Source organism: Mytilus californianus, unplaced genomic scaffold, assembly GCF_021869535.1.
Source record: "Mytilus californianus isolate M0D057914Y unplaced genomic scaffold, xbMytCali1.0.p SCAF_2, whole genome shotgun sequence".
Classification (NCBI taxonomy): domain Eukaryota; kingdom Metazoa; phylum Mollusca; class Bivalvia; order Mytilida; family Mytilidae; genus Mytilus; species Mytilus californianus.
In genome coordinates this window covers 100,829,456-101,103,141 of record NW_026262668.1, presented here as the reverse complement: position 1 = coordinate 101,103,141, position 273,686 = coordinate 100,829,456, and the positions used below count along the sequence as shown (strand labels likewise).

The 273,686-nt window shown below is 32.9% G+C and overlaps 4 protein-coding genes and 2 long non-coding RNA genes across 6 annotated transcripts; 3 read left to right on the top strand and 3 right to left on the bottom strand.

The window, feature by feature from the left end:
* The first annotated feature begins 8,801 nt into the window (after positions 1-8,801).
* Positions 8,802-20,251, top strand: LOC127730592 (rho-related GTP-binding protein RhoE-like). Its single transcript, XM_052239055.1, has 5 exons — positions 8,802-9,228; positions 14,375-14,465; positions 18,098-18,207; positions 18,500-18,622; positions 18,866-20,251. The coding sequence occupies exons 1-5, from the start codon at positions 9,106-9,108 to the stop codon at positions 19,109-19,111; spliced, it is 693 nt and encodes a 230-aa protein (XP_052095015.1). The 5' UTR covers positions 8,802-9,105; the 3' UTR covers positions 19,112-20,251.
* A 10,916-nt stretch (positions 20,252-31,167) lies between these two features.
* LOC127730588 (uncharacterized) lies at positions 31,168-33,831 on the bottom strand. Its single transcript, XM_052239051.1, has one exon. The coding sequence runs from the start codon at positions 33,823-33,825 to the stop codon at positions 31,807-31,809; it is 2,019 nt and encodes a 672-aa protein (XP_052095011.1). The 5' UTR covers positions 33,826-33,831; the 3' UTR covers positions 31,168-31,806.
* A 31,935-nt stretch (positions 33,832-65,766) lies between these two features.
* On the bottom strand, positions 65,767-106,582 carry LOC127730582 (breast cancer type 1 susceptibility protein homolog). The gene is made up of 17 exons (XM_052239034.1): positions 106,537-106,582; positions 104,392-104,466; positions 98,715-98,803; positions 95,004-95,116; positions 90,691-92,992; positions 89,046-89,126; positions 85,439-88,533; positions 83,614-83,869; positions 80,711-80,796; positions 77,248-77,339; positions 76,842-76,873; positions 75,972-76,576; positions 73,487-73,574; positions 72,511-72,635; positions 71,372-71,510; positions 67,952-68,113; positions 65,767-67,513 (listed from the first exon to the last, which is right to left on the bottom strand). The coding sequence occupies exons 3-17, from the start codon at positions 98,770-98,772 to the stop codon at positions 67,365-67,367; spliced, it is 7,383 nt and encodes a 2,460-aa protein (XP_052094994.1). The 5' UTR covers positions 98,773-98,803; positions 104,392-104,466; positions 106,537-106,582; the 3' UTR covers positions 65,767-67,364.
* A 14,252-nt stretch (positions 106,583-120,834) lies between these two features.
* Positions 120,835-231,172, top strand: LOC127730583 (E3 ubiquitin-protein ligase UBR3-like). Its single transcript, XM_052239035.1, has 36 exons — positions 120,835-121,263; positions 121,979-122,192; positions 122,714-122,850; positions 125,214-125,360; positions 127,001-127,108; positions 128,686-128,819; positions 134,582-134,810; positions 135,412-135,725; positions 140,242-140,334; positions 146,034-146,189; positions 147,089-147,217; positions 148,389-148,441; positions 149,311-149,450; positions 149,997-150,145; positions 160,608-160,677; positions 161,831-161,927; positions 166,002-166,149; positions 168,650-168,748; positions 170,379-170,565; positions 171,305-171,770; positions 180,058-180,155; positions 180,423-180,578; positions 181,886-182,019; positions 183,225-183,335; positions 185,378-185,572; positions 187,135-187,268; positions 197,257-197,336; positions 197,531-197,639; positions 200,387-200,484; positions 200,998-201,116; positions 201,349-201,453; positions 210,364-210,489; positions 211,124-211,294; positions 215,417-215,626; positions 219,534-219,673; positions 223,283-231,172. The coding sequence occupies exons 1-36, from the start codon at positions 121,041-121,043 to the stop codon at positions 223,398-223,400; spliced, it is 5,397 nt and encodes a 1,798-aa protein (XP_052094995.1). The 5' UTR covers positions 120,835-121,040; the 3' UTR covers positions 223,401-231,172.
* Positions 159,192-159,768, bottom strand: LOC127730598 (uncharacterized). The gene is made up of 2 exons (XR_007995191.1): positions 159,665-159,768; positions 159,192-159,267 (listed from the first exon to the last, which is right to left on the bottom strand). It is a non-coding gene; the product is annotated as an uncharacterized LOC127730598 (long non-coding RNA).
* A 5,388-nt stretch (positions 231,173-236,560) lies between the features above and the next one.
* On the top strand, positions 236,561-240,444 carry LOC127730596 (uncharacterized). Its single transcript, XR_007995188.1, has 2 exons — positions 236,561-238,782; positions 239,351-240,444. It is a non-coding gene; the product is annotated as an uncharacterized LOC127730596 (long non-coding RNA).
* The last annotated feature ends 33,242 nt before the right edge of the window (positions 240,445-273,686 follow it).

Here is a 273,686-nt window from a genome sequence, read left to right as displayed (position 1 = left end):
TTTGGTAAAATGCAACTATACACTTTGAATGCAATGGCTGGAATTACTTTTAATCACCTAAATTCACTCATGCATGAAACTTAATACCCCAATCCAACCTTTCTATTAACTAACAACATTTTTACATGTTAGAATTTTTTTTACAACTTTGATAAATACATGTATAATGTATATACATTATATGCATATTTTACCCCAAAAAAATTGAAAGTTCTGAAAAGAAAATTGTGACCATTTCTTTCATTGCTTAATTCTTGAACAGATCACTTTGTTGATTCTATTTAAAATAAGGAGCAGTATAGATGTACCTCTGGTATCCTTTATTTGAAATTCAGTGGAATAAATGCAATCAAAAGGCCACAAGAAGAGAATGTATGAAGAGGACGTTTGTTACCCTAGGAATTCGAATATAAAAAAGAAGGAATTCTAAATGTAACAAATAACATCTTTCAGAAATATATTTCAATGTCATGAATGGTCCTGTGGTCAAGAGATTTGTCTTGCATATTTGCTTTAAGGCTTCAAACTGCATATAAAGAAAAACTGTTATAATAGTCTCATTTTGAGATCTTTACGTTAATGTCTATAGATCTGTACCACAGCATTCCAAAAAGATATTTTGCTTCAAGATGTCTTATACAAAACTTCTAAGCAAAAATGTCACTGGTGAAAATATCTTCTGGAGTAAGGCTTTTGTTTGGTTGTGTATACTTTTGTAACATCTTAGTGACATCACAATTGACAAGTCAATGACTCTTGACCAATATTGAATAACTAATTGGTGGAAGGAAGCTTATGGTAAGATGTTGAAATAAGTCATAAATACATTGTAGATATGAAACTTTTTTTTTCATATATAGGCAGGACTGTTAGATACTTATTGTGAACGGGGTTTAAAATCAACTTTATTATAATCATTCTTATCGGTTGATGAAGTCATGCCAACCTCTATTATGGGCAAACTTATGTTATTATTAAAATATTGAATTAGTATTTAAGACAAAGAAAAAGTTATAGTGAAGATGACATAAGGACATGTATAGTGCAATGATCATTACTGTAATGAGTGGAATGCAGTCATACAATGACAAATGAAGTTCTTTTCTTAAAATATATGCTGTTGGGTAATGCCATATGGAACACATGATATCAACTAAAAATTGTTGGTTCTAATAAATTATATTAATATAAATGCTTTCTTGGACGGCAGTGATATGTACCATAAAAGAGAAAGGAGATTTGGGAATATCGACCATGGGCAATTACTTTTTTTTGTGTTAGGTTGAATGTGTTATTTCTTGTTTGAATTTGTATTCTCGTTTGAAGGAAATTTTGCAGTTCGAAATATTTTCTTTTGGTTTAGTAATTTGTTTTATTTCAGACGGATAGTACTGTGCAATTAAGCTGTAATGACCTGCGTCTCAATAAGTCATCGTCTGTAAATGTCATAGAGGCAATTGTTACTGATGTTTATAGTTTGTTCTTATATTGTGCTGTCACACCACTGTCCAAGGTTAGGGGAGAGTTGAACGCCCACAAACATGTTTAACCCCGACACATTATGTGCCTGTCCCAAGTCAGGAGTCTGTCGATGCACCCACTGGCCAGTCTAGCTCCTTATTAGAGTTCATTCGATTCCCTCAATTTTTTGTTGTCACCTTGATTTGTCGCTTGACTAGATTTGAACATCGTTTAAACTACTGCTGTCTTGATTTATTAGCAGCAACATTACAAGAAGTTCACCGATGATAATAGTAGTGCTTATAACAATTTTCTATTATGCAGATCTTTCTCGCTCTCCTACCGACCGTGCCAGATCCTTATGGGTAATTAAATGCACCCGTAAGACCCCCGCAGTAGTCTCTCTCCTATATGAACGCCTGTGCTTTATTCAGTCTTGACAAAATTTATTTCTCGCCTACGTTTTTGGTCCGCATATCAATTATTACACGTATACAATTATATATATATAAATGTTCTATTTGTCAAATATTTTCATATTGATAGGATACCAGTATATATAGATATGCCCATTCTTCGTGTCCATTAAAGCTAGATTAAAATTTTTACTTTATCATTTTTTATGTTTGGTAAATTAAATCTGTTAAACAAATATTTAAACTTTGTCTAAAAACTTGGACCGAGGAACGATATACCTTTTATACCATGACAAGTGAAAGCTTTAGCATATATAGTGAATGAAGTTTATAAACTTTCAATCGGTAAACGAGTTTTCTGTATGGTAGATGACGCATTTGACTGTTGAAGAGAATGAAATCAGGCTCAACCCCAGACTACTTTTAGTATATAATATTATGACATTTGCTCTCTGCGCTCATGTGCAATCATTGGTTCGACATTCCGGTTCTTTGTAGATTTACAACTTGATGATATATCCATCGTTGAATTTTTACTTATTCCTAGAAAAACTGAAATTGCACGATTTAAACTAATAATACATTCAATTACCTAACAATGAAACATCACCTTATAATTTGTATAAACTTTTGCCAAAAGATGCAGTCAATACAGTCCGAGACGTACTATTTTTGTCTCTGATACATTGCTCTTTCTTAAGCTCATGTTGACATATGTGCCGACTCTAAATCAAATGTATTTACTTATACTGTTTACATTGTTTCCGCGTTTGCAAAAAGTCAAATGTTTCAAGCATAATATATTATGACATCAGAGAGGAGACTTAAAAAAAGCTTACATCAGTTCGTTTTAACATAGTAAAAATAAGATCCCTCAGAGCATTTTAATTTTGTATTCTTTGTTCGTTCAAAGTAATATTTTGTTTTTATGAAATTTTTTTCTCATTCCCTTGAAATATATTTCAGTCGCACAAAATATATTACTTTCCGTCTAAATAATTCTTGCTTTCTCAATATCTATTGCGTAGCTCGACATTACTTCGTAGAATATTTTTTATCATTCTGGCGATATGCATTCCCTCGATGATAATCATTTCTTAATCTTCGTAAATTTACCCCAAAAAAATGGCTGGAGTTGACTTTTTTTTGTAATGGTCAGGCAATGTTACTTAATGCATTCCAAGTTTGGTAACAATTTCTAATGAAAAAGAATTGAAGAACATGGGATGATATAAATTAATATACCATTCTATCTACATTGTACCACACAATGATGAATCAGCGTTAAAGCAAAACGTATAAGGCATGTAGTTTTAAGAAGAAATATGAAAATCGCGCAGCTAATCAGGTTTTATATTGCCTTTTGCGGCCATGTTTTACGACAACAAAAACCTTAGGGAGCTGCCATTTGATTTTTATGGGGGGGCTAGGATGAAAAATTTTGTCCTGCACCTTTTTTTAGTTGTCATCTCTGTCCTGCCTTTTTTTTTTACTAAAACTCCTGTCCTGCCTATTTTTTTCAAATTTCATCCTAGCCCCCCCCCACCCCACCCCCTAAAAATCAAATGGTAGCTCCCTCAGAAATCTTTATATGCTAAAATCAACTTAGAAAACATGGAAATGTGAAGACCTTTCACAGATCCAGGAATTGTTTTAGGCCTCACGAATAACATTTATTTGAACAATGTGCTGCTGATAACGAGAATTCTTCGCATTTGTCCCTCTTGTAATGTTACCCGATTTCCAGTACCCTTTACGAAGGAACTCAAAACATCACAGCTGTTGTTTTAATGAGCGTTGTTTTTTTTTCTCTATAGAAATAAGAAGATGTGGTATGAGTGCCAATGAGACAACTCTCCATCCAAGTCACAGTGTGTGTAAAACGTAAACAATTATAGGTCAAAGTACGGCCTTCAACACGGAGACTTGGCGCACACCAAACAGTAAGCTATAAAGGGCCCCAAAATGACTAGTGTAAAACAATTAAAACAGGAAAATCAACGGTCTAATCTATATAAAAAATGAGAAACGAGAAACACTTAAGAACCACATCAACAAACGACAACCACTGAAACAGGTTTCTGACTTAGGACATACTATAGTATACCAGAAATTAAAAAAAATAAGGTTAAACTTATACATATATGTTAATCGAGAATTTCATTTTATCAAAAAAAGTAAAATGTGTTGTTGACAATTTGCCTTTGGTTTAGGTGAAGGTAATCGTAAACTAGACAAATTACAATAATTATTCATCGGAGGTAAGCAGTAAACTACGGTAGCCGGTTAGTGTCAGGTGTAGTTTTATTTTAAAGTCGTTATAACAATTTGGCTAACTTGTTATAACGACTTAGTTAACTCGTTATAACGACTTAGTAACTCGTTATAACGTTATAACGACTTAGCTAACTCGTCTAACGACTTATATAACTCGTTATAACGACTTAATAACTCGTCATTACGACTTAGCTACTTTCTCAATTCCAGGACCGCCTCGTTAGTCTCGTGGTAGCGTGTTCGCCTCGAGTACGGGAGTTTGTGGGTTCGAACCACGGCCGGGTCAAACCAAAGACTTTTAAATTGGTGTTTGCTGCTTCTCCGCCAAGCACGCAGCATTAAGGAGTAAGAGCAAAAACAGATCGGCTCGGAGTCAGAATAATGTGTCCGAGTAAGGTGATATGTCTTCCTACGGACTGTTGCCTTGTGAACTAGCACGTTAAAAATCCGGCTCAGCGTGTCGGTCTAGTACAAAGCATACTACAGCCATCCATTATCATCATCAATTCCGGCAGGACTTAACTATACCCCTAATATCTTGGTCTTGATTTATTTTCGATTGTCTTCTTATTCATAGATTTCTAAATTTTTACTATAAGTGCACATTAATTAGAAATAGAAGTTGGAAGACGTACAACTGCAAAAAAGAAATTGAAGATGAAATACATTTTTTTACTTAAATGTCCTAAATACACCGAAGATGACAAGCATTTTATAGATAATGTAGAACTTTATAAGGGTGTCAAATTTAAAGACATTTACTGATAAATCTATTTTTTTTTTAATTTGTCTTGATGAATTGTTCAAACGGAATAGGTAAATCGCAGAAGCCTATTTTTGGTTTGCTTAGTTTTATCAGTAGTGGAGCAAGGACTTTTGAAAAGGGGTAATGGTTTCATGTTACGTAATAAGGGGAGGAGGAAGGAGCCAAACCTTATATTATACTATTTTTTTAAGAATAAGGAGATAATCAGTAAACTTCAACGGGTCAGCAAAATAACCCCAAAGGTTAGCATGCAAATGCATCTATTGACTTTTTACGATATTGAAAAATCTTAAACCAACCAAATCAGCTGTTAAAAATGCTGTGCAGGATACTGCAAAAACTAACGAAAAATACAACTGAACAATTTATTTTCGATTTGGACCAAACTAGTGTAAATCTAATTTCAGGCGGGACTGGATTGTGGATGCTACAGAAAGAATTATAAAACCAAGTGAATATATTGTTGGCATTCACGATAAATGTCAAATACAGATTTGTTGACATTTGAAAATACGTTTGTTTTTCAAGACCTCCATAGATAATATACACAGGACCAACTATATACGATGTGACCCAAAGAATCCGTCTCTAAAGTCGTCGAATATGTAATCAGCATTCTATTGGATGGTTAATTGGTTTGTAACGTCCAGTGGGAATTATTACATAAATATGATGTGTTAAATGTCCAGTGGGAATTATTACATAAATATGATGTGAAATGAATCCCGAGGAACAATTATGAAAATATTGTAACGGTGGGTGATAATGATCTGTAAAAAATACAATTTCAAGACTGGTATGCTACATGTACCAAGACAAGAACAATTCAGAGAGATCAAATAATGTACGGAAATTCTAAGAGATAAAGGATTGCAGATTTTATATCATGTATGGACATTCCAATATCCCGGCGGTAACGAAATGGCCAAAGTCCTTGCGACAACTATAGCACAGAAGCAAAGGAACTATCACCAAAGAGTAATAATAACTCTACAGGAAGTTAAACAAGGAGCACACAAGAGCACTGACAAAATACAAGAGAAAACGGGACATATCAGAAGGGGACCTTTCAGAAAAGTTACAGACCATTAATCTTATTATCTTTTTATGACTAAACGACATGATAGATACTTAAGTTTATTAGTTCAGATAGGAATTATATGTAGATGCATATTACTCAATTATTACAAGAAACATAGAATTCATATATTGCATGATACATAGAACTCAACTATTACAATTAAACGAGTAGGCCACACATATGAACCTCGAGGAAATGTGAGTTAAACAACAGACGATGTCCAACTTCTTAGACAAAGTTAGCCGATTTAAGCTCAAGACTGTCAACCGCAATCTTAGCCAGCGCAACAATAACAAGAAGAGAAAGGTATTGCAAAGAGAGAAAAAACACCAAATGAAATAAAATTTGTGCGACGAGGTCACAAGAATGAGAATTGAAGATACTAACAAAGTTGTCTATTTTCTCAAAAAAAAAAAGAAAGAAAAAAAATCTTGATAAATTAGAAATTGACCTGTGACTAAGAGTATTTTCAAAAAGCGCTACATGCACGCTGGCTTGTAAAACGCATAACTTATTAGCAGAGCAATGAAACTGACTGTCTCCTCCTTTAACTGCTTTCCTCGCAAGTATCGCGGTTCAAAGCTGATAGTGTTTGTCATCTCATAACCTTAATATGACAACAGAAAGAATCAACTTCATGCTACATTTTTATTTTTCAGCAGAATTATTGGGTGGATACTACCTATGTCCTTTTATAAGCAAGAAAGAGGAACAGAACATAACCTGGTTCAAGCGGTGTCTGAATAGTGTTCTGGGGTTTAAGTGGTATATGTATATTAAATAATGTGACACTGTATATTTCAATAGACCGGATTTTTCTCTTAGCAGACTAGGGTCTTTTTGGTAAAAATTGCAGTGGGTAGTGGTCAGATAAACGATGAAAGGTCCGTGGAGTCTACAATTTGTTTTGGTTTTTTTTTCGTATTCTTCGGTATGGGTTTCATGCATATTTTTGGTACTTAGATTCCATCTTTAACATTAAATGACAAATACTAACTTCAACTTCTGCATTCATGCAGAATGTTTACCACAATTCACGTATAGTCATGCAGATCATTATACTTTGAATAGAGTGTTAATAGTTTTAAATGTCCACTATCGTTTTCAATAGTGGTACTGTCTTTATGGAAAGACAATGGAATTCCTACCAGCATCTTACATGCAAATTATTATTGTTTAACCTTGATACAAAATAAATAGCATCGTCCTCAGTCGTCTATGACTTTTAAATATTTAGGTCGGTGATCAAGAAGAAAGCGGACTTGTTTGATTTTATAGATAAATAATTCACAATAAAGAAACAATTTTACTCAGGTTTACGTATAAAACTTAGAGGGAGACTAAAATGTATTTATGAAATATGATTTTATAATGTATGCTGAAAATACATTTAGCTTAAAATGTTTTACATATATAAATATTGAAACAGTCAAGGTTATTTCAAAATCTCTGCAGATATTGAATTTCTCATAAAGTACTGAAACGTTGCATGCATGATAAAATGGTGAGAAAACGTAAATTTAATATTGTTAGCATACGTGAATGAATATATTATATATGAAAATATCCCCACTTGAAAAGTGACATGAATTGGATATGGAGAATCATTACCCTCCATTTACTAGAAATGCGGGTAATTTTGTTACGATAACTTTCTAATCTTTTATTCCAATGTTATTAAGAACCTTATTGCAATAACGAAGGATTTTTTTTTTTGGAAGCAGTCCTGCTACCAAAACACACGCAGAGAGCGAGAGCAATCATCGGCACTGTCAGTTTTTACCAATCTAATTAAAATATAGATCTCGGATTTCGTTATACTACATATGTAGTATAACGTAGTATAACGAAATCCGAGATCTATATTTTAATTAGATTGAGTTTTTACACACTGACTCCATCCGGCCTGTACATTTCCATTGTTATAAGATTCTTCAAGATTATGTCTTGCAATTTTCAGTCCAGGACTTCAATTCTTGGCAAGCGGGTATTCAAGTTAACATCGAGCATAAAAACTCCTACATTTGGAAACCATACCACTTATAATATTATAAATACACAAGCACTTGTCTCTGAAAAATATTTGTTCCCTATGATATCTTAATCAAGGATACAAATCCTTGCCTTAATATAACAGTATTTTTCTCAAGGACAAGTGCTTGTGTATAAATATTATCAAAAAGAAAGAATAGCAAAGTTTTAACTTCTTATGAAGTTTTTCATAATTCTAAATTCTTCAACTGCAATTTGACGAATAAATCTTGTTAGTGCAGAAGCGATGGCTATTTCAGCTGACGATACTAACAAAAATCCAAGGATTTGTATAGCAAGACTTACTATACAAATCCTTGTTATATCTTATTCAAGTTTACATAATTTAGGTCAGTGGCCTTAAGTTATGATTATTTTTGATTGTTTATTTTACTATCCGATTTGACACACCTGTATTGAACCAATTCATTACATGAATGAACACCGGATATGAATTATTTACCTTTAAGCTGGGAATAGTATACTGACAAAATGTCAATATATTATGTCCAAAAGTAGGGAATACCATACGTTAAAAACAAATACAGGAGCTGTTGATTTTTAAGAATTAATAGTTCACACTGTATACATTTAAAAACAAGGGTAGATGAGTTTTCAAAAAGATGATGCAGTTTAAAGTTGAAACAATGTTTTAATTTTCACTGAATATCCCGTTTCAAACCTCTCAAACTTTCAGGTGGAGACAGCAACGTCATATTTTTGGATGCTCTGGTTGGCTGGATATGTAATATGTACTACACATGCGCGATATGCTCCATTGAATATCTATGTTTATGAATGACTCGTGAGAAAGCATGCAAGCAATGTCTGTAGTGTTGTGAAAGCGACGGAAACGGAAAGAAATAGTCGATTTTCGTGAAAGACTAATCTATAACTCATGACTCGGAATTTTTCTAGCATTAATTAAGTTTCTTACACCCTATCTGTGTTGCTGGACGATTCTTTTAACAAGGAAAGTAGAGAAATTCATTTAAATTCACATGTGTTAAAAGTTATTAATTTATGAAAGAAAAACATATTATAATTGTGAACAAATAGATTCAAATGATATCATGGGACAGAGGAACGAAGAACCAGAGGTGACAACTGTAAAATCTAAATTAGTGGTGGTCGGAGATTGTGGGTGTGGCAAAACTTCTATGATCAATAGATATGTGAAGGGACTCTTTTCAGAGGTAAGCGTTTGTCTTGCTTTGCTAACTTGATTGCATTACATGCTTTGAAATAGTAACCAAGTGGCAAATAAATGACAGTAAATTAAACTTCGACGAGAATTAATTAGCTTTAAGAATTTATTTCATTTGGGACATGTATGTCTCTGATAGGCCAAGGATTTGTATAGTTACTACACAAATCCTTAAATAGACCTATATATTTAGTTCTAGCTAGACCTTTTCTTCGGAAATTTTGTTTAAAATCACGTGAAAGCTTTTGAAAACGACAAAAATTTGACTGGAACTCTTTTTCAAGGAGGAACCTCGAAAATGTTTCCTTTAAAAGTTACACGATCCGCGCCATCACATATGAATCATTGTTAACACTCTTACATGTATTTTTTTTTAATTAACATTCCTTAATTCAGTCGACATCGTTGCTTGTTTTTATATTGTTTTATACAGTAAAGTTATAAAAGAAACGTATTTTTGATAAATAGGAAAAAAGAAAGAGACCCAAGTTTCTCTCGGTTTCTTAAGCTTTTCAAAAGAAAATATTTGATATTTTGGGCAGTAGAGATTTTTTAGACTGATATGATTTAAATGAATGAGCCACAGGTATGCTGATAACACACCTGATCATTTACCTGAGCATAATAAATGTCAAAACGTTACATCAGATGTATACTTAAACTACAGTAAATCCCCACAACAGGTGATAATGTAATCATTGTTTTATGACCGACAGAATATCGTCTGCTCTATATTTGATATGTCAAGGGTGACAGATGGAATGCGAGATCCCGAGATATAATGTCTAGGATCAAATTTGCCGACTCGCCAATTTAAGCCGAATAACCCAGTCTTTATGTAGCGCTCACTGATAGAATTTGACTGAGGGGTTGAATTATTCGAGTTTACTATTTTGTAAGTAAAGAGAAATGTCTGAAGACCGTATGTTGAGCCCCTCGAGATGTAAATGTTTTGTGTCATTGGGTTTCTGTCCTATTGACGTATCCCGCTGTCTTTTTGACGTGTCCCGCTGTCTTATTGACGTATCCCACTGTCTTCAATGATTGACGTATCCCACACATCTTACAAGGGACGGCTAGTTGGTATCCTTTAGAGGAGAGGTGGGCAGGAGGATTTTTGTGTAGACGGAATTATACTTAGTATATTGACCACTATGTCCCATTGCTTATATTTATCTAACAGGACCGCTTGAACTTAGAAAATTAAATGAATATTCGATGGGTTTAAGTCTGTAAATTAACAATTTATCAATTTGGAATCACTTAATGGAAGTCTGTCAAATTTGGACTAACTCTGTTATCTCTTCTATAACGACAATTAATGATATAGTGGGGTTGCTCATAAAACTTTTCACTCGGTTTCGCAGATCATACCAGAGACATTATTTCTTTGTGTATTGTATATTTTCACTAAAACTTGCATATGATCTCTGAATCCTCAATTTTCTTTCTTGACCTAGACAATGAGCGCTAATTCTTATTTTGCTCGTGTAGAATATTCAACATACATGTAGGAAAGCACTTACTTTGCATCGAAGGTTTAAATAATAGAATTTCCATTTATCGCATAGGCTAATTTGGCTCATCGTAATCAATGGAATTATATAATAATCAAATTTTTCGACATAAATAAATATGTTTATATAATATTATTATATAAATCACTTTGGCATTACTTTATTATAGTTTTGCATAATATTTTACAACTTAAGATACAACATAAATTATAATGCCACAAGAAAAAGAAAAGAAAAAGTGTTAAATTAGTTTGTTATCGCAGCATTTGTCTTCGATTTAATGTCATTTGATTCCATTTAAATTAAATATAAGATCGCTGAAATTGACCCAAATTCGGACAGTGCTTGGTAGGGGATGTCATCTATAGGATAAATTTAGATAATAATAGATTAAACCTTCAATATCTATTCACAATATTACATTCACAAAATTGACAAGTAGCACGTCGAGTATTTAAGTGTCAAAAATACGAACAGGTAAAATCTGATAATGATCCTACATTTCTTAGGATTGCATAAATTAAGCAATGCTGAATCTATATCTTTTATTGAAACCTCCCACCTCTGCTTTTGGCACCGGTTATAAAAAGGCGCTAACTTTGTGCGTTAAGCAGATTTCTTGATAAAGTTTGGTCTAACTAACAAAATAATGTTTACCCTCACAAATTTCGTTCACACGCAATGCAAATTCAGATGAAAAGCTATGGAAACGTCCTATTAGTATAATTGAAGTGGATTATACTTACAAATGTATTGCATATATTAGGGCTACTGTATTTGTATGAAACTTATACATTTGAATTTCAAATATTTAACAGGATAACCATCCTTCACGGTCTTTTGTAGGTTAACATCAAATGCATGTAAAATTGATTCACTACATGGTTAATTGTCATTATATATACAACTTCGTTCCACATTCAGAGAAAGTTTGTTTTATCGTGTTTCCAATTAACTGTTATCTACAAAATAAATATACACAAGTAAATAGATTGATATGATGAAGCCTTCCGCTTCCTTCTCTCATTCTCATGTTAGTACCCTTATACGAATACCCAAATGATTTGTTTCATTGTAACGTTAATTATACCACGCTTGTACAACGCATTTGATACAGAAATGGCATTCTTATACAGTTCAGATATTTAAAACGACCTTTTTTCTCAGAAGTAGCATTACTTTTCAAGTTTGAAATGTTTAATTGACTGGAGTAAAATCTTAAAAAAATTATATTTAATATAATGGTAGAATGATTACCAGTATGATTTCGACATGATAAAGAGCGGAGTTGGGTATTCATTAGACTATAAAAAAAATCAATGGAGAAAAAAAATCACTGAGCGGATCAGTTACTCTTTTCTTAACATTTATTCGAACTTGTTTTATGAATGACCGATCAGCTGATTTTGGCATGCATTTTGTACATGTAAACTCTTGTCAAATTCCGGAGAACTAAAGATAATGGAAAGGTTCCAAATTTGAAAATAATACTATATACATGTTTTGTAGGTGCGTTTTGGGTCAGTATTAGTTTGGCATTAAACGATATTGGTGAATGGAATTAAAAAAAAACCCCGAAAATTCTTCTTTCGATATAATTAGTACAAGGAGTATAAACTCTCCGACTCGCCGCTTAAACCGCATGATTTCACACCTAAAATTATTTCAGCAGAGATCAGATTTCACGAAAACCACACTATTCGGCCTATCCCGAAAAACCACATCTAATTTATATCATAGATTTTATAAAAGTAATTTATTGGTATTCCCTTTATGTATCACATAATGATTTTCATTGATACACCGTCACGGGAATGGATTTTTAACACACTTCAGTAATTTAGTATGAATTTTTTTCCCACATATTTTGATATTAATACAGATCGAAAACGTATTAGCTGTTCGGTAGTCCGATCCACAAATGAATAGAAAAAAAATAATATACACCAGAAAAGTTCTAAAAGTGCCTGTATTTTTTTTCCGAAAGTGACCCCGATTACTCCCGGCAGTAACTGGTTCGATGAATACAACCAGATTGTTCTGGTTTTATGATAAAGTTTCCATAACATGCTTAACATGACCGACAATAGCTATCTATACAATTGATAAGAAAAGTGTTTTGTAATCTCAGAATAAATGTTTTGTCAGAATGCCACTTAAAATATACAGGCATTTGTAATTCTTACTTCATCAACTGAGAATAAATAAACGATTGCACTTGAACATTCTTTTCTGTAATCTATTCGTTATCATTTTGATTGATGTCCCAAACATCACAATGTTGTGCCTCTGAGTCCTAATAAATTTGTTCGAGAAAATATTACACGAAATCCACGAATTTCCGACAAGAAATGAGTCGTAAATTGTGTTACGAGATTTTACAAAGTATGCGATTCCAAAAACGTCTAATGAAGAAATTTTTAAGCAACCTTTATCGGAAATGAAGTCATTTTGTACAACCAACAATTTTGCTGTCGATCTTGATTGTGTAGGTGACGGTTTATTAATCGCTGAAGATGAGGAGACACAGCAACCCTCATATTGAATAAAAGATAAATTGTCTGATGACACGAATGTCCCTGCTCAAGCTTTGCAATTTTCCAAGTTAAAAAGGGGCATAACTCTAGAACGGTAAGCGACTCACTGCCCAAATTCGAACTCTCTGAAAGTTTTGGTTCTTAGCATTGTGTATGAGTTTCATAATTTGCATGAGGCAAACTAAAGTTAGAGTGCAGAAACGAAAATGGGACGGACGGAAAGACGGAAGGACGGACGATCAAGGGCAACATTTAATGCCCCCGATGGTGGCATAAAAAAGAATGACAATGAAACGTATTATCTACATGTACTAGTAGGTGTTGCCATGGTTTGATAATTAACTCGTTTGTCGCCTTTTTTAACAGTATGGTTAAGAAATAATACAGCGTTTCATAGACAAAAGCAAAGGTGATTTGAAATGCAACACTTGCCCTCCAGAGGTATCCAGTGGTAGAAATAACTATTTACGGTATTTTGATTATAACGTTTGCTATTCTTTGGAGAAGGTAAAGATTGATGTTTATCTGATGATACGGCGGTACATTATCTTGATTATGTCTGCAATATCAATATAATTTGTGCAGGTTGTAAGAATATTTAACATGTGCCAACAATCAATCCTCAGTTCGGCATACCTCTGACATGTTTCATAAGCCCTGATGGCTTGATCCTTTCCAAATATTGTGGGAAATATTTGTTTTGTAAACAATTTATTCGAAAGAAATAAGAAATAAAAGATAAAAGTTGAAGATTCAGAAGCCTTGCATTGTCGGGTTCAATTCTTTGTCTGTTTGGGTTCCTATGTCTGTTGTTTTTAAATGCTAAAGGTGTCTGTACTTTGTCAAGTGTGTGCTACTTTGTAGCCCTTGATCATGTGCCTTTGTCTTTTGCAGTATTACCGACCTTTATTTTAAGCTGTGTAAATCTAAAGATTATCTGAAAATTTGCGCACATCCACACTGAAGAGTGCATCCTTCTATTGTCATTTAATTGCTATCTTCTTGATGCTCATTCATTATATCATGTGATTAAAGAATTAATCAATGACCACATGCTAAACTACTTTTTTCTACCTTTCAGACATATACAGCAACTGGTTTTGATACCTACACATCAACTTATCATGTATCAGACACATACAAGATACACATGTCAATATGGGATACGTCGGGTAAGTTTTTTCATTATTGTAGAAAGTAAAGATAAGATATTAATACATCCATACGTCATTTCATGTGCCGAAACCCATGTGATTTAATTTATCATTATTGCTATGAATATAACACAAGCAGTATCACAGGCTGAGAACATACAAGTCTGAATTTTGTAAAAAAAAAATTTAAAGCGGTACAAAAACAACAATTCGTACTATATTGAGAATTTTTTTCGTAAGCATGTATTTTTTTATTTGAATACCACCATGATTCATGCCAGTCGGTGTGCTTGTCTGCCAGACATTTGATTACAATTCCTCTATCAAGGTTACCCACTTTACTACAACGACAAGCGATGGAATTCGAAAAGAATTTTGAGCAGAACGTAGTGGTATTCTTAGCCTATCCTTCCCATTACACAACTATTACATATGTTTCTGATTTATAAGTACCACTTTGATGATACTCGACCCATTAACTATTAACGACTTTGATCTCTCCTAACATTAGTCATATAGTTCTACTTGAGTATCCATCAATTACTTCATATTTGATACGAAATTACTGTTATCTAGAAGATAATTGTGTTAATTTGGCATTATAGAATAGACAAAATAGTAATCATGCATCTTCGTATGTCCTAATTATAACTAAATGTCGTCCATTGTCTGTCCCTAATGGATTTTATAACAAGCATTTGTGAATATAAAAAAGGATGTACAGGAGGGTTGGATCCTCCCTTTCTCCGGAATTTGATTTTATAATGATGTAAAAATCGATGAAAATTAAGTAGGAACAATCCTCTTTTACTTGCAGAACCTCCAGAACCATCGTACCTTTTGAAATTTTCTGAATCCCTGCCTGCTTGACAGGTCGCCATTCCATACAAAAATAAGATGTGGTATGATTGCCAATGAGACAACTATCTACCAAAGTTCAAATTAAGTGGAAGTATAGTTAATGACAAAAATATAGTGCAGAACAATATGCACTGTGAATCCGTACTTCAAATATGCCTATCAATAATAAAAACCAATTTCCCATCCTTAGTTCCAGTACTGTTTAACTATGTGATATTACGAGAAGTTAGTGCTGCACTCAATAGAGAAGTGCAACAGAGAACACATGACTAGAAGACAATGATTGATACATTGTATCAAGTTAATTGCGAAGCGACAACTAAACTTCAAGTGAAAGAAGGCATGATCTCCGTGCTAAAAGATATTGCTTTCTGTTACATTTTGTGTACTTTTTAGTATTGCTTTAGTTGTATTTTCTGTCTGTTACATTGCGTATTCATTGTTACGGTACTATTTAGTATTGCTTTAGTTGTATTTTGTGTCTGTTACATTGCGTAATCATTGAAACTGTACTATTTGGTATTTCGGCGATACCAATATGAAAGCGTCATTATAATGCTTATTCTGGACTGGGTTGTTTCGCAGATCGAGGTAAAAAAAAAGGAATGATTGAATAATCAAAAATAGTTAACCCCTACCATGTGTTAACGTGCCTTTCCCAATTTGTTTTGGTCTCTAAAAGAATTTTTGTGTTGCTGATATTTGTTGGTAGTCTGTGTAAAATTATTCACAACTTTTCTGGACTCAAGACGAGTTAGAGGTCGACATTTTGTTTAGCGTAGGCGTTGAAGACCGTCTAGTCCTTAGAACTTGTCAATTTCATTCCAGTTAATGACAGAGTATTAATATTTTAGATGTTTTGTATTTTAATATCGGCATGTATCTATTACATGTATTACTAGACTGTTAAATTTAAAATATCCTTTCACACGATAATTTACCAGCAGACGAGCTCTTCGTATTTCAGCAATACCTTTAATCGTTATCGTCTGCTATGTGAACTCGTAAAACACAAAATGCTTGATTTCTTAATGAAATTTAATACAGCTATTTACTCACTCCCACTACATACAATGTTAAATAAATATTTGTCATGTTGAAACCTATCCGCATTCCACCCCTTAAACAGACGATTGATAATATATCTCATAAAACTTGTGGTTTTATTTTCTGTATATAAAAATCACAGTGTTGTTAACTGTAACGCCTTAAAAACTTCCATCCTTTATGTAAAATCTACAGAGTATAGAATTAAACTACACATGCAAACAAAACAGAATATGGGATGATTAGTAGTTTTCGGCGTACAAAAAATATAAACAGGAAGGTTTATACGCAGAATTACAAATGTATTATGGAATAAGATTTTTGTGCGTCCCATTCAGGTACTTTGATTTTTTTTAAATATATGAATAAAGTAGAAATCAAAAATAGCCATGTGTAGAGCCTAAACACATGCTAAAATTAGATCAGTTTTTTAAGAAGATGACTGCCTATAAAGGTCCAAACACATTTGCTTTCCATGGCAAATTTGCGTAGGACACAACTATGTAAAGTATACCTGTATAATCCTATTAGGTTAATCCAACAAATATGCTAATCTGGTTTATTTCAAACCAGGTCATTCAGATCACAGCAAATCCCTGTGGTATGTTAAAAAAATCTGACAATCCTTAAACTCTTAAAACCGTTTGTCCTCCGGTTTGGCTTTGTACATAACAGTACGAAAGCGATTGGTGTAAGATAAAGTCCACGAGCTTTTTAAAAAGGTTTGAAAATGATAAAAATTTTGAAGAACATTGAACGTACCTGTATATAAATAATATAGTCTTTTTTCATATTTATTGCAAACAATACGTGATCAGATCAAAGATAAAGGTAGAAAGTTACATGAACTATAGAAGAGCATAATTGTATAAGGGTGGGCTTTACAGATAGTTTGTCGACGGAAACATCCATTGACTGGATATTTACAAAACATGTACAAGATTAACTATACAGATAATACTATTGGGTTTCAGACTCGTGTCGAGAACTTCCGGGAGATCAAAGGTTTATCTCACGAGACGGCCAGCGCACAACTTATTTTGTAGAATGTTTCATTTGTGTTAAACTCAAATATGCCATTGCTTGAGATTCAAACCCCGGAAAAAGTAGCTTGCATTCAAGTGAACGACTGTCTTCTCTTCTATTACTCCTCGGATTAAAATCTTACAGAATTTTAAAATGTATTATATTTTTTGGACATACAAAATATTGAGCAAGGTGAATGAAAAAAAATCACCTTTATATCCTTCAAATGAACTTCCATGATTTTGACCTCGTAAATCCGACAGGTTGTATAATAGGTTTTCTGTCAGACAGAAACAGGTGCTTTCCTTCAGGATATTTATGATGTTCAGCTGATAATGATATTTTTACCTACTCAGACGATAACGGTTACACCCAGTAACTACAGCTAATTTTCTGCCCCAATAAACAGATAAATTGCGATCTGCTTACATAAATTTACATCAGCAATAATATATACTTGTAGCCTCAGCTATCGTCAATTTGTCTTGAAATATCAATATTCCTTGTAACATTTTTTCAGAACGGTAGGAGGGCTTGAACCTTGTCCGATTTATGGAGTTCTTAGTGCTAGAGCTTCCGACTTCTTACTTACGACCATTGTCTTCAACACAGGGTTTGCATACTGATATATAATTTGATTGTATTATATTCCAGTTGATCTCAGTTTCAAGTACTCCCAGAAGCATTTTAACGTTATTATTATTATTATTTTGCAGGAGATGCCGGATACAATAGAGTGAGACCGTTGTCGTATAGTGATGCAGATTTAGTTATAATATGTTTTTCTGTTGGAGACCCAGAATCCATGGCAAACGTTGTCTCAAAGGTAAATAGTTATACAATGTTCAACTTTATGGTATAGTGACTAAAGCATATCATACTTAATAAAAAGAATTTGCATTAAAATGTTGAACTAGACAGGAATACAAAAAGCATTGTTGCCTTCATAATAGACATAGAAAGTACACTTTTGAATTCTCCCAGATAGACCATTCTGCTAGAGTTTGAATGGACGAGTTGTGGGAATTTAAGATGTGGCATTTTTGGAATTTAGCTAAAACTTTTCATCAAATTTTTAATTTTAAGCCTGTGCTTATTGAAGTGTTTTCTGATTTCAGTGGATAATCGAAGTACGAGAACATTGTCCGAAACAACCTGTTATATTGGTGGGTTGTAAAACAGATATTCGTCCAGACATACCAAAACAAGAGGAAGGATCAAAGATAGTTAATTATGATCAGGTAATTCATTTATCTAGTTGTTCTTAAACTGTTTAAAAATCTCTTTTTCCAATTTATCACATTTCATTGTAAAGTTTTGTTGTCTGATTTATTAAAATATAAATATTTCCTTTCCATGGCAAATTTGCGTAATTTGACGTGTTTTTTGTAATGATGGCTGGATACTAGCACATCTTGTTTATATATTTTGTTTAAAATCATCCAACTTTATAATTAACAAACAATATATCTTTTTTATTTTAGGGTCTGAAAACAGCAAAGCATATAGGTGCTTTAGTGTATTCTGAAATTTCTTCAAAGACTTCTCAGCGAAGTGTTAGTGACGTTATAGAAGTAGCAGCATTGTCATCTGCCGGAAATAAAACATCAGCAGAAAGTCCTAGTTTACGTCGCCAGAGATCTTTCATAAGACGTAAAAGATTCAGTGGAATGGGAGAGGCTAAAATGCATCTGCGAAAAGAGGCAGCGAAAAGTTGTGTTGTGATGTAAACTGGTGTATGAGGCCATTCATACATTAATTCCTAGTCATACCAAAGAGACAACATGCTCATTCATTATTTATTTTTCTTGATTTCATGTTATTTATTTAAAACACACAAAGAGTACCGAAAATGTAACCGGAAGTGCTTAAGTGGAAGATGTAATAGGTGCTGTCATCAAATTCATTGTTCATTATTTGTGCTTTTATATGATTATATCTTGAGTAGATGTAATATAAAAACAAAATAGTATGTTGTATTACAAAATATTTGCTGTCTGTGATACAAGAATGAACATTAATGATCTCAGTAAATGGGTAGATTGAATTTCCATGTGCAATGAATGAAAACTGCTATGTTAAAATAGGAATGCCTTAAGATTTTAAGAGAGAACTTATTGCTATAGTTTGATCAAGAAGAAACATATATATGATTAGTATTAGAAGACAAGTTTGACAAAACAACACCCATCCATTGTTGCAGATTCGCCTTGCCAAATTGTTTTATTTATTATTGCACGCTTTAATGCAAATATATGTACTAGTTTAACCTCCAATTTATATTATATTTGACCTGGAAGGTTTAATGTTAACAAAATAATAGATTCACTAAAGCAGATTTTGCACTGTTGGATGGTGGAGGTTGGATACCTGTTTTCAATATTTATAATTTTTCACACTTTTTAAAAGCAACTGCAAGATGGAAGTGGATTGTTATTTTTTCTTTGCTAAATAGTTGACAAGGAGGATTTGTTGTCTTCCTTTTTCATGGGAGTTTAAGAATCTTATCCATTAAAAGTGCAATCATATGTCTGAACGTTTATTAATTATGTGTGAGATTTATGTGTGTGTAACACAATTATGTATTGGTGAGAGTAGTTGATTCAGACTGGTGAAAGTAAAATATTGAGTCATTGTTCGTATCTGTCTCATGTTCAACGGGTATATTGGTGATGTTGTTAAAGATGCAAAATTCTGATCATATAGAGAAACAACTAATTCTTTTAAGTGAACAGAATTTCGCAAAACAACACAAATATATATTTTGAAGCAAAGTCTTTCATACGGTTCAATTGACATGAGTTTGTCTGAGTGATATATTTATGAGTGATCTGTACATTGTTATTTTTGCAATAAAAATTGCGAACCTATCTATATGTTTCTTGTTTATTTTTATTAACTTGTGTACACTGAGAGGATACTAATCTCTGACACAGTAAGCCACTCACGGTAAACCCGTGAACCTCTGGAACAGTAATTCTCCAACTTAGATTATCGATGGTAATAGCAGCGATGAATAAATAAGAAATCATGCTTTTCTTTCCCAGTTGTTAATTTTCTGCTTCCTGAATATAGATGCAATATATTAATACTGAATGTTATGCAAACAACAATCAACGCAAGACAGAGAATGGAATGTAATATATATAAAAACACACGTATAAAAATTGCGGTTTTTATCCAACGCAATCACAGGTTTGAACGTTGTTTTCAATTTAGACTTGTTTATATTTTTTCGTTTGGGCTTGTATTATATTTGCCTTCGGGTTTATATGATCCGTTCATCATATTTCGACTCTTTCAAAATTCAAGAGTCTATCATAAATTGAGGTAAATTATATGGCCTTCCAAATACCGTTTCGATTCCTAACTTCACTGAAGAGACATTAATTGTCGAAATCCGGATATGGTGTACACATTTTTGCACCTCGTGTTTGCGGTATACTATCTTTTCCGCAAGTTTATTGTTTACTGTTTGGTAATAAATTATTATAAGATCCATTTTATTACATCTGGTCATACGTTATTTGGCAATCGCCAATGGCAGTCAGCAGGGTTTAAGAACATCAGTTGTTCGACCTGCTAGTCAAATGCGTTTTGTTAAAATATACTTTTTCACTTTTACATGGCGTAGAATCCATTGTCGATCGGATATAACTTAAGGATATACAAATTATATATATACATATCAAAAACAATCGAAAATAATAATTATGGGAAAAATATATTTGCACGATCAGCGTTCAAATGAGAAAATACGATGCTGTTGTAAACATTCAGTTTTCCTCTGTACTGGACTCGCGGTACATCCGGCAACACATACACAAAGTACAGAAAATCACCACTAAAGACATTTGTTCAGTGAATTACAACTAGAAACACATTATAATTGCCACTACATATATATAACACATAAAACTTATGTATTCAGAAACAGCTGTTAGGTACAAAACCATGCCAAATATTCTGTAGATGTTTATATATAAACGAGTAATTCAATTTTATTGATCAATAAACCCAAGTAAGAATAAAGGATATTTGGCAAAATGTTCAGTATACCAGAATAAGAATTGGAAGAATGTGTTTATCTATATTAAAAATTTACAACTTCAATAATGTCTTAAGAGAACATTTAATAATAAAATTCAACCTTACATTTCTTCCTGAATAATTACATTACATGTATGTTTCATTATAATACGTTATTTAGATTGGCTAACAGCAATCTCGCGTCATTCTGAAATTAATCTTAATTTCAAAATGAAATGTAACATTCATGATAACACGAGCTTCCACATTAAAGTGCACAGGTGAATAAAAGAAAAACTTGACAGAAATCGTTTTTTCATGATCCTAGCAAAAAAATGTAATTATGAGTAATGAATGCTTCTTTTGGTAATTTTATAGGGTTGTTAAAGCGTTGACCGTACGCACATTTTTAGAATGAGCGCTTCCGCGCGAAATACAAAATGTACATCGGTCAACGCTTTTACACCCCAATAAATTTACAAAAAGAAGCATTCAATTCTTAAATAAATTATGCGAATCAAAAATGAACACTTAACATCGTTTTCATTTACTGCATGTCCTTGATGAAAAAAGTTTGATGGACAAAAAGTAAACTCGCCATTTAAAAAAGCACTGGGCATCTTTTGTACATCTCGCCAATTGGTTTTGTGGATCTTTAATCGTTCATCTGACAAAAATGTCCTTATTTGACTTTAATTTCACCCTTTTCGTTTTTTTTTACGGAAACGCTATTAAAATACAAATATATACTGTTCCGAGTGAAAACAAAACGAATGAATTATATTTTTATACGACCGCAAAAAATTTTGCGGTCGTATATTGGTATCACGTCGTCGTCGTCGTCAGCGTCGTCCGAAGACGGTTGGTTTCCGGACAATATCTTTTGTATAATTAAATAGAAATCTATGAAATTTAAACACAAGGTTTATAACCACAAAAGAAAGGTTGGGATTGATTTTGGGGGTTATGGTCCTAACAGTTTAGGAATTAGGGGCCAAAAAGGGGCCCAAATAAGCATTTTTCTAGTTTCCAGACAATAAATTGTGGAAAGGTGTATGGATCCCTCTGAAATTATACCACAAGTTTCAATACCACAAAGGGATGGTTAGGATTTGCTTTGGGGAATTATGGCTCAAACTGTTTAGGAATTAGGGGCAAAATAGGGGGGAAAACAAGGGTTTCCTGGTTAATGGACAATTACTTAAGACAATTATAAACCAATGTAAGGGAGGTAATCCAAACACAACGTTTTGATTAACTCCCTTACACCGCTTTTAAATAATGTATAAAGAAAATTTGTATTGTCTTGAGATGATTAGCTGTCAATTTACTTTTAGAAGTTACTATTAAGGAATATTAATTTTAGCCATGATTATGTATGTCATTTTCTATTTTAAGACTTTTATGATGTATTTAAATGGGTAATTATGCTTTCAAACTCCATTGGAAATTTGAATTGAGATTATGACCATATCTTGAGGGAAAGATTTTTTTTGGGGGGAAAAGGGGGGGAGGTGAAAAAAATTAGGGGGGGGGGGTAAAAAGAAATTGTGGGGGGTCAATTTTTTCTCATTTCGAATTTCAGAAATTAAAAAGAAAAATTCTTCAAATATTTTTTTTGCAAAAAAAAAGCGGAAGAGGGGGGGGGGGGTCAATACGCAACAGCATAGTGTATTGCACAAAAGCAAAAAAAAAAGGGGGTCATTTGTTTTGTTGTGGGGGAGGGGGGGAGTCAATTCGCAACAGCAAAGTGTATTGCACAAAAGCAAAAAATTGAATCATGTAACCAATTCTAAGTTCTTTGACTACAGTTATTCTGTGTCAGAAACCTATACTGTGTCAAATATTTAACTACAATCCAAATTCAGACCTGTATCAAGCGCAAATATTGTGTCCTTTTTTGTCCCATCTGTTCATGGTTGGACCTCTGCGGTCGTATCCAGCTGCGCTCGGCGAAGCAATTTATTTTCAGTGCAAAGATCAAATTATTTATTATATGCATTTTAATATCAGGCGTGAAAAATGAAAAAGTATTTACAAAATCTTCCTAGCGCCATCTTCTCTAACTTGATTAAATGATCCTGTCACAAACACACTGGTGTTATTCGGTATATCGAAAAAGATCGTGAAAGAATAAGTAACGGTGGTCAAGCATTGAGATTGGATGTTGAAAGATCTGGTATCGATCGTGAAAGCAAATACATACAATTCAACTCCAAAATCTGTGAAATAGCCTTTGTATCATCAAAATGCGGACAAAATTTGAAAAAAGAAATATGTCTGTCAAATGGTTCAACTTTGGATACAATGGATACTACAGATACAGTTAAGTCTGCCTCATATCTTGACTTACATCTAGAAATTGACAATGATGGTCGGTTGAAAACAAAACTTTACGACAAAAGAGATGATTTTAGCTTCCCAATTGTGAACTTTCCATTTCTATGTAGCAACATTCCAGCAGCGCCTGCATACGGAGTATATATCTCCCAATTGATACGATATTCCCGGGCTTGTGTGTCCCATCATAATTTCCTTGATAGAGGATTGCTGCTCACAAGGAAGCTATTAGACCAAGAGTTCCAAATGGTGAAGTTGAAGTCATCCCTTCGTAAATTTTACGGACGCCACCACGAGTTGGTTGACTGTTATGGAATAACCGTTTCACAAATGATATCGGATATGTTTCTTATGTCGTAACTACAATACCCTCCCTTTTCACGAATGTGACTTACCGAATTAGACTATTTACCGGATTTGTAATAACATAAGCAACACGTGTGGAGCGGGGTCTTTCGTCCCTTTCTGAACAATACTGTGCGCTTAGGTAAAAAAAATGCAGTATTTTTTAAGAAAACACAATAGGCGACACATAACCCCTATGCGAATCATTAAAGAAAAAATAAGTTTTGGATCTATAATGGGTCACATTGCAATACATCATGTATATATTTGAAACAAAATATATTGTGTGTCAGATAGTACAGTAATATGAAATTTATGTTTTCCTTATAAAAAGGTTAAGATTATTTTTCTAAAGGAAGGGATTTTGAAATTTTTAATCTAACATGATCGTGAAAGATCAAGCAACGCGTTATTTTGATCGTGAAAGCAATGCGTTACCAGACCAGGCTCCGGCGCCATAAAACTATTTGAGTAATTTTTTTTTGCTCAGCCTGAGAATTTTCTCAATTTTTTTATTCTCAGCAAAATACACCGACATAAAAAAATTCTCAGATATTTATTTACTCAAAGTTAAAAATATTCTTAAATATTTGAGTATAGCCAAAACCATACTTAAGTATAGAAAAAATTTCTTACATGTTGCTATTGAGGGTATTTTGATATAAAAAAAATACAACTGTTAATAGGGTTATTGTTCAAATTTTGTTAAAATTTGCATTGAAGAACGTCACTAGTCTGCACAAATGAAAATGTATCAAAAAAAAAAAAACCATACACATCTTTACTCAGTCCACATTTTTTGTTTGGTTAACATTGTCTTTCATATATTTTTTAAGGATAAATACTCAATATCAATTTTGTCAAAAACTGTAAAAGTTGAGGTTTCAGGCTTTTTCCGGGGTTCATAATTTGTTGATTTATTTAAAATAATCAATCATCCTATTGTTAGAACAATAAAAAAGTACATACGGTGCTGTGATACTATGAATTTTAGAAAAGATTGAAAGACTTTTTAAATCTAGTGTGAAATAGCTTCACTGCTCCTTTGTTGTTGTATGAAATCACCCACATCTTAGTGGGCATCGGATATTTAAGCAAAAATAATGATGTAATGGGATGCCAGAATCTCAAAATAATTGGAAGCCAACATCCAAATGCTGAGGTATTCAATATAGAATTAAAAGAATTACATCAGCACCTATCAAAGGTGAAAATGCCATTTTAATATTTTTCTTCATTTTCTGTAGAAACTTTTCTAAAATATGCTATAAACAGAAATGATCTAACAACTACAAAAGTTATTTAATATAATCATGAGAGCATCCAATATCTTTTATAACCAATAAAATCCATATGCAGCATCTGCTATTCATAGAAATAAATGAATAAGTATATTTTTTGTAAAATGAGCATAAGTATGTTGATACTATCAAAAAATGCAATATAGTAGAAATATTCCAAATATGGCCGTAATATTTTCTTTGAACATTAAAAAATTTAGTAGCATGCATACGACATAATTTGACCTTTAGAAATCAAAAATATGTCTTATAATTCTGTGATAGTATATGAGAATTAAAAATTTGTTGGTTGTAGCATATTATTCTTACCGAATTTTAAAAGAGATCACAAAAAAGCGTCCAATTAAACAGCTTCTCATTGTAGATACTCCTACTCTAGTAGTATTACTGTATGCATTATATATCCCGCTTGAATATCAGATCTTTATTTGAAATAACCCAAGATATACGAGGTGATTTACAGAATTGAAAATACCCCCCCCCCCCCCCCTAAAAAAAAATAAAGAAAAAAATGTGCAAAAAAAATTAAAGAAAAAAGACTGAATAATTAGGTGCTAAAATGTATAATTTTTTTTATATAATAATTAAGAACAAGATAAAACGAATGAAATATTGATCTGATCGTAATCGGAAATGGTTAATTAATGTACGTAAGCGATGCAATTTCTGTACATTCGTAAGCATCAGTATTTTGCTCCAAAATCACGATCTTGCATGAGGAGTTAACAAATCTTGACGTATCATTTCGTCCCCTATTGCAGTCAAAGTCAACCTTGCATCCTTCTCATGTATTGTGTCAGAAATTATTACACATTACAACACTGATAAAACAGTTCGTGACAGAGGTCAAACCAAGATGACCATTGACAACAAATAGCTCTGCAATAGTGGAAAACAAATTGAAAACAACAAATCAGAAATATGACCATTATACCAAAAGGACTTTAAAATAATAGCCAATCAAATGAGTCGAAGGTCAACTTTGCCCGATGGAGTTGAAATCTCAGTTTCTTTATATTTTCAAAATTTATAAATAAACAATTAACGGGAATTGAATAGAATTGCAGAATCAAAAAGTCTCTTTCGCCAGCATGCTTACTACGTCTTCGGTTTCAGATTTGTAAGATCCATAATTCCATTGTTTGGTAAGGGCTATTTGACTGATACTCGAGGACGGATAACTTTTTCTTTGAATTTTTGGGGGGTATAGCATTTTTTGTTCACTACCAATAAATGTTAAATATATTTTAATATTCTCCAAAATAGTTGATACATAGGCAATATTTTATATTGTGTTGGATAGTTGGTCTATCAAGGATAAAATCTAGTTCAGGAGGTCGATTTTTTTTTCTATTAGTTTTCAGATCTCTCTTAAAAAAACTACTTTTTACAAATTACTACAGCTACCTTAATTAGATTGTAGTACTGGTACCTCATACCTACAAACCAAATACATGTAATGTCACCCTATCTACTGATTATTATCTCAGATATCCAAATTATTACAAAGAAAGTAAAATAATTTCCTCCCTGTTTAGTTTTAAACAGATATTAGTCAAAATCGATAAATGTATCATTTGTGCAGTACAGTGACAGATTCGGGGAGGGAAAAAAAGGGGGGGGGGTGTATTACTGGGTAGTGTCGTCATACATATGTCTTTGATACAGAAAAAAAATCTATCATGTCAAAATCATGATACAGAAGGAAATTTCCATATGCACGATTAGAAAACAAGAATCATTTACAGAATAAACATTTCTTACTGGATAGAGAAAAATGGCCAATAAAATTACAGAATATGGAAAAATAGAACACCCTCCCCCACTCCCCCTTTCCCTTTATCAAGACCCTCATATATCATTGTGACAGATAGTTTTGTTTGTTCTATTTAACAGTTTTTATTTTCGAAAAAAATATTTGTACAAGGTGTTGTTAATAAATGTAATGGACAATACCGGTATATGCCATGCCTTCTCACACGAGGTCGTACTTTCATTTTCTCTCACTGTGCAATATATTAAACTCATTATGAGGAGCAATTTTTATGACTACTTGCATAATTGTTAAATCGTATTCAATTCTGTATCAAATTTATATTAGTTTTAAAAGTTACATATCTTGAATATTAAAAACAGATTAAAATTATTTACTGGCATTCATATTGATATAAAAATATCCGGTTTGTTGGGTTTTTTTTGTTATGATTTGTTTTTTTTTTTGTTTATTTGTAGATCTGAGAAAAAAGCAGCTCTGTTTCAATAAACAATTGGCTTAGAATTGTCACATGGTTTCTTCTTATGTCGTCTGAATGCATAATGTATGTCATTGATCCGTAATAATATGTTTATTTGGCATACCATACTCGATAGAAGTGCGGACGTGAAAGAAAGCACTCTTCACGTAAACGTCAACGAAGGTTATACATTCCAAGGAGATTACGTTTCGAAGATTTCGCCATGTATAAAACATAATCATTAATACGTGTATCTTAAGACAGAAGTTGTATGAGAAATATAAAAAGTAAAATATTTTTATAACAAGCTACGGGTTAATAACTCAAATATTTCAACATCTTTCTCTTATAATTTCAAACAATTGTCCACAAATAATTTGTGACTTTATATCCTGTGACTTTTTGTCAGGACTGTGACTTTCTGTCCATTTACCGATGCTTACACAATTCTATTTGTCATTTTATCTATCATAGATTATTTTTATGTTTTACAGTGTTGCTAAAGAGATAAAACCTGCGTTTTTGCGAAGTTTAAGTACACTTTTTAGTTTTCAAACATCTATTTTACCGCTTACATCACTGAGAAAAAAATTCGCAACTAAGAATATACACCTTATCGCTATTCCCGGCTGACCCGGCCGCTTGAACTTTTGACGTCAACAACAATCACTTTTCCATTGTGGCGTCAGATATTTTGTATTATGACGTCAAAATTTTACGGGAACCTGTGTGATATCCAGTAATGGCGGACAAATAGCGATAAGGTGTATTCTCAAAGTTGAGAATATTTTTTTATGGCAGAGAAAAAAGTTCTTATTCTTAGCTGAGTAATATAATTCATTCTGAGAATATTTTTTTACTCAGAAAATAAAAGTTTTATGGCGCCGGGGCCAGACTGTGTAGATTTTGCTCATGGTTGATACACCTTATCGCTATTCCCGCTTGACCCGAGAATCTGTCCCGCTTGAACTTTTGACGTCATACAACAATCACTTTTCCATTGTGGCGTCAGATATTTTCTATTATGACGTCAAAATTTTAAGGGAACTTTTGTGATGTCCAGTAATGGCGGACAAATAGCGGTAAGGTGTATTGTCATACGGTTACCTCTAGTTGCTTAATCTACGCTATTTAGTCTCTGCTGAATCATATTGTCTGGTTTGCAATCATATCACATCTAATTTTCAAATTAATCATACAAAAAAATAGATTTCTTTTACCAATTGATGTACTTTAATTGATTGAAGCTTGCAATAGCTTATTAAGGACGTACCTTTTTCGTTGTTGTAATTGGTAATTGACTACCGCTTCATTTCTACAAAACCTTAAAAAAAACTTAGCTAAAATAATACTGATTTTATTTATATCCAAGTAGTACTTCCATGGTCATTCACAGAGGAAAAATAACTAACTTTTATGTTAAAAGTCTAGCGATTTCATCCTTCATGGGACTTATTGATAATTCTGTTATAACGTAAGAAAGATTTTTATTTATATGTATACACACAATCATATTTACAATCAACATTGCAGGACTCTTTGGTATTCTTTCAAATTTTGAATATATGCATGTTTTACCTATTATCTTGAAAACTATAATAGATAAAAAGAAACTATAAAAAGGAAAAATTATCAGCAGGATATGATCTACAAATATGTCAACTTGACTGAAATTTCAGTTAACTCTTATTTGAGTTATTCCCCTTGAATGATTAATGATGATTTTTTATTAAAAAGTGGTCATTGTTGAAGATGCGGGTGAGCGACACAGGGTATTTATAGCCTCTAGTTTTATCTACTTTGACCGGAATCACTTTGGAATGCCATAATATACCTAAATATAAATTGTTGTTGAAATCCTAGCACATTATAATTTGTTAATATGTGAATAAAAACGAATTGTTTACCACATATTTCACCAATTTTCACATGCCACATTTTGAAATCCCCGGAATCAGTTATCATTTTCCGTTGAAATACTAGCTCTAAAGATATTTCTCAAAATTTGTGAGTTTAAAAAAAAAAATGAGTTTTTACCAAAATCCCACTTTTTTTTTTAACAAAAGATCTTCCTCTTAATGAAATAACTAATGCTCATAAAACGATTGATATAATATGAGGCAACCTTGACTTATAATACAACATAAACATAAGAGACGGGCAAACAGACAGTGATTGTCATAGAATTCCAGTCTTTTGCTGTACCAATTACAATACTAAATTTTCAATTACAATGATAAATTTTTATATAATTAAAAAACAATTTGAACGATTTCAATAATTTTTGTAATGACGATAAATCTTCCACGATCCCTTTCACGACCACAAAAAGGTGGTACCGATCTTTCACGATCACAAAACGGTGTTATCGATCTTTCACGATAATAATTATCAAATTTATATAAATATTGCAATTTTGCACCACTTTCTGATTAAGCTATTACAAAATAATTGTAAGAGCCATTTGAAACATTAATATAGAACGAAATTGTTAAAGGGGCATTAGCTTCGAGATATAAAAAAAAATAAATATGATATTTTTTGGTTCAATCATTAATGAAAGTGATAAAGTGAAATAATAATTCGCTTTTGGCAGCCAATTTGGTTCAATTTTGTCAAAATAAGCTAAGAAACATCGCTGATGATTTATTCACTTGCAAGTGAATAATTCGACCTCATTGAATCCGTATCCATGTGACCTTTAATTTAACCCCTTAGGTGGGGATGGGTTACGCATGTATTCAGCTGTTAAAAGGAAAAAATGTCAACAACATTGAAATTGAAACCAGGATGAACCATTTGGTTGACCGAATCGGTCCACAAAAAAAATTCATTCTTATACAAATAAAATCGATGATAAACATATTTTTTAACCTAAATTATGAAATCAAACAGGCTTAGAAAAATCCAATTTCACATGGTCACTATCTGTTTATATTTATATTTATGTTATATCGGGTTAAATGACCGTCGGCAGTCTTCGGAGGTCATCTCGATGGTTAATTAGATGACGTCTATAGACAAAAATACACACGAAATGTTGAAACATATTATAAAGTCCACGCATTGTTGATTGTTTATTTTGGACTTTTTGTAATTTGGATATACGTGTTTAGTATGTTATAAATCAAATATGAGAATTTGAGTCAAATCGGTGATCATAATTTTGACAGCAAATGCCCATTTAAGAGTAAAGTTATTTAGTCATTCATATGATGAAAATAATTCGTATTTGTTAACATTTTTTTATTATGTCATTGAGATGTTGAAGAGCAATCTGCCTTTTGTAATTTTGAAAAAACGGTGATCTTTTAAAATCTGATTTTCTCAGATACTGATCATAATGATGAACCATTTTGACGAACAAATTAATTCTTTTAATTTGATAAATTAGATTATCTATTGACCTTGCGTGTGTTTTCTCGATAAGATTTCCTTCACGATCCTTTCGCAATACTTGACCATCGTTACTTATTCTTTCACGATCATTTTTCTCGATATGCCGAATGTCAGCCGTGAAACAGTAATCACAATAAAAACGACCAATACTTGATTTTATTATAGATTAGACAATAGACATGTCCATGTGCATCAGCCACGAGGTGGACTAGATTATAAATGTTTGAAAATTTGTAAAGTACTTTATTGTTCGTATATATGTTTCTAGAGATATGTTTACTTGGTTGGCTCCTGTATTTAGATAATTATAGTATGTGTTCATCTGCCTCAGCCACGATGACATCATAATGGATACGATGCTGCTTCTGATGCATGATCAACAAACACTGACCATATTGGTATATGGTCTTAATATAAACTCAGGTTATATTCCATATTTGAGCTGTTTTCTGGAGTATTATCTATATTATAAATATTTTACTTGCTAACCATCGTACTGATGTTGTCCATAATGGTTCATCTATTGGAAATATCTAAAGTATTTCTTCTCCTCTTATATATGAAGTGGCTATTGACTCAGATGACACGAAAAGGCAAACGTCATTGGTGGCTTTTCTGAAGACATCTTTTTTGTAATACGGTTACCTTGATCATTCTACAGTTTGTTAAAGAAAGGTGTGCAACACAAAATAAAATAGTAATTAGAACTTTTAAGAAAAGAGAATTTCGATATCCCTACTACATCTAGGTTTTTTTTATTCATCAACTGGGATTCATTTACATGTCCGAGTTAAAATCTTGTCTATCATTTTGTTGATCAGTGACTATTCTGTATGCATCAATGTACTTTCCTCCTGCAACGTACACGAGTTCTTCGTTGCCATCTAACCAAATATCCGTTGGATTGTTTACATTTTCAAACTTTTCCAGTATTCTTCGGTGTTTTAATCCATCTTCTGAAAGCAGATGTAATGACCCGCCATTTGCTCTGTCTACCACTACAGTCAATCCGGAAGACAAAACAGCAATACATTCAGGACTTTCCAGTTCTTCGTTTTTATAGCAAAATTTGTTCTTTCCCTGTAAAGTTGAACATTTGATCTCTTTATCTGCTGTTGTGAAGACAATGTATTTCCCTATTACATTCATTCCGTTTAGACCACAACCTGTGTTAGTGTTGAAGCATGTACTCATTTCGTTTGAATCAGCATTTATACTGAATTTCTTGATTGCTCTGTTGACAACAACATACACTTCGTTGTTTGAACTAAACAATGCACCAATATGATCTTTATTAAAAGGATTTTTTGTAAGTTTAACTATTTCTTGAGCTTTAACTTCTGCTTTGTATAATTCTTCACTATAACATGATATAAATAGCTGCTTCGACTTTTTATCATAGCATAAACGTTTGACATCACCATGGATATCTGTGGTGCTGACGATATAACCTGAATGTTTTTCAACGATGTACATTTTTTTCTGTGGTCCAGCATCTCCAACTATCATATATTTTTCATCTATACATACACCACATGTAAACTTTGAACCTGTGACACAAATACTTTCAACGAACGTTACGTTCGCATTTTTGAATTTGGGATAACAATTTAAGCCTAAACCTGCACAGCGCTTGTAAATATCAATCATCTGACCAAATATCGGACTCTGATATGTATTAAATGTTCCAATTTCTACCATTGTCTCGAGCTGGCTGAAAATGCCTTTCTTTTGAAAGCTTAACTCAACCAATGTGTCGCTGTGGTTAACCCGGGTGATTTCGCTTACATGCGATGCAATATGATGCTTTATTTTCTCAACAAGAATGAACAGCTGTGTCTTGGTTCCAAATTTTTCAACAACTTCAATCGAACGGATCCAATGGTCTAGATTCTTCCCAAATTGTTCCAATAGCCGCAATCGTACATTAAAACTCGTATATTTTTCATCGCGGAACATGTGTAGTTGTTTCACAAATTTATCAAACAAATTATCAAGTTTACTTTTAAGTTGTTCCAGAAATTTTGTCGCTTCTTCTTCTGTGTATTCTGTTGCAAGTTTGATATCAGCTTTTTCTTGATCCTTTTCCTTTAATAGATTTTCTACCGCTTGCTTAATTTCATTTATCTTCACTGGGAGAGACTGGTATTTGCCACTTGTCATGACGCTGGCAATAGTCATCACTCTTTTACATCTTCTGTGCATAGTAGATACGCACGAACCACAACAAATAATTTTATGATCACAACAAAACACATCTACTAAATTTGACGGATGAACATAACAATGCTCAGATATCGCATTAACAACCATTCCGTAAGTTAAGGAAGCAAATTCTTCAACAGGAATTACATTATGCGACGCAGAAAGTTTCATACGACTATGCATATCATTGCATTTTTCACAGAAAGCTTCTTCGCATATTTCGCACCAGAACTTTGCTTCTGATATTTCATCATGTCGTTTGCAAGCACTACACTTTTTTTTTTCTCCGTTTGACATAGCAATCATTTCCCGTATGATTACATTATGAGGCAGGTCAGCAGCCCATGTATCAATATCCGACTTTGTATTTGTTGGCTTGATAAGGGTTCTGCAAGTAGGACAACTAAACTCTTTTCTTGAACATGTTGAATGTGGTTCTTTTTTGCGTCCAGTTGATATTATGATCTCGTGTATGCATTGTTCACAGAAGGTATGCAAGCATGGTAATATTTTCGGTACTTTGAAAGTTTCATTGCAGATTTGACAAGTGAATAATTCTGTCTGGCCATTACATGGCCTAGAGAGCGCCATATTGTAAAAGCAATATATTCTTGATTTACTTCCGTTTCCATGATATTATTCGTATTGCTATAAATAACACTGGAAATTTAAATAGATACAATCAAAGTACTGATGTACTGTTTACTCGAAATTTTCATCTCATTGTAGAGCTGGCAATTGTATTTTTACGCCCATAATCGAATAATCAATTCATACTAGGGTCGATAAAATATTCAACAGTTGATCAATTCGTTTACAAAACTTTTAATTTTTCGAAATACTAAGGATTTTCTACCTCAGGAATAGATTGCCATAGCTGTAATCGGCAAAACCTTTCGGAATTTTGGGGTCCTCCATGCTCTTCAACTTCGCACTTTATTTGGCCTTTTTAACTTTTTTATTCGAAATACAAAATTGTAGGCCTATCTATGAATAGTTTATTCGATAAGTTCTATCAGTTGGTACAGATGGTCGTAGGGACCACTGAAAAAGATAAGCTGAGTAGAGTCGAAAATTTGATTAATAACATGACAAATAAGACACATAAGAAAACCCAGATTGTTGCAAGGGTTCTTTTTTTTTTTTTTTTTTTTTTTAACGATAACGAATATCTTTATTCAATCATTTCCTGATATATAAATACCTAAGTAGCCCAGGTCGCATACTTAGGGGCCCCTGTATTTTAACAGCCTCACTTGACCAGGGAAAAAATCAAATGAATTTAAACTTACAATAGTTTTACATACATATATTTAAATAACCAACACAATCGATTGGAACCCAATCGATTTTACCTGTTAAGCATCACTGTAATACATAATCACTATCGTATATCCGGTTCACTGACTAACATGTGTTTATTTAAACTTGAAAACTATATATTTGATTGAGAAAATTTGAATTGGAAATTATTGATGTGATTGAACAAAAATTGAAATTATTCTGTAATATATACGTATGGATTATAAAAGGATAAAGCACATGTGGTAAGTACTCATGTATTAAGAAGCATGATATATGTGGTAATTTACTAATATACATAATATGCACAGACATAGATTCAAATATCGATTACAATACAAATATTTCTTTCTGTAAAAATAACTTATTGTTCACTACGTTCTTTCTAAAATACAATAAGATTATTATATATGGAATCGAATACACCTTTAGTTTAGAGCAGTAGAACTAAGTATATCTTCTTATATTTTTTCGATAAAGAGTTCAATTTTTGATCTGCATATATACTTTATATCCGAGCGTAGCAAGAGTAGTTTTAATTCGTTTTTCATTTGCAATTTCAACAGGCTTTGTATAGACTGCATATTCAGTTTAATTTTATCGAATTTGCATTTATTACGTATTTTCCAAATAGCCCATTTAAAATAAAGTATTATTGCATTAACAATTATATTATTCGAATTATCTGTACAGATTCCTATTAGAATATCTTTTTCAACGAGCGTCTCGTTATTTATTAGGTTACAAAGTTGTAAATTTCTGAAAACTGTTTCTATCAATGGTTTAACATTATTACATTGATAAAGTAAATGCTCGAGTGTTTCAATATTATTATTTTCATCACATAAGTGACATTTTCCATTTGACATATGCATTATTTGCAGTCTTTTTTCGGTATATATAATCCTGTGTATACATTTCCATTAAAATTCTTTAACTTTTCTATTAATATCCATTTTACTGAGATTTAGCCATTTTTTTTCCCAATTCATATACTCGCTATACAAATTTTCCCATTTTGTTTGACACTTAGGGGTCTCAGTTATGTTTATGTTTAACTGTAGATATTTTAATGTCAAATCTTTGATTTTAATGATTTTATTATCTGGATTTAGAAATTCAAAGTTTTCAGAAATTTTGATTTTGTGGCTTTTTAAAGTGCTTTGAACATCGTTATTTTTTAAAATCTGCACGAATGTTTATGGTATGGAACTTTTAATTCGCGAGTATTCCGAAATACAATTACGTTTATCTATTAGTTGTTGATATATTTCATTGCACGATTTAAAATCTTTGGTATTATTGTCCCATATATCACCAATAGTTTTTATTTGACTTTTTGAAAAAGAAGAATAAAATAAAGATTTGCCCTGAAATAAAATATTTGAGTTTCCAAATAATCGCTGTTTCTTTACTTCCATTTCGTTAAAGATACCCTGTGTGATATTTGTCAATTTTGACCACGATTGTAAAGCGCTTTTGTAATAATGTGGTAGGTTTTTGATCTCAAGACCTGAAAGGTCAGAACATCTACACAAAAAAAGTTCATCTGCAAATTTCTTATCGTATTTTTTTAACCAAAATTTACCTATTGCATTAATAGATAATGGCTTGTGTAATATCGAATATAACGATTTGATATATTTACTTCCTATCCAACTATCCAAATTTACCATCCCCATGCCCCCCTTTTTAACATCTAAACAACAAACCTTACGGTCTACTTGATTCACTTTACCATCCCAAATAAAATTCCATATTATCTTATTCAAATCTTTTTTGTATTTTTCAGGTATACCTCTTATTTCTAACTCATAACCACACACTGAAATAATTAAATTTTTAACAATAAGGACTTTTCCAGTGTATGTCAAATTTCTACTTTTCCAAACATGTACACAATTTTGTACTTTTTCTAATATTGTTTTCCAAATTTTGTCATTATCAATGTTATAACCATGGTGAATACCTAGTGTTTTTATGTTATCTGTTGTCCAGCTTATCTTTTGAAAAGTAGGCCGTTTGTGTTTATTTGCGCCAATATTTATTCCCTTAGTCTTTTCGTAATTAATTTTAGAACCCGATGCCTTTTCATATTTGTCTAATATTTCAAAAGATTTTCTAACAGAAATTTCATTTTTATTAAATAATTGTGTGTCGTCTGCAAACATATTCAATTTGGTTTCTAGTAGCTCCCCATTTTCTTCCCCAGGCAATATAATGCCTTGAATGTCTTTTTCTGCCCTTATTGCACAGGCCAAGGGCTGTGCCTGTAATATATATAAATAAGGGGCTATAGGACACCCCTGCCTGGCTGATCTAGAAATTGAAAAATATTTTGAGACGTAGCCATTTGTTTTGATACACGTCTTTGCACGTTTTAATAGCATTTGAACCCAACCACGGAAATTGTCTCCAAAATTAAATTCCGTCATAACGAAGTCTAGCCATCCCCATTCCATCCTATCAAAGGCCTTTTGTTGGTCTTAAAAGACAATTATACCCTCTTCATCTTCATCATCAATATATTCTATGATATCCTGTATCATTCTATTCGCTTCCGTTATATGTCTGCCTTTTACAAACCCTTTTTGGTCGGGATGAATAAGCATTGGAAGGACTATTTTTAGTCTTTCTGCTAGTATTTTTGCTATAATTTTATAATCGCAATTCAGTAGTGTAAGAGGGCGCCAGTTTCGTATATTTTCTCGTTCCCCGCCCTTAAATAGTAATGTTAAGACTCCTTTATATTGTGAGTCCGACAATGTTTTTTTATTAAATATTTCTTGCAATAACGTACAAAATTCTTCTTGCAAGGGTTCTTTAACGTGCAAAGTTCGTGTCACATTCCAAAGATCTGTTAGAGTGTATACAAGCTAAGTCTCTTTCCTCTTGCAATAGTATTCGTGGTATTGAACAATTGACTTTCTATCCTTTTAACAAGTATTCCCCATTTCAAATTTAAAGACAAATTGAAAGAATTGGTCTTACTTTGTTTCATATAAAATAATGGCAAATATTGATATAAATATCTTGATATAGGGAGATACAAATCATATTTGGTAAAAAAAGACTGATTCAAACAAAAATACACTGATACTGACACTATGAAGATGCTTGATTTCTTGATTGACAACACATTAATTACGTTTGGAGGACATGTTTTTCAACTAACAATCCGCATTCAAATGAAAATAACTGTGCTCTTCTTCTTGTCGACTTGTTCCGAATTCATATAAGACAGACTTCATGTAGGAGCTTCCTCGGAAGAATGACAAGAAGCTAGCATTATTATATAAATTCACGTTCCGCTATATAGATTATGTCCTCCCATTGAATTATTCAAAGTTTGGTGAATATGCTGAACGCGTCTATCCAACAGATACAGTTATGTCTGCCTCATATCTTGACTTACATCTAGAAATTGACAATGGAGGTTGCTTGACAACAAAACTGTATGACAAAAGAGGTGATTTCAGCTTCCCTGTTGTTAATTTTCCATTTCTATGTAGCAATATTCCAGCAGCGCCTGCATATGGAGTATATATCTCCTAGTTCAGAGCTTCGTTTTCCAACACGATTTACTTTATAGAGGGTTGCTGCTTACAAAAAAGCTATTAAAGCAAGTATTCAAAGTGGTGAAGTTGAAGTCATCCTTTCGAAAGTTTTAAGGACACCATCACGAGTTGGTTGACCGTTTTGAATATCTGTTTCACAGATCACGACCGATATCTTCCAATTTCTTTACCCACAACGTCCTTTTTCATCGAATGTGACATCACCAAATTAGACTTATCACCGAGGTTGTACTTACGTTAGCAACACGCCACTAGTGGGGCAGGATCTGCTCACCCTTCCGGAGCTTCTGAGATCACCCCCAGTTTAGGTCGGGTTCGTATTGTTCAGTCTTTGGTTTTCTATGTTGTGTTTTGTATACTGTTGTTTGTCTTTTAGTCGCTTTTCGTTTTTTGCCATAACGTTGTCAGTTTGTCATCGACTTAAGAGTTTGAATATCCCTTTGAAATATTCTGCATCTATTTTCTAACTGCGGTATACCGATCGAATCTAAGTATAAACGCATCCAAAAGACGGCATCTTCTCTTAGAATGAATATTTTTACCAGAATATAGAAGTCAAGTGATATTTTTTTTATATTCACTTCAGACGTTTTAATGCCAAACAAGATGAAAACTGGACAAAAAGGTCGGCTTAGGTCGTCTGATACAGATACTGATACCAAATATCTTGCGAAACGTTCAAACGTTATGTCGGGACCGGAGAAAACCTGAAAGGGGCATTAGCTGTCAAATTCATGTTCACCGATTTGACTCAAATTCTCATATTTGATTTATAACATACTTAAACGTATATCCAAATTATAAAAAGTCTAAAATAATGCATGTAATAATATGTATCATCATTTCGTGTGTATTTTAGTCTAGACGCCATCTAATTAACCATCGATATGACCTCCGAAGATTGCCGACGGTCATATAACCCGATATAAACATAAATATAAATATAAATAGATAGCGAACTCGTGCAATTGGATTTTTCTAGGTCTGTTTGAGTTAATATTATAGGTTAAAAATATATGTTAATCATCGATTTTACCTGTATAAGAATGAGATTTTGTAGATCGAATCCGAATCAGTCAATCAAAAAGTTTACCCTTGTTTCACTTTCAATGTTGACATTCTTTTCCTTTTAATAATTGAACACGCCTTATTCACGCGTAACCCAACTCAAGCTAAGGGGTTAGATTGAAGATCACATGAATATGGATTCATTGAGATCGCAAGTGAATAATTCATCAGCGATGTTTCTTAGCCTATTTTGACAAAATTGAACCAAACTGGCTGCTAAAAGCGAATTATTATTTCACTATTTCACTTTCATTAATGATTGAACAAAAACAAATCTTAATCTGTTTTTTTATATCTGGTAGCTAATGCCCCTTTAAGGACACCGGATAATGAAGATCAAAAACACACAGGGTCAGTGAATGAAATATACGATTTGTTACTTAAAGTCAGTGAACATCAACAATCATTAACAGCGTCACTTGAACAACGTATTTCAAATCTGGAAACAAGCTTTAAAGCAGAAATTTCCGATAAAATAAAATCACTTAAAGACGAGATGTACATGGAGTTCTCAAAATTTGATAACGAAATTTCAAGCACTGAAGTTAAAAGTCGAAAATCGTTAGAAAAACAATGACAACAAATGTACTCTCTGATATACACACATCGACCCAAAACAGTGCTCACTCAAACTTGGTTGATAATGTCAACGGGATCATATCTCTCTTGATTTAAACTTTAAAGTTTCATACGGCTAAAAGCAGGTTTTTACGGGAAAAAATTGTTTTGGAATTCGATATCATAGGAAAAAGCGAAACGCACCTAATACACAGTGAAATTATTCATTTTGAGTGGTATGAGTGGTTTGGAAATGATAGGAAAAATATTTTGTCAAATTCATGGCGCAGTTCTGGTGGCGTGGGTTTATTGGTTTCAAGGGAATGGTTGCAATATTTTGAATGTGGAATTTTATGTGATAGTTATGAAGGTATCCTTTGGATTTATCTAAAAGTAAAAGTAATCCAGATTTTATAATTCCCTTGTGTGTCTACTATTTACAACCAGAAAGATCAAGTAGAGGCAATATTGCACAAGAATACTATGATAATCTCTTATCGCAAATTTATTTATATAGTTCATGTTCAAATTTGTGTATCTGTGGTGATTTAAATGGCCGAATTGGTAATCAGCAGGATTTCGATGACAAAATCGATTTTGTACCGATAAAAACAAGTGTAGATGATGTAAAAACACATTTGGAAATTATTTCTTGAATTTTCTGAAGGATGCAAAATTGTACTGCGACAGGACAATATTTTCTAGCCCGCTCCCTTTTTTCCAAAGTCCGTTATTTTTTTGTTTTCTGTTAATTTCAATTATTTTCGCGTTTTCTATATGCTATGAACATACATAATTGTTTATCATAAATAAAGTGTATTTGCTATTTACTATCAATTCCAACATTATCATCCACGGCGGTCACTGATATATTATATAGAGAGTCTCTATATTTTATAGTAGTATGATCATAGTATACATGGAGATAAACGCGAAAATAATTGTCCTGTCCCCGAGTACTTATGAAAATTATGTGTAATTTTAAAACAGTCCTAAACGGAAGTCTTGTCTATGACTTAAAGTCCGTCCGATGACGGAAACAATATCCGGACACCTTTATTTTCGTTTTTCTCCCAAAATAACCCAAACTGAATAATCATTAGAATAGATGACAAATGCGACTATGCATGGTACCTATAGGACACAGAGGCATGGTGATTAATTTATTGTGGAAGGGAGAGAAGCGACACACAAAATGAGGTCTTCTCATTTAATAGTATAGATTATTATCAGGCATGTTTCCGGAATAAACTATGTAAATCCTTGGTCTTCATCTGAAAGCCTAAAACCTCTAGAACATTACAACATGGCTGTACCGTATACGGATCTCTCCAGATTCTTAAAATTTAGTGTTCACCTCGTATCAGATATCTTACTAGATTATGATATAACAGCAGACGCCGGTGCAACTATCCCCGATCATTCTGTTCTATCTTGTTAACTAACGATTTCGAATTTTAACAGTGATACATACACTACACACGCTTAAAACGACGCTTACACAAGAAGGCGAGTTCATCACGTTTCGTCAATACCTAATGATATATTCGTAAATGAACGATGTAAAAGAACGATATCAAAAGTAATAGATCAAATGGAAACCTGTTTAAACTTAAACCGAGAAATCGACACGATTTATAATAAATTTGTGAACTTACTTCATAATGAAATGGATAATTATTTACCGTTTAAAGATATACATACAAGGACCATAAAACGACGAAAACGGCACTTGACTATTATAACCATATTGGAATAACGAACTGACGGAATTGCTTAAGAAAGTGAATTCATCGGAAAAAGAATATTTGAGTTTTAAGGGTAATGAACGGACGCACTTTCACCGAAAATAGAAATCATTTTGACAAACATTTACGACGCTGTGAACGTACATATGATGCATCAATAAGGAACAAAATAGTTTGAACCCTTAAGAATTTTGGAGTGAAATTAACAAGCTAGGTCCGAAAAATTCAAATCCATATATTGACAGTGTTATAAAAGAGGATTATAATATCAGCTTCGAACAAGAAGTTATACGCGAAAGATGGAAAGAGGAATACTCAAAGCTCTTCAAATCAGATACAACACTAGTTGACGATTCATTCATTAACAATTTACAAGAAATGAACCGCAAGTTTGAAAGTTAATACGAAAATTTAACGACTCATATTGATGAAATATTAATACAGGACGATATGAATAGTGACATCTCATTGGCAGAAACCGAATCAGCTATGAAACACGCTACGCTAGGAAAAGCAGTATGTATTGACAACTTGCCAAATGAAGTATTGCGAAACACAAACTTATTAATTGTGCTACAGAAGTTATCAAATGTGTGCTTCACAAACGGGATAGTACCAGCAATGTGGCGCAGTAATATAATTCATCCAATATTAAAAGATGGAAAGGACTATAGAGATCCCATGGGATACCGCTGTATAAGCCTGATGTCGACAGTTGTTGAGCAAAAATGTTCAGCTTTATTCTCAACAAAAGATTTGTAACTTTTCTTGATCGTTATAACACTCTTTGTGAAGAACAAAACGTTCGTGTCTGAAACATATATACACGCTATGTACTATTCTCAGAAATAGAAAAACAATGAAACTAGATACTTACCTTTGCTTCGAGGACTTTAGTAAGGCATTTGACTCTGTCAATCACTCCTTTTAATGACAAAAGCTTCTGTGCGCAGGGATACATGGGAATATGATTAAGACTATTAAAAGTATGTATGCAAACTTACAGAATTGTATACGATTGAACGGAAATGTGACAGATTGGTTCTCCGTGGAATAGGGGGTACTACAAGGGGACAATATGGCACCTACATTATTTGCCTTGTTTATAAATGACTTATCAGTTGATATTAACTCTCTACATTGTGATGTCAAACTTGATGAGAACTTTGAGATCTGTATATTTCTGTATGCGGATGACATTTGTCTTGATTTCTGACACGGAGGAAAGTCTACAGTGTCAATTGTCAAAACAAATAGACTGGTCTTGTAAAAGGAATCCATATGTGAACTATGATAAAACGAAAATACAGCACGTTCGAAAGCCTTCAACTGAACGGTCAAATTACAAGTTTATCCTTGGAAATAAAACTGTTGAATACACATCGAGATACAGGTACTTAGGCGATAGACTATGCGGACAGTGTGAACGAATTGATTACCTAAAGTAGCAGAGCTCTTGGCGCCCTAACGTCAAAGTATTACCAGATTGATGGACTAGATTATGAAACGTTTACTAAGCTTTTCGGTAGTATGGTGACCCCAGTCATGGACTATTCATCAGGAGTTTGGGGCTACAAGGTATACGATAAACTAGAGAGTCTCCAGGACAAGGCTATTAGAACTTTTCTTGGTGTCGGAAAAAGTGCACCGAATCCAGCAATTTGTGGTGACATGGGTTGGACTCCTCCTTATATTCGTAGGCGGTGTAATATTTTTAGACTGTGGCATCGAATCATGAGTATGAATTCCAGTAGATTGCCGTACCGAATCTTTGTATGGGACTCCGTTTTCTCAACGACACATAAAAACACTTGGTATAATGATCTAAAACAGTTGATGGAAAATTGTGAACTAAATAACCTGTTTAATGGTAATACAACTGATGGACTCAGCGGAAAGTTCAAAGCTAATTTTTCTGAAAATATGATGATGGATAATTTCTACGAAAATTAGAAAAGAGATGTCAACAATATGCCAAAGTTGCGGACATTTAAACTTTAACATTCAAAATTCGAAGCCCAATCGTATGTCAGGTCAGCCTTGCCAAGACAACAACAGAATGAGAAGTGGAACCTATCCACTGGAGATTGAAAAAGGACGACATCATGGAATCCCGGCTAACAGACGTTTTTGTAAAGCATGCAAATCTCCCTCAACGGCTGAAGACGAAAAACATTTTTTTATACAGTGCCCTAACATTTTCCAAAAAGACCAAAAAAGTGAAAAAGTATATTTTAACAAAACGCATTTGACTAGCAGGTCGAACAACGGATGTTCTTAAGCCCTGCTGACTGCCATTGGCGATTGCCAAATAAACGGATCACCAGATGTAACAAAATGGATCTTAACTATTAATTTAATGCCAAACAGAAAACAATAAACTTGTGGAAAAGATGGTATACCGCAAACAAAAGGTGCAAAAATTAGTACACCATATCCGGATTTCGACAATTAATGTCTCTTCAGTGATGTTTGGAATCGAAACGGTATTTGGAAGGCCATATAATTTACCTCAATTTAGGATAGACTCTTGAATTTTGAAGAGTCGAACTAGGATGAACGGATCATATAAACCCGAAGGCAAATATAATACAAACTCAAACGAAAAAATATAAATATACAAGTCTAAATTGAAAACAACGTTCAAACCTATGATTGCGTTGGATGAAAACCGCTATTTTTATACGTGTGCATGCAAAACAAATTTCTTGGTAGAGGGGTCTAAATACAGCACAAACAACATTTTCCAAAAGACCAAAAAAGTGAAAAAGTATATTTTAACAAAACGCATTTGACTAGCAGGTCGAACAACGGATGGTCTTAAACCCTGATGACAGCCACTAACAGGGTAACGACGTCATAGTGAAATCACAGCTTGCAGTTTTGTTTATATAATTCTATTCAATTATCAACAGACCTATCAAAATTTTGAAAGAATTGAATGTTTATAATGAATAGTTTTTGTCGATGACAAAATAATGGCTTTTTATCATACCTCCTCCTTTATGGTTTGACATTATACTTAAAAGATAATACAAAACGAAAGAGAAATTTGTTGTGTCATTGTGTTGCACAAGTGAAAAAAGGTTGAAAGTCCTATTACTCTCGCAAAAATTGATAGATCAAAATGTTGGATTGGAAATTCACGCATGGTGGAGGGATTTTTTTTAGCAGCACATAACTTACAGTTTTTTAGTGTTTTATCGCACCCCAGAGTCATAATTTAACATTTTATTTGTTATCTTAAACACATTGAACTGTAATATAGACTTTAAATACTCATTTAAATTTATGTCCAATTAAGTGTGTTTAACCGCCCGACGTGGCGTGAGTGTTGGCTACAATTCGTCTGCCCTTTTACCTTTTAGAAATCAATCATCATTGATTTTGTGTTATTTTAGTGACATTGATAACTTTTTCATCAATTTACTAGAACTTTATATGCCATTTTCGTAAATCCAACATGGCGACCCACTAAAAAGTCCGTGCTGATATTTGGCGCCATTTTTTAATATTTGAATACTCATTTCACTGCATTACTAAGCCTTAATATCGCTTATATATACTCTACAATTTACTAATGACTACAAAAAAAACTTAGAAAATATATTGCAAGACAGCAACCTATAGTTCAAGATATTCAAAGAAGAACTCCTATTTTATTATCAGACAGCAAAGGAGCGAGACTTGAGCGAGAAATTCAACCAACCAATTTAATTCATAAGAAAATTGTCTTTAGATGCAAACCAGGTGCTACCACCCAACAGTGTGTTGACTGGTTAAAGAAAAATCTGAGAGCTGATATTGATAATTTTGGTGATATACATCTATATGTATGGGCAGCTACATATAATTTGACTGCTAAACACCAAGGCGGCTCTATATCTCTAACATCTATAAATAGTAGTACTATACCTTATATAAAACTTGTACAGAGAAATTATTAGCTTCATTGAACAATTTCCATCTTGCCGTGTTACCTTTTTAAATATATCGGTATACTCAATATATAAATACAACGAGTGTATAAAGGTACCCAATCCTGAGGATGTAATTGAACAAGACAATAACTTGTTCCACCAGATTCACGTGCTCAACGCTGAAATTAACAAACTGAATTTATCATTGAGAGTCACATCACCAGACTTTAATATAAACTTGTGCATTAATCCAAAGCATACCACATGCAGAGGACAAAGGGCAGCTACTAAATTAGCTTACAATTTTGAACTTTATCAGGACGGGATTCATCCCAGATATTTATTAAACACAGTTTGGTTACATAAGCTAAAATTACAAATAAGATTTGATTGCTGGTTCGTATAAAAACTACCAAAAAGGTCTTCTGTAATAACAAATAAGATTTGATTGCTGGTTCGTATAAAAACTATCAAAAAAAGTCTTCTGTAACGTTACACTCTGGTTAGTGTGGATGTTCCCACGCTATACCAATACCAACTTTCAACTTTCAAATACAACATCTACAGAGAATTCAGTCAGACCGTAGACAGTTCTAAGCTACATTAACATTCAGAAACTACTCTAAGACAAGGTTGAGTTTATCCTATTGCAGTCTACTAAGCTAGACTAACAAACGAAAATTAGTGAATTTATACTATGGTAAGTGTGGATACATAATTCTACCTACATTTATTGAATTTTATTCTCATACTGATTTTTAAGACCGTGGTAAGTGTGGATGTACCAACGCTATACCAAGTTTTAACATAAGGAGGGAAATCAACAACCGGAGGCGGTAGTTGCTCTCGAAAAAGCTGTCAGTACCGAAACACACTCTTGGACAAAATTAATATCTCTTCAAGCTACACCAATAGTATTTTATTATACTCAATATTCATATAAAACTTGTGCTTTACACAACACTGGTAAATGTGGATGTCACCACGCTATACCAGAAATGATTCTTACTGAGGAGGCTATCATTAATAAAATTTATGTGGATCTAGTAGCTTTCTAAAAAGCGGTATCAAGATTTCATTTAAAGCAGAATTAATACTTATCTACTCTTTACCAATATATAAATCTTTTAAAAATATTTATCACCGATACTAGAATCCATAGCGCTGAACTACATAGTAAGTGTGGATGTCACCACGCCATACCAGATTTGATTTAAATAAAGGAGGTAAATTTTAACATCATAGCTCACGAGAGAGATAGAATACTTCTGTGGCTCCGCTCAGAATAATCATAGGACACACTAATTCCAGAGGAACTGTATCCAGATATCTGGCATTTACAATATAATATCGAATTAGCTCTTCTATACACTATACTGTTAAACAATTTAAGATAAATAACAGATATTCTAACATGACGTTCTTCATACGCTTTAAGTACACACCCGTGGTAAAATATGAATATATTGTTTGGGCTGTTCCGATCGTACTCCCACGTCATATGCTTTTTTATGAATGAGCTACCCGACGTCATACAACGATGACGTAAGAATATGAGGATTTTACGGGAAAATACACGCTTGTGAAAACGAAAATCAGCACAACAAGGAAACGTAAACAAACGATGCTAAAATGTTTTATAATCCATTTTTTTTAATACATATTAGACATAAATAAAATTCTTATTTAAATTCATCTAAACATATTTAAATACATTATTGTAAATAGTTTAAGCATGTCACTAATTCAGTTTGTTCCGTTCTTTTACGTCAATTGAATAGTGCGTTTGTTAATGGGAACGGTAAATATTTGCCTTCACCTAGAGCGCTTCGATCCAAAAGAATTGCCGTATTTGTCCTATTAGAATCGAAATAATTCATGGGGGCTTGAATATATCGTGATTTTACCACGGGTTGTTCCTTTATGCCGATATTTTACCCGTCGCTATCGCTCAGGGTAAAATATTCATCATAAAATGCCAACCCGTGGTAAAATCACGATATATTCAAGCCCCCATGAATTATTTCTTAATTAGATTCAGGTGTAGTGGTAAGTGTGGATGTCTCCACGCTATACAAAATACATCCTCATAATCCAGGAAAATCTAAGCTAACTGCACTTTCTTCTATTTCAAACACATCTTGTTGCATAAATATTGAGGCTCTTCTTGCCGTGGACATTATACTTAGGTGTAGTGGTAAGTGTGGATGACACCACGCTATACCAAAAACTTCATCTTAATACGGGAACATCTATGCTAACTGCTTCCCTTAACATCTCAAACACATCTGGTTGCATCCATTCTGAGGTCCTTCCTGTTGTGGAAATAGACACAAAAATCAAATCAAATCAAACAACAAGAGCTCTGTAGACCGTGGTAAGTGTGGATGCTCCCACGCTATACCAAGATTCTTCTGTTGCAAAACTTATCAAAATCAACATAGGCTTCACGCTATATGTATTACACCGTTATATCAACTTAGCACAGATATCAACCGTACAACCTCATATCAATTAGTTAAGATACCAATCATAACTTTTGTTAAAATCCACTCAAAATTATCTAATACCAGAATACTCTCCTTGGTAAGTGTGGATGTCCCCACGCTATTCCACGATTCCAAACTTCATTCGATAAAAACATATCTCTAAACTCATCATTCTATCATGGCAAGTCTAAGACCAATCAGAGATAGGATACCTACACAAGTATTCACTCCATCTAAAGTAAATGTTTCAGTAAAAACTTACTTACTGAATGAGCAAAAAGCTATCTGGAAAATAGCTGATGCCACCATACGGCCAATCGATGTAGATTTACAATATAATCATGGTAATATTATCTTGTAATTCACTGCAGCAACCTATCTGCACTTCAGCAAAACTTTACTTCAACATCTTGATGTTCACACGGATGTCATGTGCAACATACATGATAAACAAGACAAATCTGGAAAAGTGGTAGAACAATCTATGCAGTCAAATGCCGTCAACATTTACGGCAACATTATAGTATTAATTTGTATAATACCACTTGTAGAGTTGAAGTGAACGGACGTAACCATCAGATGGTCTTTGACGAATTACACACTATATCCAAACAAATGGACAATATAAAAGACTACTCACCACTCAATCAAAAAATTAGGGAAGAATGTATTAAATTTCAAAAATCATTCGCAAAGGAAACAACCAAAACACCTATTCCTATCCAGAACAACACCTCTTCTGAAGATCTAACTGTGGCTAAAAAAATCCACCAGGACACAGTAATCAAAGGCATTAATAGACCGGAGCCGGACAATACTTGCCCTAAATGCATGTGAAAGCTGCTATCAAGAGGTGTCCTCTGCGTTAAAGGCAACCATTGGATTCATTATGCCTGTGGAAAGCTGAAAAAAAAATTTGAAAAGGACTCCAACAACATCCAGTACATTTGCACCCTATGTAATGTAAATAACTCTATATAAACAGATACCATTGAAACACAACAACAAAGTCCAAATTTTAGAAAAGATGGAAATAAATTAACTACCTTGACTACACAACCACAAAAAGTCAAGAAACATATGCCAGTCGTCATTCCAGATGTAACATCATCACTTTCTTGTGTTTCTGCTGCCAGGGCTATCTTAAATGAAGAATCAGTTACCAGAGAACAACCAGTAACTCATCCCAAACTACTGAATGTTCAAATCTATTACTTATAAACAGAGCCCCAAAAACAACCACCAGAAATACAAATGACATCACCCAATCTGATAAAGAATTACGGCAAAAAGAAGGCAAGCTACGGAAAATGGAAGAGGAATTAAAAAAGGAAAAAGTGACAATTAATGATGCATTTAAAGACCAGGCACATCTCAAAACATACTCCCTCAGTCTAGAGGCCAGAGTTAAAGAGCTGGAAAACTCAAATAGGATATTGAGGATGAAAATTGTAGGAACACAACAGCCAGACATCAGTGAAACCATGAATAAACAACCACCACCCTCCATACTGGAAAATAGTCCATCAGTTTATACTCCTCAACATACAAATACTATGGAAACTTATTTCATCCTTGGAAAATAATATCATTATTAAACCGGCATCCAACTCAGCAAACATTTACAGAAGCTAACCTGCACTTCAGGCAAAAACAACCAAATCGTTAATACTGATCTTAATCCCAATACAACAGGGCCTCATGCAACCATCACTGTCAACCATCCTCAAACTTCTGTCACAACTACACCTATCACAGAAAAAATAACATCAAACTCAGTGTCAACTCCAAACATTCTAATTTCTCAAGATAACACTGAACAATCTAATAAAGTTATTGAAATCAAAGAATCACAACAAGAACTCCAAACAGAGCCTGAGCAAGCCTACTCAATGGTACACATTGAACAAATTAGCACAAACAAAGTAAGGAAATCCACCCCTGATAAAGATGATCCAAATGCAGAAAGCAATCAAATACCACAGGAAGTTATTAGGCCCAACTCAAATACTGAGGATTATCCAACAAACCAGATTATTTTTTAGGACTTTGCCAGAACATCCAGATGATCACATAGTACATGATACTTCAATTTCAACATTACTAAGAATAGCCACCTTTAATTGTAAAAATGTATATAACTCTCAAAGCTTGTATAAAAGACATTTTAGATTTTAGTGATTTTATATGTATTCAGGAACACTGGCTGTTCAATTTCGAACAGGATAATATTGGAGAGCTCTTTAATGAAATTTCTTGGGCATGCAAGTCAGTTGACGAAAACAATCCTATACCACCAACACAAAAACCGAGAGGGTACGGAAGAGTGGCTATACTATGGAAACAACATCTAGATCATCTTGTAGAAAAAGTTGATGATGGCTCAGAGAGAATCATATGTATAAAACTAAATGTAAAACCAAAGCCGATTCTGTTAATCTGTGTATATATGCCATGCAGAGGGTCAAAACAGGCAAATGAACATTTCAAAGAATGTCTAGACCAACTTCACGAGATAATTCTCAAATACTCTGACACATGTACCCCTGTCCTGTGTGGAGACTGGAATTGTGATCTGATGAAAACAACAAATAAATCAGTACGACTAAGTGAACTGGAAGATTTCATAAAATCTAAGAAGCTAACGTTTAAAGCAACCCCATTAACATTCATTCATCCAAATGGCAATGAAACATCAACAATTGATAATACCTTTGTACATGACAACCAGGCTGATAAAGTTTACAACACTATCAGACTGGATATGTTATCAAACAACATCTCCGATCAATATCCACTGTTAACGGAAATTGAAACAGAGATTGTAACCAAGAAAAAGCAAAAACCAACCTTTAACGTCAAATAAAATAAAATGGTATAAAATAAATTTACAACAATATCAGGATACTTTAACCAAGAGCCATGAGGAACATCCCTTTGACTTCATAAATGACTCGACTGCAATAACAAAATTAATGGATACCATAGTAGCAGCTCAAAGAAGTATAGTACCATCAACTCAACGAAACAAACAACTGATTTTCTAAACATTATTTGACATTTCACAGTGATATCATACTTTAACTTTGTTTAAACCCGTTTATTTACTTTTGACTTTAATTATTTATCCCTTGTAATTTTTTGTTAACTGTGTATTTGCATTCAGGTGTCACAGGTCAAATTTATTCGTTCATTGTGTGTTTATTTACGTTTTTTGATTGAGTTAAGCCTTCCAATTGATATTTTATAGTGTGTTTTTCTATGTTGTGATGTTATACTATTGTTTCAGAAAAGGGAGAAAGTTTGGTACCATTAAAACGTTTAATCCCGCTGCAAATGTTTGCACCTGTCCTGAGTCAGGAATCTGATTACAGTAGTTGTCGTCTGTTTATGTGGTTCATACGTGTTTCTCGTTTCTCGTTTTTATATAGATTAGACCGTTGGTTTTTCCGTTTGAATGGTTTACACTAGTAATTTTTTGGGGCCCTTTATAGCTTGCTGTTCGGTGTGAGCCAATGCTCCGTGTTGAAGGCCGTACCTTGACCTATTATGGTTTACTTTTATAAATTGTAACTTGGATGGAGAGTTGTCTCATTGGCACACATACCACATCTTCCTATATCTATATTTGTAATGACGAAATAGAACACTCATTGAAATTGAATAAAATCATCACTTGATAAATGGAAACAGGAAGGAAAACCAACAGCTGGTGAAATTATGCAAGAACGAAAACAACGAAAAAGCAACTGCTCAAAGCCCGAAGACAAGAAATTGCACGACAACGAGATGAGTCACTAAGGAAGATCATGAACATTAAACAAGGAGACAGCAAAATATTTCATAGACTCGTAAACGCACAAAGAAAACAAAAAAACTGTCATATCAGATCTTACGGTAGAAGACAAAACCTATTCTACTAAGGAAGAAATACTCCAAGGTTGGAACGAACATTTCAGCAAGCTTGCAACACCTGAGTCTAATAATCTAAATTCTGACCATACCAACAAAGAATTTGATATAGATATTATCGAAAAAACTGCAAACAAAATGCTGTACCCCTAGTTTTTACATCAGAAGAAATTGACAAAGCCATAAACCAGTTGAATACCAACAAGGCACCTGATATATACGGCATTACAGCTGAACACATAAAACATGGTGGAGATACATTACTGCAGGCAATTACATTTATAATAAATAACATATGTTCACTCTGCAACCATACCAGATTGCATAAAACATGGAATTCTAACTCCAATATTCAAAAACAAAGGACTATCAACTGAGGCCAAAAATTATAGAGGAATCCCTGTACTTCCAATTATTGGGAAAATACTGGAAATATTACTGAGGAAACTGCTAAGAGACATCATAGATATTCTTCAAAACCGGCTACAGCGAGGTTTCACTCCTGGGGTATCTCCTCTATAAAGTGCCTCATACTTCTAGAATCCATTGCAGAATCAATGGACCAAAAGATACCGGTTTTTGTTGCTCTCTTGGATGCTAAGTCTGCATTTGATGTAGTCAATATTGATAGCTTACACCGTAAACTTTTCCTATCAGGAGTAGGTGGAACCCTCTGGCTCTTAATCCGCCAATTAAATACCTACGCCACAACCTCTATTAAATGGAATGGTCTAATGTCCAAACCTTTCCCTGTACAATAAGGAGTAAGACCAGGTGGAATACTTAGCACCGAACTGTACAAAGTATATATAAATAATATAATGGACCAACTAGAAAACAGCGGTCTTGGTACCTACATCGGAAATATATATTGTGGATCCCCGACTTGTGCAGATGATGTTGCCCTCATTGTCAATTCTCCTAATAACCTCCAAACAATGATAAGTACGGTTGAGAATTATAGCACTCAAGAAAAATACTCACTCCAACCCACCAAAAAGTGTTATACTAAAGCATGGGCCACCTTCAAAAGATACAGGCTTCAACTTTAAAATAAAAAATACAGAAATGAACCAACCAGATTCAGCTGTACATATTGGCATAAAACACAGCTCAGACTTGAAAAAAACTGTCAGCATCCATGTTGATGAAAACATCTCAAAGGCAAGGCAAACTATGTATAGCCTGATGGGGGCCGGTCTTCATGGAAAGAATGGGCTTAACCCAATAACATGTCTACACATTTTCCACATTCACGTACTTCCTGTTCCTATCTATGGAATTGACATTCTACTACCAGAAAAAACCCACTTAGAGCCACTAGAAGTATTCTATCGAAAATCAATTAAACAGATCTTATCGCTTCCCAATAACACAGCGGATGTAGCTATTTACACTATAGCAGGAGTAATTCCAGTCCAAGACACCATACACAAAGCAGCTATAAATATATACAACAAAATTTGTGGTATGGAATCCTCAGTAGAAAAAGATCTTGCTGAAAGGCAACTCTCAATATCTGGATTTAACTCCAAAACCTGGTTTTCTAAAATACGTTGATTACTGGCACAATACAACCTACCCTCAGCGCATGAACTTTTACAGAACCCAGTCAGTAGATACCGATGGAAAGCAAATGTTAAGAAAGCAGTTGAACAACTAAGGACAAAAGTATCATTATACAGTTCTCTTTCAACTTATCTACAAATAATATATTCTGGCGAAATACTCATCCACGTCTTGCAAGTGTTGGTACCTCTAATCAAGATATTAGCCGGCTTCAACCAAAATTAAAGCTGTTAACAGGAATTTATTATCTGCAAAGCAATAAGGCTGCATTTAACCAAACTTTCCACTGGTCTTCTCTGCAATGAAAACTCAGAAACTGTTGAACATTTTCTTCTAGAATATAAATCTCTGCATGATACCCGTATACCATATAGGCATGAATTAGACAGCTTTCTACGTAGCTTTAAAAACTGTGCTAAATGCTTTAATCCAACCAGCTTAGTAATAGATAAACTGCTTGTTTTTGACCCAAGTAGATTATTATGAGCTTGTGACTGTAGATGCAAATGAACTGACAATTGCTTTAAAGTAGAGTATATAACCTGGAAACTCTGCTATGCCTTACATGTCCAAAGAAATGAAATATTGAAGGCCTTACCGTCTAGCAAACGAAAAGGTCAACGAATGTAGCCAACATTCACCCCCACGGGGCGTAATCTTTTTATTTTTGTATATCCTAGTCCACTGTAAATTTAGTACTGTAAATATAGTTATGAACTTTTAACCGATTCTGAAAAGAAGTGCTCCTTTGAAGGAGGGAATTCCTTATACAGATACAGATAGAGAATGGCAGTAAAGTATGGTCATTTACATATAATGAAAAATAATAAAGCCAAGGACAAAAGCTTTAAGCTCTCTGTTCAACGTTCTCGGAGGACCTTCGTCCACAAAATTCCATTGTGTTGAATTAAGAGAGATGGGGAAAGACATTTGGTCATATTCGAACAGGGGTTCACTCTGATCATCGTGTTCCCAATAATTTTTGTCGGATTGTTTCGGACACAGTGACATTATGACAAATAATCAAACTAGGTAGATCAATTCAATAAGCTTTACATTTGAATGAAGAGAGAAGATGGGAAAGCAACTAAACCTAACAATTCTAAAGTATTGAAAGTAGCTGAAGGTAACTCGAAATTCATGGAGAGCAGCCCTAAGCAACCCAGAAAAATATCAGGAGCAGCCTTGAGCAACTCGAAAAATATCGATAGCAGGTTGGTCAGTCACTGAGAAAAAAAAAAGAAAAGTTCAGAACAGCTTCAACAGACTGGAAAAGGCGAGTAGATAAGTGATCATAAGTTTTGAATGACGGAAAAGAGAGGCGAAAGATACCAAATGATAATTCAAACTCACAAGTCAAAGAGTGGCATCTCACACGACTAGGAATAAATCACTTTAATGTTAGAGTAACCATGGATGAATAGTGAATAAAACCGATATATTCCATAAAGACATGTAATTAGACTTCGATATTTTCATATACAATTTTACTGATTGAGAACAGATGGTTAAATGGGGAATCACCTCAACTTAATAAGAGCTCGTACACGAAAAGTTACAGAGAAACAGAATACATAGTTGGTGAAAATTAAATAACGCAAGAAGAAACGTCGACATCAACACCACCTACTTCTTCCAACAGCAGGAATATAAATCTACTTCTGTTTAGAGTGCAACAAAATCCACCTCCAACATGCAACGACCATCATGTCCTTATCACAAACACTAAACGTTATATAAAAACTACATACCTTCGAGAAGTCGTGAAATTATCCCGTCCTTGAATAGCAGCTACAGCAAAACTAATTCTAGAGCAATCAGAGCAATAACAGTAACAATATTCCGTCCTCGAACAGCATCACCAATATTCTTGAAATCCTCAAATGAGTGAATTGAACACGCTTTATTGACTAAAGCAGCTGGGAGGCATTATCAAATTTACTCACGAAAATAATGATCAAAGCTCTTACGACACGGGCGTAAAGCAACTCTCACCACCGTTAAAAGTCCGTAACTTGACTCTCTTCAGCCAGTAACTTTACCTACTGGATCAGCTGAAATCAACTATAGATTGAAATTCACTGAAACCATTCAAAGGGTTTAACATTCACACAACACATTAAAATATGATTAAAATTATATTCCTGTATTTATCTTATCACAAGGTCAGCATCTACTAGAAGACTAGCACATGAACTTCAGTTAATCTTTCAGTTAATCCTGATTAAATAAATCAGTTGTAAACAACTTTTACCTTTTATTTTTTTCTGAAATGTTTATAGTTAATATACATCTATTTTTTTTTAAGAAACTGAACGTTGTTTTCATTGTATTTGGTATATACACATCTTCTTGACATAAAGGGTTTATGTTCAACTGCAGAACCCTTTTTCGAAATATCAAATAATGCTTTTCCATTGATTTGACTGTTTGTATAGAAAACAATAAAACATTCTGGTATTTAATAAGAATATAATTGCACAAATACATGCACTAGAAATGACAATTTTTTTATCACAGTCATATTAAGATTATAAGGTAATTTTAAGACCACAACTAATATCTGACTAAGCTTTAAATGATTATTCTCTACATAGTTTTGAATTAAGGTGACAGTAGTAGTTTACGGATGTTCAAATCTCGCAAATCGACCAGGAAGAGTCAAATCAAGGCAACAAATAATAACTGATAGAATTGGAAAACAGATCTTAATTGAAATACAGAGGTTCTAATACAGTAGGTTACCAATTATCAATGGTCAAACTACTTCATAAGCAACCTACAGAGAGAACTTAATATTTAAATAAGTAACATGTCCAAAGTGTTGAATACCTCTTTATTGTGTTCTCGGGCCATATATTTGAGTTACAGACGTTGTTTCTCTACTGATTTTATGGAAATGAATACCTCTTTATTGTGTTCTCGGGCGATATATATGAGTTACAGATATAAAAAAAATAAGAAGATGTGGTATGATTGCCAGTGAGACGACTTTCCACAAGAGACCAAATGACACAGAAATTAACAACAACTCTGTTTCTCTACTGATTTGATGGAAAATGTCAAGTGCAGCAAACGAGACAAATTTATACATCATGTTGTTCACCAAAATTTATCAAACTGATCAGAACCCATTTAATGCACGCATAGTTAGAGAAGAATGCATTTCTGCAGTTATTTCGAAAGAGTTTTGTTTATGTAGACGAAACGCGCATCTGGCGTATTAAATCATAATCCTGGTACCTTTGATAACTATTTACACCACTGGGTCGATGCCACTGCTGGTGGACATTTCGTCCCCGAGGGTATCACAAGCCCAGTAGTCAGCACTTCGGTGTTGACATGAATATCAATTATATGGTCATTTTTATAAATTTCCAGTTTACAAAACTTTGAATTTTTCGAAAAACTAAGGACTTTCTTATCCCAGGCATAGATTACCTTAGCCGTATTTTGCACAACCTTTTGGAATTTTGGGTCCTAAATGCTCTTCAACTTTGTACTTGTTTGGTTTTATAACTATTTTGATATGAGCGTCACTGATGAGTCTTATGTAGACGAAACGCGCGTCTGGCGTATTAAATTATAATTCTGGTACCTTTGATAACTATTGTCAGTAGATGAAAGAATTTAAATGTCTAAATGTGTGTCAGTCAGTAGGTCACAAAATTATTTCATTTTTAAAACAAAATAATTGATCAAATTAAATGTTCTCTAAAATCACTGAATCCCTGTAATTCCTGCCATGGATGCACATAATTCATAAAGAGTTACTTTCATTTACGTCTTTTGAGTGATGCTTAATTATCGTAACAATATCTTTTATTTTTTATCAAATCATGTTGCAAGTTTGCATTTTTTTAAAAACAATAAATTATCAAGTTACGATACCCCTAAAAAATGTTAATCATCGTTTTTCGCCAGTATAAAACTGAGGAGAAACAGCTGAAGAATTGAAACTTAAATTTTGGCACCCAATTTTCAAATCATATTATAATGTTTTATTCTATTGTCCAAAGATAGATTTTATTTTATTTTTGAGACAATTTTTTTTTAATTATTTTTCAATCTAAGAAGGTGTGCTGATTTTTGAAATCTTCTTTTATCTAAACATTTCTTCATTGACTATCTATAGACATGATGGAGGCAAAGGGGAATTGTTTAAAACATTTTAATTGAATTTTGAATTCATATATCTAGAAATGCAGGTACAACAACTAAATAATTTACTTATTTCCTTAGATCTTGGTTTGCTGACCAGTTTCAGGGTATTTCTCTCCGTCTTTATAAAAGCTCAAAAATAGGGTAAAAAATGTCCATCTTTGATTTATTTGTATGTTTTATCTTGCAGATCAATTTTGCTTTTTAACGTTTCTCACTATTTATTGTTGTTTCTAGCAACAAGAAACGCAGTAAACACGAAAAATTTGGAATTCAAGGGCAAGTGTAATAACTTGTTTTATAACTTGATTAATAATTTTGCTCAAATTGACCTTTTTAGAGCTTTGTTGATAATTTTTACTGTTTTAAAATTTTTCACTATCTGTGTTATTTTTATTAATAATTGCTAACAAGAGGCTCCCAATTTGCTATTTATTTTTTCCTTCATTGCTTTATGTTATGTTATGTTCTCTAATTTGTAGATCTTATTTATTTTATTGTTTTGTATTGATAATTTTTACTGTTTACAGTTTATACCTATCTATCAAACTGTTTGAGATAAAAAAAAAAAAGAAAAAAAAAGGGTCATTTAATTGCAATATAAGTGTGACAATTAGGTCATGTTGACTTACTTGTAGATCTTATTTTGCTGATGTTTTTGGGTTTTTAAATTTTCTAACTTTTATAATTTTTGACAGCAATGCAAAAATTGAATAAAATCATCATTTAAGGGAAATAACTTCTATAAGAAGTTGGTTGAAAATTTCTGCTTGATAACTGATTATAGTTTGTGTGCAAACACTGCAAATAAGGGAAAAATCATCAAGGGCTATAACTGCTCTCTGGGGTCAATTGAAGATTTTAACCATGTTGACTACTGGTAAATCTTATTTTGCTGAAAATTTTCTCTCTCTATATCTTGTTACAATCTATCTTTGTTTCAGCAAAATATCTTGTTCAGCAAAAATTTCATAAAATGGGTAAAAATGTTCATTCCGGGGCAAAAATCCTAAAAGGAGTCAGTTGACATTTCTGCCATATTTGCAGATCTCATTGTGCTTAATATCTTTCCTATTTACCATTTCTCTCTATCTAAAATGGTTTCTGCAAAAAATGGATAAAAACCATCTTTCACGAGACTGTCATACAAGTGAGACGTTTAGCTGGCTATAAAACCAGGTTTAATCCACCATTTTCTACATAAGGAAATGTCTGTACCAAGTCAGGAATATGACAGTTGTTTTCCATTTGTTTGATGTGTTTGAGCTTTTGATTTACCCATTTGATAAGGGACTTTCTGTTTAGAATTTTCCTTGTAGTTTGGCATTTTTGTTATTTTACTTTTTTTCAAGGACAATAACTTTTATAAGCGGTCAATCAACAATTTCAGCCAATTTGACTTATTTGTAGATCTTATTTTGCTGACACTTGCTTTTTACAAAGTCTCCTTATTTATTACAGTTCCTGCAAAAAAACGCAAACAAAAAATAGAAAAATATGTCTTTCAAGGGCATTTTTAAAGATCCAAGGACAATGTGGTCAATGTCAAATAAAAACTGTCAAACAGACATTTACACCTTACAATTATTCCATACACCAAATGTAGTTGACCTTTTGCTTATGGTAATTGAAAATTGAACCAAAAACAGACCAAAACACAAAAACTTAACATCAATCATTGAACCATGAAAATGAGGTCAAGGTAAGATGATACCTGCCAGACAGACATGTACACCTTACAATTATTGCATGCTCCAAATATAGTTGACCTATTGCTATTAGTATTTGAAAAACTGACCAAAACACAAAAACTTCACATTGACCAATGAACAATGAAAATGAGGCCAAGGTTAGATGATACAGGCTAGACAGACATGTACACCTTACAATTATTCCATATACCAAATATAGTTGACCTATTGATACCAAAGGGACATTCAAACTCATAAGTAGAAAATAAACTGACAATGCCATGGCTAAAAGAAGAAAAAGACCAACAGACAAACAACAGTACACAAAACACAACATAGAAAACTAAAGACTAAGCAACACGAACCCCACTAAAAACTAGGGGTGATCTCAGGTGCTCGGGAAGGGTAAACAGATCCTGCTCCACATGTTTCACCCGTCATGTTGCTCATGTTAGTACAAACCTGGTAATAAGTCTAATTCGGTAGGTCATATTCAGGGAAAAGGGGACGAAAGGGGAGAAACTGACGTAATCATGTAACTTAACCTCTCCAAAATGGTTTGTCCAATTTTCCTGAAAATTCCACAGGAGATGGACCTTAACCAGCTCATCAATAACCCTGTTAGATTTTCTTTAACTGTTTGTTTTTGAGATATAAGCCAAATCTTGGAAATTTACTAAAAAAATTACATTTCAAGGGCAAAAACTACAAAATTGGTTGTCTGGTTTTTCTGAAAATCCCACAGGAGATAGACCTTGACCTGCTGAGCTTTCTTAACCTTGTCAGATTTGCTATTTGTCTATTTTTGAGATATAAGCCAAAAACTGCATTTTACCCCTACATTCTATTTTTAACAACAGCAGCCATGTTTGTTGATGGATCAAATCCCTGGATACAATTTTCAAACTAGATACCCTAAGAATTGTCCAGGTAAAGTTTGGTTGAATATATCCCAGGAGTTTCAGAGAAGATTTTATTAAAAGTTTGTGACGACAGATGACCAAGATGAACCCCAAGTGATGGCAAAAGTTCACCTGGCCTTTTAGGTCAGGTAGGCTAAAAATGCAAAAAAATGGGTATGAATAGTTTTTTAAGGGAAATAACTCCTATAAAGAGTAATATCCAAATTTTTGTGAAAAAAGTAGGATGATCTTGACACTTTACCCATAATGTTCTTTTTTAGCCACGGTGAACATGTTGGTTGATTGGCACGAACAAAAAACACAAAATTTATCCAAGATGCAAAAGTATGCTAAGCCAAAATTTGGTTGAAACTGGTCCAGTGGTTTCAAAAGAGAAGTTTTTTTAAAATTATTACGACAGATGATGGGGATGGCAATAATTCACAAGGCCAAAACAACTAGGTGAACTAAAAAATGTATTTTCTTAATTAATTTCATCAATGGGTAAAGGAACAAATAATTACTGTTTACGATGTAAATTTATGAAGGCACTAAAAATATGATACATCAATGAGTTATAAATTAAAAAAAATTTGTCAATACAAGAATATATGTATACATGTACTGTTATATAAAAAAACATAAATAAATAGATTAATAATCAGTATTTTCTGTTCATTTCATTATTGTTATAGCTCAGTTTACCCTTTGGACCAGGAGAGAAAACAATATATATATATATATAAAGCTCACAAGATATCTGATGCTGGAAATTGTTGTTTACAATTGCTTATAGATTGATATAATAAAGACATACATAAACAGACATAAAAAATAGTACCAGTAACTAATTTTCAACATATCTAATAATCTCCTCATTCTCTGCTGTATTGTTTTTTAAAAATATTGTAAAATCTTAGACAGATTCATACAATAAAGCATAGTATGATGTTTCAACCTAACAATTATTAACAGAACATGACAGTTGAATAAAGTAATTAAAACAAAAATAGCATGATGACTAATTTTGTTATGACTGCTTTAACAACATGTCCACTATTGTATACGTATCAAATGTTTTCCCAGGCCAGTTACAGTATTCACACTGTCAATCTTCATCCAATTACTACACTATCTTGTTTTGAAAAGACTGACAAATGAGATATAACATCTGTATCTGGTCTGCAGGCCAATCTTTTAAAAAAAAATCAAGAATAATATTTCATGCTCTTAGCATTGCATTGTACAAAATCTAATAACATTAACTACAGTTTCATTCAAGCTGTTAACCCAATACCTTAGCATTACCTATAATTAATATTCAAATGAAGTTAGTTGTGGTGAAATATTAAAGGGATACTTCGCAAAAAAATGAAAAATTGATATTATGTTGATTATGTATAAAAAACCACAAATTCATAAATATTAAAGTTTAATTCTGCTAGATAAGAGATCACCATCGATTTTAAATTTAGAGTATCACTTCTCCGCGTGTGGCCATTTTGACATCATCCCTGAATAGAAACCACGATATATCTATAAACCACAAAGGACCAAAACAAGCAGTAACCTACCGTAGACGTAATTGAGTGTCGATATCTTGTCAAGCGTACGGTTGTTTTACCCGACAAGGAAAGCCTAAACAGTTTCCCGGGACACAAAAAAAGATTATAATAGACATGGTTGTGCATGCAACCTTTCCTAACTAACTTGATACGGAAAATGTAATCATATATATTTTTTTTTGAATAACTATTACTATGGTCTGTCGTTTTAAAACTGTTTTTTTACTAAGTTTTTGAAACAAGAAATTTTAATGGAAATAATTTTAAAAGTTCAAAGTGATAAATTAAGTGGTCTGTGTAAAAATGTTTTCGAAAATCTAGTGTGTTCATAAATTGTATTATATTTCTCTGATTTATGTAATAATCTTATTTAAATAAATTCGGACCTTCCCTTATCTGATCACCAGCATGGCTAAAGGAATTGTTCCCAGAGGTATTGTGAGTTGACACGTCCAGGTATTCAAGCGATTTCCTGTCGGGCTTTAAAACTCTTATTACACAATGACAATTACATAAAGCAAATTCGTGCATCACTTCACCTGTGAGGGTATTGAGAAGTGTACACGGCCGATAACTTGTAACTTTCCATTTTGAAACTATCAGGTGAATATACATCTTTGTCTTGCGTGTCCGATAGTGATATGCTAGTCTTTACTAAACCATAGATATAATAGCCATTATATATATGACTAAACTCATACGCTTGTTTATAAATAACATTTATGGTGTAAAGAATATTTACGAAAATCTAAATAATTCCAAAAAAAGATTTGATAAAATAAAAATATATTTACATATTTTCCAAACGTAAATTGGGGAAAATGTAAGTAATTACTCGTTGTCAATAATTATGGACATTTTGAAACGTACAAATATTGATTTAACAAAATGTACGCACTTGTCGATCATTGGATTATACGCCTAGATAGAAGGTTACGGAACTATAGATAGTCGCAATTTAGAATATATACATGTATATTGAATATACGAGAGAAACATCCAAAACCAATCTGATTTAAATACAGGTCGATATCTAACTTGCTTTGGTTCATCGAAGTTATGCACATAGTAAAATCACAGATTTTTATTTCAATTAGATTATTTTGAACAGTTTAAGAAAGTCGTCATCATCTCAATGGTTGTGTATTATGTATAATTATGTAATAATGTGTACATGGTTCTATTATACCGGTAGTACCTCATGTCAATTTTCCTGTTCCGACTTGCATGTAATATATATGCCACTGGACGTACACTAATGATCCCCAAAAAGCTTATTTGAAGAAATAAAGAAACTTCACTCCGAATAGACTGATAGTAGATGTATTAACGTCTTGTCAGCTAGAGGGTTGATTAATTTATTTAGTTAGCTTAAAAGGGAGGGGGGATAAACCATTCCTAATATTGCACTCATGCATAAAATATTAAATGAGAGTAATATAAGAGAAAATATAAATACGAAAAGTCGCATATCTGGTAAAAAAAAGTCTCACTGGCAACTATAGAATTTCACGTACAATTGTCATTCTTAATCGAAATAACGGACAGTCATTAAAATACATGCATGTACACTTTGATAAAAAGGGGTGCTGCAGTTGCATATTATTCATCATAAATCTATTTCAAGTATATACTTTCCTGTCATTCTTATAAGTTAACACAGAGACATGTAACTATACATCTCTGGTTAACGACAATCAACCATATAAATATTTGAATCTGATGTGACTTACCGTTCATCTCTTTCTTTTTTCTTCTTTTTTTTTTGATTGGGCAGTTACACAAACATTGTAATGTTAGACATACTGTTCCCATGTTGGGAGGGGGCGGTGGTTGGAGGTGAAGTTACAAAATATTTAATAAGAACGTTGTATTTATGAATTTACATGAAGAATTCTGATCTTGGGCGTAGGTTTCTTTTTTTTTTTAAGTTCAGTGATTTAAACTGAGAGAAAAAAATCTAGACAGAATGTAAATCATACCGGCAATTTCCACCTAAGACTACTCTAAAATCATGAATGGTCATGCTTCACAATCATCGGAATTTTCTTTGCATTGGTACATTCTGTATCGGTAGTGATTGACCTTGACATTTCCGGGTATAACAGAGCTACTTGTATATTAGGTGACGTCCCATGAGGTCTTACGTATACAGGTTCACATTTATAATGGTTTCTGATATAACAAGGTTTTATGACATTCACACTTCTGCATGTTCTGTATACCAAATTCTTATCTTATTTTCAGACCAAACGAGGATGTGAATATTTTCCAGGAAAAATATTGAGTATCAAAGTATCAAATTAATTTCGGGAATTTTTTCTTTCTTGGTATTAAATCACAGAAACTTAAAGAATATACTGCTTGTCCGCTTTAGGTGTATTCTTGTCAGTTTATATGTCTCTGGTATAGAGTGGGTTTATGAATGAATGATAAGTCTTGCAAAAAAGGTACAAGATATAAAGCACATTGAAAATTAATTCAGCTGGTCTGTCTCCATTCAAAAAAGGAAAGTTGACGTTATATTGATTCTGTTATTTTTTCTAAACATCGTTGATCAAATAGCTAAAGTATGTATACGTTGTGAGATTTTAAATATTTTAATAAGGGCATTCCCGATTAGGTAAATGTAGATCGCTGTGGACGGACCAAGCTATATTAATCATGTAACCTCGATAATTTTCTCTAAACATTGAAATATTCAAGGTTAATACCCATGATAATTTGAAAAAAGAAGTACAGTGTTTGGTTCATACGCTCGTTTTCGTGTGCCATTTTTATTTATAAAATTATTTAATTGAAAGTAATTCAGAATTTCGATGTTACAACAAAATACTCACCTATCTATTTTAAAATTAAGCTTACGCAAAATATAAAAGATATACATGTATATAACGGCGATTCAGGTATTTTTCCACCATATTCCTCCTCAAATAAATAATGTTTTTATCATTCATACGAAATGTTGTTCACACCTGTAACGGTGAAGCGTGTTGGCTAAAATTCACTGCGTGAAAATCAAAAGAATAGAATTACAGAATGCTAATCTTTTAATTGCCTGGAATTTAACCACGCATTCAACAGGTAGTCACTAAGTGTCACAATACAATACACATTGTATTTACACAGTACTAGTGGGAAATGTTTGCTAGACTGAAGTAAAAGCCTTCAGGTGAGAATACAAACATGCATTTGTAAAACAATATCAGTTATATATGTTTGTTCAAAATATCCGTCGAAAAAAAAAAATCATAAAAATATATTCTATTGTATGATTTACTTTTATTACTATAATCATATCAGAAATCCTTTAAATATAAATCGTACATTTTAATTTTGAAAGTTGCACAGCTGATCACTTTACTTTCTTAATTACTAGTTGGTTAATAGCTACGCCAAAAGTCGTCGATGCGCTTTAAATCGCGTTATTAGATGATTAACGAACAAGACTTACAATGAGATTTATTCACTCCTGGCATGCAAAAAGACTTAAACTACGTCACATAAGTCAGGAAGTTGGAATAAATTAAATTATTAATTCCTAATTTTCTTCTTTATTAGTGTTCATATCCAGATAAAACTTGGTAAATATGTTTTTTATGGTATTATGAACATAATAAGATGAAAAGTAAAAAATCGCGAATTTTCCCTTTAATAAACAGCTGCGCCATGAGCGCATGATACGCCCGTCGTCTTGTATGTGAATTTTTATGCAATAATGATTGATAGTTTCTGACATACGGCGCGACATGCGAAAACCCCCCTTTTTTCCACAAAAACTCAATATCTCTAAAATAAAATTTTGAATCAAAACCAAAAAGTATACAGATCTTTAGATTAATATAACTAAGAAGTGTGTAAATTTTAAGCAATAATCATAAATCGTTTTTGAGATACGGCATGACATGTGAAAACACCCCTTTTTTATAAAAAAAAAATCAATAGCTCTAAAATAAAATTTTGAATCAAAACCAAAAAGTATACAGATCTTTAGATTAATATAACTAAGAAGTGTGTAAAATTTTAAGCAATCACAAATCGTTTTTGAGATACAGCGCGACTTTGAAAAACCCCTCCCCCTTTTTTTACAAAATACTCAATAACTCAAAAATGAAATTTTGAATCATCACCAAAAAGTATACAGATCTTAAGATTAATATAACTAAGAACTGTGTAAAGTTTTAAGCAACAATCATAAATTGTTTTTGAGATATGGCGTGACATGTGAAAAAAAAACACACACCTGTTTTAGTTACTAAGTCCCGTAACTCAAAAAGTTTTAATCTTATTTTCACCAAAAAGTATACAGATCGTTTGACCATCATAAGAAACAACTATGTTAAGTTTCATGAAATTTGGATAAGTCATTCTCAAGTTACGGTGCGACATGTTTACGCCGGACAGACAGACGGACAGACGACATTTGTGTACCATAATACGTCCCGTCAAAATTTGGACGTGCTATTAAAAGCCACCTTTCAAACAGTTTTTAGTAAAATTATTCATGAGCCAAATCTTTACCTGGAAAGATATTTTACCCAAATTAACATCTTTGTATGAGACATCTTGAAGCAAAATAAATTGTAATAAGGATCTTAGTACTTGTGGAAACAAAATAAGTACCCCAAATAAGGCAATGACAAAGTCCATGCTATGGTAAGGGAAACCCTAAAAATAATTGGCATTATATAGTTACCTTTCTGAGAAAGTTCTATTAAATCATGATTCTGGTTTAATATGGTGTAGAGGTTACACTATGTACTTTGTGTAAAGATAGGAAGAAGTTATTAAGAAGAAGAAATGAATAGAAGATGCAAAAGTACATAAACATCATGTGAGTAAGTTTCTGTGAAAGTTAAAAAAAAAATCATGTTAAGCTGTTCAGGAGCAGTTGTGAATTCAAAAGATGCCTTTAGAATGGCCAGAAGGACAAATAAACGAACAGACAGAACAACTACACTATCACTATATACCGTCAACTTTAAAGCGGCGCAGTATTAAAAATCTTGTCACATATTTATAATCTGGTCTGCTTTCCAAGTTTTTTGCACAATTGATTTGCTTTGATAATTTGTTAAAGACTATATGTGCATGGATACACTTGAAATACATATAGGTGTTTTCTGACAGGCATTGGTATCATCCTAACTCGTAAAAAACTATGTGACTGATAAGAAGCGTCACTGGGCAGTTGGTCACAAAAGACTTTTTACAATGACATACCAATTAGAATATTTCTGTTTATTTTCTTCAGAGATCCCCAGGTTTTTAGAAAGTGATAATAAATAGGTGTAGTTCCTGTCAATAGAATACTTCTATGGTTTTGAGATCTTCTCATATAGTCATGCAGTGTGATTGTATATTTAATAAACATGTGCCTACTATCACATTTGATATTGTAAATCTGTCCATAAAAATAATAAATTTCACCTCATATGTTATCCTATAGCACTTTAAAAATATTGTCCATTATAGGTAAGTATATAACATGGCAGTCTATGGATGCAGATAAAGCATAACATCAATTGATTACTCCATATCATAGGTTTAACATTTAAAATAACTTCAGACTTTCTTTTGTTCAATTATATATTTTAATTTTACAAAGATAGTATATAATTATCAGATACAAACTACTACAACATTGTATTACACCAATCATGGAAGTTATCCTCTAACAAAGTTTGGTATAGCATTTTTACTAATTTTACCAGGAGTCAATATATAGTCAGTTACTGGCTGCAGGTTATACACTGTAAGACTATCCAAGGCCCACTCTCTCGAAATAGACAGTAAGCCATGGTGAACATAAAACTCTGAAATAAATAATTAAAAACATTAACTTAATTAAGAAAAAGAAACTTAAAATCCAAAGAATACCAAAGAGTCATGTATTTTTTTAAACACTGACAAAGTTAATAAAAGAACAGAGTTCCAATGTCCCCTGCGTTGCACATATTTTAATTTTCCAAGGGGCATAACTCTTTTAAAAAAAGGTGGATCGTCCACCATTATAGAACTTGTTAGAGATATTGCTGATATTAACCTACAGTATAAGTTTTATAAAAATCTGGCAATAATTGTAATCAAATCACAAAACCCATACAAGAATCTTGCCATTTGCTGCTCATACATAAGTAATCTGAACATTTAACTTTTTGTTCAACTCATCTATCTTCTTTCATTGTTTCAAACTTTGTTTAAGACTGTCCTTTAGTGTCATAATATTTAAGATTCTACTATACTATACATACCTTTAAAAAGTTTGAGTTCATCTGGAGAAGGACTATCTTCATCGTCAGAATCATTATCATAATCTGAACATGTGATCACAACAGAGTGTTGCTGATCTGTTATATCTTCTATGTTACACTTAACCTGGCCTCCACATGATATTAATAAACTCTTCAAATCATCTGCAAATGCAGTTTCATATTTCAGAACAAGATGACATGAATATGTTTACTTAATCTCAATAAAAAGTTTTGCTTGGCAGATTTTAAACATATGTAATCTAAGATTACAAATTCACTAACAAAATGTTTAAATGCCTAAATGTCAGAAAATATATGGGTCAAAGGACAAATTTTTAACTGGCTGAAACTCTACACTAGTTTAGGTGATCTTCTTACTTAAAGGTACCTAGACATAAATTGGATGTAAGGCCAATGAAGAATGAATTCAGTCATAGTGACCTATTTTTTGCCATGATGCTGACCTACTCCCCAATATTCATCATTAAACAAGTTAAGATAATCCAATTACTAATATCTATCACAACATAATTTGGACATAAAACCGAGTCAATGAAGCAGGAAATTTATGTATGTCAAAGTGGCCTAGTTTTGCCCATTTGTTGGGCTACTCCCCAAAAAGTATTTTTACGTGAGTTTAGATGATCCTACTACTTTAAGTTAATTAGATATAAATTCATACATAACCATTAACCAACATTAACTTAGACATAAATCTTACCCAAATAATAAGGCACAACAACCAAAATATAACTCCTTCAACCAGGAAGCATCATCAAGCTTTTTCGTTTAGCACTTGATTCTTATAGCTAGACTTCATAATTTCAGATAAATAATATACTTATAAGCCAATCTGATCATCAGAAAGTAATTCCTCTGAAAATTTTCAATGAAAAAAATTTCCTATTGGTGGCTAAATGATAAATGTATATTTTTCAGTAAAAGACACAACACTTTCTAATTAAGTGGGAAACTTAGTGTTTTATCCTTGATTTGGATTCAACATATTGATGATGTTTATAGCAGGGCTTCCAAAATTTCCTGACGACAGCCGGACATTTTTCAAAGAAATATTTTGACGGTCAATGATCAGCTGGATACTTAAATGTAACTGAGAGGATGCATAAATTGATATATGTGTCTAAATAATTAGTAGTGTTATATGCAATAAAATTATTTATAACTGTTTTGTTTTCTTCATTCTAAAAATAAATAAAATATTATCCTCGGTATTGTGTCATTTTTCTGTGTATCGTAATACAGTAATCATCATTGCATCAATCAGCTTCAGTACCTGACTGTTCTAATGTTTTTGTTTCTGTTTATATAATCTATCTTCTCTCTGTGAGTACTTAACACTTTGAAAATTAAGGGTATCATATTTGAAACTGTTGATGTTGGCTTTAATTGCAGTACAACCTGATCATCAATACACGTGATACTTTTCTTTTTGTGTATTGATTACCTGACCACGTGACTTTTACAACTGATGCGGTATTTATAGATAACATTGAGGAGGCCCAATGAAGGATATTGTTTTAAACCATGTAATATCTACTGAACAGTAATAACCCAATTTCCCAACCTGATTTAGAAAATAAGAAGAATAAATAAAAACATACTCAGTTGATAAATAATTTAAACTAATTTTCAGTTCACCAGCTTTGAGGTATGATAAGTACAAAATTAAATGTTTTTGCGTAGCCAGATCAGTTGACTCGTCGATCATAATTGCCACGGCGGGACTTAACTTTACGTCGGACATCACCTCTTTCTCTATAATATCGGAAATTGTCTGAATAAATTCGGAGTAGGCATTGTTCTCTTGATGTAATTTAGAAGTAATCACGGCACCATTTAACTTAGTTAAATCATTTATTGACTGAAATTTGTCCATTGGTAAGTTTTCTTTAGCAATAAAGTAAGCATTACGGAACAAGGTGCACACATTGCGTTGTCAGTCTTTTCATGAACTTTCTCAAATACTGATACAATTGGATTACTTTTGGAAGCTGTCTCTAATTTAAGAGCTTGAACGTGGTCATTGCTATTAGCATGCTCTACAACGGCTGACTTTCGAAAAGTTATTTTTAAGTTCATGTTTTTGACAAATGTCACAAAACATGGCATTTAGCATACTGTCAAATCTTAACCATAAAAACAGTTGTAACCATTTATGAATAAAGCTTCTAGCATTTTTAGCAGATTTCGAATTTTGATCGGAATCGTCACATTTACGTTTGCCCATGATGGCGGATTTGTAAAGTTCAATTTGAGACAAAGTCTTTATAACAGTCGGAGATTGTCATGATTGGATATTCTTCTTTATGATTTCAATTATAAAAACAGTTTTTAATATGAAAACAAGAATAGAGAACGCCCCCCCTTATTTATTGGACAACTCAGCTATTCTAGGTGTTTTTCCTATATATTTCAATAAATTTTCCCCTTTAGAGTACCCCAGTATTTAACACGATGTACAGTGTTAAATAAAATAATATATATCATACTTATTCATTTATAAATATCCTTATTTGAAGAATAACTTTTTAATATCAGGATACTTTTTTAAACTGAATGCTCATTTAAAATAATATCTATAAAGCGTAATTAAATAGGATGTTGTTCCATACACGCTTACATGTTTGACCTCGTTAACCTGATCACCTTTATGTACAGTGTTATGCATCATTAATTCTATTGATAAAGACAAGCTATGGACACCTCATCAAAGGTTACAAACCTGTAATCAGTGAATGATTTATGGCTTCAATATAACTTATTGAAGGGATAATTGTTTGACAGCTTGTTGTTATTTAAATAAAAGAAAACGTGTTTTTTCTACTTTTTATTGATGTACACAAGCTAAAGACCAAGCGGTACATTTATGTACCCAGAGGATTAGACTAACTTAGACACTTCAAAGTATCTGAAATATGCTGCATCTGTTTTATTAAACCCAATTATGACCGAAATATCTTTGTGAAATAGATTGCCACAATTATAAACTAAAATGCTCAAACAGACATGCCCAAAGCCCCAAACGGACATTTTTATCGATCGATAGTTGGTAAAAATTGAAATGACCGTTTTATGAAAATGCCTTGAATAACAAAAAGTGGCAAACCAATTCTATTTGACCGTTTGAGGCTGAGAGCAGCCGGACTTTTTATGAAAGTTTCGGTCAAGTCCGGAATATATGACCGTTTTGGAAGCCCTGGTTTATAGGTCATTAGTGAAGAATGGAAAAAAAATTTTGAAAGTTTATCCCTTTGCATGATTTAGATCAATAAAACCATAACAGTTTCTTGATATTTTTAATGTATTTTGCCACTGGGTCTAGTGTTTAACTATATCCATAGACTTATTGTACAAATCCCTTCTACAGCCTTTCATAACATGACAATTTATAACAATTACCTTTTTGTAAACCTTTACTATCTCCTACAACCAAGAACTGCATGTTATCAAACAATGGACCAGATGTACTCTGTCTTGATTTCATTGGGCCAAAGTGAAAGTCATCTGTCACAGTATCCCCTTTGATTTCATAATCAGCCTGAAAGGTTATATTCAAAATCAAAAGTGGTTTATTATGCAAAGGAGCTTTGTAAATCCAACTTTGGATGGAGATCTGTTTCATGATTAAAAAGATCATGTTTTAAATGTTATATAGCATCCTGGTAAACATGGAATTTGAAATGCCATCTTGTTTCTAGAAATTATAGCACAAAATCCTTAACACAATCTATAAGAAAATCATTCAAATAACATTACATCAAGCAATATAGCATCACATTACCATGATACTAAATGACTTGGGGAGAACATTGTGTTCTGAAACCAAGATGTTTGCACATTGACAGAAAACAAGTTAACATATAATAAGCAAAAATAGTCATCAATTTTATATGAAATTCTTTTAATATAAATCATTAAATAAAATCACAGGTCAACAAAATTTAGTTTTTTACTGTACAGTACCAAATTTAGAAACTAATTTTCCATTGACCTTATTCAATTCTGCTCCAAATATCAGATATTTCTATAATTATAATAGTATGAAGACTGTTAGTGTATGGAAAAGAAAACCATTAAAATATGAGAATATTTCATAGCACTTTATGATGATAGCAAGTACAGATAATGTATACAACAATAGACAAAAGTGCTTAAAATAACAGAACATCAAAGTATAGAAAAATGTTGACACAGAAAAAAAGGGTCTTCTGTGTGTAATTTTGATAGTATAATGGAAATGTTGAAATTTATTGGCACAACTGAATCTAAGATCTAAAACTGACTAATCATAAACTTTAACAATTGTTGACACTACTGTTGTTGCAGACCCCAGAAACAAAACACCTTAGTTCTTGTTATTTTGCATGCAAGTGTATATTATACTGTGTGCACTTGTATTTGGATGTTATTCATTATTGGGTTATAAGTATCAACATGTTTAAGAAGCTACTAAGCTTTTCTCATTGATATATATTACATCCTTCATGTTGTTATAAACTGATACCAATTTACATATGAATAACATTTACTAAACATACCTCTGGCAATAGATTACCAGCAGCTCTTGAATGAACAACCCATTCATAATCTAAAATCCAACAACCTTGAGATATCCCCTTAAAAAACTTTAATGTTCTGTCACATACACGACTGCCAATGGGTTCTGTAAAAGATGTAATGAAAAACAATAATCTAACATTACTCTTCTCCATAAGTATATTGTACATTAGTTAATATTCTAATATTCATTCTTTTGGACATTTTCATTCAAGTTTGATACATTTTACAATATGCATCTTAAACAATTTGTATTGATGTAAAATATTGAAATCAAATCTTGTAAAAAAATTAATCAAAAGTTGCTATGGACAAAGCTTGGTTGCTTGGGAGCAATTAGAATGATTTTTGCCCCAAAAAATGAGGATTAATTTATGTGTTAGTTAGAGTGGCAGATTTGTGGTCAACTGCCATAATTCATAAACTAGAGGAATGTTTTCCTAGCAAATTAATTCTTATTGCTCAAGGAATATAATATTTAACATTTTTGGCTACAGAAGATTTCTATTTTCATTAATCCCTTAAAATTTCAAAACATTTTGCTTTGTTGTTTCAGATTAGATTTTTAAAAATTGGACAATTAGAATCAATGTATAAGCATATCTTAACTATCTACAGAACTTGCAGTACAATGAGAAATTACTACATGTACCGGTAATTACCAAAAAGGAGTGATGAATACAGAATCTTTACTACTAAGGCCAGATTGAGGAATTGCCTCTGACAGCTATATTTTTATCTGATCAGAAGAAACTAAGGAAGTTTTACAGGACCTTCATTGTCTTATTCCTGCAAATTTAATTTCAAATTGGCCTTGAAGTTTGGAGATTTGATGAAAGTGTAAAAATTTAAAAGATAACAGATGACAAGCAATGGATGATGAAGCCAAACAGTGGCAACAGCATAAACTGACCCTTTGACCTTAATAAGTATCTGAAATGCATAAGAATTACTTACCAGTCTTAACTATGACATGTGTAACATCTTTACTAAACTTTGTACAAAACTGACACTGATTTAAAACTGCTAGCTTTTGTAGTTCTTTCTGAAATACAATGTTCAATTCTATTTAATGGGCATCTGTGTGATTGCATGGGGAAAATAATTGTAATTGTAAGACGGCTTACACCATATAATTTTTGGCTGATTGTCTACTAAACAGACACAAAAATGGTCTCCTTTTTCTAAGAGGGCAGATCCTCATTTCCTACTTGCAGCTAAAATGCAGATGTTTATACATTATCATACTAAATGTCAAATGGCTATTAATACATTATCATACTAAATATCAAATGGCTATTAATACATTTAACGATAAAACTAAACATTTCAACAAAATAAAAACTCAGCGACAAATTTCCAAAACAAATTAAAACCAAATGAAGACACAATAAATAAACTCTTTAGGCCCATAGAATCCTAAAACGGAAGAGCATGACTTATGGGGGACCCAAGGGTCCGGAAGCGGTCATATTTGCCAGTCATGACCAAAACTGAAAGCTGTTTGTCCTAAACAGCAGATTTGGATTTAGGACAAATTTTATTTTTTTACAGAAATATATTCGGGCATTTCATTGAGATTGGGTTTCTTAATCGCCATTTTGGACTTGTTTTTGTTTTGTAATCCCTTTCCTGTAATAAAACTGCCACTCCAGTATAGTATGATAATCCTGAGGGCCCTCCTAATAGCTATATTATTGCCTCAGGGAAATATTGGCTAGTGATTGCTTATCACTTTTACCTGTGTTTTTAATTCACACCTGACAGTGATCACAAGCTCAGAACAAATATTATAAAGAAATTAAAATTCCATGACAACTCTCTTCATTATTTAATTACTTTTCAGCAAAGACAATCGTCAATTCTGATTTAAAAATTAAAACTTCATTTAATTTACATAGAAAAAAGTAATTTTTCACGAGTTAAACATGTGCTTTGTTTACCATGTAATATGCATGTGTGAAATTGTCTTCACCAGATAAGACACTTAATCGTAAAATACAAAATGATTTCATGCATAAATAAACGAGTGCAACTATTATCTGTTATATTCAAACACTTTTAAAGGTAATACAATTAACAAGAGTGCACACGCTGAAATGTCTCGCCTTCTTTACTGACCACTGATTTTATGTTGATAGTCCTAAATATAAAGCTTTACTAAAAGTATCACATAAACTTAACATGATCCAAGAAAACGAGGTCAAGGTCAGATAAACCAAACGAGAAATACATGTACACCTTTACAATCATTCAATACACCAAATATAGTTGACCTATTGCTTATAGTTTCTAAGAAACAGACTTAAACAGGAAAACTAAACATTGACCAATGAACCATGAAATTAAGGTCAAGGTGAGATGAACCATGCCAGACAGACATGTACACCTTACAATCAATCTATGCATTAAATATAGTTGACCTATTGCTAATAGTATCTAAGAAACAAACTTAACCATGAAAACTTAACATTGACCAATGAACCATGAAAATGAGGTCAAGGTCAGATGATATCTGCCAGACAATGCCATACAACAAATATGTTGACCTATTGGTTAGTTGAAGAAAAACAGACCAAAACACAAAAACTAAACACAGAGCAATGAACCGTGAAAATGAGGTCAAGGTCAAATAAAACCTGCCAGACTGACATGTACATTGTAAAAAATTTCCATACATCAAATATAGTTGACCTATTGCATATAGTATTAGAAAAAAAGACCAAAACACAAAAACTTAACTTTAACCATTGAACCATGAAAATGAGGTCACGGTCAGATGACACCTGCCAGTTGGACATGTACACCTTACAATCATTCCATACACCAAATATAGAAGACCTATTGCTTATAGTATATCTGATATATTGACTCGACCACCAAAACTCAACCTTGTTCACTGATCCATGAAATGAGGTCGAGATCAGATAAAAACTGTCTGACGGGCATGAGGACTTTGCAAGCTACGCACATATCAAATATAGTTATCCTATTACTCATAATAAGAGAGAAATTAACATTACAAAAAATCTTAACTCTTTTTTCAAGTAGTCACTGAACCATGAAAATGAGGTCAAGGACAATGGACATATGACAGACGGAAACATCATAACATAAGGCATCTATATACAAAGTATGAAGCATCCAGGTCTTCCACCTTGGGAAATATAAAGCTTTTAAGAAGTTAGCTTATGCAGCTGCTGCTGGATCAGACTTGCAGATTCGGAAAAAAAACCTGGTGATTTCCTGTCAATTTCATATACAGAACGAATCCTGGAATTACTCGTACTTTAGTATGGTCACAAAACTTCCTGTTTTAATTTCGTCTTTTAATGTCGGCAGATCATAACAAATTCCCTACCTACAAACACTCATTTTATTATCACATGAAAGTTGACACAAATATTTTTTTGGTTCCTTTATATATAGTAGTTCTACTTACCATCTGAGGTAAAACTAATCCAGTTGAAACAAAGCATCTCTTCAGCCTTTTTGTTTCAACAGTATTTGTAACCAATGGAGACAAAATCTTCTGCCTTTTTCTCTCCATAGCAGGTGATAGTTGAGGAGATCTCTGATCTAAGGGAGAATATAACAGTTTAGATGGCTTTGATGTAATATTATCTGTTGAAATTTGTGCTAACTGATTTTTCCATGGTGATGACTTAATTTGAGAAGGTATATTCTCATTATTCACTTGGTCTATTACAGATAAATGCTTCTGGTCAATATCTGATCTGGTACTTCGTCTTGGTGATGTTAGCTCTTTGTCTTCTATACCTTCTATTTCTACCTTAGATCTTTTCTTTTTTTCATGGCTTGATTCTACAGGTAAGAGTTCAAGGCCATGTTTCCGAAATTCTGTTGTAAAGTCAGTTTCCTCTATAATTTCAATTTGTTGGGGTGACAAAGGAGGGGGAGATGGTGGGTGGGGACTAAGGAATAGTTCCTCATCTGATTGGTATTCCTGAATTACATCACTGTTCCGAGAATCTGGTCGTTCATTTGGCTCACCAATATCACTGAAATTCAACTTATTTGTTTTCTCTGAAACAAAACAAATAACTTGAGAATGAAACTAGAGTCCTTAGCTGATTACATTTCTAGGCCTACAAATAATAAAACTTGTTGGATCAAAACAGAACTACAAAAAGTAATATTTTATATTTGTTGCACAGCTTACTCAAGAGCAGTTATCTGTGAATTTTCAAAGAAGATTTTTTACAAACTGAAATTCAAATTTGAAGTAAAAGCTGAAACTTGGTTTGAGATTATAGAAATCTACACAAACTATAACCCAATTTATACAAACCTGTGCTTGCATCTTCTCTCTCTATTCTTGTGCTGAAATATAAGGTGAATTTGTTAAAATTGTTTGAATAATGTATATCAAGTGAATTTTGCTTTTCCACTGAAGCAACCATTGATGTGAGCACGAAGTGGCAAATATATAAACTTCTTGTTTTTGTTGTCTATTTTGTTATCATTCAAATATTGGTAAATTTTTCTTATCTTTTACATGATGAACATTCTATAGAAAAATACATCGTACAATGCATCAACACAATAATATTAATTAATAGGCTGTATGTTTCTGAGGACTCGCAATGAAAACCCTTTTGTCATATAATTGCAAAGTAGTTTCTATACATATCAAATTTTATTTGACGTGATTGTATCTGTGTGAATTGAATACTGCAAGACAATTTAAGTCTTACCTGTTAGTAGCATTATCAGCAGCCAGCTGGGTTTCTATTTCTTGCATTTCTCTCCGCATTCTTTCTAAATCACTCTCCAATTTGTTTCTTTGCTATAAAAATAATACAATTAAAAATATATAAATTCAGCCAAGATTTTGAAACCTTTGTCATTTATACAGCAACAATATATGACAGAAAAAACTTAAAGTTACCTGTACATCTGTTTAAATTATCTTTCAGTACAATATATACAACTGGTAAGTCATTGGTAAATATAATCTTTTATTGTTTTCAATTTTATAAGCAAAACAGAAAGTACTCAAAATCATCATTTAAATGCATTAACTACTAGACAAAGTTAACTTATGATTTCAGTCATATTAGCATGTATTGATAATCATTTTTGCTTTGTACAGTTTCTGTCTTATTTATTATGCCTTTCAATTAATAAGAAAAATTGTAAAAATGAAGGAGTACATTTTGGGACTTATTTTTTATGGCTGTTTAACAAATCAAAGGTTAAGGGGGTATATTTTCAAACAACAGCAACATTTAAATCAGCAACGATCTATCTAGTAAAGTTGTAGACTTAATCAAGAGACGCAAATGCATGCAAAATTTGATGAATCCAGTGTGCTTTTATAAAACTTAGAATTATCTTTATTTAAATTCCTTAAAATATGGCTGATCCCAAGGAAAAGAAGGATACTCATTCGGGCTACTATTTTTTTCTAAGATCCTTTCAATATTGTTTTGTGAAATGATTTAAATTGAAAAGTTTTCAGAGAGTAAAGAATTTCATTCTAATCATTAAAAGTAAAGGTATAAAAGTATAGATATCTTACTTCAAAACTGTAGGATGAAGAAAATATTAGAAGCTTTTTCTATAGTAAATGTATATGCTCTGTCAATTTGTGGCATTCTGTGTCAATCAATAAACTGGAATTTGATATCAAGTACTATTAACTATTATTTGATATGCTTTCCTGAACATCTATTTGAATGTTAGCAATGAAAGGGGATATCTACTGACTTCAACAAATTTGCCAAAGTAAGAATACCTACAGTCTCCCATAAAATATCACCCAGAACAAACAGACACAAAGAATTGAGTACATCTCCATGTATATAAAAGAACAAAGTTCCAATGTCCACCACTTTGCACATATTTTATCTATCCTCGGTACAAGGGCAATAACTAAAAGAAAACACTTTTTATAAATATCTTAGAGAAATGTAAGCTTCCGAGCAAATGCAATGCGATTTCCGTTATAATTAATATTTCCAAGGGGTATAACACATTAAAAATATTTGATCAGAACTTATTTTCGAAAGTGTCAAAGACATTGCTGATATAAACCTAGGATATAAGTTTCATAAAATTCTAGCAAGAATTGTACACACGAGAGTGCTATAAAGGTAACTTTCCATATTATTATTTCCAGGGGGCATAACTCTTTTAAAAATAATTGATCGGCACTGATTATCGAACTCGTCCAAGACATTCCATATATAAACCTATGATTTTAGTTTTATAAAAATCTGGCAAGAATTGTATATGTGAGAGCGTAAACAAGACCAAACGAATGGACAGATGGAGGGAGAGACGCCTGGTATTTCTATGTCAATAAATACAATAAAAACATTCTACATATTCTGCCGATATTTACCCAAAATAACTTACTGTAAATAAATCAAATATAAACAGCAGTAACTGTACTTTCCTAGCTTTAGATATTTCAGTTTTACAAGGGAAACTCTACACAAAATTTAACAACACGAGGGAAGACTTTTTGTTCCATATTGTTAATTTTCCTTTTTTGGATGGTGATGTTCCTTTGGTCCCATCTTACAGTGTTTATAAATCCAACTCGTTCACTATGCCTGTGTCTGTAGTGACATTTTGGATTTCAATGAATGTAATCTATGTATAACTAGTAAATCATTTAGTCAAGTATTTCATTCCTTCAAATTACTTCAAACCTCTACTAAACTAAAAAGATACAAAGATTTGGTTTGGGAGTTTGGCTGTAAATTAAGATACAATCCAGGTAAACTTATTGATCCTTTAAATATATTTATTCTAAAAGTTTTATCAATCTAAAACTTTAATTAGATCTATGAATATTGTTTTTATCAGTATATACAATATAAAAACAAACTACCTAAATGTTATTGCTATACACATATGTACATTCACGGTCCTACAATCTGTTGACACCTATATATTGGCATTGCACAAGGTCATGTCTTTCTCTGACTGTTTATGATGTCTTTACACTAAATCCATTGGATGTTGAATGTGTACTGATTGATACTTTAGTTTTAGGTACATGATTTTTTTTATTATTTTTAACTATGAGTACTCTCAGATCTTTACTTTGTGTCTTCTGTGTTGATGTTAGTTGTGTATGTAATTTGTATCGATCTGATGTGTTAAGCCTTTTTCAACTAATTTTTATAGTTTGTTCTTATGTTGTACTGTTAAACTTATGTCCACATTTAGGGGGTTGGTTTGGTGCCAGCAATCATGTTTAACACTGTCACATTCTGTATGAGCTGTGCCAAGTCAGGAGCCTGTAATTCATTCGTTCTCGTTTGATGCTGTATATCATATTTGTTTTTCATTTATTGCTTTGTTTATAAATTGTTTACATTTGTCATTTCGGGCCCATTTATTTATAGCTGGCTATGCAGTATGGGTTTTGCTCATTGTTGAAGGCCATATGGTGACAAACAGTTGCTTACTTCTACGTCATTTGGTCTCTGATGGAGACTTGTCTCATTGGCAACCATACCACATCTTATTTTTATATAGAATAATTGTAGGCTAGAGGTTTACAACTGCAGCCTGATTTTGTTACACAAAATGGGTTCATTTCATCAAGAATATTGCCGAATACTAACCAAGTTTCACTAATTGGATAATATACAAAATTAACTAAATGGTTACCCACTCAGATGCACATTTTTAATGCATATAATTTTAGAAAATCAAAGGCTTTCAGTTAACAACTGATGAAGAATTGATCACACAAAATAGCTTCCTAATTTCACTGCCCTTCTTTTTTTACCTTGAAAGACTGGAATTGATGGCATATCTTTGATGTCAGAGACATGTATGAGTTATATACATGTATATGGCATATCTTTGATGTCAGACATGTATGAGTTATATATATGACATATTGTATGAGACATGAGAATGCAAATGAAAAGGAGCTGTTCATTTAACCTATTTTTGTATTGATAGGTGGACTCTGGTTTGAGAAGGTTGAAGAGGAGGTGATATTGACCTACCTTTGTAGCGATAGGTGGACTCCGACTTGAGAATGTCTACGAGATGTTATGCAGAAGACCTACCTGTGTATTGATAGGTTTACTTTTTGAGAATGCTGTAGAGGTGTTATTGACCTACCTGTGTAGTGATAGGTGGACTATGACTTAAGAATGCCGATGAGATGTTATGCAGAAAACCTACCTGTGAATTGATAGGTTCACTTTGACTTGAGAATGCTGAAGAGGAGGTGTTATTGAGATGACGACTTGTGACACTATCTTCTGAAGCTGTAAATATAAATTTTTTATTGTTTTATATGTGGTAAATTAGAATTTTAATGGACTCACAAATAACTTGTCAGTTCACAGTAAAATAAACCAAATACAAAATATTATTACACTTCATTGCATTTGTCTTATCAAATCTGTCAACAGGACTTGAATGGAAAGATGAATAAAGTGACAAAAGTATATAATTACAATGCTGTATGTTATACATGTATTTCATTTGTGAATGTCATTGCAACAAAAAAGATTAACAAATGTATTAACTTGATTCATGATGTCACAAGTATGAATTCCTACACAGCCAACCATTTGCTGTAGGTGTTGATGAAATTTTTTATCTGAACATAAATTTTGGTGCTTTTTATTTGAATTCTAAGTAATAAAGGTTATTTTTACAGTTTGGTGATATGTAAACTTGGCATTTCTCTCCTGTGGTCTTTATTCAGTGTGTAAGTGAGAATGTCGAGTACACATCAATATAATCCATTCAAAATAACTATTATTACAATAATTAGAAATAACTTATACATAACCAACCATCAGTCATAATTATGTTGTCATTAATACTGTAAGAAGAATATTCTTTGGTTGAAAAAATGCCTTTATAATGTTCTTATAGAACTATCAACAATCAATTACAGGTATAATGTTCTTATAGAACTATCAACAATCAATTACAGGAAAAATGTTCTTATAGAACTATAAACAATCAATTACAGGCAAACATGTATTCTCTCATGGTTGTGGTATATAATATTTTTCCAACATGGAAAAAAAAATTCTTCTAATTTGGTGGGCATTTCCTGCAATGTGGTAGGAAATTGCAACATTTCCATTGGCTATTCTTTAGGTCAATGATGACTTTCAAAGGTCACAACAACCTACTTTTCCCCCTTGGCAACAGAGATTTGAAACTTCTTCAATAATATATACAATGTTTTTGTCAAATCTGATTCCATTTTAAAGCATACAAAAGCTTGAAAACCTTTGATGTAAACAGTAGTATGGGTTCATGACAAACATTCTCAATACCGTAAGCAGACTTATATTCAAAGTGAAGCTTGTGAAATTGAAAACATTTCACATGAAATTTATTTTTTATACAAAGATAGTTTTTACCATTAGAAAAATAGGTTTAACAACATATTAGAATTGGATATCTATCATTTATTATCATATTGAAATTAAATAACTTAAATTGATATCAAGCAATATCTAATTATTTTGACTGATTGGTACAGAAATAATAATAAAAGAACAGAGGTCCAATGTTCCCCGCGTTGTACATATTTTATCTATCCAGGGGCAATAACTAAAAAAAAAAAACACTTTTTTTTTGTTGTTCTTTAAAACAATTTTTAAATAAAAATCATGTGTGGGGGACCAAAAACCTTTTTTTTATTGTATACTAAATATTTCAAACAGACCTTTAAGGGCAATACTTATAGTATACTTTAAGTTTTATAGTACCTGTGAGAGCGCTAACAAGGCCATTTTCCATAAATTTAATATTTCTAAGGGTCATAACTCTTTTAAAAAAAGTCAATCGTCCACCACTGTAAAACTTGTCCAAGATATTGCTGATATTAACCTATAGTATAAGTTTTATAAAAATCTGGCAAGAATTGTACCCATGAGAGCACTAACAAGGCCATTTTCCATAAATTTAATATTTCCAAGGGGCATAACTCTTTTAAAAAAAGTCGATTAGCCACCATTATAAAACTTGTCCGTGATATTGCTGATATTAACCTATAGTATAAGTTTTATATAAATCTGGCAAGAATTGTACCTGTGAGAGCGCTAACAAAACCGGACAGACGCCCAGTATTTCCATGTCCCCCGCAATGCATGACGCGGGAGACAAAAATCTTTTCTTGTAATACACAGAATCTTACTAGTGATTTGGTTTAAATTGTTGTGCAAATCTAATGTCTCATGATTATATGAGTTTTGAGATTGCTATCTCATTGATGTATTCTCCATGAAATAGCACAATAGTGCTGAAAGTGGCATTAAAACACCAATCAATCAATCAATCAGTCAATCAATCAATGTATTCCCCACATCTCCTTTATTTTTAATAAAAAGACTAATATATATATTTCCAATCACCCACAACATAAAATTATAGCCCATGTTCAAAGTGAAATTGGTTGGTCAAACTGCACCAAAAATAAAACACTCTGCAAGAATAATACACTGAATCTTTGACATCCTATAGCCGTTCTCAAACAGGATGTTTCAGTCAATAAAAAAAAATTCTTTCTGGCCTTGGCATCCATGGTTAGGACAATCAATTGATAGAGCAAAAATTTGTTCAACATCTTTCAGAAAGATATCTATCACGACATTTGGTCTAAATTCAATGATACTACCTTTTGGGAAAAGTTCAAACGGCTGATGCCAAATGATGGCAGAAATATCACAAAGAAATTTTTAATTATGTGATCAAAAAATAAAGTTTCATATTAAACAACAAATCTAAACATGTGACAATACTTTTATTCAGAAGTATTAACCAGAGACTAAAGGACAAAGATGTACACAACTATTGGTCAACGTACGGCATTCAACAATGAGAAAAACCCATACTGTATAGTTAGCTATAAAAGGCCCTTGCATGACAAAATGTGAAGCAATTTAAAAGAGAAAACCAATAGCCTGATTTATGCTCCAAACAATAAGTGATAAATCAAATTAGGCAGACATCATCCAACGATGACCACCGAAGGATTGTTTTTTCCAATGTTATTTCCTGCTTCCTGTTATATCTTTGCATGAAATATGTATACTGTTTACATTAAATAAAAATACCATTAGATGAGTCACTATCATCCTCAACTATTCTTCTTCTTTTCTTCTTAACTCTAACAACTTTAACATCATCATCATCAGACATCTGATCTTCATCAGGAGGTTCAACTGTGTCAACTTCCAGGACATCATCTAGGTCCAGTCTGTCCTTCACTTCAATATCACTGAAAGGCTTTGATTGTTTAGATTCCCCATCAAAAACATGCACTGTACGATAAGATTTTATCAGCACTGCATCTTCAGAGTCACTTGAAAACTAGAAGCGAAGAGATGTTTGTTAATTAGTATGTTTATCAATAGATATTTGAACTGCAGCAATATGGAAATATATTTTAAAGGTCAACCAACTCTGGAAAAGGTTAACTTAATAAACTGTTAAATACACTTAAATACCGGTAATAATCAAAATTGATACTAACAATTCAAATGGTCTGCAATTTTATTTACTATGGTCTTCCATGTTTCGCCTGCTTTTTCACCTGCAAAGCAGGCGTCATCAGGACAATTTACATTCAGAAATTTGACAACCCGGAATACCAAGGTATCCACTTCATGGACTCTGCCGAAAGGATTCACACAGGCATTGGTTCACCAGACGGAGTTTAATTTATTAATTTATTCGTGAACCCTGAATCCGAAAGGAACCGCCTAGCTAAAAGCACCGATCTACAGGCCACCAACATATACATGGAACAAGGAATATTCCACACATGCGACAAATCACCAAATCACCAAAAAGAAACCAAGAGTACCAAGATTTCTGAAACCACCCTACATGCATCTATAAATCATAAAATGATAGCAGAAGCAACGTAGCACACACCACGCAGGTGCTGAACATAGATGAACTATAAATTTACAACCAAGCCAATAAACGGATTAACTACAGCAGACGATAATTTTTTTTTATATATATACCAAATAATTAACAAGGGAACGATTTCTGACAATTGTATTTTCCATTAGCGGTGATCAAAATCTTCCCATTGTTACCGACGCGCCAGGATACAGTTTAGTATATTATAAAAGCCTGAATCACATGAAAATTGTTTGTTTTGTTAATCTCATTCTTTGTATGAATTATGTTATTGGTATAATCAACTTCTGAAGGAAAACTGATAACAATATGTTGTGATTAACATTTTCCTGTCTTTATAATGGTAAAATATCTCTGAAAAATCCAGCATTGCAAAAAAATCAACCAATTCTTTTTTTTATGAAATTCATTATAATATTACTTATCAAACAAAAAACAAAAATAAAAATGTAGGGTCACCGTATACACAAGCAATAGAGGTATTTGTCTTTAAACAGGATCATAGCGAATTGAAAAATGCCAATTACCTCATATCCAAATACAAAAAATTGTTAACCTATCACCAATACTTACTGAGTATTATACTAAATCATTGGACCTTAGCAAGACCACTGGAGCATAAAATAATATCAAGGCAATATAACATCAGAAAGATACACATCTTTTAACAAATCATATGCCAAATAATGCAGTCAGTGAGGGATAGATCTAATCTTTAAGATTTTACTTCAATAATGAAACTTAAAATTGAGGTTAAAGCCAAATGCGTTAGACATTCCAAATATTGCTGATCAGTCATGCATAGTTACTGAGAAACAGACCTAATCCAATCACTGAAACAGGACCAACAAGAGAAGCCTGCTGATACACCACAGCAAACTATTTATCTAAAGCATTGAAATTATTCTTATCGAAACTAATCCAAAACCCTAACATTTAATGTTGACAACACTGGTAAAGTAACAGCTTTGTCACACTAATCAAGAAAGATACGGTACAATAACTTACATCTTGATGGTTATCATTGTACTGGTCCTTTCCAATGATATCTGGTAATGGTGAACTGGCTTCTATATCTACATCATACTCAACATGATCACTATCTGGTACACTTTTCCTCTCCTCATATTTCTTCATTTTTAAATTTTGACCGGATCTGTTTAGCTTCACTTGACTCGAGATTTTTTTCCCTGTTAATGGAGTTGAAGAATCTGGGATATTATCAATCTCTAGCACCAAACTAGAAGTTTCTTGATCTTTAAATGGTTTAGTTTTTCTAGATAGGTATTCTTGGTTTTTCAAATCCAATGTAAGAGTTTTACTTTTGTCACCAATATCATCTTCCAATAAAGTCAAATCATCAGAGAAATTCAATTTATCCTGACGAATTATTTCATCCTCCTCCTCCTCTGATATTTCAGTGTCAGCAATGTTGTCTCTCAATAATCTTTCAAATTTGTTTAGTTTTACATGTACTATGACATCGGTATCATTCTCTATATTTTGACCTTGTAACTCTGTTTTTTGACTTAATCTTTGTGTTCCCACACTTAGTTTCACAGCTTTGGCTTTCTTAGGCTTTTTTGGAGAAAATGTAAAGGTAGGAGAAATCTTGTGAGCTTTAGGAATGTTTTCTTGTGCTGTCATTGTTTCTTTTTTGGTAGGTGTTAATTCAGTATGCTTCTCGTCTGTATGAGAACTGAAAGGACTCTTTATTACATTTCTATAAGGACTGGTAGTTTCTAACTTTTTTGGTGAACTGCAGATTCTCTTTGATGTAAGAGTTTGATCTTTGATTCTATCACTTATTTCATTATTACTTTCATTCAGGTCTTTTTGTTTATCTAAATCTTCTGAGGCTGACTCACTGAAGGTGTTATTCTGTTGGTTTAATCTTTTCCTCTTTCTAGCAAGTCCTCTTACAGTTCTTTTTCCTTTACAAGTTTTCACTTTTTCAGGACTTAATATATGTTTATCTGGGACTGACAAATGGTTCTGCAATTTATTTCCTTGATTAATTGATTCCTTATCAATATAACTTATAATCTGCAAAGATTCAGGTTGTGGTGTTAAAAGGTCATTTTTCTTTTTATCAATGTTTTCTAATGGTTTAACAACAATTTTATCTTCAAACTGACCAGTTTTGTTAATATTTTCTGTTTCTTGGGTACCTTGATTTTTTTTCCAAAGAGATTTTTGACTAGCTCGTTCAACAATCAAGTTTGAGGTTAGCACTTCTGATGGTTCTAAGTCCAAACAAATAAGTCCTTCTTGATTCTGAGGTAAGGACGGAGAATAGTTGCTCTGTATCTCAGAATCCATCATAAAAATGTCCTCAGGAGAACAACTTTCTGTAGTCTCCAACTTATTTTTAGCTGTTCTGCCTTCTTTTGTCTCTTGATATGCCAATTGTCTCTCTTCAGATCTCCTCTTCTTTTCAGCAGAATTTCTAATATTAAGAGATTTCTGTGATACAAGGGTTGGAGGTAATGTATCATCTGTATCTAGGTTTAAATATCCTTGTTGAATTTCTTTTTCTTTGACTTTTTCCTCACTTTTATTTTGATCTACATGTTCAAATTCACAAGTACTGCTGTCTCCTCTTGAATCCACCGTCATAAGGACTTTTTCAACATTATTACTGCAATTCTTTTCTGCAGACTTTCTCTCAAGGCTAACTTTACCTTCCAAAGCTTCTTCGTTACAGGTCTGTGTGCCTGATAAAACTATAGGTGTTCCCATCAAATGGGCAGGGATATGTGGTTGGCTTATTATTTCAACATCAGAATCAGGAAATATTTCTTGCATCTTCCTCGATTTTACTTCACTATTTCTGGTGGAAATCCTTCTTTTCTGACTTGCTGAGCTACTTGATTGTGATTGATGTTTTCCTGATTTGATTGTATGGTCAGATAAACTCATCATTGAATCAGATTCTGTTGCTGGAATCATTTCAATACAGCTATCAATGTCTATTTCATTTGAATATGAGTTTTTCTCAGTTTTTTTTATATGACTTTTTATGTTTGTTTGGTCTACAGTTTCACCACTTTCAGAGCTTCCTGTAGGATTGAAGTTATCCCCCTTTCCTAGAGGAAGAAGTATAGAAACACTTTGTTGTGATGTTGTGTCACTAAGAGTATCCACATTTTTCAATTGTGATTGGCAATTATTTGAAACAGGTGTCTCCTCCACAACAGATTGAATTTCTATAGGACAGTTAGAAGCATCACTACATTGACTTTTTACTTTCCTGGATCTCAATTTACTCCTGCTTTTCCTCACTGGAACATCAGAGTCTACAGTTTCGTTAACAGTTGATACAGTTGACTGACTGCTAATTTCTGGTGATTTATTATTTTCTGTAACATTGAGACTTTGGTACATATTTTTTTTCTGCTTTTGCTTTGTTAATACTTTTTCATAATTCAGTTTCTGATCTTCACTGTGCATTCCATTATTTTGTGAACTTTGATTTTGACTTGGTGGTAACATTTCAGCAGGTTCAGGTTCAAGTTTAGCATCCATTATAATATCATCAACACTTTCTGGTATAACCTGGACTTCCATTGTTTCTATCTCATTTTCAAGCTGCATTCCATCAACATTTTCTTGTGTATTCTCAACATAAATATTTCTATCAATTATTGGAACACTTTCATCTGTATTTTCTGATAAATTTTCCACAAGCTGCGACCTATTTGGTGACAAATGTTCATTTTTTCTGACCTTGGTATCCTTTGAAAGATTTTGACTTTCAATCTGTCCATATCTACATTCATCTACTACAGCATGTTTCTGAGGTTCAGGAATCCCCTGTGTTGGATCTTTCTGAGATGCAGGTATCCCCTGTGTTGAATCTTTCTGATGTTCAGGAATCCCCTGTGTTGGATCTTTCTGAGGTTCAGGAATCCCCTGTGTTGGATCTTTCTGAGGTTCAGGAATCCCCTGTGTTGGATCTTTCTGAGGTTCAGGAATCCCCTGTGTTGGATCTTTCTGATGTTCAGGAATCCCCTGTGTTGGATCTTTCTGAGGTTCAGGAATCCCTTGTGTTGGATCTTTTTTATTTTCTATAATTCTACTTATTTCCTGTGACTGAACATCTGGAATAGATTAACATATTTATACCTGATTCCAATAGTTATAAAGAATTCATTAAGATAACAATGAGCTCAGCTACTGCTTATGAATGTATGTAAACCTTCTGAAACAGATCACATTTTTTTTTTCAGTAGGGAATAGTCAAGCATGAACACTGCTTGTTTGTTTCAGAGTGTGCCTGACTTTCCTTTGAAACGATCTGCAAATGGATTATACCTTACTGCTATTTCAAAATTTAAAGAAAACTTTTGTGATTGTGTGGGCAGGGTGAGTAACTACTGTAATTTCAGAAATTTTTGCTATGTTTTTATCATTGTCAAAATTGTTTCTCATAATTCAATTGGTGAATACTAATATCATAACAAGACTTTATCAAATAGAATATTCATAATATTCACCTTCATATTTTATTGGCATTCAGGAGAAAAATTGGTTAAATGTTCCTTTAACTATGTTAATCCTAGTTTTAAATTTGATTATGAATCTTGTCCTTTACAAAGTGAAAATCAAATACCATGATATGGCAGCTCAAACTCCTCTTGACTTGGATGAATGTCAAGGTCCTCAGTACTGGTACTGCCATCGGAGTCGTTATCTGAAACACAAAAAGAATGAATGCCAATGTAATAATGTCTAACCTATACATGCACAATGTACACATTATTTCATCTAATCTATACATCATTGTACATGCACAATATACAAATTAATTCGTCTAATCTATACATGCACAATATACAAATTATTTCGTCTAATCTATACATGCACAATATATAAATAATTTTGTTCAAAGTTTACATGCACAATATACAAATTATTTCAAGATCAAATATACATGTATTGACATTTGTTTAATTCAGATGATCCAAGTTTAGTATAATAGAATATCAAATTCTTCAGTACAAAGGGATTCAAAATCTACTAAGTTTGGTAGTTAGTTGGACAAACAGATCAAAAGATAACACCTGTAAAAACATTTTTGCCAAAATTTCAGGCAATGAATAGCTGATGTGAACTTGACCTTTAACATATTGATTCCAAAAATATATAAGGGGTTTTCCAATCCCATTAGGCGTCATGGGCGTTATTAAATTATATTTGGTAAAAGTTGGACATATGGTTCAATAGATAACATCCCCAAACAAAAATTATAACTTTGCCAAAATTTTAGTCTATCAATAGCTGCTGTGACCTTGACATTTGACCTATTGACAAAAATCAAGTATCCTTTACCCCATGATGCATTATCCAAACAAGTTTGGTAAAAGTTGGACAAAACTGTAACCAAAGTTTTGACCAAAATTAAGCTTACTAACAGAAGTCTTCCTCTTCCCACAAGGCATTGTGATGCAAAGTTTGGTAAAGATATTGTCCAGAAACCAAAAAGTTGATGCCTAGATGCTAAGACATCATTCATCATATCATAAATTGAGTATGATTTTGTTGAAACTCTGCTAAAAATGAAAATACTTGTTCCTTACATACCTACATAAACACTTTCAGCATAAGTCATTTGCAAAGTAAAATGGATTAGCTTGTGTTTTTTTTTTTAAACTTTTTTTTTAAGTGTAGGTTAATTGGTATTTAATTCATTTATTAAATAGACAACTTGAGCTTTAGATTGACATAAAGAATATAAAACGCTATTTTCTTTCAAAAGGAACACAATCATTTACAGTCAAGTGCTCTAATATATATATATACACCAAAAGACCATGTGTTGATACACAAAATTTAAAAAATTAAGTTTTTAAATCTTAAACACCACAGAATAAAATTGCCATAACAGTGACATTCAAAACTCATCGATATTATAGAATATAAAATTGTGTTAATTTCCTTTTCCAATTGGCAAAATATTCCTACCTGTCTTTGTTAATTTTATCCTTATATAGCTGTCAGCCACAGATTTTTTCCTCACAATTGAGTATCTACGAAGCAGATGTATTTTTCATTTTTCTTTATGGCCCTTAGTAGCTCACTATAGGGTATGTGTTTGGTCATTCTTAAAGGATGCACTGCTACCTGTAATTGTTCTTAGCTTTGTCTTCTGATCTTAATGAACAGTTGTCTCATTTGCAATCATACCACATCACCTTATTTTTTAATGTGTATAGATATTAACTCATATATAATCTTTATCAATAGTAGTTCAATACCTTTTTCCTCCCATACAAAAGGCTTCTTGGTTTTCTCAGCCATGATTTCTTGTTTCTTCTGCTTTATTACTTGAACCCGACTTGATGCAGACAAATTCTGCTTGCCATTCTGAACATTTTTTCCCCTGGTCTCCTTTGGAAGCAGTCTACCTTTGTTCTTATCCACCACCATAGGCACGGACCTTCTTGTCTGACGAGGTGTTCCACTGATTTCTATATTATTTGATGCAAATGAAACGGATTTCCTCCGTTTCAATGAAATCTGCATGTTTGCAGTATCTGGAATTATATCTTCTGATGATGCTTTGTTAGAATCCTCCCTCCAATCCATTTGCTGTAAAACTTCTTGAGTGCATGTCAACAAATCCTCATCTTCTGCTGAATTTATTGTCTCAATCAACTTTTTAATATTCTTTTTATTAGTCTCTTCTTCCTGTTTCTTCTTCTTTAATTTATTTGATAATCTTGCTCCCTTCTTACTTTTTCCTAAATGTGTAGAATCGTCAAGACTACCTGGCATTATGTTCAACTCACTATTAGTATCCGTTTTATTTGAGTTTAGGCTTTTAACTACCTGTGCAGTTTGTACAGGTGTTGTATTTTCTGGCAAAATATCACTCTGTTTCCTTCCATTGTGTTTTTCAGTATCTTCCATTAAGCTGCATTGGTCAGTTGAATTAGTTTCTTTTGTGATTTTAGCCATATTCTCTGTTTGTATATGCTGGTCATCACTAATATCAATGGATTCCTTCTGTTTTATATTTGTAGTATTCCCACTCATAAAATCTAGTTTCCCTTTCATTCTATCTTTTTTCTGTTTCTTGACATGTTTAATTTTCTTGGATTCTGGAATAACAGGTGTTTTCTGGCTGGATTTGAATTCAAATGGATCAATGACAGCCTCTTTCTCAACAGAAACATTGTTTTGGTGTGTTGATTTAGAGGCAGTGTTCCCTGTTGGAGAAACTTTCTTTATTACGAGCACACCTTTTTTCTGACAAACTGAGGTGGTTTGGGTTGTTGGCTTAGATTTGAAAATTCTTCTCTTTTGTGAAGCTAAAGGTCTGATTCCTAAGTTGTTAAAATCTACAGCATCTATTTCAATTGTGTCAATCATATTAATTTCATCTTCTGATGTGATGACAGAGGTTCCTTTAACTTCTGCACTATTTTCTTCTGAGAAATTTTCCTTATTCCCTTTTAGACTATTTTTCTTATCATTCTCTTTCTCGTTCAATACTTCTAATACAGGATTTTGTTTATCTACATCCTCCTCAATTTCAATTGGAACATCAATGTTCTCTACCATTCCGTGTAGTAAATTAACCTCCCTATTGCCACTATTTTGGCTAACAGGATTATCTGTTAACCATGAATTAACCTTAGAATATATTTGGATATCACTTGCCTTATTTCTCTCCCTTTTATATGTTTTATCTGCATTGGCATTATTTTTCTGCCTTCTATATGTTTTATCTGTAAACAGCTGTCTTTCCTTATGTTGGAAATCTGGAGATGCCTGATCTTGACTTGCGTCAGTCTGACTATTCTTTTGAACTGATAAAGTAGAATCAATTCTGTTGTTTCCAATTGTCAATTCTTTTCCTTTTCTTGCTTCAACTCTTTCAGTTCTGATTCGAGTGTCATTTAAGCTATTGTTAGTACTTTTAACATGTTTAAAGCCATTATCTTCCATTTTTAATTGAGAACCTTGTTTTACCTGTAAATTGTCCCTTTGATGTCTTAATAAATGCACAGGTGTTACAGGCGAGTCACTGAAATTATATAGATTACTTTTGCTTGTTGGACAAAGACTGTCTTTGCCTTGACTTTCAACATTATAATTTACTCTTTTGGGACTCCTTAAACTGTAACCCCTTGGTACTTTCTGTTTTTCATAAACTAAATCAACTTCCTTTGTCTTGCTTGTATCTACATATCTATTCAATGTTTCTGAGGACACAATTTTTTCCTTGTCTGTAAGTATTCTACCACATTTTGTGACATCATTCTTTGATTCAGTAATATCTTTAAGTAAGACATTTTGTTTGACTATTTTCACATTATTTTTTCTTAATTCATATGTTAACTGTTTTGCTGATGTTTCAAGATTCTGTGTTTTTTCTTCAGAATTACCACTTTCAGCCCCACAAGATCCCTGGTCAAGATACTTTAATAAATCACATTGATCTTCAATGGCCAAAATCTTGCTGCTTGTTTCTGCAATTGTCTTTTCATGTTCAGGAATTTTGAGAGACTTTCTTCTTTTACTTTGCCTACAATTCTGTTTATTCTCTGTTCTCTGAAAAATATCAAACACATAAGAAAGAATTAATCTTTTTGCTTTGTTGTATAAATCATGGACAAATGTTTAACCCTTAGTACTGCTACCTTCTCTAATTATGACATTACGAGGATAATTCTATCAAACCAACATTATAAAGTTGATAATCTCTGTTGAACTTTTAAGCTTTGTTGAAGGGTTTAAAGTCTATTGGTAATGGACACTGAAGTGCATTGAATAAATCAGTATCACACATCAAGCAGCTAAGTAATCATGTGCATCTTGTCATTTTACAATAACTTGAGACTTGATAATGATGATGATGATTGGATTTAAATGTACAACAGGAAAAATTACATTACAAGTTGATAAAATGTTAATTAATTGTTAAATAAATACATCCTGCTTAACAGCTTTGTAACATGTAAGAGCTGGGATTTCAATATGCAAGATAACATGTCACTCTTATTTTGACTCTTGAGCCAAGCAGTCTTTGCTCTTACTCTATAATGATGCCTGCTTAATGGAAAAAGAGGAAGTACCAACGTAAATGTCTTAGTTAGATCCAGACAGGGATTAAACCCATAACCTGCCACACTAGAAATGAGCATGCTACTACAAGACCACTGAGACTTGAACAATGACGTTAGTTGTGATAGCCCAATTATTTTAAAACAAAAGTCCAAATTCTGAAATATCTCTCCTGCTTCACTGATTGTAATTAAATTTTATGTTGTAAGCCTTTCAAACCATGGTCTTATAACAGGTCAAACAGAACTAACATTATCATTGATTCATGAAAAAGTCATGATCAGATGAACTCTGTCCTACGAACATGTACATGTACACCTTACAATCATTCTGTATAGTTGATATTGTTGACCTATTAGTTATAATATCAGAGAATACTCTAACCAAGTAAACATAATATTGACCATTGACCCATGTAAATGAGGTAATGGTCAGGCGAACCCTGTAAGAAGGGCATCTAAAAGGTAAAATATTCTATAAATCCAATATACCTGACCTATTACTTATAGTATCTGAGAAACAGACCTTATCAGGAAAACTTAATGTTGACCAATGAACCATGAAAAGCCAGTCAAGGTAAATGTGCATAGTGCAATCATTCCATGCACCACATATAATTACTCATTGCTTATCATGTCCAACAAAAACACGACACCTACTATTGAACCATGAAAATGAGATCAAGGTCATATGAACCCTGCCAGGCAGACTTTTAACCTTACAATGATTCCATACACCAAACATAGTTGACCTACTGTTTATAATTTAATTATTGTATCTGAGATAAGGACTTGACCTTGATCACTGATCCATGAAATCAGGTCGAGGTCAGGTGAACCCTGTCTGATGGACATGTAGACCTTTAAAGGATCCATATACCCAATATAGCTATCTTATTACTCATTATAAGCAAGAAATTCACATAAAAAAAAAGTTTTTATAAGCAGTAATGACCCATGCAAAAGAGGTCAAGGACAGTTGATATTCGTTTGATGTGTTTGAGTTTTTGATTTTGCCATTTGATAAAAGACTTTTTGTTTTGAATTTTCCTTGGAGTTTGGTATATTTGTTATTTTACTTTTTCATATATGACAGATGGATACTTCATAACAAAACACTTCTATATACAGATTGTTATTTTTATGTCTCATTTTGCGACTTTTATTGCAAGCCAGACAACAAATTACATTTGAAAGGGATATAATTCTTGTAATATTAATTGATCAGCACTGAATTTTTAACCTGTCCAAGACAATACTGATATAACCCTCTGATATAAATTTCATAAAAATCTGACAATGAAGGCTTGAGAGCACTTACAATAAAATTTCTCATTTTCAAGGAACAGTACTCATGTTAACATAATTGATCAGCATTGATTTTCAAATTTTTCTAAGTCATTGCTGATGTAAACCTTTGATATGAAATTCAATAAAGGAATGAAGGCTTAAGAGTTAAACACATATGATAGGAATAAGTTAAATGTACCAATATATACCTTAGGTGAATCTACAATTATTTTCCTCTTAGTGCCCCTTGCTGCTTTGCATGGTAATGGCTCTGGTGTACATGGAGTAAGGTTCATTGACGGAAGCCCTCTAGGAGGAGAAACTGCAAAAAGATAAACATCATTTAAAGAAATGCATTAACAGATCTATTCAGTTGGTCTTTAGTACATATTTATTGAATTTCAAAATTTAAATCCAGAATATTTCAAAATCACTATCTTTGTCTTTTTCTTGTGAAATATAAATATTTACACCTCAAATAGGACAAAAGTTTTTTTCTTTGTGAAATTTGATAAAATCTGATGGATTTCAAAGAAATTTTTGTCTGGGAAACATATAGCCCAGTGTTAGACAAACTTATTATTCAAGTCAATTATGTTATTTGATAAAACAATCATAATGGTAAAAGATAAGTTTTGTTGAAACATTGGGCTATATGTTTCCGGTCCTGAAAAACAATGGAATTGGCCTGCTTTCATTTAATTTTGTGGAAAATTGAAATTGACAAAAAGACATCATACAAAGAAAACTGATACTTAAACTTTCAAATACAGACATAACAGTTTCTTCATATCTGAGAAACAGGTAATATATGCCCTCAATTTTAGAAATTCATTCATACATTTTTGTATTATTCAAAAATTATCAGTCAATATGTGTTTTACAAGGATCACCAGTCCTTCACCATTCACTTGATACCTTAACAGCTAAAATATATTCTACATAGTTTTATATTTACACCTTTGCATAGGAACTATTTTGTTTTAAATATGTACTACTTTCCAGTATAATAATAATAATCCTTACTCCTTGAGAGGTGTCACTCAAGGTAATCTGATAGTTCCTAAGCCAAAAGCTGAGCTATTTAAGAAATCTTTTGTTTATTCTTGATCAGTGTTATGGAATGGACTACCACACAAAATACGTAAAGCTCAAAACACTTATACTTTTAAACAAAGTATCAAGAAGTACTTAACACAGTCCTGATAAGATTATGTTTTCTACAATGTATTTGTATATTTTTTTATTTTTATTTGATTTTTTGACTACATATACATCTTGAACAGCTTTATATCTTATCATGTTAATAATATTACATTGAACTACTTGACTGTAAATTAACTATAAATTAACTTTGTGTAAATACTTGTTTTTGATTGTATTGTAATTTATATGTGAGGGCCTCAGGGAAGATTAGTTTATTGTAACTAACTGAGTTGACCCTCTTTAAATAAAGAATTTATTATTATTATTATTATAGTATGTTCTTTTTTTACCGGGCCCGATTTGGTGGTGATACATCTTACAAAGCCTATCCGAATCATTTTGCAAAGAATTCTACTCAAACTGGTCAGTGTTCTCCCCAGGATTTTTGGATAGCACCAGGGTAACGCGTGTGGACTTCTTGGTGAAATATTTCATGCAATCAGTTGTGTCGCGTCTTTTCACTTAGCTATAGTTACTGTAGTTTTTATGTCTCTTGTTTTGTTTTAACACTGTGGTACTGTGTTATGTAGACATTGATTCAGAAAATTATTGGTAAAAAAGAAGTAAATAAAAAAACAGTTTGTATATTTTTTTAAAATAAATAAATTATGATTCATAATAAAATATTCATCTGAATTTAAAGTAATTAAATCTTTTATAAAATCCAAAATCAATAAAAATAAAATATCATTCAAAAGAGAACAAAAATGTTCAATTTAAAAAAACTTTCTAGTTTCTAGAAAAAAAGTTGTTGTATGTGAAAGGATTCCTGTCATAAGAGGATATAAAATTAACAAGAACAATTGCAAATGTTGTTTTATTATTTGAATCAGTTTCTATCCTAGATTTTAATAAAAAGAAATTTTTCATAAATTTTAGAACATTTTGCCATAGATTTCATGTAAATATTAACCTTTCTTGTCTTTGATGATAATCAAACATGGATACAGACTTAATACTGCCCTAAAATCTAAATCTTTATTTGTCATGAACCATTTAAAAAGAATTCCTAAATCTATAAATTTATCTTTGGTCTATAGATCTATAAGTAACCATATTCAATGTCAACAACTAAGTCTCCCTATTTTCCCGCCTAAATGACAGGAAGTAGATATAAATAGATTTAACACGTGCTTATGGATAAAATTTGCAAATTCTTCTGTTATTCATTAATTATGGATATAGATATCCAGTTTGAAGGTACAGTCATGCATTTTATTTATAAAATATAATAGATTGCAATTAATTGTAAATAAACTTGAATATTCTACGTGAACTGGGTCATGTGATATGTACAGACAGATACTACAGTTTGAAACCCGACTATCATGCAATTACTATGTCATAATTAAAGATAATATTGGCCATGGTTTAATCAGAGACATATAATACTATAATATAAGAATTGGGAAATGTATAGTTGTCCATTATACGTAATGAGCCACCATTATGATGTACAAAAAATGTACCTATCGGGTCAAGACGCTGTTTGTGTACAAAGTATTTGCCGACTTGTCACAGGTCAGTGCTTGGGTGGAGAGTGAAGCCGTAAAATAGTTATCTGTGATCATAAAGTTATGAACTCTTAATTAAAACACAAAAGAATCATGTTACAAGTGTCAATTACATCGATTAAATCCAATCAACAAGGTTAACCTCATAAGGTAAATCGATCAAGTGGTGTAAACAATCTGTGTTGAACTGGTTTGAACTGGTCAAATTTCACCTGGAATTTTATACCGCACGGAAAAGATTTAACAAGAAAAATTATACATCGCGGTAAGAATGATACCACCACGGTAAAAAATTATACATCGCGGGCCCGCGGTCCTTTAAGGGCCTGGGGAGAACACTGCTGTTGCTGGGGGCCATCTTAAACTTGCAGTGAGGTGGAGTTGATTTTGCTCAGTGTTGATGGCCTCACTGTGACTTTGAGATGAAGAACAGCAATAAAAGCGCTGTTCCTTTGCTTTTTGCAGTGCATGTACTGATATGTGTCATTGATGGATACCCCATATCCTTTGTTTTTCTATTATATTATCCATCTAGTCATTGTTTTAAGATTCATTGTGATAACAGCCATTGAAACCTTATTTCAAATTTAAGCCTATGTCTCGCCTGTAATATACAGAATTTAAAAAAATCCATTTTTCTTAAGAATCTATTTCTTGATCTTGAAGAATTTTCTGTCCACGTTTCATAACATTCCATGAAGTTTAATGTCTCAAAAATTTAATTCCAGACTGTAAATGTTAACTTCTAAAAGCTTTGTTCATTGATCCGTAAAATAAGGAAAAATGAAAAAAAAATATTTTCAAAATTTTGCATCAGACATTATCTCTAAATCATAAAGCTGGCAATGTTTCATAAAATTCTACGAAGTTTTGACAAAATTATTGATGTCTAAAAAACTTAAACGCAAAACTGTATCTTAATGTTGACTGTAAAAAAAAAATACCAGTAAAATATGGAAAAATGAAAAAACAATATTTTCTAAATTTTGTTTTCGAGAAACTCTTTTTTGGTTATAAAAAAGCTTCTTTCCAAGATTCATGCAATTGGTTTCACAAAGTTATTGATTTTAAAAAAACTTCCATTTCAGACTGAATCTAAATGTTGACATCCCTGACAATGCTAAGACGGAATGTAGAATCAATATGTCTCGCTTCAGCAAAAAAATATTGCATACTGGACAACAACAAAAAACAACATACAGATAGCCCCTGTGTCTTCTTGAAAAGCTTGGATCAAGCTTCTCACACCTTCCACCATACTGTTTAACTGTGGTCTTTCATTCAAGCTCCTGAAAAAAAAAATCAACTTTTTTTTTATTAAAGGGAAAATTCGCGATTTTTTACTTATCATCTTATTATGTTCATAATACCATAAAAAACATATTCACCAAGTTTTATTTGGATATGAAAACTAATAAAGAAGAAAATTGGGAATTATTAATTCTATTTATTCAAACTTCCTGACTTCTGTGACGTAGTTTAAGTATTTTTGCATGCCGGGAGTGGAATTAATCTCATTTAAGTCTTGTTCGTTAACCATCTAATAACGCGATTTAAAGCGCATCAACGACTCTTGGTGTAGCTATTAACCAACTAAAAATTAAGAAAGTAAAGTGATCAGTAAAATTAAATTGTAGGATTTATGTTTTAAGGATTTCTGATATGATTATAGTAATAAAAGTAAATCATACAATAGAACATTTTTATGATATTTTTCCGACGAATATTTTGAACAAACATATATAACTGACATGATTGATAATGTATTAAAAATGCATGTTTGTATTCTGACCTTTTACTTAAGTCCAGCAAACATTTCCAGCTAGTACTGTGTAAATACAATGTGTATTGTACTGTGACACTTAGTGACTGTTGAATGCGTGGTTAAACTCAGGGTAATTAAAATTTCTTTTGATCTTCACTCAGTGAATCTTAGCCGTCACGGTTCACCGTTCCAGGTGTGAACAACATTTTGTATGAATGATAAACGGGAGTGATAGTTTTAGACTCAGAAAATATAAAAAAGAAATATAATTATTTTGGGGGAGTGATGAGGTTGCACAATAACTGGATAGTCGTGGTATATTTCTATATTTTGCGTAAGCTCAGTTTAAAATGAATTATGACTGCTGTCACTGTTTTTGTAACCATGAAATACTGAATTGATTTAATTTAATAGGTTTATAAATAATAATGGCCTTCTAAACACGAGTGTATGAACTAAAAATTGTACTATTTCAAATTAGAATCGGTAACCTTTATTATTTAAAATAGATAATTACCAATTGTAATTATATAATTTGGTCCGTCCAAAGCGATCTTTCTTTACATATTCATGAATTAATGTTCTCATCAAAATATTTTAAATCTGTCTCTGTCACAACGTATAAATACTTCAGCTATTTGAAAAAAGATGTTTGAAAATTTGACAGGAAATTCTTGGAATTGAATCAAATAATTACAAACAAATATTCTTTTCAGGTGTGAAAAACATAAAAAAAAAAGGATTCCTAATCAGGAATGTCCTTATTAAAATATTATAAGTCTCACAACGTATAATACTTTAGCTATTTAGCTATTTGACCAACGATGTTTAAAAAAAAATACAGAATCAATCTAACGTCAACCTTCCTTTTTTTTTAATGGAGACAGACCGGCGGAATCAATTTTCAATGTGCTTTATATCTTGTACCTTTGCAAGACTTATAATTCATTCATAAACCATGTCTTTACCAGAGACATATATACACATATAATCATATGTCTGTTTTAACTGGCAAGAATACCCCTAAAGCGGAAAAGCAGTCTATTCTTTAAATTTCTGTTATTTAATACCAAGAAAGAAAAAAATCTGGAAATTAATTTGATACTTTGATACTCAATATTTTACCTGGAAATTATTCATTTCCTCTTTCGGTTTGAAAATAAGATAATAATGTGGTATACAGAACATGCAGAAGTGTGAGTGTCATAAAACCTTGTTATATCACAAACCATTATAAATGTGAACCTGTATACGCAAGACCTCATAGGGCGACACCTAACCACATACAGGTAATATACAAGAAGCTCTGTTATACCTGGAAATGTCATGGGATACATAATGTATCAATGCAAAAAAAAATTCTGATGATTGTGAAGCATGGCCATTCATGATTTTAGAGAAGTCTTAGATGGGGGATTGCAGAAACGATTTAAATTCTGAATAGATTTTTTCTCAATTTAAATCACTGAACTAAAAAAAAAGAGAAAAGTACGTCCAAGAACAGAATTCTTCCTGTAAATTCATAAATAAAACACTCTTATTTTGTAACTTTCAATAGACTTGACCTCCAACACGCCCCCTCCCCCAAAAAAAACAACAACCTGGGAACCATAAGTACATCTAACAATGTTTATGTCCCTGCCCAAATCCCCCCCCCCCCCCCCCCCAAAAAAAGAAGAAAAAAGAAAGAAAGAGATGAACGGTATTTCACATCAGATTCAGATATTTATATAGTTGATTGTCGTTAACTAGAGATGCATAGTGACATGTCTCTGCGTTAACTGATTAGAATAACAGGAAAGTATAAACTTGAAAAAAATAGATTGATGATGAATAATATGCGGCACCCCTTTTTATCAAAGCGTACCGTCATTCATGTAAATGAGTGTCCGTTATTTCGATTAAGAATAACAATTGTACGTGAAATCCTATAGATGGTGAGACTTTTTTTACCAGATATGCGACTTTCGTATTTATATTTTTTCTCATGTTACCCTTATCAAAGATATAATAGCTGGCTATTATATCTATGCTCTTATTTAATATTTTATGCATACTAAGAACAATATTGGGAATGGTATATTCACCCACAATCTAACGTCAGTGGCGTAGCTAGACTTATAATGATCTGCACGCAGAAGCTGCCGAGCGTAGCGAGGCAAAAAAATTTCACCGAGCGGAACGAGGCGAAAAAAAATTTTGGACCTTTTTTTACAGAAAATGAATCTTTTTTCGATCTAAAATGGTTAATTTTGAAGTCAAGTATGCACAGTTGAGTGTTTTGCTATACTAGTATATCAAATCAAAGACCTAAAACTGACTAAAAAATTCTAAAAACTTTGCAATGCTCGCCAATTTATTATGCTTCAAAGAAAGAAAGGGCTAGAGAAATGGATCCTCTCATGACATATATGTTAACATACGAAAACAAAGCAATTCAAACAATTAATTTTTAATTTGGTGATATATGTATGTAAGACCGTATGTAAGACTGTTAACAACCGAGGTCCTTTAGGAGAGTAACATTTTCATTTGCCTAGCATTGTTAAACGTGTCAATAACTTCTTTAGTGTCAATGTCAAAATCAGAATGAACGTGCAGCAGTGCAAGTGAAGAAAGTCTTTCTTATCCCATGGTCGATCTCAGATACGTTTTTACGCGTTTCAGAGCGCTGAAAGAGCGTTCAGCAGTAGAGGTTGAGGGTGGCATGGTGAGAAGTATTTGCAGAATACAGAATATATTTGGGCAAAGTTCTTTCGGCGTCATCTTCAATGTTGCACAGAGATGGTCTGGTTTCTTAGATGGATAAATATCCCATCGCGCAACCCACCTTTTAATTTTGAGAAGAAACTGATCTTCTGATTGAAGATCGGACTCGTAGGCGCGAAATATCGTATTTAATGGTCCCGGTTCAAACTTTTCAGATTGTTTGGAAGAAGCATCTGGGCAAGAAAAAGTTCTTCCAAATTGACAAGACGATCTCGTAGTTCGTTTTAAATTAGTAGATGGTCTAAACATTGTATATACCGATGTACGCACAACAAAACTGAACTGATAGAAAACACGGAAACCTTTCTGACAAGTTGAAACACCTATATATACAAAGCGACAGTCAATCGCACTCTTTCTTTTTTTGACTGCTATGATTTTTTAATTATGATTTTTTTTTGGGGCCATTTCGTTTGTGCACGCAAGTGCGTCGTTGCGTCAATGGTAGCTACGCCACTGACTTAATAAATTAATCAACCCTCTTGCTGGTCAGACGTTAATACGGTATTCGTTAATTTATTTTTTGTACAACTACTATCAGTCTATCCGAAGTGAAGTTTCTTTATTTCTTCAAATAGACTTTTTGGGATCATTAGTGTACGTCCAGTGGCATATAATACATGCATGTCGGAACAGGAAAATTGACATAAGGTACTTTCAGAACCATGTTCACCTTATTATACATTATACAATGGAAGTAATATTAAATATTACTTCCATGATTATACCCAACAATAGTGATGATGATGAATTTCTTCAATTGTTCAAGAACAATCTAATTGAAATATAAATCTGTGATTTTACTATGTCCATAACTTCGATGAACCAAAGCAAGTTAGATATGTATTTAAATCAAATTGTTCTGGATGTTTCTTTCTTATATTCAATATACATGTATATATTTTAAATTGCGACTATCTATAGTTCCGTAACTTTCTATCAAGGCGTATAAATCAATGATCGACAAGTGCGTACATTTTTGTTAAATCAATATTTCTTGTATGTTTCAAAATGTCCATCATTATTGACAACGAGTATATACTTACATTTACCCCAATTTACCCTTGGAAAAAAATTTGTAAATATATTTTTATTTTATCAAATCTTTTTTTGGAATTATTTAGATTTTCATAAATAGTATTCTTTACACCAGAAATGTTATTTATAAACAAGCGTATGAGTTTAGTAATGACAGAGATGTCTCTGGTCATGACTAGTATATCACTATCGGCACGCAAGACAGAGATCTATATTATACACCTGATATTTTCAAAATGGAAAGTTACAAGTTATCGGCCGTATACACTGATCAATACTCTCACAAGTGAGACGATGCATGAACTTGCTTTATGTAATTGTGTAATAAGAGTTTTTAAGCCCGACAGGAAATCGCTTGAATACCTGGACGTGTCACCTCACAATACCTTTGGGAGTAATACCTTTAGCCATGCTGGTGATCAGATAAGGGAAGGTCCGAATTTATTTAAATAAGTTTATTACATAAAAGAATTATGAACAAATTAGATTTTCGAAAACAATTTTACACGGAACACTTATTTATGACTTTGAACTTTGACTTTTTAACTAATTCCCATATAAACAGTTTGAAAACCAACAGACCATAGTTATTTAACAAATAATTACATTTTCCGTATCAAGTTAGTTAGTCGGATAAAACAACCGTACGATTGACAAGATATCGACACGCAATTACGACTACATTAGGTTACTGCTGGTTTTGGTCCTTTGTGGTTTATAGATATATCGTGGTTTCTAAACCGAGAAGATGTCAAAATGGCCGCACGCAGAGAATTGATACTCTAAATTTAAAATTGATGGTGATCTCTTATCTAGCAGAATAAAATTTTAATATTTATGAATTCGAGCTTTTTTATACAGAATGGACATAATATCAATTTTTCATTTTTTTGCGAAGTTTCCCTTTAAAGAATGCAATTTCAAGACACTAAAACAAAATTGAAATCTTATTCTGAAAACTATTCTCCTGATAGGGAGGTCAAATCTCCAACAAAAAATATCTTCAATTATATTGTCTTCAACTGTTGGTTGCAGAGATTTTTTGTTTTCCCCATCTCACCACTGAAATCTTAGTGGTAGCATATCTCTCTAAAAGTTTCAACACCAATTCATTCTGGTCAATATGAAATTCTAGTGAGAAGACAACATTCACATATATAACAGACGATTAAAAATTTTAATTTATTCAATAAAATACCATCATTTGGCTTCAGTTTTCTAAAGATACAAAATAAGTAATTTCAAACCTGAATGATTTTACCAGATACATGTACAAGTTTTAATTTTGTTCTATTTCTTAATTACCTTTTAGTGATAGGAGCTTTACACAGTGGACAAGGCACAGACCTCTTCTTTTCTAAAAACTCTAAAATACAAAACCTGAAAAACAATTGAAATATTTATATAAATTAAGGAAAAGAACAAATCCTTTCTTGTAATTCTACTTGTATTGTTTTTATATTACTGTCTAACTCCACCACATTCTGTATGTGCCTGTCTCAAGTCAGGAGCCTGTAGTTCAGTGGTTGTAATTGGTTCATGTCCATCATATTAGTTTTTCGTAAAATGTTTTGTTATAAATTAGGCCGTTAAATTTTCTCAGTTGAATTGTTTCACATTTCTCATGTTGTGGCCTTTTAAAGCAGACTATACTATATGGGTTTTTCTCGTTGTTGAATGACGTATGGTTGCCTATAATTGCTTACATCCACTTTATTTGAACTTTGGTGTATAGTTGTCTCAATTTTATGGAAATAAAATAAGCGCTGAAATCAAGGTCAAGGTCAATTGAAGCCTGTCAGATGCACTGTAATATACTGACATAAAATTTGTTTTCAACAGGTACTGTAAATTCATGTTTATTCCCATAAATGACCATGAAATTGAATTTTCAAATAAAAAGTACGAAATATTTCAGTTTTCATTGATTGAGTTTGAAATAAGACAATAAATTTTTCTCATGGTTTAAACAACACAAAGATTTGTTATTTGAGAATTGAATGCTGTAACTTCAGGTATTGTTTATGGTATTTAGAAGGAATGAATTTATTTGTGCATTGTTAACCTTTTGTTAAATTAAACATTGCTTTTTGATTAATTGTTGTTTGTATTATGTCCAATTGCAAATATTTCAGACATGTTTAGGACGAGAACAAATTAACAATAAATACAATAGGAAGGTCCTGCCATTAAAGGTTAACTGTGATGGTTGGAATAATTAAATATGTAGAAAATTTGGCATGCAACTTGAAAATCAGGGTATATTCGACAGGTGCAGAAATTAACCCTTGCAACAGGCCACCTATATATTCTTCAACAAGTTGTTTTCAAGGGTTCCTAACATGCAGAGAGCCTGACAATATCTATCCACAAGGCTTTAGATTAAACGTCTTTATTCTGACCAGAAATAGCTCTGAAATTATACAGCCCCCCCCCCCCCCCCCCCCCACACAGAAAAACATATGCCCGATTTTGGTAAGGGTTTTACTGTCTGAAAGAAGAAGACTAAGGGGATTCGCATTTTTCTACCTATTTAGGCAATATTTTAAATTGAGTTATTTCCCTTGATCACACTTGCACATAATTTCTGAGTTACTATAAATTATTCACGAGCACAAATAGGATCTAAAAAAAATGTTATCAAAATCCTATGTAGTGTGTGCTAACAAAAATCTAGAGTGTCTGTGAGCAAAGCTCACATAATGATACCAACTCCCATAAAAATGTATGGCAGTTTATGATATCAAAATAGGAGGTGCACAATGGCATCATATTGTGAAGATTCTGAGAAAGTTTCAATAAGTTCTGAATTGGAGTTTGGGATGACTTTAACACCTACGTTTGTAACTTCAGAACTCTTTGTTAACACTGTATTCACACAACTGTAAGTACATCATAAATGCAATACCTTTAGAACTGATAACCACCTTTAAGGTTTTTTGTATTTACAGTGTACAACATGTACTTAATTTTTATCAAAATGTAGTATTAACAATGTTTAAGTACCCAGTAGTTATAGAATTGATGCCTTAATTTGATGGCCACTTTTTTGAGGCTAGATCATACATGTATTGTACATTTACTTGCAGAATAGATGACTTTTCAAGATTGGAATAAAAGTTAACATCTACCTGCAGACTGGGCTACTGATCTAATTTAATGGATATTGTATTATTTAGAAAGTATATGTGAATACAATGTAGCTGATCCTGTTGTCAGGGTTTGATATTAAGAATGTACATCTGGATGTACCTGCAAAATGGGTGGCCATCTTTTGTGGAAAATGTAAAGTTTTGAAAGTGTATCAGTAATTAATTTTACTTGCAGAATATACTTCCCTGTTTTGCCAAAACTATTATTTACAATGCACATTTACCTATAGCTATAGAAAGGGCAGACACCTTTTTATTGATATTGTATCTATTAAGAATCATGTACATGGACACCTACCTGCAGAATGGATGGTCACAATTTGTTGACACTGGATTATTCAACAGTTCAAGACTGAAAAAAAAAACAATCCATATAATGGCCTATTTCCAAAACAAATATAAGGGCAATAGGTATTCCATGAAAATAAAACTTGCATGATTATGCATTTGCTTACATTTGTACATGTACATAAACACAACTAGTTGGATATTTTTTCAGTATACATATTAGATACATTTTGTTTTCATATTTATAGTAGTTATGCTTTAAAATATTATAAAACCCCTTTATCCGTTAACGGGAATTACAACGAAGTTCCTTGGAATTAATATTTATATGGTAGCTGTTTTGCCGTATCATTTTCTATCATATATAACACATTAGTTAAACAGTTATATAGAGAGTACCAGTTTTGTCCCACTTTTGTTTTATTTTCTCTTCATTCAACTATAAATCCAGGCTTGCGATATTCCTTATGTGATACCAGTTTTGTCCCTACCCTTTTTGATGTTTTTATATCCTTTTAATCAACCGCATAAAGTACCAGTTACATCCCATCACTTTGATCTTTTTCAAATACATGTATCAATTATTTTTTCTGACACCCGTATGATCAGGTTTTGAAACCATTACCTATACATTGTATATAGGGTAGCAGTTTTGTCCCACCATTTCATATTTGCTTAGAATTATTTGTGGGGATTGAAATGTTACCAGTAAGGTACCAGTTCCGTCCCACCTCTTTTACATTTTTCAAATGTTCTTTAATTGTTGAACGCCATTATGATCAGGGATTGAAACAGTTACCTATAGGGTTCCAGTTTCGTCCAACCATTTGATCTTTTCTTAAAGTTTTTTAGGGGAGATTGAAAATGAAACCTATAGGGTACCAGTTTCGTCCCCCATTTTTATCTTTTTTAGAATCTTCTCTTCCCCAAAAACTATTCCAAGCCCCTTTTTGCTAATTGGCTCTTATCCCCAAAAGAAAACTCCTTTCAAGGCCCTTTTTTAAATTGTTAAGTAGTTTATATTTTAAACATAAAGTTTTCACTTCCAATAAAGTTACAAACCTTACATACAGACTTCAAATTCACTTTACTGTGTTATTCGACCCATCCTTCCTTTTAAATCTAACCAATTTCAATAGGGGTGGGATGAAACCAGAATTATATACAAGACACTTATCTATATATAATCCCGGTTTCGTCCTACCATCTATATTAAAAGGTAACAAATTTCCATAGGGGTAGGATGAAACCATGATTATATATAAGACACTTATCTATGTATAATCCAAGTTTTGTCCCACCCTTTAATAAAGCCTGCCAACTTTTCACAATCTCCATGGGGGATTTTAAGTGCAAGAGGACCTAATGCTTCTCTTACAATGCATATTGTCATAAGTGTTCTTAGTCTACTATTACACATGTATATTGTTAAAAAATGTTTGATTGAGTATATGCATGTACATGTATTTGCTTCAATACCCTTTTAACTCATTTGAATGCCTGTTTTGAGGTGTTCAGTTTAAATAATAAAGAATTTCAAAATTCATGTCAACACCTCTCATATGTCAATGTAACACAATTCCATATTACTATACGTGGGACGAATCCGGGGTTACATCATAAGACAATCATTGAAAATATTTGTTTATCCATGCTTTTATAAATTATAAAAAGTATTAATTTCCATTTTCATAATTCATATAAGCTGTTGTATCTTGAAAAAAGTTTCATCCCACTTTTATGCCAAATCATTTATCATAACCCATTAGAGTGACTAGTCCCAAGATGTTTGATGATGATGGATGGCTGTTAAATTCCAGTGGCGCATTAAAATGCATATTCAGGAAAAGAACAGAATAATGAGATATGAATATAAACTGTTAACACAGAGATATGTCTCGCCTATTTGTTATTTGGCTAATGCAAATGTTGAAATTAAAATAGCAATACTTTAACATGCAAGTTATGCAAATATTGAAAGTCAATGAACCATGACTGAAGGTACAGGGCTAAACATGCACAATCTCCATGGAAATGCATACCTGTCAACTGACCCGTATCCTGCGGATGTGACCCAAGATTTTCACAACTCTGAGGGTTCACCCGGGATACCCGTCGGGTCGTTAAATAACCCGGGAATTCCGAAAAGGACCCGTTTTCACTCGGATTCTTAAGCCTTCAGACTGATTTCATAAGGGATTTCCCTTTGAAATACCGGCATATTCGTAATTCTTCTCGGACAAGAAGTTCAAATAGCTGTGTAAACTCAAATTAAGTGATCCATTTTAGTGCATGGCTTCTCTTGATAGCTTTGGTGTCAAACACACTGTTAATTAACACCAATTACCTTAGCTTTAGGTCGTAAATAATTTGTGTATTTCAAAGTTGTTTCACAAAAAATTTGAGTTACTTCCCCTTTTTTGTCACCTTTCAAAATATAACTCCTTAAATTTATGTTTATTTTTGTAAAAAAAATTAAATTTAAAACAAATTGAATGCAAATACGTATTACGATATTTCTTTTCATTATTTTTCTACCTTAGTACAATTAGAAAATAAATAGTTGAAAATTATTTTTCTCATCTCTACTTCCATTAAATGTTTAACTTTTTTATTATACTCTAACATCAACTGTGAAGATTGTATAAAACTGTACAGATAGATGCACACTGAGTGTCTTTGTGACTGGTGAACCGATTATAATACAAGAAAGTGGGGTTATGGCTTGGCTTGAATTGAAAAAGTATTTTATGAAACAACAATATATCAAAATCAAAAGTACATTGCAACAATAATAGTTTTAACTTATTTTCAGTTAATACTTAACCATTGGAACATGTTTTGGATACTGTTTGTTTTAAAATATAAAAAAAAAATGTCCCCTAAATACTTAAATTCAGCTTGAAAAAAGTTTGTTCGCGTTATGACCTGAGATTTTATTCTTCAATGCAGGTCATGACCTGCATTTTCATTTTCATCGGTTGACAGGTATGGAAATGAGATGTGCCAATGCTAATACAACTGCAAACCAAATACCATTGACTTTTCATAAGTCATTCCCTTTAAACAAACCTAAACACAAACATTAACTTGTACATGTTAACTATGTAAAAGTTTCAAAGTCAATGAACCATAATTAGGGGTCAGGGTTATATAATCCCCATGGAAATGAAACTTGCAAATGCCAATACATTTGTATACCAAATATCATTGACTTAACATTAGTGGTTCATCTTAAACTGAACTAATCACAAACTAATATATGTAAACTAAGCAAAAGTTTCAAAGTCAATAGACCATGAGGGGTAGGGACCAAATATTCTCCATGGAAATGAGATGTGCTAATGCGTATACAACTGCATACCAATTATCATTGACCTACCACTAATGGTTCCCCTTAAACTGACCTAATCACAAACTAATACATGAAAACTAAGCAAAAGTTTCAAAGTCAATAGACCATGAATGAGGGGGCGGGGCCAAATAATCTCCATGGAAATGAGATATGCCAATGCTTATACAACTGCATACCAAATATCATTGACCTACCACTGTGGTTCCCCATAAACTGACCTAATCACAAACTAATACATGTAAACTAAGCAAAGTTTCAAAGTCAATAGACCTTGACTGAGGGGGCTGGGCCAAATAATCTCCATGGTAATGAGATGTGCCAATGCTAATACAACTGCATACCAAATATCATTGACCTGTTGACCTACCACTAGTGATTCACCATGAACTAGACCTAATCACAAACTAATACATCGTTGACGCCGATGCCGTCGCCGGAAACAGCATACCTATGTCTCGCTTTTTGACTCTGTCAAGGCAAGACAATAAACCCTGCTTTATACTAGACTGACATGCTGTACCATATTTTTAAATTATGTGTTAGTTCACAAGACTACCAGAAAACCATCGAGACAGTCCAACCTAGTTGAGGTATCCTCGTCTCATGGGTTTTCGTACTACTATGAGTATTACTATTAAGAATGCATTGTGACGTCACAATTTCCATTGAAAAAGCATGCATAGTACGAATTCATAAGACGTACGAAAACATATGATCTGACCATACATCTTCCAAACCCATGTAAAAGTAATTACCATATTGAACATTCCAAATTTTTTGTTATTGAACCCAGCAGCTCCTGAACCTGGATCTTTTTCTCCATATTTAGTTATTTTCTGTAGTCTGTACGTTTTCAACTAATTCAAAGTTCTGCTGTGAAAGCTGTGTGTGACTATGTGTACATCACACACTACAATGTTCATGGTTTTTGTTTTCAAATTGTTTACAAAAAACTAAAATTTTATGTAATGTTCGCTTCCCGCTATATTAACATTGTTTTGGAAAACCCGCTTGCATACTATTTGAATCTTCAACAATGAAGATTTACGGTATTTTCATTTTTAGAAACAATTGTTGTGAAACGAACATTTTATTTTTTTAAATTTTTTTTTACATTGGACCTGGCAGCTTTTGAGCCTGGAACTTTTTCTCGATATCTCCTTCTCATATAGTTATATTATTGATTTTGTATTGTAAATTGCATTATACCATAGAAGTAATTTGTTATACAATAATACGCCGACGTCCGATGATTACATGCTGTGGAAGACGTGGACTATTTCCTCTTATTAAGGTAGGTCTGGTGTCTTTCGCCGTTTAGGAATGCAAAATAGCAGAGCACAATCGGTCTACATCTTTGATAAAATTTACAAATTTTAGGGTATGATTGTAATTCATTTGTTAGACTTTTCAAGACTGTTTTTTACATTAATTCTACATATACGTTTCTCATTATAGGGGAAAAGATAAAACTGTTTTTGTCTTTATCGAGTTAATGATCTTTAATGAGCGAAATACTGCGATGATCATCATCAACATTTATTGCAGATTGTTTCCAAAAAATAATCACTCGAAATTTCTTAAACCTGTTGTACATATAACTTTTATTTGTCAGAAAAGGTTTTACTGTCGACCAGAAATCTTTTGATTTTGGACCCCCACAACACCTCTCTATAAAATAATTGTCAACAGATCATACTTTTGCATAAGTGTCTGAATATTGTTGATATTCACATTTCAAGTACCCGCAAATCGGTTTGTGTTCGTACCGACCGACAAAACAACCAACAATGTGGTAATGGTATGATGTAAACACTACACGGAAGTTCTTAAGAATGAAATTATAAATTCTTCTGCATTCAAGGCCATGCGCTCTTCTACCGAGAGTCTAAAGTAAATAACCATGTCACTACCACATCTCAACTTAAGGCTTCCTCTGAATATTTGAAGGTCCCTATTATGTATATTTGCTACCTAAACTACACAAAAAAAAACCTTCAAATTTCTTTTCATGTCAGCTTCCATTAAGTGTTCTTTGACTAAATTTTCCGTGCTGTTAACTAGTTCCTTTACTTCTTTTTTTTAAAGAACTTGCTGTCAATTGTTGTAATAAAGCATTATGAAAAAAATGGAATTAATTATTTTTAGTGTGTCAAAAACTCTTTGGATGTTTTGGATTACGTGCTTTTGATGGTTCGTTCAATTCGGTTGACAGTCATGACTTTTCCTCTTTGTATACTACACTTCCACACAATCTTACCAAACATAAGTTCCTCTATTTCATTAAATGTATCTTTAAAAAATATGATTGCAGGTTTAGTTACTGCAACTCATTAAAAGCCTTCTTCTGTAAAGAAAAATGTAAAGAAGCTAGGTATACTTACTGGAACTGTGATGAGATGATTAAAGTTGTAAATTTTCTCCTTGACAACATTTATATATATGTACGTTTCGGTGATAGTTTATCGATAGATTGAAGGCATTCAAATGGACACCAATTGCACCTTTTAACTTTTTTAATTCGAGCGTCACTGATGAGTCTTTTGTAGACGAAACGCACGTCTCGCGTACAAAATTTCAATCCTGGTATCTATGATCAGTTTATTTGATAGCAGACTTGTTCCTGTATTGCTATGCCGTGGTTACATTGTATTGCAAAACTCAGTAAAGATCCGTTTAACTTAAATTTTAATAATAATTAATTAATAATTGATAGATTTAAAAACACTTACATATACCTTGATATTGTTTGCTTTAAAAACCAAGAATTTACTAATTGTACTGCGGAAATTTACCCAAGGCAACTTACTTTAAATCTATCTAATACAGACAGTAATAGTTGTCCTTTTATAGATTTGGATATGTCAGTTTCACACGGGAAGCTATATACATAGATTTACGATTAAAGAGACGACTTTTCGTTCCCTATTGTTAATTTTCCCTTTGTTTTCAAACCTATGATTATATATATATATATATAAAGCTGTACAGTTATAAGTACTCATGATGTTACATCCTGTCGATACTGCTTACTTATTATTTTGCATTTCACAAGGTCATGCGTTTCTCATACTGTTTATGACGTTTTTAGACTAAATCATTTGGATGTGTACTGATTGATAAAAAAATAAGAAGATGTGGTATTATTGCCAATGAGACAACTCTCCACAAGAGACCAACTGACACAGACATTAACAACTATAGGTTACCGTACGGCCTTCAACAGTGAGTAAAACCCATACCGCATAGTCAGCTATAAAAGGCCCCGTAATGACAAATGTAAAACAATTCAAACGAGAAAACTAACGGCCTGATTTATGTACAAAATAATGAACGAAAAACAAATATGATATACAGCAACAAACCACAACCACTGAATTACAGGCTCCTGACTTGGGACAGGCACATACAGAATGTGGCGGGGTTAAACTAGTTAGATGGCGCCAAACCCTCCCCCTAAACTGAGACAGTGATGCAACAGCACTATTCAAGAACACACTATACAAAACAAATAACGAAAAACAAATATGATAAACAGCAACAAACAAAAACCACCTCTCAACTACAGGCTCCTCACTTTGGACAGGCACATAAAGAATGTGGCGGGGTTAAACTAGTTTGAAGGCGCGCCAACCCTCCCTCTAACCCGGGACAGTGGTGTAACAGTACAACATAAGAACAAACTATAAAAATCAGTTGAAAAGGGATACAAAGCAGAAATACATCTAACAAAAACACAGAGTGGACATGGCTGGGTACTTATATACATCCCCACAACAAAAAGACACTAAGTACAGATCTGAGAGTACTCGCAGTTACTGACAGCTAGTTCAAAGTCAGTAATAACTAATTAAAAAAATCATGCATCTAAGACTAAAATGCTACTTTAGACTTGGTGAACACGATTTATTCATTATCTATTATTTATGTTAGTTGTTATTGGCTTGGAACTACCTTTCAGTAACTGCGATAACTCTTATGTCGGTGCTTTGTGTCTACTGTTCGGAAGGATTGAGCACTCACAAACATGTTTAACTCCGCCACATTTGTATGTGCCTATCCCTAATCAGGAGCCTATAATTCAGTGGTTGTGAGTTGTTTATGTCTGTCATCTTTGTTTTCGTAAATTGTATATTGTAATAAAATGTACCGTTAGTTTTCTCGTTTCACATTTTTCATGTCGGGGACTTTTATAGCTGTGTAGGATTTTCTCGTTGTCGAAGGCCGTACGGTAATATAATATTAATTACATCCGCGTCATTTGAACTCCAGTGGATACATCTACATCTATGTGGATAACTTGAAAAAGGTCAGCGACCCATCACTCAAGTATACTGTTTTGACATCGTTCAACATGGCTTCATCTTCTAAATTTCACAAATTACTGGTGCAAATTTACAGTGCGTTTTAAAAAGAAACTATTCACATGGTTAAGCACAATGTTGCTGATGTTGTCTAGGTATTGAGTTGGAGTTTTGTGAGTCATGTCTTAAACTCCTCACTGCACTCAACACCTATCAGCTTGTCTGGTAGTTAGTTCCATTCCCTGATTGTGCGTGGGAAAAAGCTTATTGTTAATATAGTTATGTGTCTGCAGTTGAATATAACTGTCCGGATGGCAGGGGTGGATACAGGAATCTTGAAAGGGATGCGTAATTCCATAAAACTTAACATATACCATGTAAATTGGCGAGCGGAGCGAGGCGAAATTTTGTTGACGATTTTATACCAACAAATGATAGTTTTTTCCGATGAAAGTCTACGCCCCCTTGAATCCGCCACTTGATGGTAATGTCTTGATGTTCTGGCAAGTTTGATGATATATGGTGGAATTGGTATGGCTATTTTGTTGTGTATTTCTTTATGAAGTAGAGTAATCCGGGATATTAAATCGTGCTGCATGGCGTTGCACCATCTCTATTTTATATATATGTTTTTTTGAAAGGGGTCCCATGCACTACTGGCATATTCAAGGTGCGGTCTTACAAATGTAAGCTTGTTTCTTTACTTCTTCTGGACAAGTATCCAAACAATCTAATAAAGTATAGACCTCTGATTTCGTTTTAATACTCCATACTCTTATGAGCTCTATATTTTAATTAGATTGGTATATAAGTTGCGCCTTATGAATGACAATGCTCTATTTCCCTTGGTTATAACTTTCTGTATAAAAATAAGGAGATATGGTTGCCAATGAGACAAATATCCACCAAAGTTCAAATGAAATGGATGTAAGCGGTTATAAGCAACCGTACGGCCTTCAACAATGACAAAAACCCACACCGTATAGTCGGCTATAAAGGCCCCGACATGAAAACTATGAAACAATTCATTTGAGAAGACTAGCAGCCTTATTTATAACAAAACAATTTACGAAAAACAAATATGACAGACATGAACCAACGACAACCACTGAACTACAGGCTTCTGACTTGGAACAGGCACATAAAGAATGTGGCGTGGTTACCCATGATTGTGAGCGCTCGGATCTCCACTAACTGGGAGAATGGCGGTAAAGCACAACAAAAGAACAAACTATAAAAATCAGTTGAAAAGGGCTTAACTCATGAGATCGATACAAAGCAGAAAACATCTAACAAAAACACAGACCGGACGTGGCAGGGTATTTATAATCCCTAACAACAAAAAAGACACAAAATACAGATCTGCATGAGTAACTGACAGCTGGTTCAAAGCCAACATCCACTAATACATAAAAATCATGTATCTAAGACTAAAATATCAATCAGTACACATCAAACATCTATAATCCCTAGCAACAAAAAAGACGCAAAGAACAGATCTGAGGGTACTCGCAGTAACTGACAGCTGGTTCTAAGCCAACATCCACTAATACATAAAAATCATGTATCTAAGACTAAAAAATCAATCAGTACACATCAAACATCCGATGGATTTGCCAAAGTATAGTCATCGACAGATTGTAGTACCGTAAAAGTGCATATGTGTTTAACAATAGTATTTAGTATGGTTTTAATATACGGATAACAAAATATATATGCATATACCAAAAGAAACAACATTCAAAGATTTTATTACAACCTATTAGACCTTTTCAACAACTCTCGACACCGACTAATGACACCTACAGTTTACAGGTAAAATGAAGGAGGTCGTCTCAAAATTAAAAATCATTCATGAATAGTTTTACGTTTACAACTTCGATTTATCGATTTTGCACTATTTTGACGAAAGAACATATTTCAAACAAATATGAATTATACCTTTCTCTTTTGTTTGATATTATAATTACATTTATTTATACAACATATAATGTTAAATTTATTAAACTTTCAAGGAAATAATTACTGCAATTATTTTACATTGTTATCTGCCTTTTTAAGTTTTTTTTTGTTAAATTTTATGTGAGTATTTAAGGAGCAACCATTTAACTTTAAGGAGGGGGGGGGGGGTACATTTTTTTTAGTTTTTCGACGCTATCAATCAAATTATTATGTTTTGATATAGATTAGGCAGCTAGTTTTTTCAATTGAATTGTGTCATATTTTTCATGTCGGGGCCTTTTATAGCCGACTATACGGTATGGGTTTTTCTCATTGTTGAAGGCCGTACGGTTGCCTATAATTGCTTACATTCACTTCATTACAACTTTGGTGGATAGTTGTCTCATTGGCAGTCATACCACATCTCCTTATCTATATATTTTAACAGGACTGTCCGCTAAAGTTTGTGTTTCTCAACCGATCTTCACGTCACTTGTTGAACCGTGACATATTAAATTTTGGGAGGGTAAACGCCTACTGGGTTTAAGGTCAACAGAAAAGGCTACATCGATAATTTAGTTACGAGGGACTACTCCGCTTCACGATACCATGTTAAAGATGATGTGTTTCCTTAATGAACTGGAAACATCAACGGCACCATTTTTTCAAGTCCGCGCCACATGCGCATTTCGACAAGTATTGTCTCTTCAGTGATGCGTATGATATTTATATCTCAACAGAGCTTGTTGTCATTGCAGTGTCATTTAGGACTGATTGACCGTTATAGGTTGACCGTGTCCCGAAAGACAACATAACTTGTCCCTTTGTCGTAGATTCCTTTCCCTGTTTCCGAAAAATGACCTTCGTGTGTCTTGCAAGAAGCGAAAACTGCTTACCCTGCCCCTTTTCAGGACATAGCTTTGGTTTTCTACTCTTTTATTCTTTTGCATGCATAATGGTTTTTTTAAATTTCATCTCTGACCATACATAGAGCAGGTTTAGATCCAATTATACTAGTAAAACCCCGCCGCATGTTTTATACGCATGAAACAATTCCTGAACAAGTAGGTCATTACGATTAATAAGTTTTTTTTCACGATAGAATTTTTAGTTTACAATCTAATATTTTGACATTATGCGTCGCTCTCATATTTATTTCCTGTTTATTCAATCAAAGATATTAACTTTTTTTTCCTTTTTTCCTCTTTTTTGGGGTTGGAGATGGGGGTCTTTAACCAAAATACAGACCATGTGTCAATCTGAATGTCTGTTTTATATGTTGCATTGTGCGATTTTATTTCCTACTGCGGAAGTCATAGAAATAGCAAGAAAACGAAAAAAAAAATCTGAATCTGAATCAGAAGAGACACCAAGGGCCTTTCAAAATCTTGGTATCTATTTTGTTGTGAATTTATTGTACTCCAGCTGATTCTCGCGAATGAGGTTCTTAAAGGCGAGGCAATTCATCAGCTTCCTCCTCTCTCTCTGGTCAGCTACGGCATCCGTTTGCCGGGAAGTAATGAGTACATTGAGGCATCCGAAGCCAAAATTAACAGACATTGTAAAAACATGTACCGCCCTAGTCGACAGACATAAAACAATGATTTATTTTAATTAAACATCTACTACAAAATACAGGTTTGTTTTTTGTTTGTTTTTTTTTTAATTTTCCAACTCGACGTGTAAAAGAAATGAAGCATTGAAGTCCTTCCTTTTCTTCATAGTCAATTCACAAATAAGTTTAATTTTGATAAGCAAATATAAAATAAGGGTTGCTTTAGTAATTTACATGGCTTTAAACATGTGTAGATTTTGATATATATATTTGTTTAATAATGTTTTAAATGAAAAATATCACAGATTACTCTTATCATTGCACTCTTATCACAATTAGGCATGTCATAGTAAAATCACCAATAAATTTATAATTGTCATATTTGGAATTTATTATTTTGTCTTACATGAGGGTACCCAATTTGCACAAATATTTGACAATTTTTTCACTATAATCTATGTAAGGAACAAACAAAAGTTTCCATTCTGTAATTATATTTTGTAGATGTATCCTTGTTTACAATATAGTTCCAGGTGCGGATCCAGGATTTTGAAAAAAGGGATGCCGTGGCAAGCCAATGTTCGGAGTGATACTAAATCCGTCGCTGAGTTCCACAAACTTGATTTTGAATCCATAATGAATAATTGAAAAATTGGTTTGAAGCGAACTCCAAACGACCCAAGATATGAGGAATAACTAAATTGCACCCATGCGCAACGATACATCCGTAAAAATCGAATGGTTGATGTTTTGTGTTATTCCTGCACATTTTTTGAACAATTGGACAATAGTCCATGCTTGTTATGCATGTGTATGGAACGGATGTCTGTGACTTATTTTGATTTTTTAATCTATAAAAGTTGACTTTTTGTAGACATCGCATGTAACTTTTCCGTAAATTTTACTATTTTCACTAGAGGCTTCATCTGTTGATATATGGGTCTTTTAAAAAAATGTCGAATTTTAGATTGCAGAATTGAATTAAAGTTTGTTTTGCATTACCAATATTTTTTTTAGGAACAAAACTTCTATATATTTTCATTCTGAGTATTGATAAGTTGTTTGCCAAGTTTCCATGGTGTACCGAAAAATATACAGGATAAAGGTATACGCACTTTTTTTTTCATTAAATATCTTGAATTTTCTTTTCTCAACACTGATATGTAAGAAACGTAACGTGTTCAATTTTCAGGATGCTTGGTGATTTTGAAATCATCACTGAATAGTTCCATATTCATAGGGAGAAACAATTTACCGGTTGATCTAGAAGCGGTCGCAGGATAGACATGCATTTCATTTAAGCCGATTGAATTTAGTTTCTAGAAAAAAATGTTACATATCAATAATTAAGGAAACTGTGATTTTTTCGTTAGAGTTATCATAAAAGTTTTAAAATAATTCACTTTAATAGCAGATTTCAAGGTAATCAGAAAACAGGAAAAACCGATGATCATTTGAAATATGTGTTAACCTGACACTGTACGCACACAAATAACGCAAAAAAAAAAACAACTGACTGAAGTATATTTTAATCTTATAAAAATAGACCTAAATCATGTTCATTGTCGATGTTTTGACTCATAACTGAATCATACAAACTTTCATTTGAACATTTACAACTGCATATTATATAAAAATAAAAAAATACCAAAGGTGTACTGAAAATTCGACATTTTGTTTAAATGACACATATAATGTGACCCTTTAGTGAAGCTTTTAGAATATTTAGCTATGTTGAACGACGTGCACATTCAACAGAAAATCGGTACAAAGTTTATATAGCACTGAATATAAACGCTGTAACTTTATGAAACAACAAATATTCAACTGTAGTTTATGAATGAATGAATGTGGTTTTTAATTTGATAGAGGCTTTTGTGCTTTTTGTAAATGATTGTTTGTTTTGATATTGTAACACAGTGATGACTGCTGTACCCATATTTTGACTATTTTATTTATTATGTCTGTTTTGTTCACGCATCGTTGTAAATATAACGGAATTTGATGAGACTGTCGTACAAGTGAGAGGTTTAGCGCTATAAAACCAGGTTCAACATGCCAAGAAATTGCCTCCGTTGAAATTTTGCAAACATCCCATAGAGCAAATTACATGGATGATTAATTTTGACCATTTGGTATATGGCTGTGTTTTAAGTGAGACGTACACGCGGGTCATAAATTAATTTATTGAATGAAATCAAATCTTTAACTACTAATGGATGCCGTAGGAGGTCGACCGGAATTTTTAGCGAGGATTTCTTGGCATGTAACAGATAGAAAACTCAGGGTAAACATTCGTAGAACCGAGACAAGGGGCAGTGGCAAATATTTCATGTATATTTTGAACACAAAGAGGATTACCCCGGTACCCTTTGCCAAAAATAATCTTCTTTTTCTTCTATTTGCCAACGGACTTTATCTTATGAATTGTAGTTTCACTTTCCATATTCGGTATTTATTCTAATTTAAGCTCCACTTAGTAAAAATCACGTGATTCAGGAATATAGTATCTTGGAGTTAGACTATTTCTTTCTTTTCGGGCGGGGACTCCAAGCAATCAACATGCATGTGTATAACGGCACTATAGATTTTCTTATTAAATAAAAAAAGTTGCCGGTCCGGTACATGAATAGATCGGTTAGAAATCAAAGTTTCAATTTTAATTAGATAAGAGGGTTGAAAATAGAGAGCACCTTCTTATGAACTCTACATCTGAAAGGTTTAATTTTTTTTTATTATTTAATTGAAAGAGAGAAAAACAAATGTAAGACAAATTGTGAATGGTCTTTCTTCCTTTCTCCCGGATCCACCATTTTCTACATTTGAAAATGCCTGTACCAAGTCAGGAATATGACAGTTGTTGTCCATTCGTTTGATGTGTTTTGTCATTTGATTTTGCCATGTGATTAGGGACTTTCCGATTGAATTTTCCTCGGCCTGAGTTCAGTATTTTTGTGATTTTACTTTTTATTAACTTTTTTTCTATAGATTATTTTTTTTAATAGAATATGAACTTTCCTGTCGCTAAATTTGTCTTCTTGTCGCTAATGTTGACTTCTTGTCGCTAAATTTTACATTTTGTCGCTGTAATTCTTCTGATTGCTAATTAGTAAGACCGTAAATTCGTTTTTTATCATATTCCGTAATGTGGGTACCTGTCAAAGTCTTACTTATCGTCGGAAATCTGTGTCAACAAAAGCCTAACAATACCTTTATACCCATGTAAACCCTTATATTATGATGCTACTTAAAAACATTTAATAATGAAAGATAACCTATAATTTGTTTTTCCGCCTTAGTCAAAGTTTTGACTGCAAAAAAGTCTCTGAAACATTTTAGTCTGCCATGGAAACATCAAAATGGCAGCTCCAGAAGTGAATGCGTTGTTAAAAAGGGGGAAGAGGACTGTCGCCACTCACTTCAAGTCGGAGTGTTTCAGGAAGAGTGGAAATAAAAGTCTTCACGAGTTTATGAACTATTTGTTTGATCCCAGAAATAAGTCTATTGATGATGTTGATGTTTTAGATTGGTGCAGATGGCTGATAGCTGGTGGAGTAACTTTCGATGAATTCTCCAAAAATGGTATGACCCAATAGGCAAAATATTCCAAAACTTGATCACCAAGCAAAGTCTCAATTTAACTTTGCCTACCTGTAATTTATGCTATGTTGGTACAGCTACAAAAAGGATTCTTCACATGAAATTTCAGTTTAAAGAGCCTTTTAATGTCTTTTTTATTTTACAATTCCATGATTATTACATGTATCTTCTTTACAAGGTTTCAGATAAATGTGCTAAATATGTGTGATTCTCTTACACCAAAAAATCCTGCTGGTATTCTATAGCTACATTAACCAAGACAAAAAATGCACTGTAAAAAAGAAGGCTCATTAGCTCATCATCAATGCAATTTATAAGAAAATGGAAGAGATCTAAATGTATATCTTCTAGAATAACAAAACATGCAACACCCCAAAATAAATCCCAGTTATTTGAAAGGAATGGAAAATTTTTAGACTGCAACAAGTTTAGTTACTTGGAATATTTTATTGTGATAAGATAAAAAAAAATGGTACAGGAACAGTTAGGGTGCAAAATTTTATATATATTAATATATATATAAACTTTACAAGCATTTTTTCTGTAAAGGTTACAAACTATTAAATGTTAATGACAAAAATGACAATTAAGAGCATCGTTGTCTACCTTTTCTTTTTTTTTGGAAAGCAATTTTGATACTTTAGTTTTGAAGCATTTTCTCTGTATAACATTTAAATAATAGAAAATTTAATTTCAGTTAGAAGATATGACAATGCTGTGATATGTGGACTAGTGTGGACAGCTAATTTTGTGGCCTATAGATGTAGGACATGTGGTATATCACCATGTATGTCATTATGTGCAGACTGTTTTCAGGCAGGGAATCATGAAGGGCATGACTTCAACATGTTCCGAAGCCAAGCTGGTGGTGCCTGTGACTGTGGGGATGTTAGTGTCATGAAAAAAGAAGGGTAAGAAAATGAAATATTTATGGCTTTAATCATATTAATATACACTGAATCAGTGTTCAAATGCTGACATTAATATCAATTTATGAATTGTTACCTGCATTGTCAACATCAAAAGCAGGTCTAGTAACCTGTCCATCAGAGAGACTTGGATAGAAAACGTCAAACTTTTCTTGGCTTCTATTGAAGGGAATGATTTTATATTTGGTCTGGAGTTTGATTATATTGAGTAGTATTGTGTAAGCAATTTTTACATCAGCCATGATGATGATGTGGCCACTTCCTGTTAACATTTTGTTTGAAATTTTACAACACCCATTGAACAAAGAAAATTTTCATCATGCTGTTCTTGGTTTCTATGGAAGGGATAGTCAGTTATGCTCAGTATACATGTTACCTCAATCAATTGCATGCAGCGATGGAGTTCTTGTTTAGTGAAGCTCTTTATTTTACATTTTTTTTATCCCAGCTCTTGATATGATAGGAACATGATCTATTTTGTAATGTTTACCCTTTTGTTTCAGGTTTTGTACACGACATGGTCCTGATAGACAGACACAGAATTTTACTCCACCACAGGATTTATTGGTTGTAGCAGAGATAATGATGCCCAGGATAATTTTAAGATTACTTCATCATCTGAGGGACAATTCTAGTGAAGGTTGGTATCTTCCTTTATATTCACCAGCATCATTTTCAATTAACTTAATTAGTCTACAATAAGCTGATAAGGAGAACAAAGTTGTTTCTTTTTGGATAAAAAGGATAACCAAAATTTTTTTGTTTTCTGGTTTGAATTAACATTCATTGCTTACTTCTTTATTTGGTGAAAATTGTTGCCCCCCTGCTGCTTGGGTCACAAGAGATATTTTAATTATACCCTGTCTCCGAAGAGGGGGTATATTGTTTTACCTTTGTCTGTCCGTCCGTCCTTTGAAATTTCGTTGCAAATTTCTCAGGAACTACAAATCAGATCTTGCCGAAATTTGTAATCAGTCCTCATATGATCATGCTATACGGTGTGATGCAGTTTAAGATTCATCAATTGTCAACTTCCTGTTTACAGAATACATATATATTCATCATATGATGGACATGTATGAAATGATTTCGCATATTTCTAGGGAACTACAAATGTACTAATGAGACCTTCCTGAAACTTGTTATCAGACTTAAATGCTGCTTCATGTCAGCATGCTGTACAGTGTAATGTGTTTTTAGATTCATTGCTCATCAACTTGGATTACTTAGATATTCTTACATAATGGCCATGTATGAAATTTTGGTCACCTTTTTAGCTCACCTGGCCCATAGGGCCAAGTGAGCTTTTCTCATCACTCAGCATCTGTCTTCCGTCATCATTGTCTGTTAACTTTTACAAAAATCTTTTCCCTATTAATTATTATCTTGAAAACTATATATAATGGATACAGAGAAACTTGAAATACAAAAAAATGATCATCACAACAACATCTACAAATAAGTCAACATGGCCTAAATTGTCTGACGACTTCTTATTAAAGTTATTGCTCTTTAATGACAATTTTTACCATTTTTTTCATTTTTGCCTCTATGTTGAAAACTATATAGTAGATAGAAACTTAAATAAGCAAAAATGACCTGCAAGACAAGATCTGCAAATAAGTAAAATTTTGTTGAAATCATTAGCAAACTTTTTATAGGAGTGATTGCTATTATGCATAACAGGGTTTATGTGTGTGTTTTTGACAATAACCAAAGGAGATAGAGAGGAACTTGTAAACAGATAAAATGATTAGTAATACAAGATCAACAAAAAAGAGATTTTTGTCATGTTTTATTATTGTCCACAATGTTTGAGAGTGTCCATTGTTGAAGATGCACATATACCTAGTTCAGCGACACAGGCTCTTTTGAGCCTCTAGTTCTAGGGAACTACAATGTATATACAAATAAGATCTACTTGAAATTTTGTCATTCTTAAAGTGAACATCCTTTACCGTGTGATGCGTTTTCAGATTTATGCCTCATTAACTTCCTGTTTACCGAATACTTTAAATTTTTAACCCATAATGGTTGTCTTTCTGATATTGTTAAACATCTAACCCTCTTGTTTAATTAATTTTGTATTTACATTGTGTCATAGATCAAATTTATTTGTTCAGTGTAAGTTGAATTGTTTATGTTAATATGTCTTTTGATTGAGTTAAGCCATTTCAATTGATATTTTATAGTGTGACTTTCTATGTTTTGATGTTACACTATTATTTCAGGTAGGGTGAAGGTTGGCGCCTATTCAAACGTTTAAACCCGCTGCATTTGTTTGCACCTGTCCTAAGTCAGGAACCTGATGTTCAGTGGTTGTCGTTTGTTGATGTGGTTCATAAGTGTTTCTTGTTTCTTTTTTTTTTTTTATATAGATTAGACCGTTGGTTTTCCTGTTCGAATGGTTTTACAAGTTAGTCATTTTTGGGGGCCTTTATAGCTTGCTGTTCAGTGTGAGCCAAGGCTCCATGTTGAAGGCCGTACTTTGACCTATAATGGTTTACTTTTACAAATTGCGACTTGGATGGAGAGTTGTCTCATTGGCACTCATACCACATCTTCTTATATCTATGTATGAAATATTCGTCATATTTTTCTAGGGAACTACAAATAAGAGCTTCCTAAAATTTGTTTTCAGTCTTAATGGGAACATGCTTTACTATGTGAAATAATATCAGGTTCATCGCTCATCTACTTCCTATACCTGAGATATAATTTAGGTAAACATACTAATCTGCTAATGATTACTTTTAATTTTGAGACCAGTTCATCACTCAGTATGTAAACACAAGAAATATTCATTGATGGAGTTTAAACAATGTTGTCAAAAACAAATGGAGAACAGCAATAAGATATTCACAAGAGTAAATGAGGTTTAAATTTATTTATAGTGCTTAACCTATCAACTAAAATTCAAAAGATCAGAAAGCATCCATTAACTGTACACAAATCAATCTTTCAGAGGATACATAAGATAGGGAATGTTGCATATATTTTCAGAGATGAAAGATACATATCAGTTAGACATGCAGGATGCTGACCAGTTCTTAACATTTCTACACACACTAAGTGATATGGGGGCAGCCATGAGAAAGGTCATTGGGCAGGCACTTTCCTCGAATGCCTTGTACAAGGAGTTAACTGAAGGTTTGTATATAGTAAAGTTAAACATACTATAAAAAATGGAAATACATTGTTGTATTACATCTTCGAAGAACTTAAGAGGGATGTAATTTATTGTCCTTCATCATGATACATTATTTTTATGCCCCAACTAGGGGCATTATGTTTTTCAGTCTGTGCATCCGTTCGTCCGTCTGTCAGTCCCGCTTCAAGTTTAAGTTTTTGGTCAAGGTAGTTTTTGATGAAGTCCAATCAACTTGAAACTTAGTACAGATGTTCCCTATGATATGATCTTTCTAATTTTAATGCCAAATTAGAGTTCTGACCCCTATTTCACAGTCCACTGAACATAGAAAGTGATAGTGCGAGTGGGCAGGTTAAAGTTTTTGCTCAAGCTAATTTTTGTCCCGCCAATGACGGAGTCAAAAAGCGAGACAAATATGCTGTTTCCGGCGTCGGATGGCGTCAACAATATATTAGTTTGTGATTAGGTCTAGTTTATGGTGAACCATGAGTGGTAGGTCAATGATATTTGGTATGCAGTTGTATGAGCATTGGCATATCTCATTACCATGGAGATTATTTGGCCCCGCCCCCTCAGTCATGGTTTATCGACTTTGAAACTTGACTTAGTTTACATGTATTAGTTTGTGATTAGGTCAGTTTATGGGGAACCACTAGTGATAGGTCAATGATATTTGGTATGCAATTGTATAAGCATTGGCATATCTCATTTCCATGGAGATTATTTGGCCCCGCCCCTTCAGTCATTTTCTATTGACTTTGAAACTTTTGCTTAGTTTTCATATATTAGTTTGTGATTAGGTCAGTTTATGGGGAACCTATGGTGGCCTGTTAAGGCCATTTCGCGATTTCATGTTTTCGCCCTTCATATTCTATAGGGCGAAAACACGAAGTCCTAAAACGTGAAAATGTGAAGTAGAAAACGCGAGGTCGAAAATGCGAAATATTTTTTCTTTTCGATTAAGCATTTTTAACTTCACGATTTCGCATTTTCGCGTTAGGAATGCACCATGATCACAGGCACTCAGTGACATAACACATTTATATATGATTTTTTTTCCGAGACAAGTACCTATGTCTTAAAGGGGCATTAACAGCATGTTCACCGATTTGACTCAAATTCTCATATTTGATTTATAACATACTAAAATGTAAATTCAAATAACAAAAAAGACTGAAATAAACAATTAACAAAACATGTCCTCGATAATATATATCAGCATTCCTTATAACACGAAAAGGTGAAAACGCGAAATAGCGAAATCTAAAATGCGAAAACGTAAAGTCGAAAATTGAAATCAGAAAGAAAAAATATTTTGTGTTTTCGAGTTTTTGCCTTTTCGTGTTTTTTTTTTACCAATAAAATGCCAAAATTAAATGGGAAATCTTGAAAAATCAGTAACAATAGTTTATTTTTCTGTACATATTACAAGATAGAGTATGTATCACTATTGACATTGTGACCTAATTTCAAGGAAAATCCATATGTAATATAAGATATAGGGAAAGGTGGGGTGGGGGTTAGAAAAATCAACATAAGACTTTAAACCCTTTAAACATATTCAGTCATAATCACTTAAGCTGGTGAGACATATAGCATATTAACTCTTTATTTTTCTATATTTTTTATTATATTTCAGTAACCTTACTACCAGATGGGTCAAATAGTTATTTTGTTGACAGCCAGAAAAGATATAACACTGCATTAAATAACATGACTACACCAAAGGGATTTGATGAATATGAAAGTAAGTAGAAACCTGAAATAAAGGTGTTTAAAATAGAATTATAAAGGACATTCAGTAATGAAATATCGAAGGCATCTCTTGCTAAAATATGCTAAATGTTCTTGTTGTACATATATATCAAAAAACAATTGGAAGAAGATGGAAGATGGAAGGAGAAGAAACACAAAGTGAAAGATATTCAGTCTCAAACAAGTCATTTTTCATAAAACATACAATACAGTATGCTTCCTCAGTATTGAAAGTTTTATACCTTCTCCTAAACTTCAGGAAATAAACTTCAGGAAATGTCTAATGGGCAAAGAATTTTGACCTGGCATCTCCAATCATTTCATTGACTTTAGCTAGTTGATAAAGTGCTGCCTCTTAAATTGGATTTCAAACATATGGCAAAGGTTGAGAGTAAGACCAATGTAGACTAATATCATTTTCTAAATAATTTCACATTTTTCAGATTTTCGATTTGGTGGTAAATATTTGCATGAGTTTGATACCCTTCATTAGAACATATTGTTATATCACTATTGATATGTTACCCTCTATTAAAACATATTGTATCACTATTGATATGTTACCATTACCAAACATTTTCAGTGCGAAAAATTCTTAAAGATATTTATAAAATGTTAGCTTTAATACACTAAAAGAAAATGAATATAAAAAACAAGAACATTATCTGCTGGAGAAGTTAAACAACATTCATGAGAATGCAAATTCCTGTATTCCTGGTATAGTTTTGATTCTTTTTAATAGTTAATGAATGCATGCTCTAATTACATCCCTTTTGGACTCTTAAAACACTGTGATGTTCAATTTTGCTTGTTTTGCAAAGATCCTTTACCATCCAGGTCAGGTTGGATTTTATTAAAACAAAACAAAAAAAATGTCTAAAATATTTTTTGCACAAACGAGGAGTTAAAATCATGATAATAATGGGAATCATTGTTTGGTCCCTAAATTATAAGATATAGCCCAATTACTTTGGTAGTTTTCAACATAGTACACATTTGTTTGTAAAATTAAATATGAGCAACAGCCTTACCAAAAAAGATATTTTACTCCCATCAACATCATTGTATAAGAGGTCTTGCAGCAAAATAAGTTTTAGAGTTAAGCCATGACTTATATCTAATAATTAATGACAAGATCTCAAAAAGAGATTATTTTGGCAGGTTTTTATTCAGTTTCTCCTTAAATGCAAGAAATTAAAGACCTGAAACAAAAAAGTGAGACAAAATTCAAAAGTTAATACTGATGTTTGACAGATTAATGTCTTTGGACATCTAAAGAATTATAAATGATAGCTTTATGGTAGTTTTGGATTGTTAAATTCACGGGAACAAAAGTAACCTCCTCCTTTAAACAATTTTTAGCAGAATATTTAGATTCTGAGAACACTTGAACCAGAGTGCCAATGATGACATATTTGATGCATTGGTAAAAAAGTGATTAAAGCAAAAACCTATCCTGCTACAAGAAGAAACACATTTAAAAATGTAAAAAGTGAATGGCATTTTGCTATATAAGGTAACACATCTTCTTTTCATCTTGATCTTGTATACCAATTTATTATTTTTTAGCTATGCCAGGTCTTTCTCAGGAAATGAAACATAAGACATTACTTGATGAACTTACATTCTGGATGGTGAAGTATGAATTCCCACAGAAAATGGTTACATTACTTCTTAGTCTGCTACCTGATGACAATTATAAAGTAAGGATAATTCTCTCATATTTTAGCCTGGTTTCTATGAATAGAAATTTTTTAAACTGCTAGAAGTATTGAAAAATGAATATCTATTCATTTAATAAATTCTTATATACATTTAATTCCATATACTTGAAACTTCACAAAATGATCTATACACATTTGAATTATAGTGGCTGTATTATGCTCAATGGGAGGACATCTTTTGAATTTAGGGTAAATAGGTCAAAGGTCAAGGTTGCAGCAGCTATAAATAGTGCCAAACTCTTGGTTTCCAGATCTCTTGAACCATATGTCCAAGCAATGGGATTGGTAAGACCTCTAGTGATTTTTTGGTTGATAGGTTAAAGGTCATGGCCACAGCAGCAATTGATAGACTGAAATTTGGGCAAAATTTTGTTTTTTACATATTGTCTTTTGAACCATATGTTCAAGTTTTACCGTATATGATTTGGTAATTCCCCATGAGATGGCCTTTTTGGATTTTGAGGTAGTGAAATTTCAGAAATTATTGTGAGGTTTTTATTAATGCGAATAATGCGACTTGTGATTTTCGCAATAACAAGAACTCGCATTCTGATATCTGATACATATATCTGTAAATTTTCCTGAAATTGCAATAACTAATTCCTCATTTTAGTCCATTCTTCAAAATCGCAATAATGAATGTATGCAATAATTCTGAATTTACAGTAACTATGTCAAAGTTAAAGGTTACATCAGCAGTTGATAGACTGAAATTGAGGTTAAACTTTTGTTTTTTGGAAAATGACGCTATCAGCGGCATGTTTCCGATACCATTGACCAGAACTTACGGAAGTCGATTATTGCCTCCGCCTACCGCACTCGGTTTCATATTTACTATTTTACATACTAACTGGAATCTGCTTGTATTACGCAACACTCGAACAACGTGTTGTAGTCGGTCGGGAACCAGTTTACATACTTTATTTTATTTACCAAAAAGATATCTTGACCTGTCCATATGTTTTTTGTTATTAAATGGTATCTGGAGCTATCCCTTTGTTATATTTTTCATATTTATTCGAGCTTTCACTTTTATGCACATGTCTTACAATCGTAAACAATCGGTATGTATATACATGATAAATAGATCCGTTTTGTTATGGTGTTGGACTTTTAACCCTCCAATGATCAGCAATCGCTAGACAAAATAGTTCTCCTAAATAATGTCAGCCTTTCATGCCATTTCAACTTTACAATCATTAAAAAAAGTGAAAATCGGAATCATTTTGATATCCATTGGATAGAAACTGGTCTTTATCCAGATTTACGAAGATTTTAAAAATCGGAAATTAGTAATACGGTTATATACACGCGGTGCGTATGAATCTTTGTTTACAAAACATAGCCTGGCATCCTGACCCAATCTAATACTTCGTCGAGCAGTTGGCCAGGATCCCAGGCTATACAAAACAGGATTTCGGAACGTCTCTAGTTTTTAGATCGTAAGTCACTATAAACTCAAACTGAAAGTAAACAGTTGTTTGTAAGACGCAGGTTTACTCACCATAAACAAGCTGATATTTCAGTATGGCATATATTTTAGGTTAAAGACGGTCTCATTCATTTAAAAAGCATTTTGAAAGTAGACGATGGGATTATTTCAGGTTTGGGGAACGAGTAAATTATCACAAAGTTCATTTCTTGACGACCTCATAATTTCATCATGTCGATGGTACAAATCGATTTTTACTGTTTACTGTCGCTTCTCATGTTTTGTATTTAAACGGTCGTTTATTTTTAAACCCGAACCAGGCATATGCATTCTGTAATTGTGCAAATCTTCGTTCTTTGGTCAATTGGCTTATGAATAGTTGTATCAATTTCAACTCTTACATTATTTTTTTTTTAAATATATTTGCATTACACATGCAATGGCAGTACCTTTCCAATTACTATTTATGTGTTGTGTCTAAATTAAAGTTGTAACACTTTATAGTGACTGGAAAGGGTAGAAAAATTCATCAGATGAGAAAAGGCTGAAGATACTTCAAACGGCACCGAATCATTAGATATTGACTCTTATAAAAAGAAACTGAGATTTGGATAGTTCCACTTCAAGGTAGAAATGTTTATCTCTTGTGAAATGAAATAAAAAAAATATTGTAACACTGTAGTTAATTAATAAAGATACTATTATGTGTATTTCTGTATTGGCCTTATTATTGGTTCTCGACCAGCAGTCAAACGGCACCGAATCATTAAATATTGCATCTTATAAAAGGAAACTGAGATTTGGATAGTTCCACTTCAAGGTAAAAATGTTTATCTCTTGTGAAATGAAATAAAAAAATATTGTAAAACTGTAGTTAATTAATAAAGATACTATTACGTGTATTTCTGTATTGGCCTTATTATTGGTCCTCGGCCAGCAGTATTGGCCTTCCGCTTCGCCTCAGACCAATACACCCAAGACATGGACCAATAACAAGGCCAATACAGAAATACTTACGCAATGATATTATAGAATGACAGTATGGTTCAATAGCGGGAATCAGCCCCTCATCTACTTTTTACATAAATATTAACTTCTGGCTTCAACGCTTTGTTCGTCTTGTCTGGAGATCTTGCTGTAGTTCCAGTTCAGCAAGCATTTTAGAGACGTATCCCGTCCATCCTCTTTTGACTTGTAATCTCTGGTGATAGATTTTGCCGCTTGACATTATATCCTTTCAAGCTTGTTTTTTTTTGTTACCGTGTAGGAGTCCCATACTTTGGCTCCATATTAAATTGTAAGATCCATTCCTAAAGATCTAGTTCAATAACTGGAATGCTACCCAAGTTGAATATATGGTGACCCACGAGAACAGCATTATCACTATTGAAATTGTGTTTAATACCATGATTGTTCAATGTCATTAACTTAAATGGAGACAGACATTTGACCTGAAAGACATGAAAGGTGGTGTGGGAGTGCAAAATCAAAAACTAACTGACTATGATATATGGTTAAAGAATGAATATCAATTACATGGGTCAACATGGTCAAGGGCAGAGTTGTTATAAAATAAGAAGTGGTTTCAAGTTTCATATAAAGCGACCTGACTGACATGAAAAAAAAAATCGGAGGAGTATCCCTATTTGTCTAATCTTCAAGGTGAAATAAAACTAGTAAAACAATATTATACTATTGTCTAAATATACAGAAATATAATTTGCTTCAAGTAACAGAAATAACTAGGTCACTAGTAACTTATTTAATGAGTATGTGGGGTATAAGAGCTTGCTAACAACAGGCTCTTCATAATTATTTGGTTTGAAAAGGATACAAGTAGTCTATATTCTTGATTTAGAAAAATGTAATTGCAAGAAAAATATCACATTACTTAGAATACTTTAGATCATTCAGGTAGTCTTTATTTATATGTACAAAAGAACAGCCAGTAGTCATTGGATATTGTAGATCATTCAAATAGTCTTGACCTTTTTATTAGTACAAAAGAACAGCCAGTAGTCATTGGATATTGTAGATCATTCCGGTAGTCTTGACCTATTTATTTATACAAAAAAACAGCCAGTAGTAATTGGATACTGTAGATCATTCATGTAGTCTTGACCTATTCATTTGTACTAAAAAAACAGACACATATACGAATATCAATTATATGCTTACGAGACATGTTGCAATGTTAAACTTATTACGGTATGTGAAAATCAAGACTTGCATAAAAAATATCACAATATTAGAGGCAGTGGTGTCATTTTTCCTCAGAGCTTTCAGCTCTTTGATTGATGAGTTCCTTTAAACCATTTGTCCAACCTTCACCAAACTTATGTGGAGATTGCCGATTTGATTAATGGAGACGTTATTATTTTTTTAGTCAGAAGATAAAAGGTCATGGTCAAAGATCCTATAAAAAGAGTGACAGTTTAGGGAATTTTTTTTTTCCAAAACAATATCTTTTGAGCAATAGATCAGATATTTCCTTATCCTTGTTGGATACCTTTGGGTAAAAAGACACCTTTTGATTTTTAGGTCAAAGCTCATGATAACAGCAGCACTTAATAGCCTGAAATTTTTACAATTCCTTCCCTCCTCACCATTTGACAGAAATTGTCAGCAGACTTTACATTCTTCAATGTACATGACACAAAAACCTATTTCTTCTTCTAAAGACAGAAAAGATCGCAACTCTGATTATGCACCCATGCAGTTTCTGTTATTTTTTCTAATCTTTCTAAACTGAGTTATTATTATCCCATTCTAAAGGAGAGGTACATGTATTCTGGTGTGCTTCTGTATAGTCATCTGTGCATCTGGTGATCCATAAGACTTTGTTTTATGCACTTTTCTCTGCAACTACAGCTCACAACTTCTTGATATATGGTACTTAGTGTTATCTGATTATGCCATATGGTGGATCATGTTTTTCATTCCTTCATTGTTCTACTTCCTGTTTGTTGAAAACTTGTCAGTAGATATAATTAGTGAATGGAAGCTCCCAGTTTATCTTATTAGTTATTTTTATACGACCGCAAACAAATTTTGCGGTCGTATATTGGTATGACATTGGCGTCGTCGCCATCCGGGCGTCGCCGTCATCGTCCGAAGACACATTGGTTTTCGCATTCTAACTTTAGTTTAAGTAAATGGATCTCTATGAAATTTTACCATAAGGTTCAATACCACAAAAGGAAGGTTGGGATTGATTTTGGGGATTATGGTACCAACAGTTAAGGAATTAGGGGCCAAAAAGGGGCAAAAAAACAAGCATTTTTCTAGTTTCCAGACAATAACTTGTGTTCAAGTGTATGGATCTCTCTGAAATTGTACTTCAAGGTACCATACCACAAAGGGAAGGCTGTTATTGAGTTTTGGGGTGATGAATCATAAGGGGGTTCTAAAAATTTTTGGGGGGGGATTTTTTTTCCCTTTTTTTCCTTTTTTTTTCTTTAAATTTTCAATTTTCAATTGGTTATTTCTGATTTATATATAAAAGCAAATAATAATGATATGGTTTGAAAAGGTAGATTAAAATTTTTTAAGTTCTTAGACCACATTCATTCTGTGTCAGAAACCTATGCTGTGTCAAATATTTAATCACAATCCAAATTCAGAGCTGTATCAAGCTTGAATGTTGTGTCCATACTTGCCCCAACTGTTCAGGGTTCGACCTCTGTGGTCGTATCAAGCTGCGCCCCAGCAGAGCATTTTATTTAGGAATATTTTAACGAATGATTCTATAGGTATGGTATCTATTCTGTGTAATCAACTCCCAGAAAATTTAAGACAGATCTTTAAAACTTCACAGGATATACACCCCAAACATTACCTGTAACATCATGGACAAGATTGACAATTTTTGCAGACTTCACCTAAAAAGAATTTCAGTAAATTTTAAAAATGAAATTGCCTAGTATTTGATTCTTTTATTTGAACATGTGTGAAATTTGTTTTAATTGTCATTTTATGCAGATAAATTTGCAGATGGCTTATAAGCATTAAGAGATAATGGGATGACACTTCTTTTAAAAATATAGTTATTTGTATACTTCACATTGAATAGAGTGTATAAAGAAAGTATGCAGTGTTAACATTGAATATATTTGGTAGGAGGAAAACTCATTATAATGTATGGACTTTTGTAGGCCTGAAAAATGACTGAATAGTTCCAAATGATTTAAGATATATCACTTCTATACCTTAAATAATGCTATATATTAGTAAACTTTCGTCAGTTTATGTCAATAAAGTCACACATTGATATTACTGTAAAAGCTATAATTTTCTCAACTTATTTCAGGAAGCATTTACCAGAGCATTTATCAGACATTATAGTAGAATGACCCTGGTTCTAATTAATGGTCTAAACAGACCAGCTATATCTAATAGAGTAGTCCACATTAGTGTCCAGTTGTTCAGTAATGAGGTGCTTGCTGTAAAAATGGTGGAGGAATATAACTTGCTATACATACTGATAGTTAGTCTGACAAACATGTTGGAGAGTATATTGACAGAGAGTTCTCTACAAGGTTAGTATTTCAAAGGGTAGAAACAAGGAATTATTTGAATCTGGAATAATTTTGAATTCTGGAAAATTGATTAGAAATGTATGATGAAAACTAACCCAACTAAATAGGGTTAGCCATGCGTGCATGGCTAAGGTTAATTTTACTTTCACTATCATTTCAGTATGAACTAACTAACCCCCCTTAGCCATGCGCGCATGGCTAACCCTATTTAGTTGGGTTAGTTTTCATCATATATTTCTCATCAGTTTTCCAGAATTCAAAATTATTCCAGATTCAAATAATTCCTTGTTTAGAGGTAAGTTACAGTTTTATTTCACTAGTATTACTGATTTATAAAGTGATTAGTTACATGTTAATGAAATATAAATTTGTTGATTCTTTGATGTGTAGTCTGTACATTGATGTATGTTAGATGGAAAGTCAAAATAATTTCACTTGATTTTTCAATTTTTAGTAAAATGATACACTGGTTTCATACAGATATTCATTCTTAGGTCATGAATTCATAGTAGATTATGTAGCATATTGAATTCCTTGTAGTGAGTTAAATATTCTGATTGAGTTTGGAGAACATTTTATAGTATTTTTTTCTTCATTTCAGATACACAATCCAATTTTCACATGGTTGTTGACTGTGCAAACATAGCCATGAAGGAGCATTGCTACTGGCCAATCGTTAGTGATCTCATTAATCTGTTTTCTCATAAAGCAATTACAATAAAGTTTTTATCAGATACAAGACTGGTCACTATGTGGTTGGATCTTTTGAGCTACCTTCAGGGGATGAACCTGAACAATAGAGAACTCAGTCAGCATGTTGAATTTGAATCAGAAACATATTATGCAGCTTTCTCCGCTGAGTTAGAAATGGCATCCTCACCAATGTGGTCACTAATCTCACACTGTAAATTAAAGGTTAGTGTATAGATACAATTGTTTGTTATACACCGTTAATAAATAATGATTGTGACCTATCAAAACACAGGGTTAAGAATCATTTGCAGAACAGCAAGCTCTCTTGTCCTATAAATGTTGAACCTGTTAAGGATGACCTCCACAAAGACACATTAGAATTAAATTCTCCAAAAAATTCATGTAACTTCATTTTTATAGAAAAAAATCAAAGGGATATAAAATAAAATCTTGTTCAATATTAGAAAATCCATAGTCATACTCAAAGAGTCATGAAATAGTGTCTTAAATCTTAAATTTCTCGTAATCATTTAAGATACATGAAATGTGGTCTTGTTCAACCTAAAGCCATCCATAAATATCAATATACATAGGAATATATGTAGAAAATAATTTACTCCCCTGCATTGAAGAGCAGTGAAATATACAGAACAGACAATTCACTCATCCACTTGTTTATAGATATGTGGCCATTGTGGATTCCTAACTTTTGTTTTGGTGTACTAATTGCTTTTTATTCACAGACCCCCATTTAGTACTTCTGACTAAAAAATGACAAGATAAAAAAAATATTTATGTCTCAACCAAGGCTTCCAAAACGGCCATATATGCCGGACATTTGTATAATGTCCGGTAAAAGTCCGGCTGGGCAAAGCATGAAACGGTCATCTACTTTTTAGTTTTCAAGGCTTTAAGGGTGTCTTCCCGATTGTCCCACTTTTTAAAATTACAGGTAAAAAAGAAATGAAATTTTGTGGGACAATCGGGAATTTTTTTATGTGGGACAATTGGGAAGCTTGAATGTGGGACAATCGGGAATTGTTTTGATAGTGATAAATTTGTTTGTATAGGATGTAGAAGGAATATTTACAGGTAAACAATCAGTGTAAATCATAAAATATGAAATAAAGATGAACAAAAAATCATGAATATTTATTTTGCACAGAATAGGTACAATTGAAGTATCATCAAACATAGAATATAATATTAAGTAAAAAAATATCACATATCAATTTTTCATCATCAAACATAGAATATAATATTAAGTAAAAAAATATCACATATCAATTTTTCATCCTGTCTTGTGCAAAGTCATTTATTTTTAGTTAATACCAGGCCAAGTTATTCATTTTCAAAATCCTCCTCCCCTCTCCCTTTCGAAATCAAATGGTCGTCCCCTTATTGAAAGCTAATGGGAGAACGTCATCAATAGTCTTAGAAAAGTATGATCATAAACAGCATTACCGTAAAAACTAAGATTCTACTGGTACAGCATGTTTTACTACCTTACTGTATTTTGTAGAAAGTCTTTAAGAAAAGGATTATACATTCTGTATATGCCTGTCCCAAGTCAGTATCGTGACGGTATTTAAGTGGTTGTCGTTGGTTCATGTTTGTCATAACTTTTTTGGTAAATTGTTTAGTTATTTTGGCTGTTAGTTTTCTCAAATGAATTATTTAAAATTTTCCATATCGTGGCATTTTATAGCCGACCATACGGTATGGGCTTTCTCATTGTTAAAGGCCGTACGGTTGCCTATAAATGCTTACTTCCACATCTCCTTATTTTTATATTATACAACTAGTATTACATAAAATTAACATTATCAATGTTCCATGTAAATGAGGTAAAGTCAGATTAACTCTGCCACAAAGACATGTACACCCTGCTACCATTCCATACACCAAAAGTATTCGACCTACTACTTATAGCATCTGAGATACGGACTTGACCACTGAAACTTAACCTTGTTCATAGATCCATAAAATGAGGTCGAGGTCATGTGAACGATGATGTCTGACGGACATGTAGACATTGCAAGGATACCATATATTAGTAACCAAGTATAGTTATCCTGGAACTTATGATAAATGAGACATTCAAATGACGAAAACAAGCTATACAGTTCTTAGCAGTCAATAAAACCATGAAAATGAAGTCAAGGACAATGATTATATGACAGACGGAAACTTCGTAACACAATGGATCTATATACAAAATATGAATCATCCGATTCCTCTACCCCCTGAAATACAAAGCTTTACAAATAGTTAATGGTGTTACCGTCACCATCAGATTGTATTCTGTATGATAAAGAATCTTGTGTAAATGGCATCTGACTTCACTGGTAAAAGTGCAAAGACTAGTGGAAACATCTCTCCATCAACAAGTGCGTGTATAGTGTACAGCGTAATTAAGTTTACACTTTTCTTTAAATTGCATGCATTATATCTTTATTTTTGTTTTAACTTTAGAAAAAAATTAATTAAAATCATAGTATTGATATTTGTTTTATATAAATAAACGTAACCTTATAGATATAATTCATAAATGTTATATTATTTACTCAAAAGTGCATTAATCTGATGATATACAAAAAAAAAATCATATTTTATGCTTTTTTAAAATTTATATTAAATAAAAGTTTGAACATGCAATAATTAATTCTTGTTTATTTAGCAAAACAAACAATATATACCTTGTTTATTTAAGAATATTTTACTTCATAAAATAATGTGGGACAATCAGAACTTTTCATGTGGGACAATCAGAACTCTAAAATTTTAAAAAGTGGGACAATCGGGAATAAACCGCTTTAAGAGACGGTCAATTTAACATAGTTCGCGATCTTTTTGACCCAATGTTTTACCTTTAACAGCCACACATTTCCGGTCATAAAAGTGACATGATCATTAAGTACTATCAAAACAACCCCTACTTTAATACCTTCTCATTTTAATCAAGGCTATTTAGTTGTCAAACAGCTGAAATTTACCTGTTCAGGTGACAGGTAAACTATTTTGAACCGGACATTGATCGGTCTATTCAAAGTTATTTTCTTACATTTCAGCGGTTTGCATCTAATTAATTTAGTCAAAAAGATTTAAATTATCAGAAATACGTTTACAAATATGATTTGATGAAAAAATTAAAAAGGTGAAAATGAAAATTCGTCATAACGTTTGAACCCAGAGACATGTCTCTGTTTGAACTAGTACACGTGTGCGCATGTGCCCAGGTGTGAAATTTAATTATGCATCCTAATTTCTTCAAAAAATGCTTAAATTGTCATTGATACCTTTATCTCACATTTATTTCGAATATTTTCTTGAAGAAATAACGTAGAAAGAGCTACTTCCACTCATTCACGCTTTGCAAACGTACACGGAATTTACGTATCCGTCTCTGGTCCATGTTTTACCATTGTCAAGATCCGGTATAAAACGAAAGTAAAGTTTTTGACAACGTTATTTTGCACAAATAAAGAGTCTAAGGCAGATATAAGTACGCTGATGTTGCACACTTCGAATGATGCACTGCCAATTTAACAGTTTACGTCAGAACTTCGAATTTGAATCAAAGAAAGTTTAATATCGTTTTTTTTTAATGTCAATCATTGGGATGGCCAACTCGGCAACTGATTACCATATAATTGCCTTTTGTTTATTTAGTCTTAACGGATTAAAATCGGGATAATACATAAAATGTCCGGCTGGCTAAAAAAAATTTTGGAAGCCCTGGTCTCAACCATCATCAGGATCGTTGAACCAAGCATGGCATACACTCACTGGTCAATATTTGGAACATACAATTTTACCATTTTTGCATTGAAGATGTTGAGTTGACTTTGGTTATAAACAGATGTTATATGATAGAAATAATGGGAGAATACGGTCATAATTAACTTAATTTTTACAAAATTAAGCCATAAGATTTTTTAATTTTCTAAAAAGACTACAGACAGTACACATGGAGTACTGAAACTTGACATTATTATTCATCACTTCTAGAATTTGTGTCACATACAAAAAAGAAAACCCTACAGTGAAGGTCATTGTAAAAAAATTAGCTTAACTTAGTCACTCCTGTGTATGTACAAAAATCCTTTCCTCTCTCTTACTTTCAAACCCCTTAGAGTTGGGTAATGAAACTTGGCATAATTATTATTACTAGAAAGTGTGTTCCGTACTAGGATGAAAATTCTGCAGGGAAGGTCATTGGAAAAAAGAAGTTCAACTTTGACATGTACAAAAATTATTTCTGCTCTCTATCTTAAAACCCCTTGCAGTTTGTGGATGACATCTGAAAATTTCTGCTTTCCATTGGCATAAGCTATGTTTAAATCAAAGCTCCTATTACAATTAACTTGTTTACTTGAGTGGGGCCCTCAGTGATTACTCCCATCACTATCCTCTGGTTTATCTCTTAAGAAGTATGTTCCGAGTTCATGTTTGATAGCATATTGTGATGATAATTGATTTCATAGTTTTGACAAATTCTGCATACAAGGCTATAGGAAATTTGTTTTCTGTTGCTCTTAATTCTATGGTTTACTTATACAAATAAAATTTCCCAAATCTTCAATAAACATTAATACAGTATACATGGCTAAAATTTCTTACCCATGAAACAACACGTAACAATGAAAAAGTATTTAAAAATGAGTATAGAATTTAATTTGTTGTTCAAATGGTAGAACAGGACTATCAGAATTAATTATCATAAGATCTTTTACAGGATTCTCCAGAGTTGACAAAATCTATGATAAAGACATGTCTGAATGCACTACAGGATTGGTACGATGCTATCAACTGTAAAGATTCTATAAAGGTTAGTTATTAAAAAGTATGATAAAGACATGTCTGAATGCACTACAGGATTGGTATGAAGCTATCAACTGTAAAGATTCTATAAAGGTAAGTTAACAAAATCTATGATAAAGACATGTCTGAATGCACTACAGGATTGGTATGATGCTATCAACTGTAAAGATTCTATAAAGGTTAGTTAACACAAAGTATGATAAAAAGATGTCAGAACACACAGCATGTATAGTGCTACAATGTTTCAATGCAAACACTAAATAAAGATAAGTTAACAAAGACTTTGCAAAAGACATGTCTGAATGTTCCAAAAAATTCATAAAATGCTATCAACTGTTAAGATTTTGTTTAAACAATAACTTAACGAAATATATGATAATATATGCATGAACCCACCACAGGATTGTTGTGATGTTACCTAATGTAAACATTGTGTAAAGGTTTCAAATAAACATCATTATAAATACTATACCACACCAGCTATATCAACATTGAAATTTGTTATTGCTTATCTTCAATGATTTTAATGCATATTTGATATTAGAAATCAATGTGTATCAAATAAAGGCTTGTATAGTCCACGGTTTTATTCTCCAAAATTAAACCTGCCAGACGGTTGCGGACTATAGAGTACGATAACAAATAAGAGAAAAAATTCGATTTCGTGAGGTAGTTTGTTTACATTCCGCCATGTTTGTTATTGGTATTGTAGAGGACGCTCATCATTTTCAAAACTAATAATTTTACCTAATCCATATCAATATGTTATTTTTATTCAATATCAAATATATACTGATAAATTTAAAAATTAAATGCTTCACTACAAATTTCTCGTTTCTTTACACTGCATTGCTTAAAATAAACTGGAATCTACTTGAATTTAACGGAACGAAAAAAGTATAAGGGTCAACCAAGAACCAGTCTACGATGTATAAACTACAAAACGTAATCGGTTATTCGTTCCGTTTTCGTGTTTCATACTGCAGGGTTTTCATTAAGAGCCGGCACCCGGCGGAATGTCGCCGTTTCAAAAGACGGAAATCGCCGGTTCAAATGCTTAAACAAAAAATATTTTTGAAGAGAATAAAATAAAAACAAAGTTTTATTAACCTTTTGTCTCATGGAGTTTTTAGTTTAATAGATTTTTCAAAAACGATGGCTTTTTATAACCGACTGGACCATTTTGTCTGACTGAAAGTAAACTTAAAATCGGCGTCAGTAAGACGTTTGCCTGCATTCAAATACAATCTTCAATCAATCGCTTGAATGATCAAGATTGTCAATGGTAAAATCAAGAGAGATATTGAAATAAAAACGTATGTTATCAATGGATAACTCATGAGAAACCAAAATTAAAAAGTTTTAGAAGGCAATTTTTTAAATTGCATGTCAATAAATTAATGAAACTGAATGAAATGAAAGACCAAAAGTAAATGATTTCTTTACCAGCAAAAAGACAAAATCATTGGAACCATTTACAGGTAAAACTTTTTATTTGAAGTTATTAAATTTCAAAGAAGCCTTAGAAGGTCTGTACAGTCTCATGTTTATATAAATGAGGCCTGCCCAAGCTTGCCGTCTATGCCCTTTTTATAATGTAACAAGTATTTCATTATTACCACCCTTTAACTCTTGGGAAGGGAAGGGGGTTGAAAATAGTGCCTAGGCTAGGAGGGGTGCTGGCCATTTTTTTTTGGACCTTTTCTCTTCAGTTTGTAGTATATAGTTCCAGGTTTATCATTGCCCATTTGTTGTGGATGGGGCCATCACAGAAGCCTAGGATAGGAGGAAGGCTTCCCATTTTTTATACGACCGCAAACAAATTTTGTGGTCGTATATTGGTATGACGTTGGCGTCGTCGTCGTCGTCGTCGTCGTCGTCCGGCGTCGTCGTCGTCGTCCGGCGTCGTCGTCGTCCGAATACATATTGGTTTTCGCACTCTAACTTTAGTTTAAGTGAATGGATCTTTTTGAAATTTGACCATAAGGTTAAATACCACAAAAGGAAGGTTGGGATTGATTTTGGGGGTTATGGTACCAACAGTTAAGGAATTAGGGGCCAAAAAGGGGCCAAAAATGAGCATTTTCTAGTTTCCAGACAATAACTGTGGAACGGTGTATGGATCTCTCTGAAATTATACTACAAGTTTCCATACCACAAAGGGATGGTTAGGATTTGCTTTGGGGGGTTATGGCTCAAACCGTTTAGGAATTAGGGGCAAAAAAGGGGGAAAAACAAGGTTGTCCTGGTTAATGGACAAATACTTTAGTACAAAACATAATTTAAAGCAGTGTAAGGGAGATAAATCAAATACATCATTGAAATTATCTCCCTTACACTGCTTTTAAATTATGTATAAAGTAATGGTTAATGAACAATAAAGATAATCTAAAACAGTGTAAGGGAGGTAATCCAAATACAACGTTTTGGTTACTTCCCTTACACTGCTTTTAAATTATGTTTAAAGAAAATAGATTAAGTTAGCACTATGGTAAATTTAAATGGGTAATTATGGTTGCCAACTCCATTGGAAATTTGAATTGAGATTATGACCATATCTTGAGGGAAAGAATTTTTTTTGGGGAAAAAGGGGGGGGGGGGATAAAAAGAAATTGTGGGGGGTCAATTTTTTCTCATTTCAGATTTCAGAAATTTAAAAGAATTATTCTTCAAATATTATTTTTTTTTCAAATTTCAAATATTGAAAAATTTCAAGAAGTAATCTTTAATTGCACAGTATGGCGCATTAGATTTGTAAAATCTTTGATCACATTTATTTAATTGTTATGCCGAATCTAACAGTGTATTTAGATTTTTAATTTTGGGTCCAGTTTTCAAATTGGTCTACATTAATGTCCAAAGGGTCCAAAATTAAACTTTGTTTGATTTTAGCAAAAATTTAATATATGAGGTTCTTTGATATGCTGAATCTAAACATGTATTTAGATTTTTGATTTTTGGCCCAGTTTTCAAGTTGGTCCAAATTGGGGTCCAAAATTAAACTTTGTTTGATTTCAACAAAAATTGAATATATGGGGTTCTTTGATATGCTGAATCTAACCATGTATTTAGATTTTTTATTTGTGGACCCCGTTATCTAATTGGTTCATATTGAGGTCAAAAGGGTCCAAAATTAAACATTGTTTGATTTCATCTAAAATTGAATTATTGGGGTTCTTTGATATTCCAAATCTAACCGTGTATTTAGGTTTTTAATTTTGGGTCCTGTTTTTTAAATTGGTCTACATTGAGGTCCAAAGGGTCCAAAATTAAACTTAGTTTGATTTTAACAAAAATTGAATTCTTGGGGTTCTTTGATTTGCTGAATCTAAACATGTGTTTAGATTTTTGATTATGGGCCCAGTTTTCAAGTTGGTCCAAGATAGGGTCCAGTATTTAAACTTTGTTTGATTTCAACAAAAATTGAATATATGGGGTTCTTTGATATGCTGAATCTAAACATGTATTTAGATTTTTGATTATGGGCCCAGTTTTCAAGTTGGTCCAAATTGGGGTCCAAAATTAAACTTTGTTTGATTTCAACAAAAATTGAATATATGAGGTTCTTTGATATGCTGAATCTAACCATGTATTTAGATTTTTTATTTGTAGGCCCCGCTATCAAATTGGTTCATATTGAGGTCAAAAGGGTCCAAAATTAAACTTTGTTTGATTTCATCGAAAATTGAATTATTGGGGTTCTTTGATATGCCAAATCTAACCGTGTTTTTAGATTTTTAATTTGGGTCCCGTTTTTTAAATTGGTCTTCATTGAGGTCCAAAGGGTCCAAAATTAAACTTAGTTTGATTTTAACAAAAATTGAATTCTTGGGGTTCTTTGATATGCTGAATCTAAACATGTGTTTAGATTTTTGATTATGGGCCCAGTTTTCAAGTTGGTCCAAGTTGGGGTCCAAAATTAAACTTTGTTTGATTTTAACAAAACTTGAATATATGGGGTTCTTTGATATGCTGAATCTAACCATGTATTTTGATTTTGGACATTGGACCATAATAGGTAAATTAAAAAAATTCAAGTTCTTAGACCACATTCTTTCTGTGTCAGAAACCTATGCTGTGTCAAATATTTAATAACAATCCAAATTCAGAGCTGTATCAAGCTTGAATGTTGTGTCCATACTTGCCCCAACTGTTCAGGGTTCGACCTATGCGGTCGTATTAAGCTGCGCCCCAGCGAAGCATTTTATTATTTATAGTTGGACCTTTGGCTGTCCACTCAAGTTTTACTGAAAAAGTAGGTAGGAGGGTAAATGCCAAGGCTAGGGAAAAGGCTCTGTTTATTTTTTTCAGTTATAATTTTCCCCTTGCTGACCATTAGCCCACTCGTTGAAAAAAGTACCAATGTCAGGATGGGTCCTGCCTCAGTTTGATTTTTTTTTACATTAACCTATCTCGAATGGAAGCCTTTGTTAAAAGTGCTGGCTAAGAAGGGGTGGACATTTTCCCACTTCAGCATATATGTCCTTTCCCAGGTTTGCATGTTTTTATTGAAATATAGAACACATGAAAATAATATTTCTTTTCTGGATCAAAACTGAAATTGTCAGATTTTGCAGATGACATATATACATGTAGGTCTTTACATAAATATAAGAAGATGTGGTATGAGTGCCAATGAGACAACTCTCCATCCAAGTCACAATTTGTAAAAGTAAACCATTATAGGTCAAAGTAAGGCCTTTAACACGGAGTCTTGGTATTAATAGTTTATGCTGACCCTCCGTTGCTTTCTTACTTTTTGCGAAATCTGGCAATACAATAACAATTAAGATTATTTTTGATATATTTTTATTTGTCTTATTTTAATACGCAATATCACAAGATTGACCTTACAAGCTAAAAAAAAAGATAACATTCTTATGAAACCCCATTTTTTATGTACTTGTAAATAGCTTGAAAATGCCTCAGAGTGCACCATTTTCAATGTAAGTTCAAAAAAAATTTTTGGGGGGCAAGCCCCCCCTGACCCCCACTTTTTGATCAGCCACTTCAAATTACTAAACAGCCTGTTCATTGAAAAGTTATTGAAAGCCCTGTACTGACGCATGCGTTTTGTTTTAGCTTAAGATCCTTTAAACATTAATGTGATAGATATATTAAACATTGTTTTACACAAGGCTAGAACTGTTTTACTTTCAAAGTTGTTTTCTAGTGATATCTATCAAGTACAGATTTTCAGTACACTCTCATCGTATTTATTTTCTTTTACACCTGCTATTCAAACTTCCAGTTTAAACATACACAAGTTTCTAAATTGTTTTGAGTGATTTTGACTTATTTTAACACTCTTGAAGTGTTCTAGAATCATTTACAAGCAGTTTCAACTTCTATTTGATGATGCAAAACAGGTTTTTCCATGAAAATACCACAAACGACCACACACAATTTGAAATTACCGGAAATTCATTAGACATTTTCTATCAGTTACAAAAAGTTTTTTTACCTGAAATTTAGTGGCGAGAAGGGGGGTGCGGACAATGTACCAGTGCAAACTATACAAGCCCAATTACGTTACTGGTACATAAAAAAAAAAAAAAAAAAAAAAACACCAAAAAAGTGTAATAATGAAGTGAAATGATGAATAAACAGAAAAAATGTTTCCTTATAAAGGTTAAACTTGACAGAAATATGAAATAATTCAACAAGTAGATAGAAAATGTATTAAAATGTTATGTCTTATTTCAGCCGAATCCGTACCAGTTGACATTCCATCTGCCCTTACATAGATATCTAGCCTGCTTTATGGTGCAAGGGATACAGATTCAGGGACTCCATCTCAAAGATATACCTTTAACAGAGAAAATGTTAAAAACCTTATTGATACACCCTCTGCAGATACAGGTATTAGTTGAATGTCATTGCTTGGTATACTATACTTCTAGTAGCTTTGGCATTAAATAACTTTCATTAGTCTGTCTAGATCAAATAAGTTTATAGTATACATTTACTTACAGTTTATCTCTTCCACATATATTATACCTGGTTAAATTAATATAATCAGAGTTTACCAATACAACCATGAAAAATGCAATACTGAGAAGATGGAAAGTAAATGAAATGATAAAATTATCTAAGATAATGCGAAATGATAAGTCAAAAATATAGTGCATCTTGGTTGATAATGCTGGAAAATGTACAATTGCATTATTTTGTTCTCTCTTGAGTTCATAGTGGTAGAACTTAAATTTAATACTTTTGTACATGTGTCCCAAATCTATAACATAAATAAACCTTAACCAATTCTCAATGCTGTGCTATTTTAGGTTTTTCACAAGTTAAGCAGATTCTTTCTTATATTGGTGAGGATTTATTCCCCCTGTTTATCCCCATAATAGCGAAATTTGAAGTGTCGAGTCTGTAACTTTAGTATACACTATCAGATTAATTAATTTTTTAATGTAAACAAATCTTATTAACCACATAGCAGAGATCTAGTCCATTTTGTTCAATTTTCTTTGCAGAGGCTTTCTAATCATGTTGACAGTTGAATTACTACAATAATGTAAAATTAAATGTGTTCCCCATTAGGAATTTCTAAACAAGATGTTGAAAATATCCAAATTTGAGGTCTTCATTCAATTATTATTAGTTTGCCATAAACAGACATGTCTGATGTTGACTGCTATTCCCTTCACTGTAAAGATAATACAGAATTACTTCTGTTTGAGTTATTCTTCCACCTTTTGACACTCCAGGATATGATGTTTATACACATGTGATTTCTCTATAATTAATTACAGGTTGGAATTGCTGAAATATACAGCCAAATGTGGGTTAGAAATGGATTACAGATCAAAGGTCAAGCTATGACCTATATACAATGTCATTTCTGTTACTCAATGGTAGATGCAGACCTATATTTAATGCAGGTAATTGTGAAATGTTTTTTGTTTGATCAGTGGTCAAAATACATCGGAAAAGAATAAGTCAGCATTATATAAACATGATTTACTAAGAAAGAAGAAACAGCACTTTTCTAGTTGTTTTATATCTGGACAGTTTATAGGAAGGTCTTCAGTGATGAATTACAGATCTTTCATGTAACAAAAAGATTAAAACTGTCCCTTATGTTGAAATTATTTGATATAGTGCAGTATATATGTAACACTATCAAACGTGTCAATCACCCAAAACCTGACTGTCTCACTGAAACATGTCCATTTCACTCAAGTATGTCCTTTTTAAATTCAAATCTCCCCCTAACATGTCAGAGTATTGTCCTTGCTCAAACATGTTCGTATTATTACCTTACCAAAAATAGTCTTTTATCGTTAAATTGTCCTCTGTGACATCAATAATGTCTGTCCTCTAATAATAAGTTTTGTTTGTACTTCAACATACAATTTTATTGGCAAGTTGTCTTATCTGTATGTTTTTTTGGTTGAGAATATGATATAATTTGAAATAGTGAGTAAAACTACTTTTAAGCGTACAAAATGTTTGGATAGTTGTTTGTTTGTATGAATGAAGTCGTGTGCATTTCATTGATAAATTGACAATAATGGAATTGAGCATGTGATGTTGCTGCACTGATATATGACATCATTGCCTAATATTTTCGAGTATCAAGTCCTGTCCATGATCTTAAAAATTTAGGCAGTAAGATCAAAGGGAAAATGAACAAATTGCTGATAAACAACAGTATTGTCTATTCAATTTATACTTTTTAGTAAAAGTTGAATTTCTACTTCCTATCCTTCTTTTTGTAAATAATTGGGAAGGACAAAGTACAACTTGGTGCTAATTTTGCCCTGTAAATTGACTGAAATAAAATAATGGATGATAGTATTATTGGATACATTTTTAATATGCTAAGTTTATGCCTTTACTGTCTTTTCATGGTGATATTACAAACAGATGGCTCATATTTTAAAAATAAAACAAAATTGTTTCATTAAAGTAAATAGATGCATCATTTAATTCTGCGAGAAAATTTAATATACAATTATTTGAAGGCTTATGCTTGTCTGCTTATTTCATAGTTGTTTTCCAGGGTTCACTTTCTTATATAGTAAACACAAATAAAATTTATTATTCCAGATTTGTGCTTGTAAACTTGATCCAGATTACTTTGTAAGAACAGTTTTAGAAAGGTAAGACAACTTCTGTTTAAATTTACTGTGACTACTGGACTGTAAGTGTTTCACTCTTTGTTATATAAATGTCCATTCAAAAATGTAAAGGTGGTAATTTTTGAATTTCTATTTAATTGACAAAATCATTCTTGTATGTTTTCAATTTTCAAATGTATTTTTATCTAAAAAAAAAGTGAATTCATACCAAATTCAGAAATGTTCACTGTCACCTGGAAGAGCATTAAAACCCACAAATGATAGTAATCATAAAAGGAGAAGGGATGATTAGAACTTATTATTTTGCCCTTAAACATAGTACAGTACATTCTTTCGAAACTGTGCTTATATTATTGATAAATGACTTTGATAATTTAGGCTGGTCACTTTACTGCTGTAATTTCAAGAGTGATGTCACTGTGGCATCCTAAACATGTCAAAATAGACAGATTATTAATGTCGCTGTGACATCATAAAAATGTCCCAAAGGATAGATTTGACCAAAACAAATTTTTACATTTTACATTTTACATTTAGTTTTTTGTAGCATTAAATATGAACAGTGTGCCTTACTCAAAAGTTTGTTGGACTCTCATCACATCTTTGTACAATACATCTAGATTTCTGTTTTTTAAATGGCTGTTTCCCATATTTTAAATAATAATAGAAAGATCTCAAAATTAAGCAAAGTACAATGAGTAATATGTGTTGATAACAATTTATGAACTATAGTCTTTTATTTATAGGAGGAAAGCTAACTGTAGGATAGAATTTTTTATTTAATTTTGTCTGTTGTTTTAAAGGGCCAGTGAATCACATCAGTAATTGTGTTGGGCTATATTTCAATGTAATATCAATGTACAAGTGTCTATATGTTATTTGTCTTCCAGGTTCCATATAGACAATTGGTTATCCTACTCCACCACACCACCTCCTATGAATGTGAAGCTTGAAGGAGACCATGAAACAGCTATGGTAGATGCTGTATTGACCTACTTTAGTACATTGTTAGGAATCAGGACATATCTAGGTATTATATCTAGTTCAGTTGAGCATGAATGCAGTCTTTTAAATGTAATCTACTGTGGATTAATTTATTTTCGTGGGTTATCAATTTTCGTGGATTGAGGAACACTTGCATTTTCGTGGATATTTGATTTCGTGGTTTTGCCAATCTCTGCATACAAAGCCAAATTAACATTTGTAATTTGTTGAACATTTGAATTCGTGGTTCACCTGTACCCATGAAACCCACGAAAATTGGTATCCAACGAATAATAATGAATCCACAGTATATAGAAAGGCTTTTAATTTATGAAATTTCTATCAGTCACTACTTAGTCATGCTCCATTGACTTTGGAATTTTCATTTTGTGACAATTCATAGAACTACAAAAAGAAGCATTCAAATCATAAAGCTTTTGTCTTGTTTTGTTTAAATAGTCCTATGCACTATGATAATATTGTTATGGAGAGTTTTTCAGTAATGGATGTTGTGGGGGCAAGACATATATCTGTGTGAACAAATTTTATTTCAAGAATAGCTCTTAAAGAGGGTTTGAAATATTTATTGTAGGAATTAAAGAAGTCAACTTGACAAGACTAGAAATGTCTACATTATTGTGTATGGCAGACCGACAGCACAGTCAACTGATGGATTTAATGCCAGAAAAATCTGGTATGACTGGTCATGGCAAGGAATTGTTTGAACCCACTCTGAAAGAGGTACTTTAATTCTAAGTGATGGTTATGAAAGGAATGCTTTATATTTGCACAAATTTTTGTGAAGTTAACCTTATATAAGCAATTGTGCCACACAATAATGGTTAATGAAATATTTTTGAATTCCATGTGTCATAGACAAATCTAGCTAAATGCAAACATTTTACAAAATTCAGAGAACAATTGAAGGTCTTTCCACCCATAAAGATCAATTTTGATATAGAACTATTAAAATTCAGTTTGATATATCATATCCAGCGTCAAATGATAGCTTATTGTACACTGATTCCAAAAATATATGGTTCCTATACATTTTTTTTTTAAATAAGGGAGATACATTGTTACTTCCGGTTTGAAAAATGTCACTTCCGTTTTTTTTTTATAGTTTACTTGATACTGATTCCAAAAATATATGGTTCAATATACTTTAACATTTAATAAGTACAAAAAATAGCTACTTCCGGTTTACACATGGTCACTTCCAGTTGGCTTTTCCATGGTCAAGTGGCTTGCAACATAATGCAAAAAGTCCCATGGCTTTATCATGTATACATATGAGGTAAAAGCAAAGGTCAATATCTAGAACGTCAAATTTACCAATGACATTGAGCTCAATTTCAAGGTCATAAACCAAGGGCTTCAAATCAAAAGACCATAGGTCTTAATTATACATGGTTAATGAGTTATATCACTATATGCCAAATTATACCCCACGCAACAAGTTGCGGAGGGTTAATGTTTTTGACCCGTCCGTCCGTCCGTCCTTCTGTCCGTCCGTCCGTCCGTCTGTCTGCCCGTCAGTCCTGTTTCTTGTCATCGCAACTCCTCTCAAACCACACAACAGAATTTCACGAAACCTTTTTAGATAATAAGGACATACTATGTAGTTGTGCATATCGACAGGAAATTACGATTCAATTTTTTTTCCAGGAGTTACGCCCCTTTGAACTTATTTGCCCAATATACTACTGCAACCTTTTGTCATCGCAACTCCTCTCAAACCACACAACAGAATTTCATGAAACCTTTTCAGATAATAAGGACAAACTACGTAGCTGTGCATATCGACAGGAAATTATGATTCAATTTTTTTCCAGGAGTTACGCCCCTTTGAACTTATTTGCCCAATATACTACTGCAACCTTTTGTCATCGCAACTCCTCTCAAACCACACAACAGAATTTCATGAAACCTTTTCAGATAATAAGGACATACCAAGTAGATGTGCATATCGACAGGAAATTACGATTCAATTTTTTTTCCAGGAGTTACACCCTTTGAACTTATTTGCCCAATATACTAATGCAACCTTTTGTCATCGCAACTCCTCTCAAACCACACAACAGAATTTCATGAAAATGTGTAGATAATAAGGACATACTATGTAGATGTGCATATTGACAGGAAATTATGATTCAATTTTTTTTTCTGATACAATTTTTTTTCTTACACTTATTTTATTTCTCCAATGACAATGTGGGGACGTGGGGTATGTGAAATGCTCACTAAGGTTCTTTCATTTTTATACGACCGCAAAAATTTTTTTTGGATCGTATATTGGTATGATGTCGTCGTCGTCGTCTTCTTCGTCGTCCGAAGACACATTGGTTTCCGGACAGTAACTTTAGTTTAAGTAAATGGATCTCTATGAAATTTTTTAAGAAGTTCAATACCACAAAAGGAAGGTTGGGATTGATTATGGGGATGATGGTCCCAACTGTCTAGGAATTAGGGGCCCAAAAGGGGCCCAAAACAAGCATTTTTCTAGTTTCAGGATAATAACTTGTGTATAAGTATTTTGATTGCTCTGAAATTGTACCACAATGTTTAATACCACAAGTGGAAGGTTGGGATTCATTTAAGGGGTTATGGGGCCAACAGTTTAGGAATTAAGGGCCAAAAAGGGGCCAAAAACAAGCATTTTTCTAGTTTCCGGACAATAACTTGTGTGTAAGTGTATGGATCTCTCTGACATTGTACCGCAAGGTTCCATATAACAAAGGGAAGGCTGTGATTGAGTTTGGGGTTAATTGCCCCAAACATGTGGGAATTAGGAGTCAAAAAAGGGCCAAAAACAAGCATTTTTCTAGTTTCCAGACAATAACTTGTGTTATAGTGTATTGATCTCTCTGAAATTGTACTACAATGTTCCATACTACAAAGGAAAGGCTGGGATTGAGTTTTGGGGTTATTGCTCCAAGGGGCCTTGAAGGGGATTTCAAAAATGAGGGGGGGGGGGGGGGGATTTTTTTTCCAATTTTTTAAAGGGATTCATAATTTTTTTTCAAAATTTTTCAAATTTCTAATTTTTGAAAAGTTTCAAGAAGAAATCTTCAATTGCACAGTTTTGCACAATAGATTTGTAAGATCTTTGACCACGTTTATTTTGTGTCAGAAACCTATATTATGTCAAAAATTTGATTACAATCCAAATTCAGACAGTATCAAGCTTGAGTATTGTGTCCAAATTTGCCCAAACTGTTCAGGGTTCGACCTCTGTGGTGTGTTACGACATGTCGCAACTTACAATTTAGTAAAAAAACTTGTTGTCAATATCTTATACGGTTTTTGAAAAGAATTGAAAATAAGCCAAAATCAAAATTTAAAATATGACCTTGACCTCTGACCTTGACCTTATTTTCTTTTCTTTGGACCAAGGACCTCAAATAAAAAGATACTAGGTCTCTATCACTTATGGTTTACAAGATAGAAATGCATATCACTTATATCAAATGCATAAGGGGAAATAACTCTCATATGGAGTGTTCGTATGGCTTCGGTCAAAATTGAACAAATCATGCAAAGGATATAACGAGCAATTTTATAAAATAAATTTGTCGCTTTCTTATACTGTTACGGAGGAGATGCAGTCACAAGAAAAACAGTGTTCGAGGAGATAACTCCTACAAAGAAAAGTATTTGGTTACGCAGGGTAAATTTCAAAGGCGCATAAACTGTTCCATATCATATACCAAACATCTAAGCGACATCTTGCGAAACAAAATTAATACGCAAGAAATAAAAGTGGCGGAAGAAGAAAAAAAAAAAAAAATTAAAAACCAATTGTTCAGAGAACAATTGAAGGTCTTTCCACCCATAAAGATCAATTTTGATATTGAAATATTAAAACTCAGTTAAATACATCATATCCAGCGTCAAATGATAGCTTATTGACACTGATTCCAAAAATATATGGTTTCTATACATTTTTTTCTAAATAAGGGAGATAAATTGTTACTTCCGGTTTGAAAAATGTCACTTCCGGTTTTATTTGATAGTTTACTTGATACTGATTCCAAAAATATATGGTTCAATATACTTTTACATTAAATAAGTACAAAAAATAGCTACTTCCGGTTTACACCAGGTCACTTCCGGTTGGCTTTTCCATAGTCAAGTGGCTTGCCACGTAATGCAAAACGTCCCATGGCTTTATCATGTATACATATGAGGTAAAAGCAAAGGTCAAAATCTAGAACGTCAATTTTACCTATGACCTTGAGCTCAATTTCAAAGTCATAAACCAAGGGCTTCAAATCAAAAGACTATAGGTCTTAATTATATATGTTTAATGAGTTATATCACTATATGCTTAACTTTTAATAAAAGAGGGGAGAAAACTCCAATTTAATGTTAGCGTACCCTTTTAACCAAAATTTATGTGTTACGACATGTCGCAACTTACAATTTAGTAAAAATATGTTGTCGATATCTTATACGGTTTTTGAAAAGAATTGAAAATAAGCCAAAATCAAAATTTAAAATATGACCTTGACCTCTGACCTTGACCTAATTTTCTTATTTTTGGATCAAGGACCTCAAATAAAAAGATACTAGGTCTCTATCACTTATGGTTTACAAGATAGAAATGCATATCACTTATATCAAATGCATAAGGGGAAATAACTCTCATATGGAATATTCATATAGCTTCGGTCAAAATAGGACAAATCATGCAAAGGATAAAACGAGCAATTTTATAAAATAAATTTGTCGCTTTCTTTTACGGTTACTGAGGAGATGCAGTCACAAGGAAAACAGTGTTCGGGGAGATAACTCCTGCAAAGAAAATTGTTCGGCTTAGAATGGGTGAAAATAAAAAGCGCATAAACTGTATGATACTATATAAGAAATATCTAAGCGACATCTTGCGAAACAAATATTTTACGCGAGAACAAAATTAGGCGGAAGAAAATAATAATAATCAGAACAAATACAATAGGTCTTTCCATTGAAAAGTGGAAAGACCTAATTAGAGTGTTCATGTTGAAAAAAAAATCACTTTATATATTGGCATATGTTTTGAGCAAAATTTAAATTAATTTATTTTCTTAGTGTTTTATTTCAATTAAATGAAATATGTGGATAAAAGCCAACATACCCTTTTATTTCAAAATTTGGGCCACATATGTGTAGTAACTAAATATTGAACAAAGGTTTATCATGAAAAAAATCAATTAAAAATGATTGCTCTTTACCATGGTACTGATGGCATCAAGAAGAAATGTGGCACCCCACCCCACCCTACCCTATAAAAAATTTTTTGTGGTCGTATATTGGTATGATGTCAGCGTCGTCGTCGTCGTCCGAAGACACATTGGTTTTCGCACTCTAACTTTAGTTTAAGTGAATGGATCTCTATGAAATTTTACCATAAGGTTGAATACCACAAAAGGAAGGTTGGGATTGATTTTGGGGGTTATGGTACCAACAGTTTAGGAATTCAGGGCTAAAAAGGGGCCAAAAATAAGCATTTTCTAGTTTCAAGACAATAACTTGTGGAACGGTGTATAGATCTCTCTGAAATTATACCACAAGTTTCCATACCACAAAGGGATGGTTAGGATTTGCTTTTGGGGGTTATGGCTCAAACCGTTTAGGAATTAGGGGCAAAAAAGAGGGAAAAATAAGGTTGTCCTGGTTAATGGACAAATAGTTTAGTACAAAACATAATTTAAAGCAGTGTAAGGGAGATAAATCAAATACATCATTTGAATTACCTCCCTTACACTGCTTTTAAATTATGTATAAAGTAATGGCTAATGAACAATTAAGACAATTTAAAACAGTGTAAGGGAGGTAATCCAAATACAACATTTTGATTACTTCCCTTACACTGCTTTCAAATTATGTTTAAAGAAATGCATATTTATAAAGGAAGACCAGTAAAAATATCTACAAATGTTGCATCTTTTTTTTTTTTACAAAAAATCCGTATGAAAGATTTGACACCATTTTTAAATTCTATTATAAAACATATTAAGTTAGCACTATGGTAAATTTAAATGGGTAATTATGGTTGCAAATTCCATTGGAATTTTTGTGGGAGGTCAATTTTTTCTCATTTCAGATTTCAGAAATTAAAAAGATTTATTCTCAAATATTATTTTTTTTTCAAATTTCAAATATTGAAAATTTCATGAAGTAATCTTTAATTGCACAGTATGGCACATTAGATTTGTAAAATATTTGACCACATTTATTTATTTGTTATGCCGAATCTAACGATGTATTTAGATTTTTAATTTTGGGTCCAGTTTTCAAATTGGTCTACATTAAGGTCCAAAGGGTCCAAAATTAAAGTTAGTTTGATTTAAACAAAAATTGAATATATGGGGTTCTTTGATATGCTGAATCTAAACATGTATTTAGATTTTTATACGACCGCAAAAAAATTTTTGTGGTCGTATATTGGTATGACGTTGGCGTCGTCGTCGTCGTCGTCGTCCGAAGACGCATTAGTTTTCGCACTCTAACTTTAGTTTAAGTGAATGGATCTCTATGAAATTTTACCATAAGGTTGAATACCACAAAAGGAAGGTTGGGATTGATTTTGGGGGTTATGGTACCAACAGTTTAGGAATTCAGGGCTAAAAAGGGGCCAAAAATAAGCATTTTCTAGTTTCAAGACAATAACTTGTGGAACGGTGTATAGATCTCTCTGAAATTATACCACAAGTTTCCATACCACAAAGGGATGGTTAGGATTTGCTTTTGGGGGTTATGGCTCAAACCGTTTAGGAATTAGGGGCAAAAAAGAGGGAAAAATAAGGTTGTCCTGGTTAATGGACAAATAGTTTAGTACAAAACATAATTTAAAGCAGTGTAAGGGAGATAAATCAAATACATCATTTGAATTACCTCCCTTACACTGCTTTTAAATTATGTATAAAGTAATGGCTAATGAACAATTAAGACAATTTAAAACAGTGTAAGGGAGGTAATCCAAATACAACATTTTGATTACTTCCCTTACACTGCTTTCAAATTATGTTTAAAGAAATGCATATTTATAAAGGAAGACCAGTAAAAATATCTACAAATGTTGCATCTTTTTTTTTTTTACAAAAAATCCGTATGAAAGATTTGACACCATTTTTAAATTCTATTATAAAACATATTAAGTTAGCACTATGGTAAATTTAAATGGGTAATTATGGTTGCAAATTCCATTGGAATTTTTGTGGGAGGTCAATTTTTTCTCATTTCAGATTTCAGAAATTAAAAAGATTTATTCTCAAATATTATTTTTTTTTCAAATTTCAAATATTGAAAATTTCATGAAGTAATCTTTAATTGCACAGTATGGCACATTAGATTTGTAAAATATTTGACCACATTTATTTATTTGTTATGCCGAATCTAACGATGTATTTAGATTTTTAATTTTGGGTCCAGTTTTCAAATTGGTCTACATTAAGGTCCAAAGGGTCCAAAATTAAAGTTAGTTTGATTTAAACAAAAATTGAATATATGGGGTTCTTTGATATGCTGAATCTAAACATGTATTTAGATTTTTATACGACCGCAAAAAAATTTTTGTGGTCGTATATTGGTATGACGTTGGCGTCGTCATCGTCGTCGTCGTCGTCGTCCGAAGACGCATTAGTTTTCGCACTCTAACTTTAGTTTAAGTGAATGGATCTCTATGAAATTTTACCATAAGGTTCAATACAACAAAAGGAAGGTGGGGATTGATTTTGGGGGTTATGGTACCAACAGTTAAGGAATTAGGGGCCAAAAAGGGGCCAAAAATAAGCATTTTCTAGTTTCCAGACAATAACTGTGGAACGGTGTATGGATCTCTCTGAAATTATACTACAAGTTTCCATACGACAAAGGGATGGTTAGGATTTGCTTTGAGGGGTTATGGCTCAAACCATTTAAGAATTAGGGGCAAAAAAGGGGGAAAACAAGGTTGTCCTGGTTAATGGACAAATACTTTAGTACAAAACATAATTTAAAGCAGTGTAAGGGAGATAAATCAAATACATCATTGAAATTATCTCCCTTACACTGCTTTTAAATTATGTATAAAGTAATGGTTAATGAACAATTAAGATAATTTAAAACAGTGTAAGGGAGGTAATCCAAATACAACGTTTTGGTTACTTCCCTTACACTGCTTTTAAATTATGTTTAAAGAAATGCATATTTATAAAGGAAGACCAGTAAAAATATCTGCAAATGTTGCATCTTTTTTTTTTACAAAAAAATCCATATGAAAGATTTGACACTATATTTTAAATTCTATTATAAAATAGATTAAGTTAGCACTATGGTAAATTTAAATGGGTAATTATGGTTTGGGGGAAAAAATTGGGGGGGGGGGGTAAAAAAAATTGTGGGGGGTCAAATTTTTCTCATTTCAGATTTCAGAAATTAAAAAGAATTATTCTTCAAATATATTTTTTTTTTCAAATTTCAAATATTGAAAAATTTCAAGAAGTAATCTTTAATTGCACAGTATGGCGCATTAGATTTGTAAAATCTTTGACCACATTTATTTATTTGTTATGCCGAATCTAACGATGTATTTAGATTTTTAATTTTGGATCCAGTTTTCAAATTGGTCTACATTAAGGTCCAAAGGGTCCAAAATTAAAATTTGTTTGATTTTAACAAAAATTGAATATATGGGGTTCTTTGATATGCTGAATCTAAACATGTATTTAGATTTTTGATTTTTGGCCCAGTTTTCAAGTTGGTCCAAAGTGGGGTCCAAAATTAAACTTTGTTTGATTTCAACAAAAATTGAATATATATGGGGTTCTTTGATATGCTGAATCTAACCATGTATTTAGATTTTTTATTTGTGGACCCCGCTATCAAATTGGTTCATATTGAGGTCAAAAGGGTCCAAAATTAAACTTTGTTTGATTTCATCAAAAATTGAATTATTGGGGTTCTTTGATATGCCAAATCTAACCGTGTATTTAGATTTTTAATTTTGGGTCCCGTTTTTTAAATTGGTCTACATTAAGGTCCAAAGGGTCCAAAATTAAACTTAGTTTGATTTTAACAAAAATTGAATTCTTGGGGTTCTTTGATATGCTGAATCTAAACATGTGTTTAGATTTTTGATTATGGGCCCAGTTTTCAAGTTGGTCCAAGTTGGGGTCCAAAATTAAACTTTGTTTGATTTCAACAAAAATTGAATATATGGGGTTCTTTGATATTCTGAATCTAAACATGTATTTAGATTTTAGATTTTTGGCCCAGTTTTCAAGTTGGTCCAAACTGGGGTCCAAAATTAAACTTTGTTTGATTTCAACAAAAATTGAATATATGGGGTTCTTTGATATGCTGAATCTTACCATGTATTTAGATTTTTTATTTGTGGGCCCGCTATCAAATTGGTTCATATTGAGGTCAAAAGGGTCCAAAATTAAACTTTGTTTGATTTCATCAAAAATTTAATTATTGGGGTTCTTTGATATGCCAAATCTAACCGTGTATTTAGATTTTTAATTTTGGGTCCCGTTTTTTGAATTGGTCTACATTAAGGTCCAAAGGGTCCAAAATTAAACTTAGTTTGATTTTAACAAAACTTGAATTTTTGGGGTTCTTTGATATGCTGAATCTAAACATGTGTTTAGATTTTTGATTATGAGCCCAGTTTTCAAGTTGGTCCAAGTTGGGGTCCAACAAAATTAAACTTTGTTTGATTTCAACAAAAATTGAATATATGGGGTTCTTTGATATGCTGAATCTAAACATGTATTTAGATTTTAGATTTTTGGCCAAGTTTTCAAGTTGGTCCAAAAAGGGGGTTCCAAAATTAAACTTTGTTTGATTTCAACAAAAATTGAATATATGGGGTTCTTTGATATGCTGAATCTTACCTTGTATTTAGATGTTTTATTTGTGGGCCCGCTATCAAATTGGTTCATATTGAGGTCAAAAGGGTCCAAAATCCAACTTTGTTTGATTTCATCAAAAATTGAATTATTGGGGTTCTTTGATATGCCAAATCTAACCGTGTTTTTAGATTTTTAATTTTGGGTCCCGTTTTTTAAATTGGTCTACATTAAGGTCCAAAGGGTCCAAAATTAAACTTAGTTTGATTTTAACAAAAAATGAATTCTTGGGGTACTTTGATATGCTGAATCTAAACATGTGTTTAGATTTTTGATTATGGGACCAGTTTTCAAGTTTGTCCAAGTTGGGGTCCAAAATTAAACTTTGTTTGATTTCAACAAAAATTGAATATATGGGGTTCTTTGATATGCTGAATCTAACCATGTATTTAGATTTTTAATTTGTGGGCCCCACTATCAAATTGGTTCATATTGAGGTCAAAAGGGTCCAAAATTAATCTTTGTTTGATTTCATTCAAAATTGAATTATTGAGGTTCTTTGATATCCCAAATCTAACCGTGTATTTAGATTTATAATTTTGGGTCGCGTTTTTTAAATTGGTCTACATTAAGGTCCAAAGGGTCCAAAATTAATCTTAGTTTGATTTTAACAAAAATTGAATTCTTGGGGTTCTTTGATATGCTGAATCTAAACATGTGTTTAGATTTTTGATTATGGGCCCAGTTTTCAAGTTGGTCCAAGTTGGGGTCCAAAATTAAACTTTGTTTGATTTCAACAAAAATTGAATACATGGGGTTCTTTGATATGCTGAATCTAACCATGTATTTTGATTTTTGGGCCCCGTTATCAAATTGGTCCACATTGAGGTCAAAAGGGTCCAAAATTAAACTTTGTTTGATTTCATCAAAAATAGAATTCTTTGGATTCTTTGATATGCTGAATCTAACCATGTATTTAGATTTTGGATATTGGACCATAATAGGTAAATTAAAAAAAATTAAGTTCTTAGACCACATTCATTCTGTGTCAGAAACCTATGATGTGTCAACTATTTATTCACAATCCAAATTCAGAGCTGTATCAAGCTTGAATGTTGTGTCCATACTTGCCCCAACTGTTCAGGGTTCGACCTCTGCGGTCATATCAAGCTGCGCCCAGTAGAGCATTTTATTATTATTTCATGTTATGAGCTTGAGATCACTTTATTTTTGGTATTAGTAATTAGATAGAAATCTAATGTGATTTTTATACTTCTTCACAATTCTCCAATTGCAAAAGTTTGCTTTTAAAAGTGATTATATCAGTTTGAACTCTTACTATCATGTGATTTGTATGAAGAAAATATTAAAATATAAAATTGCAGGTGGCAGATTATAAAGCTCCTAATCTGGAGGCGAGTGGTGGATTACAGCAAGGGACATATAAACCTAAAGGTTAGAAATTTTTCTGTACAACAAAATAGGGCTGGAGTTTGATAGGCTGATTCATTTATGCTTACACATTGTGTCGATTTAAGGAAATTGCAAAGTAAACATTTATGATTTGCCAAAATATCAAGTCTAAATATGGTTTGACATTACATGGTAGTCATGCAGTCTTGATCTTTGACTTATGATTTGCTGATATATCAAGTCTAATGATAGCGTTACATGGTAGTCATGCAGTCTTAAATGTTTTAGCTTGTCATTTGCCAAATGACTACCATGTACTTTTATTTCAATAGACACCCCTATACCATAACATAGAAGCCCAAATTGAGGTTATACCATTAGGTTAAATGTTAACCATAACATGTAAATCAGTTGAATATAGTTTACGGTAACAAAGGAAAATTCCACTGTATTTTAACCGAAAGGAGAATTCATTCCTGTAAAGATATCTGCCGGATACAGAATAACTCTTATTCACCAGATACAGGATATAACTTTTACCGGATCTATATAAATAGGGTGCAACTATAATCCATCATTCTGCCTCTGAAAAAAGTCTGTGAAGGACCGAAACCAGTCAGGCTTTGAACCATCACCAGGCACTGTTAATTATGTGTTTTGTTAACATTTTAATTGTTGCACAGGTGTAGTCAGAAGTGATGACACCAATTAACCCGAGATCGAATGATCAACAGATTAACTATCATCAAATGTGTTAATTGGGACATAACCCTGTTACTTAAAAAAAACGGTTACATAAAAAAGGCTACAAATGTTCTTTGAATTGTAGATTTAATTCTTATGAAATGAAAAAATAAGCCCAATATAAACTTTTTTTTTGGTATGAGAAATATGAGGAGATCAAATCAACACTTCATCACATATCATCACCAGAAGTCTGGCTTTCATCGATCAAAACTAATTTTTCATGAACAATAAAATGTTGAAAGTCGTACAGTTTAGGTTTATTGAAGATTACATGGGGATCTTTCCATGTCTTGATTTGGACACAGTTGTTATATTTCATTGGACATTTAGATTCGTGGATAAAGCCATCCACGATAACCATGAAAATTGGTACCCCACGAAATAGCACGAATAAAAGCACTTTCACAGTAATATGTAAATGCTTTTACATGTATATTGTATTTGTCAGGAGAAATTTGGGAGAAAGATTTTGACCCAGTCCATGTGGCAATAAGAGCTTTATACAAGAAAGACTTACAGTCATCTATGGACAGATATACAGATTAGTAAGATATTCTTTGTTTATTTGACATCAAAATTACATCATGAAACAAAGAAAAAAAAAACTATCTCAAATTATCTTTTTTTTTAAATCATAGAACTGAAGATTTTCTATTTTCTTTCATCAAATGCAGTAGAGCCTTTCTATGCCTTACATTTTGCTGCCAAGTGAATAGTTTTTATACGACCGCAAATTTTGCAGTCGTATATTGGTATGACGTCGTCGTCGTCCGAAGACACATTAGTTTTCACACTCTAACTTTAGTTTAAGTGAATGGATCTCTATGAAATTTTACCATAAGGTTTAATACCACAAAAGGAAGGTGGGGATTATGGTACCAACAGTTCAGGAACTAGGGGCCAAAAAGGGGCCAAAAATAAGCATTTTTGTAACTTCCAGACATAACTTGTGTGTTAGTGTATGGATCTCTCTGACATTGTACCACAAGGTTCCATATCACAAAGGGAATGCTGGGATTGATTTTGGGGGCTATTGCCTCCAAATTTTAGGAATTAGGGCCAAAAAGGGGCAAACAACAAGCATTTTTCTAGTTTCATGACAATAACTTGTGTGTAAGTGTATGAATCTTTATGAAAATGTACTACAAGGTTCCATATCACTAAGGGCAAGCTGGAATTGATTTTGGGGGTAATTGCCCAAAACGTTTAGGAATTGGGGGCCAAAAATAAGCATTTTCCTAGTTTCCAGACAATAACTTGTGTTCAAGTGTATGGATCTCTCTGAAATTGTACTGCAAGGTACCATACCACAAAGGGAAGGCTGGGATTGATTTTGGGGGTAATTGCCTCAAAATTATAGGAATTAGGGGCCATAAAGGGGCAAAAAAACAAGCATTTTCTAGTTTCAGGACAATAACTTGTGTGTAAGTGTATTGATCTTTATGAAATTGTACTACAAGGTTCCATATCACAAAGAGAAAGCTGGGTTTGAGTTTGGGGGTAATTGCCCTAAACGTTTAGGAATTGGGGGCCAAAAAGGGGCAAAAAAACAAGCATTTTTCCAGTTTCCAGACAATAACTTGTGTTCAAGTGTATGGATCTCTCTGAAATTGTACTGCAAGGTACCATACCACAAAGGGAAGGCTGGGATTGACTTTGGGGGTGATGAATCATAAGGGGGTTCCCTAAATTTTTTTTGGGGGGGGGGGGATTTTTTTCCCTTTTTTTTCTTTAAAATTTTCCATTTTTAATTGGTTATTTCTGATTTATATATAAAAGCAAATAATAATGATATGGTTTGAATAGGTAAATTAAAATTTTTTAAGTTCTTAGACCACATTCATTCTGTGTCAGAAACCTATGCTGTGTCAAATATTTAATTACAATCCAAATTCAGTGCTGTATCAAGCTTGAATGTTGTGTCCATACTTGCCCCAACTGTTCAGGGTTCGACCTCTGCGGTCGTATCAAGCTGCGCCCCAGTGGAGCATTTTATTCATTTTTAAATTCCAAATATATATAAAAGGAATGTAAATCATATTTTTTAAAACACTTTTGTTTTGATACTTATATTTACTTGTAATTTTAGGGTGATGGTACCTGTGACAGAGGTTGAAACTGTTATTAGTTCAATGATTCTAGCTATACACTTTCTTAATTTGCTTAGGTCCAAACTTGCATTCTCTGATAAAATGTGCACCATAGTGCATGGTGAATATAATGTCTAATGGTTGACACAGATTTTTCTCTCTCGTTGTTGAGTTTTCAATGTTTTAGAACTCCAAATTCATACTTATTATATGATTGAGTTATTTCCCTTTGAACAGAAATTATGATTTGCAAATATCATTTTCATTAGATAATAATCTATTTTTATTAATGGATTTCATTACATTACATTGTGTAGATAAAATTGTTGACATTGATAGATAAGTTGCAGATCTATATTAGTTTGTGACAAATGAAAGAAAAAATATTGGGAACTATGAATTATATATATAAAGTTTGATTACACTAAGTGTTTTTAAATAATTTTCACCTGTTAATAGATAACAAAACATCTGGTAAAGTGTTGATGATAAGATCTGTAGGACAGTATAAATGAAGTTTGAAATTTACTGTTCATTATAAGACATTTTGAAGATAATTACAGATAAGTTTTATAGATTTTTAATAGATATTGTATTAATGATAAATGACATTTTGGATTTTTTTTCATCTTTTCTTTTGTGAATTGTTTGAAGAATTTGTTTGTTGTTCAGTATAAACTTATTTTCTGAATGCTATATGTATATTTTTTTTTGATGAAGCAAACTCCTTTAAAAACTAAGCTTAGTTTGTCTATTAATAAACATATATTTAGATTTCTGATTTTGGGCCCAGTTTTCAAGTTGGTCCAAATCGGGGTCTAAAATTATACTGTGTTTGATTTCAACATAAATTGAATATATATAGGGTTCTTTGAAAAGCTGAATCTAAACCTGTAATTATTTTCATTATTAATTATATAATACCCCATTGAGGTCCACAGGGTCCTAAATTAAACTTTTATTTGATTTCATCAACAATTCAAAAATTGAATTCATTTTGTGTCACAAACCTATACTGTGTCAAATATTCAATCACAATCCAAATTCAGAGCTGTTTTAAGCTTAAATTTTGTGTCCATACTTGCTCAACTGTTCAGGGTTCGACCTCTGCAGGAAAATCCGGTTTGCTGTCACTCTGACAGCCTCTTGTTTAAATCTGAATTGTTACTTATGACAAATGGAAGTCTGGTTGGATATTGTTGATTTTCACTTTGACCCTTCCAGATTGGCACTTTATGTCGTTTCCATGCAATAACTTATAAAATGTTCATCCAATGCTTTTCAAATATTAATACAGTCGACTCTCGTTATCTCGAAGTCAGCCGGACCAGAGAAATATTTCGAGATACCCGTAGTTCGACTCAAACGAAAACCAGAAGTTTGACAATTTGTCCCTGTGGCTTTTAGTTAAGAGAGTCATTTCCATTCGATCTTAGCGTTATTTTAAAGTTGACAAAATTATTCATTCTCGTATACAAGAGATTTAAAAAAATTTAGATTTGTTTAAATTTTCTTTCATTAAAATATTTTTCTGCAAGAGAAAATACAAAAAAAAAATAAATAAAGACGCTGATTGAGTAGTTTTTGGGTTGATCACCAACGGAAGTCTTAATCCCCACTTTATACACAGCCAAGCTCATTATATATGATTATGATTAATTGTTTTTAAAACATTTTAAATAATTTTTCATAAACTGTAACAATGTATCACTAATTATTTATCATGGTGATCAAAGATAATATTAGGTAAACACTCATGGAAAAAGCATGTCATAAATCAATACAGTGGTCAGTAGCCGGAAATTTAATTACATGTGTATTGTCAGTTTAACTCTTCAGTCCATTTAAATCCCGAGGTCATGTTTTGACATATGTGTTTTAGTTCGAGATAAATATGAATTTTGAATAGTTTTGTTAACCTTAGGACCGTAAATTTAGTTCGAGTCAACCGAAATTTCGACTCATCAGGAGTCGAAATGCATATATTTATATGGAACAAAGTTCTGGACCACGAGAAAACTTCGACTCATCCGAAATTTTGAGTCAACCGAGTTCGAGACAACGAGAGTTAACTGTATGTTGTAACTGATGACAAATTGAGGTCAAGTTTGATATTGATAATTTTCACTTTTGCCATTCTGGAGTTATGGTTCTTGATAGATTGGAAAATGTCTCTTGATTTTTTGTTGCTTTTATCAAATGTTTTTGATCAAGATAATGGATTGGTCATCCAGTGACAAATATTACATGCATATTATGTTTTTATGTTGCTTTTATCAAATTCTAACGTGATTGGAATATGCTGTCAGGAGACCTTTGAGATGGTTCAAAGCTTTTGGAATTTATAACGCTTAAGTAAAAATTGTGAGATAATAAAACTTTAATTTGATCTTCAAAATTGACTAAATATCATTATTTCTTTATATCAAATGTATTGTAACTTGGGGTTATAAGTGGACATGAACAGGACCCTTACCTATTGGGTCAGTTTTCCAGTCATAGTTATGGTAAATTTTCATTTTTTTACAGTGTAAAACAGACAGGCAAATTCAAAGGGAAAGCATCACCATGGCCACCATTCAGATGTCCAAGGGAAATAAATCCTGAATACAAAGATCTATATAAGATATTGCACTGCAAAACTATGCATTCATTCTTGTTTACTGTTATGCATAAGGTAAGATTTTCTAAGATAACATCTGCATGGCAACTATTTTGATTTTGATATTCATAGAAGGAAACTGATTTACACAAGATGTTTTATTGTTTAAGTCATCTATTCCTAGCAAATCAGTTATCAATGGATAAAAGGAGTATGCGTAAATAAAAGAGATATTTTCCTCTGAAACTATTTCCTTAATGACTAGTGAATGTCATGGGGAGATAAGAATATTGTAGATTCATTTATTTTCGTGGGTACCAATTTTCATAGATTGAGGAAATTATGTATTTTCATGGATACTTGATTTTGTGGTTTTGCTTAAGTTTGTGCATAAGCCTATAGAAAATTTGTATTTTGTTGAACTTTAAAATTGGTGGTTCAACTTTTCCCATGAAATCCACAAAAATTGGTATCCCATAAATAATAATAAATCCACAGTACATAGTAAAACTTATGAATTCAGTCAAACTTACTGATCAGCAGAAGATAAACTGAATAGTTTCAACAGCATCTTTAATTTTTAGATTGATATCTTATATGCTGATGGTAACTACTTTCATGATCTGATACTTTTTTGTCGAGCTTGCGATGTTGCTTAAGCAAGACATAGAAATCTTAGATTCCGTCACTCAGTATCATCAAAATTTAGGTTCAGTCAGTGGTTGAATATTTGTTACACATCAATAACTTTGTCAAACCTTTATGGAATTTTAGGAAATTTGTACAGACCCTTATTTATGATCAAAAGACGGTATCCAGAGCAAAATTTTGAAAATATTTATTTTCATTTTTATACGCCCGTTTACGGGACGTATTATGGTATACCTCTGTCCGTCTGTCCGTCTGTCCGTCCGTCCGTCTGTCCGTCCGTCGTCAACATGTCGGACAATAACTCAAAAACGCTTTAACCAATTTGCATAAAACTTTGGTGAATTGTTTATATCTATTGACGTGAGCTCCCTTTCGTTTTTTATAAATTTAAAATTTTAAGTTTCTGACTTATGAGGTTTTATTCATTAAAAAAAGGGGGATTTTCCAGTTTTCGGACAATAACTCAAGAATGCTTTCAACAACTTTCAGGAAATTGTGGATTTGTTTATATCTATTGACATGAGCTCCCTTTGAATTTTTATAAACATTAGATTTTACGTTTCCGAGTTACAGGGTTTTATTCATAAAAAAGGGGGATTTTCCAGTTTTCTGACAAAAACTCAAAAATGCTTACAGCAGTTCTTATGAAACTATGGTGAATTGTTTATATCTATTTAAGTAAGCTCCCTTTAGAATTTTATAAATTTTACATTTTACATTTCTGAGTTATGGGGTTTTATTCATTAAAAAAGGGGGGATTTTCCAGTTTTCGGACAATAACTCAAAAATGCTGTCAGCAATTCTCATGAAACTTTGGTGAATTGTTTATATCTATTGATGTAAGCTCCCTTTTGATTTTCATAAATTTCTAATATGACATTGAGAATTAATTGAACTTTATTTGTTTATAGTCTGACAACAGATTTACTAAGTATTGCGCAACAGCACAGTGTATTGCACATCAGCAAGAAATCTTTAATTGAATATAAATTCAATTCATATAACCAATTTCAAGTTCTTTGACTACATTTATTCAGAAACCTGTAATATGTCAAATATTTAATTACAATCCAAATTCAGACCTGTATCAAGCTTGAATATTGTATCCATTTTTGCCCCAACTGTTCAGGGTTGGACCTCTGCGGGCGTATCCAGCTGCGCTCAGCGAAGCAGTTTATTCTGTATTCTACTTATAAATGGACTTTTTACAGTTATCTTTCAGATTCTGATTATCAAAAAAATTAAAGCAGAGGTATCTTTAGTGAGCTCAACTTGTTTAAACTTGTTGTATGAAGGATATTTTCCCCATTCTATATTGCAAAAATATTTTGAATAATGGACAAACTTTTTTTTTATATACTTTTGATAGTTTCTACAAAATGACACTTGGATTTGTCAATCAGTCCATTATTGAAAGTCTTTAAAGAATACTTTCACTTTCTATTTTTATCAATAACGTCGTCATAACAACCATTATTGTAACATTACTTCCGGTTAACCGCAATAACCGCAAAATTTGTACTTCACTATTTTATTTCATATCTATACTTGTCCTGAAGACGCCACTCTTGCTGGCTAAATATGTCTTCCATTAAAACTATTACTTTGCAATAATTTATGAGTGTTGTTGTCTATAATGTCGATATATTCTTACATTTGAAAGACAACTGTGAATACCTAGAGGTATCCACTCTATTTTACCCTACCACATGATCGCCACTTCAGGTGTTGGTTCACTTAAACAATTACAGTTAAATTTAAAATATATATGACAGGCTTGTATTACTTGTTTAACTTTAGTGAATATAAGTAGGCTTGTCAGTTATTCTTTGAAATTTGAGTAAGTTAATTCCTTCTTCAGTTAAACTATCTGCATATGAACAATAAATATTTATATTCAGTAAACTTGTTTGTTTTTGTATAGGCTTTAATGTCGACAAGTATGCCAGACAGTATTTTATACCATGCCGTCCATCTGATGGATTTATCGTTGTCTTTACCACCGCCAGATACTAGTCGTAAGGTAAATATTTGTTTTTGTCTAGGCTTTAATGTCCACAAGTATGCCAGACAATATTTTATACCATGCCATCCACCTTATGGATTTACCATTATGTGGCCTTCAACAATGAACACAAGTCCACTCCATAAAAATATTTGAAGACTCTAAATCAAATTTACATAACAGGAAAATATGAAAACCATACATGCATGTAATAACAACAAATTTGATCTGGTTTTTAACAAATGACAAAGTCACGCTTTCAATAATTTGGATTATGTCTGTAAACTCTGTTGCAGCATCAAAATCATTTGAAATTTTTCCAAAATTGATATTCATGAATTATTGAAATCTAAAGTTTGTATATTTGATTAAAAAAATGACTATCTATTAAAGTAAAATGTATAATTTAAGACTCATATGAATTAAAGGAAATGCATATATCTTAATTGTTTGAGTATTTTTATGCCCCCGCCGTAGCGGAAGGGGGCATTAAGTTTTACCCTTGTCCGTCTGTACGTACGCCCCAAAATTGGTTTCCGTTCTCTAACTTCAGTTTGCCTCAACCAAATGTTATGAAACTTATACACAATGTTTATTACCACAAAACACAGATCAAGTTTGAATTTTGGTGGCGTCACTTTTACCGTTCTAGAGTTATGCCCTTTACAAATGGAAAAATTGCTGAATTTTTCGTTTCCTTTCTCTAATTTTAGTTTGCCTTCACAAAATGTTATGAAACTTATACACAGTGCTTATTACCACAAAACACAGATCAATTTGAATTTTGGTGGCGTCACTTTAACTGTTCTAGAGTTATGCCCCTTTATAAATGGAAAAATTGCAAAATTTTTATTTTCTTCTAAATATTAAGTAATTTTTAAATTGGAGTTATCTTCCTTTGTCCATGATTATAGTTGAATCAACTACAATCAATGCTTTATACAATGCAGTGTTTAATTTTGACTTCCACTGATAAAACACAGATCAAGTTGAATTTGGGTAGTGTCATTTTAACCATTATTGAGTTATGCCCCTTTATAAATCGAAAGATTGCAAAATTTAAGTTTCCATTCTGTAACTTAAGTTTGCCCCAACCAAACATTATGAACCCTATACACAATATTCATTACCACAAAACTAAGATCAAGTACAAATTTTTTGTTTCCGTTTTCTAGCTTTAGTTTGCCTCAACCAAATGTTATGAAACTTATACACAATGCTTATTACTACATAATACAGATTGAGTACGAAATTTGGTGGCGACACTTTTACCATTCTTGAGTTATGTCCCTTTATAAACACAAAAATTGCTGAATTTTTCGTTTCCACTCTCTAACTTTAGTTTGTCTCAACCAAATGTTATAAAACTTATACACAACCGTTCTAGAGTTATGCGTGTTTACAAATAGAAAAATTGCTGAATTTTTAGTTTCTGTTCTCTACTTAAGTTAGCCTCAACCAAATGTTATGAGATTTACACACAATGCTTATTACCACAAAACTCAGATCAGGTTCAAATTTGGGTAGCGTCACTTTTACCATTCTTGAGTTATGTCCCTTTATAACTATATGATATGCAAGCGGGGGCATCATCTGTGTCCACATGTGGACACTATCCACATTTATTTACAACATTACTTTATTACAGATCAGAAGTTTCAACGGATTAGTCCATGATAAACAATACATTGAATGGTTTTCTGGTAGTAATATTCTACAGAATGCTAAGGAGATTGTCCGAGAAGTTTTGGTGCCAATTCCCCTGGAGGATAAGCAATTCTCACTTCTATCTAGTCTAGAAGAAATGTTTCACTTAGCTCCTAGTTCTTTATCAAGTAAGTTAACAAACTGCCCATTATTTAACAAACTGACAATACTAACCTGGATGTTTATATGACCTAATGACATAGAAGTTAACAACTATAGGTCACTGTACGGTACCTCAGTATGTTATTAAGGTAGTATGGAAGTATATACAAAGAATGCTAGAATTATTTAAACTGTGGGAAAAGGTTGTTTTTTGTATTTTTTTTCCAAACATATAAGTATATGTCACTGAGCTTGTTAAAGATCTAAAGGTTGTGCAAGTTCCAATACTGTGAAAGTATTATACAGGAAAAAACACCCTTTTATGTGACGTAACTTAAACTAAATGATGGAATTATGAAATTAAACATTAAGAGACAGATCTTATATACTTACAAAAAAGGGAAAGAGAAAAAAATGGTCACCATACTTGTTTTCTTGCTACATAGTAGAATGATTAGAACAGCTCAACATCATATAATCAAATTATATAAATTTTTAAATAAATGTAAGATTACATAAACTTCACATTTGTATTTTTTTAAAGCAAATCATGAATCCTAGTGGGAGAATCTTGCTCACATGGCTATTGTGACTAGCCCTGCTTCAATCACGCTGGTTTAAACTGAACTAGAAATGTTTCATGCAGCTTAAATACTTTATACCTGTATGAATGTCATAAATATTATGTCAGCTGTAGTATGTCATTTAAGTCTTCAACAGCACATATTAAGATAGAGATGATTAAACTTTATTATTGTTATTCAGTATCTGGAGGACCTATTACAGCAGCACATTCAGGACAGATTCCAGCAGTCAATCCAGTCCCTGTTCCTACAGAAATAGAGTTTGACAATGACCCATTCCCACTGGTTCCAATTCATAAGTTACCTGCTCCTACAAGTGCCAAACATGTCTCTTCAAAGTTTGAAAATAAAGGTGTAGAAACTGATAAAGCTCAATATACAAATGTGCCAATTAATGAAAGCATAATATCTTTACTGTTTAAACTTCATGCTAAATTATCTGGGAAAGAAGAACAATATATTCCCTTGTCAAGATCAAATCGATCTATCGGTGACGCTCCTATTGGGGATGGACCTTATTTTATTGGTCAAGTTCTAGATAAATTATCTCAACAAAGTACCAGTTGTGCCAGAAACATTGAGGAACTGTACAGTGTGACGAGTCCAAAGAAAGACAACATGAAACACTCAGAAAGAGATGAGGAAAGGTATGCTAAGTCAGGGCATGAATATATTTAATCTCATAAAATGTTCAATTATTTATTTGGGACAACACCAAATAAAAACTGGGAGAATATTTTTTGGATAAAACAAAAAAGATAAAAGAAATATCAAAATGACTGATTTTGGTGTTGATATGAAATCTAAGATAACTTTGCCATCATTAAGAAACTTGTTTATTTTCTTCTTCTCTGATCTAATGATATGCCTTCATGATTATATGATGGTCCTTCATGATTTTTGTAATTTGATCAATGATTTTGCCACTTTGAAGCATTGCTGATCCTTTTCATTAATATATACATCTTGAAATCCCTGTACATGGAATATCACACCGATTTACCCTAATCACTTATTGATTGAAGCACTGTTCTTATTTGGATGCCATTGGTACTTGTTATAGACCTTTCAGAGCATTTGGCATGAAAGAAAAGCTCCTTTTTAGCTCACCGGGGCCCGAAGGGCCCCATGTGAGCTTATGCCATCACTTGGCGTCTGTCATCGTCTGTCGTCGTCTGTCGTCGAAAACTATTTAAAAAATCTTCTCCTCTGAAACTACTGTGCCAAATACCTTCAAACTTTAACTAAATGTTCCTTAGGGTATCTAGTTTATAAATTGTATCCGAAGTTTTGATCCATCGACAAACATGGCCGCCATGGCTAAAAATAGAACATAGGGGTCAAATGCAGTTTTTGGCTTATATCTCAAAAACTAAAGCTTTTAGAGCAAATCTGACGAGATAATATTGTTCAATTGGTCAAAATCTATCAGCTGTGAAATTTTCAGACGAATCGAACAACCCATTGTTGGGTTGCTGCCACCGAATTGGTAGTTTTAACAAAATTTTGCAGTTTTTTGTTAGTATTTTGAATATTATTATAGATATATATAAACTGTAAGCAGCAATAATGTTCAGCAAAGTAAGATCTACAAAAAAGTTAATATGACTATAATTGTCAATTGACCCCTTAAGGAGTTATTGCCCTTTAAAGACAATTTTACACAATTTGTTCATTAAGTTTGCTAACATTTAAAAATCTTCTCCTCTGAAACTACTGGGCCAATTACCTTCAAACTTTAACTAAATGTTCCTTAGGATATCTTGTTTATAAATTGTATCCGAAGTTTGTATCCATCGACAAAAATGGCCGCCATGGCTAAGAATAGAACATAAGGGTCAAATGCAGTTTTTGGCTTATATCTCAAAAACTAAATCTTTTAGAGCAAATGTGACATGGGGTAAAATTGTTTAATTGGTCGAGATCTATCGGCCCTGAAATTATCAGACCAATCGAACAACCCATTGTTGGGTTGCTGCCACTGAATTGGTAGTTTTATCAAAATTTTGCAGTTTTTATACGACCGCAAAAATTGAAAATTTTTTGGTCGTATATTGGTATGACGTTGGCGTCGTCGTCGTCGTCGTCGTCGTTGTCGTCGTCGTCGTCGTCGTCGTCCGGCGTCGTCTGGCGTCGTCCGAAGACACATTGGTTTTCGCACTCTAACTTTAGTTTAAGTGAATGGATCTCCATGAAATTTTACCATAAGGTTCAATACCATGAAAGAAAGGTTGGGATTGATTTTGGGGGTTATGGTACCAACAGTTAAGGAATTAGGGGCCAAAAAGGGGCCAACAATAAGCATTTTTGTAACTTCCAGACAATAACTTGTGTGTAAGTGTATGGATCTCTCTGACATTGTACCACAAGGTTCCATATCACAAAGGGAAGGCTGTAATTGATTTTGGGGGTAATTGCCTCAAAATGTTAGGAATTAGGGGCCAAAAAAGGGGCAAAAAACAAGCATTTTTCTAGTTTCATGACAATAACTTGTGTGTAAGTGTTTGGATATTTCTGAAATTGTACTACAAGGTTCCATATCACAAAGGGAAAGCTGGAATTGAGTTTGGGGGTAATTGCCCGAAACGTTTAGGAATTGGGGGCCAAAAAGGGGCCAAAAATAAGCATTTTTCTAGTTTCCAGACAATAACTTGTGTTCAAGTGTATGGATCTCTCTGAAATTGTACTGCAAGGTACCATACCACAAAGGGAAGGCTGAGATTGAGTTTGGGGGTGATGAATCATAAGGGGGTTCAAAAAATTTTGGGGGGGGATTTTTTTTTTTCTTTTAAAATTTTCCATTTTAAGTTGGTTATTTCTGATTTATATTTAAAAGCAAATAATAATGATATGGTAGGAGATACACACCAAACAGGATGTGTAAATTATTATATAATAAGTATTGTGCAATAGCAAGAAATTTTCAATTGCACAGTATTGCACAATAGCAAGAAATCTTCAATTGCACAGTATTGCGCAATAGCAAGAAATCTTCAATTGCACAGTATTGCGCAATAGCAAGAAATATCCAATAGCACAATATTGCGCAATAGCAAGAAATTGTCAATTGTACAGTATTGCGCAATAGCAAGAAATAATCAATTGCACAGTATTGTGCAAAAGAAGATACTTCGTATAAATTGCTTATTTCTTGATCAATTTCAATGGGGTTTTATTCTTGAATTCTTGGGGTTCTTTAATATGCTGAATCTAACCGTGTATTAAGTTTTTGGATTTTGGGCCCCGTTTTTAAATTGGTCCACATTGAGGTCCAAAGGGTCCAAAATTTTACTTTGTTTGATTTCATCAAAAATTGAATTATTGGGGTTCTTTGATATTCCGAATCTAACCGTGTATTTAGATTCTTAATTTTTGGTTCTGTTTTCAAATTGGTCTACATAAAGGTCCAAAGGGTCCAAAATTAAACTTAGTTTGATTTCAACAAAAATTGAATATATGGGGTTCTTTGATATGCTGAATCTGACCATGTATTTAGATTTTTGATTATGGGCCCAGTTTTTGAGTTGGTCCAAATCGGGGTCCAAAATTAAACTTTGTTTGATTTCAACAAAAATTGAATATATGGGGTTCTTTGATATGCTGAATCTAACCATGTATTTAGATTTTTGATTATGGGCCCAGTTTTCAAGTTGGTCCAAATCGGGGTCCAAAATTAAACTTTGTTTGATTTCAACAAAAATTGAATATATGGGGTTCTTTGATATGCTGAATCTAACCATGTATTTAGATTTTTGATTGTTGGGCCCCGTTATCAACTTTGTCCACATTGAGATCAAAAGGGTCCAAAATTAAACTTTGTTTGATTTCATCAAAAATTGAATATATGGGGTTCTTTGATATGCTGAATCTAACCATGTATTTAGATTTTTGATTATGGGCCCAGTTTTCAAGTTGGTCCAAATCGGGGTCCAAAATTAAACTTTGTTTGATTTCAACAAAAATTGAATATATGGGGTTCTTTGATATGCTGAATCTAACCATGTATTTAGATTTTTGATTATGGGCCCAGTTTTCAAGTTGGTCCAAATCGGGGTCCAAAATTAAACTTTGTTTGATTTCAACAAAAATTGAATATATGGGGTTCTGTAATATGCTGAATCTAACCGTGTATTAAGTTTTTGGATTTTGGGCCCCGTTTTTAAATTGGTCCACATTGAAGTCCAAAGGGTCCAAAATTTAACTTTGTTTGATTTCATCAAAAATTGAATTATTGGGGTTCTTTGATATGCCGAATCTAACCGTGTATTTAGATTCTTAATTTTTGGTTCCGTTTTCAAATTGGTCTACATAAAGGTCCAAAGGGTCCAAAATTAAACTTAGTTTGATTTTAACAAAAATTGAATTTTTAGGGTTCTTTGATATGCTGAATCTAAACATGTATTTAGATTTTTGATTATGGGCCCAGTTTTCAAGTTGGTCCAAATCGGGGTCCAAAATTAAACTTTGTTTGATTTCAACAAAAATTGAATATATGGGGTTCTTTGATATGCTGAATCTAACCATGTATTTAGATTTTTGATTTTTGGGCCCTGTTATCATTTTTGTCCACATTGAGATCAAAAGGGTCCAAAATTAAACTTTGTTTGATTTCATCAAAAATTGAATTCTTTGGGTTCTTTGATATGCTGAATCTAACCATGTATTTAGATTTTGGATATTGGACCATAATAGGTGAATGTCCAATTTAAAATTTTTAAGTTCTTAGACCACATTCATTCTGTGTCAGAAACCTATTCTGTGTCAAATATTTAATCACAATCCAAATTCAGAGCTGTATCAAGCTTGAATGTTGTGTCCATACTTGCCCCAACTGTTCAGGGTTCGACCTCTGCGGTCGTATCAAGCTGCGCCCTGCGGAGCATTTTATTTGTTATTATTTTGAATATTATTATAGACATATATAAACTGTAAGCAGCAATAATGTTCAGCAAAGTAAGATCTACAAAAAAGTTAATATGACCAAAATTGTCAATTGACCCATTAAGGAGTTATTGCCCTTTAAAGACAATTTTATACAATTTGTTCATCAAGTTTGCTAACATTTAAAAATCTTGTCCTCTGAAATTCAGGTGAGCAATTCAGCCTCTTGAGAGCCTCTTGTTTTATATTCTTTTTTAGCACACGGGGGCCACCTTTGGGCCCCATGTGAGCTTATGCCATCACTTGGTGTCTGTCATCGTCGTAAACTATTTCAAGAATCTTGTACTCTGAAACTACTGGGCCAAATACCTTCAAACTTAAACTGAGTGTTCCTTAGTGTATCTAGTTTATAAATTTTATCCCAAGTTTTGATCCATCAACAAACATGGCAGCCATGGCTAAAAATAGAACACAGGGGTCAAATACAGTTTTTGGCTTATATCTCAAAGACTAAAGCATTTAGAGCAAATCTGACATGTGGTAAAAATGTTTAATAGGTCAAGATCTATCAGCCCTGAAATTTTTCAGACGAATCGAACAACCCATTGTTGGGTTGCTGCCACTAAATTGGTAATTTTAAGGAAATTTTGGGTTATCTTGAATATTATTGACTGTAAACAGCAAAAATGTTCAGCAAAGTAAGATCAACAAAAAAAAGTTTTAAATTGTCAATTGACCCCTTAAGGAGTTATTACCCTTTAAGGACAATTTTACACAATTTGTCCATCATGTTTGCTAACATTTAAAAATCTTCTCCTCTGAAACTTCTGGGCCTCATACTTCTAAACTTTAACTGAATGTTCCTTAGGGTAACTAGTTTATAAATTGTATCCGAAGTTTTGATGCATTAACAAACATGGCCGCCATGGCTAAAATTAGAACATAGGGGTCAAATGCATTTTTTTGGCTTTTATCTCACTCAGAAACTATAGCAGTTAGAGCAAAAGTGACACGTAGTTAAAGTGATTGATATGTCAAGATCTATCTGCTATGAAATTTTCAGACCAAGTGGACCCATTGTAGGGTTACTGTCCGAAATAGTTTATTTTTATGAAATTTTACTGTTTTTGGTTGTTATCTTTAATATTATAATAGATAGAGAGAAAGTGTAAATAGCAAAAATGTTCAGCTAAGTAAGATCTACTAATAAGTCAAATGATCAAAATAATTGACTCCTTAAGGAGTTATTGCACTTGAAACGTTTATTGTTTACATTTTTTTGTGCAAGTCTATTACTTTTTCAAAAATCTTCTTCTCTGAAACTACTGAGCCAAATACTTCCAAACTTTTACTGAATGCTCCTTAGGGTATCTAGTTTCTAATTTGTATCCGAAGTTTGGATCCATCAACAAACATGGCCGCCATGGCTAAAAATAGAACATAGGGGACAAAAGCAGTTTTTGGCATATATCTCAAAAACTACAGCAGTTAGATCAAAAGTGATAAATGGGCCATGATCTATCTGTTGTGAAATTTTCAACGAGTTCGACAACCCATTGTTGGGTTATTGTTGGAAATAGTTTATTTTTTATTAAATTTTACTGTTTTTGGTAATTTTCTTTAATATTATAATAGATAGAGAGAAAGTATAAATGGCAATAAATGTTCATCAAATAAGATCTACAAATAAGTCAACATGATCAAAATACTCAATTGACCCCTTGAGGAGTTATTATCCTTATTTTTTTACATTTTTTGTGAAAGTCCAATTACTTTTTCAAAAATCTTCTTCTCTGAAACTATTTTGCCAAGTACTTAAAAACTAATTGAATGTTCCTTAGGGTATCTAGTTTATAGATTGTATTTGGGGATTTGATCCATTCAAAAACATGGCGGCAGTTTCTTAAAATAGAACATAGGGGTCAAATGAAGTTTTTGGCTTTCATCTCAAAAACTAAAGCAGTAAGAGCAAAACTGACATAGGTGAAAGTGTTAAACAGGTTTAGATCTACTTGTCAAGTAATCTTCAGACCAATAGGACAACTTATTGTTGGGTTACTGTCCAAAAATAGTTAATTTTTAGGAAATTTTACAGTTTTGAGTTATGTATTATATTAATATTATTATAGAAAGAGAGAAAGTGTAAATGACAAAATTGTTCAGCAAAGTAAGATCTACAAATAGGTCAAATGCCTGAAACTGAAATTACAGCCAGGTGAGCGATATCAGGCTCTCATGAGCCTCTTGTTTTATGAAAGTAATAAAATTGAGAATGGAAATGGGGAATGTGTCAAAGAGACAACAACCCGACCATAGAGCAGACAACAGCCGAAGGCCACCAATGGGTCTTCAATGCAGCGAGAAACTCCTGCACCTGGAGGCGTCCTTCAGCTGGCCCCTAAACAAATATGTATAGTAGTTCAGTGATAATGGACATCATGCTAAACTCCAAATTATACACAAGAAACTAAAATTAAAAATGATACAAGACTAACAAAGGCCAGAGGCTCCATACTTGGGACAGGCGCAAAAATGTGGCGGGGTTAAACATGTTCTTTGAGATCTCAACCCTCCCCCTATACCTCTAGCCAATGTAGAAAAAACAAACGTACAACAGTACGCACAGTAAAACTCAGTTTAAGAGAAGTCTGAGTCTGATGTCAGAAATAGAAACAAAAGAAAATAAACAAAATGACAATAATACATAAATAACAACAGACTACTAGCAGTTACTGACATGCCAGCTCCAGACTTCAATTAAACTGATTGAAAGATTATGTCTTCATCATATGAATATCAGGCACAATCCCTCCTGTTAGGGGTTTAGTATTATACCATCATAAAATATATGAGAACATAACCCGTGTCATCCCAACAACTGGTTTTAGAATAAATATGTTTAATTCCGATGCAAAGACCCTATAAGTGAATCAATATTAAAGCCAAAATATGCAATCTTTAATGACCTGACAACAGTATCGTAACTATATCCCTTCTTAATAAGTCTGTTTAAAGGTTTTGTTAGCTTTTGAGGTGAATACTGACTTTTTTGTGCTTTGTAAAGAATATTACCATAAAAGATTGGATGTGAAATACCCGAACGTATAAAATGTCTGCATGTTGAGTTATATTTACGAATGATGTCCTTATACCGATGATAAAATTTAGTAAATGTTTTGACTAGTTTATGATATCGAAAACCCTGGTGTAATAATTTTTCAGTAATACATAAATTTCTCTCGCTTAAATCTAATTCGTTGTTACATACACGAGCGAATCGTACAAGTTGAGATATATGAACACCATAGGATGGTGACAAGGGAACGTCACCATCTAAAAATGGATAATTAACGATAGGAAATGAAAAATCATCTCTTTTATCATAAATTTTTGTATTAAGCTTCCCGTTAGTGATATAGATATCAAGATCGAGGAAAGGACAGTGGTCATTGTTAGTATTAGCTTTATTTAAAGTAAGTTCAACAGGATAAATTTCTTTAGTATACATACTGAAGTCGTCATTATTGAGAGCCAATATATTATCCAAATATCTAAAAGTATTGTTAAATTTTTGTATCAGATGTTGTTTCGATGGGTCTTTGCTGATTTGAGTCATAAATGGGAACTCATAACAATACAAAAACAGGTCCGCAATAAGTGGTGCACAGTTAGTCCCCATTGGAATTCCGATAACTTGACGATATACGGAATCTCCAAAGCGAACAAAAATGTTGTCAAGTAAAAATTCAAGGGCAGATATAGTATCAAAGCATGTCCAATTTACATAGCTCTTTTGTTTGTTGCTACTAAAAAATGACCTAAAAGAGTTTGAACATATGTATTCGCATTACGACTTTTTAAATGCCCATCTAATTAGGTGTGTGAATTTTTTCTTAATAAGAATATGAGGCAAAGTGGTATATAGGGTAGAAAAATCAAAACTTTGAACAGATTCAAAATCACCAATATATGCATGCAATTTATCAAGTAGTTTCTTTTGTTTCCTATTTAATGTATAGCATTGTCAAATAGCAATAATCGGTAATTTTTCAGAAGGAGAAAGGCCAAAGAAAGACAAAAGAAACTTATGGAACAATTTGCAAACAAACAGAAAGCCTTCATGGAACAAAATAAAGAAGCAGATATATCTGGTAAATGTTGTTTGATGTCTCATCTCAGTCAAAATAAACTGATTCGAAAAAGAAATTTTATATCATGTTGAAAACAAATATGATAGATCAAATTGTGTGTGTGTGTGCCAGTAAAGATATATTAAAATCAAATGGTGTGTTGAAAGAAAAGTCTCTTCACCCTAAAACTATCATTTTCCCAAGTATTTGTCTTTTTTTCAAATGATATAAATTGTATAATCTAAGCAAAGAAACCCAGCCATTATTACATTGTTTTTTTTATTTCAGATGATGACACTAAACCTAGTTCGTCATCAGAATCACAGACTGGTTCCTTTACTGCTGGTATAGAAAAGGAGTATGAGTGTGTTATATGTGGTCACAGTAGTCCCTCTACTGAAGACAAAACCATTGGTTTGGTAGTGTTGATGCAAGCAACAAGTGGTGTGTTACATTATTTATGCATGTTCTATCTAACAGTTTCGCATTTTTGTCGAGCCTGCGACTTTTGTCGCAAAAGCCAGACATAGTGATCCTACATTCCGTCGTCGTTGGTGGCGGCATCCACAAATATTCACTCTGTGGTTAAAGTTTTTGAAATTTTAATAACTTTCTTAAACTATCCTGGATTTGTACCAGACTTGGACAGAAGCTTATTTATGGTGATAAGATAGTATCAAGAAGTAAATTTTGTAAAAAAAAATCCTGTTTATCCATATTTTACTTATAAATGGACTTAGTTTTTCTGCCATTTAACATTACATTCACTCTGTTGTTAAAGTTTTAAAAATTTTAATAACTTTCTTAAACTATCCTGGATTTGTACCAGACTTGGACAGAAGCTTGTTTATGGTGATAAGATAGTATCAAGAAGTAAATTTTGTATAAAAAAAAAATCCTGTTTATCCGTATTTTACTTATAAATGGACTTAGTTTTTCTGCCAGTTAACATTACATTCACTCTGTAGTTAAAGTTTTAAAATTTTAATAACTTTCTTAAACTATCCTGGATTTGTATCAAACTTGGACAGAAGCTTGTTTATGATCAAAAACTAGTATCTAGAAGGAAATTTTGTAAAAATTATCTTCTTTATCATTTGTTCATTCAATAAATTTATGTTTCAACTCTTTTATAAATCTATAGATTTGATTGCATACTGTATTCATTTTTTACAAGCATAACTTTTTTCATACATTTCAAACGTTTTTTTTCATTAACTGTAAATCTATTATGTGCATTCCCCCATCACACTGAAAACATAGACAACAGCAAAAGTAGGCGAGACACTGGGTTCCGTGGAACCCTTACAAATTTTTTATAAATATTGAAAAAAAGTGGTATTTATATGTTTCCAAGGGAATAATTGGAATAAACTGAAATTGAAAACCACATCATTCACGACAATAAGAGAATTTATTTTCCGAGTTTTTGTGAATGACCTTAAAAATTGATCTTATATTGATCAATCAAGAGTTTGGAGATAACTCCAATATTTAGAACAGGGATGTTCAGAATTCTGAAGATTGGTCATCAAAAATAACTTTGAATAAGAATTTGACAAATAAATTTTAAATCATCAATGATATTTATAGAAATTTACTTTGAAAATATAATTTCACAACTAGATGGCTATGTGGATTTTATTTACAAGATTTTTGTCCAATAACCATGACTTATTTGTATAGAGATTAAAAATTATCTGCTTCTCTTGTTTTACACAATAAAAATAACGCAGTAACTTTGATTACAGTACTTGGTCATAGATTACAGACAGACACACCTATAGAACTTCCAGTGGATGGAGGGAAGTTTAAGTTCCATCCTGTCACATGTGCTTCTATGCATAGGAAAAGATTGAAGACATTGTTTGAACATTTTGATGAGGTTTGTAGTAAATGTGTTGATAGATCACCTTATATTTCATGGAAGGAGTCGTTGATGATTCATATCTGATATAAATATATTTCAAATCTTTGACATTATTATTACTTAGGGGTCTGAACCCATATAAAGTTATCCAAACTAACCCTAAACCTAACCCTTACCCACATCTAACCCTAAAACCTAACCCTAACCTAGAACAAACCCTAAATTAACTGTAGCCGTAAATGAACCTTAACCCTAAATTAAATGAATGTGTTGGTTTATGTATTGTGTCTTTGTATATAATAGATTGTCCTATCCATTGTCATTTTTAAAAATCAGTTTCTGACACAACATTTGAACCATATGGCTAAACACAGATAAGTGGAGGGATGTGTCTATCCTAAGTCATTCTCATTACCTTATGGGTACTCAAAGGGTATCTGCGTAATCTTATCATGTTTTCTACAACTCTGTATGAGATTCTTAACTTGCACATATTGTTATTGTTTTATGAATTAATTAATTGGTGATTTATTTTGTTAGGAAAAATGCCTTTGAGGACCATAGGGTGTGATTATTATTAAAATTTGTATCTTTTCTGTGATGTATAACAAAACTAAAGATAATAGAACATTCATAGGCATTCATGAATAGAAAACTAAAAATAGCATTCTATTTATGTTGAAAATATTAAACTACACAGTATTTTTACTTGAAATGGTCATTTAAGTTGGCGAATGTGTCCAAATTCATAGATTCTTTTTATATTCGTATGGTTCACAAATAATACCCCGTAAAAAATAAGAAAAACAAAAAATAGAAAACAATGAAAAAAACAAAGAAAATCTAGACAGGATATATATTTTATATTATTGAAAGAAGTAGGATGAGACAAATACAATTTGAATTTGATATTTTTAAAATAATCAGTTATCTGGTTTAAGTTTGTAAGTTTTAAAAACTGGCATGAGAGCTCCCTTTGTGGTGTTGTATAAAGCACAGACTTCATGACACAATTGTTATTGAAGAAAGATGTGCAAATTTGATCCAAGCAATTGACATTAGTTTTGAGAGGAAAGTTAACATCAATCCAATGTGAATTCTTAAAAATAATCTATAGTAAGAACAATAGACTGGTGACAGAGTAATAGATTGAACTTATATCATTCAATGAGTTTGATTAAAGCCACATAATGAAACATAGAGAGTGATTGTTTTTTCAGACTTCCTGTCAGATGTCCATCAACATTGGCTGGGAGGGAGGAGTGTTAGTACAGACATGTGGCCACTACTTACATCTAGACTGTCACAGTTCTTATGTGGCATCACTGAGGGTGAGTATTGTAAGTGACAAGTGACCACTACTTACATCTAGACTTTCACAGTTCTTATGTGACATCACTGAGGGTGAGTATTGTTAGTGGCATATGGACATTACTTATATCTAGACTATCACAGTTCTTATGTGGCATCACTGAGAGTGAGTACTGTTAGTGACATGTGGCCACTGCTTACATCTAGACTGTCACAGTTCTTATGTGGCATCACTGAGGGTGAGTACAGTTAGTGACAAGTCACCGCTTCTTACACCTAGACTGTCACAGTTCTTATGTGGCATCACTGAGGGTGAGTACAGTTAGTGACAAGTCACTGCTTCTTACACCTAGAATATCACAGTTCTTGTGTGGCATCACTGAGGGTGGGTATTGTTAGTGACATGTGGCCACTGCTTACATCTAGACTGGTCACAGTTCTTATATGCCATCACTGAGGGTGAGTACTGTTAGTGACTAGTCACCACTTCTTACATCTAGACTGTCACAGTTCTTATGTGGCATCACTGAGGGTGAGTACTGTTAGTGACAAGTCACCACTTCTTACATCTAGACTGTCACAGTTCTTATGTGGCATCACTGAGGGTGAGTATTGTTAGTGACAAGTGACCAATTCTTACTTACTGTCACAGTTCTTATGTGGCATCACTGAGGGTGAGTACTGTTAGTGACAAGTCACCACTTCTTACATCTAGACTGTCACAGTTCTTATGTGGCATCACTGAGGGTGAGTACTGTTAGTGGCAAGTCACCACTTCTTACATCTAGACTGTCACAATTCTTATGTGGCATCACTGAGGGTGAGTACTGTTAGTTGCATGTGTCCACTACTTACATCTAGACTGTCACAGTTCTTATGTAGCATCACTGAGGGTGAGTACTGTTAGTGACAAGTCACCACTTCTTAGATGTAGACTGTCACAGTTCTTATGTGGCATCACTGAGGGTGAGTTCTGTTAGTGACAAGTGACCACTTCTTACATATAGACTGTCACAGTTCTTATGTGGCATCACTGAGGGTGAGTTCTGTTAGTGGCATGTGGCCACTACTTACATCTAGACTGTCACAGTTCTTATGTGGCATCACTGAGGGTGAGTATTGTTAGTGACAAGTGGCCAATACTTACATCTAGACTGTCAGAGTTCTTATGTGGCATCACTGAGGGTGAGTATTGTTAGTGACAAGTGACCATTTTTTACATTTAGACTATCACAGTTCTTATGTGGCATCACTGAGGGTGAGTACTGTTAGTGACAAGTCACCACTTCTTACATCTAGACTGTTGCAGTTCTTATGTGGCATCACTGAAGGTGAGTACTGTTAGTGACAAGTCACCACTTCTTACATCTAGACTGTCACAGTTCTTATGTGGCATCACTGAGGGTGAGTACTGTTAGTGACAAGTCACCACTTCTTACATCTAAACTTTCACAGTTATTATGTGGCATCACTGAGGATGAGTATTGTTAGTGACAAGTGGCCACTACTTACATCTAGACTGTCACAGTTCTTATGTGGCATCACTGAGGGTGAGTACTGTTAGTGGCAAGTCACCACTTCTTACATCTAGAATGTCACAGTTCTTATGTGGCATCACTGAGGGTGAGTACTGTTAGTGGCAAGTCACCACTTCTTACATCTAGAATGTCACAGTTCTTATGTGGCATCACTGAGGGTGAGTACAGTTAGTGGCATGTGGCCACTTCTTACATCTACATTCAGGTTTTGTATGGGCTGGGTTAATATGAGAACTGTTACATACATGAATCAAATATTACATGAGGCCTATTTCTTGGCATAAGTCTGTGATATAAGTCTAATTGAATTTTATAAAGCTTCATTGGGGTATGCTTTCAGTTTTTAGTATAAGAAATAATGTTATAAACATTGCTTTATGCCTTTTTTTATAATGATAAGTCCATTGGTAATTTACAAGTTGCTAGCATGAACACAGTTTAAAAATAGTTTAATAGGTATACAAATTGCATACAAGTAAATAATATTTTTCATAATTTCTGTATTCTATTAAAAATCATTTTAGACACAGCAGTTAACACAGAACTTGGCAGTAAACAAAGGGGAATATTGGTGTCCATTATGTCGGCAGTTAGCCAACTCCGTCATTCCCATAATTCCTGAAGAGAGTCGATACACACTAGTTAAACCTGTTACAAAGGATAAAGTACAGATGGTGAAGGATATAGCTGAGATGATGGTTACTCGGCCTATAACACCTGTAAGTATACAAATCACATACTTTATATATTTTGTTTGTTTGGAGCTTGTGAATACTATATACCTACATCAAAACATCAGACCTGTTTACCACTACTATTTTAATGTACACCCATGTAGGTCATTTTTACACTTTCATAGATATTACAGCAAAAAAAAAAAGATAGGCAGAATGTAATTTTGTGTCTAAAGGAAGTTATTTGTAGGTGTCTGGCATGGTTCATCTGACCCTGGCTTCATTTTCATGGATCATTGATAAAGTTAAGTTTATGTGATACTTGTAGTAAAACTTTTATATTACAGACCTTCAACATGAATTCAATCATAAGTAAAACAGGCTACACATTCCTGCATGTGCACTCTTGTTTTTCTTTCAGCTTAAGTTTCAGAACTTTCAAATTTTATTTTTACAGGTATTTTTTTTTAATAGATTTTTTTCATGATAAATTTTGATATGAAATGGTTTAAGAAATGAGTTTATATTTATAAAAAGTTGGCTGTTTTTTTAATTCCAATTTTCATGGATTTTGAACTTCAAATATAAATTTCAACAAGTACAAGATTTCTGTAGGCTTGTATGCAGACTTTGAGAAAAACCATGAAATCAGATATCCAGGAAAATACAATTTTTCCTCAATCCATGAAAATTGGAACCCACAAAAAATAAATGAATCCACAGTAAATGATTTTTTTTCAATATAAAAATAAGGAGATGAGGTATGATTACCAATGAGACAAATATCCACCAAAGTTCAAATAAAGTGGATGTAAGCAATTATAGGCAACTGTACGGCCTTCAACAATGAGAAAAACCCATACCGTATAGTTGGCTATAAATGGCCCCGACATGAAAAATATGAAACAATTCAATTGAGAAACCTAATGGCCTAATTTATGTCAAAACAATTAACAAAAACAAATATGACAGACATGAACCAATGACAACCTCTGAACTACAGGCTCCTGACTTTGGACATGCACATAAAGAATATGGCGGGGTTAAACATGTTTGTGAGTGCTCAATCCTCCCCCTAACCTTGAACAGTGGTGTAACAGAACAACATAAGAAAAAACTATAAAATCAGTTGAAAAAGGCTTAACTCATCAGATCGATACAAAGCAGAAAAACATCAAACATAAACACAGACTGGACTTGGCAGGGTATTTATCCATCCCTCATCCCTAACAACAAAAAGGACACAAAGTACAGATCTGAGAGTAATCGCAGTTACTGACAGCTAGTTCAAAGGCAATAACAATTAATAATTAATGTATCTAAGACTAGAATATCAATCAGTACACATCCAACATCCAATGGATTTAGTGTAAAGACGTCATTAACAGTCAGAGAAAAAACATGAACTTTGTGCAATGCCAAAATAAAGATATTGACAGATTGTAGTACCATTAAAGTGCATATGTGTATAACAAAACTATTTAGTATGATGTTAAATTACTGTCCATTTTTCATTAAAAATTCACTAACTCACCACCTTCCTTTTGTATTGCACTCATTTTACATTAATATTAAAAATATGAATAAGACTTTCTAATTTTTTCCAGAGATCTTCAGCAGTTACCAAGACCATGGGTAGTGTAATGGAAGATCTCACCAACACAACATACAGTGTCTTTAAAACTTATACAAACTCACACACATCAGAGAGTGTGTTACTGTTTGTGTGTTCTGTAGCCAGGTAAGGAACATACAATTTTTGTCTTACCTGTAACAAAGTCATGGAAGCTTTACATGAGCTTGCTGTTCCCAGGATTGAGGTTGATGTGTCAACAATTTGTTAAAGAGTGTGACTTAGTCATTTAAGAGAATCACTAATTGTACTGTGAATTTATTATACCCCACGCAACGAGTTGCGGAGGGTATAATGTTTTTGACCCGTCCGTCCGTCAGTCCTGTTTCTTGTCATCGCAACTCCTCTCAAACCACACAACAGAATTTCACGAAACCTTTTTAGATAAAAAGGACATATTATGTAGTTGTGCATATCGACAGGAAATTACGATTCAATTTTTTTTCTAGGAGTTACGCCCCTTTGAACTTATTTGCTTCAATGTACTACTGCAACAGTTTGTCATCGCAACTCCTTTGAAACCACACAACAGAATTTCATGAAACCTTTTTAGATAATAAGGACATACTATTTAGATGTGCATATCGACAGGAAATTACGATTCAATTTTTTTTCTAGGAGTTACGCCCCTTTGAACTTATTTACTTTAATGTACTACTGCAACAGTTTGTCATCGCAACTCCTCTGAACTACACAACAGAATTTCATGAAACCTTTTAAGATAATAAGGACATACTATGTAGATGTGCATGTCGACAGGAAATTACGATTCAATTTTTTTTCTAGGAGTTACACCCCTTTGAACTTATTTGCTTTAAGGTACAACTTCAACAGTTTGTCATCTCAACTCCTCTGAAACCACACAACAGAATTTCATGAAACTTTGTAGATAATAAGAACATACTACGTAGATGTGCATATCGACAGGAAATCACGATTCATTTTTTTTCTAGGAGTTACGCCCCTTTGAACTTATTTGCTTCAATGTACTTCTGCAACAGTTTGTCATCTCCACTCTTCTGAAACCACACAACAGAATTTCATGAAATTTTGTAGATAAGAAGGACATACTATGTAGATGTGCATATTGACAGGAAATTATTATTCAATATTTTTTCTTATACAATTTTTTTTTGTTACACTTATTTAATTTCTCCAATGACAATGTGGGGACGTGGGGTATGTGAGCGTGCTCACTAAGGTTCTTTAATTATTATTTGTGGGGTTAATAATTTTTCATGGTTTTAATGGGTCACAGTGAACCACATATTTAAGTGTTCATCTACCAGGTAAGTACAAATATTCTAAAGGCTTGTATGCAAAATTTGTCAAAACTACAAAATTAAGTATCATCCAATGAATACAATTTTTCCTCCTGTATACTGCATACTGTATATCAGGTTTTTTGCTTCAGCATTTTTTGGCGATTTGATGACAGAATGGACGTTAAATTTTCACTGTGTATAATTTTCGCTGAATGGGAAAAGAAACGCGAAAAAATCACCATATTGAATTGTTAGAGATATAAACAACACAAACTAGATTGACTGACAGAGAATCGATATCAAATAAATACGAGTACTTCAAACTAAAATACATGTAATGTTTGAGTTATGACAACACTCAATTGGTAAATTGACGCTAATTAAAGTTACGTTTTTGGACATGTCACTGATTGCTGTGTTGTCACAATTGGATGACATGTATGATTAGTCAATTTAATTATTATGAAAACAGAGATCTTAATTAATGATGCACACTTTTGTGATCTGTCGAAACACAAAAGACTGATTTTAAAGATCTTGTAAATTCACCTTTAGGGTGAAATGAGTTTGCATATCAATTTCGTGTAAACTTGACAATTAACAGTATAATATATGAAACGTTTAGACAGGGATAAATCAAGGAATATGCAAGGAAATTTACACGTTTCTTTAGGTGCCGCAAAGAAAGCGAAAATTAAACACACACGAAAAAAACCTGATATACAGTATAAGGATAAGTACAGTAACCTGTAAGTAAATACCTCTGCTCCAAAAGACGTGTAGACTGGTTAACCTCTGCCTCTCCATCCATCTGTCTCCATCTTTGTTGCATTTTTGTCAATATAAAGTTCCTAGCTTCTAGATATATGGCACCACATTTTTGTAGCATTTTTGTCAATATAAAGTTCCTAGCTTCTAGATATATGGCACCACATTTTTGTAGCATTTTTGTCAATATAAAGTTCCTAGCTTCAAAATATATGGCACCACATTTTTGTAGCATTTTTGTCAATATAAAGTTCCTAGCTTCTAGATATATGGCACCACATTTTTGTAGCATTTTTGTCAATATAAAGTTCCTAGCTTCTAGATATATGGCACCACATTTTTGTAGCATTTTTGTCAATATAAAGTTCCTAGCTCCTAGATATATGGCACCACATTTTTGTAGCATTTTTGTCAATATGAAGTTCCTAGCTCCTAGATATATGTCACCACATTTTTGTAGCATTTTACTCAATATAAAGTTCCTAGCTCCTAGATATATGGCACCACATTTTTGTAGCATTTTTGTCAATATAAAGTTCCTAGCTCCTAGATATATGGCACCACATTTTTGTAGCATTTTTCTCAATATAAAGTTCCTAGCTCCTAGATATATGGCACCACATTTTTGTTATTTTGTAGTGTTACACCTACTGACACATTTTTGTTATTTTGTAGTGTTATACCTACTGACACATTTTTGTTCTTTTGTAGTGTTACACCTACTGACACATTTTTGTTATTTTGTAGTGTTATACCTACTGACACATTTTTGTTATTTTGTAGTGTTACACCTACTGACACATTTTTGTTATTTTGTAGTGTTACACCTACTGACACATTTTTGTTATTTTGTAGTGTTATACCTACTGACACATTTTTGTTATTTTGTAGTGTTATACCTACTGACACATTTTTGTTATTTTGTAGTGTTATACCTACTGACACATTTTTGTTATTTTGTAGTGTTATACCTACTGACACATTTTTGTTATTTTGTAGTGTTATACCTACTGACACATTGTGTTACTGCTGGTTTGTCATATTCTTTTGTTATGGTATAATAAGTCAGCAATAGCTGCTTCTTGTTTGAACTACCTCATCTGAATCAATACATGTTTAACTCGCTTTGAATCAAATCAAATTCAAATCAAATTCTTTATTTCCTAATCACAGGGCCCTTTCCGGCATTACAAAATTTAGCATGATCATTCACACTTTCATACCAATCTTTCTCACTCCGCTCACTCTGATTATTTTAATTAGATACAGTACATTGAAACATACATAAAAGTCATCATATAAAGCATGAATCATAAAAGTCCAGTTCGTGAATAAAGAGAGATAACTCTGATTGTTATCATTAACATTTTCTTTTTTACCAGGTAGATTATCATTATAATTGAGTACAATTATGTTTTCTTTCTGCAAAGTTAAGCTTAAAAATTCACACAATAAAGATAGAAATGCGTTGTCTTCATTTATCATTATCCATATAAACAAGTTATTTGTACTTAGATATTTTACATTGGGAAATTGGTTATCAACCTGATATAGTAAAGTTTTTCTCCTATGGTTATATTTAGGACATTGAAGTAAAAAATGTACCTCTTCCTCTACTTGGTTTAAATCAAAGAAAGGAAATATTCAAGCAAAATCTATTGTATGTAGAATTTAGGTTCCATATGCATCCACTTTTGCACAGAGAGTATATTTTGTTTTTTAGCTCACCTGGCCCTAGGTGCCAAGTGAGCTTTTCTCATCACTTGGCATCCGTCGTCTTCTTACTTTTACAAAAATCTTCTCCTCTGAAACTAATGGGCCAAATTCAACCAAACTTAGCTGCAATCATCATTAGGGTATATAGTTTAAAAATGTGTCTGATGACCCAGCCTGCCAACCATGATGGCTGACATGGCTGAAAATAGAACATAGGGGTAAAATGCAAGTTTTGTCTATTATTCTGAAAACTCTTATATATAGAGAAAATCTGAAAGGGCAGAAATATTCAGAATTTTGAGCTCTACCAATTGTCTATATGTGTAAAAACTGTCAGACGACTTCTTATAGGAGTTATTGCCCTTAAATGACAAATTTTATACCATTCTTTTCATTTTTGTCTATTATCTTGAAAACTATAATAGATAAAGGAAAATTTTAAATGCAAAAATGATCAGCAAGACAAGTTCTACATATAAGTCAACATGGTGGAAATCGTCAGTCGACTCCTTATAAGAGTTATTGCCCTTTGATGACGATTTTTACCAATTTTTTGCGTTTTTGCCTTATATCTTGACAATAACAATAGATAAACAGAAACTTAAATAAGCAAAAATGATCAGCAAGACAAGATCTACAATTAAGACAATATATAGGAATTGTCCGATGACTCCTTATTGGAGTTATTGCCCTTTTAAAAATGACAAATTTTACTCTTTTTTTTCATTTTATACGACTGCAAAATTTTTGCGGTTGTTTATTGGTATCACGTCGTCGTCAGCATCGTCGTCGTCGTCATCAGCGTCATCCAAAGACATTTGGTATCCAGACAATAACTTTAGTATAAGTAAATATAAATATATGAAATTTAAACACAAGGTTTGAAACCACAAAAGGAAGGTTGGGATTGATTTTGTGGGTTATGGTCCCTAAGGTTTATGAATTAGGGGTCGAAAAGGGGCCTAAATAAGCATTTTTCTAGTTTCCAGACAATAACTTGTGGAACAGTGTATGGAATTGTCTGAAATTGTACCACAAGTTCCCATACCACAAAGGGATGGTTAGGATTGGCTTTGGGGAGTTATGGCACAATCTGTTTAGGAAAAAGGGGCAAAAAAGGGTGGAAAACAAAGGTTTCCTGGTTAATGGACAATAACTTTAGCTTTGTTTCTTTATGTTGGTACTTTTTGCTATTTGTTTGCTAGATCTAGTATGAAATATTTTTTAGCTGTTTCTAGAAACATCAAATACTGTGATTTAAATACATATTATATTATAATAGCGTATAACAAAGGGTTCAGTGGTAATAAATTTTTATACTCAGAATTGGTTATTCTTTGTTTGCATTCTTTTTCATTAGAGTTACCTCCCTTACAGTGGTTTTGTTATAAAGAAATGTTGTATTCTCTTGAGGTGATTAGCTGTCAATTTATTTTTAGAAGTTACTTTTAAATGCTGATGAAGGAATTTTATTTTTAGATATTACTATTAAATGTTGCTGATGAAGATTTTTTTAATTTTAGCCATGATTATGATGTCATTTTCTATTTTTAATACTTGTATGATGTATTTAAATGGGTTTTTATGGTTGCAAAGTCCTAGCTGTCAATTTATTTTTAGAAGTTACTATTTAACTAAATTTTTTTTTCCTCAATAGAAATTTCTCTTCAAATATTATTTTTTTGGAGGGGGGTAAAACAAATTTTTTGGGGGGTTCAATTTTTTTTCCCTCAAGATTTAAGAAATTGTCAATTTTCCAAAGAAATAAATTGAGGGTCACAATTTATTTTGCTAATTCTTTGCATATAGTCTGAAAACAGATTTACTAAGTATTGTGCAACAGCACAGTATATTGCACAACAGCAAGAAATCTTCAATTGAATATAAATTCAAATCATACAACCAATTTCAAGTTCTTTGACCTCATTTATTCTGTGTCAGAAACCTATAATGTGTCAAATATTTAATTACAATCCAAATTCAGACATGTATCAAGCTTGAATATTGTGTCCATTTTTGCCCCAACTGTTCAGGGTTGGACCTCTGCGGTCGTATCCAGCTGCGCTCGGCGAAGCAGTTTATTGACTATTATCTTGAAAACTATAATAGATAGAAAGAAACTTTAAATTCCAAAAATAATCAGCAAGACAAGTTCTTCAAATAAGTCAAACATGGTCAAATCGTCAGTTGACTTCTTATAAGAGTTATTGCCCTTTGATGATGATTTTTACCAATTTTTTGTGTTTTTGCCTTATATCTTAAAAATTATAAAATATAGATAGAAACTTAAATAAGCATTCTAATATGAAATTCTCTTTCGCTTTGGAAACAAAGCCATGTTCTAATTCCAATAAAACATAGACTGCTTGTGATTGACGTCACAATTGAAATTGCGACGTCAATTGTATTTTGAACAACGCAGGAGATCAAAATGGACATTTATGCTTATGTTGCTCACTAGGAAATTAAATAAAATCTTTCTAAAAGTAAGTTTACATCTATCTGTTCATTTTTTATTGTGAAACGGTTGATTTTCTATAACGTTTTGGCCTCATAAAATAAAAATGGCTGCCTTTCGAACGTGTATTATAGGTCCACTTAGAAGTACCAAAGTTCTAAATTTTCCTATTAGAATCGAAAAAATTCATCATACCATGCTCTATGCTCATTTTAACATGGGTAGGCATTATATTTGTCAAAATTTTACACCTCGCTAATGCTAGGTATAAAGATATTGACAAATATAATGCCTACCTATGTTAAAATGAGCAGAGCATGGCATGAAAGAATTGTTTCTTAAAACAATGATCAGCAAGACAAGATCTACAATTAAGACAATATGGAGGAATTGTCTGACGATTCCTTATTGGAATTATTGCCCTTTAATGACGATTTTTACCATTTTTTGTGCGTTTGCCTCACATGATAAAAATTATTATAGATAAATAGACATTTTAAATCACAAAAATGATCAGCAAGGCAAGATCTACCAATAAGTCAAATTTTGCCAATATAGTTAGTAGACTGTCACTCTTAATAGGACTAGGAGTGATTGCCCTTAAATGAGTTTTTTTTTACTCTCTTTTGTGTTTTGAGCAAAAACTAAAGAAGATAGAGAGAACCTAAACAGACTAAAGGATTATCAATACAAGATCAACAAAACAGAGATTTTTGTCATGAATTCTTTTCTTGTCTACAATGTTGGAGAGTGTCCTTTCTTGAATATGCACAACTTATTAGTAAAGGTTATCTTACCAATGTTGTAATTAGATCTTTGAATATAGTTTACATTGGCACTAATATCGATTTTGTCATCAGCAAATTAAAACATAACTAAATTTGTATTCTTTTCAAACGGGATGTATAAAGACACACCCATGTTCACTTTGATCTATAAAGAGGTTAACTCCTAACTATCCTACTGCCTGTCGATACATTTATTTTTGGCATAGCACAAGTCATGTCTTCTTTGACTGTCCTTGACGTTAAAATACTAAATTCCTGGGATGTGTTTTAGTTGATTTTAGTCTCTGATGCTTGATTTTTGTCTCGCCTTGACGGAGTCAAAAAGCGAGACATAGGTATGCTGTCGGCGAAGGCAGCGACGGCGGCGGCGTCAACAATGTATTAGTTTGTGATTAGGTCTAGTTCATGATGAACCACTAGTGGTAAGTCAATGGTATTTGATATGCAGTTGTATTAGCATTGGCACATCTCATTACCATGGAGATTATTTGGCCCCGCCCCCTCAGTCAAGGTCTATTGACTTTGAAACTTTTCATAGTTTACATGTATAAGTTTGTGATTAGGTCAATTTATGGGGAACTACAAGTGGTAGGTCAATGATATTTGGTATGCAGTTGTATAAGCATTGGCATATCTCATTTCCATGAAGATTATTTGGCTCCGCCCCCTTAGTCATGGTCTATAGACTGAAAATTTTGCTAAGTTAACATGTATTAGTTTGTGATTAGGTCAGTTCAGGGGGAACCATAAGTGGTAGGCCAATGTTAATTCATGTTCAGTTGTATAAGCATTAGCACATCTCATTTCCATGGAGAATATTTGGCCCCGCCCCCTCAGTCATGGTCTATTGGCTTTAAAACTTTTGCTTAGTTTACATGTATTAGTTTGTGATTAGATCAGTTTAAGATGAACTGCTAATGTTAAGTCAATGATATTTGTATTTGCAAGTATCATTTCCATGGAGATTATATAGCCCCACCCCTGATCATGGTTCATTGACTTTGAAACTTTTACATAGTTTACAAGTTAATGTTTGTGTTTAGGTTTGTTTAAAGGGAACGACTTATAATAAGTCAATGGTATTTTGTATGCAGTTGTATTAGCATTGGCACATCTCATTCCATGGAGATTGTTTATCCATGTACCTTCAGTCATGGTTCATTGACTTTGAATATTTGCATAACTTACATGTTAAAGTATTGCTATTTTAATTTCAACATTTGCATTATCAAAATTACAAAAAGGCGAGACATATCTCTGTGATTACAGTTTATTTTATTATTAATTGTTTTTGGCTTTTAATGAGCTGTCAGTAACTGCGAGTACTCTCAAATCGTACTTTCTTGTTGATTTGACCTGTTGATACTAATTGGAATGCTTTTTTGTCGAGCCTTCGACTTTTGTCGAAAAAGCGAGACATAGCGATCCTACATTCCTTCGGCGTCGTTGTCGTCGGCGGCGTCCACAAATATTCACTCTGTGGTTAAAGTTTTTGAAATTTTAATAACTTTCTTAAACTATCCTGGATTTCTACCAAACTTGGACAGAAGCTTGTTTATGATCATAAGGTAATATTAAAAAGTAATTTTGTTAAAAAAAAATTCCATTTTTTCTGTATTTTACTTATAAATGGACTTAGTTTTTCTGACAGGAAACATTACATTCACTCTGTGGTTAAAGTTTTTGAAATTTTAATAACTTTCTTAAACTATCCTGGATTTCTACCAAACTTGGAAAGAAGCTTGTTTATGATCATAAGATAGTATCAACAAGTAAATTTTGTAAAAAAAAAATCCATTTTTTTCCGTATTTTACTTATAAATGGACTTAGTTTTTCTGCCAGTTAACATTACATTCACTCTGTGGTTAAAGTGTTAAAATTTTAACAACTTTCTTAAACTATCCTGGATTTGTACCAAACTTGGACAGAAGCTTGTTTATGATTAAAAGCTAGTATCTAGAAGGAAATTTTGTTCCATTTTTTCCATGTTTTACTTATAAATGGACCTAGTTTTTCTTCCAGTTAACATTACATACAGTCTGCAGTTTAAGTTTTTAAAACATTTATTAGATTCATAAACTATCCTGGATTTTTACCAAACTGGGACAGAAGCTACTTACAATCAAAAGATAGTACAGAGAGGAATATTTTTATTAATTTTTTTCCTCATTTTTGTTGAGCCAGTGATTAACAGCAAAAAGTAGGCGAGACACTGGGTTCCGTGGAACCCTTACGAATTTTTTGTTCATTAATGTTTACTTATTCAGGGTTATATCTGGTCTATATACCAGCTTTGATAAGTGTTTGGTATTACTATAAATTTTCACTTCTTCGCACTATGAACATCAAAATTATTTATTTTGTAAAAATATTTCCTGTCTCCATTTGAACTGTACACGTATACCTAACAACAAAATTATTTTCATTTACCTGTGTTTAAAGTAATTGCAAATGGCTGATATCTTTGGTCAAGCATATTGTTTTTCTTAAATTGTTTAACATTTCACAGCGATATAACATGTTACTTTAATTATTCTTCCCTTAGTTTATTTATTTTGTATTTACATTGTTTCATGGATCAAATTTATTTGTTCAGTGTATGTTCACTTGTGTTAATATGTCTTTTGATTGAGTTAAGCCATTTCAATTGATATATTATAGTGTGTCTTTCTATGTTATGATGTTACACTATTGTTTCAGATAAGGGAGAAGGTTTGGTACCATTAAAACATCTAAACCCACTGCAATTGTTTGCACCTGTCCTAAGTCAGGAATCTGATGTTCAGTGGTTGTCGTTTGTTGATGTGGTTCATAAGTGTTTCTCGTTTCTCATTTTTTATATAGATTAGACCGTTGGTTTTCCTGTTTGAATGGTTTTACACTAGTTATTTTTGGGGCCCTTTATAGCTTGCTGTTCGGTGTGAGCCAAGGCTCCGTGTTGAAGACCGTACTTTGACCTATAATGGTTTACTTTTATAAATTTTGACTTGGATGGATAGTTGTCTCATTGGCACTCATACCACATCTTCTTATATCTATAGACCAAGGTGAACTACACAGGCTCTTTAGAGCCTCTAGTTTAAGTTGTGTTTAATTTCAGGACAAATCTTGAAGTGGAGTGCCTACAGAGATGTGGAAACTTAAGTAAACACACTTCAGCTCTAAGGAAACACTCTTTTTGTAAGTATTCAGCTGTTCAAATTATTTAAATCATTGCACATTAATATATAATGGTAACTCAATTTTAATGACCATCATTTGTTAGCAGTTTTGATTATAAATCAAATAATTTTAAGTTTATCAAATTGAAGAAATATTTCTATTGTATTTGTTAGTTAGTTTTGATATAAAAGAATTAAAATGATATTTTTCAGTGCCATTGATGCATGTGTTGAGTATGCACAGTAAGATACTGACAACCAAGCCATACACAGATGTCTGGTCACATATCACTGGTATAGGTCTAACAGAACAATCAAACAGGTATATAACACATATACTTATCATAAAAAACATGTCACCACTTTACAACTTTTCTTGCCTTTTCATGCCTAAACTCACCTTTTGTTTAAAATTATTCATAAAGAAAAAGTGTGCATTTTGTGGAAATAAATAAGAGATTTGAATATAACTGATATTCAAATTTTTTTCAAGGCAGAAAGGTAGCCAGAAAACAAAAACTCCATTCTTTGTTTGTTTTTTTTTTGTAAATAATAGATCTCCAGCATGTATAAAACAGCAATCTCCTTTAATACTGAAATTTGTAGCTTTGATAATCCTCAAAGTTCATTTGTATTCTACAAATAGATATACTGTCACAGTAAAAACACACAGCTGAAAACTATAAACTTACCATTCAACAATATCTTCACCAGTCAGGGGCATTACTTAAACAAGTAACTTTTAAAATTACCTATATAAGTAATGTTGAAAACGAGGCTATATTAAATATTACTTATATAAGGAACTTTTCTAAATATTGTTTTTATAGGTGTCCATTAATACAAATTTTACTAGCTTTAACAAATTTTCACAGTCATCTGGATATTTTTCCCATGAAATATAAAAATTAATCCTCCTGAAACACTAATTGCCTTTCCGAAGAACTTATCTTTCATATCGAAGTTACTTGGTCAAAGATTGGTCTCATGGGACTATTAAAATATCATTTTCCTTGAAAATCTTGAAGGTAGACAGATATAAATAGATAGAAACTTGTGATTTAATTAAGACGTAAAGAAAAATTAGCAAATAATACATTTAGTCCATGCTTCTATTGAAATATAAAATAACTCTATTGAGTAATTTAATAATTTTCAAAAACAAATATTACCTATATAAGTAACTAAAAAAAATTACTTGTTTAAGTAACGCCCCTGACTGTACATAATAACATCATTGGTCTAACATTTACATTTACTTTTGGACAAAATTGAAAAAATGCTGAACCAAAGGAATATTTTTTTTAGCCTAACAGTATAGAAAAAAAGAGATGAGGTATAATTGCCCAAATAGACAGCTACCTATACAAGGACCAAAAGCATATTAAAGTGAAGATTTACACATATACAGATCACTATAAACTTTCAGAAATGGACAAAACCATATACTTAAAATATCCACACCATAATTGGTCATGTGATTATTTGAAAAGACCATGATGTTCTATGTTCAAGGCCAATCATCCAGATTTTTGCAAACACCAGAAACACTATCCATTTTGTTTTTGTACAGAATTTGATAGGTTAATATAATTTTTATACTCAGGAATATCGCATTTGTCTAAAATGAAGAACGGCCTTGTTGGTCTTGTTGTAGCATGTTTGACTCGAGTGTGGGAGGTCGTGGGTTCAAACCCCGACCAGGTCAAACCAAAGACTTTAAAATTGGTATTTGCTGCTTCTCCGCTAAGCACGCTGCATTAAGGAGTAAGAGCAAGACTGGTTGGCTCAGAGTCGGAATAATGTGTCTGGGTAAGGTGACATGTCAAAAATCCAGCTCAGCGTGTCGGTCTAGTACAAAGCAGGGCTTATTAGTCCCCTACCGACGAAGTCGAAGGGGACTTTAAGTTTGCACTCCGTCCGTCTGTCTGTCTGTCCATCTGTCAGTCCGGCAAATCAGTTTTCCACATTTTTTTTCTTTGTGCTTGAAGATTTGATTTGATATTTGGTGTATTGTTTTATCATGACAAGTTACAGATCAAGTTCGAATTTTGTTCCGGTCTGATGATTATGTGCAGAGTTATGGTCCTTGGTCTTAGAAAATTCACTTAAATAATCAGTTTTCAGCATTTTTTTTCATCATACTGGAAGATATTGATTTGATAATTGGTATATAGTTTTAACATGACAAGTTACAGATCAAGTTAGAATTTTGTTCCGGTTTGATGAATTTGTGCAGAGTTATGGTCCCTTGGACTTAGAAAATTCACTCAAATAATCATTTTTCCTCACCTTTTTTTGTTATACTTGAAAATAATGATTTGATAATTGGTATATAGTTTTATCATGACAAGTTACAGATCAAGTTCGAATTTTGTTCCTGTCTGATGATTTTGTGCAGAGTTATGGTCCTTGGACCGAAAATTAACTTAAATAATCAATTTTCCACACTTTTTTCGTCATGCTTGAAGATATTGACATGATATTTGTAATATAGTTTACACCATGACAAGTTATAGATCAAGTTAGCATTTTGTTCCAGTACAATGAATTTTTAACCAGTAGGGGACTATGTTTTGCAATACTCTCAGAATGCTTGTATTCATATTACATTAACATGTTCTAGTCCTGAATATGCATATTAATTTGCCGCTGGACGTTAAGCAGCCATCCATCATCATCATCTTAAATGAAGATTATCACTAACAATTTGATTTTTTTTTATTGTAAATATTTGACGACCATTCTGATTTTGATCCCCATGTAAGATATAAAAGGCTGCAGTTTAACTGAAAAATTCAAAAGAGACAATCTGTGGCATTATTAATAAAGTAAATAAATTGAAACTGATATTTCATGTAAAAAAACATTATCCACTGGACTACATACTAATGACTTTGGACAGGCACATAAAGCATTTGGCAAGGTTAAACATATTTCAAAGTGGTCACTTAATGCATTCAACAATAAACATTAAATGAAATAGACCTGTTTCATATGATTGGTACCTGAGACAAAAATGTACTTAAATGTTAAATTGTTCTCTCAATTGTTGTTTTTCTTTATCAGTGTGTCTGTTTATCTGAAAGATGTCCCTCTGTTGCTAAGAGATCCAACAGCTATTCTGATTCAGCTGATTTTAACACTGCCATCTACTATAGAAAAAGGTATGTGTTGTTAAAGACAGTACCAGAAATGATTCAACTGTGGTCGGCAAGCCCTTGAAATAAGTAACTGATGAATGGCTTTATTTCAACGAGACATTTCCAAGAAGAATGTAGAATTTCAAACATTTTATATTGTGGAATTTTTTAAATAACTCTCAACCATCTTTAACATTCAGACACAATGATACTTTTGTTTTTTTCTTATGGCAACCCCTTCCCCAGATAAAAAAAGGAAAAATGTATGATATGGTGAGAAAAAATGCAGAGATCTTGTTTAGAATTATTACTTTTGTATTTATTAGTTTAAATGTAGACTTCAAACATAGCATGTATTAATGCAAATCACTGAACATAAGTATCCAAGCCTGTATCCTCTTTTATGTTAAATGCATTATACAATCATCTTTTATTACTTTTAGCTTTTCGATCACTAAAATTGGCTGTGATTTGTCTTTACTTTATTCAATACATTTATTTCTTTTGAAAACTGTCAGCTACAACTATTTTTTTCAGAACATTATCAGTTGATTGTGATGATGTTATACAATGTAATATTTATCCAAGCTCTGGTCTCTACAAGTTGTAAATTCACAGCTGAGGAAAGAGAGGCATGGAGAAAGAAAGGCAGGCCTGTAAGTGGTCTATTTTATAATTTTATAATTTTATTTGTTCTTTAAATGTTACATAAAGTGAGGACTTTTTAAAATTTTCCATAAATAAGTTTTGAAAAATCACCATATTCCAGTAAAATAAGCTGTCATGTGAAGTAATTAGCATTTTAAACAGTGAAATCAAGTAACAGAAGCAAGGTATAATTCAAAGTGTTATTTTCTTATTATTTGATGGTTTTCTATATTCTTGCAGGTTCCCTTTCAGACATTAGAAGGGATGTTGAGTCATGTGATCACTAGGTTAGAAGTTAGCAGGTTATATGATGATGTAGATATGATTGACAAAGATATTCCAGCTGTAAGTATATTTCATGATCGTTCTTTGCTCTCAGACATGAGAAGGGATGTTGAGTCATGTGATCACTAGGTTATAGTTTAGCAGGTTATATGATGATGTAGATATGATTGATTGATTGGTGTTTTACGCCACTTTCAGAACTATTAGCTATTTTGTGTGGTAAGTTTTTATTGGTGGAGGAAGCCAGAGTGGCGGTAGATAGTCACGACCTTCGGCAGGAAAATGAAAATCCTAGTCGAGAGTCAAGCGCACCTGCAAAGTGCGGGATTCAAACTCACACCCTCCGTGTAAACAGGCTAGTGATACAGATACTTAGCCACTGAGAGATATGATCGACAAAGATATTCCAGCTGTAAGTATGTGAGAGGAAAGCAGGTAATATGAAGGACAAAGGTCTTTGCTCTAAGTCATTTCAGCTTGATTTAATGTTCTTGACATATTAAGTTCATAGTCATTATTACTGGATTGTATAACAAAAATTGTTTAAAGGTGAAGTTCTTCCTGTTCCCAATCATATTTGGACATTAATAGTCCGTCGTCTGTCGTCCGTCGTCGTCATCATCGTCTGTCGTCGTTAGCTTTTTACAAAAATCTTCTCCTCTGAAACCACTGGGCCAAATTTAACCAAACTTGGCCACAATCATCATTAGGGTATCTAGTTTAAAAATGTGTCCGATGACCCCGCCAACTAACCAAGATGGCCGCCATGGCTAAAAATAGAACATAGGGGTAAAATATAGATTTTGGCTTATATCTCTGAAACCAAAGCATTTAGAGTAAATCTGACATAGGGAAAAACTGATTATCAGGTCAAGATCTATCTGCCCTGAAATTTTCAGACAAATCTGACAACCTGTTGTTGGGTTGCTGCCCCTGAATTGGTAATTTTAAGGAAATTTTGCAGTTTTTGGTTATTATCTTGAATATTATTATAGATAGAGATAAACTGTAAACAGCAATAATGTTCAGCAAAGTAAGATCTACAAATAAGTTGTCATGACCAAAATTGTCAGTCGACCCCTTTAGGAGTTATTGCCCTTAATAGTCAATTTTTAACAATTTTTTGTAAATTTTTGTAATCTTTTACAAAAATCTTCTTCTCTGAAACTACTTAGACAAATTTAACCATACTTGGCCATAATCATTATTAGGGTATCTAGTTTAAAAAATTTGTCCGATGACCCCACTTTCCAACCATCATGGCCGACTTGGTTAAAAATAGAACATAGGGGTAAAATGCAGTTTTTGGTTTATATCTCTGAAACTAAAGCATTAAGAGCAAATCTGACAGGTGGCAAAAATGTTCATCAGATTTAGATTTATCTGCCCTGAAAATTTTTAGACGAATCCGACAACCCGTTGCTGGGTTGCTGCCCCGGAGTTAGTAATTTTACAAAAATTTTGCAGTTTTTTGTTATTATCTTAGATATTATTATAATATCTAATATCTAATACTATTAATTATGATTTTAACCTTATTTTACATGATTTCCAAAGCATCAGTAAATTAAGGTGAGCGACACAGGCTCTTGAGAGCCTCTAGTTCTAAAATCTTCTAGTCTCAAACAACTCAACTAATTTCAACCAAACTTGAACTGAATGTTCCCTATGTTATCTAATATAAATTTATGTATATTTTTATCCTGCCAATCCAGGGAAAAAATTTAACGGTCGCCCAGTCGCCCATGGCGACCAGAAATTGACCTGGGCGATCTTTTTATTCAATTATGAGCCCAGGTGGCGAATTGAAAACAAAAGTACTTGACGGCCGGAAATCCCCTGTTTACCGTGGCTCCAAGTGCCGGCTACTTCACTGACAAAAATATAAATTCAAAAAGAAAAAAAAAATCTTTTTAAAATGTATACAGGCAAGTGTCGAGAGTCGTATTGTCGCAAAGTCACGGTCGCGATAAACAAGGATATAAAATCAGTGTTTACCTTTGACTAAATATAGTTCACGTTACTTCAGGTCACTGATTGGTCGTCTATTTAAAGTCTGGAAAGTATCGTATGTTTGCAAGGATAACAAGAGAGACGTTCCGATGGTCATTTACAATATGAAGCGATCAAATACCCTGTTCGGTTTTGGCTTCAAGAAAGCGAAGAAATTCAGAGAAGATGATAATAGCATGTTATGAAATAATATCAGTCAAATAAAAGAACGTATAATATATAATGTTGTTAAGAATCTGGAAAACAGTACCTTTTGTAGTTCCCTTTTCAAAGCCCACGTGGTGTCCAAAATGATTTTAGTTTCCTACTTACTGAACAGTTTACAAAAAAGAGAAAATCAGAGGAGATATCAATTTTATGACAATGCTTTTGAAATACGTGTACAAGTCTTTTGAGAAAAAAGAGGGGTCATATTTGTTTACAAATGTATGTAGTTACGCAAAATAAATCGATCAAGATATTTAATAAATTAGATTATTAAAGAAATATAATTAAATATTTCATCGATCATCTACATGAATTTAAGGACAGAGAATTCTTTAGTTGTCTTCAAAAGATATTAAAAAAAAACTGGTACACAGGGTATGAAGATTCCCATTTTGTAAATGATTTTTATACGAACGCAAAAAAATTTTGTGGTCGTATATTGGTATGACGTTGGCGTCGTCGTCGTCGTCGTCGTCCGGCGTCGTCGTCCGAAGACACATTGGTTTTCGCACTCTAACTTTAGTTTAAGTGAATGGATCTTTTTGAAATTTTACCATAAGGTTAAATACCATAAAAGGAAAGTTGGGATTGATTTTGGGGGTTATGGTACCAACAGTTAAGGAATTAGGGGCCAAAAATAAGCATTTTCTAGTTTCCAGACAATAACTGTGGAACGGTGTATGGATCTCTCTGAAATTATACTACAAGTTTCCATACCACAAAGGGATGGTTAGGATTTGCTTTGGGGGGTTATGGCTCAAACCGTTTAGGAATTAGGGGCAAAAAAGGGGGAAAAACAAGGTTGTCCTGGTTAATGGACAAATACTTTAGTACAAAACATAATTTAAAGCAGTGTAAGGGAGATAAATCAAATGCATCATTGAAATTATCTCCCTTACACTGCTTTTAAATTATGTATAAAGTAATGGTTAATGAACAATAAAGATAATTTAAAACAGTGTAAGGGAGGTAATCCAAATACAACGTTTTGGTTACTTCCCTTACACTGCTTTTAAATTATGTTTAAAGAAATGCATATTTATAAAGGAAGACCAGTAAAAATATTTACAAATGTTGCCTTATTTTTTTTTACAAAAAAATCCATATGAAAGATTTGACACTATATTTTTAATTCTATTATAAAATAGATTAAGTTAGCACTATGGTAAATTTAAATGGGTAATTATGGTTGCCAACTCCATTGGAAATTTGAATTGAGATTATGACCATATCTTGAGGGAAAGAATTTTTTTGGGGAAAAAAGGGGGGGGGGGATAAAAAGAAATTGTGGGGGGTCAATTTTTTCTCATTTCAGATTTCAGAAATTAAAAAGAATTATTCTTCAAATATTTTTTTTTTTTCAAATTTCAAATATTGAAATATTTCAAGTAGTAATCTTTAATTGCACAGTATGGCGCATTAGATTTGTAAAATCTTTGATCACATTTATTTATTTGTTATGCCGAATCTAACAGTGTATTTAAATTTTTAATTTTGGGTCCAGTTTTCAAAATAGTCTACATTAAGGTCCAAAGGGTCCAAAATTAAACTTTGTTTGATTTTAGCAAAAATTGAATATATGAGGTTCTTTGATATGCTGAATCTAAACAAGTATTTAGATTTTTGATTTTTGGCCCAGTATTCAAGTTGGTCCAAATTGTGGTCCAAAATTAAACTTTGTTTGATTTCAACAAAAATTGAATATATGGGGTTCTTTGATATGCTGAATCTAACCATGTATTTAGATTTTTTATTTGTGGACCCCGTTATCAAATTGGTTCATATTGAGGTCAAAAGGGTCCAAAATTAAACTTTGTTTGATTTCATCTAAAATTGAATTATTGGGGCTCTTTGATATTCCAAATCTAACCGTGTATTTAGATTTTTAATTTTGGGTCCTGTTTTTTAAATTGGTCTACATTAAGGTCCAAAGGGTCCAAAATTAAACTTAGTTTGATTTTAACAAAAATTGAATTCTTGGGGTTCTTTGATATGCTGAATCTAAACATGTGTTTACATTTTTGATTATGGGCCCAGTTTTCAAGTTGGTCCAAGATAGGGTCCAGTATTTAAACTTTGTTTGATTTCAACGAAAATTGAATATATGGGGTTCTTTGATATGCTGAATCTAAACATGTATTTAGATTTTTGATTATGGGACCAGTTTTTAAGTTGGTCCAAATTGGGGTCCAAAATTAAACTTTGTTTGATTTTAACAAAAATTGAATATATGGGGTTCTTTGATATGCTGAATCTAACCATGTATTTTGATTTTGGACATTGGACCATAATAGGTAAATTAAAAAAATTCAAGTTCTTAGACCACATTCTTTCTGTGTCAGAAACCTATGCTGTGTCAAATATTTAATAACAATCCAAATTCAGAGCTGTATCAAGCTTGAATGTTGTGTCCATACTTGCCCCAACTGTTCAGGGTTCGACCTCTGCGGTCGTATCAAGCTGCGCCCCAGCGAAGCATTTTATTTGTATTGAATTTGATTGAAGTCAACAACAAAAATAAGACAAAATTTACATTTTCCCAAGCATCTAAATCACCTCCAGGTATGCTCAGAATGCAGGGTTTTGAGTCTAAAATTTCAAAATTTTCTTTGGGGGCAAACCCAAACCCCCCTAGCAAGTTCAGCTCGCTTCACAGGCTTCACCGGTGATACTCATAGTGAAATAAAGTGGGCTACTAACTTTTTGTCTGGGCTAACTGATTTTCAAGTCTAGTAGCCTAGCTGGCTACTGGCCTTACAAAGTTAATTTTCACCCCTGCAATCAACCAACATGGCCATTATGGCTAATAAAAGAACATAAGGGTAAAATGCATTTATTGTCTAATTTCATCAAAAACAAGAATAGGTATGGTAAATCTGACATTAGCTTTTAAAAATGCTCAGAATGTCGAGATGTATCTACTTCCAGTTTCAACCAAAATTATCAGATAACTCCTTTAAGGCCACTAAATGATGATTTTTGACTAGGTTTTGTGCTTTTGCCTGTTATTACAAAATATGATAATAGATAAGTAGAAACTGTATACAGGAAAAATGATCAACAAATATCTACAAATATGACTTCATGACCTAATCCATTGAATCACTCCTTATATGAGTTATTGCATGTTAATAATGGTGTTTTTTTTACTACTTTTAAAGTTTTTGCCTGTTATCTGGAAAACTATAATATATTGGGAGTAAGTAAACAGCATAAAAGGATCAGCAATACAAGATCTATAAAAATGCTGATATGATCAAAACCATTGATTGACTCCTTATAGGACGTCTTGTCTTTAAATGATGATTTTTTACTTATTTTTGAGTTTTTATCTTGAAAACTATAATAGATAGGTAGAAAATGTAACAGACAGGTGAGTGATACAGTCTCTCATGAGCCTCTTGTTTGTTAGAGCACTTAATTACATAACTGCCAATTTTTCAAAATCTCCATGGGAGATTTTAGCACAAGAGGACCTAATGCCTACCTACCAGGGCTTCCAAAAGACATTTCATTCAGCCAGACATTTGTTGTCTTATCCGAAATTTAGTCCCTTAAGACAACAAAAGGCAATCAGTTGGGCATCATATAAACAATGATTGACACAAAAACAGTATTTAACTTTTAATATTAATTCAATGTTTTGACATAAACTGTTAAATTGACAGTGCATCTTTCGAAGTGTGCAACATCAGCGTTCTTATTTCTGCCTTAGACTCTTTATTTGTGCAAAATTACGCTGTCAACAACTTCAAGTTTGTTTTTATAAATCACATTTTCCTAATACAGGATGTTGACTTGACAATGGTAGACATGGATCAGAGACAGACACGTAAAATCTGTGTACGTTTACAAAGCATGATTGAGTTTAAGTAGCTCTTTCCACGTTTTTCTTCAGGAAAATACTTGTAATGAACATTAGATAAAGGTATCAATGATAAATTTAGCATTTTTGAAAAATCCAGTTGCATAATTAAATCTCACACCTGCGCACACGTGTACTAGTTCAAATAACGTGGTTCTGAAGTAGTTTTCGCTTAAAACCTTTTTAAATTTTTCATCAAATCATATTTATATACGTATTTTTGATAATCTAAATCTTTTTGACTATATTAATTAGATGCAAACCGCTGAAATTTAAGAAAATAACTTCAAATAGAATGTCAAAGTCTGGTACAAAATAGTTTACCTGTTGGCAACAGGTAAATTTCAGCTATCAGATAACTAACTAACCTTGATTTTAATGAGAGGGTTTTAAAGTAGGGTTTGTTTTGATAATTATTATTCATCATGTCACTTTTATGATCGAAAATGTGTTGCTGTTTAAAGCAAAAGGTCAGGTCAAAAAGATCGCATAAACTTCAATTTTTTTATACGACCGCAAAAAAGGCCAAAAAGGGGCAAAAAACAAGCATTTTTCTAGTTTCATGACAATAACTTGTGTGAAAGTGTATGTATCTTTATGAAATTGTACTACAAGGTTCCATATCACAAAGGGAAAGCTGGAATTGAGTTTGGGGTAATTGCCCAAAAATTTTAGGAATAAGGGGCCAAAAATAAGCATTTTTCTAGTTTCCAGACAATAAATTGTGTTCAATGTAAGGATCTCTCTGAAATTGTACTGCAAGATACCATACCACAAAGGGAAGGCTGGGATTGATTTTGGGGGTAATTCCCTCAAAATTTTAGTAATTAGGGGCCATAAAAGGGCAAAAAAACAAGCATTTTTCTAGTTTCAGGACAATAACTTGTGTGTAAGTGTATGGATCTTTATGAAATTGTACTGCAAGGTTCCATATCACAAAGGGAAAGCTGGGTTTGAGTTTGGGGGTAATTGCCCTAAATGTTTAGGAATTTGGGGCCAAAAAGGGGCCAAAAAACAAGCATTTTTCTAGTTTCCAGACAATAACTTGTGTTCAAGTGTATGGATCTCTCTGAAATTGTACTGCAAGGTACCATACCACAAAGGGAAAGCTGGGATTGAGTTTGGGGGTGATGAATCATAAGGGGGTTCAAAAAATAGAGGGGGGGGATTTTTTTTTTCCTTTTTTTTCCTTTAAATTTTCCAATTTAAATTGGTTATTTCTGATTTATATATAAAAGCAAATACTGGTAATAATGATATGGTTTGAATAGGTAAATTAAAAATTTTTAAGTTCTTAGACCACTTTCATTCTGTGTGAGAAACCTATGCTGTGTCAAATATTTAATTACAATCCAAATTCAGTGCTGTATCAAGTTGGAATGTTGTGTCCATACTTGCCCCAACTGTTCAGGGTTCAACCTATGCGGTCATTTCAAGCTGTGCCCCAGCGGAGCATTTTATTTTTCTGAATTATGTTAAAATGGTAAACCGACCTTATATGTCCGGTTGAGGCTCGGCACTAGTCATATATATAATTACTGGTCAGGTCCAGAAAATAAAACATTAATTGAGTTTTATAAGGGTCAATTCAACAACTCTCATGGGGGATAGCGGGAAAGTTGGCAGGTCTGTTCTTATATTGCTGTATTTTTGATGCTTTTATAACAAATGTTTTATGATGAACTTGGTAATTTGTTTTCAAATACAGAACAAATGGGCATTGGACAAAAATTGACAGTATTTTCCAAATGTACATTAAGCTGGACTTTAAATGTTATTTTCAAGGTTTATATGGTCATTAAAGAGTGTAGACAATTCTTGCCTTGTAAACATTGTAAGACTGCTGATCCAATTCCATCATCAGGTGGAGTCCTCGTTCCTTTGTTGTTTCGGCGCTATTCCTCAACAACCTCTAGAGGTGCGCCGGCTCAGGTGATCAGTCTGAACCTGAAACTGGATGGCCAATATGTCAGCTGCTGCACTGTCACTGATTGATGTTTTTATCAGAGCTGTTATAAAAGTCTCTTATATCATCTGAAGTCAATTATTTACACTAGAGTCCTTAATTCACATATCTCTTAATTGCCATTTTCCAGATCTCATCCCTCTTCCTCCATATCCACTGTGATGACACTTCTGCTTGTCTACACACATCTGAAATAAGCTTCTTCTTCTCTGCTCCTACCACTCCTAAGGTCCTGAGAGCTTGCTATACTGTCTGTCCTGCAAAGCCCCTGCACCCTACTTCAATCGCAAAGCACCACGTCCTCTATCCCCGCTGCTGGCAATCCTCTACAAGCTGTTGATATTCAGAAATCCCAAGGGACTGTCAGCCCCAGCAAGACAGTCTCTGCCTTGTTCCCTGTGACCATATTACCATAGCTGGTCTTAGCAATGATGCTGCTATTTCTGCAGGGAAGCTCATATGTTGTTGAATATCTGCAGTCATCTGCCAGTCTGTTGCTGTTGCAATGATCCCAAGGCCTTCAGGTGTGTTGTCTTTGCTCTCTCCAGACTTCACAAAGTATGTATGGTCATTAAAGAGTGTAGACAATTCTGTATTTTACATGTTATAAAACAGATTTGTCAAGTGTTCTGTCACCATAAAGTGTACATTATGCTGTATTTCACATTTTATAGATTTGCCAAAGTGTACGGTTACTACAGAGTGTAGAAGTTGCTGTATTTTACATTTAACAGATTCGTCAAAGTGTACAGTCACGGCAGAGTGTAGACAATGCTGTATTTGACATTTTGCAGATTTGTCAAAGTTTGAGGTCAACACAGACATTAGAATATTCTGTATTTTATATTTTATAGATTTGACAAATTGAACAGTCACCATAGAGTGAAGACTATGCTGTATTTTACATATTATTTTACAGATTTGTCAAAGTGTATGGTCACCACAGAGTGTAGACTATGCTGTACAGGACTATTGTTTACCATTCCTGAAGACAGCATCACTTATCAGGTTCCATTTGTTTGAGGAAGAATTCCCACCACCTAAGGTTTGTCTTTTCCTTATTTCTGCTGTACATTTTTATTAAATTGCCATTTTTACCCTTGTCCTAAACTTAGTTTCCATTCTTCAACTTTGCCTCAACCAAATGTTATAAAACTTATACACAATGCTTATTACTACAAAAAAAACAGATCAAGTTTGAATTTTGGTTGTGTCAATTTTACTGTTCTAGAGTAATGCCCCTTTACAAATGGAAAAATTGCTGATTTTTCGTTAAAGTTTTCTAACTTAAGTTAGCCTCAACACAATGCTTATTACCACAAAACTCAGATTAAGTTTGAATTTGGGTGGCTTTACTTATACCGTTTTAGAGTTTTGTCCCTTTATATATGGAAAATTACTGAAATTTTCGTTTCTACTCTTGAACTTTAGTTTGCCTCAACCAAATGTTATGAACTTTACACAATGCTTATTACTTGAATTTGGGTGGCGTCACTTTTACTGTTTTACAGTTATGTCCTTTTATAATGGTATATACAAGCGGGGGCATCATTTGTGTCCCATGGACACGTTATCATGAAAATTTATAGCTCTTAGTTACTAACTGTTCTATTAATAAATTAATTGTCCCCTGATTGTTTATATCAATTAAGTTGAAATTAAGTTTATCACCCTTATAGGAGGATGCCACAGAGTTCCAGATTCTCCTCAGCTACCTTGGATTATATAACGGATTTGACAGTAGCTCTGCTACATGTTTAAATTGGTTAATAGAGGAACCCATGACATTGACACGTCTGTGGTGCTCTGAACTTGTCAACTTTATCAACGAACAGCCAACAGATTCTAAAGTAAGTTCAACACATAGTATAAGGTTTACACTACCATGACTGGTGGTCAGAACTCATAAGCTTTATAAAACAACCTTTAAGATTTATATAGAATGTGTAATAAATTGCTATGAATATGTCGCCTTTATTCATGAAACAGTTAGTGCAAAGGAAAGTTTTGCTTTTTGTCTCGCTTGAGGGAGTCAAAAAGTGAGACATAGGTATGCTGTTTCTGGCATCGGCGGCGGCATCAACAATGTATTAGTTTGTGATTAGGTCTAGTTTATGGTGAACCACTAGTGGTAAGTCAAAGATATTTGGTATGCAGTTGTATTAGTATTGGCACATCTCATTACCATGGAGATTATTTAGCCCCGCCCCCTCAGTTATGGTCTGTTGACTTTGAAACTTTTGCTTAGTTTTCATGTATTAATTTGTGATTAGGTCAGTTTATGGGGAACCACTAGTGGTAAGTTAATGATAATTGGTATGCAGTTGTATAAGCATTGGCACGTCTCATTTCCATGGAGATTATTTGGCCCCGCCCCCTCATTCATGGTCTATTGACTTTGAAACTTTTGCTTAGTTTTCATGTATTAGTTTGTGATTAGGTCGGTTTATGGGGAACCACTAGTGGTAGGTCAATGATATTTGGTATGCAGTTGTATTAGCATTGGCACGTCTCATTACCATGGAGATTATTTGACCTCGCCCCCTCAGTTATGGTTTATTGACTTTGAATTTTTGCTTAGTTTACATGTATTAGTTTGTGTTTAGGTTTGTTTAAAGGGAACTACTTATGATAAGTCAATGGTATTTGATATGCAGTTGTATTAGCATTGGCACATCTCATTTTCATGGAGATTGTTTAGCCATGTACCTTCAGTCATGGTTCATTGACTTTGATCAATTGCAAAACTTGCATGTTAAAGTGTTGCTATTTTAATTTCAACATTTGCATTATCAAAATTACAAAAAAGCGAGACATATCTCTGTTATAACAGTTTATTGTAGTATGGTACACATACAGTGGAACCTTGTTGTGTCGAAAACTCGGATGAGTCGAAGTAATTTCCGTTTGATCAATGCATATTTACCTCTGATGAGTTTTACTCGGTTGATTTGAATACTTGGTTAAGTTGAGTTAATTTTATAGTCCCGTCGATGTAAAGTTGATGTAAATTGACCACCATGTTTCGAAGTTCGAAAGATGCAGACTTACTTTCAGTGTTTTTCTTATGTTACCTAATTATTTCCAAAAGAGATTAAAGCTGTGTAAACACTCTTGTTTGTGTAACAGTTAAAATTACATGTTTATGGTGACCTGTAATTTGTTGATCTTCCAAGCGGTACTTAAGTTTGTTAAACATATTTCACCCGACATAAATGAAACAAATTTAAATGACCCAAACCTAGATTAAATGAATCTTTAGAATTAGAATTCATTAATTACAATAAATAAAAGGATAAAGACAAAGCAGACAACCCTCATCAGAAATTTTTAAGAACTTGTTTCGTTCCGCGAGTGATTTCAAAATTTATAGTGACTGACCTTTGTAAATATTTGTGTTTGTGTATTGATTTTATTTGCAAATGTTTTGTATCTGTACTTGTGTGTTTAATTATTATGAGGGATAGAAAAAATATGGAGATTGAATACACTATCATAAAGTGTCATATCGAAAAAAAGACACACTGTTCAAAATATCTAGTTTACACAAATCTCATAACGTATTTAGTGCATTCAAAATTTATGACGACACACTCGATCTCCGATGAGTCTAACCTTGGATAAGTCAAATACTTTTGTCTGGTCCCTTTGACTTCGACATAAAGAGGTTCGACTGTAATACTTCCAACTTCTGATGCTGTAACTGTGTCAGCTTTATTGAGGGGATAGAAGGACCTTTTTTGGGACTTTGAGATTGAACTGTTTAATTCATCAGAAAATGGGAATAGCTAGTTAATTTGTCAGGAATTCAGGAATCAGGATTTAATTATATAGTGATGTGGGAACTGACACATTATTTTCAGTGGAATTCAGGGTTTAGCATTTATTTTCTCAGGAATTCGGGATGAAATCCACTCCTCCCTTTCTTTATTAATAACATACAAATGCCCTAACAGTGAAATCTTCTACCTTCTTTAACAACCAATACAAAAGTGATATACAGCACATACATTCTACTATTTTGGAAAAATGTTTGGTAGCAGTTATACAGATTTCATTGTTTTTTGGTTTGCTACAAAATAGCTTCACTTGTATTGGTATGTCAATAAGTCTTACACAAAACAGAGTGTGAGTGAGAATTTCCAACTGAAATAAGTGATTTATATAGAATGATGACTGCTATTGTGAAGACAGATATTGTTACAGGAAGCTGAGATACTGTTGAGACCGTTCAAGTAGACATTCCATTTACAGTACAGGCAAATTGTGAACAGATTTTACTACATGTATACTTATGAAAATATTTTTGCGTGTTATGCTTCATGTAGTAAAAAAATACACAGAAAATCAGTTTGTATGATCAAAGTGGGTTTGGATTTGGAAATTCAAAACCGTTCCTTTTTTTTTATACTGTAAACAAACAATTTCCCAATTTAGCTCCATTTAGCTTTTTTTAGCTGACTTCAGCCTTTTTTTTTTCATGTTTATTTTCTGATAAATAATTTTAAGGGAAATTCCAAGTTAGACATGTTGGCGACAATTTATATTCTTTTTAATTTTCTACCAATCAAAGTCTCAGATATAAATGGCTTGCTAAAGTTTGTTGGTTAACATTATTTTCATTGACAGGCATAGTGGTTACACTGCATTAAAAGGCTAACAGATAAGTAATTTCCTTCAAAAGAATTCATTGGAACATTTGACTTTATTCATACCACTGTATGTAACAATTTTATTTTTAAATCAGACCAATCAATTAAACTGTCAAATATTGTAAATTTCATAATCTCAACATCAAAATTTAAAATAAAGATACAATTAATATAAAAAAAATATAGTTTTTTGGTGTTGAATGGCAGTCCAGTTACAATAAGATCTCAATTCTTTTTGGGGCACATTCCAAATTATTCATGTTAATTCAAACTGTGAATTGAAATTTCAACTAGCCACAAATCATGCATTAAAAAAATTATCCAGTAAGGTGTCAAAAGGAGTGTCTTACCCTGAAATTCATCAAAAAACCTGTCAGGCCTCCATAGAAATCCAATGTTATTTAATGCAGACCTAAACATGGCATTATACAGTAGTAAGTCATCTGTAATGTAGTGTCTAGCACAGTGTTATTTGATGTAATCCTGTTATATAGCATTTCCCATCCCCTTTACTCTAATGTTTATTTCAGAGTTTATTTATGTACACATCTACATGTCACTTTCTGATTTTTGTCGAGGCTGCGACATTTACATAGCTATCCAAGATGCTGTCAGGGGCGTCAACATTTAGCTTCAGTCTGTGGTTAAAGTTTTTCAGTCATCAATAACTTTGTCAAACCTTTATGGAATTTTATGAAATTTGGACAGAAGCTTGATAATGACCAAAATACAGTATCCAGAGCAAAATTTTGAAAATATTTACTTTCATTTTCCCGTATTTAACTGATAAATTGACTTAGTTTTTTTTACAGTTAACATTCAGATTCAAGACCAAGAAATAAAATCTAAAGAAAAAGTTTGAATTTTTTTAAAAATTCTGTATTTTTCTTAAGGAATGACTGTAATATTTTTTCTGTCTATTCGAAATAACATCAAAAATGTGGTGCACACTGAATAACCCGCGTAGCGGGTTATTTTAAAGTGTGCACCACATTTTTTTATGTTATTTCGAATAGACAGAAAAAATATTACAGTCATTTCTTATAATTTAATTCTAAATTCCATTTTAAAGCGGAGTAAACCATGAAAAAACGTTGATGACGTCACGGTCACATGACAAAATTATGTCTATGAGCTGATAAACAAAACAACGTCAGCCAATCAGAAGACGTGTTACATCCAAAATTAAATTATTGATAAATGGACTCACTTTTTAAGTCAACATTACACTTTTACACTGACAGTAACAATCACAGGCGAGACATAGGGTTCTGCCAAACCCCATACAGTATGTCCCCTTTACTCTTTTGTGTATTTCAGAGTTTATTGATGTACACACCTACGTGGCATCCCCCACAGCTAATTGTACTACCTCATCACTATTACAAGATATTCCAGAGTTACAACAGTAGACAATGTGGTATGTGTAGCAGTGTACCCAAGGATCCTGCTCTCTGTCTTGTATGTGGACAGTACCTCTGTTTTAGACAGTCCTGTTGTCAACAACAGAGTAGTTATGAGTGTGTACATGTAAGTGATGTGTTATGTAGTTTGTGTAGCAAGGCAAATAAGGATGAAGCAACATTTGATAAGTAGGAACTATCTTTTCCAAGGTCAAATTTAGTTACATACTGTAAATTCATTTAATTTCATGGTTAAAAGTAAAAAGTTAAAAGTTAAAATCGCATTTCATGTTTTTTTTTTTACAATTTTAGCATAGAAGCCTTCCTGAAATTTGTACTTCATTGAACACTTAAATTTGTGTTTCAAAGAAATCCAAGACAATCAGTACCTCATGTATAATAATGAATCAACTGTATAAGTCTAGCATATACAAAATTAGGAGATGCAGTACTTTATTATAAGTTATATGGTTTGCTACTGACCCCCACAGATCCATAGGGGTTAGTAAAATTTATAGGGGGTGGGGCCTTAGGCCGAATCCTCTATGGATTTTACTAACCCTTTATGGATCCGTAGGAGTCAGTAGTGAACGGTATAACGAATATATAGCACACAGGAATTTTCCTGCCAAGTTTTGTATAAAAATAAAGAATGAAATTCAATAACATTAATAGATGATGTCACCATTGATAGAAAACATGACATCATGATACCCCTATGGATTAATTTGGGGTCATCTCATGAGGGGGTGAGGTTGAAGGATAGAGGATTTTTCTTTAGATTTATTACCTATGTATATCACCAGATCACTAAAGGTTCTTTCATTTTATTATACGACCGCAAAAAAATTTTGTGGTCGTATATTGGTATGACGTTGGCGTCGTCGTCGTCGTCGTCGTCGTCGTCGTCCGGCGTCGTCGTCCGAATACATATTGGTTTTCGCACTCTAACTTTAGTTTAAGTGAATGGATCTTTTTGAAATTTGACCATTAGGTTAAATACCACAAAAGGAAGGTTGGGATTGATTTTGGGGGTTATGGTACCAACAGTTAAGGAATTAGGGGCCAAAAAGGGGCCAAAAATGAGCATTTTCTAGTTTCCAGACAATAACTGTGGAACGGTGTATGGATCTCTCTGAAATTATACTACAAGTTTCCATACCACAAAGGGATGGTTAGGATTTGCTTTGGGGGGTTATGGCTCAAACCGTTTAGGAATTAGGGGCAAAAAAGGGGGAAAAACAAGGTTGTCCTGGTTAATGGACAAATACTTTAGTACAAAACATAATTTAAAGCAGTGTAAGGGAGATAAATCAAATACATCATTGAAATTATCTCCCTTACACTGCTTTTAAATTATGTATAAAGTAATGGTTAATGAACAATAAAGATAATCTAAAACAGTGTAAGGGAGGTAATCCAAATACAACGTTTTGGTTACTTCCCTTACACTGCTTTTAAATTATGTTTAAAGAAATGCATTTTTATAAAGGAAGACCAGTAAAAATATCTGCAAATGTTTTCATCTTTTTTTTTTACAAAAAAATCCATATGAAAGATTTGACACTATATTATTATACGACCGCAAAAAAATTTTTGTGGTCGTATATTGGTATGACGTTGGCGTCGTCGTCGTCCGGCGTCGTCGTCGTCGTCGTTGTCTGGCGTCGTCCGGCATCGTCCGAAGACACATTGGTTTTCGCACTCTAACTTTAGTTTAAGTGAATGGATCTCTATGAAATTTTACCACAAGGTTCAATACCACAAAAGGAAGGTTGGGATTGTTTTTGGGGGTTATGGTACCAACAGTAAAGGAATTAGGGGCCAAAAAGGGGCCAAAAATAAGCATTTTTGTAACTTCCAGACATAACTTGTGTGTTAGTGTATGGATCTCTCTGACATTGTACCACAAGGTTCCATATCACAAAAGGAATGCTGGGATTGATTTTGGGGGTAATTGCCTCAAAATTTTAGGAATTAGGGGCCAAAAAAGGGGCAAAAAACAAGCATTTTTCTAGTTTCATAACAATAACTTGTGTGTAAGTGTATGGATCTTTCTGAAATTGTACTACAAGGTTCCATATCACAAAGGGAAAGCTGGAATTGAGTTTGGGGGGTAATTGCCGAAACATTTAGGAATTGGGGGCCAAAAATAAGCATTTTTCTAGTTTCCAGACAATAACTTGTGTTCAAGTGTATGGATCTCTCTGAAATTGTACTGCGAGGTACCATACCACAAAGGGAAGGCTGGGATTGATGATGGGGGTAATTGCCTCAATATTTTAGGAATTAGGGGCCAAAAAGGGGCAAAAAACAAGCTTTTTTCTAGTTTCAGGACAATAACTTGTGTGTAAGTGTATGGATCTTTCTGAAATTGTACTACAAGGTTCCATATCACAAAGGGAAAGCTGGGTTTGAGTTTGGGGGTAATTGCCCTAAACGTTTAGGAATTTGGGGCCAAAAAGGGGCCAAAAAACACATTTTTCTAGTTTCCAGACAATAACTTGTGTTCAAGTGTATGGATCTCTCTGAAATTGTACTGCAAGGTACCATTCCACAAAGGGAAGGCTGGGATTGAGTTTGGGGGTGATGAATCATAAGGGGGTTCAAAATATTTGTGGGGGGGGGATTTTTTTTTTTTCATTTTTTTTTTCTTTTAAAATTTTCCATTTTAAGTTGGTTATTTCTGATTTATATTTAAAAGCAAATAATAATGATATGGTAGGAGATACACACCAAACAGGATGTGTAAATTATTATATAATAAGTATTGTGCAATAGCAAGAAATTTTCAATTGCGCAGTATTGCACAATAGCAAGAAATCTTCAATTGCACAGTATTGCGCAATAGCAAGAAATCTTCAATTGCACAGTATTGCGCAATAGCAAGAAATATCCAATAGCACAATATTGCGCAATAGCAAGAAATTGTCAATTGTACAGTATTGCGCAATAGCAAGAAATATTTAATTGCACAGTATTGTGCAAAAGAAGATACTTCGTATAAATTGCTTATTTCTTGACCAATTTCAATGGGGTTTTATTCTTGAATTCTTGGGTTTCTTTAATATGCTGAATCTAACCGTGTATTTAGTTTTTGGATTTTGGGCCCCGTTTTTTTAATTGGTCCAAATTGAGGTCCAAAGGGTCCAAAATTAAACTTTGTTTGATTTCATCAAAAATTGAATTTTTGGGGTTCTTTGATATGCCGAATCTAACCATGTATTTAGATTCTTAATTTTTGGTTCCGTTTTCAAATTGGTCTACATTAAGGTCCAAAGGGTCCAAAATTAAACTTAGTTTGATTTTAACAAAAATTGAATTCTTAGGGTTCTTTGATATGCTGAATCTAAACATGTATTTAGATTTTTGATTATGGGCCCAGTTTTCAAGTTGGTCCAAATCGGGGTCCAAAATTAAACTTTGTTTGATTTCAACAAAAATTGAGTATATGGGGTTCTTTGATATGCTGAATCTAACCATGTATTTAGATTTTTGATTTTTGGGCCGCGTTTTCAACTTTGTCCACATTGAGGTCAAAAGGGTCCAAAATTAAACTTTGTTTGATTTCATCAAAAATTGAATTCTTGGGGTTCTTTGATATGCTGAATCTAACCATGTATTTAGATTTTGGATATTGGACCATAATAGGTGAATGTCCAATTTAAAATTTTTAAGTTCTTAGACCACATTCATTCTGTGTCAGAAACCTATGCTGTGTCAAATATTTAATCACAATCCAAATGCAAAGCTGTATCAAGCTTGAATGTTGTGTCCATACTTGCCCCAACTGTTCAGGGTTCGACCTCTGCGGTCGTATCAAGCTGCGCCCTGCGGAGCATTTTATTTTTCCAATGAAGATAATAGAACTAGGTTGTATATAAGATTGATTTAAATTTATTTAAATATTGTTAACTTCAGAACACAATTTAGTAATACATGTTGAAAGTATGAGTTGAGCTACCTGATTTTTGTTGTTGAATATTTTTGATTGTATCAATATGACTTAAATTTTACACTAATAACATTTGTAGCATTCTGTACAGTGTGGAGCTGGTACTGGAATGTTTCTACTGATCAACTCCAGTACTGTAGTAGTGATCAGAGGTCCAAGAGCCACACTATGGGGCTCTATTTACCTAGATGATCATGGTGAGGAGGACAGAGAATTAAAGTAAGTAGCATACCTGAGCCATTTTAACCTTTTCTCAGTCACACTGACAAGAAGTTTGAATGCAGACATCACTATACTTTACCTGACTTGAATATGAGTCTTATGTATATGAAGGTTACCTCTCAGCATAACCTTGAATGGGTTCCATAATCAGGAAAATGTAACTTGGGGCCATTTTTTCTGGAGGGACAATATCCAATATTAATTCAAGTTACCAGGATAGTGCCTACATTTTTTATCAAACCTTTTTCAAATTTGTATGATGGTTTCCACTCATTAGGCCTGACTTTTTTTATCTGTTTAACGAGAAAATTTGTAAAAAATTAGGGTCAAGGGACGGAATAAAAAAAAAAATAAAAGTGCAAAGTTGGTCCAGTCGACACTAAAAATAAAAATAAAACCATTTATAAGTGACCTTTTTTTTTTTTTTTTTTTTTTTTTAAGAATTTATCAAAATACAAGAACAATGAAATGAAAACAGACCAGTATATTAACCTTCTATTAATATGAACCTTAAAAAATATCTTGATTCTGTATGTCATCTAATTTAGATCCATGCATATGCACCAGGCAAGTATATCAACCTCCCTGCATATACACTATATATATGTATATTACCAGTGTGTATGTTACATGTTTATACTGTATATACAATTCAATTAAAAAAACTACTCTGTTATCATGTTCATGAAATTAATTATTTGTCATTAAAAAGATATATTCATTTAACCGTTAAGCTTGGAAATAATATAAGTATTTTATATTAGTGTAATAGACACGGTTGAGCAACATTAACTTATAAATTGAAACAATGCATTAAAAAGGAAATATAAACATTAATCAAAAATATCTAACCAAAAGTACGTTAATGCGTGTGGAATGCATAATTTTTCCTTTTGGGATCAATTTTTGTCTGTCAGCAGTGCCATTCATGCGTCCGTAGTCATTCCGATCCGTAGTTCTTCAAAAATGTACCCAATAATTTAAATGTTGGAGAAAACTTTACAAAAATAAACGATGTATGATACGCTTTTTGGAAAGGAATATGACGTTTTTAATGCAATACATGGATTACAAATTTACTTCAGGCTAATTTCATCAAGTTCAAATGAAGTAATAACTTATTTAGCCGAAAGTTAGAATGATTTGATGTACTCTCTCGTGTAACAAGTACTGGCGAAAGTGGTTTTAAACAAATTGTTTTTATGAAAAAACATGCCACCAGCTTAAAGAATTAATGCTTTAACCTCTTTTTTGAAGTCATAAATCGTTTATGCCTTTCATTTCTTTACTTTGAAATTGCTGTTTCATCGACTTGGTAAAAATTAAATATAACCGATGACGAAAGCGGGTATTGTAAACCACAGATTTTATATTTTTTTTCTGAGGATTTCGTAACAGTCGGCGGGAAAAATAAAAATAAAAGTAAAAAGTACTTCTTTTATTTTTATTCTGAAATCGGAAAATTGGAGTCGGCGGATCTCGTTAAACAGATAATAAAAAAAGTCTGGCCTTAATACTCAAATGAGAGACCATTATGGGGTGAATTTGTCTCACATGCTGCTAAATCCTTGGCAACCAAACAGTGTTAGCTATTTGTATTAAGCTTTACATTTCAGAAGGTAGAAGTCCTGGTTGCTTCATAGTTAGTATAAAGATGCCTAATGTTAAGAAATTTTCGTCTGTCATATGTCCATTGTCTTGACATCATTTTCATGGTTCTGCAACTGCTTATAAAAACTATAGTTTTATTTTCATGTGAATTTCTCACTTATTATGAATAATAGGATAACTATATTTGGTATATGGGATCCTTGCAACGTCTACATTACATGTTTATCATAGAAGATTCACCTGACCTCGACCTCATTTCATGTATCAGTGATCAATGTTAAGTTTTTTGTGTTTTGAATAGAGAATGAAAACAGGGAATGTGTCAAAGAGACAACAACCTGACCAAAGAGCAGGAAACAGCCCAAGACCACCATTGGGTCTTCAACTCAGAAAACCTGCACCTGGAGGCAGGCTTCAGCTAGCCCCTAAACAACGTATACTTGTTCTGCGAAATGGACACCACACTAAACTCTGAATCATACAAATGAACAAAAATTAAAAAAACACACAAAACTAACAAAGGCTAGAGGGGACTTAGGACAGGCTCAAAATGTGTCAGGGTTAAACATGTTTTGTGACACACAGGTCTGTTTCTCAGATACTATAAACAATAGGTCAGCTATATTTTACCTTTTTATTGTCATGGTCCATTGGTCTTCTGTTTAGTTTAAGTTTTCTGTTAAGGCCTATTTCTGTATTGTAGTAGGTCAACTATATTTGGTGGTTGGATTGATGATTGTAAGGTCTACATGTTTCTTTTGAACAGGTAATCTGACCTTGACCTCATTTTCATGTAAAAATAAAGAGATGTAGTGTGATTGCCAATGAAACAACTATCCACCAGAGTTCCTATGAAGTGCATATAAGCTCTTGTTATTTACCAGATTCTTCTTCAAATTTGGTGAATGTTCAACTATTTATACCTAAAATAAACTATTGTTGTTCCAGAGTAATGCCCTTTCACAAAGCAAAAAAAAGAACAAATTTGGGGTTTAAGCACAGGAATGAGAAAGCCTCAACCAAATCATTTGAAATTTTAAATTTTGTAAGGACCGCTAAACAAATCCAGTTCAAATTTGATAGTATTGTCTTTCAAGTTATGCCCCATGACATTTAACCACTGTAGGATTTTTATTGCCAGTCCTCAACGAAATGGCAAAGGTGAGACTTGGGGCTGCTGTTTCCAGTGGTGTTGGCATTGGGGTCAAAAATGTATTAGTTTGTGATTAGGTCAGCTTAAGGAGAACCACTTGAGGTATGTCAATGATATTTGATATGCAGTTGTATTAGCATTGACACATCTCATTTCCAATGGAGATTATTTGAACTTGCCCCCTCCTCATGGACTATTGAATTTGGAACTTTTGCATAGTATACATGTTTAAGTTTCTGAATAGGTCAGTTTGAAGGGAACCACTTATGGTAAGTAGATGATATTTGGTATGCACTTATATTAGCATTTGCACAATTGATATGTATGGAGATTATTTGGCCTCACCCCCTCAGTCCAGGTCTATTGACTGATCTTTTGCATAGTTGACATGTTGCAGTTTGTGATTAGGTCAGTTTAAATTGAATGACTAATGGTAAGTCAATGATTTTTGTTATGCAGTTGCATTAGAGTTTCTCATTTCCAGAGAGATATATGGCCACATCCCCTCAGTTATTGTTGATTGACTTTGAATGCATAGTTTCAAAGTTTGTGTTTAGGTAAGTCTAAGGGGCACCACTTATGATTAGTCAACGGTATTTGGCATGCAGTTGTATAAGCATTAGCATTTCTCATTTCCAAGGAGATTATTTGACCCTGCACCTTTAGCTATGGTTCATTGCCTTTGGATGTTTTGCATAGTTTACATATATTAAGTAATAGAATTTAATATAAGTATTGACATTTTAATTTCAACATTTGCATCATACCATCAAAATTTCATACAGGCAAGACATATCTCTGTGTCAACAGTTGATGACTAATATATTTATTTGTTTTTGTAGGAGAGGAAAGCCTTTGTTCCTGAGCCAAGAGAGATATAACCTACTTAAACAACAATGGTTATCACATAGTTTTGATCACTCTTGTAAAAGATGGATTTGGCATTTAGACAGATTATGAGTTTGCATTATGTTCCATTCCTGTGATAATCTTCTATGAAAGAATCTCATCTTTATGCTTGCATTGGGTTTTTTTTTTATTATTAAAATGAAGTATCACTTAGGGCTGAAATTACATATCTGTTGTGCAAGTAAATGAAATTATAGCCTATTGTAGGGCTAAACAGAACTTCACTACCGTTACTACTAGGGATGTCAACACGGTGAAGATTTACTAATTGATTACTCGTTGGATTTACCGAGCGATACTTGAGTACTCGCTCGGTAAAACATTTACAAAATGGAAACACAAAATTATACCATTTTATGTATTGTAGGTCGTTGTCTTATGATCATAAAACCCTTAACATCATTTCCTAGGACTAGATAACAGTCCAAGGAATTTTATACCATAATTAATAGCTCATTTACTACATGTACTAATTATGTAAACGGTAATAATCTAATCAAGTAATTAATTAATATCTATAGAAAAATTATTACTCAAACAACAGTACTAGTATTTGGAAACCGCAAAAAAAACACATGTAATAATCAACAAAGGGGTGATAATTATAACTTACTGATGGCATTAATCATTTTCTGAGGGTCGATACAGGGTGCAACGAATTTGTTCTTATGTAAACATATTATCTTGTCAACTTTTCTGGAACGTAGCGATTTCTCTAATTTGTTGGGTAACTAACAGTCCTGCTGATGAAAATATGTGCCCTGACGGTACAGAGGTGGGGGAGTGACTCAGATTAGCTAAAAGTGTCAGCCTTGAAAAAATGCTCTTGTTCGTATATCCTAAATATACCTCTGTTTTGAGGAATTAAAATGAGTTAAACGCAAACATTCGAATCGTTAACTTTTATTAATTTTTAAAAATATATAATGTCCCGGGAGGTGTTCTCAATAAAAATATTTTTTGTTTATACTTAAGAAAGCAACAAAATTCTAACAGGAAACCGAGTAGTCGAGTATCATTTTGGTAATCGATACTCGGTACTACGTACTCGAAGACTCGTTGACATCCCTAGTTACTACTGTGCCACAACAGTATAAAAAATTTATTGTCATTTATGTATTTATATAATTTTTCACTGAACAGGACTGTCCTAGGTAGAAATAATACATTGTCTACCATAGATGATTATATTTATCACATGTTTTTCCAGTGATATCCTTGTTTTTGCATTGCTGATATGACACAAACTGAACATGATTATAAAACAAGCTGACAGTATAGTTTTCATTGAAATGACTCATCAGACCACATTTGCAAAATCTAAAAAAGCACTCTCCCTTAAGAAGCTAAGTCCAATTTACAAGACTTAGTGTAGTGTTCAAACAAAATTACTTAAATCTTTTATTTCTAAGATTATGTTGGGTATTTTGACCTCATGACTAGAAACAGTGTGGCTTTGTTTGGTTACAGGTATAAATGAAATGGTAAAAAATTAATCTAAAAGCAAAAAAAAACCAAACAAACATTTTTATCAAACACACACATTGAATAAATGAATCAGCTTTATTCCATTGTATTATTAATTTTTTTTCTTTCAAATTTCTTAGGCAAAAATATGTGATAAATTCATATCTTTCCATGATTTCATGCCATGTCCTCCCATATTGGACAAGAATTTTAATAATGCCATGAAACAATTGGTAAATATTAAAATCTCATTTTTAATTTTTTCACTGATGGAAAGTGTAATGTAAGATTTGTGTCTAGAAATGTTTTTTTTTTAACAGTTTGAAGTTCACAAAAAATATTAGGATTATAAAAAGAAGAAAATGTTTGATTAAAAGTATTAGCTTTAGCTTCAGAACTATATAACATATTGAAACACAAATATAGAACCTAAGCCAACACTCAGCTGTTTAGACTTAATTTTCCATAAATACAAATATTTGTAAAAATCTTTATATTTGAAGATTTTTGTAATTGACACCCTTTTTTGCAACAGAAAAATATGATACAGTAGCAGGGGGTAAACATGTTGCTTTGCACAATTGCTATCATGGACATTAACATTTTTGGGTTGTACTTTAAAGGGTGTCAGAAATTCACAAAATTATACCATGAACTCAAAAAAACTAGTTGCTCACATCTTGGCAGTGAGAAAAGCAATGTTTTAAATTATGAAAGTAGGTGAGAAATAGCTGGTTGCTTTATTTCATCTATAAATTCAAATCAATAAAAGTACTCACAAATATGACATATTTAAAGAATTTTTGACAGCTGAGGAGAGTTGATACAATTTCATGTTATATTGTTCAACTTGTGCTTTTTATTCTGTTATCACACGCTAATCAGTAAGTCGACTTTGGTTGATTTACTCAAGTTCTTTTGAGTGCTTCCGCTGAAAATAGTTCTTTGATTTTCTACAATCTGTTTAGTTTATGATTAACAATTTTGATCATGGTGCAATACATGATGTAATAACTGTGCATACCCTGTAGACGGCCTTGTATAATTCGCACTGGTACATTGTCAACACCCCTTTCTTGCCACGAGAATTCAGGTAAAAAAACTTTTTGTAATTGTTAGAAAACGTCTAATGAAACTCCAGTAATTTTAAATTGTGTGTGTGATTGTTTGCGGTATTTTCATGGAAAAACCTGTTTTCCATATAAATCAAATAGAAGTTGAAAATGCTTGTAAATGATTCTACAACACTTCACGAGTTTTAAAATAAGCCAAAATCACAAAAAAAAAAAACAATTAAGAAACTGCTTGAATTTAATGGAAAGAAAAAAGTGTAGAAGTCAACCCGAACCAGCTTATGCATAACGATGTATAAACTACAAAACGTAGTCGGTTATTCGTTCCTTTTTATACGACCGCAAAAAAATTTCGTGGTCGTATATTGGTATGACAAAGGCGGCGTCGTCCGAAGACACATTAGTTTTCGCACTCTAACTTTAGTTTAAGTGAATGGATCTTAATGAAATTTTACCATAAGGTTCAATACCACAAAAGGAAGGTGGGGATTGATTTTGGGGTTTATGGTACCAACAGTTAAGGAATTAGGGGCCAAAAATAAGCATTTTTGTAACTTCCGGACATAACTTGTGTGTAAGTCTATGGATCTCTCTGACATTGTATCACAAGGTTCCATATCACAAAGGGAATGCTGGGATTGATTTTGGGGGTAATTGCCTCCAAATTTTAGGAATTAGGGGCAAAAAAGGGGCAAAAAACCAGCATTTTTCTAGTTTCATGACAATAACTTGTGTGTAAGTGTATGGATCTTTATGAAGTTGTACTACAAGGTTCTATATCACAAAGGGAAAGCTGGAATTGAGTTTGGGGGTAATTGCCCAAAAATTTTAGGAAAAAGGGGCCAAAAAGGGGCCTAAAATAAGCATTTTTCTAGTTTCCAGACAATAACTTGTGTTCAAGTGTATGGATCTCTCTGAAATTGTACTGCAAGGTACCATACCACAAAGGGTAGGCTGAGATTGATTTTGGGGGTAATTCCCTCAAAATTTTAGTATTTAGGGGCCATAAAAGGGCAAAAAAACAAGCATTTTTCTAGTTTCAGGACAATAACTTGTGTGTAAGTGTATGGATCTTTATGAAATCGTACTGCAAGGTTCCATATCACAAAGGGAAAGCTGGGTTTGAGTTTGGGGGTAATTGCCCTAAACGTTTAGGAATTTGGGGCCAAAAAACAAGCATTTTTCTAGTTTCCAGACAATAACTTGTGTTCAAGTGTATTGATCTCTCTGAAATTGTACTGCAAGGTACCATACCACAAAGGGAAGGCTGGGATTGAGTTTGGGGGTGATGAATCATAAGGGGGTTCAAAAAATTTGGGGGGGGGATTTTTTTTTCCTTTTTTTTTCTTTAAAATTTTCCATTTTAAATTGGTTATTTCTGATTTATATATAAAAGCAAATAATAATGATATGGTTTGAATAGGTAAATTAAAATTTTTTAAGTTCTTAGACCACTTTCATTCTGTGTCAGAAACCTATGCTGTGTCAAATATTTAATTACAATCCAAATTCAGTGCTGTATCAAGCTTGAATGTTGTGTCCATACTTGCCCCAACTGTTCAGGGTTCGACCTCTGCGGTCGTATCAAGCTGCGCCCCAGCGGAGCATTTTATTGGTGTTTGTGTTGACGTATGTGTTTTGTTTTAGCTTAAGATCTTTCAAACATTAATGTAATAGATATGCTAAACATTTTTTTACTTAAGGATGGAACTGTTTTACTTTCAAAGTCGAATTCTAGTGATATCTATTAAGTACAGATTTTCCGAACACTCTCACCATAGATATAAGAAGATGTGGTAGGAGTGCCAATGAGACAACTCTCCATCCAAGTCAAAATTTATAAAAGTAAACCATTATAGGTCAAAGTATGGTCTTCAACACGGAGCCTTGGCTCATACCGAACAGTAAGCTTTAAAGAGCCCCAAAAATTACTAGTGTAAAACCATTCAAACGGGAAAACCAACGGTCTAATCTACATAAAAAACGAGAAACGAGAAACACTTATGAACCACATCAACAAACGACAACTACTGAACATCAGATTCCTGACTTAGGACAGGTGCAAACAAATGCAGCTGGTTTAAACGTTTTAATGGTTCCAAACCTTCACCCTTTTTCTGAAACAATAGTGTAACATCACAACATAGAAAGAGACACTATAAAATATCAACTGAAATAGCTTAACTCAATCAAAGGACATATTAACACCAGTGAACATACACTGAACGAATAAATTTGACCTATGATACAATGTAAATTATCATTTACACGTGCTATTTTCGCAAATTTCTTGAAAAGAACTAGAAATTTGTAGTGAAACTTTTAATTTTGAAATTAATCAGTTTATTGTCTCGCGTTGACGGAGTCAAAAAGCGAGACATAGGTATGCTGTTTTCGGTGTCGGCGGCGGTGGCGTCAACAATGTATTAGTTTGTGATTAGGTCTAGTTCATGGTGAACCACTAGTGGTAGGTCAATGATATTTGGTATGCAGTTGTATTAGCATTGGCACATCTCATTACAATGGAGATTATTTGGCCCCGGCCCCTCAGTCAAGGTCTATTGACTTTGAAACTTTTCATAGTTTACATGTATTAGTTTGTGATTAGGTCAATTTATGGGGAACCACTAGTGGTAGGTCAATGATATTTGGTATGCTGTTGTATAAGCATTGGCATATCTCATTTCCATGGAGATTATTTGGCTCCACCCAATTAGTCATAGTCTATAGACTTTGAAAATTTTGCTAAGTTAACATGTATTAGTTTGTGATTAGGTCAGTTCAAGGGGAACCATTAGTGGTAGGCCAATGTTAATTGGTGTTCAGTTGTATAAGCATTAGCTCATCTCATTTCCATGGAGAATATTTGTCCCCGCCCCCTCAGTCATGGTCTATTTACTTTGAAACTTTTGCTTAGTTTACATGTATTAGTTTGTGATTAGATCAGTTTAGATGAACTGCTAATGTTAGGTCAATGATATTTGGTATGCAAATTTATTGGCATTTGCGAGTATCATTTCCATGGAGATTATATAGCCCCACCCCTGATCATGGTAAATTGACTTTGAAACTTTCACATATGGTCAATGGTATTTGGTATCCAGTTGTATTAGCATTGGCACATCTCATTCCATGGAGATTGTTTAGCCATGTACCTTCAGTCATGGTTCTTCGACCTTGAATATTTGCATAACTTACATGTTAAAGTATTGCTATTTTAATTTCAACATTTGCATTATCAAAATTACAAAAAGGCGAGACATATCTCTGTGATAACAGTTTATATTTGATTTGGAATAAAAATTACAAATTATTATATTTAGGTAAACTTATTAGTTTTGAAAATGATAAGAGCGCCCTCTACAATTTCAATAACAAATATGGAGGAACGTAAACAAACCTTGTGAAATAGATTTTTTTCTCTTATTTCTTGCTTATTGTACTCTATAGTCCGCAACCCTGTCTGGCAGGTTCAATTTCGGAGAATAAAACCATGGATTATAAAAGATTGAACAGGGGCGGCTTTTTGGGGCTAAAAAACATAAAATAAGTGTGAAGTGCACATTTTTAACGGTTCCTGACGTGGGGCATGTATATTTTATAGTTAAAGTGTAAGCTAGGGTTGGACATTTTTGATGCCGCATTCTCCCCATTAATTGTCTATTATAAAATGATTGAATGGATCCAAAGCTATGTACTAATATATGTGATGTGGGATTTGTCAGTAAAAATGGACATGGAAAATTCTTGTTTGTTGTATGGTTAGTTTAGCATAACCTCACAGATTTCTTTTTGTAAACATGTATGATGATATACAGCTATTCAATGAAGTTTATAATACGACCGACACGAACAAAGACAAACAAGCATTTTTTATCCAAATGTTTGGTTGAAATGTTTCACCTAACAAGGGAAGTGAGGGGTCCCAAATCAACCAAATCAGTTCGGCAAAACAGACATTTCGGTCAGATATGGGATTTACATGCAAACCCCCCAAAAAATTTACACCTGTTTTTTTATTCACCATGTTCATTTAATGCTGAATAATTCTGTTGGATTTTTTTTTCTAATAGCAAAAAAGGGGACACGAGAATTGTTTTCAATACAGATACGGCCAGAATTTTTGTTTAAGGCAAAAATCAGGGTCAGAATTTTTTCTCTAAAATATCTCAGACTGCCCTATCAAATCAAATGGTCCGTACCTTAGACTTTAAATCTATCTAGAGCTTACTGACTGGGGATCACTATTCAGCAATGTTATTAATTGGCTGGGGCGTCTGGGGTTAAACATATTTTCGTAGGTAATTAATATTGCTGTGGAACTTTTTTTTTCATGAGAGTGTAATAGAGTATTACTTTCTGTTGAATGGAATTGTGAAATAGAAGTCAATACGTGGTTCTTGTTCAATCCTTTGTCACTTTGAAAGAGTCATGCTTGTCATCCTCCGCCGTAAGCAATGTGTTACTGTAATTTGAATTTCAAAATGACTGAGTGACGTTTTTTTTTTACGTGCTGATCAACTCCATCGTAGCGAATCACATGACTTTGACATAATCAATAATATATTACGATAAATACGAGCGAAAAATATCTTTATAAGTAAAGAATTGTCGCATAAAAATAAAATACACGGCCGGGTAATGGCAAAGTTCACGAAGTCTAGTCTGATTAATCATTTTAAAAAAAAAAAATAAAAAAAGTTCAAGCAAAGGGGGGGCGGGGCGTACGCCCTCTACGCCCCCCTTTGGATCCGCCACTGTTGAATTCGGTATCTATTCATCAAAATTTGATTTTATACTCTTTTCTCAACATATGTTTAAATTTCATCAAATTATTGGCATGAATTGTTCCAGATCTTAATGTTTAATGTTTTACAAATAGAATTTCAGACATATTTTCCATAACAAAGCTTTAGATAAACAAGACGAAAAAAATTGTGTCACTTTTGATTTAATTTTGTTCCTCAATTTTCAATCAGTGCACATTGTAAATTGTGAGCCTATTGTTAATATTTTGACATTTTTGTATATTTTATTTTCCATTTTAAAATTTTAATGATAATGGGTAATTTCATTGAATGTGTATACTTCTAAAAAATCATTGATAAAAAACCTTTGGGTATTGATACAAATGAAATCATACCCACAATACCTTAGATTCTAAACAGATGAATTAATACTTAGTTGGATTGTTTTTTGTTGATATTTTTCTGCTAATAATGTTATGGCTGAATCAGTCAACTGATAAATGTGATATAAAATCAAATAAAACATAAAAATCTCTGTAGTGTTACTTCTATGTTTATTGCCATAAAAGTTTCTCTGCAAATCCAAAACAGAATAAGTTTTTATCTAGCTTCCACCAAGTGTCAGGATGCTTATTTTTTTATTTAAATTTATAGAGACCTTTTGGTATAAGTCTATTGTCCTTGACCTCGTTTACAGGGTGCAACAGTTGCAATAAAAAATCTAAGGGCCAAGTGAGCTTTTCTCATCGCTTGGTATCCTTTGTTTTCATCCATTAACTTTTAAAAAAATCTTCTGCTCTGAAACTACAAGGCCAAATTTAACCAAACTTGGCCACAATCTTCATTGTGGTATCTAGGTATCAAAATGTGTTTGATAACCCTGCCAGCCAACCAACATGTATAAAAAGAAAACATTGGGGTAAAATGTGTTGTCTATTATCTTAAAACCACTATAATAATGTAAACAGTACCAATTTTAATGCACCAGATGCACATTTCGACAGTTAATGTCTCTTCAGTGGTGCTTAATGCCAAAATATCTGAATATCCAAAATCTAGTACAAATGTTGAAGAGTGGATGTAACCAAAAAGGACCTAAAGTATAGCGAAATCTGGACAAGGAATCAGAGCCCTGCATTAAGGAGATATATTCCTTTAATACTTAAGGCAAATCATCACTATATATTTCCTCAAATAGAATTTTCATATACTTTGCCAAAATGGAGATTTTGCCATGCTGTTTTAAGAAATATAATTAAATGTATGGGTCACCGTGCTATTTTTCAAGCTACAGGTTGTCCAAAATTGCCCAGTTTTGCATAGATTATTCATGAAAAAACACTTATTTATGAATGAAAAGAAATCTACGAGATAGAATTTTGAAATAAACATAAAATATGAGAAGATAGGTTTTAAAAAGAAAAAATGGTGTCACCGAACTTGTTTTCTTGATACAAGTAAAAAATAAAAAATTCACTATCATTTCAGTATAAAAATTTTACTATAAGAGTTATAGCCCCTTATATGGCTAAGTTGAAAAACTGAATCGAGCAAAACAAAATATTTAGTATTTGCTAAAACAGTCTAAATAATGCAAGAAATCATTTAATTTTTTTCTTCAGTTAAACGAACAGTCTTGCACACTAATTGCCAATCTGCCTAAATATTTGCAGATTTAAGCAAAGAACTAGACCGATTGTGTACTGCTATTTTACAATCCAAGATGGAGGTATAAGTTAATGTACCTAAATAGAAATATAAATAGAGAAAATCTGCCTGGAGCAAAAATGTTCAGAATGTTGACATCTACCTATTCATCATTTAAATCAAAACTGTCAGATGAGTTATTGCCCTTAAATGACAAATTTTACTATTTTTTTTTTCATTTTTAACTGGATTTTCGAAGGAAATATCTGTTATTGATTTGGTGATGTATGGTGGGCGGGCAATCGGGCGGCTGCCAAACAGTGTCCGTTCAATAACATGAAAACGCTTTGATGAAATTATTTCAAATTTAGATATGTTGTTTCCTGTGACTAAATGAAGGTCAAGTTCAATTTTCACGATTTTAGCTTTTCTTCTTGTTGAGTTATCGCCCTTTTTAATATCCAAAAGTGGTATTGATAATGTGATTGAGTTATTTCTCTATGTACAGAAATGGTTAATTATATATATAAAGTTTGATTACACTAAGTGTTTTAAAATAATTTTCTCCTGTTATCAGATTATGGGAAATCATATGGTAAATGTCTTATCTCACAATTATAATTGGAGTGACAGATTTATTTGAAAATTCTCTGTTTCCTAAGTGCTGATGATTATAAGCTATATAGGACTGTATAAATACAGTTAGTAATTTACTGGTCATTTTTAGACATTTTGTAGATAATTCAGTCTCCCTAAACCATATATATTCTTAACCCCACCCCCTTCAATTAGAGAATGTGCTTTTATCTTGTAAACGGTCGAGATCCCCACCCCTAAACTATATATATTCTTGTATGGGACAATAAAACAAATCAAATGAAATATTGGGGAAGTCAATTGGTTCACCTCAACCCCCTTTTTTTTGAAAACTTGTAAACGGTCAAGATCCCCACCCCGAAACCATATATATTCTTGTATGGGACAATAAAACAAATCAAATGAAATAAAAGGAGAGTCCCCTGGGGTCACCCCCACCCCTCCTGTTTGAGAACTTGTAAACGGTTGAGATCCTTACCCTTAAACCATATATATTCTTGTATAGGACAATAAAACAAATCAAATGAAATTAAGGGGAAGTCCCCTGGGGTAACCCCCCCCCCCCCCCCTTCTTTTTGAAAACTTGTAAACGATCAAGATCCCCACCCCAAAACCATATATATTCTTGTATGGGACAATAAAACAAATAAAATAAAATGAAATGAAAGGTGAGTTTCCTGGGGTCTAACCCACCCCCTCCCCATCCTGTTTAAAAATATTGTAAACGGTCGAGATCCCCACCCCTAAATCATATATATTCTTGTATGGGACACAAAAAAAATCATGAAATAAATGGCAAATCCCCTAGGGATCACCCCCCCCACTCCCCCCTTTTTGAGATCCCCAACCCTAAACCATATATATTCCTGTTCGTCATTTCAAGAAAATTTGAATGAAATACAGTCTCGGTCAATCCATAGGTGTCACTTATGCATATCGCAAACCAATTTGTACTGGATTTTGCCCAATGTCAGGAGACCATGGGAATGACGATATATGGGAGCTTTGTTTGGGAGACTTCGTCACAGCATCCTGTTACAATTATTTCTTGTTACTAATAAGGATTATAGACTTTGAAAAGTCATTGTATTAATGATAAATAAAATTTTTGATTTTTTTCTTCTTTTTTTGTTAATTTGTTTTGAAGAAATTTATGGCAAGATTGTTTGTTATTCTGTAAAAACTAATTTTCTGAATGCTATATATTTTTTTTTTGATGAAGTGAACTCCTTTAAAAACTAAGCTTATATTGTCTATTAATAAACATATATTTAGATTTCTGATTTTGGGCCCAGTTTTCAAGTTGGTCCAAATCGGGGTCCAAAATCAAACTGTGTTTGATTTCAACATAAATTGAATATATATAGGGTTCTTAGAAATGCTTAATCTAAACCTGTATTTGTTTTCATTATTAATAAGATAAAACCACATTGAGGTCCTAAGGATCCTAAATTAAAATTTTGTTTAAATTCATCAAAAATTGAATTCTGTGGTTCTTTGATATGCTGATTCTAACAATGTTTGAGTGTTAATCATATCTAATTTTAGAGAACTTAGTCATCACTGGTTGTTGTTTTTAAATAATTGATTATAATTTGAAAAATTGCATCATATCTTATTTTAGAGAACCATTTATCCAGTTTGAGTTATTTCCCTTTGCACAGAAAATATTATGGATAAAATTAAACTGCATGTGTTTCATTTTCAACATAAATTAAATATATATAGGGTTCTTTCAAATGCTGAATCTAAACCTGTATTTAAATATTAGATTTTTGGCCCAGTTTTCAAGTTGGTCCTAATCAGGTTCCAAAGTTAAACTTTGTTTGATTCAACAAAAAATGAATTTATGGGGTTCTTTGAAATGCTGAATCTAACCATGTATTGAGAGATTTTGGATTGTGGGCTCCTTCATCAAATTGGTCCACATTGAGTTCCAAAGGGTCCTAAATTAAACTTTTGTCTGATTTCATCAAAAATTGAATTCTTGGGGTTCTTTGATATGCTGATTCTAATATGTACATAGATTTTGGATATTGGACCATAATAGGTAAATGTCCAATTTCAAATATTTCAGTTCTTTGACCACATTCATTTTGTGTCACAAACCTATGCTGTGTCAAATATTCAATCACAATCCAAATTCAGAGATGTTTTAAGCTTAAGTGTAGTGTCCATACTTGCTCAACTGTCCAGGGTTCGACCTCTGCAGGAAAATCCGGTTTGCTGTCACTCTGACAGCCTCTTGTTTATAATTTCAAAAACTATAATACATGAAGAAAAAGAGAAACTTTATAAAGGAAAAATGATCATCAAGACAAGATGTACAAATAAGTCTTCATAACGTGCACCATCCGATGACTCCTTATTGGAGTAATTGGCCATTATTGACGATACAAGATCAACAAAAAAGATATTTTTGTTATGAATTCTATTCTAGTCCATAATGTTGGAGAGTGTCCATTGTTGAAGATGCACATAGACCTAGGTGAGCAACACAGGCTTAATGGAGCCTCTAGCTTATGTTTTGAGGAGTACGTCCTTTAATCAACTATATTGTGTATAGAATGATTATAATGTGTATAATTGTCTCATTGGCAATCCTACCACATATTCTTATTTTTATATATGTCTGTCAGATGAGGTTCATCTGGCCTTGAGATCATTACCACGGTATATTGATCAAGCTAATTTTTATACGCCCGTCAAAATTTTGACGGGACGTATAATGGTATACAAATGTCGTCTGTCCGTCTGTCCGTCTGTCTGTCCGGCGTAAACATGTCGCACCGTAACTTGAGAACGACTCATCCAAATTTCATGAAACTTAACATAGTTGTTTCTTATGATGGTCAAACTATCTGTATACTTTTTGTAAATAAGATTAAAACTTTTTGAGTTACGGGACTTAGTAACTAAAACAGGTGTGTGTTTTTTTCACATGTCGCGCCGTATCTCAAAAACAATTTATGATTATTGCTTAAAACTTTACACACTTCTTAGTTATATTAATCTTAAGATCTGTATACTTTTTGGTGATGATTCAAAATTTTATTTTAGAGATATCGAGTATTTTGTTAAAAAAGGGGGAGGGGTTTTTCACATGTCGCGCCGTATCTCAAAAACGATTTATGATTATTGCTTAAAATTTTACACACTTCTTAGTTATATTAATCTAAAGATCTGTATACTTTTTGGTTTTGATTCAAAATTTTATTTTTGAGATATTGATTTTTTTTTAAAAGGGGGGTTTTCACATGTCGCGCCGTATCTCAAAAACGATTTATGATTATTGCTTTAAATTTTACACACTTCTTAGTTATAATAATCTAAAGATCTGTATACTTTTTGGTTTTGATTCAAAATTTTATTTTAGAGATATTGAGTTTTTTTGTAAAAAAAGGGGGTTTTCGCATGTCAGGCCGTATGTCAGAAACTATTTATGATTATTGCATAAAAATTCACACACCAGACGACGGGCGTATCATGCGCTCATGGCGCAGCTGTTTATTTTCTTTGGTTTCAGCAGGTTCCCAGTTACTAGAAGTTATAGGTCAACTGTACTTTTGTTGTATAAAATCATTTGAAGGTGTACATAGATATAAGAAGATGTGGTATGAGTGCCAATGAGACAACTCTCCATCCAAGTCAAAATTTATAAAAGTAAACCATCAAAGGTCACAGTACGGTCTTCAACACGGAGCCTTGGCTCACACCGAACAGTAAGCTATAAAGGGCCCCAAAAATAACTAGTGTAAAACCATTCAAACGGGAAAACCAACGGTCTAATCTATATAAAAAACGAGAAACGAGAAACACTTATGAACCACATCAACAAACGACAACTACTGAACATCAGATTCCTGACTTAGGACAGGTGCAAACAAATGCAGCGGGTTTAAACGTTTTAATGGTACCAAACCTTCACCCTTTTTCTGAAACAATAGTGTAACATCACAACATAGACAACATGTCTGTCTGACAAGGTTCATTTAACCTTTACCTCATTTTTACAGCCCATTATTAATTTAAGTTTTTGTGATAACTGTAGAAATCCCTTTATTCCGAAGCCTTTCAGTATAAAATTCAATCAATCAAAGCATGAGAGCACTACAAAGGCAATTGACGCCAAGTTTGGACCATTTGGTCAATAACTAACATACGTCCTTGATTTGGTTGACTGATTCGATCCATTAACATATTTTTGTGACGTCCATGCATTCTTAAATGTTTTTTTTAGACTCTGGATTACCGATATACGTAATAGTATTGTAACGTGTAACCAGTAAGGCGTTTATATCTTAAACGAACGTTCCAGTAAATAATTGGATTCAAGCTGTCCATAAACATTACGGTATTGCCAAAAACCTACAACTATGTATCTATGTTATGTACAATGACTCATTGTTGCTTAAGTTACATGCTTACGTGTGTTGTATTCGAAGGTGGTGGAAGTGGTGTTGGCTCGAGAGAGAAAAAATTTGTTTATATGGTTATTTCAGTGCTCCAAAGAACTTTTTGTGTTATAATCTGGTGACATCTACACGCATTTATCATTGGCGCAGATTTAAAATTGACATTTAAAAAAATAGTAGACGAGTTTATACCTTTTCAAATTTACCTGGTGTAATTTGACCCCCGCGAAGGCAATCCTTCTAGATTTTAAAAAGTTAGTTTAAGCCCCACCTGTTATAATTCAAACCTTAACGTACTAATATAATGTGATTCTGAGTGTTTAATAATCATTTCTTTTTAGATTTTATAAATAGAATTATAGAATTTGACTACTGAAGTCGGACTATTTTTAAGCAGTTAAGCTGCTTTATGCGAGCACCCTAGATTTGTGTTCTACCCAATAAATGCTGAAATATGTGCCATTGTTATTATCTGGCTGGCTATTATGTTATTTATAACTAATTGAACACTTTTTTCATACTTTTTATTCTGGAATACAAAAAATATGACCAGAAAAACCTTAAATGATCGTCGAACCACCCAAAAGTTTTGAAGTTGCACATAGAAAGTAGTGCTCGCTTGAAATCCTTATGTAGATTGTTCTCCCCTGTGCTTTTGGCTAAGATGTTATAGAACAATTGCCGGTATGAAATATTTAATCGCCGAAAATCTCTAATTACAAGTCGTTTACATTTGCCAAATGGCAAAAAGCGCAGGAATATTGTATAACGGCTGTGACTAATATGACACGGTGTTAAGTCTCAGTTGGCGGTAATTTTAACTTCGTCGACAAAACGTAAATCAATGACGTTCTAAATTTGGTGGATTCAGATAATACGAAAGTAATTAATATTAATCATTTTATTCGTTTTTGTCTGAGATGATTGTGATTATTTAAATCATCTTAATTAAATGTATGCTCATTTGTTTTCTTGTTAACACTATATATTCCGTTTATCTCGTAAATGAGCTTCATGCTTGTCAAATCAAGTTGTTGTTATTGTTATTGAATGAAATAAAACTAGAGATCTGATTGGTCGATGTCAAGGTCATTTCAAGATGGTTTCCTTTGTGTTTTTAGTCAGGCTTTGGTGTTACAGGCTGCTACATGTGCTTTGATTTAGTTCAATGTGCTTCAAATAATATTGAGATTAAAACTTTAACAATTATTTTCTAAAGGACGGCATTATTTAACTTCCAAAGTCGCATATTTTTGTAAAATATTAAGTCCGAATTTGTGACGCGTCTCACACCGTAATTGTTTTTGATTTACAAGGACTTTTCAATTTCCGTGAAAAATACAACTTTTTCGATGTTTCTTTTTATGAATTTTTCATATTTAAACTTCTAGAATCATTTCTATGCGTTTCCTTCAGCAACTTGATGCTGGTAAACGACTTTTCCATGAAAATACTGCAAAAAGAAATCGCATGATACGAAAAGAAGGTAACGTTAACGTTGTCAACAAGTTGAAGTTACAAACAGTTTTATTTTTTAATTCCTATTCCAGTTATTTAAAGTTCAAATAAATGGTTTTTTTTATTATGATATTAGTAATGGAAGACAGTGAAACCGTAATCAAGATATTTTAATTTACTTATAATTTCAAATAAAATTTAGAATGGAAATAGGGAATGTGTCAAAGAGACAACAACCCGATCAAAGAGCAGACAACAGCCGAAGGTTACCAATGGATCTTCAATGCAGCGAGAAACTCCCACACCCGGAGGCTTGCTTCAGCTGGGACATGTATACTAGTTCAGTGATAATGGACGTCATACTAAAATCAGAAATATACAAAAGAAATTAAAATTAAAAATCATACAACACTAACAAAGGCCAGGGGCTCCTGTCTTGGGACCCCAGAGAATATAAACATTAATTATTTCAGCATCAATGAAAATGGACAAAGCTAATACATAATGATTTTAGACATGAAGTTTTTTTGCTACATTGTATTTGTCAAAATAAGCAATATTATACCTATTTGTATTTGTTTCTGTTTCTGTTTCAGCTTGATTCCAACCTTTGGCAATGGCTAATACTAGAAGAGGCAAGGCATACATGTACATGTACAATACATGATTATCTGTAGCACCTGGATTATCCACAATAATTCCATAACAGCAATGAAACTCTAGACTACTATGATGTTATGTACATGTATATCTACATATATGATCAATGTTGAAGATTGTTTATGCCATGTCTCATCATGTTGACTAGTCCGACAAGTTTTGGTTCAGCTTTCTGACAGGAATAATTATAAACTTGCCAGCAGTAACAACACATGAATATTAGTTATTATTAAGTGCCCCTATCGGTCTAGCAATTTTTATTATTGTGCACTAAGAAGTATGCCTAGTAATCCAAAACTTTTTGCATGAAGTTATTTAAAGATAGTTGGAATTCATGATATTGATGCATTGTGCAGAAACATGAAATATTTTAGTTTGTATTCTTAACAATCCAAGAGTAAGGTTAAATTGTACCAAGGAGAATTACTTATTACAATAATTACGCAGTAGTATTTTGATTGTGGATTCTTTTCAATTTTATTATTTACTGAATGCATATTTGTCACTTGTTTAATGCCTTGTTCAAACGTAAGTTTAATTTGAATTGAATGCGAACCAAGTTCACACAATATTCTTTTTTTCATTTTGAATTGAATTCAAATCTAATGCGAATCGAATTCGCTAATAGCATTCACACACTCTTCTTTTTTTAATTCGAATCTAATTCAAATTGGCTAATTTGCATTATCCAAATCTCATTAGAAATACCTTTTTGAGTTAATTCGATTAAACTTTGGTGTGAACACTTTCTAAATTGTAATTCAAATTAAACTATAATAGATTAATTGATAAATTGAATGAAGGGTTAACGTCATTTGGACAGTAAAGCAATTTTGACGCATATTGCAATTTGAAGTAGAATTTACATTTGGACATTAAACATGTTAAACTTTTCGAATGGGTATTAAACTATAAATTCAAACCAGTTAATGCGAATCGAATTCGAATTATGTGTAAACACAGCATTAATATATCTAAGAAATGAGGAATATAAAATTATTAAAAAAAGATGGCCAAATATTTGTATTAATTTTGTTGCAATTTTTGTCTTGCCTTGACAGAGTCGAAAAGAGAGACATCTATATATATATATATATATATATATATATATATATATATATATATATATATAGGCATGCTGTTTTGGCGGCATCAACAATGTATTAGCTTGTGATTTTGTGATAAGGTCTAGGTTATGGTAGGTCAATGATATTTGGTAAGCAGTTGTGTAAGCATAGGCACATTTCATTACCATGTAGAATATTTGGCTCAACCCCCTTAGTCATGGTCTATTGACTTTGAAACTTTGCATAGTTTACATATGTATAAGTTTGTGATTAGGTCATTTTAGGGGGAACCAATAGTATTAGGTCAATGCTATTTGGTGTGCAGTTGTATAAACTTTGTCATTTCTAATTTCCATTGAGATTATTTTGGCCCGCCCCCTCAATCATGCTCTTTTTACTTGGAACCTTATGTTACTTTGAAAATTCATTTATTAGCTTTTGATTACAGTACTACCTGTGACATTATCTTATTAATGGTGGCCATAAAAAATATGGTCACCATGATGGCCCTAAATGTCCATCATTATACCTCCTGTTGCTTAATTAATACACAAGGTATTAATCAAAAACTAGTCAAGGACAAAGGGAAATCATGACTTCATTGAAGTGTTAAAATTATAAAACTTACAGGTAAAGTGTCTCAGGTAAAATATATGTGTTTGTCAAATTTAATAACTGTGATTATGACAAGAAAATTCTAAAATAAAATGAAATAATAAAACTAGTTGAACATATCGCTTCCTAACTTTTTTTTCTATAGATTTTCTCATGACTGTTTGTTTTGATGTTATATACCTTTTAAATAATTCTATCAATTTAAGTTATTTTTTACATGTATTTTTTGGCAAGTGAATAATAAATGAATATCATCTTCTAATATAATGCAAACTTTCACAACGACTGCCTTTTTCCATTGAAAAGGTGTTTCTCAAATTAATTTTCTAAAATCAAAATTGTTTATACTTACTGCATTTAACATTGTTTATACTTACTGCATTTAACATTGTTTATACTTACTGCATTTAACATTGTTTAACAAATGTTTAAGATTATCTTTAGGACTTATTCTAAATAAAATTTAGGCAATTCATTATTTCTCTATTGAATAAATACATGTATATTCAAAATATTCATTACAGAAAAATTTGATAATATTTTTCTTGTCATATAAACATATTACAATTTCATCAAGTTACTGACAAAAAAACAACAAAAACAAACATTATAATGCAAAGAAATAACAATTCTAAAAGAAATCAAAACACATGGAAACAAATTATTAGGTTTCTGCCCTCAGTTCTAATGACTTTTTTTTTATAAAGGAGCCAATATTTTAAACATGTTCCATGTTATAGAGGTTTAGCATTTCTTTTACTTTTTTTTCCTGGTTACGATTTTATTTATAAGATACAAGATTTTATTCATAAACTGGTCAGAGACATTATTATAAGAAGGTAAACAATTTTCAAATAGATTATCTCTAAGTTGTTATGTTAATTTTACAAACAATTCTATCCTTTATAGGAATTTTTATCCACCATTTTTTTTCTTCAAAATTATGACCACTAATTCTTTAGTTAGTGAAGTATTTGAGTTTACTGTTTTCATCATAAGTTTTTATTTTATTTTCAAAATATTCTTATTTTTTTCCTTAAAATTCATTTTTAATCAAGGGCTTTAAACATTGTTAAAGAATCTAATTCATTCAAGTCCCTGCAATTATTAACTTTATCTAAAAGGCCTGAGTTAACGTTGAGTGAAATATTCTTTGCCAATGTATACCCAAGAATATTTATCATGGAATGCCAGTCCTGCAGTTTCGACAATATAATACACAGAACAAAAAGTGATTTAATTAATAGACCATAAAAATGTCACAATCTATATAGAAGTATACTTTATTTTTTTCTGGAGACAAATTTTGCTGTTAACTGACAAAATTAGTCAAACTGAAGATAACATATTTGATAAGTTTACAATTATTTCAAAAAGCAAAACAATTTTTTCTTTAAATAATTTCTTTTCATAAGATTTTCTTTATTAAGAGATAAGAACATTTTTTATTTTGATTAGCATTATGTTTAGCATTTATCAAAATTTGATGATAACTAGGTAGCCATTTGAAAAATTTAAGTCTCTTTAGTGATTCTCCATGCACAACTCCAGTTTTGAGATTTGAAAAATATAAAAGATAAACAAAAGAGTTTATTCCTATACCATATTATGATATTTGTAGTTTTCCTGAATAATAATCATGATAATATATTGAACAACTTTGTTAAACAAAATTTATTGTAAAAGGATTGATATTCATGACATTGATAATTCTAATTTGTTAAGAAACAGGCTTGTTAAAAATTACTTGCTTCATGCATATGGTTCCTTTAAACATATCATTTGCATGATTATAAGTTATAATTAATGAAAAATTCATTTAGTAATGCAAACGAACAATTGAATACCATGTACATCATGTGCAATAACTTTTTTTTACTGAAAAAATAATTATTTAAAGGATTCTGTTTTGTTTTCAAATGCTAGTCAATAAATTATCTTTGATTTTTTGTCATTTCCACTCAATATTCTTTCAAAGAAGAAATTAAAAAAATAAGAAGCAAAAAAACAAATAAAAAATAACATAAAAAAATTAAAACATTAGGAAAAAGGGAAAATAGACAGAAAAATCAACAAATGATATGAATTAACAAAGATTAAAACAACATTCTATTCTACATTTTCAAGAAAAGGTGAAATGTCAAATTGAGAAGAAACCTGAGTTACCTGTACAGGTAAATTTTAATGAAACATACAAGCTGAAAACTTCAACCCTGATTGATTTCAACAGGTAACATAATTAGATAAAACATCAACCTATGTTTCATGACCCCAATAAATGGCCAACATCTCAAGATTGAATACCCCAATAAATGGCCACCATTCGATGGTGACCATACAAGAGGGTGGACATAACTAAGAGGAAGTCACAGGTTGTACTGTAGGTTAGTATTAGGGAAACCAATAGTGGTAGGTCAATGATCATTGGCATGCAGGTGTAGAAGCATTAGTATGTCTCATTTCCATAGTGGACATTTGGTCTTTACCCCTCAGTCATATGCATGATCTATTGACTTTGAAACTTTTACTTAGTTTACATGAATTAGTTTGTGATTTTTATGATGATGTCAGTTTAATATTACCAGTAATCTTAAGTCAAAGCTATTTAGTATGCAAACGTATTGGTATTTAAAAGGTTCATTTCCATGGATATTATTTAACCCCACCTCCTCATTATGGTTCATTGACTTAGAAATTGAATTTGTGTTAAGGTTTGTTTAAAGGGAACGACTTATGAAAAGTCAATGGTATTTGGTAAGCAGTTGTATAAACATTGGCACATCTCATTTCCATGGAGATTGTTCAGCCCTGTACCATCAGTCATGGTTCATTGTCTTTGAATATATTTTACATGTATTCCTTTTTTAATTGTAACATTTGCATTATCAAAATAACAAATAGGCAAAACATGTCTCTGTGTGAACAGCTTATTATAGATTAGACATGTACAATTATTAGAAAAATAAGAAGATGTGGAATGATTGCCAATGAGACAAGTATCCACAAAAATTCAAATGAAGTGGATGTAAGCAATTATAGGCAACCATACAGCCTTCCAAAACATATGTTGCATCATTGCTAGGCCATTTTAACAATATAAGCATGTCTTGTAATATAATATACAAGAAAATTACACCACTTCAGATAGTTTCAGGTATGATTTGATAATTGTGCATAGTACTAGTGGCACCAGCTGATCCAACTAAAACCGCTAATATGGCATATTCAAATTCTAGTACATAGTGGAATTAAACCATATATACACCACTGTTGGACACCATTATCGAAATTATTATTCTGATAAGAATATTCCTCCAAGCAGCCTGCAACAATTAGTAAAACCTATACTGCATAGTAAGCTATAAACGACCATGAATTGACAAATGTAAAACAATAAAACTGAAGCATCCTGATTTATGTACAAAACAATTATAAAAAATAAATATGATATACAGCAACAATCACCAAATTAGTGGGTCCTCACTATGGACAGGTACATGCAGAATGTGGCGGCTTAAACATGTTAGCTGGCACAAAACTCTCCCCTAACATGGGACAGTGTATGTGCATAATCTCAGACATTGAATCTTTAAAAATATAAATTGGAAATAACTTTTGAAAGTGGTAGGATTGGATAGCGTACATATTTCTGTACAAACATTATTTGATACTTCAGAAATAGCTGAGAATAATGCCTGAGATAAATATTTCCACTAATTCTTCCACAATATTCATCTGAACTTCTGCCAAGTTTGCCTTTGGTTTTTTAATTAACTGCCTATAGCGCCCTGGGTGCTTTGATTTTTTGTAGTGACCGTCATTTGCATATGGCGCACTTTTTAAAATTTTTGAATAACTGTCCATGTGTACCCCTTATATTGTATAGCTTCTGTTTTCACTGATATACTATATTGATGACAGAACATAAGTTGGAAAAATATTTGAAAAAGGAATTTATTCCTCCAACAAGCCTTGCTTAGTTGACTCCTGTAATTATTACAGATAGTAATTAAGGGCAGATACCTTGAACATCAATGTACAACAGCATTTCAAAAAAAGTATAAAGTTGTGGTATCACAGGGTATTGCCTGGCTTAAAAATAACATAGCCTCTAAAATTGGCCATTTAGATAACATTTAATATTTGTATGTCTGGTTGGGAACGTGCGACTTGACAATCTATGATCGTAGCTCAAAATACATTCTTGAGACCAAATTATGAAGAAGAGGTACAAAATGTTATAAACAACTTCAAAGATATAAAGGATTTATTAGCAGCTTATCCTGTATGCAAATTAACATTTTTTGAAAATCCTATCTTCTCAATTTTCGAGTGGAACAAATCTCATGACCATCCAAGTCCAAATCAATTCAAAAATCAGGACGATACGTTAATTGTCAACATACTTGAAATAAACCACCAAATCCGACAACTCAACAACAGAGTACAGGTAGGATCACCAGCTTTCTCCCTTGATATATACCATTCTGTAGCCTGTAAATCAAAAAACAGTCGCAAACGACCAAGAGATTTATATAACTTTAATTTATATATTGATGGTATTCATCCAAAAGTCAACCTTTCAAAAGCCTGGTTGAGAAAAATTTCAAACAGGATTACAACTGATTGCTGGTAGTGTGTGTTATATATTTCCGTATTCATATTTATTCCATAATATAAACCTATTATTATCTATTGACTTTATACTTATAGGCGATGGTGGGTCCTACCACAACGTCCTATATATTGAGTTTTTGAAATTTAATTGACAATTATAAGTCTTTTATTTTTAATATCAGACTTCGTATGGACTTAACTCAGCATCTGCTGAATTTATTAGATATTGAAAGTAAATACACACATATATATATACATGGAACAATTCTATATTCCGTATAAACTGGCTTAATTCCTTATTTATAATTAAACAATACTATCAAACTGAAAAATCATGGATACATGTATAGCAGTCCCTCACCATCATAAAGAAGACCATAATGATGACCAAAACAAATCGGCAAAAAGTTCTGATGTGCCTGCATACAATGAAAGCTATGTTTTGAATTTAAAGAAATCTCTGAAGAAGAAACTTGATTGGACAAATAGAAATGAAATCACATTCAACTTTACTAAAGGAGGCATAACTATACAGCTCGATCCCATCTCATTTGAACTATTTATACATGCCTGTGATCAATATTACAAAAACCCAATTACTAAAATAGATAACTTCAATAAAACAACAATGAAAGACAAAATTGGTAACGAAACTCAACACATATTTCGTGTGTTTGATAGTCCATCTTTAGGATATACCATTAATGCATATTTAACCAAATGTAGCCTACTTATCAATAGTGCCAATACCAACATGCTATTGGATGGGACCTACAACAATTACAGTTACAACATATCATGGATAATACATGATTGACATTCATGTATTAAATAAAAAACTTGCTCAGACACTCAAAAAAGCTTTACAAACTTGGGAAACACCAAATCATGTGACTGATAATAAACAATCTCAATGCAAGTACTACTGAAGAGAAATATTATGTATGCAAGCGAAACTGCAAAACAAGAGCAGTACAATGCGTAAGTGGGCACTGGGCTCACTATAGATGTGAAAAACTATCAGAAGATGATATCTCAAAGCTGGAAAAGGGGGATTATCCATATTCCTGCCGATCATGTTGCAAGGAAAATGAGGTACACATGTTAGATTACAATGCATCACCCCAAACAGCCCAAAAGCATGATATCCAAAATAAAGATCATGATATTACTATCAAAACACCTACCTATAAGGAATAATGTTCTTTCTATGGAACGCCACAGCTGTCTTATGTGGAACTCTGATATTACGTTATGTTGTTTTATTATTACTTGATGATATTTTGTCTTTACATAATATGGTTTTGACATTACGTAATGATGTTTTGATATAATTCAGTATGGGATAGTCATTACTTAATGATATTTCGATATTACACGATATGGTTTCGTATTGACTTGATATAGTTTTGTCATTACTTAATATGGTTTTGTCATAACTCGATGTGGTTTCACCATTATTTAATGTGGTTGTGTCATTAGGCAATGTGGTTTTAACATTACTTGATGTGTATGTGACTTAACGTAATATAGTTGTTTCATTACATGATGTGGTTTTGTTATTTCGTAAATGATTTGCCAATTCTTTATATGGCTTTAACATAACATTACATTGCTTGATGAGGTAAAACCACGTGACCAATTCGGAAAAAATCTAGTTCTATTTTTAAATAGATTTCCATGTTTTATGTGCCTTGGATGAGTGTGGACATCCTTCGAGTAGAGTTCAAATTAAAGTTCGGGTTACTGTTCGAGTTTAACTTTGACTAAGTCTTCGATTTCAAGCCATTTTAAGAATTAAAGTTCTAGTCAGCATTGAGTTTCGAGTTAAACTTCGAGTTTGAGTCACATTTAAAGGTAGAGTTTAAGTTACAATTCGACTTCAACTTTGAATTTGAGTCACCTTTTGAGGAAGGGTTCGAGTTAGACTCGAATTTGAGTCTCATTAAGATTAAGATTTCGAGTTGAAATTCGAGTTATCTAATATGAGTTCGTATTTAAATTTTCTATCAAGGATCAAGGATGTTTGCTCGGGCTTCCAAAAAGAGGACTGAGGGGTATGCGTACAAAAGATAAACAATGTTACAGTATACAAAACACAACATAGAAATTGAAATAAAGTTAGATGTGGTGTGATTGCCAATGAGACAACTATCCACCGGAGTTTAAATGCAGTGGATATAAGCAATCATAGGCCGTATAGTCGGCTACAAAAGGCCACCACGTGAAAATGTGAAACAATTAAAACGAGAAAACTAACGGTCTAATTTATAACTAAACAATCTACGAAAAACAAATATGACACACATGAAACAACGACAACCATTGAACTACAGCCTCCTGACTTGGGGCAAGCCATAAAAAATGTGCACGTGGCGGAGTTTAACATATATGTGAGCGCTAAACCCTAACCTAACCTCGGACTGTAGTGTAACAGCACAACATAAGAAAAAAAATGTAAAAAACAGTTTCAATTGGCTTAACTCAATAGATCGGTTTGACTGGGTAATATAAATCCATCAGGGGTGATCTCGGGTGCTCCGGAAGGGTAAGCAGGTTCTGCTCAACGTGTGGCACCCGTCGTGTTATTCGTGAAAGTACAAACCCAGTGATTTGGTTTTATTTGGTAGTTCACATTCGAGGAAAAGATGACGGGATTGTGGTTACGACAACTGGAACATATCCATCGTCACCTGTGAAACAGAAAATTTTCAATTAGTGCGAGGTATATCAGAGAATGCAATTTATAAAAATAAAAGGTTGATATTCGTATATGTTCAAATGATCATACACGCTAAAAAAAAAATCGGAGAATTCCTATTTTATAGAATTGATGCTTTGTTGCATAGTCCGATCTCCCCATTTCCTTGTAACTTTAGTGTGAGTTGATTTAAAGTGTCTCATTTGTTGACAATAAAGTACCTTTTGATTTGTGTCGAGCCTGCGACATTAATGTAGCCGCAGTGAGACACAACAAACCTAAATTCCGTCGTCGGTAGTGGCGTCGGCTTCCTCATCATTAAGATCGTTAGGTTTCTCGTTTGAATTGTTTTTACATTTTTCATTTCGAGACCTTTTATAGCTTACTATGTGGTATGGTTTTTGCTCATTGTTAAAGACCATACAGTCACATATAGTTGTTAAATTCTACGTCATTTGGTATGTGGTTGAGAGTTGTCTCATTGGCAATCATACCACATTTTCTTATTCTTATATAAGTTTTTTTTTATTAAACATTACCGAGTTAAACTGTTTTGACATGATAAATTTGTAAACCTCCATGATTTGTTATAAAACTTGTATAGAAGTTATTCTTCAAGATCAAGATAAAGCATCTACAGAAAAACATTTTTTTTTAAATTTTGTTTTTACCGATAAATGTACCGATAAATGTACAGTCAACATTACACGTTTACACTGACAGCAGTAGTTTCAGGCGAGACACAGTGTTCCGTGGAATCTTTTACGAATTTTTTATAATACTGCTTCCATTTGAGAACTAAGGAAAAAACGGCAGGACCAAGTGGTTTGGGGATATCCCCCCTATGTCCGAAATACTGTTAATTATTTAGTACTTTTTTTTTATTTTTGTCTGCCGTTCCCCTTTTTCATACCAAATAACTCTGAAAAACAAATCGAACTTTAATTTGAACTTTAACTCATTGAATAGCGATATATACTCATCCAAAGCACATTAAACAAACGACATATATGGAAAACGGTTTAAAAATAGAACATATTTTTTTCCGAAATGGTCACGTGGTTTTACCTCATCAAGTAATGTGATAACCACATCAAAGAATGACAAGACCACATCAAATACTGAAACAAACACATCGTGTAGTGTAAAATCGTCAAATTTTGAAACATCATTACGTAATGTTAAAGCCATATAAAGAATTGGCAAATCATCATTACGAAATAACAAAACCACATCATGTAATGAAACAACTACATTACGTTAAGTCACATACACATCAAGAAATGTTAAAACCACATTGCCTAATGACACACATTAAATAATGGTGAAACCACATCGAGTAACGACAAAACCATATTAAGTAATGACAAAACTATATCAAGTCAATACGAAACCATATCGTGTAATATCGAACTATCATTTAGTAATGACTATTCCATATTGAATTATATCAAAACATCATTACGTAATGTCAAAACCATATTATGTAAAGACAAAATATCATCAAGTAATAATAAAACAATATAACGTAATATCAGAGTTCCACATAAGACAGCTCTGGTGTTCCATATCTTTCCATCGAGCAACATGTTCTTGAAGACAATGTGAATTCCACAAACCATATCTCTATTGCTGAGTCTCTCCTCCGTAAAGAAAAAAGACAAAAATTGCCCTTCTTGTAATGAGATCCTTTATGATGAATGTACATGTACTGTATGTAATGACATATTTCATAGTAAATGCATTGACAAAAACACTGAAACCTGTTTTGGATGTATAGATGTAAATGACCAACTTTCAGTATTAAAACATCCCCAAAGACAAACCTGAGGAGAACCTTAACATTACCACAGAGGCCTTCACTACTGTAGACGACAACAATAAAGAACATCATTATAACAACTCTACCACTGTTAAATCCTCAATATCCACATAAAAAACAAACAAAAATAACCAAACAGCTATAGAACCTGACAACAACAAACAGGAGACTGTCATCCCCAAAGAGATAAGGCAGATAGAACAACAATTAAAGAAAAAAGAAGAGCAATTGAAGATAAAAGAGGCAATTTTAAATGAAAATGTAACAGAAAAGACCACTCTTTTGGATAGAATACTAAAGGCTGAGTGTAAGAATATGGAGTTGGAACATACAATAAAAACATTGCATCAAGCAATAGATAGTAAAATTAATAAGAAAGAGGGAAATAGCTGTGATGACATCGTGGTAGGGATTAGAGACCGAGTCACAAAATATGTTTTGGCGAAAGTGGACCAAGAATTGTCGCAACTTCTGAATATGGACAAAAATAAGAAGCTTAACTCATTGGCTACAGATTATAATCCATTGAGTAACAGACGAAATATACGTCAATCATATGGCGATCACCATTTATCACGCGATCGTCTCTCAGGTGACAACAGTTATAGTTCGCAGAATTCCAGACTTGATACGAACCAAACATACCACCATAATGATGACTCGACACAAACTGCTCATAGTCGTCAGGGGAGCGATTGTGGGCCTTACCACAACGTCTCTCCTGATCGACCTATGAGTAACAGTTATTGTGCACAGAATGATATGAGCTAAGTGATTACCACCAGACCAACTATTCAATAAATGATTCAAGAAAATGTGCAGTTCTCTCAAATCTTATAGAAATCTTTCCAGCACAAGATCCAAATAATCACTCATGCTACTCCTCTTCCTATCATAGTACTGACACAAGAACCAAATGTTGGAAAACAGATATTAATGATAAGGACCCGAAGAAAAGAACTAAAACTGTGTCTAATGGTGACGTTCATCAATCCATAGAACAGTTTCATAATGAATGGCAAGGACAACCCTTATTCTTTACACAAACAGAGCAGCAGCAGAATTTTTTAGTCAAGAAAAGCCTCATTCCAGAGAGACACAAAATCATATAACTGCCTGCCTAAAAGAAAAGCAAGACAATACCTCCTCTGATTTATGTACAACTGTAAATAAACAGAGCAATGTAAACAATGTGCACCATGTTTTAGATTTTAATACAAAATCTGTATTTGATAACAATCATAAATGTGATTCAACAAAAGAGAAGGCTGTCAAAATAGAGAGTTTTAGATTTTAACCGTAAAAATATATTAACTACTGTGCCTCTCATACATGAGATTGAGAACAAGATTGATATAATGCTTATACAAGAACATTGGCTTTTTGATTGTCAAATACATCTATTACTACATAAAAATTTCAATGGATCTGGTGAAGCGTTTGATATGTATGATCTCATTACACCACGTCATATGCCTCGAGGTTACGGAGGAGTGGGTATTCTTTGGAAACGTGAGTTTGACGATATAATTACTCCGCTGCAACTAGGAAATGAGAGAATTCGATGTATAGAAATTATAGGAAATCCCAATACTATATTTATATCTGTTTACCTGCCATGTAGGGGCTTTAATAACCACTTCACTGAACTCAATGAATGTTTGGACCATCTCCATGAAATTTTTGAAACTTATAAAAACTCTCATCAATTGATAATAGGTGGAAGCCTTAATGAAAACATATGCAGCTCAACAAATTCTCAACGAAAAACAGCCATATCTAATTTAATGTCAGAACATAAACTTTCAACAGTTGAATGTGGAATTACTTTCATACATCCAAGTGGCCAAGCCATGTCTACAATAGATTACATACTGTTTCAAGACCATTTTAAGGAAAATGTTGTCAAGATTGAAAAACAGGAATTAAATAGCAATGTCTCTGACCATGTTTCGCTGTCATTGAAATGTGATATATCCTATAAAAAAGATGAAAGAACATACTTATACAGAAAACTCCAAAGTAAACTGGAATAAGGTAGACAAGAATGAATATAAAACGTTGCTCAATGAGAAATTAGAGAAAATTAAACCAATATCAGAAAAATTGAATTTAGATCAAGTCTTTGATGAACTGAATCAAATTATATCAGATACAACCTCAAAAATTGCTCCAAGAAAACAAAAGGGGAAGAAAAAAAGAAACTATCATTAATGAATGATGAAATTTTACAAGCTGTGAAAAAGAAGAAAATTGCCTTCTTTGTATGGAAACAACATGGTCAGCCAAAAGAAACTGATAACTTCTATCTTAAGGAAAAAACAATCACCACATATGATCTCAGGAAACTATGCAGAAAAGAGCAAGCGCTAAAAAGGATTAATGCTCGCCAACAAATCTTGGATGCTAAATCCAGTGATACTGCCTTATTTTATAAGCTAATTAGAAAACAGAGGGGGAAATGGGTAGATTTATTGAAGAATTTATAGTAGAAAATGAAACATATCAAACATCTGACCGTGTAATGGAAGGATGGACAAAACATTTTGGAGATCTTGCCAAAAAATCTGACTATCAGAACTTTGATCAGAATCAGTTAGAAGCAGTAGAAGATGAAACAAAACTAATTTTAAAGATATGTCAGGAAAATTATTCACATGAAAAGTCTCATTCCAAGAATTGAAAAATGCTGTCAAAAAATTAAATACAAATAAAGCTATGGACTATTATGGAATCACTGCTGAAAATTTCATTCACGCTAGCGAAACATTTCTAGAGTATCTACATCTTCTAATTAACATAAGTTTTGAACATTGCTACATACCTAACTTACTTAAAATTGGAACCTTTTTCCCTGTATTCAAAAACAAAGGTGACATGAAGAATGCTAAAAATTACCGAGGGATCACTGTAACACCAACTTACTCGACGGTCATAGAGATTATAATTAAAGGAAGAGAAAACAATAAGATCTTGAAACATCAAAACCCACTGCAAAAAGGCTTCACAGCAAAATCCACTCCATTGCTACATTGAAGAATTTGAAAGAGAAAATAAAGATCTCAAGTTACCAACCGATGTTGCATTATTGGATGGAAAATCTGCTTTTGACGTTGTAGTTCATAAAAGCCTAATACGACTTTTTTTTCAAATTTCAAAAACCTTGTTCAATATCTAGAATTTTGTTACATGTTTTGATTGGCAAGACTACACTTTTTTGAGGCTCTAGTAGATATCCCTCTCTTTGGTTGAAATCAACTGCTATATTTGTCATATTCTGGAGTTCAAAGGGATTGTTGGATATTAAAGCAACATCGTCTGCACAGGTAGGCGCACAACAGTTTATATTTCCAATTTTGGCTCCAAGTCCTGAGCTGCTCAGAATTTGTAATAGAGGGTTGATATAAACTTTGTAGAGATTACTCCTTGTTCAATATTGAATAAGCGATTTGACATTGTATTGCCCATTTTTCACAGGATGTTGCATTTTCATATAAATTGCTGATCAGCAGAATAGATTGCTGTGAGAAACCAATATAAAAAAAAGCCAGAAGGTCTATATACAGTCTTATGGGTGCAGGATTACATGGTGAAAATGGATTAGACCCTGAAACATTAATCTCCTTATTTAGAGATAGCATAGATTACCTTAGCCGTATTTGGCACAACTTTTTGGAATTTTGGGTCCTCAATGCTCTTCAACTTTGTACTTGTTTGTCTTTATAACTATTTTGATCTGAGCGTCACTGGTGAGTCTTATGTTGACGAAACGCGCGTCTGGCGTATAAAATTATAATTCTGGTACCTTTGATAACTATTAGAACATATATCTTACCAGTTTTGACCTACGGCTTAGAAGTCTTGATACCATCAGGTAAAAATTTAGATATTATACAACAACAATATAAAAGGTGGATTAAGCAGATTTTATCTCTCAACATAAATGTGGCTGACCCGGCTGTTTATATATTATCAGGCCTCCTCCCACTTGAAGCAGAGATCCATATCAAAATTATTACATTATTTGGGAATATAACCAGATCTGAAAGATCGTCCTTGGAATGGAGAATAGCGGAACGTCAACTTCAAACTAAAACCTACTCAAGCAATAGCTGGTTTATTGAGCTGAAAAAGATATGTGGCAAATATGACACCGTAGATTTAGAACAGTATGTTGAAAAGCCTTTAACAAAAATTGAATGGAAACGGTTTACAACCATAAAGATTCATAAGTACTGGAAGGGTGCCATTAAGACCAAAATGAAGAGGTACTCAACACTAAGATATCTTAAAGGTGAATATGATATTGGCAGAATCCATCCTTTACTAAAAACAACAAATGCAAATATAACTGAGATAAAGAAATTGTCCATTTGCTCCAAATTAGTCACTGAAACCTACATACTTCAATCTAAAAAAGCGGAATATTCAAATTATGCAACAAATCCGATGTGTAGATTCTGTAATAAAGCTGATGAAACCATTGAACATTTTATCTTACTGTGTGAAACAACGTCACAAATAGTAACATCTCTTATTGACAAAATACTACATGAAGGTAGTATAGTTTTAGCAAGAGAAAGCCTGCAAACTCCTATTGACTTAATAACTTTAATAATTAACCCGTATTATTACATCTCAAAGAAAATATACAAGGATGTTGAAGACCGAGTCGGTAATCACTTGGTACCGCTATGTCGCCAACTATTATATACACTTCATTCCAAACGCTATGCTGTGTTGGCAAAAATTGATACAAGATCAAGCAGAAAATGAAGAACTGTGAATTCATTTTAGTTGTAATATATACAAATGTGGGGGTACACATGGATCTCCCTCTTTTTGTAGCTTTAAATGCCTTTCAATTTTTTAAAATATAATTGTACGTTTTGTCTTTATTGTTAATTTATTTTTAAATTAAGTTTTACCCTTTTAATTGCATTTGAAATATTTTTTACACTGTCGTTGCGTAAATATATATATTAAATAACATAACCTTATGTACGAACTATTGTGAACCATAAATCGAACTGTTTATATAGTGGTGGAGGAATCTCGGTGGTGGAACTACTTTCCCTAAATGGAGGTGTGCTTTGGTTGGCAGAAATCCGTTAACAGATTACAGATTACAGAATGAACTAAAATATACACACTGTCTCTTTGTCGATATAAAGTAACAATGAACAATAATATATACAAGTATTATACAACCTAACAGCCTGTCCTCTAAATGGGACGGTATGTCACTACAAGACAGTGCGGGCTGGTACATCTTGTCTACTAAGTGGGACAGTCTGTCACTACCAGACAGTTAAACAGTGTTACAACAAATTTATTTTGATAATCTCAAATCAGTTTCCGAACCTGAACAATTGTCAAATGAAGACCAGGAAGGCTCGCTAACTTTACTGTGACCAGTCATTCGTCTAATGAACTTCCACATCTAATAGGAAATTTAACAGAAGTTGTAATAAGACTAAGGGATTCTATGAATTCTAACACCAACAGGAATAATTCTAATACTCCTTTATCAGCGGAGTTTTCTGGGAATATACAAGATACAAGACGAAATATGTTTCATCAAGTGCACACAGCAGATGATCATGTGTTTACATTATACAAATGGTACGGTGTTTCTCCTAGTGAAAGCGATTACGGGATAAATCCCACCCTTAACACATCTACAGCTGCTATTAACGGATAGACCATCTTCCGATCGCGTTGATAGGAGGGACAGAACACGAGTTTTGCACGATTGGAAAGAGATCTGCAATAACTACAACACCACAAGGGGTTGTGCCAGACCGGGTTGTTCTTTGATTCATATTTGCAATTCATTCCGCCTTTAACTGCAACAAAGATACTCAAAATAACAAATCTTCTAGAGCGTCGACAACAATTAACGAAGATAAAAAATGACTAGTAACAATTCCTGTTATCGAAAATTCACCGATCAATGTTAACTTGTTACGTGATTTATTGCAAACACATCCGGATATAAATTTAGTAAATTATCTTTGTAGTTGGATAAACGAGGGGTTTGACACTGTGATTAAATGAACTGATATACCGACACTTGAATGTAAGAATAACTTTTTAGCTCGCTCTCAACCTTTATCCGTGCGGGAGCTTATTTACAAAGAATGGGGAAAAGGTTTTTTGTCAGGTTCGTATAAAATTCCACCGTTTAACTATTATCGAGTCAGCACTTTTGGACTTGCTGTGGGGAAGTACTCCGGGAAAAGCGGCTTATATTGGATTTATCAGCCCCACATGACGATGATGATAATAGTAGTATTAATGACTTGATCAGTAAAGAAGATTGTTCAATGACGTATGTCAGAATAGACGATCAAAGTTATACGAAAATTAGGTCGTTTTTCATTGTGCCCAAAATTCGATATAGAGTCCGCTTTCAAACAATTAGGTATTAGAAAGGACCATTTTGCATTAAATGGGGTAAAGAATACTATTTCTTTAATAGACTAGCGTTTGGTTGAAGGAGCTCGCCAATTATTTTCAATAACTTATCCAGAGCAATTTGTTGGATTGCTACTAATATCTACAAAATTGAATATATATTTCACCTTTTAGACGATTTCTTGACTATAGATAAACCCGATTCTTGCGCAGAGAGAACTATGGCATTAATGACTACTCTTTTTTAAAAGACTTAATATTCCACTGGCTAAACACAAGGTTGTTGGCCCTTGTACAGTTATTGAATATTTGGGTATTATACTTGATACGGAAAAGATGGAGACCCGCTTGCCTTTAGATGACACAAGTCGCATCAGTGAATTTATCAAGTTTTTAAACAGACAATCTTGTACTAAACGTGAACTTCTACAATTGTTAGGGCATTTAAATTTTGCCATGCGGGTTATAATTCCGGGTCGTTCATTTGTTTCATACCTAATATCAATATCAACAACTGTCAAGGATCTCATGCAAAGACAAAATCTATTTGACCGATGAATGTCGTACCGATTTGCGGTTTTGGTACCGGTTTTTGGTAAACTGGAATGGCATTAACATGTTTTATGATTCTGACTATACTATTTTTAGGGATATCGAATTATATACAGATGCGGCTTCTACCATTTGTTATGGTGGTTATTTCAAGGGGAAATGGTTTTGCTCTCCTTGGCCGGATGATTTATATTCTCCATGTGAAAAGAAATATTCCATGGCTTTTCTAGAACTCTATCCTATAGTCGTTGCAGCCATCTTATGGGGTCATTCATGGACTACTAAAAGAATCTTATTTCGATGTAACAATGAAGCCACCGTACATATTGTTAATAAAGGTCGTTCCAGATGTTTATTGATAATGAAACTTATGAGAACTCTTACTTTGTATGCCTGTAAAAATAATTTTTGTTTTCGCGCCGAACACGTTCCTGCATGGAGTTCAGAATAATACCAGTGACTCTCTTTCTCGTTTACATCAGACAGTTATTGTCGTTATATTCGTATTTCCAAGGACACGATTCGAAAAGCACAGAAGTCTTTGACATTGTCTTATAATATCTGAGTCATATTTGATAATTGGACATTATCGAGCAATGTATGTTATTTTACCAAAGAACAATGTACTTTAACTGTGAACTTGTTGACCATAATTGAACTTTTATGTGAATTAACTGTACTTGTTATGAAGTATTCAGCCATTTGAAGAGTGGACACTTGGACATATCTTTATACAATATCGTTTAGCAGAAGAAACAATATATTTTAACTTTAAGCCTTATCTATAGTGACAATTATTTGAATTCGAATTAACCGATTTCATAGAATATTCAGCCGTTCGAAGAGTTGCTGTTTTCCCCTGATACATGTGGACTTATATTTTACTGTTATTTACGAAACTTGTATCATTGAGTTTTTGCCGAGAAATGCGTATTTCAATTTAGGGACTGCAAGGAACGTGAAAAGTAACACATGTGAACTTTATAGTTTCTTAGTATTCAGCCATGTGACGAGTTGCTGTTTTATTTTTCTAGATACTTTCAAACTTTACAGTTATGTTATTGTGCATCATATTTTGTATATTCATTTTGTTTTTCTCTCTCTTTTTTACATTTTCACCACATGCGACTCGAAGGCTCCCTTTATACCCCCTTTTGAATTCCACCTCACTTAATATCTTACAACTTTGGGGATTACTCAGCTCATATATATATTTTTTTGCGTGAACCCGCTGAGGGGTTCACGCTTATATATTGGCGAGTTTTGGAAGTGTCTATGGGCCACTCGATATCCTCGGAATCACGATTCTCGGAATGTCTCGAAAATTTCCCATCATTTATATAGGTAGTTATTTTATGTCTTTGATACGGTCCCTCTATGGATAGGCTACAACGTGACATTATATATTTCAACAATCCGACAAACGGTTCATTTGTAGATTTTAAAGTAAAACAATAAAGACTAGGTTGCATTCTAAAAATCATTTATATGTTAGAACCTATTTGCCTTTTGACAAAACATATATGTTTTAATAATGTGAATGATTATTAAATATTAAGTATAATGATAACACAATTATATAATTCATTATTTGAGACGGTCCCCCTACGCGTTGTGTTTGTTGTATTTAATAAACCTGGGAATAGTTTATTGAAATACAATGATCCAGAATAAACTGGTTATTTCTGAACGTTTGTCATTTGATATTTAGTATTTCAATCATAGCATAAGAAAATGTCGGAATGAATGAAGAAAATTAAGAAAAGGATATTTCTGTTAAAAATATTTATTTAAGGTCGGAAACACAGAAGTCGGAAAGCAGAGAGGTAATCAAACAAAAGGATTTTTCTGTAAAAAAAATATCTAATTTCATTATATAAATAACACATAGCTGAGAGGGTGATAGTCAGAGCAGATGGTTACCCCGAGAAAACATTGTCAACTGAGGCGAAGCCAAGGTTGACAATGTCTTTTCGAGGGGTAACAATCTGCTCTATCACACTCTCAGATATGTATTATTTAATTTATTATACTGAATGTTCTGTTATTACTATCGATTAAATTTCAAATTCAAAGTAATAAACTATGACGTCTTGTACATAACAACCATCCGTATTTAATAAAGCGCACACTTGGTCAAGCGTCTCTGTGAAGGGTAATAGAGTATTTACCATAGAATAGAGTAAATTAACACCCTCGTATAAGCCAATCAAAATATTGCATTTTACGTGAAGTATAATAACAAGTTGCTTTCTTTAAAAAAAAGAAAAGCAATACGTGAACCTAAGACCGCTGACTGCCGGGTCACCAAAAGATTGTTGCTGAATTTGTGTTTGCTTTTGAATTGAAATAATTGACTGTGATTAGAAGAAGTCAGTTGAAAGTGTATATTTACATCTACTATTTGAATATACATTTTAAAGCTAGACTATTTTATTTAGTACTTGGGAATGTACATAATTTTCCCGATGATAATCCTTTTGCAAATCCCAATTTCTACAAACCGGATGACTTATGCAAATTGCACAAACCAATCGCAATATAGATTTATGCACTCAGTTTGCTTTATAATCTGGAATTCTACATGCGTTTATTTTATCTATCATATCTTTATATTTTGCTTCCTGCATGGAACTTCATGTTCTCAACTCGTAATTGAAGCTGTCTGTACTCATGGTAGATATTAATTGTATAGAAAAATCTAAAGTCCAATTTCCATGTGCAATGAAACCTGTGGCATTCAACTGATTGGGAAATCTTATAAAGAGACTTTCTTTGGTCTAATAAAACATCTCAAATTTTAAGGATTTCCTGATTTTACTTAAATCAATTCAAATATTCTACAGGTAAACTTGGTTTTGCCGAAGAATAAATTATCTTAATTCAGAAATTTTATGAATACCTGTACATACCCTCAAAATAACCAGGTTATATAAAAAGGTATGTAGATATAAAAAGATACCAGAATTAAAATGATGTTCGCCAGACGTCAGTCTACACAAAAGCATCAGTGACACTCGAATAAAAAAAGTTAAAAGGCCAAATAAATTACAAAGTTAAGGAATCTATTCCTTGGGTAGACAATCCTTAGCTTTTCGAAAAGGTCAAAATTTATTATAGAACAGTGACTCAAAAAAGAAACAAAAGAGAAACAGCTAGAGGTCAGAATACCGTAAGTAACGATGACCGTGCATGAAAGTCACATGTCAATCTCTTACAGCCGTGTCCTAAATTTAGATAAAATAAACGAAAATGCGCATTCACGAGTGAAATTAGTATTATTGGAATTTTTGAGAACGCAAACCGATAGTGTGCGTTTGAAATGTGATCTATAATGTGAATGAATCAAGACGTGTAGGATAGTTGGGCAACACAGTGATTACAATTTTCAGAACCGTGCCATAGTAGAAATACGTAGATGTTATAAGGTTAAACTATTAAAACAAACAAACAAAAATAGAATTGAAATTTTATAATAAACATACGTTCCTGTTAGTAATTTTCTCCGAAAATTTTTAATATATATACATGTACAATAGTATTAATAAAAACGTCAAGTATTTACGGACGGACCTTTTATTTATCAAATGAATCTATTTTTAAATTCTACCATTCCACTATATGAATAGATTACAATACAAAATATAAGCAAAGACTTATAAATCCATACTAAAACAGTACAAAAAAATTAACATTATGATAGTGCTTAATTAAATTTTGTTATGATTATTGTAAATTATTATTACGTTTTTTTTGTGAGCTGCAAGGATTTAAAATCTTTGTGAATTGAAAACACACAAGTTTTTTATTCACGACCGTTTAAAATTTAAATATTTAATTAATTTATCTTACTTTCCGTTTTATGGATATATTACAATACAAACAAACAAATATAACAATTACTTATAAAACCTTACTAAAACGGTAGGAAATAATTAACGTAGAAATATAATTATTATTGTTTATCAACATTTTTTTTGTATGATGCAAGGATTTATTCAGATTTAATTATTTTGCATGTTTAATTTACAAATGAATATTTAAAAATTCCAAAGCAGAGTATCTTGTCATATAAATACTTATTTCTTAATTGCAACTCTGAAAATATTCTGACTACAATTTAATATTTAGTTTCTACAGAAACATAAATACAGTATATATTTTGTATATATTTCTTTGATTTCTATTGAATTAATTAAATTGAATACTTTTGATAATAATATTATCTTTCTGTTTTCCGATCTAATATACACATTTAAACCAGAATGTTCTCTCCTTAGTCTATGATGAAATACACACGTGGTTAAATTTTCAGACATAATTAGTTTACATGTTATCATGACAATGCACAATACCACGCGTTATAATTGACCTAGATACACACAGTGTACAGGGGTCGTTTTTAAAACAAATATGATTGCGTTGGCATAATACTTGTTTAGAAACTTTCACATCAAAGCGCTTATAAACATTCACATTATTAAAAACACATATGTTTTGTGAAAAGGCAAAAAGGTTCTTATATTTAAACGATTTATTGACTGCAACCTAGCCTTATTGTTTACTTTCTAATTTACTTTGATGGTGTAATGTCACGTGGTAGCCTAGCCATAGAGGGACCGTATCAAAGACGTAGATAACTACCCAAACAGAAAAATAAATGAACAAATTGCTTTCAAATCGTATTCAAATCTCTTTCAAAACGTAATTCTGCAATTTGTTTGTACCATTTGCTTGCGATTCATTAAAGAAATTATAAACAAATCAGAATTCGCCAAATTCCCAAAACTGATTTCTTTGTGATTTCTTTCAAATGTATGATTTGTTAGCAATTTGTTTCTGTTTTTGTGTGATTTCTTTATGATTTGTTTACTTAGAATATCGTATGAAATGATTTCAAAAAGATTTGTTAACTTTATTCGCTAAAATTGTGTGATTTCGTTATGATTTGTTTACTTGGAATATCATAGGAAATGATTTGAAAATGATTTGTTAACTTTGTTAGCTATCATGGTGTGATTCATTGATGATTTGCTACAATGAAAACAATGTTATTGCATTCAGATTTTCTGGGTTTGTCTTTATCTCTGACTTCCGGTTGAGGTCAAATTCAAATTTCAAATACTATTCTACATTAACTGAACAAAGAAGGTTGCAAGATGAAGCGTAAGATATACTATCAATGATGACAGTGGTAAGTATCTTAGTCATTAACTTATTGTTTCAGGAATTCAATTGTAAGTCAACTATTCAAACATGTCAAAGGTGTTAAACTTTTATATTCAGAAACTGTGCATTTCAATATCTCGTTATGTGTACTGTCTGGATAACTTTTCAAAAACAAAAATGTGTAAAAGACATGTAAACAGAACGAAACAAGCAATTAAAGAGTAGCTTCCCGAGTCAGCAGACAATATGCACTGGCAAGTTTTATGTTCAAATTTTTCATGATGTTGACTGGTCAGGTATAGAGCTGTAGCAGATTTGGACCCAGACTAAGACCCATCGCCTACTAGTATTCGACATCCTTCTAGTAAACGTGGTTGCCCATGTTGTCAAATCTCGTTAGATTCAAATTCTGGAGAAGTGAGAGAAACTTTTCACAGAGGGAACAATTGCTCCCTCATGACAACCCGAAATAATAACCCCTTAACAATCAGAGGAGTAGCTAAGGTAAAATAAAGACAAGTGCACTTCAAAGTTTGGGGGTCTCAGGGGCAGAACAGATTTTTGATCCAGATGTAAATGATTAAATCTGTGAATCGATGATGACGATTTGCTTGTGATTTGCTTAATGTAGGAATATGATTTACTTCTGATTTGTTAAAGATTTGATAACGATTTGTTTATAATTTCTTCATAATTTGAAAACAATTTGTTTGCGATTTGCTTGAGGTAGGAATATTATTTCATTCTGATTTGTTAAAGATTTGTTAACAATTTCTTTATAATTTCTTTACAATTTGAAACAAATTTGTTTGTGATTTGCTTAAAGTAGGAAAGCAATATCCTCTGATTTGTTAATGATTTCAATACAATTTCTTGACAATTTGTTTATGATTTGCTTATGAATTGGAAGCAATTTGTTTGTGATTTGTTGTTGTGATTTGTTAGCTCATTTGCATGTGAAATTTTATCACTTTCAAATCATAAGGAAATCATATGATTTGGTTATCATTTGTTACCATGATTTGTTCCTCACTTTTTTTTGTTTGGGTACCTGTATAAATGATCGAAAACTTTTGAGACGTTTTGAGAATTTTATTCCGACTTCCGGCCGAGAGATATCGAGTGGCCCATAGACACATCCAAAACTCGCCAATATATAAGCGTGAACCCCTCAGGCGGTTCACGCAATAATAGATACTACCAGACTAAGAGAATATTCATTGTTAAGGTAAAACTGAGACTGAATTTATTCCTAATAATTATAGAATATAATTAAAATTGTAATGTATACGTGCATTATGTCTCACAGGTTTGATCAGTCATTACATTTATGAAAATTATATGTAACATATGAGCACCAATGAGCAGGGATGCGTACCCAAAGTTAGCTAAATATCTAAATTTTAAACGGTCGTGAATGAAAAAATACTTGCGTGGTTTCAATTCACAAGGATTTTAAATCCTTGCATCTCACAAAAAAATGTAATTAGTATTTTACAATAATCATAACAAAATATCATAATGTGAATCCGGAGTCAAAACACTTGATGTAGGTAGTTTGACATCCGAATTCAACTATTAGATTAATATATGTGATGACGCAAATGCGTATTTTTATCCAGAGTATCAGTGCGTATGCTTTCTATTTACTATTTCTTGCGCAAAAATACCACGTACATGCATAGATATTAATTTCACTCGCGAATGCGAATTTTCGCTTTTCTTATCTAAATTCAGGACACGGCCATAAGAGCTTGCCATGTGACTTTCAAGCACAGTCATCATTGCTTACGGTATTCTGACCTCTAGCTGTTTCTCTTTTGTTTTCTTTTTTGAGTCACTGTCCTTTTATAAACTTTGACATTTTCGAAATGCCAAGGATTTTCTACCCAAGGAATAGATAACTTAACTTCGTACTTTATTTGGCCTTTTTAACTATTTTTATTCGAGCATTCGAGCGTCACTGATATTTCTTTGTAGACTTGTCTCGCGTCTGGCGTACAACATGTTAATCCTGGTATTTTTATATCTACATGTCTTTTTATATAAATTGGTTCTTTTGAGAGTATGTTCAGGTATTTATAAAACTTCTTGTTAAATTGTTAAAAACAGGGGGGTTGGCCTATTCCATGGCTTCTAGAGAAAAATAATGAGGGGTGTCACGGGGTATGACTATATAGGTCTTGTAGAGGAGAAACAGGCGCATCTTTTGCGCAAAGTATCGAAGGGCGCTGTGTTCAAAAATCTGAAACTAGAGGTCAAAATTTGAAAAAAGATTATTACAAACAGGCATGTTGGCCTATTCCGTCCAAATATTGCAATTTCAACTCTATCATGAAATGGTATTTATCCCATCCATTGATAAAACAAGTCACATCTCTTTTTAGGCTAATATTCAGTACCACAGTAAATCTGCATCTGTCAAGGGATAATTTGTAGGTGTAAGACCACCAATGCACCCACTTCTATTTAGAACGTATGTAAAAGTAGTCCTTCCCTGTAAAATACAGCACCTTTGATGTCATTGTTTAATTGAACTAAGATACACATTTGCAGATATGAGGGTTGGCCTATTCCATGGCTTATAGAGAAAAATAATGAGGGGTGTCACGGGGTATGACTATATAGGTATTGTAGAGGAGAAACAAGCGCATCTTTTGCGCAAAGTATCGAAGGGCGCTGTGTTCAAAAATCTGAAACTAGAGCTCAAAATTTGAAAACAAATTGTTAAAAACAGGGGGATTGGCCTATTCCATGGCTTCTAGAGAAAAATAATGAGGGGTGTTACGGGGTATGACTATATAGGTCTTGTAGAAGAGAAACAGGTGCATCTTTTGCGCAAGGTATCGAAGGGTGCTATTTTCAAAAATCTGAAACTAGAGCTCAAAATTTGAAAAAAAATTGTTAAAAACAGGGGGTTGGCCTATTCCATGGCTTCTAGAGAAAAATAATGAGGGGTGTCACGGGGTATGACTATATAGGTCTTGTAGAGGAGAAACAGGCGCATTTTTTGCGCAAAGTATCGAAGGGCGCTATGTTCAAAAATCTGAAACTAGAGCTCAAAATTTGAAAAAAAATTGTTAAAAGCAGGGGGTTGGCCTATTCCATGGCTTCTAGAGAAAAATAATGAGGGGTGTCACGGAGTATGACTATATAGGTCTTGTAGAGGAGAAACAGGCGCATTTTTTGCGCAAGGTATCGAAGGGCGCTATGTTCAAAAATCTGAAACTAGAACTCAAAATTTGAAAAAAAATTGTTATAAACAGGGGGTTGGCCTATTCCATGGCTTCTAGAGAAAAATAATGAGGGGTGTCACGGAGTATGACTATATAGGTCTTGTAGAGGAGAAACAGGCGCATTTTTTGCGCAAGGTATCGAAGGGCGCTATGTTTAAAAATCTGAAACTAGAGCTCAAAATTTGAAAAAAAATTGTTAAAAACAGGGGGGTTGGCCTATTCCATGCCATGATAGCTTCTAGAAAAAATAATGAGGGGTGTCACGGGGTATGACTATATAGGTCTTGTAGAGGAGAAACAGGCGCATCTTTTGCGCAAGGTATCGAAGGGCGCTATGTTCAAAAATCTGAAACTAGAGCTCAAAATTTGAAAAAAAAAATTTAAAAACAGGGGGGGTTGGCCTATTCCATGCCATGATGGCTTCTAGAGAAAAATAATGAGGGGTGTCACGAGGTATGACTATATATGTCTTGTAGAGGAGAAACAGGCGCATCTTTTGCGCAAGGTATCGAAGGGCGCTGTGTTCAAAAATCTGAAACTAGAGCTCAAAATTTGAAAAAAAATTGTTAAAAACAGGGGGGGTTGTCCTATTCCATGGCTTCTAGAGAAAAATAATGAGGGGTGTCACGGGGTATGACTAAATAGGTCTTGTAGAGGAGAAACAGGCGCATCTTTTGCGCAAGGTATCGAAGGGCGCTATGTTAAAATTTTTTAAACTAGAGCTCAAAATTAAAAAAAAAATAATGTTAGAAACAGGGGAGTTGGCCTATTCCATGGCTTCTACAGAAAAATAATGGTGGGTGTCATGGGATATGACTATATAGGTCTTGTAGAGGAGAAACAGGCGCATCTGTTGCGCAAAGTATCGAGTGGCGCTATTCTGCATTTTTGTACAACCTATATTTTTTGCACTGGGTAAATGCAGCATTGAAGTAAATGACTGGGTAGCGTTGAACGTTGACGGTTACGTGGATGTTTCGCAAACTCCAATGCTGATATTTTGGTACTCCTGTGTACGATGTCCGAGGGTAGCACGTTTAGCTGCATCGATAGGTAATGTATCTGCAAATTAGGAGATGGGGGAGGCAGTGCAGATAGTGATAAGACTACAAGGAGGTCTACATTCGACTTGGTTGACTAAGAAGCAGTTTTTTCTCTTGCCCTTTTAAGACTGGTTTAAAGACTCGTTTAGATCACGACTAAACCTTGTTTGTCAAGTAGTTATTGTAAGTTACTAGATTTGATGGTATGCTTCTCATCATGGAATCCTGGAACTTCATGTGAAGTGTTTCATGCTGCTTGGAATAGGCAATAGATTGTATAACAAACGTCATTTTATGTAAAGCGTTTGCAAAAACTCCCTTAAGCGTTTGAAAGCGTTTTAGAAAACACCATCTAGTGTTTAATACCGTAAAAAAATTAGCGTTTAATGGTGACAAAGCCGTAATGCTCAGAACAGCATGAAGTTTTGATCAGGGCCGAACGGTGAATGTGTCTGGAAACTCTGGTTGTATTGTTGAAAGAGATCTTGACAAAGTTGGATCGTCTTGCGCGAGAGTTTCAAGCAGTTTTTACAGAGATAGAATCAATCAGCGTTGTTGAGTCCTACTCGGACGTAGAAGTCTTCCCACTATTTTGCTTACTCAGCACCAATTTATCAAAAACCACCAAGATCTTACTGTTTGTGTCAATTCCCGAAGGTCTTTTCGAAGACGAACAATGACATTGATGAGTGATGTGGGACATTTACCTATATCGGAAACCAGGTCGCTTATGTCATTTGTAAGAACTTCTTCCCCAGTGCGTATTGCAGGAATAGATAGATAGGTTGATGAAGAGATTTTCCAAACTATCTTAATATAAACACCTGACCGATCTTTTAGCAGCATCGGCTTAAAACGGATTACGGCAGTCTGAAGTGTAAGTAGAACACAAAGACAAACAGCCGCTTCGAATTAACGACTAGCAAGGGGCGACGACGGAGGGGTGGATCGAGGATATTCCACTTTATGAGTACAACCAGTGGATGTTTCATGAACAAGCTAAAAAAAACCCGCCCCGATCGTTTGTTGCACAACTTCACGGGCCCTGGTACTAAGCTGAAAAAACGATTACATACAGTAAGAACCCCAAACACCTTTGTCCATGAGTCGCTCAAGCTGTGTATCGTCATGATCTCTGCTTGTTGTACACTTCTTTGGTCCAACGGAAGGTGTGTATTCCTTATCAAATGTACCTAAATTCTTTGTGACTCGAATCTTATCATCCACGTGGAACCAAGCCGTGTAAATGAGCTGTCGATGCTCAACATAAGAATACAACAACTCGCAACTATGTGAGTGACAGGAACATGCATTGTTAACTTTGCACTCTATAAAATCCAGCAATGAGTAAAACGATGGAACGCGACACCGTTTGACACCTCATCTTCACCAAAGTTCAATTGGTCTGGGCGTCTCAATAGAAAATTTCGTTGGACGGATAAAACATTTCGACGTAAATTCGAGAAACGATGCCTGATCGTTGTTCGTTTAGGTGAAACTTGAATTACAGTTCTACCTCAACAGAACAAAGAATTCACGTTTATTCTTAGCATCATCAATGTTTTCCTTGCCAAATACGACTGTTTAGTGCCGCCAAAGACCAAGAAGGTGTGACGATCAAGGTTGCTTTTTTATACCGTATTTAAGTCAAGCATTTTCATAAAACTATGGACGGAAAAGGTAACCGAATTCCACAGCAAAGAGGTCAAAGTGCTATGCCGAAAACACGACGTTGATCCCGCCAGAATGGAGGAAAGCCGAGTTTTCTCGTCCACTGGGACCACACCATGATGGGAAGGTGATTAAATACTTTAAAGCCAAATCTACGCGCACATGCGCGATTGGTACTTTAGATGATCTCGTTCACCAACAAAAACACCACCAAACAGAGATCGACTTAAGACCTTTGGCAGCAATTCATAAGAAATATGAAAGAAAATAAGGTGTACTGTAACTTGTATGCAGACATGCCTACTATACAGCAGGGTCGGATCCGCGTGTTTACCAATTCTCACGATTTCAACGATGAGGAAAGACAGGGTTCCCGAACTTCTGAATACCTGGTACCGCATCGGTACGGTATTGCGAAGGCGAAATCGGGGTGATGTCAATGATCTCTTCGAGAAATGGATAGGTAATCTCAGTCATTTATTTCTTGGATCAAACAATTAAACATGGAGTCACAACCTCTCTTTTCAAACACAAAGGTTCGTGGTTCGATCTCTGTTCCTGGGAGAAAATTTCAGGGACCAAATTTTCGGCTCTCCCTTGACACCATTTGCGAGTATTGTCTTCAGGAACGATGCTAGTCTGTCGGAAGGGTACGAAAAACGGCTGATCCGCGTTAAGAGAGATCCATATCACTGCACGTAAAAGAAAACCTTGTAGATTTTGAAAAAGACCAGGCTAATGCCGCTACAAGGCAGCACTCGCACTAGCAAAGTAGAGAGGGGTGTGATTAATATAAGTTACAATAACTTGTTTCCAAATCCACTAAAAATAACTATGTTTAAACTAACCTCTCTAGAAGGTCTATATTCTTGATGATTCTCCAAGACTGTAAAGGTTATGAGAATGTAAAGGTTACTAGTAGCCACTGGGTTGAACGGTTTTCTCTGATATAGCAGGGTTACTAGTATAAAACTATGCTACATTTTATTGTGCTAGAGGTGTCGACGTGAATCAATTGGCGTGCGGGTTCTATTGAGAGGAGTCGCTTGCTGGTACACTATTACCTGTAGGTGAAATCATGATATGTATGGGTGTATCAGAGGGAGTAACATGACTAGCTTGAAAAACGGTAGTATTGACGGGTAAATTATGACTAGTTGATTGTGAGGATTGAATAAGTTTTTAATTTTACGGATTCGTTAATCTAAACGAACATGTACTGATCTGTTTGCTGAATTTCTTCCACCACGTCTTCATCCGAGCAAGCTTCTACAATTTTATCATTAAGACCTTTCTGAATATCACTTTTCTGTGACACGGAATCTAAAATAGCTGTGACTTCCTCAATTTCTATATCGAAACTATCACTGCAGTTATGTCTCTAAAATTCTTCCAAAGTCTTGTAAGTGCTCGTTTATGTCCGGAACGAATGGCTTTCAGCTTTGTATCCATTTTACCTTCTTAAGATAGAAATAAAAGACTTCTTGACTATGTGATAGATGTACTAGTCATAGTAACATGTCAAAGTGACGTGACATTACATTAAGTGCGGCACATAATAAACGTCATGTGTGTGGTATTTACGAGAGGTATGATTATGATGCAACGTATTACCTATAATTTTTAAGGTTTCGATATCTACTCTAGTTTATTTTAACACATCTCACTCCGTCGATCTATTGAATTTCTCTTTCTTGTTCTTCCTATTTCTTTGCATACCAAACATTCATCACCTTGTCCTCTGCCATTTTATTTTCGTGAAGTTAACTAATCAAATGGTTCTGCATGTTTGAGTTTGTGGTCACACTTGTCCAGCTTGTCCATTATTTTTTTTTGATGTTCTTTGATTGTTGCATCATATTCTATCTTCATTCATTTTATATCCGTTTAAATCTGGTCGCACTAGGTTTCATACGTGCTGTCTTTTACTTTTTTAATGACCCACCATTTCATTACAGCATCCGAACTGGCCCTCGGAGCTTTCAGAGCTTTCATGTTCCAGTATTTGAAGAAACTACCCATGATCATCCCTCTTTATCAATGGCCCTTTGTGTTGTTCCATTCCCTGAAATGTGCTATTCGGAGATGGGCGAGCGTTTCCAATGGATTTGGGCTCTTTATGATGGGTCGTCCAAGTTCGTCCCAAAGATGTTCCATTGGCGATAATCTGGAGACATTGCTGGCCACGGCAACACACGAATGTGATTATTCTCCAAAAAATCATTGAAATATGTTCCACTTGACAACGGGCGTTGTCCTGCTGAAAAACGTGGTTAAAACGATGCCTTCGGAGAAACGGGAGAACGAGTAGAGCCAGAATTTCGTTCCTATACCTTTTTGCATTTAGGTTTCCTTCAATAATTGTCAGATCGGTGCGTTCCTGGTAGGTTATTCCGTCCCATACCATAATTCCGCCACCCTCAAACCGATCCGTTTCCTGTACGCACGCATCAGAAAATCATGCATTGCACCTCCGGTAGAACCTGGCTTTGCCGTCGCTAAATGTCAAGTTGAATTTCTATTCATCGGTAAAAATGACTTGTCTCCATGTTAGCCTATTCCATCGAATCCGTACCCGAGTCCATTCAAGTCGCGACATCCTGTGACGCTGCGTAAGGATAGGTCCCTTCAACGGACGATGAGCTCTTACGCCAACTTGATGCAGTCGGTTACAAACTGTTTGGGAATATAGCCTGTTGTTGTTTCTTCCATTAATTTGTCGTGCTGTTTGTGACAAGTTTACAAATCGATTCCGGAGATGAATAATGCGGATGTGACTGTCTTGACGTAACTTCGTTTCACGTTGCCTGCAACCTCGGGGACGATTATTTGTCGTGCCAGTATCCCTAAGACGAGTCTTAAGCCTTTCAATATTCATTCTAGAGACATTGGGGTGATTTGCAACCTGTATTAGAGTCATTTTTGCTGGCAACAACCCAATAGCTCGTTCTCTCTCACTAGAGGTTTCTCAACATCTAACGAACGAACGAAAATTGCCCTAACTTCACGTAACTTGCCGTAACGAGAAAAGAGGGAGCATTAATTTATTTAATAATATTGGACTATCGGATGTGTTCTACTTCCCTTTGAAATGTCTTTTTATATAAAAAAAATTAATATACATGCTGTATTTTTAAGACCATTTTGAGTCGTAGACATATTATATTGACGAGTGATATATATAATATATAAATATACAATTTACGGTTCAATCAACAGTTGAAAAATCTAACTGATCAAAAAATTATAGGGAAGAATATAATTTAAACTATTTAGACCAAGGGCAGCAATCGTACAAGAGATTTTGATAAGCGTGACAACATCATTTGAATTTTTAAGTACATTTATGTGAAAAAGGGTAAATATAGGACTTTGGAATGGAAGGTTAGGATTTTTTTTTTAATCTTATCAAGGATGAGATCAATGCTAGAAGGTCTTCCGAAAAACATGAGTTAAAACAAATCTAGGCGTGAATGCCTCTAGTCACGTTTTAATTTGAAAAAAAAAAAAAAAAACATCCTTGGATCCGGGGTAACCGCTTCGTTGCCCCAACTCTAAAATCCACATAATCACTTCTTCTTTACCTTAAATGATTATTATTGATTTATATTCTAACTAAACTGGTAAACTCAAGAAGATAACTAACGGGAAACATTGAAATAAAAATTTAAAAAAAAACACAATTAAAACTTTTTTCTTCTGTTATTATTTTTCTATTTTTTTTTTGCTTAGGGAATGGACTTTTAGAAAAATGTACCGTGGCTTTTAAAAAGTATGTAACTATCAGTGCTGTAGCACTCATACTTTCAACAAGAATACACAAAAATCGATTACTTTACGATTGATCGAGTGCTCCTTTATATTTCTATAACCTTTTCTCAATAGATAATTTTCTTTTAAATACATAGCGGTGTTCACGACATATTTATCCAAGATACTCTCGAACACGTAAATGACACTCAAGCATTACAGAAAGTCGGACCACTTGGACCTAGTGCACATTAAGACTTTCCATTTGGGTGCTGTATTCTAGGAGACAGTATTTACCCAAACACTCCTCCTTTATTCGTTCCATATTTATAAAGGATGTGTCGATATAATAAATGAAAAATACCGTGCTAAACTTGTGTCATCTTAATCACTTTTCAATCCTTTATCAAACGATAATCTCGTCGCGAAATTCATGGAATACTTGCCACTGAACGTTTAAAATCCAACACTCAATCAATCAAATACAAACCAGACGCGCCGATTGTTGTTAACATCAACATTACATAACAATGTTCTTTTTAAATGGATAAGGGAGATAAATCGAACGCATATATTTGACATGTAAACAAACGAAACACAACGTAAGAATACGTATCATTCAACAACAGAAAATAAATTAGAACACTGATGTTTAACCACAAAAAATAAAATGCAAGGTTGAAAAAAGACTATGAAATTGAAAACTGCTGTCTTGAAACACACTGTAATATCGGCAGAAATTTATCGTGGATTTTATTTTAACAAAATTACTGCTCCTTAACGATACGTACGTAGAGTTTCGTCCGTTCGTAAGATGTTGAGAAACCTCTATAATGACGTAGACGTGGCATTGACTTACGTGTAACTTTTTCAATTTTTAATGCGACCTTTTGTTAACAATAGTGCTCGACACATTTAATGATCAAAAGGACAACTCAATTCCATCTCTATACAGGTAAATGTTTGAAAAAATGCTTATTTGTTTAAAATCAGAAAATGACGTAACGTTGTCTTCGAATTTTTAACAAATTAGTAAATGATAGATAAATCATTCAGGTCACTAGTTTTAATCTTGAAAATATTATAAATTAATATATGTAATTTCTTTTAATTAAAAACCAGGGTAACGTTTCTTTTTTTTTGCCTATTTAACATTTATTTATATCAGACAATGCCCGCACGTGGATGAGGGTACTTATACCGTCTTTAAGAATGTGGCGCTTGGATTGTCATTGATAAAGTTAACTGGTCTGTATGTAGTTTTACTATCATATCTTTTCAACAACTCAGTACTCTTTGCCAATTTTGTTTTATTCTGGTACAAAACCTCTGATATAAATAAACTTTTGAAAATAATACAAAGTAGACTGTCTATTAAGTCTGTAATAGTATATAGAAATTTATGTTGTATACCAGCTGGCCTTCGCACTAAAGTTCTTTCATCTTCATCGTTTTTTTTTTCGAAATACTCTTGAAAAAAATTCAGCCAGTGTTCAGCCTTCTCTTTATCAGTACTTACATAACACATTTTACAATCTCTTTTATCATGTAATTCGGATGGGGGAATTTGGATTTTCATTTCGACTTCATATGACAAGAAATTCTTCTT

Coding starts and splice junctions, on each gene's coding strand:
- LOC127730592 (XM_052239055.1), top strand. CDS start 9,106: ATGGGACAGAGGAACGAAGAACCAGAGGTGACAACTGTAAAATCTAAA. Junction 9,229..14,374: donor TGAAGGGACTCTTTTCAGAG/GTAAGCGTTTGT, acceptor TCTACCTTTCAG/ACATATACAGCAACTGGTTT. Junction 18,623..18,865: donor AGATAGTTAATTATGATCAG/GTAATTCATTTA, acceptor TTTTTATTTTAG/GGTCTGAAAACAGCAAAGCA.
- LOC127730588 (XM_052239051.1), bottom strand. CDS start 33,825: ATGGCGCTCTCTAGGCCATGTAATGGCCAGACAGAATTATTCACTTGT.
- LOC127730582 (XM_052239034.1), bottom strand. CDS start 98,772: ATGGTGGAAGGTGTGAGAAGCTTGATCCAAGCTTTTCAAGAAGACACA. Junction 72,636..73,486: donor ACATGTCATAGTTAAGACTG/GTAAGTAATTCT, acceptor CATCTTTTACAG/AACCCATTGGCAGTCGTGTA. Junction 67,514..67,951: donor TGAACTCAAACTTTTTAAAG/GTATGTATAGTA, acceptor TATTTATTTCAG/AGTTTTATGTTCACCATGGC.
- LOC127730583 (XM_052239035.1), top strand. CDS start 121,041: ATGGCAGCTCCAGAAGTGAATGCGTTGTTAAAAAGGGGGAAGAGGACT. Junction 170,566..171,304: donor AGCTCCTAGTTCTTTATCAA/GTAAGTTAACAA, acceptor ATTGTTATTCAG/TATCTGGAGGACCTATTACA. Junction 197,337..197,530: donor TCTAAGGAAACACTCTTTTT/GTAAGTATTCAG, acceptor GATATTTTTCAG/TGCCATTGATGCATGTGTTG.